Here is a 223,766-nt window from a genome sequence, read left to right on the forward strand (position 1 = left end):
CTCTTCTCTTTATGTGGCTATTTGAGGTGACTCGCTATCCTTAAAAGGACTACTTGCCTTTCCAAGTTGGAAAAAGCACCTGCGACTGTACAGAACGTTTGGTGATTCATCCCTGGCTGATGTAACAGGTCAAGCGCCATTGCGATAGCAATGTGTGTGCAGCTGACTGCTCCGATTACATTTGGAAAACCAGACATTGCTGTGACTTGCGCTTTTATGTTTGCCAGTTCAACCACAGTGTAAGGAAATCTCATCTATGTAGATGATAAGCAGATAATACCGTCCTATACAGCTGAGCTCAGTGATGATTGAGAAATACCTGATCCATCAATACATTGAAAAGTCCCTGTGACTAAAAGCCAGAGGGTCGACAGAACTTGCAAAGGATCAGGTGGAACGAAATTCCTCAAAGTCTGCCTTTTGTAAAGCCGGTGCCAGTTCACCACACAGCACCAAGAGGAGAGCTCACAGAAGCCAGTCGTCCTCATCTCTAAATACGCGCTCTCCTCTAATCCTTCCAAAAATGCTAAAGCAGCCAAGGTATTTGGAATAGTTTGGCCATTCTGTGCACCATTATATTGCTACAGAATGATTACAATCATGTGAATTAAATTTGTAAACGATATGCATTTAATTTTGGTGTATTTGATGGATGCAAATATGAAAACGAAAAGCAGAACATGGAAACGATAGCAAAACCGAGCAGAAACATGTGTACGCAAGGTAGGGGGCTGCTGTGAAAATGTGCATGGCTTTACGGCAAGTTTAGTTTTTATACATCTCGAAGTGTGCGTGGGAATGGGCGTATGCAACATTTTTGCGCGTATGCACCGTTGACACATGAGGCCCCAGCACTCTAGGTTCAGAATGATTCATCAACAGAGTATGGAGGTGTGGAAGAAAGATTCCTTGTCCTTGTGAACTGTTAGGGTGCAACCAGGTCGTTCCTTTAATTCTTGTTACATAGAAAGTAAATAGGCACTTGATGGCGCTGAAATAAACAAAAATCGTCTTTATGATTATAGTAGTCAAACATGTTCTGGGGATCTCCGTCCTTCTCAAAGGTTCGGTTCTAAATGAGGCGCCGACGTGTGGTGGTCTTGCCCTTTATACCGGATCCGCAGGAAGGGGCATGGTTAGTTACCCTCTGGGTGTGTTTTGTCTGGGCTGAAGTAGGAGAAAGAGATTAAGTCGATTACTGAAAGCGCCCCCTCCTGCCCCGGTGGGGCACTGCATACCTGGGATGCGTCTTTGAGATGTCCCTCAGATGCACACGCGTGACACAAGGATGACGTAACTTATCTACCTAGGCAGTAACACGAAAGAATTCAGAGTGTATTTCTTTTATTTTTCCTTTTTTATTTTAAGCATTTTATTGATTTTATTAAAATCAAATAAAATTCAATACAAGCAAGTCAAGTTTAACAAAACTAGGTTCGAAACAAATCAACACCCACCCATGAGAAAGTGCGCTAGGACAGCGGAATGAAACTTTAATAATAGTAAAAATAAGTAAATAGATAAATTAATAAATGAATTAAAACAGAATAAAAAAATAGCAGGGAGGGAATCCACTTCTTCAATTTAAATACAGCAATCCCTCCTCGATCACGGGGGTTGCATTCCAGAACCCCCCCGCGATGGATGAAAATCCGCGAAGTAGAAACCATATGTTTGTATGGTTATTTTTATATATTTTAAGCCCTTATAAACTCTCCCACCCTGTTAACATTATTAGAGCCCTCTAGACATGAAATACACCCTTTAGTCAAAAGTTTAAACTGTGCTAACTCTTCAAAGAATGCGTGTCAGGAGCAGAGAATGTTAGAGAGAGAGAGCGTGTACGACAGAAAAGCAAACAATCAAAAAATCAATACGTGCTTTTGGGCTTTTAAGTATGCCGAAGCACCGCGATAAAGCGGCATGTTTTTGAGGTGCGTCCGTATCTTCTAAGCAAAAAGCCTCTGTGCAAAAAGCCCCTCTATTCACACCTCCTCCGTCAGGCAGAGAATGTCAGAGAGAGACAGAGAAAAGCAAACAATCAAGCACCGCGTGGGAAGCATATCTTATATCATTGAGGAGTTTGTTAATATGTAATACATGCTCTGATTGGGTAGCTTCTAAGCCATCCGCCAATAGCGTCCCTTGTATGAAATCAACTGGGCAAACAAACTGAGGAAGCATGTACCATAAATTAAAAGACCCATTGTCCGCAGAAATCCACAAACCAGCAAAAAATCCATGATATACAGTACAGTTGGGTGTTGTGGAGAACTGACTTAAACTTCTTATTTTAGGAACTATTTTAGTGCTGGATGGGCTTCATCTAATATGATCAGACAAATTGGAAAAGGGGGTCTGGACATCTCTGTCAATGAGCAATGGTTTACACAAATTCAATTAGAACTAAAATGTATAATGCAGACATTGAAAAACACTCTGGACAAACAAACTGTGACTGCCTTTACTTCAGTATCTTGCTCAACTGGAACAATCCAAACTCTCCTGTTCTAAGTCAGTGGGTAACTTATGTTTTATACTATTTGAAACTGGAAAAAATCAAATTCGCACTTAGAGGATCTTTACAAAACTTTTTCAAAACCCAGCAGGATCTAATCAGTATCATTTTAGAATAAGTACAGTAATCCCTCGCTATATCGCGCTTCGACTTTTGCGGCTTCACTCTATCGCGGATTTTAAATGTAAGCATATCTAAATATACAGTACAGGCCAAAAGTTTGGACACACCTCCTCATTCAATGTGTTTTCTTTATTTTCATGACCATTTACATTGGTAGATTCTCACTGAAGGCATCAAAACTATGAATGAACACATGTGGAGTTATGTAATAAAACCATTTCAGGTGACTACCTGTTGAAGCTCATCGAGAGAATGCCAAGAGTGTGCAAAGCAGTAATCAGAGCAAAGGGTGGCTATTTTGAAGAAACTAGAATATAAAATATGTTTTCAGTTATTCACCTTTTTTTGTTAAGTACATAACTCCACATGTGTTCATTCATAGTTTTGATGCCTATTTGACCAAGAAGGAGAGTGATGGAGTGCTGTAAATGGTTATGAAAATAAAGAAAACGCATTGAATGAGGAGGTGTGTCCAAACTTTTGGCCTGTACTGTATATTTAGATATGCTTACATTTAAAATCCGCGATAGAGTGAGGCCGCGAAAGTCGAAGCGTGATATAGCGAGGGATTACTGTACTTATTCTAAAATGATACTGATTAGAACCTGCTGGGTTTTGAAAAAGTTTTGTAAAGATCCTCTAAGTGCGAATTTGATTTTTTCCAGTTTCAAATAGTATAAAACATAAGTTACCCACTGACTTAGAACAGGAGAGTTTGGATTGTTCTAGTTGAGCAAGATACTGAAGTAAAGGCAGTCACAGTTTGTTTGTCCAGAGTGTTTTTCAATGTCTGCATTACACATTTTAGTTCTAATTGAATTTGTGTAAACCATTGCTCATTGACAGAGATGTCCAGACCCCCTTTTCCAATTTGTCTGATCATATTAGATGAAGCCCATCCAGCACTAAAATAGTTCCTAAAATAAGAAGTTTAAGTCAGTTCTCCACAACACCCAAACTTTCCACAATATGTGACATGGAAGGTTGTGCTTCTCCCTCCATCGCTACCCGAGTTATACATTAAGTACATGCCTAATATCTAGATACAAGGCAGTCGGGCTGGCAATTACCGTTATGACCGAGATAACAGAAAAAAAAGATTATACCAAAAATTCTGGATTGTGCGCTTACATTTTTGGGAGTTTTGAAGCACAAATACCATTTCTGCATATTTGAGTTATCCATATTTAACTTCCAAGATTAGGTGTATTATAGTATTGTTTGTTTTACTGCAAAATAATTTTGATTGATTGTTATGAGTGTCAACATTTTGGTAGTCTTGTGGTCAGCTCCTGGTTGCTAGGGGCTCTGGTCCGGGAGGTCACGTCACATGATGTCACTGATGTGATGCTTTATGAACCAGCTCGGTGGAGTCTGCTTCTTCCCAAAGATTGAAATTTTCCTTAAGAGTGTTGTGCGTGTTTCTTTGTTAATTGCTGGTACTGAAAACTTCAGTGACCCTTTTGATTTCTGGCTTACATTTTTTGCTTTGCTGGATGTCTTTTTGACTTTCTGGTAACTCTCTTTTTTTTCTGGCATTTTAACTTAGGATCCATCTTCTGATACCTTATTGTCAATCTTTTTGCAACATGGAAGTGTGGGGATAAAAAAAAATAATTCAGTCCTTTGGTCAGGCCATTACTATTCATTCTTTGTTTCTCATCTGTCTTCTTCCTTCCTGTGTTGAGTACAATGTAATAATTGCCACTTACTGTAAGGTGCTGTGAAATATGCCTGTATTACCTTTTTGGCAGAAATCATACAAAGCAAAGTGTAAATGCAACGTGTTAACCACCAACAGAAGAATGATGAGGTAGGAGCAAGTAAACCAGCCGGGCTCCCCAGTCCCTTTGACTGAGTAAAGCCAACGTCTTGTAGACATTCTTAACATTACTGCTTTACTACGAGCGTATAAAATGTAACACAAACTGTAGCAGCCCTTGGTTTCAACAGAATCGACATGCAGAAAGTCTCAGTCTGGTGCGTTTATCTTTATTTACGTCTCAAACTTTGGCTCTTTATTGAAGTTGTTATATTGTCACGAGCACCGTGAAAACTATAAACAAAAAATACAAATGTACATTTTTTTTAACATTCTATAAAGAAACAGAACAAATGAAACAACATACAATTAATTGCGTACCTATTTGTCCTCACTGCACTTGGCAGTCCAAAATAAACGGATCCTCCTTTATTCCACCTCCTGCTCCACATCTGCCTGAGCACCAACTCAACTCTGGCCTTTACCATCCTGCATCCTCCATCGGGCAGTTATCAACTTTTGTGCCCTCTTCAAGATTCACTTCTGGCCAAGATCCAGAATAACATCCAGGCCACGAGAATTACCCGCTTACAGGTTCACCTTGCATTCCCTGGTGATCCTGCATCCGAGGGTCTTGAGTCAGGGTCCCTGGCAGCCTTTTAATTGCCTAGACTCCCTTGAATTCCCTTCTGGGAATGTACAACCGCCAGCAACCACTGCGACTCCTTCCACTTTGTGATCTGTGTGGGGCTTAAAGGTCAGGCATTTCAATATATGTCTCCTTGAAACTGAGACAGTGTGTCAAGTTATTAAATTCATTACAGGGATCCCTACATGATCTTCCTCACCTCTTACAAGGGGTGAGGATGGGGAGGGGGGTGTCCCTCACATTTTATCACTTCACCTATGCACCCACCACAACAGTTAATACCCACTTTAATTGTTCACAATTTCTTCCCTGTAAAAGCAGGTCTTAAACAGTTTAGTCCTAAAGTTACTCAGGGCTACATTATTGGCAAAGGTAAGATGTAAACTGTCAGCAGATTCAGCCAGACTCACATTCAAAACCTACATGTGGTTAATATCTTGCTGTTATGGCTTAAAGAACATTTTTGTCTGTTCTCTCCCCACCCCAAGTTCAAAGGCAAGCAGCTGTCACTCATTCATGGTTTTGTCTCATTTTATATGTGCACGTTACAATGTTTTCAAAAGATCATGGGTGGGGAATACTTACACTCACACATTTGCTTTAGACTGGAATGATTTAATATTGCCATTACATTTCTACTCACACTAAAAATACCTCAAAAATATGAACTAAACCACCTAAAATAGATGGCTTTGGAGCTAGGGACTCCTGATCAGAGTCTAGTCCGGTGAAGGAATAGGAGGTCTCCTCTGTAGCAGTGGTAAAGTAGGCTGCTGTCTAATGCAAAATTTCTGAGCTCACATCCTGCTGCTACCATCCTAGATAAGATGGGTAACTGGGAGATAAAGGACCAGGAAAAATAGGAGAAATAAAAGAGGTTTAGAGAGAGCCTGCTGCTAAGTAAGAAGCTAAAGAAAGGCCAACTGGCCACTGGGCTGATTGCTTAAGTAGATGGGCTCCAGCTTCTGGCATGAGGACCCTGGGCACAAGGCTGGCCTCCCCGTATAGGGAGAGGGATGGGAGAGTAGGCAGTTTCTTGCTGCTGAAACAATAATGGTGATGGGGAAATACAGGAGAAAAACCTGAAATGATGCTAATGGAAAAGGACCATTCATGGTGCTATAGAAAGATGTAATGAGTTGCAAGTAAGAATGTCATTGTACCCAATGCAAGTAACCATATGGTCAATGGTATCTAGATGTATATTAAGTCTTAGTTATTATTTGTAGTATTAACTTTATGATAATTTGTGCAGAGTACCATCAAATTCATACTTGTATTGCCGACCAACATTCAAAATGTCACCACTCTCCAGCGAACACGATGAAGAACCTTAGAGTTGTTAGCCTTTCCTAGAGTGGGTGTCAGTCAGACAAGGATGAGACTCAAGGGCCTGGAATCGCTTTACTATTTTGACTTATATTAGAGTATCATTAACAATACGCATCATATTGTACCCTCTTCCTCCTCTTCTTGTAGTGGCTACTAGTAAGTGTCTGCAATGAATAAAACAATTTTTAGAAACAATCACATTTCCAATTTTCAGTCAAATCTCTCTATATATGTAAAATCCAACGTCTGTCTGTCTGTCCGCTTTTTACTCACTCAGTCATGCTCCAGCCTCGGGGCATACCTTACATCCACTTAACTACCGAACAAGAGAACTACTTAACAGATTTAGATCAGGTTTTTTTCTATAATTTGCTTGAACATTCCGGTTGAATTCGTGACTTCTCTCATTGTGCTAAGTATCATCGTTCACATGCGACACCGATTTATTTGTGCGACTCTGTGAAGGTATGGAGATTGCCAAGGGGAAGGGAAAGGACCCCCCTCACTCATGCATCTGCCTCGGGGTTTATGTTACATTCGCTTAGCTAGCTAATGAGAGAACTACTTAACAGATTTATATTGGGTTTTTTCTATAATTTTCTTGAACATTCCGGTTCAATTTGTGACTTCTCTCATTGCGCTAAGTATCATCGCTCGCATGCGGCACCAATTTATCTGTGCGAGTCTGTGAGGGTATGCAGAGGGACAAGGGGAGGGGACAGGGCCCTCCTCACTCACGCATCTGCCTCGGGGCTTATGTTTCATCCGCTTAGCTAGCGAACAAAAGAGAACTACTTAATAGATTTAGAGCTGTTTTTCTTCTAGAATTTGCTTAAACATTCTGGTTGATTTTGCGATTTATTTGTGCTAATCTGACAGAGATGCAGCGAGCCATACTGCGTCTTAAGGATCGAGTAAGGAGAAAAAAAAAGAAGAAGAAGAGGAGAAAGGAAACCATAAGCAAAGTACAATGTGACCAGCACACTGAGACATGGCCCTGAGTAAAATTGGTGGAAATATAGGAGCAAATGAAAACATAGCTAGGCAGTTCTCGATGAATTCTGCCATTAGTCTGAGCTGTCTGTATTTCACAGTCAAGTTCTGCATTTACTTTTCCAAAGACATTCTTAGTGAACAATGTACAGTAGGTGGATATTTCTTGGTAAAACAGGATCAACTCCCTGATTTGAATGGAAGTATTATAGCAGACAGGCAGTACACTGTAATTCTTTTTCTAACACAGACCAGAGTTTCATTATGAATAACAAACAATGAACAAAGATGTAAGATGCACTCCTTAGGTTGAAGGTGAGATCAGCTTTCTTCAAGAATGGAGAGGCATTCACACTTCTTCAAAGGTTTTCTGCAAAATGCAGAATCTGGGTCTGTAGAAAACAGTCAATAAAATATATAAGTACGGGAAAGACAGAGAAAGCAAACAAAGGAAAGAATACATTAGCACCTAACTGCGGAATTGTACTAAAGGTAGTGGAGAGCATAAGTGTATTATTCATGCAGTGAGGTTAGTTCAAAAGAGTTGTGGTTCAGCTGCAGTCTCCTCTTTTGCAGAGCTCAGTGGGCATAAGAAAGTTAAAAGATAATATAAAATAGCAGTTAGGCAGTGGGTGTACTCTGACCTCTCATCGGGTTAATAATCTGTATAGAATAACAAAGCCCAAAGCCTTTTCCAAGAACTGGCACAGAAGAGGCAGCGATTAACCTGCTGCTTTATTTGCCTGCAAATTCGCTTCCCGTTATGATAGCAAATTCAGTTAATCAAAAGGTGTGGCCTGGATTTAGTGGAAAATCACAAGGATTCTAAGAATTATGCTTTGCATAAAACAAGGACTGACAAGAATTAGGGACATGCTGCTTAAAGGCAGATCACAGAAATTGATATCTGAAACAGTGATGATAACAATCTGGGTAGCGTGGCAACCATTAGTGTTATCATCTCCCAGCTCTTTGAACTTGGCTTGACTGCCCACTTAAGGTACTTTCTGTGTGCAATCTGCTTGGTATCCTTATCTGAGTGTGGATGTCCTCCCAGGGACTCTGGCCTCTTCAACAGACCAGAAACAAGCAGTGAGGTAGCTGGAGGATTGGCCCAGAGAAACAGTTTGGCGGGGTACTTTACATCCACTTAACTACTGAACAAGAGTACTACTTAATGGATTTAGATCAGGTTTTTTTTTCTATAACTTGCTTTAACATGCAACCTCTCTTATCATGCTAAGTCTCATAGTTCGCTTGAAGTACCGAATTATTTACGCCAATCCGAGAGAGAGACACAGCGGGGCTTCGGGATCTACCTTACCTACGCTTAGCTAGCAAACGAGAGAACTACTTAACGTATTTAGATCAGGATTTTTTCTATAAGTTGCTTGAACATTCTGGTTGATTTTGCGACTTCTCTCATTGTACTAAGAATCATAGCTTGCTTGCAGGAGCGATATATTCATGCTGATCTGATACAGAGTCTGCGGGCCAACGGGAGGAGGAAGCATGACGTCAGGAGTGGGGAGCTGGGCAGAGCCCTCCTCACTGTCCTGTTTCACTACTATGTGGGCGGAGCCACAGGGGACAACTAGTGTATATATATGTATATGTTGAATAGTTTACTGTCAAATAATGCAAAGAGTAAGTGATATGTGTTTCGCCCTAATTCTGGGCTCATAAGGTGTACACACTCACTGCACCCCCTCTCAGGGATCGAACCTTGGATGACACGTGTCGCGTACTCTTTGCATTATTTGACAATAAACTATTCAACATTCTATGATCTGCTTCTCGCAACTGAAAGAGGGCACCGTGATGGATGTTTGCCAACTTGCAGACCAACCACAAGCGTTACCTGGTAGGTAACCACCCATACAATCAGACTGTGATTCAGACTACGAATGGCATATAAATATATAGCATGAAGTCAAAGGAATTGTCTGTAGACTTCCGAGACAGGATTGTCTCGAGGCACAAATCTGGGAATGGTTACAGAAAAATTTTTGCTGCCTTGAAGGTCCCAATGAGCACAGTGGCCTCCATCATCCGTAAGTGGAAGAAGTTCGAAACCACCAGGACTTTTCCTAGAGCTGGCCAGCCATCTAATCTGAGCGATCAGGGGAGAAGGGCCTTAGTCAGGGAGGTGACCAAGAACCCGATGGTCACTCTGTTAGAGCTCCAGAGGTCCTCTGTGGAGAGAAGAGACCTTCCAGAAGGACAACCATCTCTGCAGCAATCCACCAATCAGGCCTGTATGGTAGAGTGTCCAGACGAAAGCCACTCCTTAGTAAAAGGCACATGGTAGCCCGCCTGGAGTTTGCCAAAAGGCACCTGAAGGACTCGCAGACCAAGAGAAACAAAATTCTCTGGTCTGATAAGACAAAGATTGAACTCTTTGGTGTGAATGCCAGGCATCACTTTTGGAGGAAACCAGGCACTGCTCATCACAAGGCCAATACCATCCCTACAGTGAAGCATGGTGGTGGCAGCATCATGCTGTGGGAATGTTTTTCAGCGGCAGGAACTGGGAGACTAGTCGGGATAAAGGGAAAGATGACTGCAGCAATGTACAGAGACATCCTGGATGAAAACCTGCTCCAGAGCGCTCTTAACCTCAGACTGGGGCGACGATTCATCTTTCAGCAGGACAACGACCCTAAGCACACAGCCAAGATATCAAAGGAGTGGCTTCAGGACAACTCTGTGAATGTCCTTGAGTGGCCCAGCCAGAGCCCAGACTTGAATCCGATTGAACATCTCTGGAGAGATCTTAAAATGGCTGTGCACCGACGCTTCCCATCCAACCTGATGGAGCTTGAGAGGTGCTGCAAAGAGGAATGGGTGAAACTGGCCAAGGATAGGTGTGCCAAGCTTGTGGCATCATATTCAAAAAGACTTGAGGCTGTAATTGTTGCCAAAGGTGCATCGACAAAGTATTGAGCAAAGGCTGTGAATACTTATGCACATGTGATTTCTCAGTTTTTTATTTTTAATACATTTGCAAAAACCTCAAGTAAACTTTTTTTACGTTGTCATTATGGGGTGTTGTGTGTAGAATTCTGAGGAAAAAAATGAAATTAATCCATTTTGGAATAAGGCTGTAACATAACAAAATGTGGAAAAAATGATGCGCTGTGAATACTTTCCGGATGTACCATATATATGTATATATAAAATGTGAATAAACTGGAACTTTAAAAATCCACAGAGACGTGGAGAAAATGTGTAAACTCCATACAATTGCACTCATTTAGTGATCTGAACTAATCTGAAGCTGTGAGTCTGCATTTTTAACCACAAGGCTAATGTACCATCCTATTAATGTAATGTTCTTTCTATATAAAACAAATGAATGGAAAAAAATTACTTGTAAACACAAAATGAAAAGCTTCTGTGGGACACTGCAGAACCATTTTAATGTACATGAACAAGAAGAAACGAGTAATAGAAAAATGTGTGCACATTCTGTTTAATATCAAATTCTGGTTTAGCAAATGAGATGCAACAGCTAGAAAGAAAATTTCCAATTAAATGTTACCAAAACATTTAGATGGGGTAAAACAACCATCATAAACAACTAAAGTTGCAATTACTGTATAGGACTAGAAAAATACATATCAGGGAGCACAGCTTTTCTATATCAAAAACTACAGTAAATAGTGGTGTTCAAACAATAAAAACTGAGATATTTCCATGAACAGATAGAGGAAAAGGGCAGAATAAAAAGAGAAACAGTAAGACATGAGAATTACAGTAACAATTACAGTGTCACTAAAACAAAAACAGGCAAGAAAATGGCCAACATCTTTGTTTTTGGTTAAACTCAACACATTACCTTTCACAAAAGTCTCTTTTTGTGTCCTTGTATACAATTCCAGAGTAACATCCCTGACTTATCAACATCTGTAGCACTGCAGGATGTCTGGGCTCAACTTCCAAAAATATTTTTCTAGAGAAAAGTCGAGAGAGATAACACGCTTAATTAAGTAACACCATTTAATCTTTAAAAGTAAGACTGATGACCCTGGAACCCAAGTACATTTTGGCCATGTCTCACACACACACACAGATATATACTACACATACATTTCCAGTTAAAAGTTTTAGAACACCTCAGTTTTTCATCAAATTTAAATCAGTTGGACTGCAATGAATGACCTAACATGGTGAAATGGTAAGCTGTAAACTGCTACAGGTTTAAATTTAAAGTTTAGGTTGCAAAAACTGAAAAAAAGGAAATTTCAGAATATTATAAACGGGCCTTCTTCAGGAAACAACTAATAGGTTACAACCAACAGTTGTTCTCTAGCAAATAAAGTAAATTTAGTTTTCAAAGTTAAAGCAAACAATTTGCACAGGTGTCCCAACTTCTCTTGATTACTTAAAACCCCTCACAGACATATATAGAAACAGAAGGGAGAAGCCAACCAAAAGCATAGATGGTAGGCCAAAGGGGAAAGATCTCCATCTCGCATATCCTGGTTAAGTGAAGTGGGAAACAGAAAGACATCTCAGTCTGTCACAGGAGGGAGGAGAAAATGAAAAGCAGACTTTCAGTTACATCACAGCGGTGTCAGCTACAGGTGGAAACAAGTGTGCCAAAACGGTCCACAAGTATACCTGTGGATATATACAGTACAGGTGAAAAGTTTGGACACACCTCCTCATTCAGTGTGTTTTCTTTATTTTCATGACCATTTACAGCACTCCATCACTCTCCTTCTTGGTCAAATAGCCCTTACACAGCCTGGAAGTGTGTTTGAGGTCATTGTCCTGTTGAAAAATAAATGATCGTCCTACTAACCTGACTTCTGCACAACACAACTGCTGGTCCCAACCCCATTGATAAAGCAAGAAATTCCACTAAATAACCCTGATAAGGCACACCTGTGAAGTGAAAACCATTTCAGGTGACTACCTGTTGAAGCTCATCGAGAGAATGCCAAGAGTGTGCAAAGCAGTAATCAGAGCAAAGGGTGGCCATTTTGAAGAAACTAGAATATAAAACATGTTTTCAGTTATTTCACCTTTTTTTGTTAAGTACATAACTCCACATGTGTTCATTCATAGTTTTGATGCCTTCAGTGAGAATCTACCAATGTAAATGGTCATGAAAATAAAGGAAACACATTGAATGAGGAGGTGTGTCCAAACTTTTGGCCTGCACTGTGTGTATCACATAACATCCTTGCTGAGTCAGCATCAGGAGGCAAATTCTTCAACCCAAGTTTTTCCTTGGTCAACTACAACAGAAAACAGAGAGAGGCCCTCCTTTTATATCTAGGTCAGTCAAAGGAGGGGAAAGTCTTGTTGATTAGATCAAGCTCAGGCCAGACCTTGGAGGAAACTATAATGGAAATGCCTCTAAGCAGTATCATTATGGGACAAACGAGCTAGAGGAGGTTACAACAAGGGAAAAGGTGTCCTAATTACATCTTGGCTGAGCCAGCAACAAAATGAAACCGATGGCAAAAGGACTCCTTCCAGTCAAATCGTGGCCAGGCGGGGGGCTGATGGAAACAATAGGGGAAGTCCACCCAGTTACATCATAGCTACACCAAATACAGGAAGACGTTGGACACACAAGGCTTTTCACTTACACATCGCTCATATCAATTTAAAAAAAAACAAAAAAGGAAACGGAATATTTGTCCAGTACTGTCATATGCCACAGTGGTAAAAAGCAATTACTTAAATAGAACAAATCTAAAAACCACAATGGGGATTTCTCAACACTAGATAAAAAAACAACGGAGTCCACAAACACAGTAAGCTGAAGAGGGGATTTCTGCAGCAATATTAATGGTACAGCTTTAGTAGAAATGAAGGGCCTGGTTGCCAAGTACTTTTTTTTTTTATTCAAAACTAGATCTAACATCACCAGGAAGTACAATTTCATGTTTTACCTGCCGAAAGCTGCTTAGTCACTTATATAAAGTTTAGAATAGAAAAACTATACTACACAAGAATCAGAACAAGGCATTTTTTAAATTTGTATATGTTTAGATCAAAGTTTGAAACTTGTCTTTCATGGTGAAATATCACACGTATACTTTGAACAATTTATTTTATTTCATGTGATTTTTTAAAAAATATATTTCTGGCCACTGAATTCAAAAATGAAAGCCATTTTTCTTCATCAATAACGTTTTTTCACAAAACATTTTTTATTTTACTATTACATTTTGTTTTTGGCAACAAATATTGATGTTTTATTGATACTTTGTTTGAATTTATTATTTTTCAATATTAAAATATCTCTATTATACAAAAAAAAAAAATCCTGAGACGAGACATTTTAAGGAGATTTTTTTAAAGTCCCGCGAGACAAGACTTTGGCCATGAGATTTTTTTCAAGTCACGCCCTCCTCTCAAACATATTCCAACACGCACACAGTCCACTCACATCTCATTCGTGTGAATGCTTTTGTCAGGCACATTTCCTGCTCTCTCAGCTCTTATAAATTTTTACATTTTCCTCACTTTAAGTTCCCAATTAAAGAAGACGTATCATGTCCAAATGTTATCGATGCATTTCATCCCGAAGGGATATCAACAGAAGAAATGAGTACGCGGGCAATCCTAGCAACGAGAAACGATGAAGTCAAATAAATCAATGCAAAAATTGTCAATTGGTTACACAGCAAATTGGTTAAATACATATCAGTAGACTATGCTGAAACAGTTGGTGGTGATCGTGCGGAAGATGAAAACATCAACTTACAATATCCTGAAGAATATTTACAACCGTTAACACCATACAATATTCCACCGGCCTAATTACTCTTGAAAGAAGGATGTATCCAAGAAAGGTAACTGGACAACAAAGGAGATCTTGATATGCCACTCGTATTAAAACGTTAACCGCTTCCCTTTAGAATTGCTTTTGCAAAGACAATTAACAAATCTCATAGCCAAAAAACATTCAAAAAAGTCGGTTTATTTATCAGAAAGAAATAAACAAAATTCTCTCACGGGCAGTGTGTAAGTTTAAAAAATATCTGCGTGTTAATTTCAGAGCCTAACAGAACGAATTCGTAAAACGCAACATGACACATAATATACTTTCAAATTATTACGTTTTACTATTTTTTAATACAGTTAAATTACTCGCAGTCATGCAAAATAGTTTGTTCTATTTTGCATATGTCACAATTCCCAAGAAATAAACAAACAATCTGTTTAAATTGTACATCTGCATCCCCACACGCGAGTGGAAGAACCGGCCCGGCGAGCTGGGGGAAAAGCCCCCTAGTATGTTTAAAAGAAAACCTCGAGAAAATGAAGTACAAGGAGCACCGCTGGATCATATGTGGGGGCCTGAAAGTTCTGTGGTCGACGTTACTGGGTCAGCAGTCAGGACATAACACCATTCCAAGGTGTCCTATGTGAGTGAGGCAGAGTCAAGAATTTACATTGGCTTCAGAAGGAATGGCCAGCTAGAAAGAAAAAGAATAAAAAAAGCTACGACTTGGTGCCAGAAACACCATCAGACCAAGCTTGGATGATCCAGATAACGTGCTGCTCCCTCTGCTTCATATTAAGCTTGGCTTAATGAAGCAGTTTGTCAAAGCCCCGTCCAAAGATAGAGCCTGTTTTATGTATTTGGACCAAAAGTTTAAAATTTAAAATTGAAAAAGGGTCTGAAATATTGGAAAACTGATTTCTGATGCAAAATGTTATGGTGAAATGAATGATCTAAAACAAGAGGCTTGGGTATAATAATTCAAAGAAGTAATTTCTAAGTTTTTAGGGAACAATGAAGATTCAAATAATAACAAAAATGTGAAATATGTATTAGTTTAGTTTAGGGAATTTGGTTGCAACATGAGTGTCAAAGGTTACTTTTTTGGATTCACATTGGGAATGCTTTCCTGAAAACCTTGGCGTTGCGAGTGAAGGGCAGGGTGAAACTGACCAATGTCGAGCCACATGTAGTGAAAGACTCACTGAATAGCCGACTTTCCGACCAATTTGTCATTGATTGGTCATTTGTACCACACATCATAACTGGGCTTAAAAGACAGGAAATATTGAGTATCCAATAGCTAACCTGTACACATCTTTGTGCATCGTTACACACAAGCTTCTCTGAGAGTGCGCACAGATTGCTTGATTGATGCGCAATTTCTTGTTGCTCATCAAAAGGAAAAAACACACGGTTGAGGATGTCCTAGAAAAGTTACAGAATGCTAGCGGTATGGATTAAGACCACCCTGAGTCACAGTTTTGATGCATTTTCTGAAGGACTTGATGCTATGCTTGATTTGCGAGTACTGCTTAGTACAACTTTGAAGCACTGTAACGTGGCATGTAGTTTTACAGCTCAAGAGCCATGGGCTCACATATCATATTGCGGGTGCTATCTGCTGCAAATTCTCCCTGTTTCGGTTTTCTTAGCAATGCTCTTCCAGTTTCAACTTCAACACTTTAACCCCACCCCCTTTAAAACAAATGTCATTGGCTGTGCGAATGTTTATGGGGGGACCGCTGTTCGATGGGATGTATTTGTATTGTGCCGTACCGCCACTCAGTCTCATGTGGGGAACCCCAAAGCCTTAATCACCCCCAGCAACCCTCAATCAAATGTCACTGAATCATGTCATGCCACTGCTTGCAGTTTCATGTGGGGAAACCCCCTCAACCACCCCCAACTTCGATGGAATGTCACTTTTCCATGCCACTGTATGCCGTTTTTTTCTAAATTGGTTAAGGTTCATGTGTGTGCCCTGCCCAGGGCTGTTTCCAGTGGAAAGGAGTTGCACCCAGTGTTGGAATGAAACTGTATGTATCTACTTAGTTTATTCCAGATGGGAAATGTAAGAAAAAAGCACCAACAAAATAAAAAACACACAAAACTCTTTGGAGCAACTGCCACAGAAGGCAGGAGATGTGTGAACTGCAGCACAAAAAACAGCAATCTATTGTGCAAAAGGTAAGGTCTCGCCATGTCTAGTGGTAAAAAGAAATTGTTTGAAAAACGATGGTGTGACAAATGATTTTGAAAGTAAAAGTTTGGGTGAATACAGAATTATACATACAGAGTTACAAATTGTTTACTTGTTGCTTCAGAGTGACATGTAAAGAGAGTGTGTGCGCGCATATATTTTCTTTGTCAAAAGAAATGTTTTGAGAGAGTGTCCAGACAACAAAGGACCCCTAAATATTTCTGAACATGAGAAACGTATGCAGTCAAACTTTGCAATGCTATGGGATTTGCAATTTAAACATGGTACAATAAGAGCAGACAGATAAGGGCACAAAAGAAAAACTGATTGCAGGGTTGGTTATGTACTGTAAAATCCAGTTTTGCGGAGAGAAATTCCTAAAATGCCTAATTTGTTTGTGTTTTATTTAACTGATATTGGTGTAAAACATATAAAGACTTTCCTTTCGCAATTTAAAGTGTTATATTCGCTACTCTTTAGTCATAAAAAGAATAACAGCCGTTCATTTTTGTGTATGTAATTAGGTGCGGTAATGCCAAAAACCCCTTAAGAGCATAAGATTTTAAAATAATTTTTAATGTGTTTAAATTTGCACCTGTAAATGTTCTATTCTCTTACTGTATTTATATATATATATATATATATATATATATATATATATAATACACATAATATACACACACACACAGAGAACCAATATATTCTTGTGGTGCCTTTAATTGTTAACAGATTAAAGAAATACTAAACAGCCTTCCTGACCTTTGCTATTGCTGATACAGACTAAATTTGGTTCTTCTCAGAAGAAGAGCAGAAACAAAAGTGTTTTTTTTTTAAATATCTGCTCAGTGTATTCCAAGAAGACTGGACTGCATGTGTTGAGCAGAATCACAAAGACAAAGAAGATGGGTAGGTTTTTTTTTTTTTAAAGATACATAGCCACACTAAAACATTTGCTACTTGGAAGCTGGACACCTTTTTAAACATTTTTGATTATTATTGCTTCAAATAATTCTTAAAAGTAAGTAGATCTGCATAACTTTCACAGATGAGTGCAACTATTACGTATGGTATGTATAACCATCTGCTCATTTTCTGAAAGTCCTTGCTCCAATTAAGTTTTGCAATAACCAGACTATCCTGTAATTTTCAGCACTGATATGTATGCTCACCCCAGATGCAGATATAAGAAGGGACGGAGCTGAGCATCCTGTCTGGAAGGAAAGGCAACGTTTGAGCGATTCTCTTTAAGATGTCGAACTGCAAAATATTTCTAAAATCACACATCCTGCGATTGGGTCAGAATTTAAATCTTCTCAGTTAAACACACACACACAAGTACAAATACCTCAACACTGGTATCAACTTAGTCCTCAGTAACAGTCTGCTAGCATACACAGGTAACACATGCTTGGTTATATTCCATAAGGCAGCAAGTTCCTCCTACAAGTAAGTATGTTAACATTTGGGATGCTGCATCAGCAAGAAAGAAAACAGCATATTGCCAACCACAAAAAAAAACACCTCTAGAAAAAGAAGAAACAAACAAATATTATAAAATGTCAGGTATTAAATATGACAAAAATAAAACTCAAAAAGGAAAACAGTGGGTTTTTACATTAAATCTCTCCATATATAAAATCGAACATCTCTCTGTCTGTATGCTTTTCACGAGAGAACTACTTAACGGATTTAGATTGGGTTTTTTCTAGAATTTCCTTGAACATTCTGGTTGATTTGCGACTTCTCTCACTGCACTTGTGGTATTGATTTATTTGCGCAAATCGGAGAGAGTAGCTGCAGGCCGAGGAGAGGGTGAAGTGGGACCTCAGGAGTAGGGAGCCAGACGGGGCACTAGTCACACAAGCACCAGCCTCTGTTCGAGATCGGGTCTTTTTCTCTAATTTGCTTGAACATTCCAATTGATTTTGTGGCTTCTTTCATTGCGCTAAAGTATCATAGTTCACTTGCAGTACCGTTTTATTTGTGGGAATCCGAGAGACCTGCAGCAGGCCGAGGGAAGGGAGGCAGGGCCCTCCTCACTTACACACCAGCCTTGTGGCGTATCTTACATCCACTTAGCTAATGGACGAGAGAACTACTTAACGGATTGTGACTGTTTTTTTTATCTATAATTTCCTAGAACATTGCAATAGATTTTGCAACTCTCATTGCGTTATGTATCATAGTTCACTTGCAGTAGCAATTTATTTGCGCGACTCCTATAGAGACGCAGCGGGGTTCTCCTCACTCACATGCCAGCCTCGGGTTGTGTACCTTATCTCCGCTAAGATAGCGAACGAGAGAACTACTAAACAGATTTAGATCGTTTTTTTTTTCTATAATTTGCTTGAACATTCCGGTTGATTTTGCGACTTCTCTCATCTCGCTAAGTATCATAGTTCGCTTGCAGTACTGATTTAGCACGACTCCGAGAGAGACGCAGTGGGCCGAGGGGAAGGAGGCGGGACCTCCTTACTCATGCACCAGCCTTGGGGCATATCTTACATCTGCTTAGCTAGTGAATGAGAGAACTACTTACCGGATTTAGATGGTTTTATTTTCTATAATTTGCTTGAACATTCCTGTTGATTTTACAACTTCTCTCATCATGCTATCAAGGTACAGCTAAGGTGTGGACAGTATCCATTGTGGGAATCTGAAAAATACACTTCTAATGTTTGCAAATAATGTTGTCCTCTCTGCTCATCAGGCCATCATCTCTGGCACATGGTGAAAAAGTGTGCTGCTAATTGGGATGCAGTGGAGATTAGAGCCACCACTGTACAAGCTGAGGGGTTCTACAACTACCTGAGGTGTAGTAACTCAGCACTGGTGGGTCTTATTCATGGGTAAGGGCAGAGATCAGGGCAGCACTCTGTCACCTTTAGGCAGCATATCACTGACGCAGCGCCATTTTAAATGAGTGCTTACAGCCACAAGTTGCACGCGTGTGGATTAACATTTAAATGAGCTTCTTGAATTCATCTTCATTTACCTTTACTTATGGAAGCACCTCATTTGAAGTAAAGAAAATAGAACTTATGTTCTTATAAATATGGTTTTTTTTTTTTATTCCTCACAGCGGGTAATGCTGGAGATGTCAGACTTCATATTAACTGTTTTGCTCTACCATCTGCAAATTTTCAGTGTTGTACACCTGCCACGGAGGACAACTTCAAGCTTTTCACATACTCTGAAGGACGATATTCTAAACTTTGGAAAGGATTTATAATTTTGCTAGTTTTTGCCAGAGCTTCAAATTTATAAGCGTTCTTCTTTGTCTGATCTATAAAAGATTAGAGTTATCTCTAAAGCTCTAAAAGCCTTTGATGCCGAGCTCCTGGTTCTTGTTCTGTTATAGCTGTGGCCATGACCAGGCCATGGGGTATCCTGCAAGTTCTTGCCCCACAATATCAGGAGATTTCAAGCTTTTCAGGCCAAAACAAAACTTGAACAGATAATGGGAGGATGGGTTAAGTTACAGACCAAGTTATAATGACTGTCAACAATAACTATCATATTTTTTTTTTTATCCAAGGACATTTCTGTTTCTTGTAGCTCAATAGATGTAAAATAACTGATTTAAATTATTTGCTCTACAACTGGTAGTTGCACCTGGAAAGTGCGATTCACTTACATGAGAAGAGCGATTGGTGCAATGCTGATGTTGCGCTCTTCAGAATTTTTTTTTCTGATGTTGCTCTCCTTATATCTAACATGTGGTGTTACCCAAGATGAACATAAATCCACCCACAGAATACTTTTGTCTGATTGCAGAATAGAATATGAGACAGGCATTGTGACAGTCTGACGCGTGTGTGGGTGTGTAGAGTAAAAGATACTTTGGTATAAGCTCTCTCTCTCTCTCTCTCTGGCTCTGCTGCAAAGCTGGCATTTATTCCTTTTCTCTGGCTATTCAGTGTAATGGTTTAGACCCTGCTATTGCTTGTTGTAACATTGCTTTCTATGAAAAAGAAAGACTAATTAACTGGGACCGAGGAGCACAACGATTGGGGTGTAGAGATTTGGAAACTGAGGCAATATACATTATGTACATATCCATATCTAGGATTAGGATGAGTTAAGAAATGTATGACGTAGCAGGAATAGTGAAATTCAAAGTTTTATCTAGAAATAATTAGATAGGAAGCCAAGATCTGGCTCCACTACACTAGCATTTAACAGCAAGCTGATCATGAGGCAAATGGAATTCAAGACCTTTGCCCTACTCAGGAAAGCTTATGGCATATCTGGAAATGAGTGTCTGTATCACTGAAGCTAGTTGACTTTTGGATTTTAGGATTCAAAGCCAAAGAAATCCAAGTATATTCTCATACATTTGTCTTCACTCTATACCGAGCTCAGATTAATGAAATATGGGCCTCTCTGACAAAACATATTCAAGCTGAAATTTAAGTTAAAAAAAAGTAATCTCTCTCTCTCTCTCTCTTTTTCACTTTTGTATCATTCTTTTATCACTGGTTTCACTCAAAGTGTCAAACCAATTCTATCATTAGAAGTAAACAAATAGAAAAAGTGCGTGTGGAAAGCCAAAAAACTGTCAAGTATAATCCTATTATATGATTACGGTTAGACAATGAGTTTAACTGAAATCAAGGCATTGAAAAGTCATATAAACTATGTGCAAATTCCACACTGGGAATTCCCGGCAGGGATTTGAAACCAGGATTATGGAGCAGGTAGGCAGAAGAGCATATTCTTGCATCATTATACTATCTTGCCACTCTCAGTCATGGGGTCTTGTGGTTACACACATGGGAAGCTCGGGGGGTTAAGAGGGTGACACGAGATATAACCACTTATCTGTTTCCACCTTTAGACTGGGGGAGCAACAGCTGGAAGTAGAGTAACTTCTCTTCTGCTACTCGAGTTACATAACACGAAAAAGACTGGAAGTCGGGGTTCAGAGTGATACAAGCTACACAAGGGGTTAGATCTCAAGACAGCCTGGATAAAACACGACTTTTTTCTTTACTGCTACTGTTGTACCATTTAAAATTTGTTTTTCATTTTTACCATCTGGACATTAAACAGGGCGTTCCATGGGATCCCAAATGCTTATCATCTCTTGACTACTCCTTCACATTATTTTTCTCATTGCTGATAAACAAACATGTAGTATGAGATGCTCCAAACTTCCAACCTTTCGTCTATCCACTATACTTTTTACCTCTCTTACCCATTTTGGAAAGCAGCTAGATGATCTCACACCTTGGTTGATCAATTGATATAATGCATGTCTGTAACCCCCAAACCCCCCCACTCCAGTGGTTTCCAGGTTATTGCTCCTACCAGGTTCACAATCAGCAAGTCATTTTACCTCTAAGTGATCTCAGTATTTAATTAACTGATATTTTTTTTTCCTTCTCTTATTCTGTACTAGCTGAAATACCCGACATTGCCAGGGAGGAAATAAATAGTTTGAGAAACTACCAGAACACCAGAATGTTCCGAGCGTCAACTGGATGATAACATACATTCAAAACCACAAGATTGTTACAGTCTGCTTTATATATAAGATATGAATCCCAAAAATAGTTGGGATGCCAAGCCAGCAGCTCTATTTAATTTCAAAAGCAACAACCTCCAGTTCGCCCTCTGGTGGTCATTCCAAATGTCAAGTGGATGATACTATGCATACAAGACCGCAAGGTTATCCCCCACCCTACCCAGAAGGGGGTAGGTTTGGGTTGAAATCGCCCTACAGTAATTTTAGTTGACCAATGAGAAACATGTGCACCAAGTTTCATTAAAATCGCTCCAGCCATTTGGAAGTGATGCTGGAACATACATACACACATTGACTTTTATATATACTAGGGGGCTTTGCCCCCTGCTCACTTCGCTCTCCAACCCCTGTGCTTGGTTAATCGGATATACAATTTTTATTTATTTTTTTTCTTTGGAATTGTTTCAATTTCATTATTTGCACTTTTACTTTAAAGCTTCATTAAAACAATATTTTTTGGAGGCACATTGTGACAATGCAACGTATAACTGCCCGTGAGTGAATATTGTTTGTTTCTCTAATAAATAATCCGACTTTTTCTAATGTTTGTCCCTGTGATTTATTGATTGTCATAGCAAAAGCTATTCTCACAGTAAACTGTAAACATTTTAATACGACTGGCATATCACAATCTCCTTTGATGTGTAATGTTATTCACGGAATATATACATTGCCTGTTAAAATTTGCAGCGCTTCTCCGTGATCATAAATATACACCTGACCGAATTGTGTATTCTTTGAAATTCAACTTGTCGTTGCTTTAACTGTTGTGGGACCACAGATTCTCATAGCGTATGGTCTATTATTGTGTAAATCCACCTTTTGTGCATAAGAATGATGCGAATGCGAAAAGACTCTACTCTTTGCCTTTTATTTCTGACCTCGATATGTCCTGCTCTTTTTTCAATTACACCTGGTTCTGATGGTTAATCACCTTTTGTTTTGCGGTAATTGCGGTGGGTTGGCGCCCTGCCCAGGATTGGTTCCTGCCTTGTGCCCTGTGTTAGCTGGGATTGGCTCCAGCAGACCCCCCGTGACCCTGTGTTCGGATTTAACGGGTTGGAAAATTGATGGATGGATGTTTTGCGGTAATGCGATCTTTTCTATCTTTTCTTTGATACTGTAGCGACTGACATGATAAAGTGTCACAAAAGTTTTACTTGAAAAAATCGCTGACTTCGTAACCCCAAACACAACCTTCTAGCACCCTCTCCAATCCCTCATCCCCTGCATCTCGCCCTGCCTTACCGCATCAATCAATACCCCGCTATCAGTCTTCCATGCTGTACTCTGCCCTCCCTCAATCGGACGGAACAGTCACTTAAAACCAAAAAGGCCGCAACCTGGCTGGGGCGCTGCAATACTTTCGAATTTTGCTAGTTTCATAATCTCTTATCTGCCTTTTTTTCTCTCCAATGCCTTTGGATGTCTGTTCTCCTTATTGTCTTATACACTTTATATGTGTTGAGAGCATAGGATGTGTGTGCACTACGTGCTTTTACACGACTGACTGTTTTTTGATGGATGAGCTCTTATATGATATCTGTTGTAAGTAGGGCATGTCTTTCAAGAATCTCATGTTCCACATCCCCGCTAGACAGCCCTGGGACAGTTTCTTGGCACCAAGTCTCATGTTTACGGTCCCCGCAAGATGCTCCGTGGCAAGTGTCTTTTGTCTCGTGGGTCTTTTAAATGTCTTCCAAGAGAAGATCACGTATCGTAGCCTTGCTTTTGCATTTCAGGATTTCTTTTTATAATAGAGAGATAAACATTTAGTAAAGAGCAGCAGTTTGAGATTTACATTCATAAGAAATTAGGAAATATTCAGGTTTTGGCATCGTTTTAAGGAGTAATGTTTCTTTTATTTTACATTTCTCTGTGGAGACAATTAACAAAAGAAGTGGATTCCGAGGCAAAGAGCACTGAAGGCTGAAGCTACTTCAGTGTTGGACCTATTAGTGTGATCACTAGTAAATACCAGCTTAAATTTCAGTGGCTTTTTAAAACAAACAAAAAAAAACATTCTCCCTATCTCTGTTTCTCCTACTAAAAGAAAATCACCCATTTAGGTGTATTCATAGAGCAAAAAAAGATGACCCATTTAAAACAAATGTTCATTAAAGGCAATAACTGATCATTACTGATTGCAATTGGCTGGAGTGAAAACCTGCAGCAAGAAGGTTTACCCAACTGTCTGGCTAGAATACGGATGAACTGCTTCCTGTTGCAGTTTGGCCCTGGTTGGTGAATTGAAATATTTGCCTTTATTCAAGAGCAGACATGGTTACATCTTGCTTTAATACAGAAAAACATGACTGACAAATGCAAAAGAAGATTAGCAAATTAATTAATAAAGCATTTAAGTCATCTATAAAAAAAAAAATGATGTAGCTGGGATAGTTTCCATAGTCACCTGCTTGTTTTTCTCAGGTCTGAATATTTCTGGTAGTTATGTGGCTCTGGATAAAGTGTTCCTATTTATGAAACATATTCTAATGGGAATGAGAACACCAAGTTGTGAAGAACAAACAGTGCTCCTCTTGTACGAGGAACTATTCATGATTTTAATAACTGCCTCAAACACCCTTTCTTCCTCACTCTCAAGCCTTATCCTTAAAGCATTTCATAAATCTCTTAACCCACTTGAAGATTTGCTTTTATCAGTAAACAAATTAAAAGCTAAATATAAAAGTTATATATAACAAAATTAATATAAAAAGATAAATGATCAAGCACAGCAACTGAAAAACAAATAAATGCGAAAGCAACTGTTTCAGATTTCAGTCCAGTGTTTTCATTACGGAGACAAACACAAAATGGCTATGAAATCTAAATACGCACATTTTTATAGCACTCTTCACAATATTTACATGCATCGTCTCTCTATTTTAAAAAAAAAAAATCTTGGGAGGAAGACTAGGGAGACGAGACGTGATCTTCTTGGAAGACAATTTGACGTCCCGCGAGAGACATTTCAACGTCCCGCGAGACAAGGCAGTGAGTTTAAAACAAGTTCGTGGACATCTAACCTAGCAGTTGTTAAAATGCATTTGGCAGACACACTTCATGTGCTCCCAGCTCTTAAAACAATGACAAGCAACAAGCAGAACACGCAGCTCGCCAGCAGCAGCAAGCCAGCAGATGATCTGACCGCTTCTCCTTAGCGTGCATTTAGCCCGGGGGTGGGCGAGCGAAGCGAGCAGGGGGCAGAGCCCCCTAGTATAATTTAAAATAACTGAAAAGTTTTACATAATGACCATTTATTTTGAAAGATGCTATTACAAAACCAGATGTTTAAAAAAATACAAATATTGCTAAGCATCTACTTGTTAAAAAAAGTAAGAAATAAGGCACAGATTGTGAAATGCTGAATGTGTGGACAAGGGAGGACTGTTCATCTGAGAGTAAGCCAGGTAAAGTAGGTCTTTGAAAGAGCCATCAATCATTTTCACAAAGCCGTTTAATCACCGGCCAATCACTGGATAGGAGATCGGCATCTGCCAATCATTATTTCATTCCATTACGTGGGCAGAAGTATATTTTAGCCAGCCAATCACGTTCATTCTCCTGGAAACTGTTTTCTTTAAAACTCTTCAGCACATTGAAGCTTCCTTGTGGCTTTATGGCATTTTGCTCACTCTGATGTTTGTTTGTAATCTGCATTTTTATAATCTGCTTTTTGCAAGTTCTAAAAGAGTCAAACTGTAAAATGAAGTTTACTTCCTTGACTGTTTAGGTTTCATTTATTTTTCCTTTTCTACATTTCTACATTCAAAATTGGATTAGTACATTGCTCCTTTAAAAGATGCTTACACGTTTTTCTACCGTTTTATAATTTACAAAGACTGTTCCCATATTTCATTACAGAATGTACATCTCAAACAAGTTCCAAAATGGAGCTAAGCAAGAACACACTGTAAGCAGATATGTAGTGTCTAATAGAGTAAATACAATCATAAACTGCACCCTTCACAAAATGCTACAAAACTTTACATTTGTGGCATCCAGCTTGCATCTTTCTTGTTTTTGTGTCCGAGGCAGAGGCTTTGACAGAGGTCAGCTTTCTGTCAGATAGTGAAATGCATGTGGTGGGAGGGCAAGGAATGCTTTTGTAGAAGAACAGACACTGCACTGAAAGAGGTAAATGGGAGGATGGAGTTTCAGCACAAGAAGCAGCAAGGTTTTGTCAGACGACAAATGTGTTTTTGTAGAGGTAAGATGGAGGATGGAGTTTTGCCCCCAACAACTAAAAAGATGCCATTTTGTTGGAAGGAGAAGGATGTCCTAAACTTGACACTGTACAAGTGATTTGTACAGAAGGAGAGAAATGTGTAAATATTAAGACCCTGGAACATCAAATAACTGTATTTCAAAATTCTAACATTACATGCAAAGCATACTGTATGTGAATATTTCATATGAAGAATACATTCTACTTTTAGATTTCTGGTTATTCTGAAATGAGGAGTGGGCAATCTTCAATTATATATTTGATCTTTAAATACATTCACACACATATATACACACAGAATATAAACTCTATTCAGTCAGGATTGTCCACACTCCTCAGAAAAATAAGCAAATGAAACACTGGATACCTGCCTTACTAGCTCTGCTTAAATGGCTCCATTACAACATCTACCATATTACAATATGAAAGCACCTCCCAGCACTCTCTTTCACTTTTCCTCCAGATGCTAACCAGCAGACCCTTCCGCACAAACTGTCCTTATGATGGCTGGGAGGCAGCTTTAAAGTTCATCATGGGATGACATTTGGGGGCAGGGTCCATCTCGCATTTTCTCCAGCCAGAACCTCCTTTGGTGGCCCTTACCTTTACTAGTCCTTAAAGAGATATATCTTTCAGACAGTCTCCAAACTGCCATCTCTCTAGTACAGGGGCATCATTGGCCCATTTTCTTCGGGAACCTTGTGCCATCTAGAAGCAGCCAAGAGTGTATTCTCTTCTGGCTTTTCCTGCCTTGCCTCATCTGCTGCTTTTAAATCAGAATGCCAGGACATTTTGCCCACTGATGAGACCCCTGTCCAACAGTGTCCGCGGGGAGTCCTGTTCACAATTGAGCTGTTGTCCCTACCTAATGCTCTTCTGGAACACATGGCAAACAGGAGGTTGTACTGTCCATTCTTTTTTGAAGGAAGTAGTGTGCACCTCCCTTCCCATTTCCAGCACATTTTCTTGAATTGTAAATTGTTTATAAGCTGCTGTCTGTTGATGGAAATGTTCATTGTTTTAAAAACACCTCATACAAACTGTAGTTAAAAAAAATCTTATAGTTTACACAAAATCTAATTTATATTAAAACTACATAATGGGAAACAATCACGAATAATGTTATCATTCTTAAGACTGATAACCTTAGTGATGTGTTTAGTGGAAACAGTTACCTTACATTCTTGCTGGAAAATAGTTACAAGGTTATTCCCATTACCCATTTTTCTTCAGTATTTGCTTTCCAATGGAGAGGATCTGTTGGATGACTTCTAAACCGTGCTCACCTCCATCTAATGCCTGCAAATCTTCATACCTGTAAGAGACAATCATTGTAAGGGTCCCACAACGGGCAGCTGTTGTTTCCTGAGGGCCTTACTGTGTGTGTGTGTGTGTGTGTGTTTGCAAGCACTTGTTACACAGAAGATGTATACAGTCTTTTGTTGCATGGCCTGGTTCAGAACGTTTCTTATGTGCCCTTCAGAGATAAAGGAAGCGTGGTGCATTCATCTAATTCATATTACTTTGCTATGGTCAGTTCTGAATGCTTCTTCATAACAATAGCTGGAGTTGGAGGTGGTAAACAGCATGTCCACTTTGTGCCAGCTAGGAAAAATTTGGGGATTATGTGCAGTAAAATTTACATTGTGTGGAAAAGCTCTGGTGTGATTCAGTTTCATATTTTATAATGTCATCACTCTGGGGGGGACAAACTCGCTCACATCAGCATTCTTACAAGGAAACAAGGACCAATGGCTCATATACTGTAACTTAAATGCACACTGGCAGTAAATAAAAAATAGACAAAATAATTACAATAAGAAAAAAACAGCACTATCCTAAGGATGTACAGTATATAATCCGATGCAAACAACCAGAGCATGATTCAAATTTTGTTTTGTTTTTGGTAGGAGACGTAACAACACAACCAAATGAAAAGACAAAAAAAGTTATTACATTGGCTAAAACGTGTTAATAATTTTTTTTTGCATCTGCCACTTAGGTAATTAGCAGACACCAATTTCAGCAGTGAGCTTTCAAACAAAATGTGTAACCATATCTCGACAAAGATTGTTAGATAAAATGTCCACTTAATAAAAGAACAAGGATTTGTCCTTACTGGAGAATCTCTGGTTCAAGTTCATTCATATCTTCTGAGAATACATACGGTGGATTGCTGATAATAAAATCCACCGCTCCACACTCACGGACCAACTGATGTGAATCTGTCAAACAATAAACCAATAGTAAAATCCTGAAAGATGGAGCACATTGGACTAATCTACTATAAAACACTGTGTTCTTTCCCATGCCAAAGTTTTTCTTTTTTAACCTGAGAACTTATAAAAATCTTTATTTTAATATTCCCTTTCAGGGTGAACATTACAGTATAACAAAACAGTTAACTTATAGAGTGCATGCAGTATTCATTTTACGAACCAAACTACTGGAACACTGTTAGGTTAAGTGATTTAAGTCAGATTTAGACATTTCACAGTTAACAACAACCAATTAAAATGAGTGTTTTTCCTTTTACCACATAAGTCAATGAGCTTAACTAACCATCAAAAACAAAACTATCAAGCTGTTTAAACAGTCACGCACACATTCAAACAGAATGCTATAAACATATAGCCTTGGACGCAGGAGAGTAACAAGTAGTAACGACTATGCAACAACAATCATTAAAAGAGTAATGCCTGATAAGACTAACAATAATACAAAGTATAACTGGCTGAGCGATGAGGCAGTGACAGGCAACGAAACAGTACAGGTCGGTTCAGTATTGGCATTGCATAACTGTTCAGCTGTGAGCCAGTTTCCCATTCTGTAGTGAAAAGTACAGTAATAAAAAAAATAATGAAAACCAGTAGATTGGTGTGATTAGCTGCCCTGTTTTTTGAGTTTTCTTAACGTTTTAGACATAATTCATAAAGGAGAAGTCGAGTTTTCATATGACAATTCACTTCTAACATTGTTTTTTTTTTGTTTTGAGTTAGTTTACCGGTGTTAAAATTAATTGCTTTCTCCTGTAATGCCATTGTGTTTTCCATGGGTGCTATATTTAGCATGACTATGCAGGGACAACTAGAAGTGCATGGTGTGGGACGTGAGCATTGCGATGGTACAAAGGTGGGGATTATGCACTTCCTGGTTGTCCAAGATTATGGATAACTCGTAAAACTCTGGTTTGTGACTTTTGTGAATCAGCCAGTTAGGGTTATGCCTTCGTGTGTCTGTCCGTTGACTATGATTTTCTGGTTTACGTTAAGGATCTGGAGTTTTGGTTTAGGATTAATTTAATGGCTTTGAACTTACTAGTTTCTAACAAATATTTCTTTTTCCAGTTCTTTTATTAAACGCCCTAAAGGTTTACCATCTAAAATCATCTAAAAACCAACATTTTTTTCACCTAATTTTGAAATAGTGTCATGAGATGGCCACCTTTTACATCTGCCTGAGAGTTACAAGGTATTAATCCCATTTTTATAGTACTATAAAATACTCCACCTATAGTATTTCTTTAGAAAAGCGAAGAGGACCTAAGTTTTTCACAAATTTATAAATCAACTTAACTTCAACTCAACTTTATTGTCATTCATCCACATACATAATATAGTATATGACTGAATGAAATTTAATTCCTTACAGTCCCTGGTGCATAGGCAACACAATATACTGTACATACACCATAACATTACCAAAACCAGAGCAACAGTACAATACAACAAGACAAGTGTTGCAGGACTATAAAGCTTGAACAATGCTCAATATACTGTGACGAGCAACCACATTCACTACCTGGCCAGGACGCCAATGTAATGGAAGAACTGGGGGAGAGAGCATCATTGAGGCAATACCTTCCCTGGGACACTAGAGGGCACCTCCTGGGTGTGTGTGTGCACCACATATTCCCATAGGGTGTGCTGGGAGTTGGAGTTTGGTGCTGCCCTCATGGGCTCCATGAGGGCCGCCAGGGGGAGCTGCGGGGCTTTATAGTGGACGTCTACCACACCTGGGAGTGATTCCAGATAATACTAATGAGCCACCTGGAATACTTCCAGGACCTGAACAAAAGGAGTCACCTCACTCCATTCAGGGAGCCAGAGTCGGGTGGAGGTGGACGAAGCTTGCCAGAGAGGGAGTAGAGATGGAAGGACGGAAGAGAGAAGGAGAGTAGAAGGACTGAGGTTGTAATGTATTATAATGTGATGCTTACATACTGTGTAGTGAGGAGAGAGAAAATACTCCCCTACTGTAAATAAACCATGTATGCTGTCTGACAACTTGTGTCTACCTGTCTGTGTCGGGTTAGGACGGCTGTACGCATCCCGGTGGTTCTCAATACATATTAAAGTGCAGAGTGCAAAGTGACAGTACCTAATTGGGGGGGTGCTATAGGGATATGGTACTAGGTGACATGTAGGAGTTCAGAATTCTGACAGCTTGGGTAAAGAAACTGTTATAGGGCCGGGCTGTTCTGGCTCTAATGCTGTGACATCTTCTACCGGACGTCAGGAGGTCAAACAATGCGTGTGATGAGTTAGAGTCTTGCACTCATGGACTTTGCTGTTCCCAAACCACACTGTGATACAGTTTGTCAGAACTCTCTCCACAGTTCTTCTGCAAAAGGTGGTAAGAATGGGTTGTAGCAAGCAGATTTGCTTCAGTCTCCAGAGAAAAAAAAGAGGCATTGTTGTGCCTTCTTGACAACAAAGTTGGTGTTGATTGTCTAGGAGATATCATCAGAAATATACACCCCAAGAAACGTGTTGTTACTGACTCTCTCCACGGCAGAGTCATTGATGATTAAATAAAACATGCATCATTCTTAGAAATAAACTGACAACATCTATGCATTGCAATAAAGCCACAGCTAATTTTAACTCTAAAAAGTACAAAGTAAAGAGACGCAGAACACGACAAATGAGAATGAAAGTATGTAATCCAGGTGAACAGTCAGCTGATATTCTTCTGAAATTGACAAGCATCTCTTTTGTCGTATCAACATGTTGAGATTTTCGCCACACCATGTCACCAGAAATCCAACCTCCGCTCTGAAGGATGTGTCATCATCGTTGCTGACGAGGCCCACTATATTGGTATTATCCATGAACTTCACAATGACGTTGGACTCAGACTTGCAGTCGTGGGTGAGCAGTGTGAACAATAGTGGACTCTGCACACAGCCTTGGGGGGCACCTGTCCTCAGCCTGATAAAATTAGATATTCTGCTGCCAGTGTTCACTGACTGTGGCCTCTCTATCAAAAAGTCCAAAATCCAATTACACAGAGGAGTGACAAGGCCCAGCAGAGAGAGATTTCTCACCAACTGCTGGGGAATGACTGTGTTGAACGCTGAGCTGAAATCAACAAATAGCATTCTGAGATACGTATCCCTGGTGTTCAGGTGAGACAGTACAGCGTGCAAGGTATAAGAGAGGGTATCATCAGTGGAGTGATTTGGATGGTAAGCAAACTGGAGTGGGTCCAGAGAGGTGAATAGAATGGAGAAAATGAAACTGAAATTGATGCCAAATGTAACTGGCAAGCAATGAAGAGACTTTAAGAACTGAAGTGAAATAATCTTGCCTCTGCACATTACATTAATGTCATGTGGAGAGGGAACACGCAACTGTCTAAAAATAATGCAAGAAACCTCAGTTCTGCTTGATGCAAATACATGAATTTAGACTTTTCTCTATGTCTAATAAAAACTTTATTTTGTCTTTCAGTACAAGTTAACTTTTCAATCATCTACTGTTCAATACTTGCGAATCAACCCCTTAAGGTCATACGGGCAGCACAGCTTTACAGATCTAGCCTGCTGGGTTCAAATTCTCTCTCTTCTCAAAGTCCTGTGTATAACATTACTTGAGAATTCTAAAATAGCCCTGCATGAGCATAAATTGGCTACATTTTGAGCTGGGTTAACTAGGCTTAACAATGCTAGGTTTATGTTACTCAAAGATGCAGAAGTATCTTTGGGCTTTACAAATATGTAAAAATGAACGTCAGACTACAAAGTAAAACAAACATTTCTTGGAACTGTCTAATCAAATGAAGATGTGCATGCAAAAAACACCAGTCCCAAATATGTCTTCTACAGAACTCTATATTTAAACTGAGATTTCAGGGTCACTGTCAGGTATTACATCTAATGCATACTGCAGAACATTCTTGTAAGTGCATTACTAAGAATAAAGTCTGCTAGCACAAACTAATTGACCAAACGGATCATTAAAATCATATGGTATGAAAGGTAGTGTTTAAGGTCGGGACACTAACTATTCTTTCATTAGTGGATATCAAAACATAGTGATTAACTCTAGCCAAAGCTCCTTCAGTGTTAGGATGAAACTTTACCTGGATTACATACTTTCATTCTCATTTGTCGTGTTCTGCGCCTCCTTACTTTGTTCTTTTTAAGAGTTAAAATTAGGTGTGGCTTTACGACAACGCATAGATGTTTTCGTTTTATTTCTAAGAATGATGAATGTTTTGTTTAATTCCCTGGCTTTGCTAAATTGTTTGCCATACATAATAAAATTCAGCCCCTCTTCAAAAGGCAAACACAGCAGGACTAAAACTGGCAGACTCTGAGAAAACCCTAAAGATTAAATGAATGTTTTAGTTGCAGCTCACAAAAACTGCTTTCTGGAATAGAAGCATTCCTTTCGAGAACACTGTATTCCCACTTACAAAAATGAAGAAGGCATTTCCTAGAAATCAAAAGCCAGCTGGGTTGTTTCTTTCCATTTCATCTGATGTGCTAAACATGATCTTGAGCCAATTTAAGTAAATTTTAAAATAGATTTAATAAGTGAAGAGCACTGAAAAAGTCCCTAAAAACCTTAATCAGTACATGATGTAAGAAAGCAGACAAAAGAGAGATTCTTACCCAACAGTATGTCCATCTGGAGCAGATTCAAGCGATCACACAGTCCTAGTCTACAAGACAGAGTGTTTCTGATCAGATGCACATGAAGAGTTCTATGCATTGCTCTTAGCACCAAATGGAAAGAGAGTTACCTGTCTGCATTCTCTCTAGTCAGATTGATAGCCTCTGCACTTTTGTCAACTGCGATGGCATGGATCTGAAGAAGGAAAAAGTTGAGGATGACAATTAGAAGTAAAGAGTGCTATTATCACCTCAGGCTAATTTAAGAGCTGGGAAAAAGACACCATCCTATTATAAGCACAAGTCTTCCGAGATACAAACCAAACACCCAGACCTGATAACAGACATGAAGATCTTCATTTCAAACTGATTACCAATCATTTTAGAGCAAGAACAGAGTAAAAAAAATCGTGACAGGAGATGCACAAATGAAATTACTGCCTGAAAATGTGAGAGGAAAAAAGTGCACAGAACTTCAGAGGCCTGAATCTATAAAATAACTGACAGTATGGTGAGGATAATGCCTCTGGTTGATGCATCAAAACTTCTCAAATTCATTAGTTTTTAATGCTTCATTTAAAAGGTTTCAAGGTAACATAATTACATTTACTAATTATGGAAACAGAGAGTGCTAATGTGTTGCATGTTGAATAGCACAAGTAAGTAAGAATTTCACTGTGATAATAATGACCACTTAAACCTATAATGACAACATATGAAAAGAGAACTATTCACACTTCTTAAAGATGAATTCCAGAGGTAGGGACTTTGTCTGTCAAAATTGTTAGAATTATATGAACAGGCCCAGAGGGTGGGGTGTGGGGGGACAAACAAGAGATGTAAACAGAATTTGCTTAGCCATCCAAAATGAATAGGAAGCAGTTTGACTCGGAAAGTTCAAGCACAAGTGAGAAACCAAAGTTATTATGGGTACAGTGCAGCATGAACTGGCTGCTTGTACAAAAAACAGAACAGCAAGACTTAACATTGCCATTTGCATTCAAATAGATAGCAAGTAGGCCTGGGAGAGGAAATGACATTGTACAGATTAATCATAATTCACTGGAAGCCTGCATTAATGCTTAAAAATACAACTCACTGTAATTAGCTGCAGAGTTGCACTTGTAAGTAAAAACAAAAGGTGGATAATGCAGAATGGGCAAACTCCTGGCTGAAATAACTTTTTAATTGTTCAGAAAAAAAATGGAGAGGCATTTAACACACAACTGTAAAATTGTAATCTATACTAATAAAAGGCAAAGCCCTCACTGACTCACTCACTCACTGACTGACTCACTTATCACTAATTCTCCAACTTCCCGTGTAAGTAGAAGGCTGAAATTTGGCAGGCTCATTCCTTACAGCTTACTTACAAAAGTTGGGCAGGTTTCATTTCGTAATTCTACGCGTAATGGTCATAACTGGAAGCTATTTTTCTACATATACTGTAATGGAGTTGAGCTCGAAGGCCGTGGGGGGCAGAGTTTCGTGTGACATCATCACGCCTCCCACGTAATCACGTGAACTGACTGTCAACGCATTACGTAGAAAGCCAGGAAGAGCTCCAAAAAGCGCTGAAGAAAACATGCATTATACAATTGAGAAGGCAGCGAAACAATAAGAAGCGAGCGAGTCACACATACAACCATATTCATGAGTGCTGCTACTTCGGAAACAAAGCACGGTGTAAACCTAAACTTTAAATTAAGTTCATAGACAGGCTGCCGCTGGCGTTCGTCATGCCCTCAGGTAATGCGGGATACAAGTTTAATGAGAGGACGCAGGATATAAACGAGAGTTTTGATCACTTTGTAACTAAGTTAAAATTGCAGGTGAAGGGCTGTGCTTATGCAAATTCCGAGAGACTGTGTTTGTGAGGGATTGACAGTTAAGGCAGGTGGGGGAGTCACGTCATCATCTCCCCTCCCAATCACCTCATTTCGCTCTGAGCTGCGCTCCGCGGCTATTTTTAAAATGTTTCCTTTTATTAGCACAAGCACAGCCGAGAAGCTTCGATGCATGTGCTCCATAACGCATTAAAAATCACGCATTTAATCACAAGCAAAGGGGAACTTCTGTCAATGCATGATTTCCTGGTACACCGATTACATTGATCAGCACTTCCCGATTCATTTTACCCTCACACCCCCTTGGTTTGAGAAGAAGTATGAAAAAATATGAGGTTAACACAGAAAAACAGATCACTAATTCAAGCTTTATGATTAATCGATTCGCCATCAATAATTGTTTTGGTAAAGCCATCCTCCGTGTAATCCTCCTTCCATTTTATAATTTTTCCGCCACTAGCCATGATTAAATGAACGGTAAAAAAGTAAGAGCGAAGCGAGGGTGATTTATTGAGGCAGGCAGGCGACAGCTCAATAGCTCGAATTTGGATATAAGTAGCTTCTATTTAGTCCCCAGAAATATCTTTGGTAGGAATGGAAGTTGAATTTAGTCTTTAAATTTCTATGGTAAAGAAAAACTTATGCAATGATGACTACATTTAACTATATAAAGTCAGAACTTGTATATATAAAGTCATTCGCGAATATATAAAGTCAAAACTTGAATATATAAAGTCACTGTCGGAATAAATACAGTCAAAACTTTAATATATAAAGTCAGCGTCGGTATATATAAAGTCAATACTTGTTTCTGAATATATAAAGTCAAAACTTGAATATATAGCCTAAAGTCATTCCCAAATATATAAAGTCAAATCCGGAGTATATAAAGACGGCGTTGCAATATTTCGGAATATATAAAGTAAGCGCTGGAATATATAAAGTCAGCGCTGGAATCTATAAAGTCAAAACTTAAATATATAAAGTCAGTGTCAGAATATCCATCCATTTCCCAACCCGTTGAATCTGACCACAGGGTCACGGGGGTCTGCTGGAGCCAATCCCAGCCAACACAGGGCACAAGGCAGGAACCAATCCTGGGCAGGGCACATGCATCATTTTCAAAACATTAACTGAACAGTGTTTTTTTAATTTATTTTTCTGAATACGTTTTTGTTAACTTAGTTCAGTTCAGAGTCGTTTCAATCAATAGATTTTGACTTTCACTTTATATATTCAGGAGTGAGTTTATAAATTCAGACGCTGACTTTATATATTCCAGCGCCGACTTTATATATTCCGACGCTGACTTTATATATTCAATTTTTGACTTTATATATTCGGGAATGACTTTATATATTAAAGTTTTGACTTTATATATTCTGACGCCGAATTTATATATTCACAAAATCAATTTATTTGCCTGTTTGGCACCCCATAGTATATGTGTGTGTGTATATATGTATATATGCCAGCAACACTCATGACAATCACAAAACAATTACATTGTCAATCATGTTACGTTATTATTAAAATGTTTCCTTTTCTTTTTACTTCTCCGCTGCCAAGCGTGGGTATTCCGCTAGTATTTTATAAAGAATGGATAACAGTTACAACATTTATGTAATTATCTGCCAGCATACAAGATGGGCTTAAAGGTTTTACCTCATAAGATTATCTTACAGTTTTTCTACCAGCCAATGGCCTACCTAGGGAAATATTTTGTGGAATTTGCTACTCCTGTAAACCATTTTTATAGTATAAACCTCCGCGTTCCAAAAGACCAAAATTTAATTATCCCAATAACATATTTCCTGTTCTTCAAAACTATTGAGAGGAAACTAGCCACCCAGTTCAAGCGCAGACCAGCATGAGAACAACATATGGTCATGCTTCAGGTAAAATTGCCGTATATACTTACATTTAAGTTCTCCCGCAGATAAATCGGGGCTTGATTTTACCATATTTTATAATGTTGGTTGTATAAGTCAAATGTGGAAAACTCATGCTATTAGTCCAAGAGATTATGATATGCTAATGGCCACCTGAGAGAATAACCGGAGCACACAGCCTTTTTGTTTTGATGTATTGTTCCTACGTGACACACGGTAATACCCGAACTATACTGAAGCAATGTTTGCACGGTTTTGTGCTTTTTGCATCTCACACCCTCATATACCTTTATCGTAAGAGCATCCCTTATCTACGATGGAGCATTCGATCAGAAGAAAATATGAAGCTGGTTTTAAATTAAAAGTCATTGAAGTGGCTAAAGAAATTGTTATCTGCGCTGCTGTAATAAAGATTGATCTGTCTGAGAAACTGGTGTGAGACTCAAGGAACCAAGAAGATGTATTAAAAAAAAAAAAAAAAATGTAAGTGTCATATTTTTGAACAGGCGTATATAAGTTGGGGTCTGATTTTATCGAGTTTTCGGGTTTCAAGACCCGACTTATACGCGAGTATATACGGTAATAAAATGTCAAATCCACTCTGTGTGAAAAACAAGGTGGGTATCCACACCTTGGATGACGTATAAAATATCAACACTAACTGATTCAGTCCAAATGGAAATAAGGTGCCACCTACCCAGTAAACTTGACTGTACAAATTATGTTTTTTTTATTACAACATAAAAAAATGAGTAATCAAGTTGTTCAAAAAAAAAAAAAAAAAAGCAGTGAAAAACAAGGAGATTAAGACACTCTTGACAGCTGTAATCCTCACCCGTGGCAGAAGATGAAGCAAACTGAGACAAATTGCACCTGAGCCACAGCCCACCTCTAGGAAAGTAATGTCTCGATGTGGGCCGGCACTAATGTCAGCTTTGTCCTGGGAGAGGAGATCTTCTTCAACAAGTACCACAAGTTCCTGAAACAAAATAAGCTATAATTATATCTGTGAAAACATCCCATGAAAACTGTTAGTAGCTATCATTTAAGGACTAAGTAGTAGAGACCAACTCAGGTGTTACGGCTTCGGACAAGGAATTTGATTTCAGCTCTATCTAGCAGACAGCCTCATCTTCCTCTTTTGACTTTATTTATTTTAATGTAATAAACCATCCCAACAGAACCCTTTAGATTATGATGGTTTTTACAAAAGAATGAGGCACAAAGTAGATTTTGAGCAGCACAAAAAAAAAATGGTGTAAACCACAATTTCTTTCAACAGTGTTTCTCACAATGATACCATGGCACCTCGTCTCAGAATTGAATGTATTTGTCCGGAGAGTACATTTAAAGCAAGTTTTTTTTCTACTTTTCGGTTTTTCCCTTTTAAGGTTTGTGTGATTATTTTACAATTGAATGTTTAAACTTCAAATAAATAGAAAAAAGAAAACAACAGATGAGACACTCAGTTCCTGTCCGCATAAACTGCTGACAAGCAATCTTAGATCAAGGTTCTTATTTGCAATAAGCAGTATTGTCTCTCAATTGTTTGGTTCTACTGTGCCTCATTTGCATGGCTCTTTGCCCTTTTCTCATCTATCAGATAAAGATGGTACATTTATCTCAGGGCATCAGAACGACTAGCAAATTGTGAAGAAAAATAGGTCAGACCATATTAAATAAAGAGGTTTCTTACATCTGCAAATGATTGTGCTTCTAGAGCACACAAACACACAAAAGAAAGGGAAGAGAGATAAAATACCAAACCTGTTAAAATAAACGTGTTGTTACAGGCAACGCAACCCTTCCATTCTTACTCCAAAAAGCTAAAATCATGTATATAAATAATTTGATTTTAATATTAAAATTACTCTGATGAACGTTTATAATCAGTCCCTAGAGTTCAAGGGTTACCACAAAGTGGTCTGGCTTACATTTTTCAAGCCCCAGCAAGTACTAAACGAATTTCCTTCAAATATAACTAAAGTGGTGGTACGCACTCTGTCCGAAAAACTTGTATAGCATCTCTTTTATTCCTGAAGCTCAAGCATGTCAATTACCTCGCTCTGCATCCTTTGGTGAAGGCAGGGACCTAGTAACGCTGTGACATGCAGCCTAGGTGGCTCTTCATAGATTACTAATAATCTCAAATGCCTCTGTATCAGCATGGGGTCCGCTAAATAAGATCACGTTAGGAGTTCAGTCTCACGATATTCCATATGAGCCCATCATCCTCAGATGAACCTGGGAAGATTTACAGGCAGAAACGAAGCAAGATCTGCAGTAAATAGTACATCTAATATGACTATTTGATATACTTCAAGGAGACTAATAGCCCGACCCTCACAACCTTAAATAAATGTATGATGGAGATGAGTGGAATAGCCAAGGTTGTCTATCAGTTTCTGTTTCACCTATCCTGCATCCCTTTTCCAGAGTAGCACACCACCATCTTTGTGAGCAAGCAAAGCAGGAAAAAGAATATTGAACATTTCCCTGCTTGTCTGCATTTCTGAAAATTGTCATAGCTGCCAATGACCAAACATCCACAGTTGCCTACATATACTGTATGTCCCAATTTAAGACTATGTTCATCTGTGAATTTTTTTTCTTCTTCTCCTTGTCAAACATGTAGAATCTAATATAATTCTGTTTTCTGCGGTGGGCTGGCGCCCTGCCTGGGGTTTGTTTCCTGCCTTGAACCCTGTGTTGGCTGGGATTGGCTCCAGCAGACCCCCATGACCCTGTAGTTAGGATATAGCGGGTTGGATAATGGATGGATGGATGGATAATTCTGTTTAATTGTTCAGCACTGTAGCCTAAGACAATATTTACCATAGTGATACCTAGGTTCTATGTTTAAAAACAAATCTTTTCTAGTTTCACATTTAAATTCCATAATGGAATATATTGTTAATTTAATAATAGGCCTTCAGGGAACTAAGCAAAGCCAAGTCGGAAGAAAGCACAATAAAAAAAAAAAAAAAGTTTAAACAGGAGGATTTGTCTGGAATTAAATTTTTGGATCAGCTGCTGGAAAGCCTCAAGCCAAAAAAAAAAAAGTAATTTGTGATTAAAGGGACTATTATGTTAAACAGAAACTTCAGGGCTGAATATGGCGGCCATACATAGGCTGGCCTTTCTAATTCAATCGATTTTTTAAGAAATATGCAATGTAATACATAGTACACATCTCCTCATAATTTGTCACAATGTACGTCCATCATATACTGAGTCCATTTAATCCAATATGGGAGTTGGGAGGAGACAGAACACAATATTATTTGGCACAAGTCAGCAATTCAATCTTGATGGGGAGCCGGTACATATCAGGGCATACACTTACATGCACACCCACACTGATTCACATCATTCAATGTAATAATTTAAGATAATCTGTATTTATTTGTAACACAGACTACAACCTACACAGCCAAAATGTACAAATATATCAAAGGCAGTGATCGGTCCATTTTTTAAAAAGAACTTTGAGGTAGCAGAGCCAACCACTGTACACTGTCCCAAGTCTTCAATACTGATAAACAACTGTAACCTACTCAAAACAAGAGTTTTTTTTGTATTGATCAATGCCGTAAAAAGTCTAATGGTACGATAAAATCAAGTCATTATCCCCTTGGCAGAAAAATGGTAAACAGCGTGTGGTTAAAATCAATGATATTCGGAAGTCAGATAATTATGATTTTAACTCACTTAAGTGCAACTAAAGTAAGTCACATTTTTGTTTAGTACAGCTTATGATAAAAATTACATCAAGATGAAAGAAAAGAATTTTCAAACATAGGGTGAGACAAATAAAAGGCATTTGTCAGAAAAAGGTGTTCAAATTCAACTGATCTACCCATTTTGAAACAAGTTTAATTTAGCTCAGAAGAGGAAATTACTGTATGTGGCTCAAGGAATCCATTGCAGTGCATACTTAATAACTTACCACACTCACTTACACAGTGCCGATTCTAAGTCACTAGTTAGCGTAATATGAATGTCTCTGAGATATACAAACATTCAAAGAAAAAAAAAAAACACCTTGAGAAAAGGAGATGACTGGGATTTAAAGCCAGGACTCTGGTGCACACTGCAGTGCTAACCGTGTATAATATATAAACGTCTATGCGTGGAAGTGTTTGTGTCTGTCTGCCGGCAAGGTGACCCCAAGTTAATGAGCTGGAAGAAGAAGGAAGAGCAAGGCTGCAGCATGAAGCTGAAAGAAAGCGACTCCATCACCAAAGTGAAAGACAAACTTAATTAGCCGCTAAAACACAAGCGAGGCAGGCACATCGACAAAATGAAACCTCAGAGGAGAGAGAAACCCGCTTAGCTGCTGATAGACAAGTGGGGTGAGCACATCGGCAAAATGAAACCTCCGAGGAGAGAGAAACCCGCTTAGCTGCTGATAGACAAGTGGGGTGAGCACATCGGCAAAATGAAACCTCCGAGGAGAGAGAAACCCGCTTAGCTGCTGATAGACAAGTGGGGTGAGCACATCGACAAAATGAAACCTCAGAGGAGAGAGAAACCTGCTTAGCTGCTGATAGACAAGTGGGGTGAGCACATCGGCAAAATGAAACCTCAGAGGAGAGAGAAACTCGCTTAGCCGCTGATAGACAAGTGGGGTGAGCACACCCACAAAATGAAAGCGCCGACTCTGCATTTCATTTTTTTTCCTGATGATTTCAATGGTTTCCAGGAGCCCAGGCTTTTTACAGCACGGGCTTACACAGCTAGTGTGATATAAAAGGTATTCGAAAGGCCCCAAAGCACATACAGTTTACAATAAACATATTAAGAAAGTATGACACAACAGTGAGGCTACAATATTTCATTCCTATGACAAATCAAAATGGATTGTACACTTAAAAAGTTCAAAATGGTTAAAGAACTGTCCGTGTATCACCCATAGTGCTGCACAAATCTTTGCTTCAAACGCACTACTGAAAAGGCTCGACTAGGGTTTGCATAATAACATACCATTGACTCAGAGACAGAATTGGAAAAGTTGCCTTGGTTTGATGAAACCAGAACAGACCTATTTATTTGCAGCTTTATGCAATGACTAGCACAAGGAAATGCCTTGTGTTATTTTGACCTCCCCTACTGTAACCCTTGGTGTCAGAGCAATCATGTTATGGGGATGTTTACCAGTCTGGTAAAAACAGCAGGCAAAATCCAAAAAAAAAAAAAAAAAAGTCTACGAGGAAAATCTGCTGCTGTCTGCAAAAAAATCTAAGGACTTCAGAGGATGCATCCAAAGAAGGACAGCAACCCATTTAATACTGTAATGCTTTAATATCAAACAACAAACACAGTGTCATTATCATTTTTAGTTCAAACCTTAATCACAAATTTTGAAAATGTTTGGTCATTAATAGACCTCCTCCTAGCTTAAAGGAGACTGAGCCAATTTGAGAAAAGGATGATTTTCAAAGCAGACAGTGTCCAGATTTCCAGGCTCTAACTAAGGTCCTGAAGGGACACGAGCTTACACAGTTTAGAAGAATGTACAGAGTACTGATTTTTTTACTGATTTGACTTTTTAATATCTTTGTAATTTTGAGAGAAGGTGGTAGATTTTAAATACACCATATATGGAAAATTTCTTCAGACTCTCGGTGATAGATTCATCTGGCAATAATGTTATTACCTGCAATTTACTTACTTTGTTTATTCAACCTTTTATTTACAGAGTAGAGAATCCCAAAGAATAGTAACCAAACTTGTATGTTTGTTTAGATCAAAAAGGGGGCACAGAGAAATCAAGGCAGCTTTTTAAAATGTTCCACCCGGTTACTGTAACTTGTGTGTCATCTTTCACCGTGATTGCTTTTACAGAAGGACATAGCTTCATTTGCACTCTGCTGCACATCAGCTTTAGCAAACTTGGACAGGAGTGCTAGAACACATGCAGCTCATCTTCTTCAGTGCAGGCAGGACACATTCTGTATGCTGTACACGGTACTGTACTTCTGAGAAATGAACACTGTGAAAGCCTCCACTGCTTAGAATTTCTGTTGAGCGGCTGAAAGGTGGCATATACTGTACCAAGAATTTTGAAAAAGTGAAAAGCCACAACCTCCTGCCCCTCCTCAATTGCTCACTTCCTGTTTGTAAAATCACTTTGCATCTTGAACATTGTTCAGACAAGATGTTCCATAGAGAGGATTACATGCAGATCTTTATTTGGCACTTTGTTACTGCACACTGCAGTGACCTAAGCTATTTAGTAGTTTTGACTGCTAAGAATATTCTAATTATGTGCATTACTTACTAGAGCACATTGCACACAAGCCTTAACAAGCAAAAGTTTGAACAACTTAATTTCCCCTTTACTTTCCACTTAGTGCTTCAAATAACAAGTCTGAACATAAAGTAGTCCTTTGAGTACAGCAGAACAATAATAATGTTATTGTGGATTTCAGATGCTGATGTATTACAATCTCAATATGATAAGCACAATGTCCAACAGGAATTTTGTAAGAGTGTGAATGCAACGACTAAAATTGTTTAATTTTGGTAGAGCAAATTTTGAACAGATGTATCAAAGTCTAAGGAGGACAGACTGGGATAAGCTTTTAAGTGTGGAGATAGTCAAGGAGCAGTGGAACAGGTTTAAAACCGTTTTACATGTAATGCAGGGCAGGTACATACCTACATTTGGAATTAATAGGACATTTTAAAAAACTCCACAGTGGGTTAATAAAGAGTTAAAAAATAAGCTGCAAAAGAAAAAACAGATGGATAAGGTGTAACGACTAATAACTCCAAAGAGAATTGTAGGGCATAGAAGAACATGAGGGCAACCATTAAATAGGATATTAGGGCGGCTAAAAGACAGTTGGAGAGGAATACAGCAGATAAGGTAAAAGATGACTCAAAGCGATTCTTTTAGTATTTTAGAAGTAAAAGAACAGTCAAGGAGGAGGTGAAGTGCATTAGGAATAGTAAAGGGGAATTTAAAGACACAGACAGTGAAATAGCAGATGCTCTAAACTTGCCTTTTTCTGAGGTCTTCACAAGTGAGGAAGTGGATAACCTCCCAGCAGCCACAGGGACTACTAAGGAGGTACTGAGGGATTTAGAAATTGTAGAGGGAGAAGAGCTGCTCAGATTTAAAGGGCTGAAATCAAACAAATCACCAGGACCAGATCATATTTACCCTCGAGTTGTGAAGGAGGCTAGCAAGTACATAGATAAATCCTTGACACATATTTTTAGGAAGTCACTACACACTGGTGGAGATTCTGAAGGACTGGAAAATGGCAAATATTATCCTGTTATATAAAAAAGGGTGACCGGGCAGATCCAAGCAACCAGTAAGCTTAACGTGCATCACAAGGAATTATTAAGGATAAGATTGAGCAACACATGGCAAGTACGGCAGTTTTTCTGAGCAGTCAGCATGTGTTCAGAAGAGGGGGGTCGTGTTTTACTAACATGCTAGAATTCTATGAGGAGGCAACAAAAGGATATGATCAATGTGGAGCATATGATATTACTTATCTTGACTTTCAGAAAGTATTTGATAAAGTGCCACATGAGAGAATGGGCTTCAAACTAAAAGAAGTGGGAGTTCAGGGTGTAGATGGGTACAAAATTGGCTCTGACACAGGAAGCAGAGGGTTATGTTGTGATTAACCTTATCAGAGTTGGCTGACGTTAACATTGGTGTTCCACCAGGGTCAATGCTTGGGCTGCTGCTATTTTTAATATATATAAATAATTAATAAATAAGTAACAAGCTGGTTAAGTTTGCAGATGATACCAAGATAGGTGGATTGGCAGATAATCTGGCATCCGTTATATCATTACAGAAGGACTTGGACAGCGTACAGGTTTGGGCAGATTTGTGGCAGATAAAATTTAATGTCAGTTAATGTAAAGAACTGCAAATAGGAAGTAAAAATGTTAGGTCTGAATACACAGTAGGAGGTCTTAAGATAGAGAGTATACCTTAGGAGAACGATTTAGGAATCGCAGTGGAATCTACCCTATCAAGTTCCAGACAGTGTTCAGAAACCATTAAGAAGGCAAACAGAATGTCAGGTTATATAGCGCCCTGATGTGTGGGGTTCAAGTCCAAGGAGTTCTGCTCAAGCTTTATAACACACTAGTGAGGCCTCATCTGGAGTACTGTGTGCAGTTTTGGTCTCCAGGCTACAAAAAGGACATAGCAGCACTAGAAAACGTACAGCAAATCGGCTGATTCCAGAGCTATAAGGGCTGAGTTATGAGGAAATATTAAAAGAGCTGAACCTTTTTAGTTTAAGCAAAAGGGGATTAGGAGGAGACATGATTGAAGTGTTTAAAATTATGAAGGGAATTAGTCCAGTGAATCAAAACTGTTATTTTAAAATGAGTTAATCAAGAACACGGGTACGCAGTTGGAAACTTGTTAAGGGTAAACTTTATACAGAGAACCATAGACACTTGGAATAAGCTACCAAGTAGCATTGTAGACAGTAAGACTTTAGGAACTTTCCAAACTAGACTTGATGTTTCTTTAGAAGAATTAAGTGGATAGGACTGGCAAGCTTTGTTGGGCTGAATGGCCTGTTCTCGTCCAGATTGTTCTAATTGTACTGTATAAACTCTTGTCTCTTTACAAATACAGGTGGTCATCGACTTACGACTAGGTTCGGTTCTAATGGACTGGTCTTAAGTCAATCTGGACGCAAGATGGTCCGGTATATGTATTTAAAGCTGACCGTATGTACAGTACCCTATAAGAAGTCCCTTAAGTCACATTGTTCATTTTATATCCTTTTTTATAATTATTTGTAGCACATTGTGTATATTTTCTATAATTTTTTTGTCTTTTTTTTTTTTATTTTGTTTTATTATTACTGTTACCATGAACAGTTTCAAGTGTCCTTTCTTCGTGTGTGTTATGTTACATCACCAGTGTTCATTGTGTTACCTGTAAGAGGAGAAATTATACTAGCAGAGTCCGAGTACTCGTATGTTTTCTGTTTTAACATTTCAGCTTTTAGTAATAAATAATAACAGATAAAGGAGTTCAGTGTGGTTTCATTACCCCTTTGTGGCAGTTAACACAAAGCAGCAGATTGTGAGTCACAACAAAGCAGCTTCGGAAGTTAACCAGATTCAAAGCCAGAGAGAAGCAGTTCAAAGTGTGCGGTGAATACCAGTAACTATGGGATAAATTAAAGTCACACGTGATTGCATTTGCTTTTTTTCCTCCCTCATACTGCTTGATCACCTTCATTTTTGTGTTGAGTTCAATTGTCTTTTTTCCTGTAATTGTAAGGCAAATGTAACTGAATGTAGTGGAAATCACTGACGGTAATAAACAGAGATCGAGGTGAATGAGTCATGGCATACAGAGCTGGAGTGGTGAAAACTGTCATTTACCCATGAGCCGGGGTAGCGTTTCTAAGTCAAATAAGACGCATAGGTCGCAAGTCGACAACTACTCGTATTAAAAGTTTTCTAAATTACTTACCTCAATTAATGAAATTTCTTACTCGAAAGCTAAATTTTTGTTTGTATGTTTTCCACTTATGTTGCTGAGCATTATACAGAACTAGCCAACCCGCGGCGTACCATATGCCGCATAAACAGGCCGGTTTTTTAATGATTTTTAAGCACAGGGAGAAAATTAACATTTGAAAAATTGGTAATGTAATAAATCAGCAAGAAAAGCAACATTGTAAGAATGCACGGAACGAACCAACACACAATCGTCTGTGACTGAAAACTGGCGGACCGTCCTCGCGCCTTCTCCTGCAAGACGGAGGGATGGGGGTGCACGGCGCGGAGTCTGGAACAAGAGGAGAGGAGGACGACATCCATTCAGCTCCGTCCCTCATGCTAGTCTGCTTGACGTAGACTTTTCATTGCTCTGTGCGGTTTTGGCTGCTTTTCTATATATAATCCACCAAGACACCCGACCACGGTATTAGCGAGGTTGGAGGGGGGTGTGCGCAAAGGGTAGGGATGCAACCAGTGGTAGCGTATGAGTCGCACTTAGTGGGAATTCCCCGGTTTGCAGCCCGAATGGGGTTCAACGGTTTACCCACGGCTCTCCGCGCTGGGTATACACACGCTCAATGTCATGCATAATTATTTATTGAATGCTAAACACTTCTGGAAAAACACGATTGTCTAAAACGGGTTGGTGTAAGAATACAACAGTAAGCAAATGAAAAGATGGAACTCTGGAGAGAGCAAAATACAACACAATAGCGAACCCACAGCATAACAAACGCCGCATAATTATTTATTGATGGTTGAACACTTCTGGAAAGACACAGTTGTCTAAAAAGGGAGGGTTTGAGGATACAACAGAAAGTGAATGAAAAGATGGAACTCTGGAGAGAGCAACATATAATTGTCCGTGAGTGAAGAAGACGCATGTTTGTTGCGGATGCGAATTGCTGTATGTAGCGTGTAAAACAGTTTGCTATGGTGCACGAGGTCGCGTTGTAACCGAAAAGTTGGTTTTTAAATACTGCTTACTTAATTGTGTTTTAACCTCAGTTGTAAAGGATTGTTTTAAGGATTCCATTGGATACCCCTCGCAAACCGTTTCACACGCTGCATATGGCGATTCACTTCTGCGAGAAACATGCCTCTATTAACAGTCAAAGTGGCTCGGAAGTACATGAGGCCTCCACAACTGACGAATATATAAATGACGCTGTTTTTTCTGTGTCGTCGCGTCCGAATTCGTGGGCATGGCTCTGCGAGTTGTCGTCGTATCCAATGGTCTTGGAGTTGGTGGGCGTGGCTCTGCGAGTTGTCGTCGTATCCAATGGTCTTGGAGTTGGTGGGCGTGGCTCCGCCCTGCGTGCACCATAGGTGTCTTACTTGTTGGCAGCTTAGTGAATACACGCCCCTTCCGGCATGTTTTCCATGGGTGTCTTGCCTTAGTGAATTATATATATATACTGCCAGGAATGCAAAGGTTTTAGAATCTGAGCTCTCGAATTTTGAATTTCCCCCAACACTTAGGTCAAATCAAAGCCTAGTTAAGAACAAACCAGATATTTCAGTATTGTTAACTGCCTGTCTTTTGCCCGGGATTAATAAAGCAAAACAAACTCTGCACAACTATATATAAACCAATGGAACAGTTTAAAGCCACTGTCTTACCAACTACAAAGTTTCCAAGAACTCTGTTCAGCAAGGCTCATCATCCACTCTACTTCCTGCAATACTATTGATTTATGTGATCATTAAACTCGAAAACAACACCAAAAAAATTCAAGATGCTTTTTATTTCCCTAGGCTTCGCACACTAATTTCATATGCATTATATAAATCTCTATTTCTAATTCACCATAAATTGATAGTTTCATTTGCTTCTGTGTATCATCAATGTGCAGTTTAACTGTTGCTTCAGTTTCTGTAGTGACTGGTCACCGTTACATACATCTGTCCTTCCCAAGTTAACTTACGGCTCAGTGACTGACAGCATCATATCTGTAGTGCACATGATGTTGTTTTAAGCTGCCAAATAGTTTGTGTATTTGGGTGCAATTTTCATGGTGAATGGGTATATCTAAAACACTGTCGGGCAACCGGTGCGCCATGGAATATTCTAGGGGCGCCGCAAAAACTTTTGTAAAATATTTAAAATTGCTTGTGTTTTTGAACTTTTGGTTGATTAAAAAGATAATGTTTAAAAAAAAAAATGTTTACGTTGGAAAAACATAATGGAACACTTACGGAAATTAAGTCTAAGAAACGTGAGAGACTTCAAATGATCGACAAGGAAATGCGCTTCTGTCTTTCGAATAGTTTTGGACTTAGTTCGCTGCAACTCGAAAAAGGTTGTCTTTCACTAAAGTGGCTCTGACTATGGCATGGCAGTGGATGCTAAAAGCTCCAGCAAAACTGCATCACACAGAGAGGTGTCGGGGAAAACATTGAGAATGGGGCAGCATTCAAAAGAACATTCTAACAAAAGGCCATCCTTCAACTGCAAGCTGACAGCCAATGACATGGGCAAAAACTGGCACTCGGGGTACATTTTCATATTCAATAAATTGTAATCTGATCCTCTGCAGTTTTAAACTCAGCAGAAGATCTCAAGAAGTGTTAAAGGGTCGTATTCACTAATAAAGGGGAAGTATAAAGCTAAGAGGATGGTAGACCTGGGGGATGCTGAAAAAGTTAAGATAATACTTAAGAGTTAATCTGAAAAACAATAGGAATGACAGTACTGAGAAACTGTGGAACAAGCAGCCACTAAATGGTACAAACATGAACTAAATAAAAACAGGAAAATGCACTGGGATGCATAATTATATATCATCTCTTTTCCACATGTCTACTTTTAATCATTTCAGACAAAAGTTTACAGAGCTACACTACTGACCTTGTCTGAAAATGTGAGACTTTTGGGAACAACAATAATACAGGCAGGGGTTTCTGGAAGTGAAGTCTGCCCTCTTCTGGACAACAGATGGTCCTTTTTCTAGTAGCAAAATGTAACAACATCACTAAAAATACAGCTGCCCAATAAAACCGACCCATGATAAAGATTGATGAAGCGGAATGCACAATCTGTGCCAAATTTAGGCAGAAGACAAAATAAGTTATGGATACACATGTGATCCTTAACAACTCCAAAATAACTTAAAAATGCTTGCTGTGAAAAGAACATTAAACAGTCATCCAAAAATCTCATTTAAATATCTTAACAGGATAAACCATTCAGTAAATATCCAGAGTAGCAAAAATATGTGAACTAAAAATCATTGCCACTTTGTCTTCACATTTTATTGTATTACATGTCAGGCAGATGTCTCCCCCTACTGTAGGCAGCATACAGTATGTGTAAGCACTGTGACAGAATGGTAGTCAGACCAGCGCACTCTTTCTAAATATGAAAAATAATTCTCTAAGGTTGGAAGTATGCACTGATAGCGTATTGCTGTGCCCACCACACGACGACCCACCTGGATTGGGACCCGAGTGCAGCGGGTGACACCTCAGCACCACACTGGAAGAGTAGGAGGTGGTTTTTTATATTACTTATTTATTTTTATTTTTATTTTTTTATTTTTACAGTGGCTGGAGTGCCAATCCTGCCACCAACCCCCAAGTTTTGCCTGTAAATTGGAGGGCCCACTTGCAGGGCTGGATGCAGGTTAACGTCATACCCAGAAGGAAGCAATTGAAGGTCAAGGGCCCAACAGAGTAGAGTCACTTCTGGCGTTTTACAGGATTTGAATTCACTACAGGTAAGACAAATATTTTTATGCAAATAAAACAACTTTAACATACCATAAAGAAAAGATGCGTTTCATTTGAACAGTTGCCTTTAATTTTTTGGGTTAAGCTATTTTGCCCCCTCAATTGCTTCACATTCTGTTGTCCAGTGTATCTGTATTACTGTATAAAACTGAATTTTTTTGTCTGTCTGTTTGTTTGTTAAAGCAGCACGCGAAAACCAATGCACCTATTTCTACAGAATTTTGCAATTATTTCTGATATAGTATAACTTAGAATAAAGGCTAATAAAATGTATATGTGGAAAATACAAAATAGCTAGAAAAACCAAACACATACAAACCCACTAAAAGTTACCATTTTTTCTGGAACTTTGCATCTTTAAACCTTAAAATCCCCAAAGCACAACAATGTCAACTTGATTTTACTTTCAAAAAATTACAAATGAGTACAGAGTTTTAAAAAAATGCCAATTTTAGGTGTTTATGTTGATCACAATAATTAGTACAAATTCTAAAATATCAGTAGTGGTGCACTTGATTTGAGCATTCCTAGTTTTCATCCTCTTTGTCTGTATGTTTAGCATTTGTTTGCTCAGAGGTTGATGCGCTTGCTGCTTCCTGAGCAGCTCTTCTTTTCTACACCCAAGCGGCATTCTTCTTCTTTTCTTTTTGCGTTAAAACTGATTAAGTCAGCGTTTGTGTTGCAATTACTTAGTAAGTTTTCTTTAATTTTTCACTTAAGCTGGCACTTAAGTCTTCAATCTGCCTCAAGAATGATTTAAGATATGAAGAGGTAGGGGAAGTGATGATGAAGGTGGTAGGGATGAAAATGGCACCCACATGGCAGGTGCTCTAGTGGACGAGTCAGTCCAGCAAGCATATAGAGGATTAACATCTACAAAAATGCACAGAAGTCTGTAGAATTTCTGTTTTCTGCTCTACTCCTACTTGGTGTTTTTCTGGGTGTAGATGACTACCATGAGGGCACCTTCAAGCAACATACTGTAAATGTATGCAAAAATTAGTTGCATAATACTAAATAAATCAAAACTTAAAAAATACTCCTGTGAATTTGTAAACAACCTGTGTTATTTCTACTTATGTTGCGCTCTCTGTACTTTTTTGTATAAAAAACATTACTGAAATAGATGCTTTGTCAAGTGTCTTACAATCAGATACACTAAATACATCATCCCTAACCCCTACTGACCTAATTTCAAAGTCTCCTTTGCTTGCTTGAGACACACCAGCATCAACAAATATCTAAACTTCCTATTGCAGAAGTTTTTGTTAGAAAGCAGAACCAGTCCTTCAAGTACACTAATCCAGGACACATGAAAAACATACACACCTACACTCACAATTACCTGGTTTACAGTGACATATTAACCTCACCTGCATATCTTTGAAATACAGGAGCAAACCTTAACACCAGGCAGGAGAAACGGCATTCAGATATGAAAAGTACTCCAAACTCCACCAAAAAAAAAAAAAAAAATATATAATTCTTAGGCAAAGTAAGGCAGCACTAACCACTGAGCCACTATGCCACCCTTCTACAGTTTAATCATTTCTGTAGAGTGCACAAGGTTAAATTGTTATAAATATTCATAAACATAGTTCACAAATATACACTATTGGTTTAGAAGACCTCAGTTTTCTTCAAATTTAATCAGTAGAAATGCAGTGAATGACCTAAGAGGTAAGGTACACCTGACATAAAACATCCATCCATCCATTATCCAACCCACTATATCCTAACTACAAGGTCACGGGGGTCTGCTGGAACCAATCCCAGCCAACACAGGGCGCAAGGCAGGAAACAAACCCTGGGCAGGGCGCCAGCCCACCGCAGGGCAGACACACACACACCAAACACACACTAGGGACAATTTAGAATCGCCAATGCACCTAACCTGCATATCTTTGGACTTTGGGAGGAAACCGGAGTACCCGGAGGAAACCCACGCAGACACGGGGAGAACATGCAAACTGCACGCAGGGAGGGCCTGGGAAGCTAAACTACCTCTGCGACACTGTGCCGCCCCAACATAAAACAGAGGTTTAAATTTAAAGTTTAGGTTCGCAAAAACTGAAAAAAAGGAAATTCATAATATTACAAATGAGCCTTCTTCAGCAGGGAACAACCTACAGTTCATCTGCAGCAACTGAAGTAAATGAAGCCTTGGAAACGGAAGCAAACAATTTGCACGGGTGTCCCAACTTTTGTTGATTGCTTAAAAACCTTTGTCTTAAAGTAGAGTTGGAACAGACTGTGTTAGTACACCCTCTGAAGTACTACTTGGGCAATATTACACTGTAGAAAGTTGTAAATTCCAGTGGTAATGGCAAGAAAACGGCAATTAACAAATGAAATGAGAGGGATCATTATTACACTTAGAAGTGTAGGCCTTTCGTTTAGAGCAGGGGTCTCCAACATGTCGCTCACAGGCTACTGATAGCTCACAGCCCCTTTCCAAGTAGCTCACCAAAGGGTTAATGAATCCTACATAAATTTGAAAACTTGATTAGTCAAATTAAGGGTGGGTGATCTTTGAAAAAAAATCATATTACGATCCTTTTAACACAAAATCATGATCCAAAATCTGAATTGCAATCTATCTTTTCAATGTGGCGTACACTTAAAGAGAATATCCAGACTCAAACTCATCAAGACCTAAGTAACACTTCATTTTAAATATCAAAAAGAGTTGAATTCAATTGTTTTCTCATCTGCTAGCTAAGCGGAGTTAAGGTACATGCCCCGAAGCTGGCAAGTGAGTGAGGAAGGTCCCTCCCCTCGGCCCATTGCGAGTTTCTTGGATTTACGCAAATAAATCGGTACCGCAAACGAACTCTGATTCTTAGCACGATGAGAAAAGTTGAAAAATCAACCGGAATGTTCAAGCAAATTATAGAAAAAAACCCGTTCTAAATCCATTAAGTAGTTCTCTCGTGAAAAGACATACAGACAGACATTGGATTTTATATATTATATATTAGTAAACCTTCAAAATAATGTGCAGTTGAAGTCTCAGCATTTCTGGAGCTTAGTAGAGCCAGATAACTATAAGAATCTTCACCAAGCAGCTTTGAAAATGTCTGCTTTGGGTCTACATACCTCTGTGAATATGCCTTTTCTGACATGAATATCATGAAATCAAAGTTCAGAACAAAACTGACCGATGAACATTTAAATGACTCCATAAGAGCGAACCTAAGTGGCTACACTCCACCATATACTTCTCTTGTTGACTCCATGCAGTGCCAGTCATCTCACTAACTAAAAAACACATCACACATGCAGCAGGACCTGTGAATACTGTTGTGTATGGAGGAATATTTCGGACAAAATTAAATAAATAAATAAAAGTACTGTGAAATGTGGGCATAAATAAATGTGTCATGAAATGAGAGCCTAAATAAATAAATATGTCATGAAATGACTGCATAAATAAATAAATGTGTCACGAAATATGTTTTTGTTGCTTATTTATTTCATTTTGTCCGTAACATTCCTGCAAACCGTCATGAAATACGACTTGAAATAAAAACTGTCACTTTCACTCGTCAAAGTTGAGAGGGTGGGCTCTAACACGCCCTCTAGTTACTGATTGGTGAATCAAAACACAAGAATTAATTAGAAAAATGCTTACTACTGCCGATGAAATGGATTCTGCCGAAGATATTACGTATTTCAGAGAGAGAATTGAAGATTTATCGGAAGAAATTACAATGTTGGCGGCCCTTTTAGACTCTGATGCAGATGAAACTATTTTTCAAATTATCGAAGTACAGGTGGACCGGACTCTACTACACTCCAGTTCAGGTGACGCAGTTCCCTGCTCTGGACGTCCATCCTTTGACATTCCAGCTGAGTCAATAGAACACCTTCTGTTATGCGGTTTAAAAGTACGACAGATTGTAGATCTATATGGTGTATCGGAGAAGACGATCACAAGGCGAATGAGCCAGTTTGATATACGGTAAGCTGCAACGGCTGTATTAGTTTAGGTACTTTGACATGGAATGCCCAAAGCAACTCCAACTAATATTTTGAACTGAGTATTTGACCCTTGTTTTACGAGTATAAAGTCAGGTGCATATTCGCAGCTACTTTTTCAAACAACTTTGCCACTGATCAGAGCTGTAGAGTATTCTATTGACTCTGCTGAAATGTCAAAGGATGGACGGCCAGAGCAGGGAACTATGTCACCTGAACTGGAGTGTAGTAGAGTCCGTTCCACCTGTTCTTCGATAATTTCAAAAATAGTTTAATCTATATCGGAGTCTAAAAGGGCTGCCAACATTGTAATTTCTTCTGATAAATATTCAATTCACTCTCATAGGTAATATCTTCGGCAGAATCCATTTCATCGGCAGTAGTAAGCATTTTTCTAATCAATTCTTGTGCTTCGATTCACCAATCAGTAACTAAGAGGGTGTGTTAGAGCCCACCCTCTCAACTTTGACGAGTGACAGTGACAGTTTTATTTCAAGTCGTATTTCATGATGGTTCGCAGGAATGTTACGGACAAAATGAAATAAATAAATAAGCAACAAAAAACATATTTTGTGACACATTTATTTATTTATGCTCTCATTTCATGACATATTTATTTATGTAGGCTCTCATTTCATGACACATTTATTTATTTATGCTCACATTTCACAGTACTTTTATTTATTTACGCATTTATTTACTTATTTAATTTTGTCCGAAATATTCCTCCATACTTGTGAAGTGAAACATCTTTTTTTTATTATTATTTAAGATTTTAGGCACCTTTTCTTTTACACGGAGTGTCTCTATGTTGCAACGGTTACTTTGCTGCCTTAGTGTTACAGCAATCTGCAGTTCAAATTCTGACTCGCCCACTCAGCCCATATATTGCCTGCACATTTTCTATGTGCTTGCGTGAGTTTTCACAGGGCACTCTTGTTGCCTCCCACAACAAAAATATGGGCATTGCTAAGTCGACTGGAGACTCAAAAATGCTCTTCTATAAACAAGTGTGTGCTTGTGTTTGACTTGTGATGGGCTCACCCTCAATTCCCAGATCATTCCTGCTTTGCCACCAAAGCTAATTTTATATATAGCTTTTTGCACCCTGTGACCCGATAATGAAATAAGTAGGTTGGAATATAAATAGAAGCTTGAACAAGAATTTAAATGCCTGTGGTGTGATAAAGGAATACATTTACTCTAGAGTATCAACGTCTTCACATTACAGCATGTGGGCCACAATTCTCAAGTCATGGAAAAATAAGAGGTGTGTTACTGTTGTAAAATGAATCAGATCAAAATAAAGTTGTTCAGCATACAGATGTATGCAAAAAAAGAAAGACTGAAATGTGAATTTATGGCAATCATTTTGAGAGACTATAAATATCTGGAAAAAAAATAGTCAAGCAAAGCAAAAATGTGATAATCTGTTGCGATAAAAATAAAGGTAAACCTATATTTATATGAAATACTACAATGGGGGATTAAGATGATCTTACACAGCAATGACCAAACTCCATATCCGTGTGTTACTTAAGCAATGACAGACATTCTTCTTATGAAATCTTATCTTCAAAATGTAAATGTGTTTATTTTTTCCCAACATGCCTGCAAATACCACGTGCCCAGCTTATACAGTTTTAGTTCTATTTATACTTTAAATACTGAAGTAAAACTCTGAATATCACTCCTCTTTATTCGTCAATTAAAAGTACCTTTATTTTCAATTACATTTTGTGAGGATTACAATATAAATATCTGAAGAGAGCAAACTTTTAAATTTGGGCCCCCTCATATTGTAGCATAACAATGTTAGCTTTAAAATTTATGTTGAGATGAGGAATGCTGCTGTGTTAAATAAAGATTACTTGATGTTATTTATGTGTAGCTCTTAGTTCAAGAAAAATAAGAATTATTGAGTAAAAATGACCACATATTCTTAAAATACATTACAAAAGAAAACCGGAAAACTGCAGCATGTATTTTTTTACATAAAGCAAAAAATGCATGAAAAAGAACATCAGAAGGTATACACTGCCAATCACATTACCTCAGTCTCTGGCCTAGGAATAAAAACAGGGGGCTTCATCTTCAGTGTCAGATGTCGAAAATCCCACTCCCCAATCACGTACTGAACTGGCATTCTACAAGAACAAAAATATTTTAATAGTCTCAATTTTGAATTAAATAACCTGATCTCGTATCAGTCTCAGATATGATCAACTTGTCTGTTTCATTAAATGTCAGCACCAGACATTATTAAATATTGCTAACGGAAGCTTAATAAAATAAAAATCAAAGTATAACCATAGTCAATACATCATTAAGACAGGCTAAAATTAAGCATGAAGTAAGAAGTAATATCCATAGCATCTCTCTCTCTCTTTTTGGCTACAATCAAGTGATCATGTGACTTTGTCCATTTGTCAAAACAATTGAAACTCAGCAAAGTTTCACAGCTTTTGGGCATATACACTGGTAGGCCCATCACTTAATTCTAGAATGATAAGACTAACCAGCTAGATGAATCCACCTTAGGAATATCTGAGGGAAAAGGGATAAAAGAAAAACAAAATCCCAAAAACATCTGAACCAAGGAGGAAAAAGTATTAAGATCATGGAACCTTTAGTAAAGGAAACCATTACAGTGGCAAAAAAATATTAATATCCAGCAAAAAAGAAGAGTATAGTTAAATTCAAGCCTAGCATGCATAGAAAATCTTGTAATACTGAGTAATACTATGTAATTTGTTGAGAACACAATGATGTAACAATGGTCAATGAAAACCAAAACCACTGAGAGCTGAATTCAACATCACACCAAAAATCAAAGTAAAAAATTAAAATCACAGGCTGATCCAGCTGGTGTGAACTTCATCGCAGCAACTCCTAATCTGACTCAGTAGATGTATGGCCCCCGCGTGCCTGTATGCTCTCCTGACAACATTTGAGTATGCTCCTGATGAGACGGCAGATGGTGTCCTGGGGGATCTCCTCCTAGATCAGGATCAGGGTGTCAGTGAGTCTCCTGGACATTCTGTAGTGCTACTTGGTGGCGTTGGGGGGTCACCGATACATAATGTCCCAAAGGTTCTCAATTGGATTCAGGTCTGAGGAATGTGCAGGACAGTCAATGGCATCAATGCCTTCATCATCCAGGAACTGCCTACACACTCTGGCCATATAAGGCTGGGCCCACAGCACTAGCGTAAGGTCTGACGGTGGCTCTGAGAATTTCATCCCAGTACCTAATAGCAGCCAGAGTACTGTTGCCTAGCACATGGAGGTCTGTGTGACACTCCAAGGATATGTCTCCCCAGACCATCACTGACCCACTGCCAAACCGGTCATGCTGGATTATGTTGCAGGCTGCGTAACGTTCACCACGGCGTCTCCAGACTTTTTCATGTCTGTCACATGTGCTCAGTGTGTACTGCTCTCATCTGTGAAGAGAATGGGGCACCAATGGTGGAGCTGCCAACTCTGATATTGTCTGGGAAAAGCCAATTGAGCTGCACAGTGATGGGCTGTGAGCACAGGTCACACTAGAGGATGTCAGGCCCTCATGCCACCATCATGGAGTCAGAAACATGCACACCAGTAGGCAGATGGAGTTACTTTTGTAGGGCTCTGGCAGTGCTCGTTCTGTTCCTCCTTGAACAAAGGAACAGGTACTGGTCCTTCTACTGGGTTGATGCCCTTCTACGGCCCTGTACAGCTCTCCTCTTATAACGGGCTGACTCCTATCATCTTCTCCATGCTCCTGAGACAGTGCTGGGAGACACAGAAAACCTTTTTGCTACATCCATCCTGGAGGAGCTGGATTACCTGCGCAACCTGAATCTGCTACAGGTACTGCCTCGTGCTACCAGTAATGACAACAACACTAACAAAACGCAAAACTAGAGAAGAGTCAGCCAGGGAGGATAAGGAGAGAACAAAATTTCTGTGGCCACCACCTGAAAAAACATTTCCTTTTTGGGGGTCGTCATGCTGTTGTCTCTTCAGTGTACCTGTTGTCACTTACTTTTGCACCAAAGCAGGTGAAGCTGACTCACAATCGCTTGAGCTTCCAAACTGGACAGACTGATATTACTGAAGCTTAACTGACTTGGTGTTAAACTGGGATGATTAGGGGCTTCCTTAATTTTTTTAAGTGGTTTAGATGAATGGCCACAGCTCGCTATTATGAAGCAGGTAAATAACAATGTTATAAAGTAAATGTTATTGTACGTAGCAAGATCTCACCTACATATACATGAAGATAAATAAACCTATGTATAATTTTTGTTAGACAAATGGTGAAAACTACTTTTGTAATTAACTTTTGTTTTATATAAAGTACAGAAGAAATACTCAGGAGAAGCATTTTTATGCTACATGAATTATGGATAAATATTTTATGTACATGTTTTATTATATAAAAAAATAAGTGTGGAAATTGTATTTATTTCAGTATTTATATTTTGTTAATAAAATTGAACAAGTAACACCTGTGGCCTATAGTTTTTTAAATAGATAAAGAAAGAAAGAAAAAAAAAATCTTTGTCAGAATAGGCAAATTCAGTAACATGAAATCAGTGATCAGTATTGGCCCTAAAAACAAAACCTGATCAGAGCATCCCCAGCAAAAGGCAATTAAGATTACTGAATCTCTAAAAATTAGATTCCCATAAAGAGATCTTTATTTTAATACAAGCAGAAAAAAAAAATAATCCAATGCTGGCTGTTTTTAACCAAGTCAATATAAGTAACTTATTTAAGTGTGCATTCTGAAATTAAGCAAAAGTTAGGTTCTTAAATTCCAAAAATCAAACTTGTATGTCTTTAGCAGATTGTTAATCTAAAAGAACACCTTGTTTAAAGTTAATTTCCTAATAGGAAAAATCCACACTTTCGCCTCAGATCCTAAAATTATTACAGCACAACAGAAGATAACTTTGCAGACAATATCTTCTGTATAAGCATTACCACAAGGTTAGATCATACACAGGCAAATTCATTCTAATTTGTACTTTGGCACTATGATTCAGAAATTTGGTTTATTACATGAATATGAATGGTAATATAACATTCGCAAACAAATTAAATCCAAATGAGGGTCGTGCTTGGGCCGGAGCATATCCCAGCAGCATCATAATCAAAATAGGGTGCTAGTGCATCACAGGATCCATCTGTTTTCACATGTTGACAGTTTATAACTGTAAGTGGACCTGAAATGCAGGACTTTTGAGTGTTGTGCGTACCTTGAGGAAAAAAGCAACCTGAACACTGGGAGGCTGTGAAAACTGCATACACTGTATATGACAAATAAATGGAGGTTTTAAACACTGGTTGTTGGATTTGTGAGGCAGCAGCCCTAATCGCTACATTAATGTGCTGTCAGTCTACAATTACCACTTAGTTTTACATTTTGTTGGTGCAGTGTTCTTTAAAGTACCTAATTTGGATTTATAATAGGAGACTAATTTCTACAAGCAAACTGCAGTTTTATGGGCAGAGCTTGAAATGAAAACTACAAGGCAAGATTTTTAATAATAAAAGCTGGGTAAAGGATAAGCTATTAAAATGATCAGAAAAAGCATTGTTGAACTATTGGATCTTAGCTAAGAAATTGGAACTAGCATAAACATTAATTTATGGTGAAAAAATGTTAGAATGTGAAGTTTGTCAATACTGAGCTAATGACAAAAAGCACTAGAACATCAAAGTATGAGCCACAAATTCTGTCACTAATTGACTAAAACTTTGCTACAGAAGTAGATGGTATGCCTTTTGGCATAGTGGCCTGCTACTTGGGTCTGTGTTTTACTTTATGTGCAGACAAATGGTTTGGGATCAGGCAATCTGTTGTTATTACTTTTCAGTTTAAATGTCACTTATTGCATGGTGTGTCTCATTGAATGTACTTACACAGGTTTACAAATATAACATGGTAAGATTAAAGTACAATCTTACATCCTTTAGATATGTAAAGGCACAAAACAAGAAAAATAAACATTAAAATGGAAAACAATTTAATTGGTTAGATATAAAGAATGTGTTCCTGATGTAAATTCTTAATAAAATAAAATGTGAGATACAATATGGTTATTTAACACTGGAGGAGAACAAACAAAAAAAAAAAATCAGTTATCTGCATTATTCCAAAAACAATACACCACTGGGAGGTACACAGTGATTTCATATATAGGCAAAGTCATTATGCTCAAATCCATAAAGGTGTAAACTATAGTAAAATAAGATGGTCTGGTGTTTACTCAGTAATAAATTGAAGAACTCTGTTAAAAAAATAAAAACTTGGAAGTAGCATGGACAAAGATTTTAATGTTTAACCTATCAAGGAGATGAGTGTAGCCATTGTTATCAAACAGTAAAGGAAATGGGTGTAGATAACAAAGACTGAGACATGAGACAGAGGAAAAAATTCTACTTGTAATACCTCTGAAGCCGACGGGTACATAATTCCCACACATACTGCATTTGTGATGTCGTCAGCAAGTCAGAGAGTTGTTTGTTTTCAAGACTCTGGATCTACAAGAAAAAAAATCATAATGGGAGACTCTTGTTTGCGTACGATTGTCATCGTAAAATAATGAAGTGTTACTATTGAATCTAAAAACTTTATTTCAGGTAAAAAAAAAATAAAAAGGGTATGTTCTTGAAACATGCAAAGAGTAACTAAGTACACCACCACACAGGCCTCAGTAATTCTACCTATACATTCTTTACACACATAAGTGAAATCCAAAGGTAAAGGTTATGAAGGGTTAGGAGATAAGTACTTATCCTAGTCAGCATCAGGCAAAAGGGGAACCAGTCTTGGACAAGGCACCATGCCATCACAGTCACTGCTCACACACAAACCCTCACTCGTTTGGTCAAAATGGACCAATTTAGTGCCGACAACATAGTATGCATATCTTGTGAAAGGAAAAAAATCAGGGTAATGTGAGATGGAGGAAAAACATTTGAATGCTACCCAGAACCACTGGGACAGAATTTGATCCATTCATTCTTCCTACTAGTCAGGCCTGTAGTCAGCTAGAGCCTGCCTGCGACACCCTGGGTAAGGACACTGTTGTACAATTCCTGACTAGGGGTGTCAGTAGACGAGACCAAGCAAACCAGGGGATGGAGTATGAGAGACTCAGACGGAAAAAAAAAATACTATTCAAAAACAGGATTGTTTTATTCCAGCAATGTCCAAACTATTTTACAAATAAATGTCTTACAAAAATATTTACAAAGTCCAATGCAAAGACACTACCAAAACAAAAGAAAATTAGTGCAGGTGCTACTTTTAATATTTACAGTGGCTTCCAAAACAAAAGTAAAAAAAAAAAAAACTGTTCCTCGTCCTTCGTCCAGCTACAAGACAGTTCACGAAGGAAAGACTGAAAAATGAATGAGAAACTTAGTACCTGCTATATGCATAAAGGTCGGTGCGTATCTCTGCTAGTAAACTAAGCAGTCAGTAGCACAGAACTAGACTTAAGCCAGAAGATCTGGTAAATGACGACCCCTGGCGTTCAGACCGTGGTTTAACACCGCAAACCCTTTTGTCCGTCCAGTCCTCATTCACGTCACTCGCGGACGTCCAATAAACCTTCATGTCGGGATGTGCAGCGTATGTCAACACATTCTCGGGTGCAGTCCATCCTATTTAAACGTTCCTGCACTCAGTGACAGGCGGAGTGAAGCCTCACGAATTATAATTATTCAGTGTCGCGTATTATTCGTTACTACTCATGAGTCCCGCTTCACTGAGATTCTACGCAAACATTTTAAAGGGAGCGTTTGTTGAACTGACTGTAGCAGACTTGTCATCTTTCTAGAATTACTTAATTTATATGCTATTGACAATTAATCATAAGATCAGAAATCAAGGAGGCTGCGAGTTTGTATGGACTGTGCGGTTTTTTTCCCATGACTTCGTCTCAGTACAGAGAGTGCATTATGTCCTAAATGACAGGTCACAAGCTTTTTTTTGATATTTCCTAAAGGCCAATTATCTCAGTTTGTTCGTTAATATATTTCGACAGTGTTTTAATTTAATCAGAATTATTATAAATATATTACCCATATTCATTTCCTGTGTAGATATATAACGTTTTGTGAGGATAAATGAAAAAATCACAACACATACAGTAGGCATAGTGAGTTGTTTATAATTAACAAAACTCACTTTTTGTCTTAAAATTTCTCCTTTGTATTTTTACGTTTGGCAATGTTTTGCTTCAGTATGCAGTGGATTTATTCCACTTCCGAAGGTGTACATTGTCAGGATTCATTGCCTACCTCCTCACCCTGATGCCCAGGCTCTTCTCATAAATACTGTATTACCATCCTGTGCTTTTTCTCATTATTGCTATGTTACTATTATTATTAATATTATTGAACCCGTATGTAGAAGAAATGTTTGTCTTATTTTATGTTTATGAAAGGAAGAACGGTAGAGCCTTGAATGAAACTCAGTGTTGATGCTTTTGGGTAACACGACAGGTAAGGAGCAGGGAACGTCAAACGTGTCAGTGACTGCAGGGAATTGCGTAACTGGAAGATGATTTAAGAATACAGAAACGACAAAATCTTAGTCTTTCAATAATTCTATTTACATCAATGATTTATTCTGCAATGCTGCAGTTCGTGAGACTTCTTATTTACTGACAAGAGATGGATGTTGCTGACAAAGTCAGGTGCTTTTTTGAAAGCTTGGCTCCAGATGTGCTTATCCAGCTGTTCCTTCTTGTCAGTACTTGAGTGATCTTTATGTACACCTCTGGATGAATTCGTAAAATCTCTTTTCAACTTTTTTGTCTCATTAACGCAGAAGTCCCGATACTTTCTCGAAATTGCAGAAGACGCTGTCGATTGCACTGTTTCTGTTTTGAAGGCAGTTGTAATTAGTTACGCAGCACTCGCTTTTTGGAAATCAACAATTCATATCAGCTACGGATCTGGGGATCACTGAATACTAAAAACGTTTAATGAGGAGTGTCTTGTGCATATACTGTTAAGATGGCCACGTCGGCTTTGTAAACTCTTAACGAGAACCTGTTTCTTTGCCTCTTCGATATAATCGAGATGGGGTAGAAGACACGCCATATTATTACAATACGTACTTCCAAATATGCTCATCCATTTGTTGCAGATCCTAGGTGAACAAGATTTCACTCCATTGAACGAGGTGTCCTGTGTGAATCTTTCATAATGTCTCTTAAGCGTATTTGTTAACTTACAGAAAAAGTACGACATAACTGTTTTTGAAAAGTCATTTTTTTTTATCATGCTCCATACAAGAGTACCCCCTACGTGAACTTGCATCAGAAAACCTAGAAATCACTGCTTTTACGCTTTGAACCAAATCGAGTTCTGACTGCGCAGATGTCAGTGACGTCATGGCGTCAGCGTGCCTCAAAATCACGTGACGGGCGCATTTGAAACAGACCTCGAAGCGGCGTTTCAAACGTTCGATACTGTATTGACATGTCCGTATTGTGCAGCCAGTTAGTACCCGTCAGTCTTGGTGATGGGATGGTTACCTGTTCAGTCTCTGTTTGGTGACTATTGTATATTTCCACGCGCTTTCCTTTTCCTTTTTTGCCATAGGTGTGAATTCCCTTTGCCGGCTACTCTGAAACTGAGCTCCCTATTCTTCTGACCTGTTCCTCTACTTTTAAATATAGCACTTTCGCCTTCTCTCCTGCAGCGGATACCGAAGCATGCCCTCCGAAACCGAGTGCGTTTGTGACGCGTGCCTCGCCGTCGGCTAGTTCGAGCCCCACGGCTTGCTGTCAGAGCACCCGTGGGCCCCCGGGCAGCCCTGCGCTTTAAGCCACGGGTGAAACTTTGTGCTGCTTCCGTGTTAATCTGTAAAGGGGTGCTAAAACAGGTAAAAAAAAAAAATATATATATATATTTCCAAAATTTCCCCACATGTCCGTGATAATCTGGGTGGCTGTGTCTACATTTTCTTTATTTCAACAGCCACTTGGACAAGATAATTAATTCCATAACCGAGCACTCACAGTTGCTTTACAACATGTGTTTGGATTATGGGAATAAGGATATAAAGTTCAGGTAAGGTTCTATACTTTTGATAGCCTCTTGGGTCTAAAAACATTTTATTATTAACAAGCACTTTTAAAATGGTGTACACTTACAGTTTTAGCACCTAGAACGTGTGCTACAATGTACTCGCTGGAAGCCTCTGGTTCAGGAATCTTATGCTGAGAAAATACCTGCTTCCAAAACTGTATGCAGCTGTTCACTTGTAACGGCCCGGGAGGTGGTGCCGGAGTTACAAAAGATGTATTGGGAGCAGACCCAGCACCTGATGACTGCAGCTGTAAAGAAGAAATGGTGAGAGTTTAAAGTTTTTTTGTATTATGTTACAAGAAAGTTTAGGTAAATTGTGATTGAAGAATACAGAAGAAAAAACAGCTTTGATCTCTTAAATTGCAAATTAAAATGTCTGTCTTCTCTTTTGTTAAAATAAGAGTTTACAAGGAGGGCTGGCATTGTATGAAACAAATTAGCACAAAGGAAGAAAAGTATATTTCACAAACCGGTACAAGCAGGACAAAAAATACACAATTAAGTCAGTATTTAAAAATGACACACAAATCCCTTTGAACACAACAGCTGGCCACACATTGCAAACCAAGAATTGAGGGTCGTGATTGCCTTTTTTAGCTATAACATACGATTCTCAAAGGAGTGTTATATAAAAGGACCAGGAATACCAGTGTGGAAATTGGTTTTCACTCAAAATAACATTAATTAGAGCTCCTGATATGTAATACATAATATCTTTGTTAAAGCAGATGGCTAGCTCCACTTTGCTTTATGGGTTTAGGCATACACAGTGTTGATTATACTATTTCAAAAACATAAGCAAATGTGATCTGCTCCCATTAGTTAACAGAATCACTTCCTTCTTTCTCTCTCTTGGATGCCATTTTTATTAGTGCTGCTTCCTCGCATCTCCAGGGTCCCTAGCTTTAATGCCAGCCAGCCCTGTGTAGTGTATTTTAATTCTCCAGGTGTCTAGATGGGCTTTTCTCCAATACTCCAACACGTGCTGCATAGATTCATTTGATGACCCGATTGGTCCAGCATAAATAAAAACAAGTATGTGCATGAGTATCCACTGCAATCGACTGTAACCCTGCTCAGTTGCTGCCTTGCACATAATGCTGCAGCATAGTCGATGGCTTCCTGCAACTCTGAACTACAGTAGATGGATAGGAAACTGGACGGCCTGATGGATGGATGGATGTTATACTTCATTCCAATTTATTTAATTGTTAATCTAGACCACTTATTTTTCATTGTAGTTTTTTTTGCAAGATTTGTAGACTTAAAATGAAAGTTAAGCATAAATTGTTGGGTACTCTAGGGTGTTTTTCGGACGTTTACAGACTGACAGCAGAAAGCAGATTTCAAATTGAACAAAATGTACAAACTGCTCATTTAATTAAAACAAAATACAAATGAGAGAACTCTTAACTTTATTAACATGGTTCATTGGGTTATTAATCAAGGCATCACAATAATTCACCCCACTATATACCTTTATTGCTCAGCTGTTGATTAAGGAGAAAACAAACAATTAAGGGTTATGACACTTATAAAGCAGTTCAATTCAAATTTATGCAAAAATATTCCATTAGCAGCAGTGATTTGTTACTAATTAAGACAGTAACTGGAATGAAAATACATATTATATATGAGCATTGTGAGGACACAACTCCCTTCCCTTAGTTTTGGATGTGATATCAGTAGCATCATCCCTTCTCTCTCTCTCATATATGCCTGCATCCTCTCATGTGCACATGGAGGGGTGCATGGTGATGCTTATCCAATGAGAATCAGAGGTCATTCAGGGTTTGCTTATGGACGTAAACTGGTTTGGCTGGATGAGACAGTCTGGAATTATGTTCATACAGGAGGCTTAATGACCCTCTGAGCTTCAGTGAGAAAGAGTAAAGCAAAAGGCTGAATTAAAAGAAAGCTTGTTGAAATAGATTGCGCTTTGGATGTGAAGTATCCATATAGAAAGAAAATTTGGGTGTGTGCAGGTATTTATTGAGCACTTTTTAAGAACTATTTGTTTTCACATTTTTGGAAAGTGCACTTTTTGAACTGTTTATTTGCTGCAAAAATAAATTGCACCTTTTTCAATAAAGTTAAATGTATGTTCATACTCATTTATGTACAGTATATTCAACTGGGTTTTGGGTTAAGGTGATCTCTGGTTACAGTAGTCCTACAGATATGAACAAGCAAACGTTTGCAACCTCCAAAATGTTACAGTTCAACTGATTTTTCAACTAATTTTCATCTAGTAACCTTTTTTTATTTATTAATGATTTACATTATTTTTGACACACAAATATAAAGTTGTAGGCAAATATTTTTAGTGTGCCACTGTGATCTGTGTTATTCAAACAATTTTACTTAGAATAAAAATCTAAATGACAGGGTGAATATGACAGGAAGACAAGATGATTCGAGTGTTACATGGAGCTCTAGTGCTGATGCGCCATGGTTGGTCATGATCAATATTATGGCCAGGGTCAACAGCTATTTTAAGGTTTTCCAAGCAAGCAACTGCTGCAGTAATAATGCTTGTCAGCAAATCAATTGTACCTACTGTATGTTTGAAGGTTGCATGTTCAGAGAGAAGGTATAAAAATCGAACAACTGCATGGAACTCCAGAGTTTACCTATGGACAGGTGGAAGACATCACTCCTGCTTGTGCCTAAGACAATGCTTTCCCACACTCTTAAAGACTGGACCAGTGGCTATCGCAGGAAACCCCAACTGCATCATGCTTTGGTTAAGTACAGCTCCGTTTTGACTATTATATTATTTTAAGTATTAAATATTAAACAGAAGCAAGTTTAATCTTCTGTTAGTGTTCCTGATTCTTTTGATCACCGCCATACCACTAGGAACGAGTTGTGTGTGTATATATTTTATATATATATATATTGTCGGAGATGGCTGGGGTGGCGACCCGGCCGGGACGCCTAGGAAGACTGGAGGAGGGCTTATGCAACTGCTAAATTTTACATTCCCAATGATTTTTTTACAGTCATTGTCCAGTGATGAGATCAGCAAATGTGACTCGCTTACAAGCTGTGTGATGTGACATCTCTATATATAATCTTCATTTGGATATTGATCTTTGTTTGTCCGCGAATGAATTAGAAGAAGAAGCACTAGATGGCAGTAGAGAGACAGCTAAAACATAGGCATTACATTAAGAATCTCCTCCAAGCTTATACTACTGAAGACTGTAGTACTCAAGTCACACCTCAAAACACAGACATTCAAACTAAACAAATTGTTGTGCTTTAAATTAACTAAAGAGATTTTCATTTAGATCTTGATCTTTGTTTGTCCGCGAATTCCACGCATGTGTAGACCACCTTCCAGTTTAGTACGTTGTTCTTACTCACGGATGTCAACAATGTGCCGGAATAATGAAAGGGCTGGTGGACAGTGTTACGCTGGGTAGCTCCTGAGGCCTGGTTAGAAAAGGAGATTGCCGAAGATAAAAGGTACGTGCCTATGTAACATATGAATGAAAAAAAGACAGTGGGTAAAATGAATGACAACGTAACAGCACGTTCCGGAAATTATTATTGTTACGTTGTAGCCGGTGAGTGCTGCACGTCTCACAGTTATACCGTGGCTTGCTCACATGTCAGTGAAGTGATCCTTATTTATGCTTTAAAGAGCCTGGATACCTGTGTGTCCCCCTTTTATAACCATTGCCTTACTCTTTGGATTGCCACAAAGCAACCTGCGAGACTGGAGAAAGGTTGAGAAGAGATCGTGAGAGGAAATGACAGCATCGTGAAAACGAGATGGACTGTGAACGCACAGAAGCAGAAATGCTCCTACACCACCACATAATTACTATTCGGACAGTGATTCTGAGTAGGCCGTTCCTATCGAATCAATATCCAAGGGTTTTCTTTTGTAATTTTGTTTCCCTTATAAAAAATCATAATGCTGTGCGACGAAGGGCCCAGTTCACAACTGGCAGCCGCGTTTAAACAGGGAGCCCTTCACACACAACTTTAACACACGCAACGTAGTTGGGCGCAAATGGCTAGTTGTTATATAATTTCTGTATGTTAAGACCAGTCCAGCCTGTCATTGATGTGGACCCATAAATACTAGAAGAAGTGCAGCACCTCCAGATTCACATTCACTCCCTGAATAGTGACTGGGCATAGAGGCCCTTTACTAGGGTAAAGGTCAACCACCAGTACAATGGTTTTTCTGATGTTAAGTTGCAGACAGTTCATGCTGCACCCAGAAACAAAGTTCTCCAACTGTCATGTATTATTTGCATCAGAGGATTTCTGCAAGAACATGACCTGGTGTGTTATATTTATAGATTGAGGTATGCAAAGTGAAGACAAAATGAGACGGGGCTGTACCTTGTGGTTCTCAGTGTGGCTCTCACAAGAGACACAAAGTCCTTAAGCTCCACAAACTACAATCTTCCTGACAAATGGTCCGTTACCAAAAAAGGACAAAAAAAAAAAAATCCTTTCATTTTAAATCTGCCCGTTTTTGCTTCCAAATTAAGAAATCCTAAACTGGCCTCCATGCCAAGAACTGCCTATCCATGGTGTAAGGCATAAATCGTCACATTGGTGGATACCTGCTTCTTTTCAATAACATGAATATCTGTTGCCAGAGGTGAAATCCTAGTGGAAGTTGGGCTGTGTGACTCAACAACTAACACCAGACCCCCAGTATAGTTTCTAAAGACGTTTTCTAGTTTACACACATATATATTTTCTTTCTTCAAACTCTGGAGCGAATCCCTGAAAGTCCGATTCGTTTAGGTAGATGTGAACACACCACCAATCGTACTCTGGCGCGGACGAAAACAACCTTACCGCGACCATTTGGAAAGAGTGATCTCGGTGCGGTTCGCATGAGGTCTGATGTGACCCGGCTCAGGACCGACTTAACTACCTGAAATACTGAGCATTTTGTGTGCTGTGGATGTCACGTTAAGGGTCTAATGTCGTTAACTGGGGAAACTCAATCATAGGTTAATGGGTCGAGGATTAACAGGGCACGTTAAAAAACAATAAAAAGGTTAAAATACACAAATGTGCATACAGGTACAAGTATAATTCGCATAAAACGACTCGTATAATTACTCGGCAGCAGTTGACGTTTTTTTTTCAAGTTTTGTGTAAATTCACTTGTCTTAGGGTCTTTTATAACACACACACACGTCGCAACACACCAACAGCTGGACTGTGAGACCGCCGGCCAAACGTCCTAAACAGCTGGTGAATACGCCATGCGCACAGGTGGGGCGTCCTCTCATGGCAGTCAATGTTAAGCAAACATTACAAAATAAACATTAATAACTAATAATGTACAAGAGTTGACATAATTGACATGTGATTTTAGATAAACTAAATTGGTGTTACGTTCTTACTGTGGCTACTGGAAAGAAAATACGCAACGTCATACATAAAATTAAACATTTTACATTAGTCTACTCAGCTGTTATAACTGAAGCGCATCAGTATATGCCATTAGCGCAGCTTGCCCACTGTTATACCCTCGGCTATCTAAAACGTGTTCTTCAGCGCATAAACTTGATTTTTTCCCCCAGTTGCTATCAATTTAATAATCGTGAAAAATATTTCATAACGAACAATAAAAATGCTAGCGTGAATTAATTCACAAATAAATTTTAATCGTAAGATACATACTATTTCATACATAACACAAGCAAAGCTTAAAGAGAGAAGACACGGCTAACAGAAGTAAAACATGAAACAGCGCAAGAGAAAGCAAACCTTACACACACACACGAGTTCCAAAAGAAACACGCATGGTGCACCTCACCCCCCACAACACAATTCCTATCCTCCAGTGCAGCGTGCGATTCTACGTACCCGAGAGTGCGTTATCACCGAGCATCCTTGTCTGATCAGCCTTTCACGCAACAGCAGCACCTGTAGCCACCTCATATTAAATACTGCATAAGCCCATTCGTTAGGACGTAATTACAATACTCCCAGTCCTGCACGGAACTCTGCTTCAACTTCTATTTTCTTTTGTTTAATGAGGGCTGTCAAACCAACTTAAAGTGCATTACCGCCACCAACTGGACTGGAGTGTGATGCTAAAAGTGGGTTAAAAAAACTGATCATGCATACCTGAATAACATGATTTGTATTTTCCTATTTAAATGGTCTGTAATAAACCTATAGTTTTTAAAATAACAGAATATGGACCTATGAATGAATTTTAACTAGTCTCTATATCTATATAATTATTCCAATGTCAAAGTATCCATTCCCAGGGATTTAAAATATTGAAATTGTAATTTATATGTCATACACCCTAATAAAATATTGTAGTATTCCTTTCCAGGTGGGCAAATACATCTCACAAGCAAGTGGTGGTAATTGTCCAAAAAAAACAAAAACAACAAACAATGGTTTTATTTCTTTTCTTCCAACTTAACAGACCAAAAACAACGTAGTCAGGACAAACAAACAAGCACTGAACAAAAACCATCCCACATAACTTGAGTTAAACACACTCTCATATTGAACCACCTTTTCAAAGTCCCTCCTCCCCAGCACTCCAGATGTTGCTTAGTAAGAGTGGCTGTTGTGTCTCCTCTGTGTAGCCCCTTTTTTAAAAGTTTTATAGAACACACTGGCTCAGTGGCAATTTCTTTCCCATATCGTTACAATATACTCAACTGTATCTAATTGATTACAAGATCTACATACTCCAGATTGATGCTGTCCTGTCTTGAATAGTGTACGATGTAATATAATTTCTTCCCTTCTCGTTTTGCCCTTTTTGTCCCTGGATCCAACTTTGTTTTGTATTCTTTACATAGTCTTCCCTTACCATCAGCATCACACAATTTTTGACACATCTCATCAATTTTTAGTTTCACTGGAATATTACTTTCTGATTTACTAAATGTCACCTGTGAATCAATAAAAGGATTGTTATGTGTCATTTTGTTTTAGCCAAATCATCAATTATTTAATTTCCTTTGACCCATTCATGAGCCCAAACCCATATTCTGCAACTGATACAATGTTTATGTCACTTCCAAAAGAAAGTCTGGCCTTGATGAAGAAGTACCAGTTTTAATATTATGTAAGACACCAAAGGAATAAGAACAGATACTGTAAGTAACTTGTTTGGACAAAGTTTTTCATTTCATTGTAGAATAATGTTTATGAGCTCAGTTGTAAATACTGACACATAATCAGACAGTCTTCTTTATATACACTTGTAATTTGGGGGCACAGAAAGCTGATGCTGTATTTCCTGTCAAACTATCTTTGGATCAATCCATAAACATCCTAAATATTCCAAAAGAGTTTTGAGTAATATACGTGTTTACTATCATCTTTTCAGACATACCCTGGCTATTTACTTTTAATAAATCATACACCATAAAGTCTGCTGATATCAATTAAAAAGCCATAGTGCTGAACCCACCCACCTAAAACTAACAATACTTTTTTTTGAGGAGCTCTGAACCATCTCTTAATACACTAATTGCAAGGTAATCATTCTTATGCTGTTTAATTTTTACCCAGTATATTAAGAGATCCATAGCTCTTTTCCTGTCTCCTGTTGTGTTTTACAACATAAAATAACAGAACTAATATAGGATCAATGGGACTGAAATGAAAGGTAGGCCTTGTATAGGGGTGGGCAACCATGGTCCTGGAGTGCCAAGGCATCTGCAGGTTTCCATTCATTCATTTCAGTGTCTTCTTTTCAGTTCAGTCTGTGCTGTAAAATGAAGCTCTCAATGAATTATAATTACTTGTCTCACCTTGGAATCCAATTTTTCAGAAATTCCTAATATTTTGGCTTTAATGTGTTTCTTTGTTAACAGGCCTCTGACAGTGAAGCATTTGGGTCAAATAAAACAGTAACCAATATCTCACCAGGTACCTCAATGTCATATGCAGCTGTATTTGTTTTTCTAATGAACGATAAAAGAAATGGCAGGAAGACAAATTAAAAATTGATGGGTACCTTTAGTCCACCAAAAATTCTTGTCTTATTCAATTAAAATCCATGCTTGTAGATGTTTCTTTAGCAGTAGAGCTAAAGCAAAGTAAATTCTTCTAATGAAATGCTGTGATACATTAACTGCAAGAATTGTATGATTATGAACCCAAGGCTGCCTACAAACACAGGAGGGCAGTCCAATTCTGTCATGCCTTAGTAAACCCAGTTACTAAATGTATTGTGACCAGTTTCCTGTATCCACATCAGTCTGATGCTAAAATGCAATATACCGCTGTTACACAACCAACAACTACAAGTACATTTGTAAAATTTAAATACGAGTATAACATTTATAACATGTTTATTTTATGTGTAACCAGTACGGGAAAGCAACAGTGAGACTCAAACCACAAACACAATATCAAACATATAAAGGATTTTTATTTTCTCCAACACCTTCCAATGGTGAACACAACTACAATACCACAATAACACCCAAAGTAAATGCTTTCTCTCTCTTTCTCTCACTCCATCCACCCTACAAGGGAGTTTTGCCCACTGCCTCCCAACTCTGACTCCCTGAGGTGGACCCTAGAATGCAGAGCACTTCTGGGTTATACAGAGACAAGGGCATTCCTTCCCCAGCAGCACCCTCTAGTGGTATGCAAGGATTCTGACAGGGCTGCTCTTCTACACTCCAACTCCCATGCAGCCCTGTGGGAGTCCTAGCTGGGACCAGCCTGGAGGAACACTGCCAATTATCATGAGGAGGAATGAACTGCTTCTGGCATTCATATTTGCCATGTTCATCCATTGTGCTTCTACCCTGACTGAAATAAAGATTGTTAACCATCCTGGCCGGGTTGCAGCTCCTTCTAATATGGTCTGCCAGCCAGGTAAAGGGTCACTCTCCATCCCAGTCGGGAAGCCAGTCCATTCACCTTGGCATCTACAATGTTAATCTTTAAAAGAGACAAAATGGCCAGAGCCATCTATTGGGTTAATAATGGAAGGGTTAGACAGGCAGAAACATATAGAAGATAGTTTACTGATACAAATGTGTTTATTTTACAGTTGCATGAAGAATACAATCAGAATATTTATACAAAATAGAGCACTTTGTTCATTTTTTTCAAAATTGCACTTTAATTATTCTGCAGTGCTTTTCTTAACAGAACCCAGTCATTGTTTCCTGTAACATACTTCCATTATCCTTTTCCATGACAGAAACATGTAAAGGGCAATTGTTACAAAGCTTTTGCGTAAAGACTTCTTGTTCTGTCTTCCATTTTATCACAACAGTTTCTTGCCCAAAAATATACACGATTTTAGTGAGTGACATAGACATAACATCATCTACGGCTGTGCTGCTGATGAAATAGCCATGGCAGTTGTTTCTTACATTGCAATAGTAATTCAGCGAAATGTTCTTTAATCATGGATGAGCATTATGTAGCTGTTAGAAGCTCAGTTAATATGGAGTGTCAGGAACAGGATTAGGAATTTTTGGGCTAGAAGATAGAGGATAGACAGCAGTCTGTGAGATGGTACTCCTAAACGATCACTTGTTCTTTGCTAAATGGAAAGGCTGGCCTTAACAGGATGCAGCTTTCTTGGTTTTTGTATCAACATGGCCGTTTCACATTTGCTTTTTTGCTATAAGATGCTGCACAACCAGCAGCAACGTGCTGGATATCCTGGGGCGTAGACCTTCTTCTCTGTGCCATAAATGTAGTAACTGTGCTGTTTTCCTTTCCAATCGTAGATAACATGATATAGTGGAATCCGTTCAATTGTCTGACGCTGCAAACAACAGATGTACATTCTGAGCTTAAAATCTGAGATAGCTGACACCTCAGCTCCAGCGTTACACAAAATGTTTCCTGCGAGAAAAGCTTACCTGCTGGTGGATGCGCATTGTGCTTGAAAACATCTCCAGGTGCTTTTGAGTAGTCACTCGAGATGCTTCACTGATATCTTCTTCTGGGAATCCCACAATTGGATATACCTGAGAGGAATGTAATTAGTGAGGTTTATTTATCTTTTCCAGCCAGAACTCTAAACATAGAACAAAAATGAAGTCGGTGTTGAACTCAATGCTACTGTCAAAGAGAGATGATTCTCTGACACAAATGGATTTCTTCACAAAAATTCTTTTTGAAGCACCCTATCAACAACCGTACAGAATCCCATACCTGAACAGGGCTAGAGTAAGACGTAATATATGGGTGAGTTCAACCGCCATTTTTTTTAATTAAATGTGACCACAGAATTTTAATACTTGTCACATATGTGGTACATTGGAGTGTCTATCCTAGCACAGAGCCCAAAGGAATAGCCATAGTGCCCTAAGATGGCTACTGCAGAGTGCACTTCAATTGACAAACATGGGTATATAATCCCAGTTTACAGTGTATCATATATGAATTTTAAAATTCAATCAGCATTTTTAAAATACTTGCTTGCAAGAGAAAAGGGTGGATACTGGATGCCTTACCATTACACTTTGATCACAAAAAATGTTGTCGCCGTTGACTTTACTGAACTTTTTCAAAGGGAATCCTGTCTGGCGATCTTGAATATATTCAGTGATATTATTTTTCCTGAAACCCAAGTGAGAGTGTTTTATGTTACCAATGCAATTTTTAAATTTGGAGAATGGACGGTGAAGGACTGTCTTTAAACTATATAGTGCACAGCCCATGTAGAAGACAGACAGGCAACAACTCAAAACAGAGTTTCTACAAGTAAAAACAAATGCCACTGTACCAAGTATTGTTTCTAGTCAAGCAAATTAACACTGGATATATTATCAATCTTTTAATTAAATGAGAAAACACTTAACGTTTCCTGATAGAGTCAGTTCAGTTTGTGATATTTACCAGGTTACAGTCAGCATCACATAGCGTATCTGCTTTCCATTGCCAGCACAATCAGAGCAAGTAATGCGACCCCGTCCAAAGCAAGAGTAACAGCTAATGTAAGAAAAATGACATAAATCAGTTAAAACTCAGCCATTGACACCTGCCTTGGAAATCTGTTAATTTAGTAAGGGAGAGCATAAGATGAAGTGCTTACATAAAATGTCATGTAAGTAAACAGCAATGACACCTCATGATTTTGGGGAAAACTGTAAATGGTAGACATCATTGCAACTGTTACATGTCTTATTGCATTAAGGTTTTTAAGGATAAGTTCTGTATTTTTTTCAGCCAGTTATTTATTCATAATCATGGTACTGTATATATTAATTTTCCACATTAGAAAGCAATTTTAAGTTAAGCTTTTTATTTAATTTTGAAAAAAAAAACTAACTTTTTTAGCTTTTTTTAAAAATAAAGGTGATGTGACAGGACTCCAAACATGAAAACAAAAGCCTTCAAAACTCACTGAATACATTCTCTTCGAAGCATCAAAGGTTTCAATTTTAAAATGTGCTTCTTCATTTCTGAGGCATGCTTGTGACAACAAAAGTAAACTGGAAGTAATGAATTTTATTGCAGATTCTTGGTACTTTTGTTCTTGAAGTAAGGATATGTTTCCTGTTTGCTTGTTTAATGGCACTGGCTATTGCAGGTTGAGTTTTCACATTTTCAACAGGTGCGCCACCAATTTGGTAGATTTATGTAGCTTTTTTCATAAAAATCCAACTTTTTTCTCTGCAGTAATGTTTCTTCAAAGGATATTTTCTACCATAGCTTGTAACAAATGCTGCTCTGCACAAAAGAGTGCCCAGTGCCTGATATGGTGACAAAGTTGTCTGTATGCCTTGAAATCATCAAATTTGAGTGTGCAACTGCCATGATTCAAAATCTGTGCCATTGCTGCCAGTGCATGCATACTTGGGCACATTATTTTCTTTTGCCATTTGTACTTAAATCATATACATTTTTACGTTTTTGTAGGCAATGTTGCCGCTTATACTGAATCACATATAGACACAATGGTTTAACAACACATGCACTCTCACATTATGTAATGTTTATTTCATAAACCGTGCCTAATTTTAGCTCATTGCATTATGTGTTATTTTACATAGCCTATGGAGCGAAATTCACACTGAGTGGCAGCATGGTGTATATTATTGAAGTATGCACACAAGAGCTTCATTGTACTTTGTATATATAACAAGAAGTCTAAACTGAACTGGAGCTGATGTTCTGTCAAGTCCTGGCAGACCTGTTCCTTCGCCTACCTGTTCCAGGCCAGTCTTTGGAAGGCCTTACTGTGAACTTGAGGCCAGTTTAGACTTTGATGAAGCTTAAGATGCATTATCCCTTTCCTTTACCTTTTGCTTTTCCTTTTCTTTCTGTGCCCTATGTTTGCTGCACATGCTTAAATATACTTCCATATAATGTAGTTAAATCCACTCGGGTTGAGTAAATACTGGATACTTTAGAATGACAGTAAAAAAAAAAAACAAAAAAAGGTAAAGTATCGCCACTACTAATGCAGTTCCCTCTAGGCATCCATCTCTCACAATGGACGAGGCAAACCTCTCAAGAAATCTGAACTGAAATGATTACACTGAATTGCAATTTTTATAAAAGCTCTAGATTTTTCAAAGGGTCCAGGCCACATGCACATCTATACTAAGCTCAAGGGCCAATCAGCACTCTGCATTACACACTTTCTGTGGCATGTTGTGTATATATAAATTAAGAAAATGAAAAAGACAGATTAAGCAATAGAGTCAAACCACGATGAAATGGATTGAAGTTCCACAAATCAATTACTGTACCAAATTTTATAGCACACTATAAAGCACTGTTGTTGAGGATAAGGAGTGAGGACAACTTTTTTGAGTAAATGTAATTAGTAAGTTTCATTATTTGTTCCTGGTAGACATTTAGTGAATACTATAATATATGGTGATTTATTATTCATAATGTTTAGAGAACAGCGATAGGAATTCACATCTGGGCATTAACACTGGACAATGTCAGTAACAGCACTTGGAGATGTCTTTCTGAAGTGAGGCGGGACCCTTGGAGTTGAAAGACTGCAGTAGAGGTGGATGATCAGTGAGATAAAGCATCAGCTAGCCAACTTTTAAAATGACTCAATCTCACAAAAATATTTTGCTGTATACTTTCTTTCCATCCTAAAGTTACATGGATATACTCTTTTGCAATACCGGTATGTGTGCAATCTCACAATGCCAATCAACACTCTGTAACACGGAAAATAAATGTATTCAGTATGTTTTAAGGATTTTTTTTGGACCCTGGCCCCATCACCTCCATTTTAAAACACAACAACCAGCCACACATTGCTCAAATTTACAATATAAAAAAATGGATCTGTTTAGAACTCAATTTCACGTGGCAAATTAATACTGTACATACCATGATTGTGAAGAAATAACTTTGATTTGGAAAATACCAAAACTTACTCTTGAGCACTCTTAAGTAAAACCCAGTGAAGCCAAACAGTCTAAACACAAAGAGGGGGCCATGCTGGGATAATTGCTAAACTTTATATACAACCTTTGCCTCTTATATGCCTGTCTTGGGACACCAAAATCAAGCTTGTTATTTAGATACAGTTTTATACCGTCATTGCCATTTAATTCGAGTTTCCATTTTAGGTATTGACTACTGTCTGCTCACTGCTTCTTGTAGTGCTAGGGTGTTGTACCATGTTAGCCATTATGAATGTAAAGAAAAGCCAAGCAAAATGACATCTTTTATTGGCTAACTTAAAAGATTACAATATGCAAGCTTTTGAGGCAACTCAGGCCCCTTCCTTAGGCAAGATGTAATCTTAAAAAGAAAATGTTAAAATGGGCAAAATAACTGAGACACAGGATGGAAAACAACTGGAAAAGGGTATTATGGTCAGCATCCCGGAGGTTTCGTTTCTCTGCTGCAGATGACACTATCTTGATTAGATTCAGTTTTCTTTTCTCTCTCAATACAGCAATAGACAACTTTGTATGATATCTTCATTTTCTTAGCAAGAAACAAAACAAAACAAAAAACTATACATTGACATGTTTATTGAGAAACTTGTATCATTTTGGCCATTTTTGGTAACGGAATGGAAGTTTAGGAATGCCAATGCCTTGCAAACCTTTTGAACTGAATAAAAAGTTTCAGCGGTGCTGATGCAATTACAAAGGTTTCTTCAGTAACCAATTAGCATTTAATATGACTGACTCAGGATAAGAGACAAATGAGTTCACCATTAGGTCGCTGAAGGAATAGCTGCTGAAGATGGGGCTTTGAATTCATATGTGAATAATAAATAAGCAGCAATCACTATTAGCAACATTAGTAATGTTTGGCTGTATTTTTAAACAGATTTAATGGTATCTTAATAAAAAAGCATCAATTTCCATGAAAAATGTGAATATTTCTCTGTGTGTTCAGACTTTTAGTTGGTACTGTACATATAAAAAATAAAAATAAAACAAGAATTAATCATTACAGTATAACAACAAGTCAGTTAGGCTTCAGTGATATCAGTCTGTCCAGTTAGGAAGCATAAGAGATTGTGAGTCAGCTTCACCCGTTTTGGTACAAATGAAAGTGACAACAGGTACACTGGAGAGGCAACAGCTTGACATCCCCCAAAATGGGAATGGCAGGTGGTGGCCACAGACATTTGTTCTCTCCTCATCATACATAATAATATACAGAAACCTAATTCATTTTTACACTTTGCTACTAACGTTTCCACATGGTTTTCCATTCATTGCTCCATCCATCCAATTTCTGGTTTTGCTTATCCAGTTCAGGATTGTGGTGTCAAGAGCCTTCTGCATCATTGAGCACAAGACAGGGGTTATCTCTGGACAGGATACTTGTCCGTGGTTTACCATATTGTTTATGTCATTGTACTAAGTAATCTCAGGCTGAACATGGTATCCCTCACTCTGTAAATACTGTAATGTTCTCATTTTGATATGGAGGGTATAGTTCCTTCTTCCCAACTTGGATAAAAATCTTAACTGTACACATTTATATATTCATGCTGATTAACAAGAAGGAAGATATAATGTCATATTTTCATAAGACTACAGTAAGTTGGGTTACAAAGTGCTGGAGAGGTTGACTGTGCTGCCTCACAGCTTCAAAAGGCTAGGTTTGAATTCCAGTCCTACCTGGCTGTGTGAATTTGCACATTTTCCCCTTATCCTACCATTTTTTTTGTTTCTTACTCAGTTTTATCTTGAACTCTTAAAGATTCCCATGTAAAGTTGTTTGGCAATTATCACTTGGACTGGCATAAGTTAGTGTGAGAGTGTGGGATTCACCATGCTCAATCTAGATGGATGCTTTACTCTCTGCTTGGTGATGCCAGAATAAGCTCAATGTGACCAGATAATTGGGTTAAGCATATTTTAAAATGGGTTGATGGAGTATCAGAAAAGCATTTGATCCATATATTAGTTTTTGATTTGTTAGTATGCTTCTTTATTAATAACACAGATTTACAATCTTTACCTGGACCGTCCCATACCACTACAAGAATAACAAAAGGTGTTGTTCATCTGGCGTCCTGTTCCACCACACGAAATACATGTCCTCTAGGAAAACAACACAACATTATAAAGACATTTCAGAAATTATGACTTTTGAAATCTTTCTTTGTCTATTTAGGAAGCTGGGTATGTAGATATCAATCAATGTTGTCCATACAAGTCCTAAAAACTTGAATCCCTTGTGCATCCAAGACCTGTATGGTGGCACTGTGCAGGTAAGAATTAGTTCATGGCATGTTTATTATGTTACAGATAAGACTATTATATGTGTTTATGCAGAACATGAAAAAAATGTATCCTCTAGCATATGACACAAATAAAGGACTGCTATTAATTATCATTCAGTACCTTAACTTGTTTATCTACTATATAGTATAGAAATATATAGTATTAAAAATCATTGCTGATTAAAGCACTACTACTTGGCTTAAAAGGTGACATGATACACATTCTGTCAGAAGCCTGACTTTTTTTTATTTCCAGATTATACATAAATAAACAAAGGCCTTGAAAGCACATTGCAGTTTCACTTCCTGGCCAAGCCATGGAATTATTTTTTGGTGTAAAGAGCAGTTTATTAAAGCCACAGAGCCAGGTTATTATAGTTCCCTCTAATGTAATGTTCATGGTTTGTTTATGTCTATAAACCTTAACAAAGCTTTTAAGGTATAGGCCTCCAAGGAAGTTATTCACCTGCCTTTTCCCTTTTCGTGGACAGCAGTTTCCCACATACTCCTAATGGGGTCTCTCTGCTGCCATCTGTTAGGCTGGAGAAGTTTCTCTCATCCTTCAAATCTGTGTCTTTAATATGTACGTGTTATGTAATTAGTACTTTGTAAAGTTTCTGTTTGCCTTTTACCTTTGAACTTGTTGCCTGCACTCAGTGAAGAGTAGTATATAAAAATAAATTTCCCCTTGGGATTAATACAGTATCTATCTATCTGTCTATCTATCTATCTATCTATCTATCTATCTATCTATCTATCTATCTATCTATCTATCTATCTATCTATCTATCTAAATGGTATTTTGAAGCTCAGTGTTAAAATATTAAACATACCCGTCCAAGTCCACCGCAGACGTAACATATGACCGTGCAAAGCCCACTACAGGTAGAACACACCTGAAAGAGAATAACCTAAGCCTGGTAAAGGTAACTCGGACTATTCACTTACAAAGTATAAGTATAAGCATGCTATTCTGTTATTGGTTTCCTGCTTTTGGATACTGCTGGTATACTTAAAAACAGCTTTTCCATATATTTTCATATTAGAAGGTTATGGAGAAAAAGGGCTTCTGATCACATTTGCCTCCTGTATTAGTTAACCAGATAGGAACTGCAAACCAGCTACATGTAAGTGGGTAGCTTTTCTGCTAAAAAAAACTTGTGTATCACTGCATAGGCAATACAGTATATGTTATGGATATTTTTTGACACTAGTTGAATGTAAAATAATGACATTTATGAGTAACAAATCTGGCAGCAAAGCTTGGACACTTTAGGTAGATTCTAGGAAGATGGGGAATGGCATCAAACCATTGGGTTGTACATGTTTAGATATATGGCAGGACTTCATCTTAGTTAAATTTGCTTTATTATTACATTTTTTTCACAAGAAGAAAATTATCTCAAGGAGGCCCTTGGGGGAAAAAATCTCTGGCTATAGTTCTGCTACTTATTTTATTTGCCTGACATCAGTCAGCAACACATTAAGAGCCTTTTGAACATCTGCCTAAACTATTTAGGCTGGATCTCTCACCTTTACATAAGCTGTGTGAGGCACTGGGACATCAACTATACAGTCCACAAAGAGAGGTGGACCCTCCACCGCTATTTCCCAAGCTGAAGGGGCTGGTCCACGTTCAGGGCCATCCACATCCTGACCTGAAATTGATACAACTGCTGTATTATTTTGTCCAACTGGAGGCCAATGCAGCCAGGGTATGAGCAGAAATCTCTTACCATGAAACGGTTCATTAACCCACTTCACTCCTCTGTCTTCAGTAAATGTTTCTAGACGATACTGAAGAAATAAAAATTATAGATGGTTAAGTTTATGTTTTCTTATTTGAACTGTATTGATGACACAATAGTTTGTACTGCTGCCTAAAAGTTTCAGATGTTCAGATGTCTGCAATTTTTCTCCAGTGTACTCCAGTTTTTTTTTTCCCCCGCATCCCAAAGATAGATTTACCAGTTAAATTAATATGTAAAAGTTTGACAGTGTGTTTGTGTGCAAGTGTGGCTATGTTCTTGCATGTGCCTTGTCAGAGACTGGAATCCTGTCCAGAATTGTTCTTGCTTTGAAACCAATGATGCTGTCTTAGTGCCCATAATAGAAAAAGGGTGTTTAGAAAATGGAGGAGTAGACGTGTCAAGTATAAATAGGGAGATGTCATCCAGTGTCCACATTGATAAGTTACATATTTTGGGAATGTTCTGCCCTCAATATATTTTAGGCAGAGAGGTGAGATTGCGATGGTTTGGACATGTGCAGAGGAGAGTTACAGAGTATATTGGGAGAAGGATGCTAAGGACAGAGCTGTCAGGCAAGAGGAAAAGAGGAAGGCCTAAGAGAAGGGTTATGGATTTCGCAAGAGAGGACATGCGGTGATGAGTGTAACAGAACAAGATGTAGAAGACAGAAAGATATGGAATTAGATGATCCGCTGTGGCAACCCCTAGTGGGAGCATTTGGGGAACTACTCATTGAATAAAAAAAAAATAATAATAATTGTTTAAAGAATAAAGCTCCACATCCACCCAAATTGCAACAAAAGTAAATGTTTTACTATATCATTTTTATCGATATAATAGTTTATGAAAAAAAAAAAATTCACGTTCATAAGCCGTTGATGCATACCCCTGTAGCTCACAAATTGCATTTCTGCATCCATCGATTTTAATGAATTTAATAATCCAGTTTTTGGGTCAAACTGGTGACTATTCTTATAGCATTGGGTGCAAGACAGGAACAAACTGTGAGCAGAGCGTCAGTCCGTCATAAAGCAGACTCATGACACACTCGCTCTCCACACACATCAAGCAATTTGTTTAGAGCAAAACCCCATTCACACACAAGGAAAATGTGCATATTCCATAATCTGGAGCCATTTGTATGAAGGTTTAGCAAAGTGCCTTCCCTGCAGAGAGAGGTTGGTAGCATGCGCTGATAGCACGTTTGCCGCACCCACCACGCAATGAACCACCTGGATTGGGACCCGAGTGCAGGGGGTGACACCTCAGCACCTTACTGAAACAGTGTGAGAGTTTTTACGGTGGCTAGAGTGCCATCCCCCAGATGTTATTTTATTCTCTCAATCCAAATCTCTAATGAATTCTCTCCGTTGAGGTTCACTTTAAATATCACCAACAGAGTTAACATTTCTCAAAGCAGCTGTGTCCTCCACAAACTCTTGTTTCACTTCCTATAACAGAGAAATCAAACCACCGTAACTATCACTGAGGTACAATATAGGCACAGGTCTCAGCACATGAGGGGTATCTCAGTCTCATGTAATAATTTTTACCCTTTTAAATTGCTTACTTTAAATGTTGCATAAGGCTTGATTTCCATCAAGACCAGATTCTTAGCTGGAGTGGCACCATAGCAGCATTTCTGAGTAGCAAACTGTATTAGGGCCTCCCGGGCACAGTCATCATCAATGGTGGGCAGACTTGCAGAAACAAAACACACAACAGCATGTCAGATGCATTGGTCTGGCTGGGAAAAATGTTAGAGTTATACCTGTGTGTAAAATTGACACACCTGATTATAGGAGAATTTGTACCATTTGGGGTTATTTCCTGTAGGCTTTTGTCTTCTGGTGGGGATTGTGGTAGGATACCTAAAATGGCAAAGGATTAGGGTGAAGTCAGACATAAATTTTGGTTGAAGATTTCCACACACATTAGTATGAGTGAATTATTAAACTGTCCTTTTTAACTATTATGCCACTTTATTAGGACCCAGGTAATTTTCTAATTACACTTTCTGCACCAAAATCTTCCTGCTCAGAAAATATTGGTGTACTTTATAGATTTAGGTTTGCTTGATGGAATTTCTCTCCCACAAACTTTTCTCAAGATAGTGGGCTCATTGAAAATATATGCTACACATTTTTGCACTCAGTCAGTGTTTATTTTCTCTCTCCATATTCCTTGGAAATAGCCATTAATTTATATTTAGATGGTATAATATATGCCATTTTATACTTCAAACAAAAGAAAGTTGTTGTTTAGATGTTTCTTTTCATGGAAATGTTTAAAATTGGGGTGATTTATCCATTTTCTTTACCAGGTAAGAAAAGAGAACATGCGAGTGGTCTCTGAGAATTTGAAGATGCTCCACCACTGGAGAGACGTTATAGTGGAAAGTGGAATAAGACTATGTTACTGGACATCCACCATGAAACACCTTCAGAGGATAATAACAGGAAAAAAACACCAAGTGACTACTTATTGTAAGTAATAATTCTATTTAAAATAATTATATGTGTAATTTATAATATCATTTGCACCAAAGCAGGTGAGGTTGATTCACAATTGCTTATGCTTCCAAACTGGACAGATTGATATCCCTGAACCTTCATTAACTTGGTGTTAGACTGTGATGATTAAATGTTCCTTTCATTTTTTTGAGTGGTGTATATATTGTCACATGTGTACATGGGAGGCAGATAAAGGGCTTGATAGGAGGTGATTCCATGCCACACCAGGGAATGGCAGAGTGCGCTAATCCTTTCTCTTTTGTCTCTGCAGACCAAACACAGGAAATTCCGCCTGATCTCGTTGACGTCATCTCTGGTTCCTCTCCAGATGACATTTCCCTTGCCTGACTTTAAAAGCCTCCATATTCCTTCTGTCAATCAGTTCTGTTTTGGACTCACATTTGTAACAAGCTCACATTTATCTTTTTTGTTTTGCCTATGTTGTAGCCACACTCCAGGTATATGTGAGGCAGCCCCAGATCTTTTTCTGTGTCAAGGTGTATCTTTCCACAATATAAAAAGAAAAGCTAATGAGCAGTGAAACATTATAGAGTCTAATTTAGGGCTTCATTATCAAAATAGAAGAACAATTTCCTAAAGAAAGAATGAGGTGATTTTAAGATACTACAATGCTCATGTAAAGAGGCTGCACGTCCCTCACAATTACAATTTATTTTCTTTATGTAAGGTACTGCACTGATAACATTAAGTCATTTTTGAAATATTGAACCATTGGCAGAAATTTAGATAACAGACCCCTGCTCATTGTATCATGATCTAATCACATGATGATGGATGAGAGTATTTTTGTTGTGGTGGAGAAACTCAAAAATACAGTACTTCTGTGATGGCACCACTTTCCCAATAATACTCCTTGTCTGAATGATTATGAATTAAAGAACTGGGCAGGTTGATGGTTGGGTTTCTTTGAAATATTAAAGAAGGTCTGCATTGCTTTTGAAATCTTAGCCCAGCATATACTTAGCTAATTTTAGCTAGATCTCATCTGTTATTTGCAACACTTGCTGTCCTGTTCAATTAAGAAAATAAGAACCAGATACTAAATGCATATATAAATTTGATGCGCAAGCAATTTTTAATAAAGTGAGCTTTCTAAATTTAAATTGTTACTGAAATTCCACACACTTCTTTAAAGTCTTTTGTGGCAGCTCATAAACAGAAAATTACTTAAAGACTGAGACTGCATATCTGGCACAGATCCATTGGTGGTGACTAATGGTTTACCAGACGTATTCCTTTTAAGAAAACACCTGGAGGGCTACACTTCCTATGTAATTGTCTGGGACTAAGCCAGGTCAGGTAGAAGGGTGAGATATAACAGCAGTTCTGTGAAATTTTCATAATTTATTTTGCTAAGTTATTGTTTGAAGGGGTTTCATTCCCATGTGGTTAAGAGAGAGATTGGCTTTTAAGAGGGCTATTTTCTTCTAGATCGTTCTTTTACTCCTGTGTCAATTTCCTGAGTCATTTAAAATATTAATGATATAAAAACAAGTTTGTCCATGGTTTAATTTCCAAAATGTGAAGATTGGATCAAATCATATACTTCCAATATTTCTTTAGGTTTAAAGATCATTAGAGCTTTTGAAAGATTTAGATGAGAACAGGCAATTTAACCCAACAAAGCTCTCCAGTCCTGTCCCCTCAATTCCTCCAAAATAACATCAAGTTAAGTTTTAAAGGACCCTATAGTCCCACTGTGTACTACACTACTTTGTAGTTTATTCCAAGTCTCTGTGGTTTTCTGTGTGCAGAAAAACTTCCTAAAGTGTGTGTGAAATTTATCCTTAAGTTTCCTACTGTGCCTCCGTGTTCTCGTTGAACTCATTTTAAAGTAACAGTCTTCATCCATTGTACTAATTCCCTTCAAAATTTTAAACACTTCAGTCAAATCTCTTAATCTTCTTTCACTTTAACTGTAAAGGCTCAGCTCTTTTAATCTTTCCTCATAACTCATGCCCTGTAGCCCTCAATCAGCCTAGTTGCTCTTCTCTGGACCTTTTCTATTGCTGCTATGTCCTTTGAGCAGACCTCCTGTGACTTGTACTCCACACATCAGGGTGCTATATACCCTGACATTCTGTTTGCCTTCTTAATGGCTTCTGAATGCTGTCTGACAGTTGATAGTGTTGAGTCTACTATGACTCCTAAATTCTTCTCATAAGGTGTAATTTCAAGTTTCAGACCTCCCTTTGTGTATTCAGACCTAACAGTTTTACTTTCTACATGTAATGCTTTATGTTTACTGACGCTAAATTTCATCTGACACAAATCTGCCCAAGCCTGTATGCTGTTCAAGTCCCTCTGTAATGATTCAACAGATTCTCTCTTATCTGCCAATCCTTCTATCTCAGTATTATCTGCAAATTTAACCAGCTTGTTACTAATATTTCTATTTAAATCTCTCTCTATATAAAATCCAGCGTCTGTCTGTATGTCTGTTTGCTTTTCACGAGAGAAGTACTTAACAGATTTAGATTGGGTTTTTTTTCTATAATTTGCTTGAACATTCCGGTTGATTTTGCACCTTCTTTCATCACACTATATATCATAGTTCACTTGTGATAGTGATTTATTTATGTGAATCCGTGAGAGACCCAGTGGGCCAAAGGGATTTGGTGGTCTCCTCACTCAAGCACCAGCCTTGGGAAGTACCTTATTTCCGCTTAGCTAGTGAACGAGAGAAATACTTAATGGATTTAGATTGTTTTTTTTGTTTTTTTTCCAACATTTGCTTGAACATTCCGGTTGATTTTGCGAATTCTCTTGTCGCGCTAAGAATCATAGTTTGCTTGCAGGAGCAATATACTCGAGTTATTCCAAGACAGAGGCTGTGGGCTGAGGGGAGCAGGAAGCGTGACATCAGGAGTGGGGAGCCAGGCAGGACCCAAATAACTGTCCTGTTTCACTAATATACTATTAAAAATAGCAGCGGGCCTAGCACTGACCGCTGTGGACAACCACTCTTAACTTCATCTGATTCTGATAAGGTTCTTTGCACCATCACCCTCTTCTTTTTGTGTTTGAGCCAATTCTGCACCCATCTACACACCACACCCTGAACTCCCATTTCTTCTTTGAGTTTGATGCCCAACCTCTCATGTGGCACTTTATCAAATGCTTTCTTAAAGTCAAGATAAATAATATCATATGCACCTCTTTGCTCATATTGTTTTGTTGCTTCCTTTTTGAATTCTAGCATGTTTGTAAAACATGATATCCCTCATATGAACCCATTCTGAATGTTCAGAAAAACTACTGTACTTGCCATGTGCTGCTCAATCTTATCCTTAATACTGTGATGATACATGGTAAGCTTACTGGGGTATAGTTCCTTGGATCTGCCTGATTACCCTTTGTATATAATGGGATAATATTTGATATTTCCAGTAATTCTGAATTTCTCTAGTGTACAGATACTTCTTAAAAAATTTGCATTAAAGATTTTATACATGTACTCATTAACCTTCTTAAGCACTGCAAGATCAATATTATCTTGTCCTGGTAATTTGTTTGTTATTGTTATTATTATCACCTTTACAGAGTACAATGAAATTTGTACTTATAAGTGCTAATCAACATGTACCACATAGCCACTCTCCATTGTGATTGATTAATGAATGCTACTTCATAAAAATAATCAGATCTGCATAAAATAAATTAATTCCAGTGCACACAAAATCCTGTTTGGTACCCTTATAGCAGTCAGCAGCTATCTCTTGAGAAAATATGATACTGTTTTATGAACACCTGCAATATTAAGTGCCCGCTTAAATACCCCTTTAATTAAAAGTTTTCTTACCTTCTTCTGTCAGAAAAGTTTCATATATGGAGAAGGGCCGGGAAGGCTCAGCAGATGGTGCTTCTGGTGCGCTGGGCTGAGTGTCAAGACCAACACTTCCTGCAAACGTAAAGCACATTTCCCATCATTAGTTCTCTTCTTTTTCCTGTTGTAACTGTTGTAACATTGAGGAATTACACAACATGCCTTGTGAAAGAGTAACACACTTAAAAATGAAATCAAATTCTCTACAGTTTGTACTGTAGAACATTTAAATAAGGAGGTGAAAGTGACAGCTGCTGCTTTATTAATCCCAGTTTGATTTTTGTTTAGGGTACCTGCTCAAAGGAGCTTGCATGTAATCCTTCTCTTCAAGTGGCCTTATTATGAGGTCTCTACTTCAGTCTCATTGACAAGAGGCAAGCAGTTAGGCTAAATAGTTCAGAAATGAGCAAGTGTGGCTTTGTGTGTGCTGGTGGCAGGCATTCCATGCAAAAGTTGTACTTGCCTTTCACCTGTTGCTTTCGTGTTGGAATAATACACTGTCTGAGTTTAGATGGATCCTATCTGTTGATGCTACTGGTAAAGGCTGTGAGCTTGAACTGGGGTCAGAAAATGAGTAGATCTATGGACTGTCCGATAACTCAGTGTAATTTGCTTTTTGCAAAATACAGTATACTGGATTTGGAGCAAAACATGTTGTGTAGTTACTGTATTTATTATTTGAATGGTAGAGCTGAAAATATGCTCCGGTCAAAAGGTGTCAGACATCCACAGCATTGGACCAGATTAGTACACACATTTTGTCAGAGAACTTTTAAATGTATGGACTTTCAAGAATTTTCATGTGAAATTGTTTCTCTGCTTGATGAATGCAAAGTACACAATCTTGTGTCAATTAAAAAGGAAACTGAGGACAATTTTATGGTTAGTCATGCCATCTGCAAGCATCCCTCACACCAGCGTTTCTCAACATTTAAGTATTTGCGACCCGAGTTTTAATAACAGTTTTAATCTCGCCCCCCTAATGTTTTTTTGAAAGGAGCCCACTAATACCAATTTGTTCTTTTTTAATTAATGATATATCATAGATGCATATTTTATTATAACTACTTAACTTTTATCGACATTTATTTAACTCTACATTTATTTTTCTAGTATCAGAATGTAGTTCAAATTAATTTGTTTTGGTTTCAATAGATGTATTTTTCATGTTCTCAATTCTTGTTTTCTTTTTTTCACATCTCCGCGCCCCCCTTTTTGTTACTTTGCGCCCCCATTGCGAACCACTGCCTTACACTATATGTATTTTGATCATCAGCTACATTACTGGGTTAGGAATGTAGAGCCTATCCTATAACCATGGGGCATGTGGCAGGAGCCAACTCTGAACGGGATTCAAGTCCTTTGCAAATTTATGGATTTTCCCTTTTTCTGAGTCTGTCATATCCATGACAGGCTGTGAGGAGCTGGAGTCTTATTGGGCACATGGCGACAACCAGCCATGGAAGTGGTGTTAGTCCATTGCAAGGCACACTTATTCACCCAGCCACATTATAACTTTGTCTTACATTATCTTATCTCACATGTACTGAGCGAATTTTTAATCATGAATAACCTAACAGGCATGACACTGGAGATATGTAAGGAAAACCACAGTATGTTGAAAAAATGAACATGGCAACAATGCACCAACTTTAGTCAGAGAGTAACTAGGGTTGGGTTTTACAAACATGACTCTGGAGCTGTGATTCAGTACACTTACAACTGTGGCACTTATTTGCTTGCATTTTAGTACAGACAGAAATATGAAGGGGGGCAATAATTGATCATGTATACTCAGGGCTCTGTATTTGTCTTTAAATATTTGTTCTTTATAGATGTACCTCTGCTTCAGATGGTTTCTTTTGAATTGACACATGCTGTAGCAGTTCATTTTTGGCTTTCTACTATGATGACATATTGAAATACTTCACTCATTTTGGAATGTGACACAAATATATACCTTTGTATTTCTGTTTACTATCAAGTGTAACTAAAAAAAAGGTTTTAGGCAATTAAGTGAACAAATGTTTTCTCATTCAATTATTAGCAAGTATTATCCAAGTTCCAAAAATAATAGACCAAAGGATGAGGTCTACTGCCATATTTCCTTTGCAAATCCATCAGCAGATGAGATTTAAAAGTACGACATTGGCTTGTACTCTTTAGCCAATATTGCACATTTTGTACATAAGTCATACCCTACAAAACATTTAAAAATTCAAGTTGATGATTAAGTATGTATACACAAACAGACTTCCATTTGCTTAATCCTTCACAATTTTACTTATTCATGAAGACATTGGAGGTCTTGCTGACAAGTAATTGTCAACAGTAATTACACCACTCATGTGGAAAAGGACATCAGAAAGCCGCACAGAAAACCAATGAATTGTAAAACTCACTCTGTTATGTCACAATAGCAAAAGAAGACATCTTGGGTACATCAGTGTAAGAGAACAAGAGTCACTAATGGCCAATACATATTAACATTGTGAAGGCACTCTGGAATTAAGGCTTTAAAGGAATATTTAACCCCAAAAATGATACTTTTGATGTTACCTATCCTATGAACTTTGTAGTAATGGTTAAGAAAAACATTTAATATCATGTTTTTCATGCAAACAGATGTAACAAAGTTTCAAATAGGATAAGTGTCTGTGGTGACCAACACTGGACAACAGTGAACAATTATCAAAAACATTCATGAAAAAAATCTCACGTTACTCACCTCATACAATCTACATGTCCAATTATCATGTTGTATGCTCACAACATGTAAAACACATGTATTTCCATTAAGATATCTACTATATAATAAAACACTGAGGCATGTGTATCCAGTTCCTCAGAGCAATCTGACTGTTCAGTGTGGTTTTGGGGACGTAATGAAAGAGGAAATGCATGTGTGAGACACATGTCGAGGAGTAAAGGCGTATGAACCACAGCGAGAGGGTTGCTTTCAAAGCCAGCCAGTGTAAAACAAGACAGGAGCCAAGAAAGGTGCCACACATATAATGAAAGAGGATGAGATACAGGCCTTACAAGAACACACTCGAGACAGGGAGCACTAGTGAAAAGAAATTCACACACACACAAATATCAAGGAATGGCACTGAAGGGACAGCTAGGGCAAGAGTTGGCAAATATTTTTTAATTATCCTATTACCTTGTCTGCAACAGCTACTCTGGCTAGTTGTTAAATAAAACACTTCAGGAAAATGATGTTCTGAATGCCCCAACACAACCTGAGCGTTTAATTTGAAGAATTCATGCACTGGTTACAAGTCCAGTCCAGTAGTAGTTTATTAGCTTATTCATTGGCTAACACTGCACTTCATGTTATATTAATACATCAAAGATCACTGACAGACATGTAAAAGTAAAGACTAAAAATTAATGAAAAACACGTTTTCAGGAAGAGAATACAAATTGTACACATGCAGTTGTGCTAAATAATCCTGAGATACTCCAATTCTGGACATAAATATAAATGTAAACCATGGGAGGCGGGACTGCAATGTAAATGCTTGTTCACGTCATTCATAAGAGTTTTTGCCATTGTTGATCTATTTAACTATATTTTAGTTTAAATAAAAGTGCTTGGAACATTATTTATGTGACAGTCATTCCCCATTTCTACAAACAGCCAGTGGAATGCTAAAGGTAAAAGCATTCATACTTAAAAGAACCATCTCTTCAACTGAAGATGTCAGCAATATCAAAAGCATTTTCATATGAAGAACAACAAAAGACATTAGTGTGTCTGCATACAAATCATTACAGTGCTGCCCCTCATAAAATTTCCCTTCACCCATACTTGTGGATTAGGATTTTCTTCAACGAATATTATCAAAACCAGGAGTTGACTGTCCAATGCACACTTAGATCAGTGCCTTTGTTTCGCTGTCCCACCACCAGGTCCCTTATTTCCGCCCACTGCTGTTACTACTCAAATTGAATAGTGAATAATATCAGACTACCACAGGTTGACCTACTTAATCTTACGTTATCTCATTTTCAGAAACTGCTTCCTTGGAGAAGGTTGTGGTGACTTACTTAATTGTACTGCTATTATTCAACAGTAACCATTGCAACAGTAGTTGCAATAAAAAAACTAATACACAACAATTATTAAACAATATGAAGCTGCCACAATAACCTTTAGCTATACGTTATTGCATATATTTTCATGAATTTGGCCCTCCAGGAATAGTTTATGGAGGTCCCAGATCTAGCATCAGGAAGGGTTGGAGCAAAGGCTCATTGGCAGAAGGAAAGGCCAAGATTAAGTGAGACAGAACAGCAGATAGAGGACAATTTGAAGGTGGTCAGCAGATACTTTTAACTTTTAATTTACTGTTTCTGATATTCAGATTCATTTACTATTAATCTGACTTGCGAGTATGTTTTTTAAATGAATACATTTTTTAAATATTTTGACACCTTGGGATTATTTCGGGTGTGGAGAGACATGTAAGGCACATTTTTACTATGTAAAGTACATTATACCTATACATACTAAAATCTATATGCATACACACACGTACCGAGAAGTGAAGCAAAAAGATACCTACATACACACAAACATGTACGTGCAGTATAATGACAGGGAGCATATTATCCTGTGATTTATTTTTGTAATATTAAGCCAGTTACCTGGATATATTACTCAATTCTTCCATTTTGTATACCCTAGTGTTCCCTGATTAAGGCTGGCAGGGAAAAAGAGTCCAATATAGGAAAGCAAGGGAGGAAAGGAAATGAAGAAGCAAACCAAATCAGGTAATCCACCTGAAGCTGAACATGTTTGGACCGGGCCAGTACTTGGATGGGAAACCATTTAAGAAAAACTGGGGTTGCTGCTGGAAGAGGTATTGGAAAGGCTAAGAGAAGTTTCCCACCCTGTAGTCTGAGTGTGGATCCCAATGCCTCATCACAGAAACTGTGATATAGAAATGTGAACGTGAGGTCCTGATTCTCTGTGGTCTTTTAAAAAGAGTCGGATGTTTTCTGATGTTCTTGCTAAATTGCTCAGAATAGCCTGATCATTCTGGACACCTAATCATCTCCTATCCCTTACTGGGTAACTATGTGTCTCACCCCTTCACCACCTAACAGCTAATGTATTGAAAGCATACTGGTGCACAAATGGCTGCCACTGTATCATACAGTGCTTGAAGTGGCTCCACACTGTTTATGTGAAGAGCTTTAAGTAGGTTAGAAAAGCACTATATGAATGAACCTAATTATTATTAAATCCCTAACAGGATGCCCTTCTGTTTTGTGGTGTAATAGTATTCACGAAAGGCACTTTAACCGTTTCTTTTTAAATTGGTGGATAAGTTAATACTGAAATACCTATATTATTAGCCTTGATTTCACCTACCCAACTTTCATCACTCATGCTTCAAACACAATGGTGGCAAAAGACCTGTCATCACTGTTGGTTGGGTTACAGATCAAAATGCAAATACAAAGCAACATCAGAATATCTAAGCAAGAGCCAATGGCCTATTGCTATCACTGGGCACTTCCTCTGGAAGGACTATGCTTTGGAATACCTTAGTAAAGGCCAGAAGACCATCTCCTGCTGGGATTCATATGGCAGTCTGTTTCCAAGTTACTACCTTTGGAAGAGCTGCACAAATCAAACAGAGCAATACCTCAGCTTCAATACCTTAGCAGGATCCAGGGAGACACCAATATCCTCTCATCACTCTCAATGTCACGCCCTAAAGGGCTGTATAATTCTAACAGAACAAGCACAGCTCATCCCTGAGCAAACATGCTAGACATACACCAACCTTTGAAAGAGCTAAACAAATAAGAAGCACTCAGACAAGCACACTAGGGCAGATTATATCAATAAACAAGGCAAGTTTCAGTGAGGAAATATTCAAACTTTAATCATTGTTTACTGAATTTTTATTGGCAGAGGAACCAGGCTTTTAATACTAAAATTTAAAAGCAGAATAAAAGATACAACCTAAATGATTTAAATCAGTGTCTGTGAAAGCTAGTATAACCAGGAGATTGAGATGTCCTTGCAATTTAAAGATTTAATCCAACTGAGGCATTCTCTAAAAGATTGCACCACCATGACATTGTCTCCTCCTTCATCGGGGTGCATTTTAGGTACCTCAGCACTTTTGTGGCATGATGTTCCGGTGCAGCCTCAGGACTTTATACACCCCTCCCCTCTAATAGTAATGTTGTGTTGTCATTCCTCCATTTTCATCTGCCTCACGTTTGCTTCTGTCAAAATCCCCCAATCAACAAGCCAATTTCTACCAGTTTTGAGAATTTTCCCCGCATTCTGATAAACTAAACCTCTTAAGTATTGTGTAGGATTTGAAACATCTAATACTGGTTGTTTAAAAAAAAAAAACGGAACACTGATTTATTGCAAAGAAAGGTCTTGATACTTGCAGCTAACAAACATGCAGTTATATGCATTATTAAATGTCATCTGCAAAAGAATGCTATGTTTTAGATAGATAGATAGATAGATACTTTATTAATCCCAAGGGGAAATTCACATAATCCAGCAGCAGTATACTGATACAAAGAAACAATATTAAATTAAATAGTAATAAAAATGAAAAAAATTAAAATAAAATTAATGTTAGCATTTACTCCCCCGGGTGGAATTGAACAGTCACATAGTGTGGGGGAGGAACGACCTCCTCAGTCTGTCAGTGGAGCAGGACAGTGACAAAAGTCTGTCACTGAAGCTACTCCTCTGCCTGGAGATGACACTGTTCAGTGGATTATTCATGATTGACAGGAGTTTGCTTAATGCCCGTCACTCTGCCACAGATGTTAAACTGTCCAACTTTAATCCTACAATAGAGCCTGCCTTCTTAACAAGTTTGTCCAGGCTTTAGGCTTCTTTCATCTTTATGCTGCCACCCCAGCACACCACCGCGTAGAAGAGGGCACTCGCCACAACCATCTGGTAGAACATCTGCAGCATCTTACTGCAGATGTTGAAGGATGCCAACCTTCTCAGAAAGTATAGTCTGCTCTGACCTTTCTTACATAGAGCATCAGTATTGGCAGTCCAGTCCAATTTGTCATCTAGCTGCAATATTCACGAATGATGGACACCTTTTATTATTCAAACAGGTTAAAATATATCACTTATATAAATAAAACACTCAAATTGAATATTACTAGTCTTGTTTAATAAACTAAAAAAGTGCAATTCTGTATCCCCATTACATCTTCTATTACAAGAGAATTTTAAATGCACACTCATGCCAGCAATTCAGTGTCTGTGATTGATACCAACATGCCGCCCAGCCTTCCAATGGTGTGACACAAATTCTGGTGCTCCTATTATCCGCATGTTAATCTCATGTGGCCTTTAAACTACACTGAAATGATCTGCATCTTCTGGCTGGCACCCTCTGAGGATCCCTGAATTTTTTGTTTTTTTACTAAGGACTAATGTTTTTGGCAGGCAGTGTTGGTGTAGCAGCTAATTGCTTATGCTCCAATTGGGAAAACAAAAGAAATGTAACCAATTACACCTCAAATATTGTAAGTCACTATGTATAAAATTGTCAGTCAAATGAAATTAATAATAATATTAGTAGGTCAATTTACCCCTAAGCAAAAATTATCTCATCATTGTAAAACACAGTTTTACAGGAAGGTGTATTGTTTGCAGTTGAAATGGGTAATACGTAGGAAAAATGTGAAATTTAAGTAAATATTATTATATTTATGAAATGTTTGTGATTTTCATTTGTTTGCATCCTTCACTCAAGTACAGTGTATTTCTTCATGTGTTTTTTATCTGTAATATGTGTTCCCCCTGTAAAGTTTCCAGATGCAAATGTATATGTAAATAATTTTAGAAAGTAAGTGGGTGGGTGTTAATTCCCCATTCAATTTCCACAAACGCACAAGTAAATGCCAAATATTGTATTTTGGAAGTTTGGGGTTCCCTTTTAAAGTCTGCAAATGCAAATGTTTATTACAGTGGAGTAGCTCGTAGGGGTCCTGTTCAATTTAAACTGACACAGTTCATCTAAGCTTGTCTTGTCTCAGAGGACATCACTTCTGCTTCTATTTCCCTCTCCCTCACTTTTTGATTCTAGTGAAGTAACATCTGTTCTCACAGCCACAACACCTGGCACACTCAGTGAAGCTTTATATTTATTAATTTATTAATAACCACTGAGCTTTGCATCTTCATTGAGCTTCGATAAACTTTCTCCTTCCATTGCACACCTCACTGTACATGCCAAATGGGGTCATATGTCTTTTCTCCTGTCCTAGACATTGCTCTTTCTTCAGTTGTTTGCCGACTCTATTGGTTATTGATACTGTTGACTAGGCCTGTCAATCACATCTGCTCCATCGTGCGCCTGCATAAAGGCCTCTCTTAGCACAGCACATAGTCTTTTGTAAGTAATAGAATAAAGGTTAAAATAGTTGATATCTCTTACTGCAGCTTCTTTTCTCAGTATCCTTGTGTATCAGAACCGCTCTTGACAGGTACTCCCACTTTCTGAATGTGTTCCTGTAAAGCCCACTTTTTCAGACTCTGTCATTTCAAGGCAAATTACTTGACCCGTGTCTGCTTTTATACTTGCCATTTTCAAAGGTGACTCTCAGCATGTCTTCTATGCCCTTAGTCCTTTTCCTGTGTCTCACACTCACACTTACTCTTTTGATTACATCACCATAACCAAACTAAGCAATCAGAGTGTTCGGAAGAACCAGACAGACAAACAGACCTTTGCATTTTATAATATAGGAGATATTAAGAAATAAAATATGTATCAACAAAAAAAATAAATACATAGGTTGGCTAATTTTCTTTTTTCAGTAACATCACTAAATTTCAATCAAACCAGTCAAAGCATATTTGAGATTTTCGGGTATTGTAGGGATGGTGGGTTTACTCTTAAATATCGATGTATCGAAATATCCTTTCTTAGAGGTTACCTACTGCCCTAGATATACATTCCTGACAAATTTCAGCTTTTTGACTAAATAGAAAATAATATTTTTGTTGATGAGTGAGTGAGTAAACTTTCCTTTTTATATATACGAATATACAGTGGTGCCTCATACTTCAAACAACTCTAACTTGAAACATCTCAGAGGTCAAATATTAAATTAGTGAGAAATTAGTTTGAACGATGCTGCTACATTTGAACTGTGCGAACAGTAAAAAAACTGCAGCCACAGATGCAGCTTACACAGCGAACATAAACATCATCTGTTGTGTGTCCAAATCGTCTCACGCTCTCACTGTGAAAGCAACTCTTGCATTACACTAATGTGTTTTCAGTGCTTTTTTTTGTTTATTTATTTGCTTGAGTATGGAAGCAATGAAGCCAAAGAGCAAGGTTATAGTATCAACAATTGAGGTGAAAAAGGAACTTATCGCAAAGCATGAAAGCGATACACTGAATAGCACCACTCCACACTAAGATACAGTAAGTGCAATTTACATTTTATTATACAGTATTTAGGTATTGTAATTATTGTTTTCATATTTTAATTTATTTTTTATGCCTTTTAATTGTGTAATTTGTACCTAAAATTATGTGTATTTGTATTTGCTTTTTAAGTTTATTGAAATGTTTATTGTGGCAGATGACCAGGGAACTTGCCTCAACAAGTCACCTCGAGAAGGGAAGGACTGGGAGAGGGGCCATATCTTTCCTGGCGCACAAGAGGGCAGCACCCCTGGATAGCATCCGGGAATGGAAATGGTGGCGAGAGTAGTGGTATACTGTGTATTAATACAGACATTTACATAATTCATCAGACATTCATACAGAGACTATGAGGAGCTTGAGTGAGAATGTGTTTGTATGCGTGTTAGGGTACACACAGTCCAGTTTGATGCAAATTGCAGTATGTTAGTAAAGAGATTTATTTTAAGGAAATGAAAAGAACTTACAGTCACAATTGACTAACTTTCGGAAAAGTAAACACAGCTGTCAGTAGAAATAAGGTGTATGCTCCTTTAATAAATGATGCGCTTAAGAAACTAAACAGAGGGAAAGTGATGAGAAAAGAACTGTGTTTTTTGTGATCATTTATTTTATTGATTCTAGTAACACACACACACATAAAGGATCAGTTGAAACTGAGAAAAAACTGTTTGGCACAGAGAGCAGCAGTGCCAGACCATCCCATCTTACCACACTCCCCCCAGATAAGGCGTAGGAACAAGGTCAAAAAGCAATCAAATGCATAGATTAAGAAGAGGAATATAAATACTTAACAAATGTTATTAATGTTCTCTGTAAGGTGTCCTTGTGTGCCTTGAAAGGCACCTATGAATAAATTATTATTATTATTTAAAGCATCAAATGTACTGCCAAACAAACCTATGTGTGCTAAAACGGTGATGTGATTGGGCCCCAAATAATAGGATTTCCAATGATGAGAATGAAGTGGACTAATCTAATTCTCAATATATTCTAAGAATGCTCCATTAATTTGAGAGGTAGAATGTTCCAAAAGAATTTAATTGAAAAAAGTAAGATTGACCGACTGTCAAAAGAAAAGAGCTTACAGGATATCCATTGAGAGGCAAGCAGTTAATTTATTGGCTATAGTGTTAAGAAAGTGCAGTTCACAGTGGTGAGCCGTGAGAGAAAACTCTGAAAAGTCTAACAGAAAGAGAGTTTGAGGAATAGAACTCATGCTTACAAATGGAAAGGGAAAGGAAGAGAAGATAGCAGGGCAGTGCAAAAACATACAGAAGGGAATATAAATGGCAAAATGGATCAGGAGAGAGACTCATAGGAAAAAACATATGGACAGTAAGGTAAAGTCTAGGAATTATCTTGTGGTTGAACTAATAGGGATTTTGAAAAAATATTTGACATTCTTACAAATATTTTGCCAAGAGTAAGGAGAAGCCAGTAGAGTAACATCATAGGACCATTGTGGAATTAAGGAAAGAAAGGTTTGTTGCTGATTTAATAGAGAGTGTAGACAGTTTTAATAAGGGAGCAGAATTGAATATGGATACAACCAGTTATTTAGTGTTTTACAGTATATTTGTAATAAATTTAGACCTCTTTGCAGAGATCTGTTTTCACTTTAATTTTAAAAAGTCTTTTTTGGTTGATCAGCATCAAAAAGGCTAAATTAAATCCATTAGGATTCAGTTTCGTATAATTGTCTTTCAAGGAGGTGAACACTTATAATAGGCAATGTATATTGGATGTCGATAAAAGAGTCTCCATCTTAGACTGGAAAACTAGAAGCATTACACGATTATTTTTACAAAAGATGACAGACTGTCTGGTAGTTACAAGTAGATCTGTAGTATTGCTAAGAGAAAGTCCAAGCTGGCCTTCCATAAATATCATATTTCATTGACACTGTTTTGTTCTTTTATATGTGGGACCAGCCATGTTATACTGGTTGGAGATGTTGGCACTAACCAGAAAGCAAGAGACAAAGCTGGAGGTGGCAGAGTAAAAGATGCTAGGATTTGCATTGGGTGTGACCAGGATGGATAGGATTAGAAATGAGGACATTAGAGGGTCAGCTCCAGTTGGATGGTTGGGAGATCAATTCATAGATGCGAGATTACGTTGGTTTGGACATGAGCAGAGGAGAGATGCTGGGTATATTGGGAGAAGGATGCTAAGGATAGAGCTGCCAGGGAAGAGGAAAAGAGGAAGGCCTAAGTGAAGGTTTATGGATGTGGTGAGAAAGGACATGCAGGTGATGGGTGTAACAGAACAAGATGTAGAGGACAGAAAGATATGGAAGAAGATGATCCGCTGTGGCAACCCCTAACGGGAGCAGCCAAAAGAAGAAGAAGATATGTATCTCTAAATAGATTGATACCATAAAGGTACCTCAATTTCATTCTCTCTTCTAGTTAAAGTCATTTTTTTTCTGTAGTATTTACGACACGTTTTCACAACTCTCAATTGTCACTGCTCTGAAGGCACCTGTCTCAAGTTATGCATTAACAAGAATCACCATTTACAAGCAAGTGCAGTAAAGAATTAAAGCCCTGCTTGAAAAAAACCCAGATAATAAACAGGGAACTACACTCGCTTAATAGACCATAAAACAGTCCATGCAAATTCTATTCCTGGCAAAGCTGAGATAATGAATATGCGGTCAACTTTACTTTCCCATGTTTATTAACTTCTTTAGATAGATAGATAGATAGATACTTTATTAATCCCAAGGGGAAATTCACATAATCCAGCAGCAGTATACTGATACAAAGAAACAATATTAAATTAAATAGTAATAAAAATGAAAAAAAAAGAAAAAAATTAAAATAAAATTAATGATAGCATTTACTCCCCCGGGTGGAATTGAAGAGTCGCATAGTGTGGGGGAGGAACGATCTCTTTAGTCTGTCAGTGGAGCAGGACAGTGACAAAAGTCTGTCACTGAAGCTACTCCTCTGTCTGGAGATGACACTGTTAAGTGGATGCAGTGGATTCTTCATGATTGACAGGAGTTTGCTTAGTGCCCGTCTCTCTGCCACAGATGTTAAACTGTCCAACTTTAATCCTACAATAGAGCCTGCCTTCTTAACAAGTTTGTCCAGGCATGAGGCGTCTTTCATCTTTATGCTGCCACCCCAGCACACCACCGCGTAGAAGAGGGCACTCGCCACAACCGTCTGGTAGAGCATCTGCAGCATCTTACTGCAGATGTTAAAGGATGCCAACCTTTTCAGAAAGTATAGTCTGCTCTGACCTTTCTTACATAGAGCCTCAGTATTGGCAGTCCAGTCCAATTTGTCATCCAGCTGCACTCCCAGATATTTATAGGTCTGTACCCTCTGCACAGTCACCTCTGATGATCACAGGGTCCATGAGGGGCCTAGGCCTCCTAAAATCCACCACCAGCTCCTTGGTCTTGCTGGTGTTAAGGTGTAAGTGGTTTGAGTTGCACCATTTAACAAAGTCTTTGATTAACTTTCTGTACTCCTCCTCCTGCCCACTCCTGATGCAGCCCACAATAGCAGTGTCATCAGCGAACTTTTGCACGTGGCAGGACTCCGAGTCATATTGGAAGTCTGATGTATATAGATTGAACAGGACCGGAGAAAGTACAGTCCCCTGCGGCGCCCCTGTATTGCTGAACACAATGTCAGACCTGCAGTTCCCAAGACGCACATATTGAGGTCTGTCTGTAAGAGAGTCCACGATCCATGCCACCAGGTGTGAGTCTACTCCCATCTCAGTCAGCTTGTCTCTAAGGAGCAGAGGTTGGATGGTGTTGAAGGTGCTAGAGAAGTCCAAAGCAGTTTATCAAATCTCCAGACAAATTGTTATAAAAAAGAATAACAGTTTTTGCCAAACTAAATTGCTGACCTTTGTGCTTCAATGTTAAGTCCTTCAAACCTCCTTATCCACACCATCCTTCCTTTCTAGCCTATGTAATATGCTTGAACCTAGTGTTCTTCAAATCATTGACCTGTTTTAACATTGTTTCCACCATTCCATCTTAAATACTAATCCGTTCACCCTCCTCTTTACAGATTATCCATTTTGTAACTAAAAGTTACTAGAATATTAGAAAAATTGTGACAAAACCTGAACGTTCTGCCCAATAAGCTTGTCCATCCAAAGGTTGTCCAAAATAACATCAAGTCAAGATATTAAGGTCCCTTAAGTCTTGCTCTTCATCACACTACTTGGTTCTTTTATTATTTTATGTGCAAAATATGCTTTTAATAAGTTTACAACTCTGTTTAGTGTTTAGAACTCTGTTCTTCCTGAATTTCATTTTTTTTTCATAATTTTTAACACTTCAATTATATTGCCTCTTTGTCTCCATTTGCTTAAACTGAGAGGGTTCAACTGCTTCAATCTCTTCTCATAGCTCATACCTCTAATTTTGGAGTCAGCCTAGTCGATATGTCCTTTGGACCTTGTCTACTGTTTGCTAATTATTTTTTGTAATACGGAGACCAAAATGAACACAGCCACACTAGTATGTTATAAAACTTAAGCATATCCTCCTTGGACTTACAACGGTTCACATCATGATATTTAACCTAACATCCTATTCGCTGTCTTGATTGCTTCTGTCCACTGTCTGGATGTACACAGTAATGAGACCACTATAAATCCTAAATCCTTCTCATAAGAAAAAGTTTACATTTCAAAGGTTGATCTTTGATGGCTCATGAGACTTCACAGAGATTCTCATTTATGTTTCATTTAACAATCATCTTTATCACAGATGTTTTGCCTAAAACTCCTTAGCAGAAAAGGTTTTAATCAAAAAGGAGACACAAGACACAATTGAGGTGAAAGGTGTCAAAATAGAGAATTTGGTTTGAGAATGCATATCACGTTTTGTGAGATCTCCTTCAAGACTTCACATTTTTTACTTATTATTGGTCCAATGCCTTTATCCAAGGTGAGTTACAGCATTGACGACATGATTGATTTAATTTCTTTTGTTTTTCCAATTATAGCACAGGCTGGCAAAGTGACTTGCTTATGGTCACACCTTGGGACTTGAAATCATGAGCTCAGGATTTGAAATCCAAAGCCTTAACCACTATGTCACACTGCCTGCCTTCTCTTCTATGATGAGTAGGGTCTAAGTGGAGCACAACGATTTAAATTAGAGCAACTAATAGTATTATTCTGAATCAAAGATTACAGTTATAGAAAAGTGTTTTATTACTACCTTCTAAACATTTCACCATATATTATTAAGCATGTAATGAAAATGCTTTTAAACTGGAAAAAAGACACTACTAGGAAGATCTGAGCTCATTGAGTGACTTTGTTGAGCTCCCTACTGAAACTCAAGAGGAGACCTTTGAGAGAATACCTGGGTATTTATTTATTTTTTCTCAAGAGAAAATTTGAGAAGTAGGAAACAAAAGACAATGTCTCCATGTTATTTCTTTCTGATGTCGTTGTTGAGGAGAAACCTTAAAGATATTAAGGAGAGCTCTTTTTGATTTTTCATTCCTTTGGGTACTCTTGAGCATCAGACCTTCCATTATGTGCTCTGATCCAACATTTTTACTTCCTACGTGCAATACTTAACATTTATTTACACTGAATTTCATGATACAAATCCACCCAAGCCTGTATGCTATCCAAGTCTTCTGTAACAGCATATATCATTCTGTATCATCTGCCCTTCCATCCAGCTTATTGCCTGTTGTCCAGATTGTTTATATGTATTAAAAAAATTGTGTGTGTTATACCCACCTGCAGATTGAACCCTGTGTGGTCACTTCTTTTAGTTTGATCACTAATCTTTCATGTGGCATCTTAACCAAAGTCTTTTGAAAATTAAGATAAATAATATCATACGTTCCTCCCTAAGATTCTCCAAATTTTACAGACCTTCCCTTGTGCCTGTGCTACCCTCCAGGATTGGCAGGTAGCTCACATTAGAAACATGCTTAAGCATTGTCAGCAATCATTTCTCATTGAACACAACATAAAATCTATTGATTTACCTTTCCTCTCAGTTTGCTCTCTCAGTCCAAGTGCGTCTAATGGTATCACGCATAATGTTATTTATGTACCATTTTTACAGTATATCATTCCTGTTGTTTCTTTTTCTGCCCCAGAATTTTGTGTTTTCCATGTGTTTGTTTTATTGAGATTTAATCCTTTTAATATTGCCTTCTATCCAATGTTATTCCACTTTTTCTGTGCTTCTATTGCTATATTACCTTTCAAATTTTTGTGAAACACTTTGAGCTTAGGAAATGTGATATATATAAAATAATAAAAATTATAGTGCCTTGAGCATGGGAAAGATGCTATACAAATAAAATGTAGTATTATTATTATTATTATTATAATTGGTAGTAGTAGTAATAATAATAATAATAATTATTTGCATTTATATAGCGCTTTTCTCACTACTCAAAGCACTCAGCAATTGCAGGTTAACGGTCTTCCTCAAGGGCCCAACAAAGCAGAGTCCCTTTTGGCATTTACGGGAGTAGTAGTAGTAGTAGTAGTAGTAGCAACACATTATAACTCCTGAAAGGAAAAAATACTTTGAAGATCTTTTTAACATAATAGAACAAAACGTTCTTTACTTACCCAGTGGTTTGCTGTTTTCCATGATGTACGTGAACAGAGTAGTCAAGTGAAGCACAAGTGACCCCCGAGCCCTGTAGCAACTGCTTACTTCTGCTGGCTTTTTTAAAACCTTTTATATTTTCCTGCTGGAGCCGGAAATTCTTGCATGAAATTGCAGTGGTTACCATAAACTGTTGACACGAAGAGTATTGCCTGTGAATTGTGTAAATTATTGAGGAAGTACTGTATCAGATTGCAGACATTGCAGTTGTGCAAACACCTTACATACCTTCAGTCTTGACCCGTCTTTCCTCTATAGTGATGAAGTAATTACATTTTAAAGTATCTTCATGGGAGAGAGTAATGAAGTTCAATAAATATTTAGTGCATTGCTGTGGTCTGTGTATTTAATTAACTTTGAACTCATATAAACTGCTTGTGAAATATTATTCTTTTGGTGTATCTTTTCTGCTTGTGTGTGACGTGGTACAGTGATAGCGCTTCTTTTTTTCACTTTCATTTATTGTTTTCCAGTTTTTTATTATATTGTTCTGTTCTTTTATCATTTATCTAGTTATGCATTATATGTTACTTTTATTCAAGTTAGTTAAGTTATTTAGCATCTGTGTCTTGCAGTTCTTTCATGTTCCTTGTATGCTGGATCCCCAAATGGCAGCTGTTGTTTCAGCAGATCAACTTGTTTTTAAAATGGCAACTGAAAGAATAAATGAAGGACAGAAAAAATTATCAGAACTGGAAGGTTAAAAACAATGAATCATCAAAACCAAAACGAAAAGGGAAAGATCAGAATCTTTGAATGTAGCCAAAGTCACAAAACCAGAGATATTCTTTATAAAGGCACAAAGGAAGGTTTGTCCCAAAGCTCAGGTAAAAACACAGTGAACTATACAACCTTTTAATCCCATCACTGCAGTTACCCACGGGTCATGACTCTAGGCCACACACCCCCTAGTGACAGGAAAGGGCTGCCTAGACAATGGAACACAACATCCATCCATCCATTATCCAACCCGCTATAGCCTAACTACAAGGTCACAGGGGTCTGCTAGAGCCAATCCCAGCCAACACAGTGCGCAAGGCAGGAAACAAACCCCAGGCAGGGTGCCAGCCCACCGCAGGGCGTGCACACACACATACACACACACACACACACACCAGGCACACACTAGGTAAAATTTAGAACAGCCAATGCACCTAACCTGTATGTCTTTGGACTGTGGGAGGAAACCGGAGTACCCGGAGGAAACTCATGCAGACACAGGGAGAACATGCAAACTCCACGCAGGGAGGACCCGGGAAGCAAACCCAGGTCTCCTAACTGCGCCACCATGCTGTCCTTAAACAGGGCATACTTACACAAAAATAAAACCTGTTATGTGACCCTGCTACACGTTTTACTGATCTGACAAATCCAAATTTACAAAAAAGCTCCAGCAGGTTACCAAGCATGATTTCAAAAGATTGAAACTAACGCAGATGATTTGAATAAGATTTTGGGTGTCAGAGGGCAATGCTGAAGAAACTGGAAATCCTTTCAGTGCATTACAGACACCCATTATGCTCAGAACTTAACTTCAGCAAGTCAGGGAGGAAACTCACTTTAAAAACCCACACAAACTGCTACAGAAATGCCTTTCTCCCTGGTATCGTATGGCTTTTTAATAAAGAATATTGAAGATAATAAAAATTTTCTATAAGCATTGTGGAACTATTGTCAAATTGTTAGATGAAAATATTTTGTTTTGTTTTTTCTTTTCTTTTTTTTTAATAATTTAAATGTTTCAGAACTTTCGTGTAACTTTTAACCTGTTTATCTCTATGTGTTGTATTTCTGCCTGTTATTGGATGCAGCTGGGAAGGAAAATGTAATGTTTTCCTGCATAAACCTGACTAAGTAAAAGACTTTAATTAAATGTTGATCATATACAGTTGTGGTCAAAAAGTTTTGAAAATGACACGTATTGGTTTTCACAAAGTTTGCGGCTTCAGTGTTTTTAAATTTTTTTGTCAGATATTCCTATTGCATAATGAGTATAATTACAAACTTTTTATAATTTTCAAAGTCTTTTATTGCTAGTTACATTACGTTTATGCAAAGAGTCAATATTTGAAGTGTTGGCCCCCTCTTTATCAAGACCTCTGCAATTCACCCTGGGATGCTGTCAATCAGCTTCTGGGCCAAACCCTGACTGATGGCAGCCCATTCTTCCATAATCAATGCTTGGAGTTTGTCAGAATTTGTACGTTTTTGTTTGCCCACCCACTTCTTGAGGATTGACCATAAATTCTCAATGGGATTAAGGTCTGGGGAGTTTCCTGGCCATGGACCCAAAATTTTGATGTTTTGTTCCCCAAACCACTTAGTTCTCACTTTTACCTTATGGCACGGTGCTCCATCATGCTGGAAAAGGCATTGTTGGTCACCAAACTGTTCTTGGATGGTTGGGAGAAGTTGCTCTCGGAGGATGTTTTCCGACCATTCCTGATTAATGGCCTTAGGAGGCTAAAGTGTCTTTCATGGTCACTTTTATGATTATAAAAACACATGCTTGGGCATGATTTTGCCTGGTGGTGAGATGATCTCACATACTGCTATGCCCCACAAGTTTATTTCACTCATTTACTAAAAGATATTTGCTTAATGTACAGTACCTTCTGCAATTACACTGTGTAATTAAAAATGAACTCAAGATTTATTTTTTTATATTAATGGACAGAATTTTATTATCTTAAAAATAATGATATAGCAGTGTTTTCTACTTTCTAATCCAATCTATATTTCCATGCAGGCCTGTTTTGCACTATGTTATACATTAAGCCATTCTTCTGCTCTTATTTATTGTATTTATTTATATATCATCAGCTTATTGTCTTGTTGCCTGTAGATGGTGTGGCACAAGAATTTCACTATGCTCTTGCAGTGTATGCTACAATAAAGATCTGTAATCTCCTATCTAATCTAATCTCTGCTAGCAAATTTGAATTTAAAGTAGTCGTCTTTTTTTAGATAGGTGCAACTGCTATAGCACTGTCATCAGTTTATATAAGTGCAACTACTACCCTCTAGTGGTTTCTAACTGCTGTGCTGCCTTTGATGGAGGATTTACTCTCAACAGTGCAGCAAATTCATATAACCTGGATTCAATGAATGTTTTGAGCCATTTGCTCCCAGAATCAGCTCACAAGTGATCATATTTAATGAGAACAATTGTAGACAAGGTAATCAGACAAGCATGGTGTGGAATGATGAATAAATCAACAATGGGTTGATGTTAATTAAATGTCAGTTTTGATTTACAACAAGATATTTCAATAAGGCTCACACACTATTTGTATTACCTTTCTTAGATTTCCTGGATGTTACACTTATATCAAGGTGTAAATAATCCAATTTATTGATAAATGCAATAAGTGTAATGATAGAATTGCTTTTAAGGTGACATTAACCATGGGAAACAATATAGACTAAACATATGACACAGAAGAAGCTGTTTGTAGTTCATTTAAAAACTAGGCGTTTATTTTGCTAATTTTACACATTTATTTATGAGAATTATTTTTCTCTTTGGACATTTGTATGATATCACAGCTCTCTCTTCCTTTAACAAATAATAATAATAATAATAATTAATATTATTATTATTGTTATTATTTACATTCATATAGCGCTTTTATCACTGCTCAAAGCACCTTTTTTTTTTTTTCATTGGGAGCCACTAATGTTATAGCCATTTTGTAGTAGTATGCTCACCACCCATTAGTTGTTAGGTGGTGAAGTGGTGACAGAGAGATAATCAATTCAACGCAGGGGATGATTATTCAGATCACAGGGTAAGTGACCCCTGCTGGCTTCACTGACACCTCTTCCAGAAGCAACCCAAGCTTTTCCTAGATGGCCTCCCATCCAAATATGCTTAGATCCAGATGGACGACCTCTTCTGGCGTAGATAGATAGATAGATAGATAGATTGATAGATAGACATAACTTTTTGCAGATGCTCTTTAAATAAATAAAAACATGAACAGGTAATTAAGTTCAGAAAAAAAAGAAAAACAGTGAGAAATATACAACTTCAGCAGCTTCCAGGTAGTGTCTTGACATTTCTTTTTACAGTGCAATTCTGCATTGTGTGCTCAGTAATATATGGACACTTGTTTTTGGTAAACTGCAGTTCTTGCTGCTTAATAATACTATTAGTTCCTTTCATTTATATTGCTGTGCTCCAATTGGATCCTGCTCATTCTAGAAAACAAGGAAAGCAGTGTGGCATAGTGGTTAAGACTTTATATAGCGTATATAGTACATATTACAGTATATATATATATATATATATATACAATATATATATATAGTATATATTACATCTTGCCTGAGTTGCTTCGAAAGCTTGCATATTGTAATCTTTTTAGTTAGCCAATAAAAGGGGTCATTTTGCTCGACTTTTCACTAGAGTATATATATATATATATATATATATATATATATTGAAGACGTCACAAAGACAAAAAAAAGCTTTTGGGTAGCCACACCCTTATACTTGAAAATCTATCAATGAGAGTACAAAAATAATCTCTTTTTAGACCAAGCTCAATACAGAACTGAATAACAGACAAGATGGTCAGGACAGGAAATGAGGATAGGAGAGCCAGGACTGGAAGTGACAGTTAGGACATCAGGTGGGACTTCCTTCAGATAGTCTGCAGAGGAGGAAAGAGAGAAAGTGTTAGCTAACAGCGCCAACCCTTGGTCTGGTGGATAATCACACATAGTCATGCCTATAAACTGTTCCTCAATCCCACGTGTGTGGCTATATACTAAATATACATATATACACAAACATACAGGATATAAATATTAATGAAGACAAAACACAATTATAAAAGGCTGGGGCACCAGAGGTAAACCCCATTTAATTGGCAGGGTTGAATGTCAACAGAAATAAAGAAAACATGATGTTGCATACTGGTGAAGTGTCTTAGGGCAGACAGGGTGACTGACTCTTTCCAGTGTAGTTGGTTCATGTGCGAGTCCTGGGCTGGAAGAGGCAGAATTTCCAAAGAAGAGCAGGAAGTGATGTCAGACCTCTTGCTGTCGATGGTCTTCAGATCAAAAATGCCAACCGGCATACTGGGGTGAAATTACAGGTATTATAAAAACCATGAAAATGCCATTGATTCACTCATGCGTATATATAGTCATCATGCATTTGCTTCTGTGGACCACTCTTTGGGCTCATCTGGGGTATTGTCTTCCACCTCAGGTTGATAGGGGGCACTGGTGCTGACCTTCTCTTCTTTTATTCCCTCCACAGCACAGAGATGATGCCATGAGAAGGCAACTGACTCTGCCCCTCTGCCCCACAGCCTCTGGAAGGAGGTGGTCAGTTCTGAACTGAATACACCATAGGATGGAGCTCCCTTCCAATTTTACTTAAACCTGATGGTTTTCTTGCTTTTGAGCCTTTATATTGGTGTGTATAGCAGTCCATTTTCATTATTTTTGCTTTGGTTAAAAACTGGAATTAAACAGGGACAACCTCTGCATTTTGCTGTGGTACCTTGAAATTTCTTACACGACCATGATATACATTAAATGTATTGACTATTTATGTTTTGGCTACTCCTAAGCTTTGACATTGCATGCTAGCTTTTTCTGTGGTTCCTTCAGTTCAACTAGGTGGGGCCCAAGCAATGAATCAAGCCCAGGGGCCTCCTATCCACTAAGTCCACCTCTGACAGCAAGTTTCATTAAGACTGAGTAATCTTTTGAATTATTGTGTTCACTGACTCACATCCTGACATATTCTTGTACAACAGAAACACATTACTTTAAAAGTTTTCAAATCATGTTCAAGAATAAGTAAAATGTGTAAACCTGTTAAAAATATGAAAGTCACGATACTTTCCCTAAACATAATTCAGTATATAAAGTTGAATGTGTGTTTCTGTGTGGGACTGTCTGTTATTCATATCACACCATTAAATGTATCTCCACCAAAATGTGCAGATTGACATTTTGTACAGGAAGATTGTTTGCTGTGTTTTGTTCCAAAATTTATTCCCAATCATATATGAGCCTGTTCAATGCAAATTGCAGGCAATGTAGAAAAAGACCATTAGCAAGGTACTGATAAACATGCTAGAAAAATGGCCATTGTATACCACTTGTCACTCAGCTTACATTTGGCTTTACTATGTTTCATACCCCTGGATAACTGCTAATAAATAGAGCAAGTGTAGAAGCAGGAATAAAAAAAATCAGATTAATAATGGAGTATAGTTACAGTTCAATTTGGTGAAAAAGTGTAAATGTTTTGGGAGCGAGACACAGCAGTTCTTTTCCATTTTTTCCTACTCCTGTTAAATATGGCCCATTTTTACTCAGTATAATGACATACTGCTTTGCGACTGAAGGAAAGTGACAGCCAGTGAACTAGAAGTAGCTAAAGGAAGAAATGCTTTTATCGCTGCATACACAGTCAACTGTACCATTTTTTTTTGTCTAGTGTATGTATTGTGAAAATGTCTCTTCCAACCTCTTGGTACAGTCTGACTGGAACTGGGAGGGTGGATCTTGACTTGGGGGTGGGGGTTGGTGAGATGTCTTTTATATCCCTTTCAAACTTTTGCAACTAAGTGAGAATATGTCATACATATTTTCATGTTTGAAAGGAGGAAAAGTGTAGTTTCTAGTAACATCTATTAGGCTTCTAATGTTTTAAGAGATATTGGAAAGGTCAATATTAGGGAAAGGAACATCCACCCCAACAGAAACCTGTTGTTATCTACTGTTAACTGCTGCTATAACATAGAAAATACAGTATAAAGGCAATGCTCCTTCCATGAGATAAAAATAAAGGCCTTAAAATAACATTCTGAAACACACCTAATCCATTTCAGGGATGTGGTGGATAGGGCCTACTCTGGCAGCACAGGCCAAGAGGCAGGAGTCACCCCTGGATAGAGTGTTGGTTCATTCACAGACCAGCTTACACACACACACACCTACATAACCCAATAAGAATCACCAATTAACTGAGCCTGCATGTGTTTGGGAATGTGAGGAGAAAACTGGAGTACCCAGAGCAAAAGCTCTGCAGGCATTGCTGCAAATTCCATTCAGAGAACAATGGAGTATATTTGAACCCAAATATTCCTCCTCCTAATACTGTATGGCTCATTGTATTCTGGCTGAAAAGTTTGATTTTTGTTTTGTTTGATGATACTACATTTTCCTATTAATCTACAGGCTTCTCCAAATGTTGTGTAGCAAACTTCAAATGAGCGTCAACATACTCTTTCTTCAGAAAGGGACTGTACTGAGATCGTCATGCACGGAGAGTATAGCCATGGAGAGCATTGCCTATTCCTTTCAAGCAGTCCTGAGCTTGTGGACTACTCTTCAGACTAACCTTCTGACTTCCCGGGTTGGAAATGATATGAGGAGCTCCTGTGCATGACCAGTTGATGGTGGTGTGACGTTCTATCCTCTTGTGAATAATGACCCTATTGGTGCTTATAGGAACATTTAGCAGTAGAGAAATCCATCAGTAACCAGTGCCATTGCTATGTGGCTTCACAATCTTCTCGGAAATGTCGTGGGAGAGCTCTTTGTCTCCACCCATCACAAGATGTTTCTTGTCTGACAGCTTGGAAACAAATGATTTGTTAATTTGCCTTCAGAGGAGGGTAACCCACACTTTGTTGAAGAGAAAAAGTTCTCACCTAACAAAATGTAGTAACCCAGCTGATTCTTATTAGCACAGGTAGGAGAACTCATCAATGGAATCATCAGGTTTAATTCTTTTTCTTACTATGTTCAATAGTTTCTTGTGTCATTCCACTTAATTGTGTATAACTTTTTTAAAGGATTAGAATGTTAAGATTTCTTTGGTTGTTGCATTTTATTGAGTTAATATCAATGTCTGGTCTAAATTGAATGTGCATAAGCTGCATTGAAAATATGTTTAATGAGATACATTTTTATGTGTTGAATTCTTATTTCCCACACTGTATGTATCTAGCTGTCACTCTTAATCTAGAATCTGGCCTGATTGCATTTGCTAGTGAACCTTGTGAAATACAGCGGTGACTTCTTCCAAGCACAACTTGTAATGACCTACTCATTCGGAGGATCTCAAAATTTTATACAGTTTCCAAGTTGTTACCATGAAATTGCTGGGTGAAGAAAACCTTCATGTTAAATAACATATGTATTTTATGTTTCAGCCACTGGGATTCAAATCTTTGTTCATTTCTATTAGTTTTATTTATATTTATTAGTATTTTTCTTCGTACTGTATTTCATTTTGTCTATGGATCAATGTCTTTGTTATGTGCCTTGTGTTTTCGGATGGTCCCTCAAGATCTCTGAATTTGCCATTAGTGTCCCCTACTGTTGATGGTAATGATTCTTGAAAGGTGTCATATCCTTTCTTATTAACTGTTTACTGTTGAGTACTGAAGGTGTTAACCTAACAATGCTGTTTCATCTATAAATAGGAAAGGTATTTTCTGAAAAAAAAAAACATGTTTTGTTACATTCTATCAAAAATACGTTTTTAACTGACTCCTAATTTAAACAACATCATTGAGTATATGTGTCCCTCGGCTACTGATAAGCAGGTTAAGAAAATTTAAGGATGGTTGCTTACTGAATAGATTAACCTAAATATTCGGTTTCATCTGAAAATAGTTAGTGTAATTCTTAAATAAAGACATTTTGTTATATTAGAACTCGATAAACACTTGTTTAAAAATAAATAGGGGGGAAACTATCTTGCGGGAACAATTTGCTCCTGCAATACGATTTGCGCGTGCTTTCACTATCGCACGAAAACGTCTGTCATAAAGATCGTGCACGTAGTAAAGCGCGCGAGCGCACGCACATGCACGCACCGGATACGGAAGACCAATGGGCGGTGCACAGAGACGTATCGGAAGCAAGTCCGCCCCGCACTGACGTGGTTTATCCAGAGGCTGAACCTTGAGTAGTGTTGACGTGTCTTTATCGGTGTTCTCTTCTCAAGTAGCTGCCGGTCAGCTCAGCACATCGAGTCCAAGCCGGAGGCGAGAGGTGCCTTCTGAAACGTTTCGGGACCAGTGACCTATAGCTAGGCCGCCATGGGGAGTAAGTATCAACGGCATGATTTTTTATCGCAAGCTGGTGATGCGGCCTGTTGTGTTTGAATGAGGACGGAGGCCATTTTTATGTTGGGGGGAAAAATAGTAACGAATGTTCGAGTACTGAAATAACGTTTTAAATGTCACACTTTGTATATTTTTTTCAGCGCTGTAGTCCGCTTGTATGACGGATCAAACTGTCGGGTTTAACCTTGGTCACAGTCACTAGGTAGTGGCGCGTGGGTTATCCTTAATTTTCTTAGGTATTTGCCGATTCATATCGTATAGGTTGTATTGGAAAGCGCAGTGCAGTGTAGTGCTGGTGACAGTGATGTTTTGCAAAAGTAGTGACTTGCATAAAACCCCCGTAATGGTGGTTAATGAGAGCAATTGTGGTATTTATTAGCCCAAATGGTCGTGATGAAAGAAAAAGCAGGATTTAGTATGTAAAGTTAATTATCATTACCCCTTTCCTATAATGATGACGTAATCATTCCTGTCGATCTGGATATGGTCACTTTGCATACAGTGATTTTAAAACCTAAAGATTTAGGTGGGGTATTTGGCGTTATTTGGTTAATGACAGGACAGGAAATTTTACGAATGACTTAATCAAGCGGTAATAACTTTAAAAGGCTTACTGTTTTTGAATGTGCGTTTATGTGTTAGAAGTCAGGTATTGCATACTTGGGTATTTTCACATATTTCGAGACCGAAAGCACGACATTCAAACAACAAACGCATCAGCTCATTTTAGACCAGTTTTTGTAAGCGATTCTTTAAAGAGGAGATGCATATGGCAGGGCTAGCTAGTAGTTGGAATAGTGAGGTTCCAGTGAAGACTTGAGTGCCACGTCTGCTTTACACTTCGGGGCAGGCTGTGTCACAGGAGACCCTGGGATTTCGTCCTTAATGTTTTTTGTTTTTTTTTTCTTCTTTTATAGTTAAGTTCTTAGAAGTAATAAAGCCGTTTTGTGCGGTTTTACCAGAAATTCAGAAACCAGAAAGAAAAGTAAGTAGCATTCTTTTTTGCTTTTAATTGGATTACATTTTAAGTTAATACTGACGCATAGGTTAAGTCATAATGCATGAAGCCTTTGAACTGTAAACAAGTTAAAAGCAGTGATTTGTTTGAATTGGCTTTTGGTTAACAGGTTGTAGTCGGAGCAAACCCATATTTCTGGCGCTTTATGAAAATAGTAGAAATATTACTGAAATTGTGTGCTTGGAATTTTAAATCTTAAATGGAAATATGTTGACATAGTAACTGCTAAAGGTGACTCGGTAGCCATTGTGGATGTTATCTACAAGGATACATGGATTACTTGAATTATGCCTGGAAACCATGTGCAATAGCTCACTTTTATTTAAAGATACAAAGGCTATCCTAAAATCATTGTTTGATTTCAGGGGTGTTTTATAGATACAGTATGTCTAAAGGTCTTGAGAGAGTTCTCCTGTGGTGGACACCGCATGAGCATGATAGTATTCTGCTCAATGAGTGTTATTTCCCAAGCCCAATTTATACCATGTCACTGAGTCAGTTATTTAGTCGTAATTAAATTGATCTCTAGTTATTTTCTCATAAAAGATATTAACAGAACCATACCTAGAGTTTTTTTTTTTTTGTAAGTGGTAAAATGCCAAAAAGCAGAAGTGTTTTTTGCTTTTGCCCATGTTTGCTGGTATTTAAAACAAAAAATATTGTAATGCTTCCTTTAGGTGAGAATTGGAACTACAATGAAAAAAAATGCAGCTAGATATTGATGTTGCTTACTTTAGGTATTGGTTTTCCTTTCAGGCATAACAGAACTGTCAATATCAGTGGAAACCTATTAAGTGTGATCTAAAATTGGTTATAAGCCTGGAAGCTAAGATAGTTTAAGAATACTTAATTTAATACATAACTCACAATTTCAAGTGTGTTTTGCAGCTGTTGAATAGTCTATAATGATGTTACTGACTTTGTTTTGTTTTTGTTTTAAAGATTCAATTCCGAGAAAAAGTACTATGGACCGCTATAACCTTGTTCATTTTCTTAGTATGTTGCCAGGTGAGTTGTGCGTTTTTTTTGGGATGGGGGTATGGAGAATTTGGCCCAAAAGTCACTCGTGTGTAATTTTGTTTAGTATTCATCTACAGTCAGGTCTATGCTTTATTTGAGATTATCTCTGTATAGATAAAAGTGTATGTAACCAATTTTTTTTTCCCCTGCTTTTTTTTTTTTTCTCCTACTAAGCCTCATTTTCACAAATGCTTAGACCCTTTTTTCCACTTTTAAAATTATGTTCACATGGACATTTTTGGTGTGTAATATAAAGAATCATTAATTGCTGTAAAACTATAAAAACAAAGAACAAAAATTAAAAAAATGGCTAAACTAAAGAAAAACTTAAATGTCTTAACTAAGAAAACACTGGGTTTCTGGTTTTGTTTCTAGTAGTCTTTTGCACCATGGCTATTTCATTATATGATTTTTAGATAGTTGGCTTTAAATGGCCTTTTGAATATGGTGCTGAAAAAAGTTGCTATTTGCTGTTTATAAGAACTTTCTGTTCCACCCTTTCAGTTCAACAGTTACTAGAAAATGCAAGAAATCTCCTTTGATGTCTTGTAAATTTTCACCTGGAGGTAGTAGTAAAGGAGAGAATTAAAAAAACAAAAAGCTGAGCACCATTTTAAGCAATACTGCACATCCTGCCTCTGATGCGGAGTACTTTTATCCAACAAATTATTTAGCAGAAGTATGTTAAATGCTACTTGGGTTCCTTTATAACGACAGCAATACATCTGTGTAATGCCTCACTGTGACAGCCAAGTCAGAACTTTTCTTTCTTTTTAATATTCTTGCTTTGTAGTTATTCTGGTGTCTGTTCAGACCTGTGTGTGTGTGTGTATGTATATGTATGTATATATATATATAATATATATATATATATATATATATATATATATATATATATACACACACACACCTATACCTATTTATGCATTTATTTAAAGAGCTTTTGTAAAAAGCCAGATTTTCCCTTGGGAACAAAGTTCCATCTGTATCGATCATGCATCAGTGTGGTTAAGTAATGGGATGGAATACTAATGCCTTGTTTCTGCATGTAAACCAGTGTAGTTCATTTTTCAAACCAGGAAAAACAATTCTTGAAGACAGAGGTGATTCGCATCTGTATTTAATTTATTAGTGCTGGCTCTTGTAATTTGATATCGAATAACTGGCACCAACTTTTTCTAAAATCTTTTATTAACTTGCATTTCTAGATTCCTTTGTTTGGGATTATGTCATCAGATTCAGCTGACCCCTTCTACTGGATGAGAGTTATTCTGGCATCAAATAGAGGTACTATCTTGTCACATCTGTCAGGTTATTTATGACCGTTTACCTGCCTTTGAGATATTACTTTTGAATGTTACGGAAATGCAATCACATTCCAGTACTGCTAAGATACTATTAGGCATATCTTACTGTAATATTAAACAATTATACTTTTTCTCTATTGGTTTATGTATGATTAAGACATGATTTATGTGAAATGTATTCTGATATTAAAATTAAAGTAGTTTGTTTTCACTTCACAGTGTTTGGTAAAGTGAGCATGTTTTAAACAGGAAATCATTATGTTGAGTATTTTAGTTAGAGATGCATCTTTCTTATGACCATCCTTAAATATTTAATGCATCTTGTTGGTTAGGTACCCTCATGGAGCTTGGTATTTCACCAATTGTGACCTCTGGCCTCATCATGCAGCTACTGGCTGGGGCTAAAATCATTGAAGTTGGTGATACTCCAAAAGACAGAGCCCTTTTCAATGGAGCCCAGAAATGTGAGTACATTTTCTTTTGTTTGGTATTAGGCTGTCAGTTTGGAACAATTTTAGAATTTCTTTTAAACTCTTTTCTGTAGTTGTACTCCTACACTCTTTGATTCTATGACGATAACTAGATAGTCTGTACATGTGAACAATTCTATTTGAAAAAGGTACATGAGAACTTAATTAGTTACCTTTAAATAGAGAACAATGGATACATTTTTTTTACTCAAACTAGTTAATATTTATAGTTGTACAAGCAGAATATTCAGCTTTGACCATTAACTCTGTAAATCTCAGCCATGCTTTTAATACCTGGCATCTTGGGAAATGCTAAGTGTAGATCGTGGAAATCTACCCTAGAGTTCATTATCCTTACCTTGACTATTCTATTGTAAAATTATATTAGCAAATGTGTTATTCCAGTGTTGCCTGTAGTTTTACTGTTGATCTGTTTGTTCTTTAGTATTTGGAATGATCATTACAATTGGCCAGGCTATTGTGTACGTCATGACCGGAATGTATGGAGATCCATCTGAAATGGGAGCTGGCATTTGCTTGCTTATAATCATCCAGGTAAGGTCACATTTGTTTTTGTTGAAATATTTAGTGGTTACCTTAAAACTATATTTCACATCTTCCTGTGTGTCTTGTGGAAGACCAGATGATCCTTTATAAATTCTTATGTTCTATATTTTTGTAATTATGTTGAAACAGACTACTGTGTCTTGTTGCTTATTTTTGCTTTATTCTGAATAAACTACTGCATTATTATTGCATTGATGGCCCTATATTTTTGCCTGAGAATGATCTGTTTTATACTTAATAGAAAGATGAGTACTTTAAGTTGGTGATAAATATTGCAGCTAATATTTGTATTCTTTTTGTAAAGATGGCAGACATTGCTCTAACATGTACAATTTCTAAATTATTATTCTAGCTTTTTGTTGCTGGTCTGATTGTCTTGCTTCTGGATGAACTGCTTCAGAAGGGCTATGGTTTGGGCTCTGGTATTTCATTGTTCATTGCAACCAATATCTGCGAGACCATCGTTTGGAAAGCTTTCAGCCCAACCACTGTGAACACTGGTAGAGGTATGTCAGTAATATCTTTTTGGGTTAGGAGGATGGTGAAGTGGGATGCAGTTGTTCGCAGTTAGTATTTGTCTTTCTTTGTAAGTGATGTAGTTGTGACTTGGAAAGCGTTGGTGACAAATGTATTCAATAAAGTTAAAAGGGAAGGAGTTGACCAGTGTGACAGTTAGGAGGAGACCCCTGGCATTGTTTAATTTTCCAATGGACATTGAATTTTCCTTTGTAATGTAACCTGTCACCCATCCTCATCGTTCTGTAGAGCTTTGTAAATCTTGTCAGGGCATTGTTAGTTTGAATTAATTTTCTTTGTTATTCCACTGCTGGTTTTGAGAGTCAGTTATGAATGTAAATTTTTGTTAAGCTTTTCCTTTTTTAACCTTGGTAATCCCCAAATTCTTAACATTGTTTCTAGTTTTGCTGTAGTATTAGGAGGGAGATCATGTGGATGATGTGCGGTATTTTTTTCTGTCTCCCGCCTTCAGGCACGGAGTTTGAGGGAGCTATAATCGCCCTGTTCCACCTCCTGGCAACCCGTACAGACAAAGTCCGTGCCCTTAGAGAAGCCTTTTATCGTCAGAACCTTCCTAACCTCATGAATTTGATTGCTACTGTGTTTGTGTTTGCTGTGGTTATTTACTTCCAGGTAAGTTACTAGTTACTCTATGTACTATGAAGCTACTTACATCTTATACACTTAGTATGAAACTGCGGAAGGAAGGGGGTGCCATATTGGGAAAATACTTTGTACAGTATTTGAGTGTTAATATACTATAGTGCAGTCATTGGCATTGGTTTCAAAAGGGTTTTGCATCTTTTTTTGATTTTGATTAAACTTAGCATTTGAATTTACCTGAACTAGCCTTCCAGTTTATTTTGAAAAACATCTGCTTGAGAGAGAGGCACTCCACTGTGAAGACTATAAAAATAGTTTTCTTATGAGCTGTAATTGTTTGTACTATCAAAGCTTTATGGCTCTGTACTTTTTTTTTTTATTGGCATGGTCAACTTTATTTATATATAGATTTCCAAAGTAGTTATAATCCTAACTATCTGCAGAAATTCATGATTGTTGACAAAAACATATGACCATCAAAGTATCTTTTCTCCACTCAGATATTCTTTATGAATATCTTTAATTTTGTGACTCGGTTCATATTACCTATTTATATTTAAGTCAGATCACCTATCTTGTTTTTAGGTTAGATGGGGGGAATTGTTCCTGCAAGGCAGCATTTCCCTGCAGGGGTTACTGTTTTCTCACACATGACTGATACTTTCATGATAAATGTATATATTTGTGTGATGTAATATTTATTTATTGTCTTATTTAGGGATTCAGGGTTGATCTTCCAATTAAATCAGCCCGATACAGGGGTCAGTACAACACTTATCCCATCAAGCTGTTTTATACCTCAAACATTCCAATCATCCTTCAGTCTGCCCTGGTTTCCAACTTGTATGTCATCTCTCAGATGTTGTCCACTCGCTTCAGTGGAAACTTCTTGGTGAATCTACTGGGAACATGGTCTGTAAGTATGATCAGGAATAAAGAATTGTTTTGCCTAGATGTTTGTCTTGTGTTATCATGGACTACTTAGTAAAATTAATGTCCATTCTTAAAGCAGTGATGTTGTTTTCATTGATACTCAAAAAATGTGTATTAAAACCGTTCCCTAAAAAGCAAAACTTTAGTGTATCTGGATGTTAGCATGAATGGCACAGTGGTACTGACATACTAGTATTGTGAGGTAGTAATAAGTGTTCGGTTTCCAAGACTTTGCATCCTTTTCAGTGTGAACTGTGTTCAATAAATTCATATTTCTTTAGAAAAATATGGGTCATATTTTGTTATGCAACTGTGTTGCAGCATATTGTTTAAATTCTACATTTCATTTTTGTCTTAATTAGGACACTTCTGCTGGTGGACCAGCCCGGGCCTACCCAGTTGGTGGTCTGTGCTATTACTTGTCACCGCCTGAATCTTTCACATCTGTTCTAGAGGATCCAGTTCATGCTCTCATATATATTGTCTTCATGTTGGGGTCTTGTGCCTTTTTTTCCAAGACTTGGATTGAGGTGTCTGGCTCTTCAGCTAAAGATGTAAGTGTGGATTTGGGAGTTGGCTTAAAAGCATCATAAAGTGTATTCATGTATTTAATGCTTTATAAAACATTGCCTTCAAGTCTTGTCTTATTTAATACAAGGAGAGTGATTTATGTGATTTAATCAATTTGAATATGTATGGTACTGCTAGCAGCCCCATTATTTAAGTGGCTGCTGTTCAACTTTTATATAACACATCTTTAATGCAAATGATGTAGCTCAAAGTGCTTTACAAGATGAAGAAAAAATCTAAAAATTAGATTAGGCAATACTGAGTAACAAAGAATAAAGTAAGATCCAGCGCCAGGAGGACTGGGGGGGGCGCTGCAGGGATTCTGAGGTCACGAGACTGATCAGCCCCCACTGGGAATATGTACATTATGAGCATGCAACTTTGGGAAGGAGTAGGTGAAAATGTCAGTCTCTAGCAGCTCAATGGTAGAATGATTTCTAATTGAGCTGCTAAGACAGTGCATCAAAGAGGTGTGGAATAAGGAAATTGAAAGTGAAATTTGGAGGATTATCCAATGTATGGAAAAATCTTAAAATATTGATGATTCATCCTCTAGTAATGATGCAAAATGAAGTCTTAACTTCCCTGACCTATATTGCTGAAATTAAACTTGAAATGTTTCAGTAGCAGAGTCAGTCAAACTGTAAGGGATGTATACAGAATATAAGTATTTGGAGAAATTACATTTGTTTGGATATTTTTGTCTATGTTCAGGTGTTCACCTTTAATCTTGTAGAAGTATTCTCTTGATTACTGAGCTTTCACCATAATCTAGTCAAAGTGAATTTCTTTTAATGCCTTTTTAACACGTGCAGAATTTGAGGAATGCATTGCTGATCAGATTTTGGTTCAGTGCATTAACTTAAAGCAGTTTCTTGTCTTTTTCGAAATGCAGACTCTTGCTGCTGTTGATTTAATAGGAGCATCTGCTTAGTATTTAGCCCAGTTTTTCTCCTCTAAACATACCGCTCATTAAAACACATTTTGTTATTTCAGAAATACTGGGAATGGAGTGTTTGACTACATTCATTAGGCTTCATTGTTTAATATATTGCTTTAACAATGCTTGAAAATATTTCGGATTCTTTGCTTACCATTTGTAATGAATTGAAAAGTGTGCAGTTCAATATTTGGAATATTAAAGCTCTGTTCTGCAGTATAAACAAACATATTTGTAAATGGTGATATACCGAAGGTTGTGTACATGTTTGTTTTCTTTATTGATTTTTCCATAATTGGTCTATATACTTTAAAAAAAAAATTCAAAATGAAATTTTGAAAAACCAGTTCTGTGAAGGTTTGGTTGGAGATGAGATTTTTGTATTTTTTTGGGGACCTATAGAAAACTTTCAGTTCAGGACTCACCAGCCCTAGAATATACACCTGGACCACATTTCTTCCCCTGACTGGGTTCATAATTTTAAACTTATAAATGTGGTTTGATACAGTACAAAAAGGCTACAAGTACAACATGGTATTTACCTTCTAAATACTCTGATCTGTTTACAGGGCAATGCTATTGCTTAACCTTTCTCTTGAATGCACTGTGTTTTTTGTAATACCATGTGCTCACAGTTAGGCATACCCAAGAGCCTTTGTTTGATATTTTAAAAAGCGTTTTAAAGTACAGCTGTCTTTATCTTGGGTCTAAATGATCAAGCCTGCCTAATTTGAAAACACAGTGGCCAGTTGACAATGCAAGAACTGTAACATCCACCTGTGACGTTCCACATATAAATTGCTTTTTAAAGGTGTTGAACACAGTGCGGTCTGTTATGTCCTCATTTTTGCATATGCCAGTTATGTTTAACATAGGCCTTATTGGGATTTATTAAATATTGCCTGACTTAATACTAGATTACAATGTGAAGTTCTTTTTTTATTTGCTGTCTACAGGTTGCAAAACAATTAAAGGAACAGCAGATGGTTATGAGAGGCCACAGAGAAACATCTATGGTCCATGAACTCAACAGGTTGGTATTAAAGGAAAGACTAATTGTATTGTTGCCTATAAGAACAGTCTAAGAAAACCATGTGTATGCTAAGCCAGTCAATGTACGCTTAAGGTTTATGGGGAGCTTATTTCCTTGTTTAATGCACCTTACATAAGGGCGCTAGTTTTTGTATTTAATTTGAGTCTGTTTCACATAACCTTATAAAAGACACTAGTGTTATTAACGATATATGCAGACATACTGTGTAAACCTGGGCTCTACTGCTATATTCCTCACACTTGTGTGCGCTAACTTCAGATATCCCTTTGTTGCTAAACATTATATTCATTTGCTTTTTTGATAGAGATTAACCTAATGGTTTGGGTACAGCAAAATTAAATGTCTTAGACTTAACATTAATTAGTGCCTTTAAAAAAAGTATTTTAATTGTAATTGTACTTAAAGTACTGTTTTATTGCTCAGATATTCAGAAATTTGTAAAATACCCTAAAGCAAATGACAGTTAGATTTTTATAAATGTTTTGTAGATACTGTATCTAGACGATCACTGTAATGCAAGCACTTATCACAATGGCAGTTTGATAATTTGTAAACAGTTAAGTGAAAAAAGCAACAGGACAAAATTTAAAACTGCTGTTTACTATGAGCTTGTACCGTCCCAAGCAGAAGTTTGGTGTATAGTTGCCTGACTCTGGATAACTGTGTGACTCTTGTGTAATGTTTTTTAATAAAAATAACTAAAGCATTGTTGATCAAAAGCAAAGCTAAAAGTTACAAGAAAAGTGAAAACTACAAATTCTTGTAAACTGAAACATTAAGATGGTTGGAAGTTTTATGCAGCTCAAAAGGAAAGACCCTGATTGGGGGGAGACCTAAACTGCTTTAATGTTGGTGTCTATGATGAGGCTGGGGATTCTGACATGCTGAAAGGACAAATCTGTCAGAGGAGGTAAAATTGGTTGTGTTGGCTGACGTGCTTTGTTTGCAGAAAGCCTGTGTTTGGGCAGGTTTTGAATAGAGAAGCAAATGTTTATTGAATCCGGAAGGTTTATCAGGTTTTTTCACATTACCTGGATTCATAAGGTGGTATGAAATATTTGATCTGATGTATATTAAAATGTGAACACTGCCAAAGCAAATTGAGAAATTTTACAAAACATTCTGAAGATAGCTCCATATAAATGGAGTGTAAAATGCCTCTTGTTCTCTTTTATGGACATGCAGTATGTTTAAGTCCGTTTGCTATGGAGGCACAGCATGCATTTAATATTCATCAATTGCCCTTTTTTTTTTTTTTTTCTTTTAAGACAACTTAATTAAAGGGTAACCAGATGTTAAATTAACACACAGCTGCAGTTTCATTTTCTTTACTGTGTTTCAGTCATTTTAATCAATTATATCTTGAAAGTGGTTAACAGAAGTAACCTTCACTAAAAAGGAATGGTTTACCTCCTACTGCTTGAGAAAGTAGATTGAAGACAGTTAAAATCTGATAAATTAATTGGGTTTGAATGTGTGTTTGTCGTGAAGTAAAGTAGGTTGTTATGTCGTATTTAGTAGCCACTGGCCTTTGAATACGTGAGAATTTGTTAAAGCAAAGCTGACAGCTAATTTTATCTTTCAGGTACATTCCTACAGCAGCAGCATTTGGTGGTCTCTGCATTGGTGGGTTGTCTGTCATGGCAGATTTCCTGGGTGCAATTGGATCGGGAACTGGGATCTTATTGGCAGTTACAATCATCTACCAGTATTTTGAGATCTTTGTGAAAGAGCAAAGTGAAGTTGGAAGCATGGGTGCCCTCCTTTTCTAAACTAACACAAAAGAAGAAAAATCAGTCTTTTGACATTTCTTACATTATGAAAACTGTAAGGACTTTTCCCTCCCTACCCCCTTGGTACATCAAAGTGAAAATCTTGACTTTTTTATATATATTTATATGTATATATAAATGTATGCAGGCACATCAACTGGGTGTGGAATTTATTCTACATTTCGCCCCGTATGCTGAAGTGGAAGGAAACATTTGAACTCTTTGCTTTTTATGAAGATGATGATGTTTTTTATTTTCTACAGAAGCAGTCAAGTTCAGTGCATGTTGTGGTGTGGTTGGATTTTTTTTTTTTTTTGGATATGGAGTGCCATATCATGTTTCCATATTTCCCCATGAAATTAAGTTTTAAAAACGCAAACATTGACCTAAGGCTAAATATTCCTGTTAACAGAAACATTTCATTCAAGCTTCTTTCAGGAGCAGTCCATGTCTGCGCCGATGATGGTGTGTTAAGGGGTCTGATTTATTTTTTTTAATCGGGTGTAGAACACCAGAGGGATAAATCACATGGCACTTTTCCATAAGCTTCTCGTACTCTGACATAGTTTTAAGGAGGAGCTTAGTTGCTTCTTGTGAGTGAAGAAGACTGGAAAAGGTGATTGTCTAACCAACCAGTATTTGCACACAGGTTGGCTGAGTACTCTCTTCACATGTGATGTGGTACAGTCATACAATATCTTAGCTGTATAACCTGCAAGACACAGAACTGACAGTATTCTGTTGCTTATGGAAGTAAAATTTCTAGCTTGTCTACCATTTTTGTTCAGAATAGTAACCAGATTCTGGACGGTTATCTTCCTTTTATTTTGATAGACTTTATTGCTGCAGAGTAAGGTGGAAAATTGATAATTTACTTCTGTGTGTGCATCAGAAAACAGGGTTAATATTTGTAGAGAACATGAACCTTGATGGCAATAAAGAGATACCATAGATTTTTTTCGTCTATTCTGCATTTGTTTTGGTTCAACCGACAGTTTACTTCTGGTTAACGTATAGATTGTTTCTTTTGTATATAAAAAACCCCATGCATTCCTCTTTGGTTAAAATAAATACAATGGACATTTAATAAAGAATTTTGAAAACATTTTTGAAATTAGGATTTTTTTAAATAAAAAAAATCATTGTTAAAATATCAAGTGTTCATATTTCCCTTCAATTGAGTGTATGCGTAATGGTGAACTCCCAAACAAATCCCTTTGACATAATCGTCCCTTTCCAATACTCATGCAGTGCGTTCCCAACAAGAGTTAATATTAAGCCCATGTCTTGTAGCCTTTGACGGTCTATTGTGAAGATTTCAATCTATGGTTGCTCCTCCATTAAGTTCTTAAAGAATGTGGTCTTATCAGTCATTGCTTTTTCTTTTTTGGCCTTTTCTAACAAATCCATTTTTTTTTTTTTTTTCTTGGACACCTTTCATTATGAACTGCCACCTTTTTATGAGCTGTTTCACTTTGCATATAAGTAGACTGTTGTACAGTTTTAGCCATTTGTAGATGCCTTAAGAATAGAAGCAAAAGAACACATTTTATTTGCTACCAGAGTAGATTACAGTACACACTTTCAAGGCTGCTCAGACCCCCAACACTGCCTGAAGGTGGTCTGAGATGCTTCATAAGTGTACATTTTAATCTTCCCAGCCACTAAAAGGGTTTTCTTTTGCTTCATTTCTCATTACATATGAGGAATAAGTTGGTAGTTTAATTAGTTTTTGGTAAAATGAATCAATCTGAACTACTGCACTACCTAGGTTTGCAAAACACTTCAATTTCTATCAATAATATAATACGTAAAAACTCATTTAGTGGCAGTTGAACACCAAGTATTTCCTACTACTGTGGCTCTGGTGCTCAGTTTCCTTATTTCTAGAAGGTACTTTGTATTATGGGTTTATAAGTTACTGTAATTCTACACACAGCTGCAGCAGTACAGTCATTATTTAAAAGAATATAGTTTACATACATTTTATGTTCAAATATTTTATGCGTATCCTCCCTGTAGGATTTTGAATGGCATTTTTTTTTGTTCCCATTTTCCAGACGTGCGTTTTAAGGTTTAACAGGTGACTTCAAGAGCGGTATACCCAATGATGGACTGAGTTCTTTCTATGGGGTTTGTTTTGCTAACAATATTCAAGTGTTGTGGATCTGTGCAAGGGTTCCGTCTGAGACTCTTGATTGATGGATTTTACTAAATTGATCAGCCCTGTTATCTTATTTTTTTAAATGACTAAAATGAGAAATGTGTATTTAGATATACACTGATTGACATCGATCGTTTATGAAGATGTATAAAGTGCAGTAGAAAACATTGGAGTATTTTGTCCTTGGCTGATTAATGTACACTATATTTTTCAGGTTGAGTTGCTTGGATTTGATTAGACTTGAGTAGGAATAAATTGAACGAGTGAAAGAAAAGTGCTATTTAATGAGGTGACAATACTGTCCTCAAAATGAGGATCAAAAAACGAGTGGAGAACTGCCAAGTCATTTGGCTAGGCAAATTCTAAATTACAGATAATTTTTACTATAGTGAGACTAGTTAAAGTTAAAAATCTCTCATTCTTTTACTGCATTGATTTCTGTTGAACTTTTCATTTGGAGTGAGATGCAATTTTAATCAGAGTTCAAATTAGGAAGATCTCTTTGACAAGTCATAATTTGAATTGCTGATTGCTGTAATTGTATTTGACCTACTCAGATTTAATGTTTTCATTTGTTGAGTTAAAGAATTTTATTAATGTAATTTGGTATCTTGAAAATCAGTTAGCATCATGAAAATGCCCCTTCTGTATATCGGGGATCTCAAGCTCCAGTCCTGGAGGGCTGCAGTAGCTGCAGGTTTTCATTCCGTTTTCTTAAATAATGTAACAGGTTTCTGCTTTTAATTGACTTCTTCTGTTTTCAGATTTGTTCCCCTGAATTTTTTCATTGTTCCTCTGAATTGTTCCTTAAAGGGCGCCCAAGCAGAAATGAAATGAAATGTGAAGTGAGTGAGCCAACAGATGATTTAAGTCATGTGGTCAAACTCCAACCAATTTCACTCCAACCAGTTGCTCAATTAGGTGCCAGGCTTTGTATTAATTAAAACTTCTTTTAATTGCATGGCTTGTTGCTGGTCTCATTGTGTAATGGTATATATTTTCAAAATTGCTGATATTTTTCTTTACTGTTTTAAAACCATTGTTAATGTTTTGGGGACCTGAGCAAATCAACATTCTTGAAACCTCAACCCTTTTTTATTTTCAGATATTGTAGGATGGTCAAAGTTTGCTGATCATGTTTTGGTTCATTTTGTATCTCATTGTTTGGCTCTTAATTAAGGGAAAAACAATTACTGGTTCTGAATCTTCAAGAGCAAGTCAATACAAATGAATTCAAACGATGTTAATTAGCAGCAGAAACAGGCCACTAATTAAGAAAAGGGTTAGAATGAAAACCTGCAGCTACTGTGGCCCTCCAGGACTGGAGTCTGAGATCCCTGCTCTATATGGGATTGTTACATTTTGTAATCGCGTTTTTTCTAATTTGTAGTGTATAGTTCTGATTTGCTGTTCATGCAAAAATGTAATCAAATTAACTAATTTAAGTCTACAAAATTGAAACAATCTTTGGACAAGAACCTGAAGCGAAGTCTAAAGAAAACCCAAAGAAGATGCAAAAGAAAGTGCCAACTAAGAAGAAGATATGAAGCTAAATCCTCGGGTGGAGGTAAGGTCCGAGCTTCAGAGTATTCCATACTTGTGTTCTTTTTACTTGCATAGATTTCTTTGGATTCCTTTAAAAGAAAATGAACAGAATGTGCTCAAGAAGCGTGTGTGTGTGTGTTTGTTTTCAGTATCGATTGTTCCAAGATGGGAATTGAGGCAGTAAGGTTACTGCAGCATCTGTTTTTGGTTGCTTTACTGTATAATGTTTAATAAATATTCTGCTATATTGTGAGCATAAAGAAACACACAAATGATTATGATGCTGTTGGTTAGCCTTTCCAATCTTTTTCATGCAGTATTTCTTTTAATTAATAGTGGTCACCATTCAACAGAGGTGGTGCAATGTGGCAGCCAGAACAGATGGGGGTTTTAGGAGCTTGAGGAAATTTTACCTTGTCTTGGGAGAAAATAGCTGCAGTAATTCACTGGCAATGTTAATTATGAACATTCACAGAAGATGTTGATTGTGGACTTGAGGATGAGTGTGAGCCGTCACTCAAAGACCAGTAAAACAGGGCCAGGGTTAGCCATTGTTAATTGGGTGCATTGACAGGCTGTTACTACTCATATCTGAGCTCTCATCTTCACACAACTGAAGGAGTAAATAGTAGCCCCTTCTCTGGTAGAACTACAATGTCCGTTACAACACTGGTTAAGAGAGTAGTATGGAAGAGTAACAAAAGAGTGATGAAAAGAAGAATGGATAAAACATCCATCCATCCATTTTCCAACCAGCTGAATCCGAACACAGGGTCACGGGGGTCTGCTGGAGCCAATCCCAGCCAACACGGGGCACAAGGCATGAACCAATCCTGGGCAGGGTGCCAACCCACCGCAGGACACACACCCCACACACCAAGCACACACTATTGTCAATACAGAATGGCCAATCCACCTAACCTGCATGTCTTTGGACTGTGGGAGGAACCTGGAGTGCCCGGAGGAAACCCACGCAGACACGGGGAGAACATGCAATCTCCACGCAGGGAGGACCCAGGAAGCAAACCTGGGTCTCCTAACTGCAAGGCAGCAGCGCTACCCACTGTGCCGCCCATGGATAAAACAAATATCAGTAAATTATTTCAGAAAAGTAAAAATGAGAAAGGTACAAGGAATGTTAGCACAGCAACTGAAATGAAAATATCTGAGCTTGAATGTAGTGACAAGTCAAGTAAAATGACACCTTTTATTGGCTAACTAAAAAAGTTGTCGAGGCAACTCGGGTCCTTTCTTCAGACAAGGTGTAATACAGAAACTGGAGCTCCCAGGACAGAGACAACATTGGAAAACCAATTAATAATAAAAATTCTTAGATCTCTCCAGGCTAAGATTCATTTAGCAAGAGAGGAGAACAAAGTATAGTCAAGAGTGATATTTGAGAATATGGAGTTTAAGGTGTCGTAGAACTGTTAAATGGGAAGGCAAATTTATAAAGCAAAGTGATGGACATGTGGCTTTTTGTTAATCTGGAGACAAGAGAAACTACATAGTGACACAGAAAAAAGAAAGCCAACAGTAATTTAGAATCACAAGAAAAATTGTGTTACATCTGAATTCATAAGGTCAGTTATGGAGGAAAGTCCAGAAATGTGAGCATCGAAAGAGCAGAGAATTAAGACTGGGCAGTTTTCACAAAGCCAAATGAAACAAACTTGGCAAGAGTGGGCACTGCACAATAAACGGGTTAGATGGCTTACGTTACAAGTTGTGTGTAGTATATATATGTGTGTGTATGTGTATATATTGTGGAAGATCAGCTCTGGTACATACAGTACAGGCAGACACCAATGGTTCAAACACCACACACGTTTTATTTACAATACTATTTACAGTGCGTATAGCCCTGCACACAACCCAGTGTCCTTCCACCAAACACCCTCAAATCTGGGCCTCTTAAAAGTCCTGCCTGCCACGCCTTGGAGCTTCGTCCTCTTCCACCGGACTCCGGCTAATGACTGGAGGGAGATGGCCCCTTTTTTTCCCACCCGGATGTGCTCCTGGTGCCTCCTGATGAGCTACCTCCGGGTGTGGCATAAGTGCTGACGTCCAGGGCTCCTTAGTCGTCTGGGCACCCACAGACAAATATAGATAGACGCCGCATTCACTGTGTTGCCCAGTCAACACGATACGTCAGTGCATCTGCCATATTGCAAGTGGCAAAAGTGCCATTTAAATTAATACAGGTAGACGTAGAAACCGGGTTTTCTGATGAAAAAACAATAATGTTTAAAACAGTATCATTTAAATTGCAACAGATTTTGGCAAACTGTTTAAATGCAATTATTTATATCCATTTATAATAAATATTATTATTCCTCCCATATAAGTAACATTTCTCAGACTTCTTCCGTCCTGGATAATGCCCTAATCATCTCACGTACTACTGTAATGCTATTCTATCTGGCATCCCACAAAAACATATCCATCGCTTACACTTTATTCAAAATTCTGCTGTTCTAAATCCACTGAACATATTACACCTACTCTCTCTCAACTTCACTGGCTCCCTGTTCACTACTGAATTCAATACAAAATACTGCTCTTAACATTTAAAGCTCTCCACAGTCTTGCTCCCCCCTACCTCACTGATCTCCTCCAGACTTACACTCCCTCTCGCTCACTCAGATCCTCCAATTTGAGAATATTCAGTCTGGCAATATGGTGCAGCCTTAGTTTGTGGAAGACAGATACAGCTAAAGACACGAGCATGAAATGATGGTTGTCAATTTCAAACTGTGTTTCCTCAATGTGCTCTTTGAGAAAAAAATGCATCATCTGAACCAATCTCAGCCCGAACAAACTGATTGATCAAAGATACACTGACAGCTTACCCAAGTGTCGACTGTCAGATAACACGCTCAGCTACTTTGACCACCTTGACTGTACCCTCAGAAGGAATCATCAAACCACCTTTGTTTTTTAATGTGAGCAAGTGGTAGCTTTGATCATATGGTGCCGGTACAGCATCTGTTACCAAACTAGGACAGCACACATCACAGGACAGCTTTCTCAAAATCCCGTCCAAGGGCTACCTCCCACTGCTTCCTGAGGTTAATGGCCAAATATAACTAAAACAATTGTTCAGCGTTACCTATGAAATGTAATCCCCCGGGATCTGGTTTGGAGCGTGCAATCCCAAGCAGCAAATTATTCATTACTTCACTCCACAGCAGTGCCAATCGCAATATGGCGGCGACGTTGACGTACGATGCTGCTGGTCATGCGGCGTCTAGTAATTCTATGTCTATGTGGGCACCCCCTGGTGGTAGCCACGTTCCTCTATAGGGTTGAGCTTCCATGCTCCATTCCCGTGGCCCCCATACCAACCATGGCTGATCTCCTCTCCCTTTTGGGGGGGGGGACCCTCACTCGGTCCTTCTCGGCGTCCTGGCTGGGCACAGCCAATAGCCGCCCGCCACAATATGTATGTGTAAATGTGTGTGTATATATATAAGCATAAATACAATTTTCAGAGATGGACAAAAACGACGCCAATTATTCGCGCGACAAAATTTAAAAAGGGTCCAATATCATTTTCATTTTGTTTTTTTAATAGTACGTCCACATCGATGTTTTAAATAATGTCCTTATGAGAGCATCAAACGGTAATCATATTTTATCGTGCATGTGAGAACTTATTTATTTATTGTCCTCTGGCTGTGAATATAAACATATGGTATAAATAACAAGGTGATTAAAGCACATAAGTGAAAGAAGGATTAAACATTATTAATTTATCGTAAAAGTCGGACTTCCCGTATCAGCTCTTTCACGTTCCAGCAAGACCCGCAGACGAATGGCATACTTGAAATTGTGAGAGCTGCAGTTTCAATCAGGCAGTATGGCGGGCTACCTGAAGTTAGCCGTGGTCCTTATTTCGCTGTGGGGTCAAAGTTTAAGGTTTCTGTAGCAAAGGTTACAGCGTGAGCTGAAGAGCCGGCTTTGGTGGGGCGGTGAGGTGAGGAAAAAACAGTAAAAGGTAAAAAAAAAAACAAACAAAAAAAAAACAAACAATCGAAGAGAAGTGCAGGAGGGCTGAGTCGAAGCTGCTCCAGAGAAGAGCCTGGAGAGGGGATCTGCAGCCATGTCGTACTGCCGACAGGAAGGTGTGTGCAAGCCGGCGGGAGACTAGGGCAATGTCATTCATGGAATGCACAGTGTGATTATGGCTGTGTGTTTCACAAAACGCTATATCGAATCAAAGCCATATTGGCCTTAAAATATTCTTGTAGTGCAGGATGAAACTGTGGCTGTCAGGGAGATATTCTCGGTTTATTGGAGGTAACTCCAGCAGTTAGGGGATGATCAGTGAACTGACATGTGGAAAGAGGGGGAGTTTCGTAGCTTACCGCCTTGTCACGTTTCCTCGCGACATTCTTACAGTTACTCGCAAAATTTAGGAATTTGGTCTACAGAAACGTTGAGCCGAGATCTGGGTGATGCATATTCTAGATCAGAGAGGAAATTTTGTTTTGTAAAAATTTCTGTTTGAACTTGAACATTTCAGTTGATCAATGCCATTAAAGCCGTGTCCCATTTAGTACTACTGGTATCCTATAATGCATCCCAAATGTTAAACGTCTTCCCAAGCTGTTAGTGGATGGATGGGCACAAATGTAGTGGTCTCAAACTTCCAAATACCATCATTGGGTACATTGTTATTGGTAGGTTATTCTGTTTTCAGTCTAATCAAAAATCAATTTCTCAGATATTTTTAAAAACCGACATATAAATGCCAATATCAAATTATATTAAAATTCGAGTAACACCAAAAGTGAAGGAAACCAATTCCAAAATTGTTATGGGGTTATTATCCATCTGAAGAATTTTTCAGATGGATATTTGGGCTGTAATGTTTTGTATCATTTTGGGATGGAAGAAATTGAAGCAACTGATCAGAGGTTTTATGAATGCAAATTTGCTTAAAGTTTTTGGAATGACTTCTATTATTGTTTCTAAAGATTTTTATATTGAAATAATTCAGTTGAGATCATACTAGTTGTGGTATTGTAATGAAAGGCAGTGAGCTCGATTAGTCAGTAGTTAAAAAAAACTCTTTATGTAAAGCTAGATTTATCAAAGTTAATTAATCTTTTATGGCCTTTCTTAAGGAATTGTGGCAGTTCTGTTTTCCTGCTGTCCATGAAGACAAAAAAAATGGCAGTTTATTGCTTGGTTTAGGTAATGAACTTGAACTATTTTTTAAAACCCCTAGTGTGGGTATTTTCATTTATGGGTTCCTCTTTCTCTTTCCTGTATTTTTCTCTTATTTGTTATTTCATAATTTGTACTCTGCCTGAAGCCTCTAGGTATTTTATTTCCTCTTTGTAAATAATATGTGTGATTTTTGTATTTTTTTTTTTTGTATTATTATATAAAAATAACAAAAACTGAGCTGATAATCACATGTCCATGAATTGAATTCTTATGCTGATAGCCAGCACCTTGCATATTGAAAATGATAGCAGTGAACTTGCACTGAAAAATGTTAATATACCTGTGTTGGAGATTGAAAGGTGAGAGCAAAGGTTGAACACCAAGTATTTGTTTCTTAGCAAGCAATTCGCTCTGTGAGCTGATTGAATGTGATGCATTGAATGTGGGGTTTGCTCTAGGTCTGTTCATACTGATGCGTAAATTGCTTTTTTGTTTAGTAAATATATTAAAGAATCATAAATATGTTTAATTAAAGTGAAATAACTAGATAAATAACTATGAACTGCAACTCGAAAGCGGCCACCATGAAGCATTCTAATTAAACTTACTGTCACTATAATACACCTGACAAGATCACATTATGCCCAGTATATTAAATTAGTATTGCTTGTGTGTTACCTTTGCAAAAGCACACTTAACAAGGTTGTTGAACCAGCATGCTCAGGCCAAATTATGGTCAAATTTTTAATTTATCTTGACTATGAATTACCTGATAGCCATGTGCCTAAGTGACCAAAAGACTTGTTTGTAAATCTTTTTTCTTTCTCTTTGTAAATTTAAAACTTTGGCACTTGACAAAATCTAACAGAGTCGTTTTCATTTTAAAATCAAAAGGCCACTACTTTGGTGATAAGGAATAATGGGCACAGCTGTCCTGTCATGAGGTGATATTTCTAGTTGCACACTCATTGTTTATCTCAATTTCCATTCCTACTGGCTACCATCATGTCTCAGTAAATACCTTGAGGACAATGGCTGTCCAATCAGAGACCTAATTTTGGCTTCGTAAAAGAATTGAATAGTCCTGCACTAACGGTCGTTCCATATGGCGTAGGATGAAATACCTTCTAAAGTGAGTACATACTAAAAATACTGGCTTAAAAATACTAGAATACATTTAAGCACACTATTTTTTTTTTTATTTTAGCATTTTGATCATACCAAATAAAAGGTATGCATTTGCACTTTTTGAGTTGTCTGTAATATTGGAGACACTAGTAAGTGGGAATCTGTTAAGTACCCACATTGTCATAGTCTGTGTCCAGGTTAGGGTTGAAACCGAGGATATTGGATACTTGCCAGTCAAAGATTAGGATAAAGCTGGAGCAAGTAACCCAGTATCTAGCAGGAGATGCTAGCTCCATTGGACTTCGTTTCTTTTAAGAATATTATACAAGAAAACACATTTTTGTGGTAAGCAACATACATTTAGTAATGTTAGAGGAGCAGAAACTTCTTTTTGTTTTTTTCTTTTTAGCTTATCCATATAAAAGGTGCTCCCCAGGCACATTCATTCTCTTAATTCCTTCTTTTAATACTAAACTAGCTTCTCCCTCTTTCTCCTTGTCAGGTGAGCCTTTGCAAACTTTTCTCTCCTGTTGTCAGTCTTGCCCTACTGTGAAGAGACCGTGGCGCTTAACAGGTTACTCCCCGGGTGCCTACTGAAAATTACTTCCATATTCTTTTTCTTTCCCATTCTCATGACACTCTCCAGCGCCATGATTACTGAGTATGACCAACTTATCTCAAAACTTGATCTTCTAACTCACTTGCCATTAACAAGTAGAATAAAGAAATTTTTAATATATATTAGGCTGTATTTTTCTTTTCAGTTTATGACATTGCAATAGTCCAATCTAGACGCACCCATTTTTAAACCAGTTATCCTACAATGTGGGGACATACTTGTTTTTTTTTTTTTTTTTTAAATTAACTGCTTTATTGTTAATTTCTTCCAGCAATTTTGCATTTCTTTATTTACTGTCACAAACTTGTTAATTTTTTTTTTATTAATTTTATTGCATTCCATACAAATCAATCAAGTTTTTACAAAAAGAAAAATTGAGTTAAGAACAAATCGATGCCCCCCCGTGTTTTTTTTTTTTTTTAAACAAAATGCCTGCATTCCTGTAAAAAGCCTCTCAATATGTATAAAATCAGACTTACAATGGGTGGGGATGAAGGCAAGTACTTGCAACATCTTCTGGGAGCTCGTGCCACCTGTTGGGTACCCAGAGCAACAGCGCTGTAGCACAAGTTGGTCTAAGTGGGTTCTTTTTGTTGGTATCAGACAAATTATTGGGCCCCTCAAGCTTAAAACAAATGAGTTTGCTGAGAACTTTTATTTTTGAAAATTTTGGAACCAGAATTTAAACAGCTGATTCTGGAGCTGTGAGTAGTACTAATAACTATGCCACTATGTAAAGGCTATTTCTTAGTAATAGTTTATTAACAAACAAACAAACAAAAAAAAAAACCGAATAGCTCAGGTTACTCAGGTGTGTTGATGTATCAGGTTTGTAGTTTGAACTTTTCTTTTGATTCAATCCTATACCGTAAAAAGTTGTCTTCCAAATGTCATAATGTTGGATGATCATGTCTTTAGGCTTGTGTTTGCACTGTTTTATTTATTTTCGAAAATAAAACTAGATAAAAAAATCTATTAGAAAAGAAATGTTTGGAGTGTTTATTATAGCTATTATGGCTTAAACGTATGAGCCATACTATAATGTTACTTTATAAAAACTGCAATTAAAGAAGGAAAATGGAAGCTTACTGTTATTTTCATCATGCAAATTATATGTTGTGGGATTTTTTTTTTTTTGGCATAGGTTCTAAATTATTTCACTTAAATGTTGCCAGTCTTCTGAATGTTTTTAAGCTCATAATCTTGCTTGTATGTATTCTGCGGACATTCATTTGTTGCTAGAAATTTGTAATTGATTTAAAAAAAAAAATAGACTAGTTTAACTGTGTTGATATTTGCTGTAAAATAGTGTAAACGTCTAATAACATATTTTACTCTGCATCACGTTGCATTTTATTTGCAACATCTCGTAGCATCAAGCTATAAATAAAAAATTTTTATATGATTCTCATCTGGCACTAGATTATGTTTGTGAATTAGTACAGAATGTGTACTGAGTAGTTTCCAATTTTTTTACAATAATATAAATGTTGATTAATGAAAATATAATTCAATTAAAAAACACAATTCCATGAGACAAAAAAAAAAAAAAATTAATGGTGAACCAAGGTGTCCAGCCTCAACTGTGTTATATTTTGCTATTATTTGCATTATATTCCTATATTGTATTGGGAGCTGAACTTGCATTTTTTTTTTTTTTTTATATAATGTTCCATTCAGTTGAAGAACTGCATAGAAATAAGACACAGGAAGAAGCAACTGCTGTTTATTCTCCAATTTAAATTAAATGTTTGATTTGTATCCTTGATTAATCTCAAGACCTGTGGTCAAAAAAACTCAAGTCTGTGTGCTCAGTATCTGTATTGATACAACGTCCCACCTAAGCAGCTCCTGCATTTGTGGATTGATAAGAGGGATGGGCTCTTCATTGTGACTTAATGACTTGGATTTTATATTTGGTGTTTTCACTTGAATCTACTTATCTAACCCTTTCCTGAACTTGGGCTCTCTTCTGTTCATTTAATAGTGAATGAAATGGCTAAACTTTGTGTTCATACATTCTTTAGGAAAGGATAAGATTATATTTGTGACCAAAGAGGATCATGAAACCCCTAGCAGTGCAGAGCTGATTGCTGATGACCCAAATGACCCTTATGAAGATCATGGTGAGTGATAGTTGTGGTAATCCTTGAACAGTTTCTTTTTATTTGCTTATTTTTAAGGTCATTTGGCAGCAACTTATCACTTAACACTTTCATTTGTATTTTAGAGATTATTTTGGACAGAATGCACTCCGGGTAGTCAATGAGGTGAAGATTACCCCGAATTTGTCAATAGACCATGTATTGTGGTTAACATGATTTTACCTCTTTACCTATAGGTGGCAGTATTATACTGTAATAGAATTTCCCTAATGTGCTTTTTGGCAAATGCATCTATATCATGAAATGATGAGCTTTGTTTTCTTAATGGAAAAATATCATGCAATTAATCTTGTTTGAAATTAAAAGTCTAGCATGTTACTTTTTATGAAAATGAATCTTTTCAATCTGTCTTTTTTAGAAACTGAAACGTTTTTCTTTATATGCTGTACTGGAGTTATTTTGTGTGATGTTTTTTGACTAGAACATTGACACTCAAGTTCAACAACAAAACGAAAGTATGAATTTAAAGCTATGGCAAATATTATGGATATTTATGAATTTCTTGGAAATATTTATAGGCCAGGTAACTAAATGAAATCCATTAAAAGTAAGAATGTCACACAGATTACATAATTAGTTGGCATTATCCTGTAACCCTGGGTGCTGCCCAGCCCTGTTTTTTTTGGCAAAGAAGATGATGCTGCCACCTTAGACCTTTTTAGGGGGAAAGTAAAAAAAAATTATATATATATAATACAATAATCCACTAGTTAACATATGAAAATAGCAGTTAAATGACAAAAACAGTACCCTATTATTATAATCCACTGTATTAAGGAAACGTTTCTCTTATTAATCATTGTGGAGAATGGCCAGTAAAGAAGTTGGAAGTACTAAGAAGAAAAGCCTCCAACCAAAGTGCCCCCAAAAACCTGGTATCAAAGGTTGTGTAACTGGCTTGACCATTTAATTCAAGCAACAGCAGTTTCCACCACACTCTTGTTTAATAAGTTCTAGAAAGCCCTCTGAATATTGGGCCAGGTGATATTGTTGAAAGTTATTTTTACCCTTTGAGATGTGTGCTTTTACTTAAAAACAAAACACCCCACCCCCATAAATGTAGCCAATGAAACTGATCTGAGAGGTGCTCAGATTTCCATTCCATTCCCATGAGAGAGACTAGTTGAACTTGGAAGCAAAATATGATTTGAAGTTGGCTCTAATTCTGCTGCACTGGCACGAAGATGTGTTATAGCACAATGTGCCTTAGAGATCTTGTTGGAAGAATGCTGAGCAGGGAAGCTTTGATAATAAAATGCCCTCTAGTGCTCTTTGATCTTTTTTTATTCAGGTTTCTTTGTTACGCTCTTTGAATGGTGGATGATTCAGACAGCCATTTATTGTCACCTTAAAATGTTCCAGCAGTTCTGACATTTTTAAGGAGTGGCATTAAGTGGCTTCTGAAGAATTACCTGTGTCTGGAGGAATAAAAGATTTTTTTTTCCATTTTTCTTTTGAAAGTCCAATGACTTTAAACAGCTTTCAAAAATGACTAAAAAAGTCTGGTAAACTGATCTGAAACTATCGGGTTATATTAGGGCTTTTGTTTAGTTTAGCAGTTTTCTCTAGTGCTGTGCTTGATGTGCACTGGCACCTTTGTATATGCATTTGGGTTGGTTTTACTGGCTGAAGTTCTGGTAGAATAAAAACAGGAAGCCAGGGATCTTTCAGCTGCAGAAACTGAACTGATTTTAACTGACTAAGGATTTTTGTAGTGTGTTGTGTTGTCTGTCCATAAAAATGTAATAGTTTTATTCAGACTTGTAATTTTGATTACATTTATTTGTAGTCACATTCTCCACGTCCATATAGTCCCAGAATGCATATTTTCTCAATTTTAAAAGGCAGTGTCCCTATTGCTGTTGATTAAGTATTGTACCCGTCAGAAATGAAGGGACTCTTCGCTGTTAAGTCATTGTGAATGTGTGGGTTAAGGGTGTTGAAGAAGAATCTTTTTACCAAATTTCAAAACCCTGTTCACATCTTTACCATTGGATTTTAAGCTGTGATTTTAACTCTTGCTTCTATTGTTTTTTGCCTTTTTGTATTTTATCCAAATATAGTTGTTACCCTAGCCACTGCTAATATTTAAAACAGTCTGCACAGTTTACTGTTTTATACTGAGTTTACCTATCTGAGATGCTGTCAAGAAATTAATTCTGCAATAATGGTGTTCTCAGTTTTAGGAATGCTATACATATAGCCTGTTAATTTACTGAATTGAATTGTGAAAAACAAGCTTACTGATTTAGTCTTCTTCATTGACTCAGTGACTTAGAATAAGTCACTTATTCTGTTAGTGCACTTTTTGTGGAATGATGCAAACAATTACATTAGTTCTGTGGAGAACCTGTGAAAACTGTAATATAGAAGTTAATACATAGACATTGCCATTTAGGCTTATAATACAATCTTCGGTTTAAGCCCAGTAAATAAGAGTTCCTTGAAAATGCCCTCATTTATGTTTTATTGTAAAGAGCCTTCTCCATTAGGGCGCCTTTAAAGCAGTATTTCTCAACCACTGGGTCAGGTTGTGGGTTGCTATTGTTTATATTGGTGGTGGGTCACAAGGCTATGCAGTGTGTCATACTCAATTCCCCAACTATTGGCGATTCACCAAAGGGGATAATCATGTTCTGACAATCGGGCTCGATTTACCAAGGAGGATGCTTTCTGACAATCCCTCTAGAAGGGAAAAGGTCTGACAATCATGTTTGATTTACAAGCGGGAATAGATAGATGGACAGATAAATAGATACTTTATTAATTCCAAGGGAAAATTCACATACTCTAGCAGCAGCATACTGATAAAAAAACAATATTAAATTAAAGAGTGATATAAATGCAGGTATAACAGACAATAACTTTGTATAATGTTAATGTTTACCAAGTGCTGCTCCTCTGTCTGGAGATGATACTATTCAGTGGATGCAGTGGATTCCCCATGACTGACAGGACCCTGCTCAGCGTCCGTCGCTCTGCCACAGATGTCAAACTGTCCAGCTCTGTGCCTTCAATAGAGCCTGCCTTCCTCACCAGTTTGTCCAGGTGTGAGGCGTCCCTCTTCTTTATGCTGTCTCCCCAGCACACTACTGCGTAGAAGAGGGCGCTCGCCACAACCGTCTGATAGAACATCTGCAGCACCTTATTGCAGATGTTGAAAGACGCCAGCCTTCTAAGGAAGTATAGTCGGCTCTGACCTCTCTTGCACAGAGCATCAATATTGGCAGTCCAGTCCAATTTGTCATCCACCTGCACTCCCAGGTATTTATAGGTCTGTACCCTCTGCACACAGTCACCTCTGATGATCATGGGGTCCATGAGGGGCCTGGGCCTCCTAAAATCCACCACCAGCTCCTTGTTTTTTCTGGTGTTCAGGTGTAAGTGGTTTGAGTCGCACCATTTAACAAAGTCCTTGATTAGGTTCCTTTACTCCTCCTCCTGCCCACTCCTGATGCGAACTTTGCACGTGGCAGGACTTCGAGTTGTACAGGGTGGTCCAGATCTAATTATGCAGATCCAGATCATCTGGATGACTTTGATTTATGTAGGGACGATTCCAGTTCGGCTTGAAGACGATTCTTAATGTCATCAGTTTGCATACTTTTCGTTGGTCCTGGATTTTTCGGGTGATTTTCTATGTAATGATCTTAATAAGTTCTAGCTTAATGAAAATTGCATAATTTGATCTGGACCACCCTATGTATAGGCTGAACAGCACCGGAGAAAGTACAGTCCCCTGCAGCGCTCCTGTGTTGCTGACCACAATGTCAGACCTGCAGTTCCCGAGATGCACATACTGAGGTCTGTCTATAAGATCATGCAACCAGGTATAAATCAACTCCCAACTGTGTCAGCTTGTCCCCAAGGAGCAGAGGTTGGATGGTGTTGAAGGCACTAGAGAACTTTCAATGTCTTTGGACAGTGGAAGGAAACTGGAGGAAACTCACAGAGACATGGGGAGAATGGGAAACTAACTCCATGCTGGAAAAACACAGGATGTGAACACTGGTCTCCTTACTGTTGAAATGTATGTGAATGGTCCAATAATCTCTTAAGGTCTTCCACATGAAGTGTGGTAAGGAAGACACCAAGCTAAATAAGTCAACATATACTTCTCATGTGTTTGCAAAATGCTATGCAGAGTATCTTGCAGGGATGTGTCAGAAAGGGATGTGCTCAGTTAAGATTAAAGTGAAAGTGGGGTTTATTTAAAGCCACATAGAACATTGTACACCAGCTAGAAATTGCTCTTGTAAATAGCATTATTTTATGGCATTTCAGTGGCAGGCACTGGAAATCTTGTAAGAGCCAATGGAAAGGGTGAATGAGGAACAGTCCACAAATACTGAATAAAACCTGTGTCCCTGCACCACAAAAGCACACATGTTGGCAAAGATTCACTGTGCACTATTATGGTGCAGAAATGTGTGTTGCTGGGTTGGTCAGTTTTATAGTGTGGATTACAGAAGATTTGTTTTCCTCACCTTTTTTGTGATTGTTAAGAAAAGGGCAGTTGGATTGTGGGTACTATAAAACTGGACTATTCAGAGGAAATAATAACACTAATCAAAGTCTGTGCACTTCAAAGTGCTCTGCATTCGAACTCATGGGTATTTTTTTTAATTTATATAACCACATGTCCAAAATGTTCCTTCCTACTGTGTTTTTTATTATTTAGGTTTTGCATTCTCCATGGGTATGGGAGTTAAAAAAAAAAACAAAACAAAAAAAAACCAAAAACACAGAGGCCATTTGTGATGACCTCTCTGCATCAGGCTTCTTCACTTGTTTGTATATGGCTGATTCAGATTTGTAACAGCTTTTTTCTTATTCTTTGGGTCATATTTTTATCTCATATTTTAAGTGCCAAATTTATATAAGTGGATTGACAAAATGATGGGATAACGTATTGTGGGGTCAAAGATCTTCTATTACATGCACTTAGTATAACACACGGAGCCTTAAGTAGCAGTAACGTGCAGGATGAATTATTTTCGAATAAAGTTACACACTGTAGTAGTCGAGTTGCAGTATTTCATTATGTTTATTTTTTGAGGTGGCACAGTGGTCAGTGGAGCTGCCATTTGCTGCTAGTGTTGTATTTGCATGTTCTTCCAATCTATGCCTGTATTTCATGACACTTCTCTTTTTCTCCCACATTGCATGAGGTTAATTGCTGATTATACTGTAAAAGCCTTGTGTGTGTAAGAATAAGTGGGCCATGTGAAGAGGTGGCACTCTGTTCAGGGCTGGTTCCTGCCTTGTGCTTAAGGTTTTTGGGATGAGCTCTGGTCCGTCCCACCCCCCGTAGCCCTGAATTGTATTTGATGAATATATTATTTACTACATACATTCCAGTGCTAAATATGAACTTTAAAAGCATTGCTTTGTACTAGACAGATAGCAATTGTAGAGGTATAGGTCATTACTACATGTTGGGATGCAGAATCTCATAATGATACCCTTTTAAAAATTAAAGTTTGCAAGATAAGGGGACATGATTAGTTACCTTTGGCTATTTCACAACTGGCCTGGTATCTTAGTATATTCATTATTTTCAACAGTAATTAATACTGTGTTTTTTTGCTCCTAAGGATTAATTCTCCCAAATGGAGATATCAACTGGAACTGTCCGTGTCTGGGCGGCATGGCTAGCGGGCCATGTGGAGAGCAGTTCAAGTCGGCATTCTCCTGTTTCCACTACAGTAAGGAAGAAGTGAAAGGATCAGACTGTATTGAGGAGTTCAGAACCATGCAGGAATGCATGCAGAGGTTCCCTGAGCTATATCCTCAGGAGGAAGATGAAGATCCTCAGAGCAAAGATGCTGTTACACCATCGAGTGATACCCTTCCCACAGATCAGCAAACTGCTGCCAGTTAATGATTGAATCTACTTGCCTTCAGTGCCCACTTACTGCAGAGATTTGGAAAGACTTTGGAGAAATCTTTCAGTCCTGACCTTTCTATAAACTCTGATTGGGATACATTCCTAGATAATTTTAAGCTTTGGTAATGTGAGGGGTTTAGGGATGGATAGGGGGTTGAAGCTCCTGAGTCATATGATGCCACTGTTTGCTTTATCCCATTCTAGGCATTAAAATTGTGGTCTGTCCTGCTATGAAGCAGAAGCAATTTATCAGCCTCCCAGACCCTTGTGGCCATATCCTACCTCTAGCCACAGATTTTTGTCAGTATCCTTTCGGCAACTTTATAATATCCATGTTACGCTTCAGAAGATTTATCTCACTCATTGTTACATAAAGAGCAGGTCTTATGTTAAAATTCTCATTTCACTCTCTCACCGAGGCTTTCAGTGAGTAACTTTTAATCTCACAGCCATTTTATATTTATTTTTACAGTTGTACATTTCAAGAAAATTTCCATAAGTTGTTAGTTTTGGATGTTTTAGCAAAAAGGTTTTACCCATTTTGTCAGATCTGTGTAAAACTGAAAAATGAAATGTAACCAGTCTGATCATTTTTCCAATATAAAGAAATCAAGCTTCATACTTTAATAAAGAAGAAAGGTTCAGAGTTGAGAGGTCCCAGTTGTTGCTGCACTTGAATTACTTCAGCACTGTCAATCTAAATGTCTACTTATCTTTTTCAGGTGTGCTGCTTGATGGGTCTCTAAGGAGAACAATCCGGTTGAGAGTCTGGTTTGGGTTTTGCTGTTTAATTTTACTGTTATGGTTTTTACTTTTTGATTTTCTTTGTCAGCTGATCATGTATTTTTTTTTTTGGTGTTATTCCATTGAGGACATGAAGTGGAAGCCATTCTCTTGTTCTTCATTTTTAGTGTTCCTGTAGATCCTTGCTGGCCGGCATCTTGATATTTGTTTCAGGCTTCATGGATGTTATTAACACTATCGGTAGTCAAGACACTGATCGCTTGTTTGTGTGGACGGCCCTTTATTTACCTTAGATTTTATTGTTACTCTGTTTGAATCTTTGTTTTAAATTGCTTTCACCTTTGTTACCATTTACTGTAGATCTGGGATTAATTGTAAGCTCTGCTAACCACAAACAGGGCTTTATCACATGTAAAGAAGTAAGCAATTTTGTATGTGCTTATATTTTTAAGGTTTTGGTTGGGGAATTGCTGCAATGGGAATATTGTTGACCAGCAAATGAGAAAATCTTATAGCAATCAAATGAAAACACAAAATCCTTGACAAATTTATCAGTTTGTGTTTTTCTTTGCCTTATTTACAGTACCTTAAGGATTCCAGGCTTTAGTTTTATTTTCATTTTTTCCTAACTTCAGTGAAAACCTGGAAAAATGTTTCTTCAACATGGAAAGTGAGAAATAAAAAAAAACATCTAATGATTTTGTTGTTTTGCTGACATCAGTGCCAATATAACAAGACATTCATCATCTATCATTTCCTATATTGTTTAAGTTAATGAGTATCACACAAAACTAGTAAATAGGAGTAAGTTTAATATATTAAAAATGAAAGAAATCCTTTATGCTTCATTATTATAGTACACTATACAAAAACATGTTCTACACCGGTCTGTCTCAGTTCCATATTAATATGTAAGAATGGTTTCGTTTCAAGTGCAGCACAAAATATGTGGACGAAATGAGTATTACAAGAAACTGTATCATTTTTCTAGCATTACCTTAGATTTCTAGATGCATACAGGATAGTATTTTTTTGTAGTTTGATTTTTTTTTTTTTTTTTTGCATGTTGAATACTGTTTATTTTTCTTTACAATACTTCTCAGTGGAAGCCGCAGTTCTCATAGACCACAGCCTTTTCAAGAATCTTGCTTCCTTCCTGCTGAAAAACACAGAAAAGCTGCTGGAATCCTGCTATGCTAGAAGTTGCTTAACCAGGCTGAATGGATGGAAAACTTTAGAAATGCCTACATATTCCTTCCCTTATCAAAAGCAGCTTCTCTTCCTTCTGCCAGTGGCGTCCAAGTAACATCATTTTTGTGATGTACAATGGTGAAGGGAAAATGAAACCAGCAGGGATAAGTCAGAAGACATTTGCACTTCCCATGAAGTGGAATAAGTCAACATAAGAAAAGCAGGCAGCAGTGGAACAACTGCAAGTGTCCTACTGGGCAAGGAGGGTACATGTCAATGCAGAAGAATAATGAAATTGGCCTGTCACTGTACAGAAGCTTATCTCAAGATATTCTCTCACACCCAGACACAAGGATGTCTGTAATCAGCTTTCCTAGAGCAGGCTTCCAGGGTTTCACCAGGCTGGACATATTCACAAGGAGCTTGCCTGTTCTAGACTCTTCATGCCCAGCAATGAGATAATCTGTACCTGTTAAAAGAAAAGTTGTAGGTTAGTCACCTCCAGCACTTTGTCCTTTATGACAGAGAAATTATTTGCATAGTGATCATATATACCACCTGCACTTCAGAATAGGTGGTCCACTTGAATCTCAGCATGTTTGGGCTCAGCCAGTACTTGAATGAGGGACTATCCAGGAAAAGCTTAGGTTGCTTTTCAAAGAGAAGTTGGTTTGGCAATCGGAGGCTGCGTACCTTGTGGTTTGTGTGTGGATCCCAAAGCCACAGTGCTGTAAAAATTGGCATCGCCTTTGGTATGAGAGGTACAACCGAGGTCTTGATTCTCAATGGTATTGGCATCTTTTGAAAAGAGTAAGGTGTTTCCCAGTCCTCAGACTAAACTGGCCACTGCGGTTTGTTCATGCTGGACTCCCAGTTATGCTGTGTCGCTTATTGGCTCTCCCTTTCACCACCAAGTGGCTTATGTGTGATGAATGTGCTGGTGCAAGAATGACTCCTGTTGCATCATCCAGGTGAGCTACACGATGGTGATGGTTGAAATGGCTCCCCATTGTCAATGAAATGTGCTTGTAGTAGGTTAGGAAAGTACTTAGGTAGTTTCTCTGTTTAGTGAGAAATTGTCCTTTGAATGGAGAAAAACAGAAGTAACTGTTTGCAAACCAGTTAGAGCAGAGCCATGAAGTTTAAAATTGTTTTAAGCATGAAATACTGGACAGTTGGTAGTAACGCAAGTCATCTGCATGGGGTATAATGCCTGTGTGGCAGTATTTTTAATGTTAAAATTCATGTTAAAATACATAATGAATTCATTTGGTATTTACTTAGTAAATATTTGGGGATGATGTATACATATATATTTTTCAAAATTATTTTATTTAATAAGGGGTATTTTTATTTAAGCATGTTTTTCCTTTTTGTATTTATTTTCAGTGACGTAATTATATTCGTGTCCATCCATTATCATGTTGCTTAAACAGTTCAGCGCCTCTCCTGAAAGCACTGGGCAGGAACTGCCTACTCTCTTTGGATTCTCTGATCTCTTTTTATATTTTCTCTATAGTTTTCCATGTTCTTGTTTAAAAAAATATATATCAAAAGCAAGCCCTACATTTTTCACTGTTTTTATTGCATCCTAACTAGTTTTGCTTAACTCTTCAAACAAATTTACAAATTTTTTTTATTGTTCTGTTGATGCTATTGCAATAATTTACTTGTATATCTCATAACTAATTTTTGAGCTTTGTAACAATGCATTTCTGAATGCCATTACCAGTGTTCCTACTATTTAAAGTCAAGGAAAAAACACCATTGGCTCAATTTAATTATTCAGCATAGCCACAAGTGGGTTGATTTTGAGTATGGCTTTGCTTTTAATTAATTTTTTTAATACTTGGCTAATTTTAGCAATGCCTTATTGGATCATCCTCCTCTTCACTAATTCATACAGAACAGTTTAAAAAATTTCAGAGTGCATTTGCTTGCTTCCAGCATATCCTGCTTTCCTAGCTCATTTTTTATACATACTACAATCAATGAGAAGTCAAGCAAACTGACACCTTTCATTGGCTAACTAAAAAGATTATAATATGTGAGCTTTCATGGCCGCTCAGGCCCCTAACAAACTGCCTGAAAAAGGGGCCTGAGTTGCCTTGAAAGCACACACATTGTAATCGGGTCAGTTAGCCAATGAAGGTGTCAGTTTGCTTGACTTCTCATTGCATCCACAATGTCCAACAGAGTACAACACCCTTCTACTACATACTACAATCAAGAAATATTTGTTTGTAAGAGCCAACACACATTAATGCGAATCTCATTCAGATTTCAAATATAATTAGTCATTCTGTTCCTGGTCTTACATCCACAAAGAAACAAATAAATATTTTATGTTACTGAGTAGTAAATGAGTTCACAGCCATTTCATATATCCTAAAAAAGTAGAGCTACCTTATTGATTACCAAGCAGTTTGTTTAAACACATATATTTTCAAATATGAAATGTCCTTTCATTTCAGATTTGCATTTCAAAATTGTTTTACTGCTGTAATGATGGATCATTAATTTAGTGTTAGGGAAGAGATCTAGAAAGTCGTTCTTTACACCTTTAGTAAGTTGAAGTAAACACCAGCAGTGTGGTCAATGGTATCTGACTCCGGCACATATTTTGCAACTTTATTTATTAACACATTTTCTTTACTTACTTTTCCCCACTGTAAAGGCTTGCACAAACACTGTCTAAATCAGCAAAACACGTAATACACCTTTGGGGGATGTCTGACTTATTCTAACCAGTTTCGCAGTCATTCCCTTACTGGTACTTTGAATTGATCTCATTATTTAGTGAGCTGTCCTTTGTTTTTCCCCTCAATGTAAGAAACTATGGAATATGTGTATGTTTGCCACAACTTTAAATGCTTAATTTCTCTTGCCATTTTCTTTTGAATGCACCCTTTTCTGAAGAGTTTGTTCCTTCAGTTGTATTCAAATGCTGTCTGCAGTGCAGACATAGTTCTAGGCAACAGTGAATGCTAAGCCACTCCACTGCCATGTTCACTCTTACTGAGCAGACAAGTGAATTTGGCACTGAAGTTCTTGCACCTCTTCACCATCCCATGTTATTTACATCTGTGGCATTGCTAAGTGCGAGTATCTGGAAGCAAACTTTACAGGAAAGGGCAAATTCAAAAGAAAAAAAAAAAGGGAGAGGGCCATAAGCAAATAAAGCTATAGCAAAAAATACAAATATTTATGAATTTCTAAGAAATATTTGTAGGCTAGACAACTCAACAATAAGATCAATTTAAAAGTTAAGAAGGAAGTGTAGTATTTTTGGAACAAAAGCCTGCAATCATGACGATTTCCCCCCGGTCTGAACTTGAAAATCGCTGGACTAGACAAATGGCCACAGCAAAATCTATAGGGCTGCGATAATAAAGGTCTTTACTGTCCTGCTGCTCTCGCTCTGAACCCAGTAGAACTCCTCAGTGAGTAACTGTCATCTTCATGTTTGCTGTTCTCATGTTTAAACGCTCATTTTTTTTTTTTTTTTTTGTTCATTGCTAAGGGCAAAAGTTCAGCTTCCCACATTCGACATGTGAGTCAGCACTGGTTGGTATTGTAACTGCTTTAAATAATAATAAATAAAGCTGGACTTAAATCAAACTTCATTGCTGAGTGCCACAATACAGCAGGACAAAAGAAGGCTTTTTAACTTAAGAAATGGAACATTTCTGGCAGTGCTTTGGAAGAGCGGGGGGTAAGACTAAGCCCCACTAACAACACTGCCAGTCTGTGGGTGAATGTGAAAGCTGCCTCACAGCCCCAGAGGCCTGGGTCCAATTTTAAAGCCACATGTCATCCTCGTGTCAACGTCGATGTCAAACTCGTGAAGGTTGGGTATTCTGGCTCAGTTCTTGTGGTTGTGTGCAAGTGTGTGATCTGAGATGGTCTGCCGTCTCAACCACTTTGAATTCCTGCCTTATTCCTGATGCTGCTCTGGGTCCCAGAGACCCTGAAACGAAATAGCAAATTTGGAAAATGGATGGTGTGGAAACAAGGGGCACCCCAGCTGCCCCAACACAGACCGGCAGAGATGCAAGTTCCAGCACAGCATATGTTTATTTACAAAAGGGGAACCACATCTCTCTCACTCCCCTCAACAGCACGGTACACATAGCACCAAATATACGGTCCGTCCCTCCTCTTCCATTCCTCCTCCTCCTCCTCAGTCAAGCTTCATCGCTCTTCCTCTAGTCTCCTGCTCCTTGAGTGGAGTGAGGCACCTCCTTTTATGTTGACCCTGGGAGTCCAATAATCTCTAAGGTGATCCACATGAAGAGTCTTAAGAGGGTGAATGGTAAGGAAGACACTCAGCTAAATAATCAACTTATACGTGTCTTGTGCTTGCAAAATGCTATGCATTTTCCAGGTGGCTGGAATAACTCCCAGCTGTGATGAATGCAGCTCCCCTTGGTGACCCCCATGGAACCCAACAAGGCTGTGCCAAACTCCAACTCCCAGTGTGCACTGTGGGAATCCATGGTATCACAGCAGCCCAGGAGGTGTGTCCCAGGGGAGGTAGTGACTTGTAGATGCTCTCACCCCTGGTCCTTCCATCCAGCTGGCGTCCTGGCCAGGTAATAGCCATGACCACCCGTCGCAATTAAAAATTTGGTGCTGATTTCAAGGGGAGTGTTGTTTATCTGTCAACAGAGATGTTGTTAGTACTGTGAAGGGACGATTCCTGTTAAATCTGTAGTGGGTAGAAGAAAGTGTTCTGTCACGAGACTAGTGGGTCTCAGGAGAAGTGCCACTTTATATTCACTAAATGTATTATATATATACTGTATTGATTTTTTTCAAATAAGATATTTCAATGTTGAATGTTTTCAAATTGATTTTAAACAAAGTAATGATAGTTGGTAGACAGAATGTGAAGATGTAACGTGATAGTACGTTTCATTGGTTTGCTGTTGGTTTCACTGCGTATCTCATTTCTAAATTGCACTCATCGCCTGTATGGGCTCCAGGTTTGGTGGAGTTGTATATGTGAGCCGTGTTATCCTAATACTGCAATTAGAAAAGATGCACCCAAAAATACGGGAAGAAGAATCTGCTCAGTTGTATAAACTGTCAGTGCTTACTGCAGTCCATTAGCACTCAGACCTGCGTTGCCACAATGCCTACTGCCAGCACTCTGACTGGCACGAAACACACCAGTGGGTAATGCTAACCTCACTGACATATTGTTTGATGCCTCAAAAATATAGTGAAGAACCAAAGGGGCAGGTAGGTGAGGGAGCAGAGCGTTTTCAAAAACTGTAGAGATTCACACAAAAGAAATGCCCTTAACATCCATATTTGTGGTTGCTGCGGCTTTGTAGAGCTTAGTGAAGTCTTTTTTTTTTCTTCTTCTCCTTCTTCTAGGTGACAGGTGCTGTGCAGTTCTACCATATGCTTGAGATCGCCTGATCCTGTAAGTACTCTGATCGGTTTTATAAAAAGATTTTACAGCTGTTTCTCCTTCATTCCTGAAAAGAATTAATGCATTTTATAAAAAAAATGGCTGCAAAGAGAGTGGTACCTTCTGAGCCCCTACGCACATCCTTTGTGGTTAGGAGGAGATATTTGCCTAATTGGCACACTGCAGTGTTTAGGGGGGTATTTTGTTTCCAAAGATATCTACATTTACAGTGTGCCTAAGAAGCGGTGCATTCTTAGAATCATTTAAATATGGCAACACTAAATTGCTGTCATGTCTTACAAAGAAAAGCACAAACTGATAGGGAGAAGAGAAAAATGATTGCTGAGAACCTGGGCTGTCTTTCTTAAATCCTAAACACTAAACCAAAAATTGAAGTTGAAGCAGGCTCTAAATCGCTAATGATGAATAATAACAATCGTGAACAAAAGTCTGTGAATTTATCCACAAATTCAGATGGCCTGGGAGTGCACGGTGCTAACCTTTTATCTCATTGCAGCGACACATCAGAATCGTGCACCTCTGAGAGTTGTTACATAACAATACCCTAAAAGCTGAGGTAAAGATATAGAACTATTAGAAAACAATTTACAGTCACACAACTGATGCCAAATTTAGTTCTACGACCCCAGAAAGCTGTATTCAGATACTGTATGAAATCTGCCAAACGGAGCTCAAGGAGATTAAAAGAAATAATGTAAAATGCCATAATAGTTTCAGTGAGGTGGATTCTGATTGAGTGATGTTCATACAGATATAAGTACAGTACAAATATAAAAACCACACTAATCCTCACTCCCCAAACATCCACTTTAACAAAAACGTGCTTAGAAAATGAATCAATCAAATTAACATAGACGACTCTAAATTTGAGCGTGGTAAGTTTTAGCATCCTCTGGTTTGTTGATAAATATGGCCAATTTATTGAGGGCCCATAATGATTCTCTTCAGAGACTCTGCTGGTTTGACTTTATGTGCCCGAATGAGGCACATTACCTGCATTATGAGGGAGCATCAGTTACGGCACTACAGCCATGTGGCGCGATTCCCCGAGGGTGCTTCAGCCCAACCAGCCAAGCGGATGCCCACATAAGACCTGGCTGTGGCAGATAGATGGTCATTTCTAGGGGGTGGGACCGGACCGTGCATCTGCCTGAGGGTTTGCCAACCAGGATCCCGAGCTGTTTCAATGTGTGCTGGGAGCGGCAACGAGCTGTACCAATGCATGCTCCCCAGCCTGACCTGACCTAACCATAATGAGCCATTGATCTTAGAAGAAGTGCACATACCTGGGTTTAAGACTGGACAGGTGCATCCTCGGTTAGTCCAAGCTTCAGGGTAAAGGCGTCTGTTGCCTCGCAGTATCTTCAGCTTGCCTGACTTGAGGATCTTCTTGATCATTACCATGACCTCTGCATGTGTGCCTTTGTCATGAGCGGAGAGCACTCGAGCCTTGATAACTGTGAGAGAAGGCATGTGCAAGTGTGAGTTAGGGCAGCAGGGTCCCACTTAGTGTACTTTTACTGTATATAATACCCTTGACGGTTAGAGAATGTTACTGTATTTAATTGAACCGGAATAATAGTGAGAGTTTCGCTGAGTTGAATTAATCTTATTATTTGACTGCATGATGCCATAAAAAAATTTGAGGTGAGGGATTCCATAAAGAGACACCAGCCCTATATGCTAAAGGACATTAATGGAAGTATTTTATAATAATACCTGTTGTTGGTGAAAGAGGTTTGCTATAAAATGGTCACAGTGCCTACTCAGTTTTGTTAAATAAGATTTTCTTTCCATTCCTTTTTGATCATTTTCATAACACAGTTCAAAGCAAATGCTAACACATGGTGTTTAACAACTCAAGACCACTTACATTAGTTACAGTAAGTCATCCATATGATATACTGTGGTCCATCCATTTAGTCTCCGGATGGTGGGGATTCCAACAGCACTGGGCCAGGCTAAATCTGTCAGTTATTATAACCTATTATTCGGACAGTGCTTCGCAGTCTGTTGTGTCCCACTTTTTCCCATATAAGTATCTTCATGGCCCACCAAGGGGAGAGGGGCATACCCTTGGAAAGTTGAGTGGCAACCCACTCATGACCCACCACCCACTAACATTAATAAGTTGTGACCCAGCGGTTGAGAAACACAGCTTTAGAATATTAAGATTGTCTTGTTTTACTGCCACTTGATTGACCTTAAGCCTTTGTTCATGCTTTTTTATAATTTCTTTTCTTTTTTTTTTCCTTTAATATCATTTGATTGTGATCTGGGATCCAACATCGCTGCCATACTGTCAGGTGGTGTGGGTAGGTGAAGTGGTAGATGTGAATGTGACTCAATGTGTGATAGCTTGGTGGCTTTTTCCATATAATAAAAGGATACTTGCAATCATGCCAATGCTGTCACTTTATTTGATATTTTAGGTGTGCTAGTATAAAATTCAAAAGCACCTGTAGTCAATGTCATGTCTGTCTGTCCATCTGCTTGTCTAAATGAAAGCCCCTGTGAGGGAATCAACCAGCTGCTCCACCACTAGTGTACAGTCAGACCCCAAACTAGCTTGTTAGGTCATCGTTTTTAATTGGGGACATTCTGAGTTGTCAATATCACTTTTTGCTGGTATGAATTTAACTTCTTTTATCTTTGAAAACAGGACCTGCTACAACTGTATCACTTTCTATTCACAATATGTATGTCACTGCATCAGGTCACATGCCGGACCATATAGGACATGGGTGGAAAAGCCAAGAAAGCAAAACAACTGAGTCCAGGACAATCCAAGGTGCTTACCGTAAGCAAATTTCATCTTGCAAAAATCTGAAACCCCTCCAAGGCTCTTTTCCTTGCAGATGCATTTTTCTTTCAGGTCAGGTCAGGTAAGCAGGAGGAGAGAAGAAAGGAGAGAATCATCACTGGGTGGTTATTCTTATATAAGATAGAGCTCAGTTCCCAGTTTATTTCAAGCAGCCCCTAATTATTTGACAGGAGTGGGGAGCTGTTTCTGCATTTGTTTGTGAAAACCAGGTAGTCAGTTGATAGGTTACAGAGAGCTCGGACCTATTTTGTCAGCACTAGACTCTGTGTGGAATATCAGGCTGTAACGTGGTCCGGGCCAGGCCAATCTGGTCACCAATGAACATATATGTCTTCAGTATGTGGGAGGAAAAGTAGATAGAGTCAGCTAACTGCATGCAGATGATGAGCTGCTTGGGACTCAAAGCCAGACCAGCAGCATTAACTGCCATGACAGTGTTCTGACCAACATTTAGTATTTTGCATCAATCTAAAAATGTGCTTAATTAGCAGTTCGGTTGTGCAGTGCCATATGCATCAGTTTAACTATCCGTGTCAGTGTCTGGTGACCAACGCACATTGTCTTCACTATAGCTTGATTGAATCAATGGTCCAGTATAAGTTTGTTCTAAATCTGGCTTTACAGCTTCTCATTTACATGCCATTGTGTGTTTTAACTGAAGGCTCCGTCCCACTCATGAATATTGATGAGTTACCACAGAGTAGTAAAATGCATAGGGGATATTGATTTTTTTTTTCAAGCATGATGCTATTTCATCCACTAGATGGCAACAGAATATTTTCCCAATTGTTAATGAGGCTTAACACTGTAAAGCGGATAGTTCCAAGTCACTCCAAACCTGGAAATAACCGTTTTTACATAGAATTCCAAGCTCAAGAGACACTCAGGGTTAACGCCAATGGCATTGAATAAGTAAATAATACAACTGCGTACATCTGCTGGAGTGGAAACTGTAAGACTCTGCTCCCTCTATGGCACACGCCTGGAAGTGCAAGTTTGGTCAAAGAAGCAATACAATTCGGAAGCACTTCCAAAGACAGCAGCCCTTCCCTGGAGACAAACATTTGCTACAGTTGAGACATGTGGCATATGTACCTGGGTGTCTTAAGGCTGAGAATCCTTGCTCATCTTCCCATGTGTATTCCTCAATGCTGTCATTGGTCACTAAATGATTGAGGGTAGAGATTTTATCCCTAAAAGGAATGATGTCAAAAGGCTTGTGGTCAAAACTGTCAATATTAAAAAAAAAGAAAATTAACCTGCCACATAGTGTCACCTCTGGTGCACACTGCTTTATGCCATTTTTTCAAAAGAAGCCTCACCTGTCCAGACATTCTCCTGTGTGATGGTCACAGTCACGGGCACATTCACATGGCTTGCAGCCAGCTTCACCAAACCCCCAGTACCCCATCATGCACTGGGTACAGTGTGGGCCAGCTACTCCTGGCTTGCAGTAACAGAACCCACTCTTAGGATGGCATCTGCTCCTCTTGGAGGAAGAGCTGTTGATGGAGCCCACTGGGTGGCAGGAACAGGCTGGGAATAGAGAAAGAAAGGTTTTAGGTGACAATCCAGTATGCCTCAGAACCCCTTGATACCAGGGAGAGTTAAAGAAAATCAATTTAAAGTCTGAACATACTGCCCATCTCTTTCTTAACCGTCTCTGATTTGCTATGGAATCCTTATTTAATTTGACACTTTCCAAAATTAAATATGTGAAATGAAAAGGGCTTCCCATCCCTTAGCCTGTGGGGGGCATCCCATCAAAATGCGATTTTAGCCCCTTAACATGTAGCCATATCTCTAACCAACACAAAGTGGTCATTTAATGGTGCCTTCTGTGAATTTATCAGGGCAAGTTGTGGACTAGTTGCAGTGAGTTGGTGGGCATGAAAATTACATACATGAAGGATACCACTGAAAATTACTGGAAATATCATCTAATGTGACATAGTCTTGAATGTTCATGGTAAAGTTTTAACACCTGTCTTTATTTAAAGAAGTTTCTTAGGTGGGTTTTAAGTAACACTTTGTGAAATGAACATTCACTACCATTTTCTATCCTAACCATTCACTTTCAGTGCCCATTTCATCACATTTTAGTATTGGTTGCATGGTGTGGTTTAAGTCAGCCTATGGAGTCACACTTTAAAAAGACGACTCCAAAAATAGACTTATTGCTGCATTATATGCATTGTACGCCTGAGTGAACGCCATTGGTTATCAGTTCTCTCATACACACAAGCCTGCCATAAGACATCAGACAAAATCTGGGTATGTCAGACTACATGACAGGGAGCATACTGAGAATATAGATTAAGGATCAGTGTGCCTTATTATTAGTTTTAGTGCTATTAGCTATTAAAAGCTCATGCCTGAAGCAGCTTAAAAGGTCACAGTTTATTTTCCCATAAGGGTCGCTGGCCTGCCTGTTTTTTCACTTGCTTTGTTTTGAACTTCTATGAGTTAAGGATGTTGTGTTCTCTAAAGGAGCTGAGTGAGCTGAGCTGATTTTTGTTTTGAGAACATGGCTGCTGACAGACAGAAAACTAAACAGAAGATTAATAAGCTTCCGCAACTATTCACAGACATTTAGCTTTTTAGAAAGCTAAGCAAGCTCTCATGTTAGTACCGAAACATATAAACATTTTAGATGGCATTTACATTTATATATTAAGGCTTATCAATACCTTAGGCGATCACGTTAAAGCAAACCACATTGTGTTAGCCAGCGTGAGCTATATAAGAGTTTAAGAGTTGATTATTAAAGGCTAAGTTTTTTCTCTGTTTAAAGCGGATGCCTGTGAGCCCAAGGCCTGCCTGCTTCCATTCCCAGCAGCTCAGCCCCTGTGCTGGCAAGTCAGAGACAGTGTGCGGCTGTGTGCCACTGCCTAACTGCACAGCTACCTATATTTGCTGGTTTCCACATTAGCACGCATATTATATATTTTAGACAACATTTAAGCTTATATGTCAATGCTTCTTTTTGAATCATTATAATAGCACCAGAAAGCACCATGCTTGTCTGCTCAAGGCCATCCGCAGCTTAGTCCTTATCAGTGAGGCTGCATGTTGTCACTTACCGACCCAACTGCCTGTAATTTTAGCCTTAAGGGTGTAGGTACAGCAAGTAATTATTAAATAAGTGGTCCAGTAATTCACATGTGGGGTCCTCGATTCCAACTTAATGATGAGAACTGATTAATCAAAAGGCCATCAATCCTTAACAGCCCAGGATTAGGAACGTGAGAATGAAGGGAGGTGTAATTGGGTTATGCTCAACTCCAAGTTGGCAAATGCATCCTTCAAGCCAGAATGGCTGTTATGAGAAAGTGTAGATTGGGAAAAAAATTGCTATGAGAAGGTCTACTGGGATATAGTTTGTTGTGTTATTTGGAGAAGTCTACAAGGCAATGTTAGTGATATGATAAAGTCTACAAGATGGGGTGATTGTTATGAGAAAAGGCATGTGAAGCAGGTGATGAGAAACAGTGTGAAGCGGGGATATTTTGAGATAAGAATTGTAATAAATATGAGGCTCGCCCAGAACACGGAGCTCACTTCATTGAACTGAGACAGGCTTTGTGTGCACTGCAATGGTTTTCTACGCTATGCTGCACAGTAAAGTCTATTCTGACTGCCTATCTGGAGACTCTGCATGCTTTTTCTGAAGACGTTTTCTCAATGATATTTCACAGGAGCTTATTACTTGCTAAGATTATTTACAGGAAGTCCGAGACTGAAAATCACTAGAAAAGTTGTGTAATATGATAGGGCAAGAAGTAAGCATTCAAACACTGACTCGGAGACCTAATTTATGAACCCTACTGCCCGATTGGCTTGCATCCAGAAGTGAAAAGCTTCTTCAACTCACGCTTGCAGATGCTGGGAGAGGACAGAGGCTGCGCCTGGTCCCGGTAGTACCCAGCTCGACATCGTTGGCATCGCTTCCCATCAGTGTTGTGTTTACAGCCATCACAGACTCCTCCCGTGCGTTTCCCTGAGGCTTGCCAAGTGGTGGGGTCAAAGTGGCAGCTGTCAGCATGACCATGGCATTGGCATTCTATCAGAGGGACAACATGACATAAATACTAAAGAGGCACTGATTTTAAGAAAGTTGTTTAACCCAATCACCATTTAAAGTCATTCAGTAGAATGTGTGCCCATTTATCTCGACCTCTACAAAAATGAAATTTCATTTGTGAAAGTATCAGTTGAGAAACTAAATCTCAAGATCAGCTTTCTAACCTTCACAGATTTTAATCTAGAGAGACGCCTAGTCCTGCGACATCTGAATCCGAATATGCTGTTGTGCCTTAATACACTTAGAAATCTGACATTATTCAAATTACAGCTATACACTCCATAGGAGAATTCAGTCAGATCTCCCTGTCATGAAGCTTTGCCCCTGCAAAACCCTCTCTTACATATTTCACTGTCCTGGACCTTGACCCAGAGGAAGTGGACCCTTAGATCTTACTATCCTTCAACCTTACACCTAACAAATATGTACGTGGTGCATCAATATCTCCAAGTAATTGATCCAATCAGATCTTGTGGTTTCACAATTCATATCTCACTTTCCTTTAGCTTAAGTCCTAGAAAGTGGACTATTACAGATCTCAGTATCTTGCAGCACTATCTATAGATGTTTCATACAATAAGATCTCACTGTCTTGCAGTTGTACCTCTTGCAAAAACAAATTCCGTCTTCAGTATTATGTAGCTTTATCTCCAGAAACCAGATTCCAAAAGATCTTACTGTAGCACAACTTTACACTTCAGTGTCTTATTCAGCAAAATCTCTGTATCTTGCAGTTTTAAACAATGCAACCGGATGTTTTCAAATCTATAATTTGTGGAATCCAATTTTTCTGGTCTCAGTATGTTGTGGATATAGTCCTAGGGTTCTAACCGTGCAATGCTTTGGTTTTCAGCTAGGAGGTCTTGATAGATTCACGTATCCCGCACTGAGCCCTTCTGGTGTCTGAACCAGTCAGATTTAATGGTCTTATGGTTGTAGTCCTGCAGATGAATTCAAACAGATCTCATTGTGCTTTGTTTTCATAGGAAGGGAATACTTCAGACCCTCAATATACTGCAGCTTTACATTTAAGAGTTTTATCTTCATCCTGTAAATCTGGTTCAATCAGATTTCACTATTTTGTAGTCGCACCCCATAGAGGCTGATCCAGTCATTTCACACTGTCCTACAGCTTTATTCCTTACTGTGCTGCAGTTTTAGATCTAAGAGACTTCTACAGTCAAATCTCTGTATGATGCTACTTGCCCCCCCAAGATTTGGATCTTTCTTATCGTCTAATTTTAATGTGTAAGTATAGAGTGGAAGTACCCCAAAGATGCTATCAATTCCAGATCTCAATATCTAGCAGTTTCAAAAGGTACAGCCTAAGGCAAGAAGGTCTTAAGATCCTGTAGTGATATCTCTAGGTGTCTTGTCCAATCACATCTTTATATTCTGTAACTTTGTTCATTTGAATCAAGTCCTTTAAGAAATTACTGCCTCGTAGGTTCACCTTGAGGAATCTTCTTCTTCCTTCTCATCTTTAAATCCTGCATCTCTATACCAGGCAGGCTTACATATTCAGTGACCATACCTCTAGAAATTACATCCATATATGTCCTTGCCCTGGAGTTGAATCTACTAGAGTCTGCTCCATTCATGTTTTACTGTGCTGGAGACTAACATGTAGGGATCAGATCTGGTGGTAGTTTACACCTAAGATCTAGTTAGACAGCTGACTCCTACAGCTTTACCCATAGGACGTCGTTGTTATAGATCTTTTATATTTCTTGGTTTCAGTTTTCAGAATCAGATTTTTCACGTATAGGAATTCTGCCAACATGCTCCTAGAAGTGAGATCATGTGAGATTTCAACCCTTGGCAATGATGCCTCCAAGTGTGAGTTCCAGTTTGGTCTCTTGCAGCTATATTCAAATGGATCAGATTCATCCATACAAAAACATATCAATGAGCCATTTTCACATCTTTGAATGTGAATATCATATCATTTGATTGTGTGATGATTTTCCAGTTTCACATTTCCAACGTTTTGTAACCCTAACCCCTCTCCTCTTTTTCTGATAGCCTAATACAACTTCATGGAATTCAGCTGCGATCTCGGCCCATTTTTCTTTTTATTCCATTCTGCCATGATACATAAAACATGACCTATCAAAAAGTCAAATCTCTCTTCTGTTTTAAGGTTCAAAACATCTGCATGCCTTATTTCTTATATTGTTCCTTCATTATCATTGTATGGTCAGCTGAGCGCTCAGTGATTGTGAGATCTTTCACACACACAAGCCTACCCCTGTGAATGAAGGCAAAATCAAATCTGCTTCCTGGTTACTTCACACTACAGAAGTGCACCATGACTGCCTCTGGCTCACTCAGATTTTTAAATGAAATATGTAACTCAAAATTGCTGGCATTGTGAAGTATGATGTAGAAAGACTTCCATACCCTGTATCTCCCTTGCATTGTAACTTGATATCAGAATTCAAAATTCTTCAGCTTAACTCTGGAGAAGCAGATCCTCTCATTTCAGAGAAATTAGGTGTATTGAACTGACAAGCATTGTTGGGCTGAATGACTTGTTCTTATCAAAATTTCATACATCTGTGAGGTTCCTGTCACATTCTCATAACCACGCTGATATTCACACTATGGAGTGAGAAATTTGTTAGTTTCAGGTAACCTTCAACCCACCACTGCCAGTAAAGGGGACCAGCATTAAGCTTCTCCCACACTCTCTGTAATTTATAGAACCTCAGCCTGTGGGGCATCCCATCAAAAAGCGATTTTAGCCCCTTAATATGTAGCCATATCTCTAACCAACACAAAGTGGTCATTTAATGGTGCCTTCTGTGAATTTAGCAGGGCGAGTTGTGGACTAGTTGCAGTGAGTTGGTGGGCATGAAAATTACATAAACGAAGGATACGACTGATTTCAAAAAGAGACTCACTTCTGCATTCGTTGGGCGCACCCGTTTTTCCATTTCCTGGTCTCCAGGGAAGGTCATTGTATAACGGAGCACACTTTTCACAGTGGTCTCCTGCTGTGTTGTGCTGACAGATACACTTGCCATGAACCTGCATAATGAGTGATCACAAACAGAAAGAATAAGCAACAGATACCAGAATATTAAAAGACATCCTGATTCCTTAACCACCACTAGCAGGTAACTACTGGATACGTAAAGCTGATGACAGGGGGAGTAGGATACAAGGTGCACTGCTTATTCTAATCATAATCCCAGTGTTTATTTTCTATAAACTATAGGGGAGAAAAGTTACAATCCAACCAAAGTAGAGAAATGCTGTCTGTTTACAATGAATGGTTGTGCAATTCTTTATGACTAGGGGGTTAATGTTTACAATGGGGAAAAGTGATAAGAGAGGAGAGTAAAGATAACGGATTAGGGTCTTTGTCTGTACATTCATTCATTTAGCCAATAAGTGGCCCCTATAACAACACTAGGCACGCCTTCCACCTGCTAAGTGTAACCATCTGGTGAACAGCGAGGCACTGTAGCCCAGTTTCAAGATAAATCAGCTAAGTGTTTAGAGTTAATAAAAATGCCTAATAAATTATTGTACGCTATTGCCCTTCTTGAGTGTCTTCAAAATGATTCTGAGAAACCAGTCTCCACTCTTTCCCAGGACAACAGAGGTTTATTTGTAGATCGCATTAAATAGCACCGATTCCCAAAAAATGACATAAGCCAGTTAGTTCTATAAGAATATATCAGCCAAAACCACAAAAAAATTATATATATATATATATATATATACACTGTGAGTGGGGAAAAAAAACACACCAAAATGTTTTTCATCACATCTTCAACAATAGTCGGCTGATTTACTTAATGTTTGATACAAAGTGTATGTAATATGTTTTCCAACAACAGTTGTATTAATTACTCACAAGTTTATATAGTGTTCCAAATTTTATCAAAATCGGCCGACTATTGTTGAAGATGTGATGAAAAACATTTTGGTGTGTTTTTTTTCCACTCACAGCGTATATATATATATATATAATTGGGGCTCATCAGGTGTATGCACTTTTGCTTGCCTTTGCAGGGATCGAATCTTGGACACATGGAGGATATCTGCTGACTGGCTGACCAACCGAAGCATTACCTGGTAGGTACCCACCCAAATCTCAGATTGTGATGAGACCTATATATATATATATATATATATATATATATATATATATATATATATAAGTATCTTCTTGTACTGTAGCTAATCCGATTGTTATATGGGATTAATATTTTTTTGACTGAACTTCTCCATACATATATTTATACAACTTAATAAGATAAAAGTTGTCTGTTTGTGTGTGTCTGTCTGGTTGCTAGGGTTAGGAAGAAAATTTTAGAAATAGGAAAAACGTGTAGAGAAAGGATAAAAAATCAGAAACGATAATAAAAATAGCCAATAGGAGTCTAAAAATCTTATTGACCTATTCTGTTGTTCAGCAGTTCCATGTGAATTAAGTTTATAGCTGCAATGCTAATGATTGATAATTTCACATGGTGGGTAGTTTATGTTTTAGAATAATGATAAATTGACGTGTATGCTAGAAAACTGAAGCCCAGTGATGAGTAGACTAGAGTTGCTAAATCTGGCCAATGCAGTAGCGACCATTGCCCACATTATTCCAGCAAAACACTGGGACTATAAGAGTGGTGAGTTTGATGAGCAGTGAAAACAGGTGGCTCTATCCAAAATGGAAAAGGCTGACATGAGGGAAAGAGATTAGGTGTGTATTCTTATACCAGACTGAATAGACATCCCATGTATCAAATAAAAATATGAGGTCTGCGTTGATTACTTAGATTTCAAGCCATCTTAGTCGGGTTGCACAGGTTGTATATATTTATATATGCACAAGTAAATAAAGACTTTGTTATGCACACGCTGGGCCTCAGTCTATAAGAAGAGTGAGATGAAATATCTAACAAATGCTCTTGGTTAACAAGTCACCTTGCTGGTGTGGGGCCCTGGCCTGCACTCCGTGCTTTATCGTTAGCAGATCTGTAATTTCCTGCAGAGTCCATTGACTGCCTGCGGCCGCTGAGTCAGGTGCTCGTGTCAGACAGACTGTCAGACAAGCCCCTGTGTGCTCAAATCTCTACTTGTGGACAGTTTTACTCATCAGTAAACGGGTGGTCCATCTTGAATCTCATAAGGCATTATCTAGTGTCCATTTTAAAGCAAAGCCCCTTAGTTCACAGTTTGATGCCCTTTATTAAAACCCTGTCAGCTGTTTGCTGGCCAAAACACCTCACTATGCAACTTTTTTTTTTAACTGCTGATACATTACTGACACTGTAAAAAATGGAAAATTCTTGTAGTAGGACAGATTTTTTTTTCCTCGAATATAAAATTAAAAATACATCAATGTCCATCCATCCATCCATTTTCTAACCCGCTGAATCCGAATACAGGGTCACGGGGGGTCTGCTGGAGCCCATCGCAGCCAACACCGGGCACAAGGCAGGAACCAATCCCGGGCAGGGTGCCAACCGACCGCAGGACACACACAAACACACCCACACACCAAGCACACACTAGGGCCAATTTAGAATCGCCAGTCCACCTAACCTGCATGTCTTTGGACTGTGGGAGAAAGGGGAGCGCCCGGAGGAAACCCACGCAGACACGGGGAGAACATGCAAACTCCACGCAGGGAGGACCCGGGAAGCGAACCCGGGTCTCCTAACTGCGAGGCAGCAGCGCTACCACTGCGCCACCGTGCCGCCACATCAATGTAGTGCCTATAAAATGTATTCTCTCCTTTGGGAGTTTTCATATGTTATTGTTATACAAAACGGAATCAAATTGACTTTAATTGAGCTTTTCTGACACTGCTCTATGTCAAAATGAAAACACATCTCTACAAAGTGATCTGAATGAATTACCAATGTATAACGCCAATAACTGATCATGTAAGTATTCACCCCCTTTAATATGACAGCCCTAACTCGGCACTGGTGTAGCCCACTGGTCACCTGTCTGGGGTTTCACTGAATTGTAGTCTAAATGCTCCTGATCTGGAAGGTTCAACTTGTGGTGAGTTACACTGGTGGCCTGACCTACACGGTACTGACATAAGACCACTCCATGCAACTCTCTAAAAAGCTGATTGAAAAGCACACATCAGAGGATGGAGACTAGAAGAATATCCAAGTCACTGAATATCCCTTGAAGTTCAGTTAAATCAGTCATTAAGAAATGGAAAGAGTACGGCACTGCTGGAAATCTGCCCAGATCAGGCAGTCCACAAACACTAAGTGATCGAACAAGAAGACATTGACTAGTAAAGGAGGCCACCAAAAGAGCTAAGAGAACTCTGAAGAAATTACAGGCTACAGCAGCTGGGACCAGAGCGTCTATACAGACAACAACGGTTACTTCTGTGCTTTGCCAGTCACATCTTTAGTGTAGAGTAACATAGAGAAAGACTGTTACAAATGTATGTGACAGCTCAGCTAGAGTTTCCCAGAAGACACATAGAAGACTCTGACGTCAGCTGGAAGAATATCTGTATGGTCTAATAACTCCAAAATTGGGCTTTTTGCCCATCAGACCAAGTTTGGAGCAAGCTGAACACTGCACATTATCAAAAACACACCACCCTCACCGTTAAGATGGTGGTGGCAGGATCATGCTGTGGGAATGCTTCTGTGCAGCAGACCCTGGGAGGCTTATGAAGGGAAAGTGAATGCAGCAAAACATGGGGAAATCCTTGAAGAAGACCTGATGCAGTCTGCAAGAAATTTGCACTTTGGGAGAAGATTTGTTTTCCAGCAAGACAACAACTCCAAGCATAAAGACAAAGCTACACAGGAGTACATTCAAAACAACAATGTGAATGACCTGGAGTGGCCCAGTCAAGAGTGTAGACCTCAATCCAAGTGAGAATTTGTGGTAGGTCTTGACAAAGGCCCATGAAACCTGCTGAGATTCAGCAGTTCTGCAAATAAGAATGGGGAAAATACAATGTGCAGATGTGCAAAGTTATAGAGACCTGCACACACAGGTGGCTATCATGTACTAAACACTGACTTGAAGGAGGTGAAAACCTTAATTTTGTTTTTCTATTTGTAATTAATTTGGACCACTGAGCAGAGATCTGTGGAAATGATATCCACTTTGATTCAAGGTTATGTAGTGAAAATTTCCACACATCGATAGTATGTGAGGCTGGGAATGGTAATGACAAAAAAAAGGGAAACATCTAAATTAAATTACAGAGTACTGTACAGTTAAAAGTTAAACAGGCCAATCTGAATGAATCTCAAGCATCTGACCCAGCGTGCTTGTTTTACACAGATCTCCTAAGTTGGTTCTGCTCTGCCCTGTTCATCTGTTGGTAAAGCTCTACAAGAAGTACTTGAAGTTTTTCAGGAACAGATGATAAAAACTGTGACAATCCTGCTCATCACTCCTCCTGCGTTTTGTCTTCTCAAGGTAAGAAAATTTTCTTCATAAACTGTCATTAGTTAACTGACATTTTTATTGTTAAAATGTTTTAATGTACTGTATTGTATACTCTTCTTGTTTTTTGGTGAAAAGATTGCATTAAGCTGAAAATGACACAACTTAACAAAGCCTTCCCTCATGTCCAATCAAATCCCCCCCCAGCCCCCATTCTGTACATCCATTCCCTGTACTTTACAGGTTTTGGTCCATACTAGCATTGTATAGCATAGACAACTGGTGGAACATTAAAAGCTTGTGGACATCATGCTCAAGAAGCAAATAAGGGATTGGCTCTCATTGAAAAACTGTGCTGTAAAAATCGAGCACATAATTGTCAATCTATCTGAGGATAGAGCTGGAGCCAACATCAGGAATCTCCTTAATTGCTTTCTTTCTCTGAGGATGGCATCCACAGTATCGCTAGCTTCAGATGAAAGGAGTCTGGCTTGTCAGGATGTGATGTGTGGTGTTGTATGGAGATTTGAGGAGTGAGGTCTTGAGGACACTGACTGGGCTGGGCTGAAGGGTTATGATTGTGAAACACAATGGAGACAGTCAGGTGAAGATGAGGCTATTGAAGCAGAAATCCAGATGTAGATTGGAACCAACAGGAGAGTGTTCTGTGGGCTTGAATAAGTGGGATGTGAAAGTTGGTAAAGAATGGTCATTCAGAACTTTGGGTCACTGTAGTAGAATGAGAGGGAGAGAGCAGCCAGACATGGCCAGTGACTGGCAGTGTGTGAGCTGATGGAGGTGATCTAGGAAGGGCTGAAAAGCAGGGGAAAACTGAAGGAGGGCATGGACATGTGGGCTGTGACATCAAAATGAGACTGTTCAAGAGGAAATGTCAAGCTCAAGTGTGAGGCAAGAAACAGATAAGTCAGAAAGATTGGAAGAACCAGAAATGCAGGATGTGAAGTTGGGTGTAGATAGTCCCAAAAAGTTAAGTGACATGAGAGTGAGAGCAAGAGGAGACAGGCAAGGCAGAGCTGCTACAGTATATGTACTATAATGCTGGGAGGAGCATAGACCGGTAGAAGTTGGGAAATTGGTGTGTGAGGCTTGGTGAAGACCAAGCTGGGGAGAACTGTTAGGCAGAAATGAGAAACTCTCATGCAAGGCCTAAAAGACATTGATCAGGTAGGACTGAGGGATTTGGAGGGCTTTGGCCATGAGGCCTTGTGCATACAGGTATGAGTCCACCAGAGGTGGAGGACAATATGTTACAACAGAAAGTTAGAAATCAAGCTGTGCTGGCATACAAAGGTTTTGGGTTTGGAGAAAACATCAGTGAGGGAATCATAAGTTCAAATTCAGGTGGAGATAGTTAGTCATGGATGTGATAGCAGGAGGAGGAGGAGGTGGAGAACAGGAGTCAACCAGAGATGATGATAATAATAATAATAATAATTCTTTGCATTTGTATAGCGCTTTTCTCACTACTCAAAGTGCTCAGCAATTGCAGGTTAAGGGTCTTGCTCAAGGGTCCAACAGAGCAGAGTCCCTTTTGGCATTTACGGGGCTCGAACCGGCAACCTTCCTTAGTCATATGGGTGTGAGGTTAGGAGGAGTGCAGTGAACTTAGGATGGGGAAACTGGCATATAAGCCTCAGTGGAAATGATCTAAATAGAGATGAAGCACATACAGTGGACTCCAAAAGTATTTACGACCCTTCACTTGTTTCACATTTTGTTATATTGCAGCCTCACATTTTGTTATATTGCAGCCTTGTGCAAAAATCATTTAAATTCATACTTTCCTCACATAAAGCAACTCTCAATACCCCAAAATCACAAAGTACATAAAGGATTTGGAAACATTTTTGTAAATGTACTAAAGTAATGGTGTCAAGGCACAGATCTGGCGAAGGCTAAAAAAAAAATCCTGCAGCGCTGAAGATTTCCAAGAGAACAGTTGCCATCATAATTTTTAAATGGAGGAAGTTTGGATCAACCCCGGCTCTTCCTAGAGTTGGTCACTTGACCAACTGAGCAATCGTGAGAGAAAGGCCTTGGTACCAAGTACCATGGTCAATGTTGGAGAGCTCCAGAGAACCTGTGTGGAGATTGTAGAAACTTCCAGGAGGACAACCACCACTGCAACAACTCCACCAACCTGGGCTTCATGACAACGTGCCAAACAGAAGCCTCTCCACAGTAAAATACACATGGCAGTTGGCTTGAAGGCACCTAAAGGACTCTCAGATAGGGAGATATTAGAGTCTCTAGGCTGATAAAACCAAGAGTTGTGTCATGTCTCAAGGAAACCAGGCACCATTCATCACCTGTTCAATACCAATCCAACAGTGAAGCATGATGGTGGCAGCATCATGTTGTGGAGTTGTTTTCCACCAACAGGTGCTGGTAGACTAGTCAGGGTTGAGGAAAAGCTGAAGGGAGCAAAGTACTAAGATCTTCTTCATGAAAGCCTATTCCAGAGTGCTGTGGACCTCAGAATGAGTTCAGAATAGTGACCCTAAGCACACTTGAAAGACATCACAGGAGCACCTTAGGGTGAGCTTTGGGAATGTCTTTGAGTTGCTCAGCCAAACCTTGGACTTGAACCCAATTGAACATCTCTGAAGAGACTTGAAAGTAGCCGTCCACCCACATTGTCCAACCAACCTGACAGAGTGTAAGAGGATCTGCAGAGACAAATGCCAAAAAATCCCCAAATCCAGATGTACGAAGCTTGTTGTCTCATACCCAAGAAGATGCCCAGCTAGAGTCGCTGCCAAAGGTGCTTGAGCTAAGTACTGAGTCAAATGTCTGAGCACTTGTGCCAATGTGATAATTCAGTTTTTATTTTTAATAAATTTGCAAAAAATTCTGAACTCCTATTTTCACTCTCGGGTATTAGGTGCTGCCTGATGAAGGAAAAGATGAAATGAGATGATTGCAGCAAAAAACTATGACATAACAAAATGTGACCTGGGACAGGTGCCAAGAGTTTCATTGTACTCCACAAACTACATTTTTTTTTTGATCACAGGAAAGGAATTAGACATTACAGTGTGGCTAAATCCTGTGTTTTACAACAGACATGTGACCACCATGCATTTTCTGAAATCTCTTCTTGGAGGCTTTGTGGTTGGATTTAAGCCACAATAGGCCTGTCCTTTCCCAGCAGATAGGGGGGTGACTTACATGGGAGGGGGTCTTTGAGGTACATAATGTATGAGGCTGGACAAAAGTGTGCTTCCTTTTGCCTTCCCTTCTTATTACTGATATCTATTGCTTTTCCAAAGGTGCAACTGCCTTTGTTTTCCTACTGTGCTTCTGTATTGTTCTTTCAGTTGAAGTCTTTTGCACGTGTGTATGATTTTGGTTTGTTCTCTATCACACTGCTAGAATTTTATTTTGAAGATTTAGGGCAAGTTTTTAAGCTTTCTTCAATCTTTACTAGAATCCTGTATTCCTCTTCCTCCTCCTACACTTATTTATTCTCCTTGGCCTGAAGAGTGAACTGCAGTCAGTGGGTTGCTGCCACCAAGGTGTCTGGTCCACTGGCCTGACAGCATTTGACAGCTCTCAGGTTAGAGCTGTTAAAAGGCGGAAGTAATGTAGCAGAAAGTGATTGGACCTGGCCTAGTTCTGTCAACTTGCTTTAGAGGCAAATCTCAGGTCAGTGTGCCTACCTGACCTCATTCAGATCCCAAATTATTCTTCTTTCTGACTCTGAGAAGCTCGGGAAGCTAATAAGACAGTCTGTCAGGCTGTGGGTATAGAGAAAGCATACTTCTTCTTTTACGCCATGGGTTACTGAGTAAAGGGTCTGAATACTTGTGTCAGTGTGACATGACTTTGGGTGACTTTATAATGAATTCTTCAGCCTGGGATAATAAGAAGAGCTGAATGGGGGTGACATTAGATAAAGCGGTCACGGCGTAAACAAGTTTAAACCAGCTCACTAACTCCACACCTGAGAACAGCTTCAAGTCACGTTAAAGGAAAAAGTGATCCAGCAGAGCTGACACAGACTGACAGTCCTGGATATATCCAAGAATGTCACTTTGTCCAGCAAACTTGGAGACTCCCGTGACTAAGATAGCGAAATGTAGATGGGCTCCTGCACTTTGCAGCCGTGCAATTAAAAAATAAATGCAATGACACTGGAATCAACCCAGAATCTGATGCCAGTCTATCGCATTCAAACACACACCGACATTCACTCAGAGAGTCCTTATCAGCACAAACCCAGATGATAATACTGATGCCAACTGCAGTGCCACCCTAAACACTTGTCCTTTGTACATCTGAATATACTTTTTGAGCAATAAGAAGCTGCATGCTACTCTGTTAGAACTGAGTGAAAAGCAAATGCCAGTTTGTCAGGTTCTGGACATTACTGACCATTTTTATGCTACTGATTTGAATTTAAATTTATTAGTTGTTTGTAAATTAATTTTTTTGCTTTTCTGTTTACATTTTGCTGTTCAAGAACCACACACGTGTGATGTCACTTGCTCCCTGGGATTTATTGTATGTCTTGATGTGTGACATCATAAGCTTTCCCCTTAAATAAGAAGGCAATTATCATAACATCAGTAAACAAATTACTCTTGAAGGTTTAAAGAATGAAGCATTTCAAAATTGTAAAACAATCCAGCATTCTGGGTTTGAATTCCATAGCTGGTTGTCTCAAAAATCTGTGTGTTACTTTAATCGGTGACACTAAATTGGCCCCATATGAATGTGTAAGACAAACAAATATTATGGTTTAGTTTTTACACTGTCTGACTGATTCTGCCTAATATCTTTAAATCCTCCACACCAATTACCATAGACATGCATTGTTTTAAACTGCTATGTTTTATTGATGGATCTAAACAGCTGTGGCACTAGTGCTTCATAGTGCACATTCACATACACTCTCACTCATTTGTACTAAAACAATTAAAGCCGACGTCACACAATGCGACTTCTAGTCGTAGGGTATGTTAGGCTTAATGACTGCCATTGCTGGGATCGTTTACATTTACTTATTTGGCTGACACCTTAATCCAAGGCGACTGTGACACAATTGGTTACATGTCTGTTTTGGTTTTCCAATTGGAGCACAGGCAGGTCACGTGATAGTCAGGTCTGCAGAAAAGATCATTGACACCTATCTTCCCACCCTACAGGACCTGTAAGCGGGTGAGGAAAATCATCACTGACCCCTTACATCCTGGCCAGAATCTTCTCCCATCTGCCAGGCATTATAGACTAAACAGGCCATCAAGCTCACGAATGGTTCATTCGGCTCTAATTGCTTAATATTGGCACCAAGTATCTCACAATATTCTTACATTTAGTTAAGATGTATTAATTTCAGCATTTCCTGCACTGTCTTGCCCTTTGTATGCATATGTCTACATTGTATGTCTTGTATTTATCTAAGGTGTGTACTTATCAGTTCTGTATAGTCAAGTAACTATACTTGCAGAGTCATCAATCCCTTATGTGATTTCTGATTAATCTGATATAAGGGTGAATAATGAAGAGGAGAAACCTGATGGCATGAAGTCAAGCCTTGAAACCGCTTACTGAGGAGTGATGGAGAGGAGGAGCAGGGAAGTCATGAGAATAACTGAACAAACGTATACCTTGAAGTTACAAGTGAGGATGAGGATGACACTAAAAGAAAGCCCGGGGTGAAGGGGGTTTGCTAGGCAATAAAGGTGCCTAAAGGATGGGTTAGGTCCCTCAAGAAGCTTCCAGGCAAGAAACCCAGCAGCCATAGAGGCAGAGTGGAGGGTGCTGCATTAATTAGAGTGGAAGTGCAGGAGTATATTAAGGGGTGGTAAGTTCTGTGTATGACTCACCTACTTACCCCAGATGGGCATTAGGCTGGGTGTCAGCAGATATGAGAGAGAAGAGAGAGATAGCTTTGTTGAAACCATGCAGTCTCGCCCCAAGAACCTCAGGATGATGGTCTGGGATACCTAATACTCTCCTTATAAAGATAAAGAGCAATTGCCACAACTGGCAATGCCTCCTACTAAAGGAAACAAAGTCTTAGGAGAGCACACAGGGGGCAAAGCTTTCCCAAGAAAGAGCAAGGAGAAGTGAGAGTAACCTTAAAACCCCAACTCTTCAAGAACAACTGAGCACTCAAGGCTACAGGGGCACCAAGAGGCATATGGCAGGCAGAGTTGAAGCTCAGCTGGCAGGAGATACAGAGGGTCGAGGACAGAGACGGAGAGAGATGGAAGGGCAGAAACTGAATGTTTTAATGTGGGATTGTGGGAAGTTACTGGGTGAGCCAAATCTAGCAGATAAGCACCAGTTCATGTTTTGTTAGTTAGGATCAAGGGGGCCTCAGATTTTATTGGTTACTTCATTATTTATTTTACTTTGTGGTCTCCCTTTGTGCACCCCTATAGTAGTTATTGATGCTGTAAAAATGCCCTGTTTTTGTCTTCTTGGTGTTAATTCTGGATAGGGAGGATTGTTATGAGGGTCTCCTCTTTTCAGAAATAAACTTGTAGTAAGACTGAGAAGGTTTAAGTTGTGAAGAACATGGACAAAGAGGCAATTTGGAGCAGAGATGGGAAAGAAGAGTCTAGGAGGTTTCTGTCCAGCAATAGAAGAGGAGTAGGTGAGACAGAGATATGTGAAGGACAACTGAGCTGCCTTCTGTTTAATTATCGGTGACGAACAATAAGGATCATAAAGAGGATACTAACGAAAAGAGATCTGGACAAAGTCTACAGAGTCCTCCAATTCTGCAGTTGACTCTGAATAATAATCATACAGGAAGACAGAAACATTTTTAGAAGTGTCAGTTTAAAGATACCCTCACCATGTCAGTGACCCTCTTCCCTGTTGAACTGGCACCGGGGATTGGCTGGCACTGTTCTGCATGCCCATTACAGTAGCAGCTGCCTCGTACAATTAGATCGTAAATGGCGTAGTAAGCAAAGCGCTGAGGTTTTTCTGTGTTTTCAGCCCCTCTTTGGCAGGAACACTCTTGCTGCTTCAACAGCTGGATCCTCAGACTGGTTAGCTTCAGTTGATCCTGAACATGGGCACTATAGGGGTCGTCAATTCTGCTGCCAAAAGACAAGGCTCGGAAGATCACCTGCAGGGAAATAAGATAAATAAATAAAATACAAAGTAATGATTCTTACTGAGATGAGCTCCATAAAGTTAAAAACTGCTTGTCCTTGTTGATACTCTGGGGTCTCTCTTTAGAACCAGTTAGGAAGTGACATTTCCAAAGTGACTTGCAGTTTAAGGTTCTTGAAAATAGTTGAGATCTGCAAAATAGATTACTGGGCCAAAGCCAATAAAAAAGTGGAAAGAAAAATACACAGAGGAGTTGAGTAAAAAAAAAAAACTTCATCAGCCCCCTTAACCTCATATGTCCATCTGGTTTTCCTATTCCGTGGTTACCTGGTATAATTCAAATAAAATCCATAACTGACTACAGCTCTCTGACATTCCAGACCCTGCATGTGCACCTTATGGTTATGAAGCTATTACTGGTGGTCCAGATAACCACACATCTACAATATTCAGGAAAAAACATGGAAAAAAGGTTGTCTACAGTAATGTTCATTTTTGATGTTTTAAAAGAATTCCTAGAAGGTTTGCCAAGGGTATAGACCAGGGGTAACCAACGCCGATCCTGGAGGGCCGCAGTGGCTACAGGTTTTTGTTCCAACCCAGTTGCTTAATAAGAAGCCAATATTCACCAATAGTAGATCTAATTTCATTTCATGGCTTGTGTGTGTGTTTAACTCAACCATGCCAGTTCATTCTTGAATCATAGATTTTATTTTTCTTTCTAATGATACAAGTGATTTGAAGTCTAAAATGGGTGAGTAATTTTCATTTCTTCCCTTTCTCGTTAGTTTCGCAATTAAACCAAATAGTGAGTGATGAATACACACAGGAACATATAGAGATATACTAGATGATTGTCATTTCCATCTTATTGCTAATAAGGAGCAGTTAAAACAATGAATACAGACGTTTAAGACTAAGATAAGAAATTAAGGGCTCAAAATCTTAACAAGTGAGATGGAAAAATGTGACTTGAGCAATAAATGCTTCATCAGCAATGTATGATTTCTCATGAAGTAATTGGGTTGGAACAAAAGCCTCCAGGACCGATCGTGCTCAGCCCTGACTTAAAGGGTCTGAGTCTTAAATAGCAAATAAATTAAATGAAGTTAATCAATAGCAAAAACTAGTCACTAATTAAGAAAATTATTGGAATGAAAACCTGTAGCCGCTGTGGCTCTCCAGGTTCAGAGCGGGCCCTGAACCCCTGGTATAGACCACTAAGTTGAGCAGCCCCACAGTGTCTTGCTAATTGTCTTTGTTAGAAAGTGCCATGATCAATATTCATTTTAAATATCTGATTCAAACTGGTCGGGCGGCACGGTGGCGCAGTGGTAGCACTGCTGCCTCGCAGTTAGGGGACCCGGGTTCGCTTCCCGGGTCCTCCCTGCGTGGAGTTTGCATGTTCTCCCCTCCGGGCACTCCGGTTTCCTCCCACAATCCAAAGACATGCAGGTTAGGTGGATTGGCGATTCTGAATTGGCCCTAGTGTGTGCTTGGTGTGTGGGTGTGTTTATGTGTGTCCTGCGGTGGGTTGGCACCCTGCCCAGGATTGGTTCCTGCCTTGTGCCCTGTGTTGGCTGGGATTGGCTTCGGCAGACCCCCGTGACCCTATTTGGATTCAGCGGGTTAGAAAATGGATGGATGGATGGATTCAAACTGGTCACTCTGTCTCTTGGCTAGATAACTCACCAGCAAGATAATTGTTCTATTTTTGTGCTACATACCGAAAAGAAAAAAAATTACTAGTCCAGCCGGACTAAAACTAAATATAATATGTCACACCGAAGTGAATGTGTATATTAATTATTACGAGTGGGATGGTGCTTCCACGGTGGCGCAGTGGTAGCGCTGCTGCCTCGCAGTTAGGAGACCCGGGTTCCCTGCGTGGAGTTTGCATGTTCTCCCCGTGTCTGCATGGGTTTCCTCCGGGCGCTCCAGTTTCCTCCCACAATCCAAAGACATGCAGGTTAGGTGGATTGGCGATTCTAAATTGGCCCTAGAGTGTGCTTGGTGTGTGGGTGTGTTTGTGTGTGTCCTGCGGTGGGTTGGCACCCTGCCCAGGATTGGTTCCTGCCTTGTGCCCTGTATTGGCTGGGATTGGCTCCGGCAGACCCCCGTGACCCTGTATTCGGATTCTGCGGGTTAGAAAATGGATGGATGGATGGTGCTTCCATGCATTGGAATTTGCCTTTGGCCCCGCCTATCCAAGTCTGTTGCTATGCAACGCTTATTGTGCAGTAGTCACATGGTGAAGGGGTAGGGGACATAAACTGGTGCTTCAGTTCAAGTATTGTAAATTCTCACTTATGCAAATGCCTCCCTAGAGCTCCCCTTGCATATGGCACATGAGGGCAATGGACCACCTAACTAAACCTCGTCTGCTCAGCTGAGCTTTTTATACAACATCTTGTAATCTTGCACAGACCAGGAGATCCACACAGACAGTCTTCTTTCTGTGTCACTTAGGGAGATGTTTGCATGGCACATTTGTCATGTTCACTCTGTGCCATAAAGTACCTTTCCTTTTTCCAAATGAATGCTATAACTTGAGCTGCTCTTGGCTCAAGATAAACTTTACTGTTGCGCATTATAAAGAGCCCCATGTTCAATGATGAGTTTTCCATCCCCTCCAAATGATGCTTCCCATAGCTCTTGATGAGATTCCTATATAAACTTGGACTTAAACCTGAGGTTTCTAGTATCCTCTATTAAGGCCCCACACACTGCCTAGGGATACTTCTGGCATCCCATGATAAGAAGGTCTATGTTCTCTGATGTACTTTCCCAAATTCCATAATGTGTCATTGCATATGTCTCTATACATACACCCAAATTCCCTCATTACATCTTGCCTGAAGAAGGGACCTGAGTTGCCTCAAAAGCTTGCATATTGTAATCATTTTAGTTAGTCAATAAAAGGTGTCATTTTGCTTGGCTTTTCTCTAGTCTCAAAGAAGGAAATTCCCAAATCCACATTTTCGCAACAGCAGGATTTCCTGGTGCCAATTAAACATTCAAATCTAATGACAAAATATGCCCATAAGTGACTTCCCCTCACTGAAGGATACACAGATTCCCTTACACTACTTGAAAATGGAAAAAAATAACGGGATTCATTGACACCTGTCTTTATGAAAGCAGTGCTAGAAAATCTACTTATCAGAAAAAGACAGGAGAGGATAAGAAGGAACACATGTAAGTGTAGCGTGACTGTTGTGAGCGGCTAATTAAAATAGTGCAAAGAGCAGAATCTCGTTCGAGAAAGTCAGATATACAGGTAAAGTGGACTGACAGACAACCAGGGCTGACACCATGCTGGGACCCTGACCAAGACGAGGTATTACAGAGAGAGAAGGATGGACGTTTGAAAACAAAGGTCGATGTATTTTACCTTTCCCACTTTGATTTCTATCGTTAAATGTAATGCATTCATATCGTGTACAATATTCTCTCTTTACTAGTTACTTGTTCTCCTGAGAATGTTAAATAAAGGAATATGCAAAATGGCAGCCAAAATTATTTTGAAAATGCTGGTTGGAAAATGATATGGACACGAGTCTACCTTTGTGGTAAATTGTACAGGGAACTAAATATGAAAGGCCTGAAGCATGTTAATCTCATCATCTTCTGAAATTTGGCTAATGTAGCTCACTCGCAACAGGAAAAGTCATTGGAAATTACTCCCATGACAAATGATTGCTGGCACAGTCACGTTATCAGGAGAGAAGTGTGGATAAACCCGCTCCTGGCAAAAGAACAAGAAAGAATGAAAGGGGCTCCAAGTAAATGGAAAGGGATCTGAAAAAGAAAGCTGGGAGAGATATGAGTTTGTTGCTTTGAATGCTAGCACCAAGTTAAATTTCTGTATAGATGATGATGATGATGATGGTTGCATCACATAGCATTCTCAGATCTGCTTAATCCAACTCAGGGCTGTCGTGGACAGGATCCAATCCTACTAGATCTGAGCACAAGGCAGCAGTTAATTCTGGAGAGGAGGACTGTCCATCACAATGCCCACTAGCTGACACCGGACCAATTTAGAGTCTCTAGTTAACCTAAACCCGGTGAATATCATCAATATTATTAGTAGCCTGAGTGAGATCCTGTTTAAAGCTTTCTTTTGGGTGTTAATTGTTCCATATTGGGATAACTTTTCTAGCTATTGGTTGACCACTGAGTGACAAGGTGATGAAAGAATCCTAAAATTATTGATTGTTAAAAATGGGTTAAAATATACAGCAATAGTAAAAACAAAGAAAACAAAAGCTGACAGCACATTATTCACTAATGATGTCTGTGCGAAGAGGTGCCAAAATGACTGTGTTTTGACTACACGGTAAGTGTTTTGATGAGATAGCATAGTAGGCATGATTATCTTGGAGGAGAATGAGTTTAACACACTAGTTGCTTTGCTTTTTTGATTTATCATGTCTCATTTTTAAAGCTCCAGAAATATGCTAATGATGAAAAGCAACATTGATTATGTTAAATTAGATGTGTCCCTGCAATTCTGTATTGGATAAGCAGGTTTACAAAATGAATGCATGGATGGACTATCCAAGTTACAGTATGGTAAATTCTTGGCATACTCTTTTTATTTATCAGTAAAATTATGATACACCTTGATTATGAATTATCAAAAGAGTGAGCTTGTTCTAATACAAACAACTCCTGGAGAAATATCCACAGTGAGAGACGAAAGAGACCTCCTTTCTTAATAAGAGTCATCAGCCCTGTTAACTCATTCTGCTTTAACTGCAGGGCAGCAGTCCTACTGCCTCGCAGTAAGGAGACCACGATTCACAATCCCAGGACCTCCCTGTGTGGAGTTTGCTTATTTTCCACCGGGTGTTCCAGTTTCTTCCCTTGCAGGTAAGGTAGATTGGCAACGCTAAATTCTAAATTGTCCCTGATGTGCGTGTGTGTGTGTGTATGTTTACTCTACAATGGACTGGCACCCTTCCCAGGGTTTATTCCTGCTTTATGCCCTATGTTAGGTGGGATAGACTCCAGCACTCCTGTGACCCTGGACTGCATTAAGCAAGTTGGAAAATGACAAGACCTGATATGACTTTAACTGCAAAACGCCCCTGAGTAGTGATACAGTGTGGGCCAAATGGATAAATGGGATTGGCTCCATCAGACCCCTGTGACCCTGTATTTAGGATATAGCGGGTTGGATAATGGATGGATGGATGAAAAATCCTTGAAGAACAAAACATTGAAAAAAACAAAAATATGAAGTGGATGATTAAAAACCAACAATTTTAAATCACACTGTGCATTGACTGCATCGAGAAACAGATGTCAAAATGATTGTATCTTGATACTGTATATACTGTAGTTTAAGAATAAGACACTGATGGCACAGGACCAATGGAGGAGGAGGCACCATCAGCTCAGGAGTACTAATGAATTTAGCACAAAAATTACTTTTCTTTTTTATTTATCCTGTTGTATTTTTAAACTTCTGACAATACAGTATATTAAAATTGAATAAGTACAAAACTAACAATTATTGTGTTAAACTAGTTTTGGATACATGGATGAACTACACAATTTATAACAGATAAAATCCATGAGTCTTAGAGTACAGCTTACTCGCCAGCCACTTTGCGTCTCTGCCACTCGCGTTGTGAAGGGGTGGGCTGAATGCACCCCAAGGAGATGCGGTTGCTCCTCCGAAACCCCCTCTTAAACAGTGATACAATGGAAACAAACAGTTGTATTTTTATTTTACCTCTTCTTTGCTCGATCAGCTGCTAGCTTGCTGCTGCTGACGTGCCATGTGATCTGCATCTCGCGCTGTGCTTCGAACTTTTAAAAGCCTGTACAGCAGCTGTCCTACTCTTTGTCTTTTATTTCCAGCACCAGGCATGATTAAATCTTTTGGCACAAAGTCTTGTCTCACGGGATGCGAGTTTTTGATATTTTTTAATTTATAATTTAAAAATGGAATAAGAATCTGAAAATCTAACCTTGCATTAAAGTTCAATAAATTCTGAAAAGAATGATACCAAACATATATACTGTATGTAGGTTTTAAAATAAGTCCAATTTAAGGCGTGACAAACACGTGACATAAAATTGTTGCACAAAATCATTGCACTTTTAGGCTTAGGATTTTATATATATAGTACATATACTTTATAGTGTGACTGATCGCACTGTGCCTTCCTTCTCGAGGGCTGGGTTATTCACAGAGAAAACACACTTTCAAACAGCTTTCAAATATAAAAGAAGCACACTCTCCATTAACTAAGGTTTACTGGCGCAGGATCAGCAGACGATGGTGGTGCGCGGCACTTATCACTTGTGGTTTGGATGCTTTAAAGCCATGTCATGCTCTCTCTCTGTCCTTCTCAGCCACTGCTCATGTGCCTCTTCAGCTGAACACTCCTGAGGAAGAAGCCCCTCGAGTTCTTTTAATCTGAAGGGTGATCACTGGAATAAGACACAACAACTAGGAAGTTGGCATGTTTGCTTTGCATTTAGAATAGAAGCTCTAATATTGAATTAAACCCATACACTGATCTTTCAAGTGCAAAAATAATGTTTTCTTTGCCAAGTTCTTTCTTGCCTACATTTTTGCACAACACCCCACTTCTGGTACCATTTGCCGTGCGATAAGTCTACAGCTGATTCTGCACCAGTAAATCTTAGTTATTGGAGAGCGTGTTTCTTCCATGTTTGTAGGCTGTTCAAAAATGTTCACTATATATATATATATATATATATATATATATATATTCGAAAGAATGGAGACAACTTCAGGGCTCATCTAAAATTAATGACATTTTCAGCCAGGGGTTGGCACTGTCACCTAATGCCTTTTCTCTTCCTCCCTCTGCAGAACAAGTGACAGTCAGTTGCGCCACCGATGACATTACATCTATTCCCTGACTGCCTGAACCTGTTTCTTCCTATTCTCCAGGAAAACTCCGCCACCATTGAATGCCTCTGTCACCATTTTGAGTCAGCCAACCACTTACTCACATCTGAAAAGAGGTGACCACTTGTGTGCTACGTTTACTTTTGTTTTCTGTGGTTCAATGATTAATTATACAGGGATCACCATGGTGCTCGAACTGTTTATCATCTCTTCTGTTGTTATTTACTATATATTGTCACACGTATGCGCCAGAGGGTCACCTTCCAAGTTCACCTAAAGTAAGTAGTACCGCCACAGGACAAAAAGGGGCACTGTCGCTAACAGTCATGTTTCCTTTCTCCCCCTCATAGCCTTGAGAAACCACCCTGTGACAGCCATGAAGCAAAGGAAGTCCCGTCTCTCCCAATCCCCCCGATGTAGAAACAGAATGCTCCCAGAAGGCGACATCTCATTCCAATGCTGATCTTGCTTCTGTGCAGACCCAAGCCAGAGCCTGTAACCTAGTCATTCCTGAGAGAAGACGGTATTTTCTAAACAGCTCATTGAGGTGTATATTTTTGTTAGATTTTCTTATTTTTCTGTTTCAGTTAAACAGAATTTTACCTAGATGGCTGCAGAAGCATTTGGTCTTTGTCCAGCCTCCTCATTCACCCCACTACATTACAGTATATTCTGTATATGTCAGTATATCTATGTAGTAGCCATCCACCACGGCTCCACCTGTGTTGTAGTGAAACAGGACAAATTTTAAAAATCAATTAAAACAAAAAAAAAAAAAATTTGTATTGAGAAGAATTTATATTGATAGCTTTTGTATCTAAGGGCCTCTTGATATACAATATTTTTGGTTTTGCTATCAGAGGTGAGAATGTAGCTGTGATCTCTTTGCCAAAAATGTAAAAAGTTGACAAGGTATCTGTGGCCAAGCAGAAGGTAGCTCTGGTCCAATGTCAAATGTTAGCACTGTATCTGATCATGTTCAGCATTGATGGGAGAGCGTCCCCCATGAGGGAAGTAGAGCACATGGCTGTGATATCTCTGGCAATCAGCAGCTGCCCTCTAAAACCCATGTACTGTAGCTGAGATCTCTGTCCAACACATGGTGAGAGGTGGAGTGACGTGAACGGAGGCTGGCGTGTGAGTGGGAATGGCTCTGCCCAGCTCTCTACTCCCGAGGACCCGCCTCTGCCTCCCCTCGGCCTGCAGCCTGTCTCTCGGATTTGCACGAATAAATCAGTGCTACAACTGAACTATGATATTTAGTGTGATGAGAGAAGTCACAAAAATAAACTGGAATGTCCAAGCAAATTATACAAAAAAACCGTAAGTAGTTCTCTTGTTTAAAAAGAATAGATAGATATATATATATATATATACACAGTATAGTGACTTTCCATTAAATGCAGAAGTCCATCCATCCATTATCCAACCCTCTATGTCCTAACTACAGGGTCACGGGGTCTGCTGAAGCCAATCCCAGCCAACACAGGGCGCAAGGCAGGAAACAAACCCCGGGCAGGGCACACACACACACACCCATACACCAAGCACACACTAGGGACAATTTAGGATCGCCAGTCCACCTAACCTGCATGTCTTTGGACTGTGGGAGGAAACCCACACAGACACTGGGAAAACCTGCAAACTCCACACAGGGAATGCAGAAGTCTTTCTTGAAATTTTGCATTTGCATTGCTGTTGGTCCAGTTTCAGGTTATGTGGCATATTGGATGGGGAGATTGTAATGGAGGGGGAAAAACCCCAAAACCAGTGCCATTGCAGAGACTACATTTCCCATCAGGCAGCAGGAGTATACTGGGGCAGATGGGAGGATGGCTTAATCAGAGTGCACACAGTTTTGTAGCTGCCAAAGTAGGGTCTCCTCAAAGACTGCAGGAACAGCATTTTCTACTCAGCTAATTTAGATAACAATTTTATTGGCATGCTGGAATGCAGCTTTTGTTTAAGAGTACGTCATTTTGTCTCTTTGTGAGTTAGCCATATTGAATTTCCAAAAAGCAGTTTTTCCTTGTTTATTTCTACCAGGGCAACGCCAGGTGTTTCAGCTAGTTTATATACAGTATATTATACACATATGACATGCAAAAAGCTGAGATTGTTCTGCATGAAATAACTACAGAAAACAATCCTAATGAGATTATAGAGGCATCTTTCCTCATTAAAATAATAGGCAGCAGCACTGCTCACTCATTCTGCTTTGATTTCAAAATGCATTTAACATCTTCTGCTTTCGGCTCCTCCCATTAGGGGTTGCCACAGCGAATCATCTTTTTCCATATCTTCCTGTCCTCTGCATCTTGCTCTGTTATGCAAAATGCATTTAACAATAAAAGGACATAAGTCGAAAAATGATACAGCATGGACCAAATGGATGAGTGTCACCTTAATAGAAAAGCAAATGTGAGCACTAAAAAGAAACAAAAATATGAAGGAGACGTAAAAGGATGATATGTAAATGCCTTCCAAGAATCTGCATGTTGTGATTCTTAAGAAAGATACTCACTTTGCATACTCACTGAAGAGTAAACTACAAAGAAAAAATGTGAAAGGCAATATGATTACAGTGATTTCTAAAACAAAGAGAAAAATTTAAAAACTTCTATATTATTCTAATAATAGCAAATATAATTAAAGGGCAATGTAACCAGTTTTAGGGATTGTAACTTCCATGAGGAAGAGCTACAGAAATAAACAGGCCTGCATATTTCACTCAGGGTTTAACCAAGGAAGAAACCGGTCAACCTGGGTATAATTAATAATAATCTCCACATTACAGGACTTGAAAACCGCAGAGGTGCCAGGCCATACGCACTTGGGTATGCCACCTGAGACATGTAATATTTGGGGTATGCCACCTGAGACATGTAATATTTGGGGTGTGCCACCTGAGACATGTAATATTTGCCAACATCATAACGTTCCTGTTTTCCCCCCAGTGCTCAAAAGCAGATAAAAAGGCCAGGCTACGTCATCAAAGCTGCACAATATAAATTGGGTTGGACTGTGAAATCTGATTTATACCACCGTAAGTCAGCCTTTTCTTCAGACCAGTCCTGAGTCAGCCCATAAAAAGGACAGGTGGCACATTTCATAACTTTAAGTGCACAAAAAGAGATGAACCCTACACTCAAAAATCTGTAAGGCAGTAAGAAAAGAGGGCAAAAAGATGGACATCCATGATGCACTCTTCATATTAGCAGCGAAAGTGCCGGACTGTAAGCCATAAGGCTTGCCAGTTCAATCTCAGGCACTGTGCGACTGTGAGTGAAGCACTTCACTTGCCAGTTCTTCCCGTAGAGAAATATGGAAAGTTTTGATTTTTAAGTCATTTTGAACACAAATAAAGCAATGTTAGGGGAAGGATCTTCTCTTATCTCTGATGATGTTAGGACCTTGGACTGGGTAGCGACATTTCTTGCAGTTTAAATTCATTAGGCCCCCGATATAAAGAGACTCATGCAGGATGCCATCTTATATACCCTTTAGTTCTTTAATAAGACATTCTTGCTTCACTTAATGTACGTATAAAATGCAAAAGCCTGTAATGCTTTCCTCGTGATGACTAAACTAATGGAATGCAGGTTTCCTTCTCCAACATCTATTTAGTGTCAACATCGGACAAATCCTCACACCCTCTAGTAAGAGCCTCATGCCCATCCATTAATCTTTCCACCCACTTTGCCTATATTTACCCATTAGCCAACCTTTGTTTGTCATACCTCTCCTTTGGTGCAAGGCGCTGCGTTTGAGTAACGAGATGTACACAGGGCTCCTTCTTCAGTAAGGTCATCCGGCATCCCAAAGGTCTCAGTACAGTTTGTGGCGTAATACTTATAGGGTCTCCATGTCCGGCCGTAGTCCTGAGATCTCTCCAGCAGCATGGCTGCAGGCCGTGGGGACTTGAAGAGTACAATGACATGCGTCAGGTAGAAGTCAGTCTCCAGGTCTAGCCTGATCTCCTCCCTGGAGAGGCCCTGGCTGGACTGCCACCATGTCCTCGGATGCAGGAAGGCATTGTCTGTCATGTGGAAGGGCAAGTGTGCAAGGTCAGGGTGTCGGCTGTTACACTTGGCACATTTGGGCCCTTGGCAGTCCTCACTAAGTGAATACTCCTGAAGAGGATCTGGGAAGGAACAGTAGAGCTCTGTGCCATTTTGTCCGCAGGTGCTCAGCGTGGACACAACTCTGCCCACAGCGAGATTACCAATTGGTGGGTTGCAGGAGCGGCCATCACATCGAGAGGCGTGGGGTCCTTTTAAACCTGGAGGGATAAGAATGAGGGAATGAAGGAAGAATGCAAAAGGGTTACCAGCCAACTAGAGAAAACCTCATGACAGCCTCCTGACTGGCATAGAGGGGTTGAGTTAAGGTGACCCCAATACAAGACACAAATTAAAAAGCCTGAAACACACCAGATAAAGTCATAAATGATGATGGCATTCATAATTTATCTAGAAATATAAAATACAGGGTCTGTGTATGTGTTCCCTATACAACCCTACACCCTTGGACCAAATGTGGCAGAGCTGCTCTCTAGGACCATACAGACAAGAGAGGCTACTTTGGGATCCCAAACGTTGACCCTGGGAGTCAGGTTTATTTATTTATATATTTTCTTCCTGTATGTTAAAGCTTGCACGCCAGTGGCACATGCTGACTTGGCGCAAGTGAAACACCTGAACAGACTGACGCCAAACTAGCAGACAAAATGACCAAAGCTTAACATGACTTACCCAGGCAATGGCGCATGCTGCTTCTACCTACTGTAGTAAAAAATGGAAGGGGTGTTGGGTGAGGCTCGATCACGAGTGGGATCGCGAAGAAGAATCAGAAGGTTAGATAGATTAGATTGATAATGAAAGGCACTATATGATAGATAGATAGATAGATAATAAAAGGCACTATACTAGATAGATAGATAGATAGATAATGAAAGGCACTATATGATAGGTAGACAGAGATAATGAAAGGCACTATACTAGATAGATAGATAGATAATGAAAGGCACTATATGATAGATAGACAGATAGATAATGAAAGGCACTATACTAGATAGAGAGATAGAAAATGAAAGGCACTATATGATAGGTAGACAGAGATAATGAAAGGCACTATACCAGATAGATAGATAATGAAAGGCACTATATGATAGATAGACAGATAGATAATGAAAGGCACTATACCAGATAGATAGACAGATAGATAGATAATGAAAGGCACTATATAATCGATAGACAGATAGATGCACTGTATGAGTCAGGCTGACATATACCTGGTGAGAGCACTATTAGTGGAAAGCCCAGTTAAATGCCATCTAGGACATACCTTTTAATATTTTTAGATTACTCTGCTCCCCTTTCTTCTGATGACTATTTCTGTTCTCATTCCTCTCACAATTAAGAACAGTCCAGTGAGAGCACTACTTAATTTTCCACGTCATCCCCACGTTAGAGGATAAGCAGCTCAGTTAAGCTTGTCTGTCCTATCGGGGCTCCATTTGGTATAATGTGCTCTTCTGTTGGAGGTCTGGTGGATTTGGTTGCGTCAGCCAGGGTCCCATGTCCCATCGCCCGGCTTCTACAGTGGGTTTGCTCACTTTATCGTAAAAAAGTGGCTTCAGGGAGAAGACAATTGAATGTTTAATGTAAAACGTGCTTCCTTCTCCTTTGTTTAATACACTGTTTTCAATTGCTGCTCCATCATATCTTTATAATGTAATTTGTGATCTTTCAGCATGACTGTACCAGAAAGCAATAATAAAATAATACATTTGTTGAAGTATAAGAACTACTGTATGCAGTAATTTTGCAAGACAGAACACAAACTGCAGATTTCCACTTTAACACTTAATAATAATTCTACTAAAATGCCTTCTTGCCGTGTTTACTTTAAACATTAGACTTTGCTCTCCAGTGCCTCACCCACTCAAATAAACGCTAGTAAGTTAAAAAGTCTTATTAGAGATATAAATAATCCGGGGGAGTCTGTAATAGACTTATGTATTTATAGACTGAAAACAGCAATAAAAGGAAAAGGCCACCTGTTATAATAATATACTGTACTGTACATCCATCCATCCATTATCCAACCCGCTATATCCTAACTACAGGGTCACCGGGTCTGCTGGAGCCAATCCCAGCCAACACAGGGCGCAAGGCAGGAAACAAACCCCGGGCAGGGCGCCAGCCCACCGCAGTATATGTACAAGTACTGTATATGGAATAACAGCTGCTAATGATAATAGAACTGCTCTCCATATGAATGCAAAGCTGAGTCCAGATTCTGACTGAAATTCTTTATACTAATATTTTCGTTAGAATTCCAGAGTTTTTTTTTCTTTCAATATTTTTTGCCACGAATCGTTTAAATCTGTAATTCTCTTAACACTTTTATATGTCGTAGGTGTTAAGTCATTTCTTACGGTGACTGAATTCATGGGCATAGTACCAATACATACGGTACACGTGAAGAGTTCAGGTTACAATGGTCATTTTGCCGGATGGCTTAATAAAAAGTAGACCAAATTTACCCAAACGTTTTAGAGGAACCGCACTGCTTTACTTCTAGGTGAATTAGTTCGTCGTTCGTTACTTCTTTTTTCCATGCCAGGCAGTACGCTGCCCAACGCAGGTCTGTCACAGGGGGTTCTGTGGCACGATGTGGTAGCAAACCGGCCTCAGCTCGCGCGGATTTGCTCCGGGGCCGCGTGGTACAAAGACACCTTGCAGGCTGCCTGTCCACTTGATGTCGCTGTGCTGTGACTGCGTGGCGGCATTTCGTCCAGGGCTTAATCCACGGCGAGGCTCGGGTGGCTATCGCTTAAAACACATGAACGGGTGGACTCGTTCATTCATCGTGAAAGTCATCGCCTGTCAGCCCTTATATTGACTCCAGCTATTAGCACTTTCGACACATTTTCTTTCCCTACGTTCCGTATGTATGGCCGTGTGCTTTATAGTGCCTTACACCTGTACTGCACCTGTCCATTGGCCCGGCCGGTCAGGGACAGCGTTGAAGGCTGCGTGCTCTCCCTGTGCTCACATGGCTTCTCTCCCACAATTCAAAGACTTACTGGTTAGCTTGACTAGCGGGGTTAAACTGGCCCGCTGTGAGTGTCGCCCTCTCTAGCACTGGTTATGTTTTGAAGATGCTGCGGGCACACACTTGCCCAACACCTCACGAAACAAATTCGTGAAGACGGATGACAGATCGCATCCCACGTTAGCTTCTTCCGAAATGTGTGCGCTGCAAGCAGTCTTGTGATGATGGACTCTATAAAAGCCGCAATACTTAACAATGAATACAGACTGGCGTGCGATATAGACCTGAAGACCTCGCGTTCATAGATAGCAGCTACTGCATATGAATCTAAGGTGTGCCTCACAAGACGCCCTCCAATAAGCGTGCAGGACTCCCGCACAAAAGAAAACCGTACACCGTGTGATCGTGAAGCTTTAAGCAGCTCAGCTTCCTCCTATAAAGCGGGATCGACTTACCTGAGGCTGCATCGAGTAGAATGGCCAGCAGCGCAGATATCGAGATCAGGTGCATGGCGGCCGTAGTTGACTAACTGTCTTCCAGACAATCCTCTGTCGGGTGTTCATGTACGTTTTGCACAGTGATCTGGGGGCATCTGCATCACCCTGAAAGCCCGCTGAAATTCAGGACCCCCTTTGATGTGCGCCCCAGAGCAGCACAGGCTCCCTGTACACACTCTGCTGCTTGTCAAAGCGCAATCAATAGGACCCCATCCCCAGCAAAGCATTCGTCTGGAAATCTCTTTGTCGCTCATTCGTCGGATCCTGCGATAGTTGACCGGATAGACGGATGATGGGTGGCTGAATCACCCCTAAATTATGCGCTCCGCTGAGCTGATTGTGCTATTCCTGTCAAAGCCGATGAATTTCACATCAATTTCTCCTGTTTTTCCCCTTCAGCCAGACAGGCTTGTGACTCCGTTGCTTTCATCGCGGATGACCCTCCATGGTCTACATGGCTCTTCGATTTCTTTTAGGGTTCAAAGAGTACCTATGGCATTCCAGTTAATTATACAGCGTATTGTCGATTTCAATCAGGCCAAACTTGGGTATCAGTCAGATTCCAACGAAGACCTGCAAATACGTGTATTGTGGAGGAAATACAACACAATGAACAAGATACGCAGGGTCTGCTCTACACCACTATACAGAGCTCGAGCTGCGCACGTCCTTTGGCTTCCTTTCACGCGCACGTTCAAATCCAGTCACCCATGAGCAGCTCGCGGCTGCCAATCAAGAGCAGTGCCCACTCTCCTCCTCTCAGCGGTGAAAAGCATGCATCTGACGTGATATCGGTATGACCGGGACGAGCTTCGTCCTGCGTCTCGCCAGTCAGCATTCAGCTGTCAGCCTCTTGTTTGGGAATTTGAGCCTTGAAAAAGCGAACCGATCATCAGCTCCTCCCTCCCGGGCAGCGCCGCCTGGTGGACACTGATGTCACTGCGGGTGACGAAGGGAATGCAAGTAGAAAGGAATAAAGAGCTCCGCAGAAATTGAAATGGCAAGGCAAGAATTTGCGATCGTTACCAAAGTAATCTAAGTACTGTATAGTAAGTACTCACAGATAGGCGGAAGAACGTGTGCTCTTCGGTGGTAATCGAGAGAAAAGAACATCCATCGTCTTTTACACCTTAAAGAGTGCGCGCTCCGGATTTCCCCCGTCGTCGAAGTCTACTACAGGCTACCCTCAATGGACACCGAGGGGCGCCCCCCACCAGCTAGGACTCTAAAAAGGCTTCGACCAGCACTAGCCCGCAAATTCTAATACAATTAAATCTGCATCCAGGTCGTGGGCAATCTTGGCATCTGCTGCCATTTAAGAGAAATCTCTATTAATAGTCAAAAGAGGAGGTAGAGTAGGACCTCTTATGCTGTGACAAGGAATTCCAACCTGGAGAAGCAGAAACAAAATACTATAAAATAAAATACCATATATAAGACATTTTTTTCATTTTTCACTTACTGATTTATTTTATATACGCCTATTGACGACATCGGTAAGTACATCTGCCTCATTAGTGCGAACGCAGATTTATCATTTTGTAAGCACATCCTGCATTGTTTTATGCTTTCATCGGTTACACGACCGAATCCGAAACCAACCAAGGACCCATCTATTCCTAATGACGGACACATTACGGTAACTGTTGACTTTTAATTGGCCCGTAGCTCTTTTAGCACGTGATGCCATGAGCAGGCGACCCGTCCCTACTTTGTACCCGCTACTGTTGAGATATGATCCGGTCCCCGACTTTACTCTGTAATATAGAAACGTTTACATAACATGTATGAGCGACGGGTTTAATTGTGTAATATGCTGCAGGTTACATCACCTGTATGGTTTAGGACCGAAGATCGTGTCACCTAACTCGGTGATGTGCCACTCGTCACTATCACGCCTCTGTATGTCGTCTCGAATAAGGGCCTCTACAAGATTATTCCCACCAATCATATAAAAAAAGTGATATTTCGGAAATGTATTGCTTAATTCGCAAAAGAACTGCGTTGCTTCGCAAAAGTATCGAGTTACTTCGCAGTAAATGTTGCATTATTAAGTTAAGCTTTTGCCTGCTTCTGCCAGTAATATCGTGAACGCCCGAGCTTTGGTCGTCTAATGGCAGCTACTGACAGAGAGATTAAGCAGGCATGTCGCATGCAGTTAAATGACAAGAGCTCAAGAAGGTAGAGGTACATGTTTAGTTTTCTTCAGCTTAACGTTTATTACGTTTAGTGCAGCTGCTTTAACGCTGGCAGAGTGCTAGTGCTGAGCTGTCATCGGGGTTTTGTATGCACAGCTTCAAGTCTCTCATATCATTGCTGCTGGAGACACCTACTGGTTTACTCTTTATCATAATGGTGTAATTTTCTGCACTAAATCTGGTCCCAAAATGCCCTAAACTTGAGAGAATTTTGGGTCCAGAGAGATAAAATAGGCGGCAATCCCAAAAAGCTCGATGTCTTATATAACTAAACATCAAGAGGAGTCGGTTTGTTTCCTGCCTTGCGCGCTGTGTTGGCTGGGATTGGCTCCGGCGGACCCCCGTGACACTGTAGTTGGGATATAGCGGGTTGGATAATGGATGGATGGAAGAGGAGTCGAATGGTATGTCATATGTGGGAGTTTCCTAGAATCAGTGAGTCAGGAGGTGCCAAACAAAAAAGAATAAAAAAACAACCTGAAGTGAGTTCAAAACATTCATACGTGAACACAAAATTGCTTTTAAGTTTGAATTATGCCGTCCAGGAATTTAAGTTAAACCTTGTTTTTGTGTACGAACTTTTCGTATTTAAAGAACTCCCCGTTGTATCGATGCCCTGGCCCCAAGAATCCGTTGAACATGAAACTCCCACTCAATGAATAACAACAACAACAACAACAATAATAATAATGGGCGGCGTGGTGGCGCAGTGGGTAGCGCTTCCCGGGTCCTCCCTGCGTGCAGTTTGCATGCTCTCCCCGTTTCTGCGTGGGTTTTCTCCCACAGTCCAAAGACATGCAGGTTATTGGCGATCCTAAATTGTGCCCTGTGGTGGGCTGGCACCCTGCCCAGGGTTTGTTTCCTGTCTTGCGCCTTGTGTTGGCTGGGATTGGCTACAGCAGACCCGTGACCCTGTAATTATGATATAGCAGATTGGATAATGGATGGATAATAATAATGCATTTAATTTACAGTATATAACACCTTTAACATGCTCAAAGTGCTTCACAGAAATTCAGAAAGAACAGCAGTTCATATACAATAATGGATAGAAATAATCACCATATAAACAGTTAATAACAATACAGGACATACAAAGCATTGAAATAGAACATATAATAAACCAGAATAAAACACAAAAATACAAATATTACAACAAAACCTTGCATAAATAACAGAATTTGTGAAACAAGCACATATCATCCTGTGGACAAGAAGGGTCAGAATGTCAATTAAATGTCTTCCTGGACAAAATGATTTTGAAGTTGTATTTTTAAAGAATGAATTGAGTCGACTGATCTCCTGTTGCTCCATAGAGGCCACAACATGCCTGAGAACTTCAGACAGTCAAGGTAAGTAGGAGACGGACAGAAAACTGTTCACGCTCTCAGTATCAAGAACAGACTTTTTCACATTAGGGCCACAGAACAGTTTTGAGAGGGTCTCATACAGAGCCGTGTCTAGCGGTATATTTTTTATTCTCAGGAATATGGGAGGAAAGCAGCTAGGATTTGAGAAGTGTGGTGGGGATGGAGCCCAGTATACAGTATAGCAGGCCTCATCCTACCAAGCAGGTCATTAAGAAACTGAGACAGAACAAGTGACATTTTGGAAGAGGAGCTGGATGGAGAAGGAAATATGAAATGAGGAAGGATTTGTGTCAATCTACTGTTATGTCAACACATCTGTCGCAGGTTTCAGTTGTTAGCTCCAAAGTTCGGTAACATTGGCACCCCCAAAGTCAAATGTCATAATTGCCAGCTCTCCACTGGCCCTGTCCGTGTGTGTGTGCCCATGAGTGTGCTCTGTGATGGACTGCCAACCTGTCCATGGTGGGCTGTTGTCTTAAGCCAGCTGCTGCTGTGAAACCATCTGCCTTTCTATAATTCTGCAATCTAGTTTGAAAAATTTAGTTAGGTGTCTATTAATTCAGCACAGGATACTAACAGATCAAGAAAGCCACAACTTATCCTGTATTATTGTATGCAGCAAGAGTCCATTTAAAATCCGGAACCCAGTGGTGTCTCAGAAATCTGTTATCTATTTATGGAGCCCGTTACACATCTTACTAAATAAAAATTCTGTTTGGAACCTTCTTGTAGATGGCATTGCTCTGAACAACCACTTTATTAGTAAGATCCCTACAGATTTTATTTTTTCTCCAGCCGTCTGGAGTTTTTTTGTTTTTTCTGTCCCCCCTGGCCATTGAACCTTACTCTTATTCGATGTTAATTAATGTTGATTTATTTTGTTTTATAATTGTGTCTTTCATTTTTCTATTCTTTAATATGTAAAGCACTTTGAGCTACTGTTTGTATGAAAATGTGCTATATAAATAAATGTTGTTGTTGAAGAGAGCACTGCCAATTGACAATGAGATGCCAACAACAAAGGGACTGGCAACTCACCATCTAACCTGGCCTCTTATGTGTTCAGTCCATATTTTAATAAAGGGTTAGGACAGAACTGAAAGAGCAAAAAATAGTATATTACTGAGAAACAATAACTTCGAAGAAATCGTCGGAAAAGAAAAAATCTGCAATGTAAGAATGACCCGACACGGCAGAATAAAGCCACTAACACGCATTACGATTAAATAAGCTTTATTATCACCAATGTTTGCCTTCTAATTAAATAATTGGGCAGCGAAAAGAACCTGCATCATCACCGAACCAGAGCACTTCGTTTTACTCTCCTAATGCAAAGTGACTCGAGCCTCGACCTGTATCGGCCAGCCGGTCTATCTCTGCGCTCACGAATGTCCCGTTAAGTGTCGCGAATCGAAGTGGCCGCCGAGCCTTTGGAGAAAATCCGCGCGCGTGCGCAGGAGATCACAGCCGGAGATCGGGGAGCGACAGTGTAGCGTTCCTTCATGAAGTAAGTTACTAGAGTCAATGGTCAATTGAAATGTCAACGAAGTTGCCACTCCAGTGTAATAATTAATTTTGGGGGTCGCTTTGGGCCAATCGCGTCAGGGGGAGTGCGCGCTGGTGCACTTTTAACCGGAGAGCAGGATCTCCTCCTGGCTGAGATTTTTCTCATTTATATTGGCCGACCACTAATACCACCGATACAAAATGTGTACCCTAAAAGAGTTGTGCGCAGGATTGCCGGTCAATCCCCTGCCCCCAAACAGAGGAAGGGATAGCAGGGTACCGCACGCACCGGTCAGGACCCCAAATCTGAACCCTCAGGAGCAGAAGGTAAGACAAAAACTACACCATTTGTAGAAGGCCTTGACATAAAGGAGTCGCAGTAAGTGATTCATTTTTAATTGCATAATGTGAATGTGAATACTTTTGATTATAAAGGAAAACAGATTGAAGTTTTGAAGTGGAGGATTTATGTGATGACAAGTTTTAAAATGGAAACCCAGTGGCTCTGAATCGAGTGATTTATTTAAGCGGGTAAGTCACGCGCTTGAAGCCAGCCATTAATAAAGTAGTCGTTTCTTCTTCTTTTTTTTTTAATTTAAAAGAAGGTTAAAGGTACTCGGAAAACAAAATCTACTGAACGTCAGGTTATAATGAGAAGATGGAGCGTCTCGGTTTCATTGTCTTTGTTATAGGGGCCGGGTATTAATTAACGCCCGATTAATTGGAGTCTGCAAGACCAACTTGACGATGAAGAAAGAGCCCTGAAGGTGGCGCTCGCCTGACCCGTAAAGATGTCCGCATTTAAATGAGACCCCCCTCATGCCGTTGACTGAGCCCCCTGTGTAATAAAGTCTACATTTACTGTTGTCCTACTAAGAATTGCACTTTATTATGTGCATTGCAAATAGTTGTGTTTTATATTGGAAATGTCTCATTTTATTTTACCAAAAACTGTTAAATATTAAAATTGGTACTCGTGTTATAACCCAGGCACAGGCAGCGTCCTTGTCTTTTACATTCATTTATTTAGAAAACAAAAACAATATAGGGTGGTCCAGATCTAATTCTGCAGATCCAGATCGTCTGGATGACTTTGATTTATGCTGGGACGATTCCAGTTCAGCGCGAAGATGATTCTTCATGTTGTCAGTTCACACATTTCTCGATAGTCCAGGATTTTTCAAGTGATTTTCTATGTAATAAACTTAAGTTATAGCGTAATTAAAATTGCATAATTCGATCTGGACCACACTATACATAAAATTTGATTTTTGAATTCCTTTTGAAACATTACTTCTGTTGCAAAGTTTCTGATGTTGTTAAGTAAAAAGTCGAATGGGTCATCACTGTTGGAGGTTCGAGTGAATGGTGAAGCGCTTTCTGGGTTATAACACACGAGTACCCTAAAATCTCTTGCCATCCAAGCAGACTTGCATGTATTTGGCATCTGAGAGGCAAACTGACCAAGTCAATGTGAGAAAGTACAGATACTACTTGGAAAACTACAACCCACTCTTAAAAATACTGGTCCTTTAATGGTCCTTTACTGGGTTGTGTGGTTCCCCACAGGACCCCATTTTATTTTGAGAAGGACTCTTTGTGTGTAAAATTGGTTTTTTGAACTTTGAAAAGGTTTCTAAAATATATACATAATGGAAATCTTTAAAGTATAGTGAGATACCCAGCAGGATGCTAAACCTAAACTTGAGTCCTTTTAGAATTCTGAACCCATTGGTGTTTCACAAATCTGTTAGCATCGATTCGTGGAGCCTGTTACAGATCTTAATAAAAGGATATTTCTGTAACCTTTGCGCGATCACTTTGTAGCTCTACTTTAACACCTTTAAGGGTGTAAATCTTTAAAAATAAAGATAAAGGTGCCAAAGTGGTTCTTCAGAGTGACACCATAGGCCAGGGGGGTTCTCAGTTTTAGTCCCAGAAGTCTGCAGTGGGTGTGGATTTTCATTCCAACCAATTCTGTAATTTAATTATATGACCTGTTAGTGGTTTCATTCTTCCAAGACAAATCTTTTTCATGTTGTAGATTTTTGTTTTCTGAGAACATTAATCATATGAGATTTGTCCCTCTTGGGCCTTCCCTTTTCTATCATTTATTTCAAAACCTTGCATTAACACAGATACGTAATGATGCATATACACAGGATTAAATGGAGCTGCTGGCTCCTTTATCATCTGCACCTCTTTATTAACTGAAGGCTGGTTAAAAAAATGAACAACAATTAAAACTTAAATGTAGCAGGCAGTTAAGAGGTCTGAATAATAACAAACAAGTTAACTAAATCTAAGCCCAAAGAAACATGCAGTAAATAAACAGGTTCAGATTACGAGACTGACTGAAGTGGAGGTCAACAGCCACTGTGGCCTTTCAGAATGTAACAGGGGAGCCCTGCCATAGGGGAGCCATCCATGTGAAGATTCCAGAAGCCCCCTTTATTTAGATCCATAACAGGTTTCATAAATCATCAGGAATAGACAATAAGTTTTCTCTTTTGAATGAGCTGTGTTACCTGTCTAAGACTTTTGATTCTGATCTGATATACAGTACTTTAGTAATCTCTGAGGGGACATTGTGTTTTCACATGAGCTTTGGAGATTCAAGCACAGATGGGTTGAAAGTTTTCCAGGTTGCTGTGGGGTAGACCAGTAAGTGCACAGCAGTGGGCTAACATCCATTTCAACGCCAATTCTTGCTTTGAGTCCTTTGCTTTACTTGTCACTTACCTGGAACTGAAAAAGCAGGTTTTTGGATTATGGAATTAAGTTTGTTCAGTTTATACCTATGTCTTTTTTTTTTTAAACCTGTTTAATCCGGACTGGGGTCATGGGAGAGGGAAGCTGGATCCAATCCCATAGCGTACAAGATTGGAACAAGCCCTGAACAGGTTGCCAGTCTATCACAGGGTGACCACCCACCACACACACGGGGCCTCATTTAGTCTCTCCAATCTACCTAAACTGCATGTCTTAGGACAGGGGGAGGAAACCCCCGCAGACATGTGAAGACCCTGGTCTACTAACTGCAAGGCCACCATACTTTTTAACCTGAGAATAAATAGAAAATACAGACCACCATGTGATCAGGCTCAGGTTGGATGTGATGTTAGGTTTGGGGAATTAAACTAATAAAGAAGGGCGGCTAGGAGCTTTGGCACAGACATCACTCCATTGCAGGGCACACTTTTTCATCCAGGGCTAATTTAGAGTTGCTAATCAAACCATGTCTTGCCAGTACTGCCAAGGGAGGAATAAACAGAATTAAAAACGGATGACTAGTGTCAGTACAAGCCTATCCTGCCTGTTACTACAAAGAGACAAATTAATACCAATCTGGCATTAAACTGTGACCAAGCTGATCATGTTGCTTGCTTTGAAGCCTAACCTGAGGACAGATAGAGAATGTGCCCAAAGGAAGAAAATAAGCTTATTATACAGAAAAGTGCTACTTTGTCCTGTTTTTCCATCCCGAAAGTTTCAATTTTTACGTCAATAGTTTATGCAACACCCATTTATTATTGATGACTCAATATGGGCATCTGCCCTGCCGCTGGCAGACCATGTATCCAGACCAGACATCCCCCAGGCTCATATCTGTTGGTCAAACCCGGTAAAAAATAGGGTTAGAACAGCGAATTACTGAAAACAGAGCAGGCTGTTTCTGTCAGTTCCCTCTTGATATTGACAATACAGGGCTGAGTGGAGGAGATGTTCTGCTGTCTTCCACTCCTCCTCCTCCTTCTCCTCACTGCTGCACTGTTGCTGTCTTGTCTTTGGCAGGTTGCCCTCCGCAATGCCCTGCGCTACTTCCCGCCTGGGACCCACGCTGTTCTGGCCCCCGAGTTTGCTGAAGAGTTACGGCTGTATGGGCACATCTATATGTACCGCTTCTGCCCCAGAATTGACATGCGGTAAGTGTGGCTGTACTGCTGGCGCTCAAAGCCTTTATTTGAAAAAAAGCCAACATGGCACCTCTGGATCAGATGGCTGGCAGCTCAGGACTTGTCTTGAACGCAGAGGTTGCCATCGTTTTGCCATTCCTTGTTATTCATTTCTGTGTTGCTTTGATGCTCCCTCTCCTTTCTCTGTGGTTGTCTTTTGACTTTATCTTTGAAGCGTTGCGTCTTTTGCCTTTCTTAAGAAGCATTTACTTAAAATGTGGTGAATGTGTTTCTGTTGGTAGTTCCTGGCCTAAGTTCAAATGCCTGAATATTAAAAGTCCTGTGCTTTTAAAGTTTAAATGGAGAGCAGTGTGACCAGGAGTCTGATGAGCTGCATCTTCATGAAGCACATCTACTGTAATTCCAGACTGCCGGGGAGGTCTCCCTGCTCTGCTGCACGGCCTCTGGACTGTTTGAAGTAGCTGCTGTGCTTTAGGCTTCTGTGCAGCTCTGCTCTTCTGAGGCATTCTTTTATGCTGAACTCGGCTTCTCAGCCTGCTTATCTCTCCAGCTTGGCCTGCATGGTTGGCTGCATTTAATCTCAAAGGCAGTGTAGGGACAGCAACTACCCATATTTGGGGACACCATTTTCTTCTACTTTTTCATAGTGGTCTCCATTGACTATAAAGGACTGGGTTAGGATGAAAGGGAAGATGAGCAGTAGACTTGTACTGTGGACAGATGATCCAGCGGAAAGAAAGAATGAAGATATGCTGTTCTGGGTGGTTTTCACACTTAACTGCGCATGTAGAGTACCTCTGGAAGACACTTGGGTGGGCCGTCCTGCCATTATTGCCATTCCCTGAATCCTGTAAGATTCATTGTAAGGTTTAGGTAGAGGGCAGCATTTTTTACAGTAAAGCATAGATCCAATCTCTCTATTATAATAAAACTAGCGACTGGGAGCCCGATTGAATCGGGCTACAAATACTACGTTTGTAAATTCCCCCATCCTAAAACTGAGGAGGTGGTAATGCCAACTTAAAATCTGGAGCAATGATGGAGAAAAGTCACAATTATAAACAAAAATGAGGATAAATGTCCATGTGTTTGAACTGATATGATGCAGTATTCTACTTAGGCTACATTCACACTGCACTTTAATCCGTTAATTTGTTTTATTTTGTTTCTTTCATACAAATCACTTGCAAATTCAGGTTGAATAGTCAAATAGGACTATTTACCAATATCTATCCTGTCATTGATAATAGAATTCATCATACAGATATGATATACTGGAGAATTCCTCACTCAGTTGAAAATTGGGAGCAACAAATACACTCGCTTGGCATTCCAGGCCCCCACTCCGATGTTGCATCAAGTGCCACGTCTACTGAGCTTAGTAACTCCTGTGTCACAAGTGGCATTAGCTGAGCCTGATGCTTTCCAATTGTTTAGCACCTTTTTTTTCTAGGAACCTGCACACCTCTTTATAACCGTTGCATTTCCTGTCCATTTCAGGGCCTATCCTATTGATCGCTATCCATGCAAGACCAAACAAGCTGCAGCTATCATGCACATGATCATGAACAACCTGGATCCCTGCGTCGCACAGGTAGTCTAAGCTGAGAGATACGTTTCGTGAGATGTCTTGGCAGAGGTTAGGCTCTCGGTTAATCTGAATCTTCTCTCTTTAGTTTCCACAGGAACTCGTTACATATGGAGGGAACGGGCAAGTGTTCAGTAATTGGGCTCAGGTAGGGTCGCCATATTTGTCAGTTCTTGTGGTGTGTGTGTGTTTGTGGGTGACTTGTCACTAGGAGTTCATGTTACCCTTCACTCAATACAGGACCCACTTGGGATTAGCTTTTCAGAATGTCTTTGATTATTCATTCACCTCGATCTGCTTCGGAGAGTCCTTGGGTTCCGCTGGTTTGACTTTGTGTTGAGTGAGCGGTTGCTCACAGAGTCCCGATTGAGTCCCATTACCTTTATTGCGAGGGAGCGTCAGTTACGGCACTACGGCCATGTGGTGCGATTTCACTAAGGGCGATCCAGCTTGAAGGATTATCATTGTTGAGGACCCAAGTGGCTGGACCAGGCCAAGGGGACGCCCACCTGGTTGCAGCAGATTGATGGCCATTTCCAGAGGGTGGGACTGGACTGTGTGTCTGTCTGGGGTGTTGCCAACCAGGATCCCAAACTGTTTTGTCGTGTGGTGTACCAGTGCATGCTCCCCAACCTGACCTTCATAATCGCTAGGAAGCTGTATTTCTAGGTAAGACCCTGCCCTGAGAAGGGACACCATTGCACAAAAATTTGTATTTATGCACATTTGAACTTCAAAACTATAATCCCTCGGAGCTGTCCAGATGGTGGTATAAACTTGAAAAATCAAAATGGCTGATTATCTTCTCTTGGTGTAAAGCTGGGCTGACATCCTTGTACAGTTCCACCCACTTTATTGGACATATTTTAAAATCCAATCTATTTGAGTAGTTTTCACTGTAATACATCATTAACACAAATCCTTCAGGAGCTCTTTAGCAACCTTAGACGATCTTGCAGTCCTACTGTTTAAGATGAATCCTAAACCTCAAGGTTGCATGTTCAGTCCCCAGCCGATCCTGAGTGAGTTACTTCACCTTCCTAGAGCTGTCCACCTTAAGTGTCTGTCCAGTTCCTTTGTCTCTGTCATTCCAACAGATGGCACATCAAAAGCATTAACACTGCTTTTGCGAAACTCGTAGCAAATGGCATATGGCTGAGACATTTGTATTTATAATTCCAACAGATGGCTCATCACAAGCATTTCTAGTAATACATTTTATAACTACAAATGTCTGAGATGCGCCGTCTATTGGAATGACAACATGCATTACTGTATCCATTGAAAAATCTGTTCTAATAGATGGTGCACTGCAAACATTAACACTAAGGTCGGTGTTGATTTATTCAGATTTCAACCGGTCTTCTATGGGTTGAACATCTCTAAGGAAATAATTGGACAACAATTATCGGCTCATAGGGAAAGGGTCCATGTGTTATGAAGCAGACTTGTTAACTCTACTCTTAATTAACACTGTATGGAGAAGATGATCTAATCTCCAGTTTATATACCGTACAGCACCACCATTTCAGTTTGTTTTACACAGTATAACAGAAATACATTCAAAGTGTTAACCAGTTGAGGGACTTAATTGAGATCACACAAAGTAGGTGAGGGGAATGCATATAAAGGTGTAAGCCTTTTACAGGGAGAGGAAAGGAGGTGGAAGTTGAGGGTGGGGGCGCGATGGCATCTGCTAAAATCTGTACCAAATGTGCACCTTTTAAAGTCTGAGTGGGGGCATGGAGTCCAGACAGCATTACAGGTCCAACCCGGCACACATCTGTGGTGTATTAAGGCCCGGGCAGATGAAAGCAGGCTTTTATGTGGGGGACGCGTGCCCCAGCGGTAGCAGGTTTTAGATGGGAGCAAGCGTGCGACTCAATGAGGCGTAACACAGCCTACACTTTTATGAGTCTGGATCCACACCTGGAAGGCTGTGGTGGATGATGGGGGACTGTGGGGGGTGGCTGTCTGCAGTTTGTACGGTTACTTCAGTTTGAAGTCTTCAGGGGAAAACCCACTCTGATCTCAAATAACGCATGTGTGAGGAAAATCCTTAGTTTGTTCACTTAAGTCTCGATATGAAACCAAAAAGGAAGCCACTAGCATTCGCGTTCACGTAACAGAAGCCTTAGATCACTGATGACTTGGTAAAGGTGCTATATATATGTGTGTGTGTGTATGCGCTAGCCTCTTTACGGTTCTGCCACTTACGTATGGGGATGTGGATGTACAATTTAAACAGATTTTTATTTTCATGGGACTTGTTACATATGCATAATAGAACTATTTTACATTACAACAAGTAATTCACCATATTAAAAAATAGTAAAATGTAATTTGAAAGTCAAGCATATTTCATGTTGCTTTAGTTATTCATCATGTAATACAATTTTGTTCTGTTTGGCTTTGAGATTAACACACAAATACTTTTTAAACTTAAACTTTTACTGTTTGGACTTTCATCGTGACAACAAAGCATTTAACAGCCCATGGTTGAATTTTGTTTCTTTCTCTCTATTAAATAAAACGACTTTTTTAAATGTTTGGCTCTGAGATTTGATTGTCTTTGCAAAAGCTATTCCAACTGGAAACTGTAAACGTTTTAATATGAATGGCATATCAAGATCTCGTTTGTTGTTTAGTATTCTCTCCTGAAGATGTACTACATTACCTTTCTTGGAAACATCCTTTTTCAACAGTAATTCGTGCGGTGGAAGACCGGATGGTGTTACCGGTTGTAGATATTGTTTGTGATAGACTGGATGGATGGTGTTAACGGTTTTAGATATTCTTCGTAATACTGTAAGTTAATGTTTTCATCTAATGCACGGTCACCAACAACTGTTTCAGCATAGTCTATTGATATGCATTTAACCAATTTGCCCTGCAACCGATCATCATTTTTGGCATTCATTCGTTTCTCGGTGCTAGGATTGCAGGTGTAATAATTTTTTTCTGTTGATAACCCTTTGTGATGAAATTCTTCAATAAGATTTGGACATAATATGTCATCTTTAATTGGGAACTTAAAGTGAGGAAAAAATTAAAATTTATAATAGCTGAGAGAGCAGGAACTGTGCAAATTAAAGTAGAAAGCATACTGACTTTATTCCCCAGAACGTGATTAGCTAGATCCAATAAGTTGTACCATCTGTGAAAATGCTTAAATGTTAAAGTCCAGAGGCCTCATGCATAACGGCGTGCATAGAATTCACATGGAGGCAAAGAAAAACGTACTATTTGTTGGTTTAAATAGTGGTATTAACAACAAAAGGAAGTTGATCGAATGACCGACTGGCAGAGAAACTCAAAAGCTCAAGTTCACAAAGTCGCACAGTGCCTGAAATAAAAAAAGAGGTTGTCGGATATCAAAGTCACAGTAAAAAGACGAGCTGTAGTCCACCGTCTGAGTGTCATATGAAAGCTTATTAGGGTACAGAGAAAAAAAAAAATATTAGGGACACAGTGGAAGGAATAAAGCTCAAAATGTCAACTTTAATCTCGAAATTTCCACTTTAATCACGTAGTTTATTTTGTCATTTTAAAGTAGAACATCATAAACTTCTTCTTAAATTTGTTTAGTTACGGTGGTATTTGAGAAATTAGTAAATTAAAGTTGCACGTTAAATGCTTTGTTTTGTATGTGTTCTTCGTGTGTAAATCACTACGTGATTCTTAAACTGGCTTTCTTTCCCTCCGACATGACACAGAATCCATTATATTTGTGATATTACAGTTGTCTGAATAATTTAAATACTGAGATGTACATACTTGATATCATTACAGTATTCATATCATATCAATTAAAGCGTGTTATTAAACATGGGTACACGGTGGCGCACTGATAGTGATGAACTGGTGCCCTGTCCAGAGATTGTTCCTGCCTCCTGCAAGATCCTTGCTGCACCGTGCGCGACCTTCGATGAAATAATTTATTTCGGCAGTACTGTCTCTTTCAGACATACTAACCCCCAATTCCAGCCCTTCCTTTTCTTTCTCCAAGTAACCAATAACCCCACAATCAGCTCAGTAATAGACATTAAGCCATCTGTAAGCTTAGAAGTCCAGACTTTTAAGGAACATTGAAATATCTTTGTAGTACATTTAATTATCTATCCATCTCTTCTTCCAGTGTCGCGCCAGCCCCAGCAAGAATACAGCGCAAGGCAGGAACAATCCCTGAACTAGCTAGCGCCGTGACACAGTGTCCTTGCATGTTTAATTATTAACAATATACAGTAGATTATTTAAATGATATTTTATCTGTATAATGGAATATATTTAGCTATATAAAGATATCGTCATATCATGTAAATACGCGCTTTATAAAGTGGCTCAGGTTGTGCAATATTATAACTGTATCACAAGTTTACAGTGAGGTAATTGTACTTATAAGTACAAACAGTTCTACAAGGAGCACTTGATGGACTGATTGAGTGCGTTTTAGAGTTCTTGGGATGAAACTGTTACTGAACCGTGAGGTCAGTACAGGAAAGGGTCTGAAGCGTTTGCTGTATGGGGGAAGTTGAAATAGAACGTGTGGCTGAGGCAGCGTGTGCTTGATGCTGTATACCCATAATTCTCTTTCCAATCAGCTGCTGCAGAGCTGTGATTCCACACTCGGATACAGTGATGTAAATACTCCGAGTGGTGCAGTGAGAGTAATATGGAAAAAGATGATCCGCTGTGGCAGCCTCTAACAGGAGCATTTGAAAGAGGAATAAGAAGGTGCAGTGGGAGTTTAAACACTAAAGCAGTTATGGTATTTGGGATAGTTTGACCATTCTGTGGATCATTCTATAAGTTAATTACAAATGCCTTAAACTAATAAACAATATGCAGTTAATTTTAATGTATATGATAAAGGCACGTCAGGAATGTGGATCTAAAAAACAAAGGGAAACCACACTGGAACAAAAGCACTGCTTTGGTGCCTGGTGCCGCCAGTTTGCAAAACCGAGTGGAGATCTTGCATATGTCAGGGTTTGAGGTAGCGTGAAAATGCGCTTGGCTTTATGCCGAGTTTAGGTTTTATACATCGCATTTTGAAAGTAGAAACGGGAGCATGCAACATTTTTGTGCGTACGCACCGTTTATACATGAGGCCCCAGGAGTCCTGCCCAAGGGGGTAGTGCCAAGGTAATGTATACACTGCTTTTCAGTAGGTCTACCTTTCCCTAGTTTTTCATGGCAATCTGTTTGCATGCATTCTTGATTTGGGAATCAAAATGTAAGAAAATAATGTGTTGCATAGCAAAGTCTCTCTAAGATACCAAGGGGTCAAAAAAAATATAGCCTAAAATTCTGATGGTGACCAAAACAAATACTAAAGTTCATGTCAATCACTTGAGTCATTCTAGAGTGATGCATGGACTTTAGAGACAGACATCCTTAACTTTACTTATGAACTAGTGATGTTAATCTCTTGTTCTCATCTCAGTTTTGAAGCCTGAGAGCTTTCCAAGTTAGACCCTTAATGGGTCTCCTCAGGTGTTCATGTTTGATAGTGGAACTCATTCTCTCACTTGCTTCCCACCCTCAGTTGCATCTTGAATGGGGCAATAGGAGTGGAGTGGAGGGTAGGGAGGAGTGCACTGTAGTAACATCACTTTGTGTGCTGATGATCCCAATAAGTGAAGCTTCCTTTCAGTCTCCTGCTCACTTTTGAGTTTTGTGAGGACCCTGTTTGACATCTACTGTGTGCTCTGGCATGGATGTGAGAAACTGGGTCAATCCCATTTCGGAATATAACCGCAAGTCCAGTCTGGCCTGAATATACTCACAAAATGATCCCTGTGCAGCCCAAAGCCACCAACTTCTTGCAGTCTGTGTGTGTGTGTTTTGTTTTTTTTTTTTGTTCAATATTCAAGTGTTTGGGGGAAGAAAAACTAACGTCTGAAGATGTTTGAGCAAACAAGCTGGCAGATTTCCACTGGGAGGCCCAGGGCCTGAGAACCTTGAATTTTATAGGCTATTAAATGTGTAGTTTGTCTGCATTTTCTATTTTAAGTGGACTAATTAAAAGAGAATTTTCCTAGTCTGCGATTCACGTCTGGCAGATCACCAAGCCCTTGGTGTCCCATGGAAAAGAAAGGGGGCAACAAAATTCCCTGAATACTTGGCTTTTGTGTGTGTGGATGAGAGTGTCCTGAAAGCATACATGTGTAGTGAAGCTGCAGAAGGAAAAAATGCAGATGAGTGGAAGTCTGGTAGATAATGAAATGTGCTGATGGATTCATGTCTTACCTACATGTCCTGTCCTCCTCCTGCTCAGTTCTGGCTGGTGATGAACTACCTGGCGGAGATGACTGAAGAGCAGACGCTGGTCATGTACAGCGGCCATCCTCTGGGACTCTTTCCAAGCCATCCCAATGCCCCCAGGGTGGTCATCAGCAATGGAATGGTAAGTGTGAAGTACCAAATCATGAGATGGAATGAGAACAACAATCCCAGTAGGTTTAGATTTCATAGGCAAAAACATTTAATTCTGGTGTTGGACACCATCTTCAGAACGGGGATTAGTCTGAGGTTTGGGTGGCATACCTCCTAGAGCTTTTTAAATTGGTAAATTTAAATATCCCGACTATAAACCAATGATGGTGACCTTGATTTTTGCTGATCTTTGCAAGGTTTCTTTGGGTCAGGTCTTTATACATCCTGTCCATCAGTGTGATTACCCAGTTGATATTAGCAGGGTGAGGTTCATGAGCAGCTCTGATGGCTGAACAGTAAAATATCATCTGCTGATCCGGGCAGACAGTGAAAAGTGAGCTGTAAGTTGCTTTGGTTGTGAGAATTTGAACTGACTGTGGTGGCAGCCATCTTCAGTGTGTTCATGAAAATCTATAGAGAAGCTGCTGGGTATTTAGGAGGCAGTACACCAACAATTATGAACTATTTCACAAAATCGATACTGCAAGTCCAAAAGCCTGATGTTGGAAGCATGAGAAACATTTAACTAGAAGTCTTAGCAGAAGCATCAAGGAGACTGAGCACAGGTAAGTGGCTACTGCCAGTTCAAATACCCAAGGATTTTGAGGGCCCTGGTTAATCATTTGATAGCATCCAAGAGCTCATTGCTTTTAGGGTAGCACTGCAGAATCTATTTTTGGACCTCCTTTTGGTTTGCTTCCTTGTTTTACCTGCCTGATAATCAAGGTGGTTTTAAATGCTCGAGTTGAATACACTGAGGTTTCTTCCCTAGGAGTCTCTGGCCATGTTGTCATTTTCAGTGTCTAGAGCTATTGATTCCAGTCATGTGCACTTCAGTAGATGGCCTGCTTCATTTCCCAGGCATCAAGGTGAAACATTGCAGTTTGATTCCAAAGATTCAGGTTATGATGCTTGACCTTATTGCTGATCTTAACTGGTTTCTTAGATTTTCTAGGTGGCACAACCTTGGAACTGGTGTTCTATTCTATCACCTGGATCCGACTGCTCTACGGGTATACATGTATAGTACTTGTTATATAAAAAAAAATTGCTGTCCCAGGTGACCGAGCAGGACAAAGGTTACCACTGTGGACCAACTGCTTCAGGAATCTCTGTGAATTCCTGTTCACTCATTGTCATTGTATTGGATCTCCAGTTTCATTGCTCCTACAAATGTATGCCAATTAGACAAGCGTGGTACCTCATGTTGACAGGATAGTCTGGGCTGCCTATAACCCTGTAATGTGGTGAGGGTTTAGAGATTGAAAGGATGGGTGATCCTAGTGCTGAAAACGGTCCACTTCCTCATCAGAAGATGGAACTTAAGGTGATTATTAAAGGGTTGCCCACTCTCACCTATTTTGGGTGGCTAAATGAACGCTAAAGGTGGGCTTGGCTCCTTTTGAAGATTTGAGGGATCAGTTTCCCTGGGGTCTGATTCTATATGGTTGAACTTTGTTGAGCTTGGATATGCAGTGTTCACTTTCATTTTTCTTGTTGCAGGTGATCCCAAATTATTCATCGAGAAGTGAATATGAGAAGATGTTTGCCATGGGAGTCACAATGTAGGTTTTGAATGTAAACCTGGCGCTACTCACCCCTTGGTAACATGCATGCTGTGACAAACGGTATAACTCTGTGTTTTCTATGAAGTACCAAACTGTAAAACCTCCATAAAAGTAGAGTTACCCTCCTGGAAAGTGGCTTTTAAGAAAGATTTGCCCATGAGCAGACTACTCCAGTAGAAGTTTTAAGTATCAGATATAGAGTGTACTTAACTGTCAAAAGTACAAGTCAATCAAGGATTACTCCTCGCTTGCTTTGTGTATATATGTTGTAATGAGAAACCACAGAGCCAGGAAAAGGTTTGGGGAACCACCCCATATACTGGAGAAAGAACTGAGAAAGCTGCAAAGACATTTTGCACAAAAGCTAAGCCTCTCTAGACCGCGTCCAATACGGGGGGACATACAAAATACAAAGGGGATGGAGGCTTTATAGGAAGCGGGGAGGAAGAGGCGGGTCAGTGCAGCTGCCTCCAGAAGTGAGGTCAGGATTAGGAGTGGATGGGGTGACCGTCAAGTCTGTGGAGGAACTGGAAGAAAGGTTCAGTCGGTTTTCCTTCTGTGAATCTACAGGGGAAGGAGAAAAGTTTTAGTGCACACTGCCAATCCTTGGCCTGGTGTAACAACAAAATTGGGTCAAGTCCATCAACTGTGTGTGACAATGTACTGTATAGTCAATTTTTTTTTTTTTACAAACCTAAAATATTCAGGCTACCTTCTTTTTGGTTGTGAGTCGTTCTATAATCATTAAAATATGAGCCAAGTAGTTACAACTTGAAGCAGTGACATTCAGTGTGATCGGACATCTTAAATTTCTGCATTGTAATTCACTGGACAGGGGGGTGCTAATAGGAGAGGCGTACAGGCATCTTTTGCTTTGAGGAACTAATTAGTTCCTAAAAACCACTTCATAATGTGAATTTTCATAACCTAATTACGATTCATTAAACTGGAAAACATTTTAAGCATTCCCTGTTCCCAAAAAAGTCCCTTGGTTGTTTTTGTTGAAATAACACTGAAGTATGTGAAAATAAATAGAATTCGTTTAATAATAACCTTAGCCATCCCAACAGACCCTAGTAAGGCATTGTGATGCTTAATAAAAGGTTGCACCTACACCTGGATGGCCACACTGGCTCAGCGTCTTTGTTCCCTATCAGTCTTGAGAGACTCATTTCTGTTAATTGGCTTTTAATTCAGTAATTTCTTGTTTCTCAAGTTTGAAACTGATGGGATTCCTATGGATCTCATTGCGTGTTTTACGTTCCTATGACTTGGTGAAGAAGGTCCGCTCACAGAGCCATGTTTTGTTTCATTGATCTGCCTACTCCCGGTACTCTAGACAGCTAATGATCTTTAACAGGTGGGCAAGGGTGCAGGGGGGTCCTCGTTTCTCACCACCTAATGCCAGTTGATTGCAGTCATGCCACATGTGCGTGTACACAGACACACTGCTGTTACCCTACAGCCTTTTTCTGAATGTTCAGACCAATCAGAGGAATGTGGAATGCAAGAAATCTCTTTAAACAAGCAGCTGAGATTCAACCAGAGTAGAGTTAGGGATTGGTAACCATAAAAGGGAAACGGCCAAGGTTCAAGTTACAGAGGCCATCGTCATCTCCTTTACTGATACCGATGTGGCCATACTGGTCAAACCCAATATTCCCCGCCACCCCCAATCATTTTCAATGGCCAGAGGCTGACAATGCGACTGAAGACCCCCCTTTTGCCAAAAACGAAATCCTAAATGAATATTACTACAATTTGATCATCCTTACTCTGAAATTCTCAAAAATGTCCAACATGACGCTGTAAGAGGAAAATTCCACACCTGACTTCACTTGCCTATATGGCGCTCTAACAAATGTTCCCTCTAATATCCCTTTAAAATCGAAATGGTGCATGTTCTCTGGTTGACTTTTTTGTGAATTGTGGGTGTATTACCAAAACGTTGAAAAATGCGCGGCCTTTCCAAAATGTTGTGCAGGAGAAGGAGTGAGCAGCAAGGGAAATGCAGAGATATCTTGTTATGTATATGCAAATACTCCAAAATCCAAAAATATCTCCACTACGTGTGCTCCCAAGAATTTCAGATTAGGGCTGCTCAACCTATACAGCTTTTTCTCCGAGGGGCCTCCTCTAACATGTCTTGTCTCTTTATGACAGGTATGGGCAGATGACTGCGGGAAGTTACTGTTACATTGGACCACAGGGAATTGTTCATGGGACGGTGGTAAGGCGATGCATGGCCTAGTGAATGGCCGCCTTGGCATAATGCTGTTCTGCCTTAATTTTTTTTTTTCTTGATTGCTGTCTTGGTGGTATGAGAGCCATATTGTTTCTCCCATGATCACTATAGCTTAGTGATGGCTTTCTCTTGCATTGCAGCTGACCGTGATGAATGCCGGGCGCCGGTATTTAGGCTCCAGTGATCTCAGTGGGAAGGTATTTGTCACCGCTGGTCTTGGGGGCATGAGTGGTGCTCAGGCTAAAGCAGCAGTCCTTGTTGGGTGCATTGGTGTCATTGCAGAGGTAAGACATAATTCAGTTATAGCAGCATTTCTCAACCTTTAAGTATTTGAGACCTGAGTTTCCATAAGAGTTTTAATCGCGCCCCCTCTAACATTTTTTTGAAATGTAGATGCATATTTTATTATACCTACTTAACTTATATCGACATTTATCTAACTCCTATATTTATTGTTCTAGTGTCAGAATGTAGTTTAAGTTAATTTGTTTCATATTTTTGATTCTTGTTTTCTTTTTTTTTTTCCACATCTTCGTGCCCCCCTTTTTGTTAGTTCATGCCCCCCTAGGAGAAACCGCCCCACAGGTTGAGAACCACTGTGTTATATGACTGTTCCTCACATGAAAGAATTGGCTGTTGAGCTACCACCCTTCTTTATAAACGCCATTACTGATCATTGAAATTGGCAGGATGATGACAAGGTGGCTAAATGTCTATGTCTAGGGTACCTAGTTACAGTCCTGGGGGTCTCCAGTGGATGCAGGTTTTTGTCCTGACCTACTTTGAAATTAGCAGCCAGGCCTAACCGATAATGAAATTTGATTTTAATGACTTGTTAGTGCTTTCATTCTTCCAAGTCAAATAATTGTGTATTTTTTGTATCCATAATGTTTTCTGGTCCTTCCCTTCTCTCTCATTTATTTCAAAAAAACATTGGGGAACACCCCAAATGTCAGTTAAGAGAAGAATGAGGGTGTGTTTAACAATGACAGTTCCAACTCTAGGAAGGAGTATCTTGTATCCAGTCATCTTCTACTGTCCCACAAAGTCTCTCCCCATGATCCATTGAAGACCACTCGTCTTCTGCCATGGCCTTTATTTACCATATGCTTCAAGACTCTCCATCTGTGTTCTTGAACCTTCTGGAACACAGAGCTCTGTATACTTGTGTAAGAGGTCACTGTCCTTTGTGTAAAAGGCAAAGCCCTCACTGACTGGTTGACTGACTGACTCACTGACTGACTCATCACTAATTCTCCAACTTCCCGTGTAGGTAGAAGGCTGAAATTTGGCAGGCTCATTCCTTACAGCTTACTTGCAAAAGTTGGGCAGGTTTCATTTCGAAATTCTACGCATAATGGTCATAACTGGAAGCTTTTTTTTCTCCATATAATGTAATGGAGTTGAGCTCGATGGCCATGGTGGGCGGAGTTTCTTGTGACATCATCACGCCTTCCACGTAATCACGTGAACTGACTGTCAACGCAGTGTGTAGAAAACCAGGAAGAGCTCCAAAAAGCGCTGAAGAAAACATGCATTATACAATTGAGAAGGCAGCGAAACAATAAGAAGCGAGCGAGTGACATATACTGTACAAGCATATTCATGAGTGCCGCTACTTCGGAAACAAAGCACGGTGTAAAGCTAAAGTTTAAATTAAGTTCATAGACAGGCTGCCGCTGGCATTTGTCATGCCCACAGGTAATGCGGGACAAAAGTTTAATGAGAGGATGCAGGATATAAATGAGAGTTTTGATCACTTTGTAACTAAGTTAAAATTGCAGGTGAGGGGCTGTGCTTATGCACAACACGTTACGCCTATTTTTTTAAAATCTGCAATTTATCCTCTGTACACATGATATGCACCTCTATGTTATAAAAGAAGAGACAAACTAAGAGTTTTGGGGCACTTGAAGGCCAACTCCGTATATTAAGAGCAAAACTCGGGTTTAAAACGTGTTGAGAAAAGAAAATAAACGTCATGTAGATGGTCTAGGCAGGTGGGTGCCGGAAGTGACGTCAGACATGTTAAGGTTGTCGGTCTTCTGGTCTACACAGAGAAAAGATATCAGTTAACAGCGCCCTCAGGTGTTCCGACATGAAATTACTATTATCTGAGCCTTTAAGCTGCCCCCTCAATGTATCCACATGTGACTGTTTAACTAGTGTATGTTTTTAGGACACTTTTTCTGCTATCAACATTTTATCCATTGTAACCACAGGCTTGCTGTTGGCTGGGCCATGTCAACAAGAGGTCCACGTTCACCGAGTATGTAATTTCTAAACCAATCCAAAGCTTCCTGAACCATCTAACTGTACCCACCCACTTTTCAGCCAACTTCACTCATAGTTATCTCCAGTCTTGTACGTATTATACATCTGATTCAGCAAGACTATCGTTTCAAAATGTTGGTGATTTCAGCGCTACGCTTGTCCTGATCATTCTTTTTGTTCAGAAAGAAAGACCTCCACCACATTTCTGTTCAAAAATTAAGACCTGTTTGGTCTGCTTAATTAATAAATCAAATTGGTCATTACAGCATCAGCACAAAAGCATGATGGGGAGCCGGGGTAGGTTGGGGCAGAGCCAAAAAGGAGCCAAGATGAAACCGACAGGACATTTATTTGGAGGGCATCGAATCTGGGTAACCTGGGACACTGAAGTTGCCAGTAAGTCTAGGGCCTGTCTAGCAAACTCCACTTTTGCCAATCTCTTGATTCCGCAGGTGGATGATGCTCCGCTAAAGAAGAGGCTTGATCAAGGCTGGCTGATGGAGGTCACTGCAGATCTGGATATCTGTGTTCAGAGAATCCGGTTAGTATTGTTGTTGTTTGTATGAAAAAATGTTAAGTCCAAGATCCAGGCATTTAATGACCTCTTGGGCACAGCCATCAGCAGTGTGTTTGTCTGCAGAGAGAGTGTTGACCTTGTCGAGAGGTTTACTTATCTCGGTAGTGACATTCATGTCTCTGGTGACTCTTCTCATGAAGTCAGTAGACAGATTGGGAGAGCATGGGAGCTCATGAGGTCGCTGGAAAAGGGGTGTGTGGCGTGTGGTCCAAGTCTTTAGAGCCCTGGTGCTTCCTGTCTTGCTATTTGGTTTCAAGACATAGATGCTATCCAGTGACCTGATATGAAGACTGGACTCCTTTGGTGCTGTGTCTCTTCAGAGAATTCTTGGGTACCGCTGGTTTGACTTTGTGTTGCTCATGGAGTCCCGAATGAGGCACATTACCTGCATTGTGAGGGAGCGTCAGTTACTGCACTATGGCTATGTGGCCCGATTCCCTGAGGGTGATCCATCTCATTAGGATCTTCATATTTGAGGACCAGAGTGTCTGGACCAGGCCAAGGAGACACGCATGTAACACCTGGCTGTGGCAGAAAGAGGGACATTTCTGGAGGGTGGACTGGACCGCATGTCTGGCAGGGGGGGTTGATAACCAGGATGTCGAGCTGTTTCATCATGTGGTGGGTGTGGCAACGCTCTGTACCACTGAATGCTCCCCAGCCTGACCTGACCAAGAGAGTGAGTCATTTGGGGATTTGGAGAACGTGTCTCTTTATCTTGTTCTTGGAAGATTTCTGTCCAAGCTGAAGGCACTAGTGCTTTGATAGAATGGTTACTGTTCTTTTTGCCCAAATTGGAGAAAACCGATTAATGTTATTGTGAAGCTGGAGTTGCATCTCACCTTATGTCATCAGCATGACCCCCTCTTTGCCACAAATTTTCCTACCAGTCTACAAAAGCTAAACCTACATTTTGGCCTGTGAGTTTAGAATTCAGGTGGCAGTTTCTCCACTAAACGAAGAACCTGTTGAGAAAATGGGAATGAGAGGAGGAGAAAGTTAAAAACTAGAGCTGCTCATTTCAGTCCATCACTCCTTTCACCCACCAGAATGCATTAGACTCCCACAGAGATCTTTGTGGGGAAAAATGACAGTATTGTTGATATTTTACAAATTGCCTACTACTTGAATGGAGGAATTGTCAGGCTCTGTTGGTCCTTGTGCTGCCCGATAACCCAGTGTCTTTTGGTGTTGCCACAGGGAAGCCAGGAAGGAAAAGACCATCCTCAGCTTAGGCTACCATGGGAATGTGGTGGACCTCTGGTAAGAGAAACATCTGAAATTGGTCATCGGATATTGACCCCCTCGTGGTAAGTAGGAAGACTGTGTCCATGATGGTACCCATAATTTTGTGCCCTCAGGGAGAGGCTGTGGGCAGAGTGCGAAACTAATGGAGAGCTACTGGTGGACTTAGGTTCTGACCAAACATCCTGTCACAACCCCTTCAGTGGTGGTTATTTTCCAGTGCAGCTGACCATTGTAGAGGCTGAGGAGATGATGCATGAAGATCCCAAGAAATTTCGCAGCCTGGTGCAGGAGAGGCAAGTGACCCTTTTGGGAAAGTGGGTGGCAGTCAGTGGGATATGTGGACTTTGTTTGGACTTTCTTGGTTTTGGCCACCTTAAGATTTTAAAGGATGTGTAATTCCAACAAGACCTTGCTCCCATTGTGGTCAAAATGGGCTTCTGTAGTAATGGCTTTCTCTCCTCCTTCTGCAGTCTCCGGAGACAAGTGGCTGCCATTAATAAACTGTCTGCTATGGGCATGTTCTTCTGGGACTATGGCAATGCATTCTTGCTAGAAGCAAAGAGAGCGGGTAAGTCATTGATTCAGAAATAGGAGATACTCTTTGATCGTGGTAAGTCTCCCTGTTGAGATGTCCATTTATATTATTAATAGGATGGTTACTCTGTCACATGCCAGATGATGTTGGTAATGCTTGGCTACTGTGTAACGTTTATGAGGAGTCAAAGTGGATATTTTGGGGGTGTGTTTGTATAAGGATTTGTTTCTGCTTTGACTTTGATGCCAAGATGGGATGGCTTAACAGGGGAGGAACAAGTAATGAAGTTGGCTCACACAAAAAAAAAAATATAACGAGGAGCAATTGGATTCCAAAGTACGCCCCCACATATCTGTCTCAGATCTGATGCTTTACCTGTAGAGTCTCATCCAGATGGACAAAATTACCTCCAGGGTTTATTGTCGATCATGAGCTGCTGTCGCTTTGATAAGATTTGTAAGGTCATGTTTCTGTTTCTGGGACAGGTGCGGATGTGGAGAAGAGTGGTGCGGGCACCACGGAGTTCAAGTACCCTTCATACGTCCAGCATATCATGGGGTATGTAGTGCATTTTATGGGACTGTTGCCAAGGGTGGTGTGAAGTCATTGAGCCATGGGTGATTCCCTCCAGTGCTAAAGGAAAGCCTCATTGAGCTGCTTGGCTTGTTCTCCTGTCACCCAGAATTCCCAGGTTTCTCCAAGGTGTGTGGCTAGCCCCGATTGCAAGTATTTCTATTAGACATAATGCAGGACTCCTGTGGAGGGGAGGCTCTGGTGCCATATTTGTTGCTCTCCACCTCATTAGAGTCGCATTGCCCTTGCTTGTTTGCTGGCATGTTTTGAATTCTTCACTCTTGGCTTTATGAAAGAAAAGCAGAGGAGTCCGCCAGCACAAACACCGGAAGGAATGTGCCGCTTATTAATGTGCACAAATTCTTTTGAAATCTTGCAGAGACATATTCTCGCTGGGGTTCGGGCCATTCCGCTGGGTGTGCACTTCTGGGGACCCCCAGGACCTTGCTGTGACTGATGCCATCGCGGCTGCCGTCTTACTGGAGATCAGTGGAGGAGAAGGTAGGATTGAGGATCCATTGGGAGAGAGGGAGTAAGCCCTGCCTTTCTTGGTTTGTGGCCGCAGGGTCTGGCATAAAGGACTGGTGGTGTGTGGGTAGTGGGACACAATGGTCACCACAACACATTAATGCATATATCACTACTCCCTTATAGGGCTAAAGTTGGGAGAAAATAAGCATGAGGAAGTGTGGCCCCCTTGGGTGTACAGTCTGTTTGTTTTCTCCTTTCTGCCAAAAGGTGCTTCCAGCACCTTCATGAGATCCGACTTCATCATGCAGTGATGTAAAGTAAACAGCAGTTCATTTGAGTAAGATCACAGTATTGGACAGAATTGGGCAGTATGGGATCAGGCTGTCCTCCATAATGTGCAGAACATACTGGACAGGTGTCTCTTAGCAAACTAGATATGTTGCTCCATGTGGACAAGGCCATTACAAGACTTTGAGCTGTTTCTTGAAGCAAAGAGCGCAGGTGAGACATGTGTGCAAGCCAGCAGGCCACTTGATTAAGAACAGATTCTGAGACCAATTAGAAGGCTCCCTAAGGCAGATTGGCTCAAATCTTTTATGAGGCACTATAAAACTATTTATAGCAGTGGATACTTTTAACCACTCCAATTTCAAAGGAAGAACTTGACTGAAAGGAATGTCCATCTTGTAGTTAGGAGTGGGGAATGAGAATTTCTTGAATTTATCACTCAAGGCAGTTTAAATTGCTGTGCTGGAGCTCACGACTGGTACCCAAAATTGTGTGGGTAGGGGGCAGATGGGGAGGGAGGTTTGGATTGTCCTCAAAGCCTCCTAATTAGCTTTTTGACTTGTGCCACCATAATACCAGCATGTATGGATGCCTGGATTTTACTCCCCATGCCATTCATTCTGGAGCAGCATCTGGAAAGGGTCAAAGGTTTCTTGGTGAATATCCAGCTGTAGGTCACAGGGTCTGTGATCTGCAGGTTAATGAGGTGTGATGCTTCCTAGCTTGCGCAGGCCATTTAAACGGAGTGACTTGTGGATATGCTGAAGTCTGAATGCTTTACTAGGTGAGCATGCAGTGCAGTGTTTGGGAAGTGTCATCTTTTGTACGTCTTTGTCCCGATGTCCACCTGGCTGCTCTTCTGCTCACTCTCGCTCTCTCTTTCAGTAGGTTGGCCTGATAAGGTTTGTGCTGTGGAATTTTTATACTGCTTTAATCCTCAGTGCCTGACTCAGCCTGCCACATCCTTGGATTAAGCCTTCCGATCCGCTTCCCTACTTGGCAGCTGTGGAGAGCTGCAGTTTTTATATATATATATATTATTTATTTCTCTCACCCCAGTCCTTTCGATGTGCCCACTACACAGCTGCACAGTGAATAAGAACCCTTGCTGGCCAGAATTGACTGTCTGGATGTCAATGGCTTTAGGATAATACTAGAGAAGCCTTCAGACATTCACATCCCAGTTCCAGTCATTTTTCACTACAGTCAATTAATCCTGAGGTACTTCTGAGGGATCCATCAGGGTGAGAGCCATTACAATAATAATAATAAGAAGATAATAAATTGAATATGAGTGATTAGAGTAAGCCAGCATAACTGGAAAAGAACTGGGACAGTCCGGTGCCTGTAAAAAGTATTCACCCTCTTGGAAGTGTTCACATTTTATATTTATAAAGCATTGAATCACAATGGGTTTTGTTAGACTTTTTTACACTTCTCAACAGAAAGACTCTTTAATTCAAAGTGAAAGTGGATCTCTGAAAAGTTAGCTAAATGGGCTAATATATAAATATTATATAAAACACAAAAGAATTCAGCCCATAAGTATTTGTCCCCTTCAAGTCAGTATTAAGCAGATGGACCTTTGGCAGCCATGACAGGTCCACATGACCGTCATCATCAAGTTCTTCCATGAGAACCCTAAATACCATGAGGACTGATTTGAGGTCATTTATGTTAGGTAGAATGCCTAGAGGGGTCTGGGTTGTCTGGTGGCATTGGAACCCCTGCAGATTTTATTTTTTTCTCCAGCCGTATGGATTTTTTTTTTTGTTTTGTTTTTTTTTTTCTTCGGTCTTCCCTGGCCATCGGACCTCACTTTTATTCTATGTTAATTAGTGTTTCCTATTTTAATTCTTATTTATTTTGTCTTATTTCTGTTTCTTCATCATGTAAAGCACTTTGAGCTACATTATTTGTATGAAAATGTGCTATATAAATAAATGTTGTTGTTGGGTCTGTGTGCAGGGGTCTGCGTCTATTAGCTCTGCCATTTTGACTCCTTCTTCTGCCAAACTGCTCAAGCTCTGTCAGGTTACATGTAGTCTTGCAGGGCCAGACGCAATTCTCAAATGAGAACACACGTCTGGGACAACTTGTTAAAGAATATGCAGTGAATAGCGTCGGAATCCTGGGCTGCAAAAGGCTACACCTACTGGACTTCTTTCTGAAACGCTTGGTCCTGATTACTCCAGTCCGTGCATCTTTAAACTGCCGCTGGGGTATCTGGGAGAGAGCAAAAGAGATTGAACGTTGTGAGAAAATAAAAAGGTAAAATTGCTGTTCTCCATTCAGGAGCTCAGTGGCACAATAATGAATTTGAATGCTGTAATAAGTGCTGCAACAGTGGAGACAGACAGACAGACAGACACACCTGGAGACCACTGCAGCTACTGGGTTCCACACGTTTGAGAAATGCCTCTGTCTGCTGCGATATCTTTCTGTCATTTTAACTGTTGTATCACTATATGACATAAAAGCAAATAGAGTTTAGATCAGCATTGTGGTTTAAGGCTACACAACGTGTTCACACACTGCAGCCATTTTGTCACGGCATGTTTGCATTTCTAATTAGACAGTAAAGTTACATTTTTTTTTAAATATTTTATTTTATTAAAATCGAAAAACATTTCATACATGCAAGTCAAGTTTAACAAAACTGGTTTAAAACAAATCAACCCCCGCCCATGAGAGAGAGAAGTAGGTCAGCAGAGTAGCACTTTAATAATAGTTCAAATATGTAAATAAATAAAGATAGACAGACAGAATAGAAAAAGAGGGGAGAGAATCCGCTTCCTCAATTGATATGCTTATTCCAAAATTTATCAGATTTCTTTAGTTATTCGTTTGGACGTTCAGCGAGATTGAGGATGTTAAACAGCCTCATCAGTGCACCTACTGGTGTTAGGCAGATTTGCTGATTCAGGTGTTTTGAGTACTGAAATCTGTTTCTCCTGTGGCTCTTTGTTCTCGGCTCACTTTACGGTGGTCCTTTTTAAAGGAGTGTGACACGCCATTTACTTCAAATGCATATTTTGCAGTTCATATTTCCATGAAAATAGCTGCCAATTCTTTCCAGCTTGCATCGACTCCAACACTACCAGAGAGCAGGCACAGCACTGATGACAAAGTATTGGCCACGTTTACCATTGTAACAAGAATGAGTCTCCAGACATCATAAAGGTTTTGGACAGCCACCCGTATGTTATATACCAGCTACAAAAAGTTTTGAAATCATTGAACAGATGTTTACAAGACTGAGTCCAAAACAGAACTGAATATTTGAGGGCAAGATGGTGGTTTTAAGAGCTGGGGAAGGAAATGATGTAACCTATCCCGGAGCCAGATGTGACGTCATCAGAGGTTCCGGAGCCAGAAGTGACGTCATCAGAGGTGCTGAAACCTGGCGATTTCCCGGGAATGGTCTGCAGTCCGCGCACTCTGCCACCCCCTGGTCTGGTGTAGTATTACAGTTACCCAGGACCTATAGTTGTCTCCTACTCGCAAGTGTGTGACACCACTTACCCATTGATGCCATCAAATACCAATACAGTATATAGTCTGATGCTACAGAAAGGTCTTCTCATTGCATCAGGTTATGTTCATTTTTTAAATGTGCTCTCTGCACACGTGCCACACATTTTTAAGCATAATAGACTTTGTGACGGTAGACAGTTTATCGTAATCGGAAGCTGGCTCTCTGTCAGATCAGGTTAACAAGAGCACCTCTAATCTTTGCAGTTCAAAGTCGTTGGCCCTACTCACTCAGTGAGTCCTCTACTTGTCCCCACCTACTTTTAAGCAAAATTCCCTCGTGGTTGTCTCCAGCCATATGTTTTGTATGTCTGGCTTCAGCAAGTCTAGGATTGCATGAGGCTTGTGAATAAACAGCCTTTGTCATGTCCAGCCACAAATTATGACTTGGACTGAGAGCTGGACACCGCCACAGCAGGACATTAACATTATGTAGCTTTAGCTGTATGTTTGGAGTCGTCGTCTTGCTAGAAAACAAATCTCCCAAGGTGCAGGTTTTTTGCCGACTGCCTCAGGTTTTCCATAGGATTTCCCCTTATTTTGCTGTATCCATCGTCCTGTCTTTCGGGGCCTGCTATAGAAAAGCATACCCACAGCGTGTTTCCACCACCATGCTCCGTGTTGAGGATGGTGAGTTTTTGATCATGTGCAGTGTAACATGGCTTTTATTTTGATGGATGGCACATTTTCATACAAAAAGTAGCTCAAAGTGCTTTACATAATGAAGAATGGAAAAATAAAAGACACAGTAAGGAAAAGAAAATAAGTCAACATTAATTAACATAGAATAAGAGTAAGGTCCAATGGACAGGGTGGACAGAAAAAACAAAAAACTCCAGACGGCTGGAGAAAAAAAATTAAATTCCAGACAAGTCTTCCTTGTCTCTTCTATTAAGATATCATGTATTTGATTTTTTTTCTCTTTACCATAAAGCTGTGACTGGTGAAGCACCTGAGCATCAGCTATTGTCTGCACAGCCTCTCCAGTTTCAGGTACTGTAGCTCGTATCTCAGTGTTCTCATAGGTCTTTTGATGGCTGCCATCTTACTGGTCGCCATCTTATGCTCGATCACTTGGTGTTTGTGGACAGCCTGCTCTGAACAGGTTAACAGCTGTGCCATACTCTTTCCGTTTCTTAATAACTGATTCATTTGGACTTTGACATTTTATTGTCTCCTGACTTGTGCTCTTCACGGAGTTGCTTTGAGTTTTGTTGCATCGTCATTCTGTAGTTTAGGCCACCATACTGACACACCACAAGTTGGCCGTTCCAGATAAGGAAACCCCAGACTGTTGATCTCCATTGAAATAATTCTGTGACTCATAAAGCCAATGAGGATTTAGGGGTCTGATATTCAAGTGGTTGAATACTTACAGTATGTGATCAATTTTGTGTTTTATTTTTACAATTAATTTAGACCATTTTGCAGAGATCTGTTTTCACTTTGACAGTGAAGGGTCATTTTCTGTTGATCAGTGCGAAAAACTTCCAAGTTAAATGTTCTGTGATTCAATTAAAATGTGAAAACTTCCAAGGGGTTCAATACCTTATGTGCAGATTTCATGGTATGGCTGCTACGTTTTGGATAAGTTACAATTTACTGTGTGATTTGACAGAGAGACCAGTATATGATGAATTGAAGTAGTCCAGATGATCGGTAATGAAGGCACGAATAAGGATTTCTCCATCATGGAAAGTAAGTTTAGAGTGGAGACGGGCAAAATTGTGCAGATGGCAGAATACGGTTACTGTGTGTCTGAGAAGAGAATGAGGAATCAAAAATAACCCCAAGACTATGAACTGTATCAGAAGGGGTCTTTGTAGATCTCTCTGAAAGCTGCCCACCAACATTCTCTCAGTCTTCTCCTCATTTAACATAAAGTGAGATGTCATCTCATGCTTAATATCTCAGAAGCAGGTTATCAAAAAGGGCGAAAGGGACCAGTGGGATGGGTGCTTAGTTATATTTGGGTGTATATTGTGTAAAAATAGAATTGAAAACCATAAACCACAGATCCCAGGAGGAGCGTTTAGATAAGGAACAAAAGAGGAACTAAAACTGTGCCTCATGAGACACATTGAGAAATCGGAGCTGTGTGACGCTTACATTTTTCAGTAAATTAGATCTGTCAGTAAGGGTAGGACCTGAACCAGGTTAAAACAGAATCTCAAATGCCAAAGTTATGATTCCTATTATGAAAAGTGGTCAAAAAGCTACGGGTGCTACAAGAGGACTGTAAAGATCAGAGATGAGTCACCATTAATTCTTTGACCCCCAAACCCCAGTTTCAGTTGCCGCTCCAAACTTCCACTATGTTCTGCCTGACTTCACCTTACTTATACTGTACTGGATGAATTCGAAATAAGAAAGTGCTTTATAATAACCGGTGTCCATCATCTTGGATTGAAGTATTCCCACCTTTGAGTCCCCCCCACCACCCCACTCCTCATCTTTCTAATGACCCTTTCATTTTTATTAGTGTCCAGCACAGTGAGGCAGCAGTACAGTGATAATATCCACTGGATCAAAGAGGCTGGCAGACACAAGCTGGTATGTGAAAGTGTCCACATAAGTGGAACAGGGTGGGCTGTTAGCATTTGCCCACTCTGTAAACTGGTGTGAATGAGCAGCCTGGACATTCAGGCCTCTGTGTTTTACACTACAGGTGGTGGGCTCGCAGGCTCGAATTCTATATTCAGACCAGAAGGGTCGTGTCTCCATTGCTCTGGCCATCAATCAGGCTGTGGCAGACGGCCGGATCACGGTAGGAACTTCTCTCACTGGGATGTGTCTGAGGCAGCCAACTGTTTGAGAACTGGAAGCTTACAAATGACTATATGGTTTTCACTTTAGGCTCCAGTAGTGGTCAGCAGAGACCACCATGACGTCAGTGGGACAGACAGCCCCTTCCGAGAAACTTCCAACATCTATGATGGATCGGCCTTCTGTGCAGGTGAACAGGCAGATTGTCCGTGGGGGACTGTTACTCCTTGACCAAGGCCAGGGCTTTACTCACACTGGTGCTCCTCTCTTGGCAGACATGGCCGTTCACAACTTTGTAGGGGATGCCTTCAGAGGAGCCACCTGGGTCGCTCTTCATAACGGAGGGGGTGTTGGATGGTAAGATAAAACAAAACAATTTTATGTAATGAGATTTCGTGTCTGAGCTCTGACCCTGTCTCTAATTTAACCCATTAAGGTTGCCATCTTGAAATAAAGGAGGAATGCCACAGAACGTTCGCCTTGCTACAGAGCAGACACTATTTGAAGCAAATCAGTCCGTGTTAACATAGGGTTCGCACAACTGTACCACTTTATCAATACCAGAAGAATTGGGGTTTTGGGTGAATGGTGGCGAGAGTGAGACTTTATAGAGGAAAGAACAACAATAAGAAAGAAAAAGAAGCGTATTGCATGCAGGCATTGGAAAAATTCTAGACCAGGCCTGTCATATTATAACTTTTTAATCTTCTCTGTTAATTTCAAGGGGGCTGGAGGAGGACGTGAGGGATGATGTATTATAAAGCAAAACTAATAAGCAGAATATCCTAGAAGCAAAATGTGTGACAGCTTTCAAACAAAATGTTAATTACCCAGTAAGATGAACGATTCACAAGTATTAAACATTGCTGTCATCTTTATTATTTTGGGACACAACTCAATACAGAGCATTTGCCATGCTGTCAGTCCTTTTCTTGTTATAGTGCCTTTTAACAGCAAGCACAATGACTAAATGCTTCATAAGGTACAGCCGTGCAGAAGGTGGGATTGTTGGGAGGTCTCCAGCACATGGCCTTCAAATCCCCGCTCAGGGGCACATTTTATTTTTTTTCTCCTCTTTACGTGAGGTTTCCTCCAGTTATTCTCATCTCATCCCTTGGCAAAAGGCCGTGCTTGGAGGTTCATTGGTGACTCGAATGAATACGGTGCCTGGGCTCAGTGATGGGACTGGCTCTCCCCGTCCAGGGTCCATTCTTGGTTTGTGCCGACTGCTGCCAAGATAGAATTTGGCTCCCCTCGTACCTAATAATAGAAGAAGCAGATTCTGGGTAGAGACACTTAAATGAAGAGGTTGAGGGACACATATGGCAAGCCAAATGAACATTTAGAGAGATTTCAAAATACATTTTAAAGATACCTGGAAATGCTTTGAGGAAATCTTATTTTAAGAATTCCTGAAATCTGAAACTTGGGTCTATGTCTAGATATCTCCACTTCATTTTAAAATCTCTCAAATAGATTTCAAGATATCTCCCATGTAATTTATGACATCTTAAAATATGTTCTTGTGTGTAGCTGCTGGTAGGTAAGGCAGGATCAATCATGGGTCAAACACGCGCAGAAGGAAATCGTAGTCCAAAAATGTGTTTTTAAAAGATTTAGTGAAAGTTCAGAGCAAACAGTCTACACAAGAATAAAGAAAAAAGGATGTTACACACAAAAAGACAAAACATTGGGGAAAATGTCTCTGCTCTAAACTTTTTCTTGTCTAACATGAGTTTTTACTAAACTTAAAGATGCTTTACATTGCCTTCAGTACGGCACTGCAAGTTCAATAGAGGACTTTGTGTTCCTTACTATTGGGCACATTAAGGCGCAGTTTAAAACTGTGTGCCCTCCATACTTTACACATGGCAAGGCAGGTCACTAACTGAGACTAATCTGTACTCGGACAAACAAGACATAGTTAGAATATACAAACTTGTGGAGGTTATAAGAGCCTCCCATAGACTAGGCAGTAACATGTAGACAAACAGTTAATATAACCTTTAAATATCTAGCAAATAGCACTTACACTGTGTGCAATCCTGGGATATCTCTAATATGTTTTGAAATATCTTAAAGTAAGTCTGTATCTCTTATGAGATGTCTAAACTGCGAGTGAAGATATTTCAAAATGGCTTCCTATAAAATTGCCTTTGGTTTCATTGTGACTTCCTGTCTCTCTTAAGATACCTTGAAGTGTAGGGGAGATATGCGAAAGCAGCAAGATGTTGAGTTAAGATGTCTTAACATGTATTTCAGATCACTTCATATTGATTCATGTTTCAAATACTTTCTCTTAGATATCTCAGAATGTTTTAGTGATATCTTAATGTGTGTCTGGTCCTTTTCAGATATCTGGAAATGTGTTTCAGGATATCATGAATTTTATTTAAAAATACATTTTAAGATATTTCTCTGTTTATATAAAAAAAAAAAAAAAATCTTGGAGTAGAGACGAGACGTGACTTTTTCAGAGAGATACTTTCATGTCCCGCGAGACGAGTCTTTGTGCCAAGAGATTTAACCACGCTCGGGGCAAGAAATAAAAGACAAAGAGTAGATGACAAAGTAGAACGTCGTAAAAAATTCAAAAACATTGGCGCGGTACACATGCAGAGCAGGTTAGAGATAATGGAAGTATGAAAATTCGAAAGTCTCAAAAAAAGGATAGTAAAGATCGCATTAGCACAAACAAACAGAAATTATTACTCGGTGAAATAACAAATCAGCGAAAAGAGATATATTGTTCAGATTTAAACTTTAAGTCAGAGACTTGTAGATTTTCCCTGATGGCAACACAAATTGGACAAGTAGTGCTTCTTCCCAATGAAGAGGCGTATCCATCAGAATTAAGATTTCTTGTTTGATCAACATCCACATACGTGAGCGGCAGAGACGTGAAGTGGCTGGCATGTAGAGCGGGGGTGGGGGTTAGCAAGCAAAGCGAGCAGGGGGCGAAGCTCCCTAGTCTTAAAAAAAGAAACAAACTTTCTTCAAGATATCCGAGTATCATATTCATTTCTCTACTTTACAATTTAAAATATCCCTCATGCCTTTCCAGATATCTCAAATTAACTTCCTGTTCATACATACATATAATGTAGTAATTCCCCTCATGCTGCTCGTACCAGTACTGGGGTCACTGGGTTTCAGAGCCTTGCACTGATTGCAAGGCAGAGTTTGGAATCTTGGCATCTCTGAACAATTCCTTAATCATTTTATTTTGCTTTTCAGGGGTGAAGTTGTGAATGGTGGGTTTGGTCTGGTTTTGGATGGCTCTGAAGCAGCAGCCAATCGGGCTGAGATGATGCTGAACTGGGATGTGGCCAATGGCGTGAGTAAGCTAGAATGGGAGAGAAGTCTGCTGGTGTGGGTGAAGGTGGTATTTGGGGTTTATTGATTTGTTGTCTTAGCCATTTCTTGCTAAAAGATATGGTGGATTTCATTTTGTCACTTCAAGACCCCAGATACAAGAAGCCATTCCTATTGTTGTAATAGTAGTACAGAGGTCTGGCGCCATGATAAGTAAGAATGTATTAAAATACAGAACTCGCTTCTGGGTAATAGAAAACGTAAATCTGTTTACCTGATACTCTAAAAGTCTCCATGATGGCCCACACTCGGATGTGATCAACCCCTATGATATAAAAGTAGCCATCTTACGGTTTTGGCATTTGTAACACTTGTGGGGAAATATGTAGACAACAATTAAAGAACACAAACTGCAGTTCCAATTTTAAACCCAAGACCAACAACCCTCTTAACTGGTGCCTAGCAGGCTCCACTCTTTCTCTTCAAGTCCTCCTTGTCCTGTCCTAAAACGGGGCACTATTGTTCCACTCTGTCCATTTTAAGCTGCACTGCTCCACCTTGTGTCTGACTTTTCTTTTCCCCTTCCAGGTGGCACGACGCTGCTGGTCAGGAAATGAGCATGCCTACAACACAATCCAGCAGACAATGCAGGAGCATGCCGGCCTACGTGTGACTCTGCCTCATAAAGTGGAAGATGATGCCATCCTGGATGTAGCCCTCCACTTCTGAGGCTAACAAGATCCTTTCTTGATTGAGTGAATGACATGCGATTCCTCTGTTCCCTGGAGTGCTTTTGCCCCCATCATGTGTGTGCACGTGTCCTTCCACTGTCCTCGCATTACTGGTATTACCAGGTCAAACTGCACTTTCTCATTTGTATTTATGGTGACCAGTGCCCAGCTCCTCCTTGACATGAGTTCAAGCAGACTGACAGGACTGCACTGTCACCCATTCAAGTAAATGTAAGGATTCTAAATAACACCCTGGTGTCCTGAATCATTTCATATTTTTACTATTTTACTTCATATTATTGTTTTTTTCTAATCTGGGTTGGCTTCCTTTTTAGTATTAGGGTTGGCATGGTTCACTCCACTTCTGTTGGCAGGATTCAGAAAGCTTGTGTGTGAAAGCTGATGATAAGTGATTTGCCACTTGGTTGCACTTCTTGTTTTATGACATGACACCCATTTGATTTACATTGCACATGCGCTCTCTGCTCACTAAATGTTTCTTTTCATGACTCTACCCAATTTGTACTCTGCATGTGTAATGTTTTATGGCACGCGTCACTCACCAGATTTGAATTGCGCTGGCGAATCATTTTCATGTTGTCGTTTATCTCTGTCAACAAGTGTACTTCTTATTGGAAAGAATGAGAAACTTTCAGCTTTATGACATCTTGAAAGAATATTTTTCACCTGACAATTTTAACTGCAGGGAGCAAACTGAAATGCGATGAGAAGTGCGGATTGGGTAGTGACCCTGCACTCTCATTTGGTCACAGAATTTGGGGCTTGATGGGAATCGTCCCATTAGCCGTGATGGCCAGTCCTCTCCTGGTGCCACTCTGACTGAGTAATGGCACAGAGTCCCAACATCATCAATTGCTAGC

At 39.2% G+C, this 223,766-nt stretch overlaps 6 protein-coding genes and 2 long non-coding RNA genes across 13 annotated transcripts; 5 read left to right on the forward strand and 3 right to left on the reverse strand.

Moving 5' to 3' along the window:
* Window positions 1-4,617: 4,617 nt before the first annotated feature.
* On the reverse strand, window positions 4,618-70,066 carry hemk1 (HemK methyltransferase family member 1). Of its 3 annotated transcripts, XM_039771275.1 has the most exons (11): window positions 69,913-70,066; window positions 64,122-64,304; window positions 60,398-60,489; window positions 56,006-56,099; window positions 37,568-37,711; window positions 33,125-33,189; window positions 32,994-33,043; window positions 28,212-28,317; window positions 27,312-27,407; window positions 11,219-11,332; window positions 4,618-7,769 (listed from the first exon to the last, which is right to left on the reverse strand). In XM_039771275.1, the coding sequence occupies exons 1-11, from the start codon at window positions 69,985-69,987 to the stop codon at window positions 7,727-7,729; spliced, it is 1,062 nt and encodes a 353-aa protein (XP_039627209.1). In that variant the 5' UTR covers window positions 69,988-70,066; the 3' UTR covers window positions 4,618-7,726. The 3 variants fall into 3 exon arrangements, with proteins under 3 accessions (XP_039627209.1, XP_039627210.1, XP_039627211.1); XM_039771276.1 differs by lacking the exon at window positions 4,618-7,769 and having other exon boundaries at window positions 11,252-11,332; window positions 27,268-27,407; XM_039771277.1 differs by lacking the exons at window positions 4,618-7,769; window positions 11,219-11,332 and adding an exon at window positions 25,057-27,088 and having other exon boundaries at window positions 27,268-27,407.
* Window positions 63,394-64,192, forward strand: LOC120540453. The gene is made up of 3 exons (XR_005635812.1): window positions 63,394-63,850; window positions 63,946-64,038; window positions 64,124-64,192. It is a non-coding gene; the product is annotated as an uncharacterized LOC120540453 (long non-coding RNA).
* Window positions 70,067-73,077: 3,011 nt separating the features above from the next.
* Window positions 73,078-104,015, reverse strand: LOC120540450 (protein SSUH2 homolog). 2 transcript variants are annotated; one of them, XM_039771273.1, is made up of 12 exons: window positions 103,899-104,015; window positions 87,820-87,918; window positions 83,276-83,354; window positions 83,054-83,183; window positions 81,469-81,529; window positions 81,266-81,390; window positions 80,566-80,628; window positions 79,468-79,550; window positions 74,899-74,991; window positions 74,514-74,619; window positions 73,917-74,024; window positions 73,078-73,819 (listed from the first exon to the last, which is right to left on the reverse strand). In XM_039771273.1, the coding sequence occupies exons 1-12, from the start codon at window positions 103,918-103,920 to the stop codon at window positions 73,673-73,675; spliced, it is 1,116 nt and encodes a 371-aa protein (XP_039627207.1). In that variant the 5' UTR covers window positions 103,921-104,015; the 3' UTR covers window positions 73,078-73,672. The 2 variants fall into 2 exon arrangements, with proteins under 2 accessions (XP_039627207.1, XP_039627208.1); XM_039771274.1 differs by lacking the exon at window positions 74,899-74,991.
* Window positions 104,016-112,806: 8,791 nt separating this feature from the next.
* sec61a1 (SEC61 translocon subunit alpha 1) lies at window positions 112,807-124,923 on the forward strand. Its single transcript, XM_039771272.1, has 12 exons — window positions 112,807-113,028; window positions 113,966-114,033; window positions 115,009-115,074; window positions 116,295-116,373; window positions 116,726-116,857; window positions 117,309-117,418; window positions 117,783-117,936; window positions 118,419-118,579; window positions 119,268-119,465; window positions 119,845-120,036; window positions 121,949-122,025; window positions 123,632-124,923. The coding sequence occupies exons 1-12, from the start codon at window positions 113,022-113,024 to the stop codon at window positions 123,816-123,818; spliced, it is 1,431 nt and encodes a 476-aa protein (XP_039627206.1). The 5' UTR covers window positions 112,807-113,021; the 3' UTR covers window positions 123,819-124,923.
* A 6,491-nt stretch (window positions 124,924-131,414) lies between these two features.
* On the forward strand, window positions 131,415-143,844 carry LOC120540457 (mitochondrial intermembrane space import and assembly protein 40-like). 2 transcript variants are annotated; one of them, XM_039771288.1, is made up of 4 exons: window positions 132,138-132,212; window positions 132,660-132,729; window positions 136,480-136,578; window positions 142,215-143,844. In XM_039771288.1, exons 1-4 carry the CDS (start codon window positions 132,153-132,155, stop codon window positions 142,499-142,501), a joined length of 516 nt encoding a protein of 171 aa, XP_039627222.1. In that variant the 5' UTR covers window positions 132,138-132,152; the 3' UTR covers window positions 142,502-143,844. The 2 variants fall into 2 exon arrangements, with proteins under 2 accessions (XP_039627223.1, XP_039627222.1); XM_039771289.1 differs by lacking the exons at window positions 132,138-132,212; window positions 132,660-132,729 and adding an exon at window positions 131,415-131,654.
* A 199-nt stretch (window positions 143,845-144,043) lies between these two features.
* Window positions 144,044-186,655, reverse strand: si:dkey-202e22.2 (netrin-4). Of its 2 annotated transcripts, none has more exons than XM_039771285.1 (10): window positions 185,702-186,655; window positions 181,925-182,466; window positions 171,021-171,299; window positions 159,700-159,826; window positions 156,584-156,772; window positions 154,032-154,245; window positions 153,805-153,938; window positions 152,685-152,753; window positions 151,172-151,342; window positions 144,044-144,911 (listed from the first exon to the last, which is right to left on the reverse strand). In XM_039771285.1, the coding sequence occupies exons 1-10, from the start codon at window positions 185,754-185,756 to the stop codon at window positions 144,766-144,768; spliced, it is 1,926 nt and encodes a 641-aa protein (XP_039627219.1). In that variant the 5' UTR covers window positions 185,757-186,655; the 3' UTR covers window positions 144,044-144,765. The 2 variants fall into 2 exon arrangements, with proteins under 2 accessions (XP_039627219.1, XP_039627221.1); XM_039771287.1 differs by having other exon boundaries at window positions 153,805-153,902; window positions 185,702-186,654.
* LOC120540458 lies at window positions 151,351-178,919 on the forward strand. The gene is made up of 5 exons (XR_005635813.1): window positions 151,351-152,676; window positions 160,820-160,882; window positions 164,084-164,221; window positions 178,146-178,300; window positions 178,535-178,919. It is a non-coding gene; the product is annotated as an uncharacterized LOC120540458 (long non-coding RNA).
* Window positions 186,656-190,895: 4,240 nt separating the features above from the next.
* uroc1 (urocanate hydratase 1) lies at window positions 190,896-223,133 on the forward strand. The gene is made up of 20 exons (XM_039771585.1): window positions 190,896-191,144; window positions 194,613-194,743; window positions 196,235-196,328; window positions 196,411-196,470; window positions 202,603-202,731; window positions 204,264-204,325; window positions 206,492-206,558; window positions 206,714-206,857; window positions 209,300-209,388; window positions 210,625-210,687; window positions 210,786-210,965; window positions 211,143-211,240; window positions 211,693-211,765; window positions 212,160-212,281; window positions 218,556-218,626; window positions 218,742-218,840; window positions 218,930-219,029; window positions 219,115-219,196; window positions 222,077-222,176; window positions 222,743-223,133. Exons 1-20 carry the CDS (start codon window positions 191,019-191,021, stop codon window positions 222,881-222,883), a joined length of 2,031 nt encoding a protein of 676 aa, XP_039627519.1. The 5' UTR covers window positions 190,896-191,018; the 3' UTR covers window positions 222,884-223,133.
* Window positions 223,134-223,766: the final 633 nt, after the last annotated feature.

This window comes from Polypterus senegalus, chromosome 12 (assembly GCF_016835505.1).
Source record: "Polypterus senegalus isolate Bchr_013 chromosome 12, ASM1683550v1, whole genome shotgun sequence".
NCBI classification, from domain to species: domain Eukaryota; kingdom Metazoa; phylum Chordata; class Cladistia; order Polypteriformes; family Polypteridae; genus Polypterus; species Polypterus senegalus.

Coding starts and splice junctions, on each gene's coding strand:
- uroc1 (XM_039771585.1), top strand. CDS start 191,019: ATGTGTACCCTAAAAGAGTTGTGCGCAGGATTGCCGGTCAATCCCCTG. Junction 210,688..210,785: donor GGGAATGTGGTGGACCTCTG/GTAAGAGAAACA, acceptor TTGTGCCCTCAG/GGAGAGGCTGTGGGCAGAGT. Junction 222,177..222,742: donor ACTGGGATGTGGCCAATGGC/GTGAGTAAGCTA, acceptor TTCCCCTTCCAG/GTGGCACGACGCTGCTGGTC.
- sec61a1 (XM_039771272.1), top strand. Junction 115,075..116,294: donor TTTTCTTAGTATGTTGCCAG/GTGAGTTGTGCG, acceptor TTGCATTTCTAG/ATTCCTTTGTTTGGGATTAT. Junction 116,858..117,308: donor TTTCAATGGAGCCCAGAAAT/GTGAGTACATTT, acceptor TTTGTTCTTTAG/TATTTGGAATGATCATTACA.
- si:dkey-202e22.2 (XM_039771285.1), bottom strand. CDS start 185,756: ATGCACCTGATCTCGATATCTGCGCTGCTGGCCATTCTACTCGATGCA. Junction 159,827..171,020: donor GGAAGAGGGTCACTGACATG/GTGAGGGTATCT, acceptor CTCATTATGCAG/GTTCATGGCAAGTGTATCTG. Junction 151,343..152,684: donor CAAGATGAAATTTGCTTACG/GTAAGCACCTTG, acceptor CTTCTCTCACAG/TTATCAAGGCTCGAGTGCTC.
- LOC120540457 (XM_039771288.1), top strand. CDS start 132,153: ATGGGCACAAATGTAGTGGTCTCAAACTTCCAAATACCATCATTGGGT. Junction 132,213..132,659: donor CATTGGGTACATTGTTATTG/GTAGGTTATTCT, acceptor GCCTTTCTTAAG/GAATTGTGGCAGTTCTGTTT. Junction 132,730..136,479: donor CAGTTTATTGCTTGGTTTAG/GTAATGAACTTG, acceptor TACATTCTTTAG/GAAAGGATAAGATTATATTT.
- hemk1 (XM_039771275.1), bottom strand. CDS start 69,987: ATGAGGTGGCTACAGGTGCTGCTGTTGCGTGAAAGGCTGATCAGACAA. Junction 27,408..28,211: donor CTTGAACCAGAGATTCTCCA/GTAAGGACAAAT, acceptor TGTCTCTTACAG/GTATGAAGATTTGCAGGCAT. Junction 7,770..11,218: donor AAAAGAGACTTTTGTGAAAG/GTAATGTGTTGA, acceptor TGTTTTCTACAG/ACCCAGATTCTGCATTTTGC.
- LOC120540450 (XM_039771273.1), bottom strand. CDS start 103,920: ATGGAAAACAGCAAACCACTGG. Junction 81,530..83,053: donor AGCCTTATGCAACATTTAAA/GTAAGCAATTTA, acceptor TTATTTCTTCAG/TATCGTCTAGAAACATTTAC. Junction 74,992..79,467: donor AGTGGTATGGGACGGTCCAG/GTAAAGATTGTA, acceptor TTCTTACATTAG/CTGTTACTCTTGCTTTGGAC.